The 288,358-nt window shown below is 51.2% G+C and overlaps 1 protein-coding gene across 1 annotated transcript; it reads right to left on the bottom strand.

The window, feature by feature from the left end:
• Positions 1–165,316: 165,316 nt before the first annotated feature.
• Ajap1 (adherens junctions associated protein 1) lies at positions 165,317–271,391 on the bottom strand. Its single transcript, XM_021654893.2, has 6 exons — positions 270,285–271,391; positions 222,989–223,791; positions 178,230–178,317; positions 176,022–176,264; positions 174,151–174,281; positions 165,317–166,403 (listed from the first exon to the last, which is right to left on the bottom strand). Exons 1-5 carry the CDS (start codon positions 270,311–270,313, stop codon positions 174,209–174,211), a joined length of 1,236 nt encoding a protein of 411 aa, XP_021510568.2. The 5' UTR covers positions 270,314–271,391; the 3' UTR covers positions 165,317–166,403; positions 174,151–174,208.
• Between the last annotated feature and the right edge of the window lie 16,967 nt (positions 271,392–288,358).

Raw genomic sequence — 288,358 nt, 5'->3', positions numbered from 1 at the left:
ATGTGAGGCTGGGGTGCAATCTCACTCAAACTACCACACAGGGAGACTCCACGGTTAGTAAGCTGCAGTCTGAGGGGGCATGCTTTGTGCTCAGTAGGGTGCAGGTGGCGGTAGGAGGGCTCTGTGCTTAGTAGTTGCAACCCGACACTTAGTAGGTTGTTTACAAGCTTCCCAGCTACTTTCCTTGTCAATGTAACCAAGTGATTGACAAGAAGACTCTTGAGGGAGTTGTGCGGTTTATTTCAGCCCATGCTTCGGGGGTCTGGTCCATGTGCAGAGGAGGGTGTGCTGGCAGCCACAGCTCTCACAGCAGGTAGAATCTGCTTGCTCCTATCTGAGTGGATCAGAAAGAAGAGACAGGACAGGGCGCAGGACCAGGCTATACACTTAGAGCCCCAACCTCAAGGTTGCACTTCCTCCGGTGAAGGTCCACCCCCAAAAGCTTCCACAGCCCCCAGGTTGGGAACAGGTATTCAGACCCAGGAGCCTTCCGGGAACAGTCCCCATTCAAACCAAAGCAACTGATCTGTTAAAGCCATTTGCAGTTGAAGGCTGGCCTCTCGCTCCACCCCATTGCCTTGTCACATCACATCACACATATAGCAACTGTATTATAAATCAGGAAAGCTAGGAGATGTTGGGAAGACCAGAGGGCATGACAACCAGCCCCTTGAACTGAAAGATAACCAGAGACATAGCAGAAAAAGAAAAACAGTGTCAAAAATTTTCATTCAGGAGATAGATTGACAAAGAAATCAGACAGAGCAGAAGAGGGCATTAGTGAAGTAGAAAACCTGAAGGATGCAAAGGATAAAGGGATGGAACAGGGCAGATGATGATGAAGCCTGGAAAGCTGGAAGAAGCCTGAGAGAGAATGAAAAATGCTAGACACAGTGGGGAATAACCCCAAAACAAACTCACATCTAGAAACCATATAACAAAATGGTTATACGCTTGCTCCGTCTGTGTCACAAACACCTGGTGTACATCTTATAACAAAGAGAAGACCGAAGATGGGAGTTCAAAGGTTTCAAGCAAAGTAATATGGAGGTGGAGATGCTGATGACCCCTGACTGATGTAAGCACAGCACATACAAATGGAAAAATCATCACACATCAAGCAAGCTTAATTTTCTTTTAAAGATGTCTTATTTTTATATGCATGGATATTCTGCCTCCATGTATGTAAGCCTTGCACCATGTGCGTGCTTGGTGCCCTTGAACTGCTGGACCTGGGGTTATAGACAGTTGTGACCTGCCACCCTGGTGCTGGGAATCTGGCCTAGGTCCTCCGGAAGAGCAGCAGTGGTCCTAACTGTTGAGCCTTCTCTCCTGCCCAAGTCTCCCTTTTTCATATTTTATTTATGCATGTGTGTATATCTCTGTGTGGTGTGGATTGTATGTGTATGAGCACCCGAGGAGGAGTCCAGAGGAGAGGGTCAATTCGTCTGGAGCTGGACTGGCAGGTGGTTATGGGCTGTCATATGGGCAGTGAGCCCAGGCCCTCTAAAACAGCAGCAAGTCTCTTAACCGCTGAGCTCTCGCTCCAGCCCCTTAATCAGGTTCTTTAATGTGGCTGCTCTGATACGATCATCACACACTACATACATGTACCAACATTACCGTGTTGTATGCAAACGCAAATGTTCTCAGTTAAAAGGGCAGTTCATCTTTGAAGCCACAGAGGGTTGAGAAAGAATGGGGAAATGTTCATAGAAAGTCAATGAAGGGATGTCGGAGGACACCAGGAGGAGAGTTCACAGCACTCAGTGAACGGCTGCTGCTGCTCCTGAATACGGAGGCACTTGAGGCCAGATCACATGTGCCAAAGACCTAAAGATGCAAAGGTTTGATGAGGAAAGTTTTCTTAAATAAGGAAAATGTGGGAATTTGTATGACTGTGAAGCATAGACAAAGGCAAGGGAGACAGAACTTTCATGCACAACACGATTCCATAGACCGTGTCACAGAGATACTGGGCATCAGCCGGTCAGAGCACCCCTGCACCCATGTCTGTGTTCACAGGTAAGCCCGACTCCCGGGTCAGTGTGCATGCACACAGGGCACCAGGCACAGTGTCTCCGTCACAGCATCGTGGGTTAAGAGGACACAGTGAAAATACAGCATCTTCTGCTCCAGATCCCTTCCTGTCACTGTGGGAAATGCCATAACCAAACGGAATTTAGGGAAGGAGGCACTTGCTTGGTTCACACTTCTAGGCCACCGTCCATCACCGTGAGTTAGAAGCTCAAGCAAGAACTTGATGCGGAACCTGTGGAAGCAAGCTGCCTGTGGACTCACTCAATGGGTTCACGCTCGTTAACGTTATTCAGCCCAGAACCCAAGAATGGTGTCGCCACAGCACGCTGGGCTACCCCACAGCCGCCCACAGAACCCAGGAATGGCGTCGCCACAGCACGCTGGGCTTCCCCACAGCCGCCCACAGAACCCAGGAATGGCGTCGCCACAGCACGCTGGGCTTCCCCACAGCCCCCACAGAACTGCTGCAGGCCAGTCTGATCTGGACACGCCCTCGTGTGCGGCTCCTTTTCAGGTAGCTCCAGACTGTGTTAACAGGATAGCTAAGGATGTGTGTCGCCTGGGAAGTCTGTAAAGGATCCCTTGGAATTGGCTTCCAGGAGGATGCTGCTCAACTACGGGAAAACTGAGCTTGTCTAAGAGTCAGCTTGTTTAAGAATACAAACTTGGGGGATGGGAGGAGGAAGTGGAGGAGGGAGAGGAAGAAGAAGTTAGATTTTACAAGCCATAACAGAATTACATGTACAAAAACATTGCATTGTGCAAACAAAAATTTACACTAAAAGCAGTTTAAGGAAGGGAAAGCTCATGGCCTGGTGGAACAGAACGACAAAGGCTGTCGAGTATGGGAGGCTGCTCTCAGGGCAGCAGGAGCAGTGAGGAAGCAGAGATGGCTGGGGCTCAGCTCACGTCCCCGCTCTGTTCAACACAGGGCCTCTGCCTATGGCACGTGCTGCTCACACTCAATGAGGCTCTTCCCATCTCAGTCCAACTTAGGTGCTCCAGGCAGACAAACCCAGGGATTTGCTTCCATGATGACTTTAATCCCAACACGCTGACAATGACCATTAGCCTTCACGGGACAAGGCACATCAGAGCCATGGAAGAAATAGTAACAGCTGAAGACTCTGAGGGGATTTTATAGCAGGCACATTATTTCATATTTAAAGCCATCTGAATAGAAGAGGCATGTATTTAGAAGTGGGCTGTGTCTGAGTGCTTTTGCACCGAGGCAGGAGTGCACCAGGTCCATGGCATGAGTCAGATGAAGCAACTGGACCTGCAGAGAAGGTTCGGGCCAGATGGAAGCATGGCACCTGAGACGAGCCAAGCCCAGTGTCTGGCGATCTGCTGTGGCATCACCAAGCACCTCAAAACAAGAGCAGCTAGTTGGCATGGTGGCCCTGCTGGCTGGCCTGAACTCACCAACACCCTCGAAGCTTTTGTGGATGGATCCATTCATTCTGGCTTTGACAGCTCAGTTCTTCTCTTCAGGATATTATCTTTCCAGCCAGATTTCTTCATCCATGGCAGACCCTCGGCAGCACTCAAGGAGATAAGCCCCCTTACTGAAGCTCTCATCTGGATCCTACCTGCTCATGTGACAGTGCAAACAGAGCAAACGTAGGACTGGCCGTGTAATCTGTGGTCCAGTACTCCATCACCTTCAACAGTGAGAACAAAGTCAACCACACAGCACTGAGGGGTCCTAGAGATGGAGGAAAAGCAACCAATAAACAGCCTCAGGGCATAAAAAGATACAGCTACCGTGAAACGAGCTTGGATGGTGTATCCTACTATAAGTCAAGGATTATTATAGAGAGGAGAAAGGTTTTGTATTTAACAAGGTGCCAAAAACACTAACCATAAAACAAAGGATCAATAAACTCGATTACATTAAAATGATGAGAGTTTAACCAAAAGATACCACAAGAAGACAGGCCGCGAAGTAAATAAGACATTGCCATGGCAAGACAAGAATCAATAGAGACTCAGTGCCCAGATGATGGAGACCATCTGTGTCATCTTCTTGGGGAGACTCACAGCCCATCTGAATCTACCAGTGAATGGCCTCGAAATGTAAGATAGACGATGTCTTTTCATGATAAGAACAATGAGATTGAGGCTGGGGCTGGGGAGCAGCGGACAACACTTGCCCAGCATAACCCAGAGCCTGTGTTCCACCCCGCTGCTATACAAGAGAAGAAATTGACCAAGAAACATATATGAAGACATCTGCTCCTGGTACTAATTAGAGAAATGCAAATTAGCCCCACAGCGAGGTGCCAAACACGGTGGTTTTCTGGTAAGGATGTGTGTTTGGTGCAGAGAATCTGGACAGAGAATTTTCCCGGCAGCAGACTACACACGCCTCAGTGCCTACCAGCCATGGCATCAAGGCAATAGGTACACCATAGAGATGGACACCGGCAGGGTGCATTTAGCAGGTAAATGGCTGGCTAAGAAAGCAAGCCACAGGAACACATCAGCCAGCCCCCTTCTCTGGAGAGGTCGATAACAGGCGAAGTCTAAACTCCCCATGATGGGCTGTGTGGATGGTGTAAAATTAATGAATACAAGCCAAGATAATTGTTATCAGAAGTCAGGGCAGTGCTGACCTCAAAGGAGGGGGTCCTGCAGCTGGAGTGTAATGAGAGACGGCTCTGAGATCTGGACCAAGCATATTTCTCCTGTGTGATATTATCCTGTGTGATAATAATGCAGTTGTATACTCTATAACTATTCCTAAAGAGAGTAAAACCAGGGGAATGGTTCAGAACATGAAAGCTCTTGTTGAGCAACATTCGGAGCCTTTGCACTGGGGCCCTAGAAGTGGAACCACGGCCTTCATGCATCAGCTATGACAGCTGACAAGGCCAGAGAGGGGCAGATGATCTTCAGACTTCCAATCAGTTTACAGCGTTCGCGGTACCACTCACTCAGATGGTTTTGAGGAGGGAGGCTGGTCATCTTCAGCTTCCTAACTTCATGTCATGAATTTGTGACATCCGGATGACCCAGTGAGCACCGGGCCAGAAAAGTCTTTTGAGCTGGCAATGGGGAATCAGCAGGAGTTTCTGTGTGCCACTTCCAGCAGAATGGCATTTCTCATGAAGGCTGAGAGAAGCGCTTTGGGATTAAAACACACAGATCTTGTGTAGCCTCACTGGGAACCGCTGGGATGGGGTGGTGAGTGAGATGGAGGTGATACTTGCTAGTGTGCAGGAGGAAGCAGCCTCCTCTTTACCCACCCCGAGGCTCATAGGCAAGACCCATGTTCAAGGGAAAGGCACAGGCCTGCTTTTAAAATGTAAGTTATGTGACATGGGAGCTTTCATAAGGGAAGGAAGACTTGTGCCACCAGGGGACCTCCAGACTTCATGTGGATGGGAGGAGAGAGAGAAAGGGAGAAGTAAAGGGAGAGAAGAAAGAGGAGCATGGGCGGGGGAGGAAAAGAAGGAGAGAATGGGGAAAGGAAGAAAAGATAGAACAAGAAGGAGAGGAGAAAGAAGAGGGAGGAGGTAGGGATAGGAGAAAGAGAACAGGAAGAAGAGAGGATAGGAGGCAGGGAAGGAGCAACAAATGGGAAAAGAAAGGGAAAGAGGACCAGGAGAAAGAAGAAGTTGTAGAGAGAAAGAGTGTGGGAGGGGATGGAGTGGGCAGCAAAGGGAAAGCTTGGTCAGTTGGGGCCTCTGTCTCTGTCTCTGGAGGTGAGGTGTTCTTTTCCTCTGACCACAGGGGGACCCTCTACTGTGAGAAGATCACACTCTACTTTGGGGGAAGGTGAGGAAACTCTTCCTGTGTGCTGTGACCTCTTCACGACTACTCTGCTTCTGCTGTTTCCCTGGATGCCAGAGTGTCATGTCTAGGGCAACCACATCCTGAAACCCACCCACGTGAAAGCCTGTGGTTAGTTCAGGAGCCTGACTCCCTCCATGCCATCACCTGGATGATGTTGGCAAAGCCACGTCCTGCATCCCAGCAGAACTCAGAGAACTCTGTGGAAAGAGAGGCTGTGCATCGTCCCAGAGTCCTCAGCACCAAGCTAACCGGTGATGTCATTCGATTCAAGTTCCTGCAGCTGTCTTTGAAGCACTCACACGGAAGCTGAGACACAGGGAGCTCATTCATTATGTGTGCATTGTTTTCCTCAGCCCTGTAATCATGAGAAGAGACAGATTCACAGCATACTCAAAACCAATTGCACTAGATCACGTAGGAAATGGAGAGATGCATGAAGGGTCTCTTCCCTGTGAGGGCTGGACACCTTCGAGGGGTCCCTAACCAGCATTATTGAGGTGGCAGTCACCGGGGCCCAGCCTTCACCACTTGGTTCTCAGGCAGCACCCACAGCTGGGCAGGTGGGTCCCAGGAGAGGGGGCACCTCATGCCTTGTAGCCCACAGCTGGGTGGGGAAGGAGCAGGTTATACCCCAGAATTATTTTTGATCAAATTCTTTCCTCCAGTTTCTGCTCCTTTCTAGAATAAGCCACACTCTTGTCATATGTGTTACTGATGTGCAATGATTATGGGCAACTTTGTGGAGGCAGCTGCAGGCTGAGAACTTCCCAAGGGCATGGTGACCTTTCACACACTTGAGACTCTTCTCTGACGTTTTAATTTTATTTATTAACACCCCCCCACAGCTGCCTTAGTATGTATCCAGGCATGTCACTGTGAACATGTGAAGGTCAGAGGATTTATTTCTCTTTTTCTATCATGTGGGTCCTGGGAATTGAACTCCGGTCCTACTAGTCTCAATAGCACGTGCCTTTACTTACTGAGCCATCTCCCTGGCCCCTCCAATGTTTCACTTTCTATCCCCTTCTTAAGCTTCACCCAATAATTAAGCACAAGCCTCCTGAAGCAACCAGAGATGAGTCCAGAGTACCCGTCATTTTGAGGACCCCAAGCATGGCCACATAAAGGGGCAGCTTTCTTAGCCTGGCGGTTAGTCAGTCAGCTACTTATCACACATTCTAGAACCACAGGCTAGGTTTGTCCTGTGCTGCTTGCTAGTGTCACTCTGCTGTTTCAAGTGATACTGCCAACACAGCCACAAGCCTGGGCTCCCTTTAGGACTGTTCCTGGCATAACCATATGCCTCAGAGCTACCAACTCCACAGGCATGTTAGGGTATGTTTCTAGCATGTTGTGTGTGCATGTGTACACTCCCTTGCGAGGACACAGGCACAGGTCAGAGGTTGATGTCAGGTAAAACTCCTGTCACTCTTCACCTTGCTTTTGAGACGGGGTCTGTCTCACCGAACCTGGAGCTCACTGACTTGGCTAGACTGGCTGGCTAGTGAGCTTAAGAGATCTGTTTGTCTCTTTTATGTGGCTGCTGGGGATTGAGCTCAGGTCCTCATGTTCGCACAGCCAACATTCTTCCCCAGCTCTGGCTTCTGGTGTGCTTAAAGCAATAAAGGCACAGTTCGCACTTTATTGACGCAAGATATTCTTAACATTCAGTCTGATGCCATGACCAGCTGTCAGAAACTAAGACTCAGGCCCTGGACGCCTCTGCGCCTCTGAAATGTGGGCACGCTTCCCTGCAGAGGCAGATCTGTGTGATGTGTCCCTGCCGCCCCCAAGCCCCCAAGCATGAAATGCAGGTGCAGCTTGAAGGAAGAGGGAAGTGTCCTTCAAGTTCAGTGCCACGCGGTCATCTCAGGATTTCTCAGAACAGAAAGTTTTCCTGGGCTGTGTATCTCAGCAGGAACTCTTTATCTGAAGCGGATGTGGAGGAAGGCTCCCCCCAGGAGAAGCAAGGCTTCATCCCTCTGTTTGACGCTGCGGAGGAGGAGGCTGGAAGATGTAAACTGCTGAGCACTGGGGGGTGCGCAGGCAAGGCAAGGCGACAAACACAGTAGCAGTTTGGGCACAGATTCGCCGGCAGGCTGTTCTGGTTTCTCATCCGAGGCTTGCACAGAGAGCTTTATGTGCTGGTGTCCCCGCTTTTTTATATCATCTCCATTTGTCATCAATTACGGCGGCCTGTCTGCAGGGTACACCAGAGAGGAGAGGCTGCGCTGGGAATGCTTTCACAGGCAAAGCGTGAGGCTTAGGAACGGAAGTGACAGCTATCGCTAGGACTGAGTGCCTCTCTGGAATCCCACAGGGAACATTTATTCCTGATTGTCTAGACCCAGAAAAAAATGAGATGACATTGATTGAGCAACAGAGGGTACAGCTTATTTTGTTCGTATGGTTTCAACCATAGTGCCTGCAGACTAGAACACAGACTAAACTCAGAATCAGAGCCTGGAAGGTCTGTGCAGGCTTTGGGTGCTCACACCCACTCGGAAGCATGGAGGAGGCCTTGCAGCCAGTGGCAGAGGGAGGAAATGCCTGTGATGTTCCGAGCTTTGATTTATTGCCATATTCAGGAATTAATTACAGCCTGAGGTCTCTAAAATGAAGGAGGAGAGAAAAACATGAACAGTACGGAAACCAAGGCAACTGTGTCTGCGCGGGGAGCTCGCTACCCCTGGCTCTCAGAAGTAAAGCCACGATCCTCCACTACAGGCGTCTCCTGGGCCAGACAGCCCACCCACCCGGACCACCACCAACAATATTTTCTTCCTTGTGTGCCCTGGGAGGAAATAGCATTCTTTGAAGAGCTGGCATATGGCTAGAGCTTTGAAATAAAGATCTTTGGTCTGTGGTCCTTTTGACCTCTGCTCAGGGGAATCACAGCATGGCAGGATGGTAGGAAAGCTGGACCACAGCTAACAGGCCTGGCTCGGTTTGGGGTAGAGGCTATATTCAGCTCCACTTGTCCTGGGGTCAAAGTCTTAAAGGGTACTGTCTGTGGGCTTCTCTTGTTAATAAACTCTCTAGGGTGGTGATGGCCTTAAAGATGGCCTCCTGCAGAGATGCCCACAGGGCAAGGCATGAGTGGGGAGTTGAGATGCTGTAGAAGGGGGAGGGTGAATGGGTTTTATTTTCGGGGAATCTATAACTCGTGGCACCCAGCAGCCCTCAGTGTTTCTGTCTCTCCAGCTGGCCAATGTTTGGGACAGGAAACACGGGCAGGCTTGCTGATACCCCCCCCCCCCAGCGCTCATGGAAACCACAGATGGAGCATCATCCGGGTCTAGGGCCAAGTCTATCAAGTCTGTTGTCCTGAAATGGCTGTATCAAATATGGTTTTACCCTTTGCTCTGACATAGCATCTCATGAAGCGCCCAATCCTCAATCAGATCTCTGGAGCCTGGCGTTCCGTTCTTCAGAGCGTGAGGCATGGTTCTAGTGTGTGTATTAATTTTTGACTTGTTTATTTAATATTATGAGTTTTTTGCCAGCATGCATGGGGATCAGGAGATGCCATCAGGTGACTTGGAATTAGAGTTACAGGTGGCTGTGAACCTTCATTGGGAACCAAACATGGGTCTTCTGCAAGAGCAGCAGTGCTTTCAGCAGCTGAGCTGCCTTTCTAGGCCCTGCCACACGAGTGTAAATGGCTCGGAGGTGTTCCCTCGGAGGTGCTAGTCGGAAGATGAACTGAGGGGATGGCTGGGGGTGACTTAGGGCTGGGGTGCCAAGGAGCCTCTGGACAACACCAGGAAAGAGCCTGAAGACACAGACAGAAGGAAGTTGCTGGGATCAGGATCTGGTGAGACACAGACCCTTGGGTGTGCAGGAGTTGGGGCTGAGCGCTTAGACTGTAGTGCGTGTGGTATGTAGTGTGTGAACTTGTCGAAGCCTAAGCAAGTTCCCTAGGGGTTGAGCCCTTTTCGGGGAGAGACAGGGAGTGAGGGAACTAGGGAGAGTGGGGCTGGAGGTAACTAGCCCTGGCCCACAGCTGGGAGGAGCTGTGTTCAATCCCCTTATGCCAGGGTCAAAGCTTAAAGGCAAGTTGTAACTGTGTAACCCTTGGCTCCTCTGGAGTCCTAAAAACAGACCATGAACAACACGCAGCTGTGTCTCACAGAGGCACTCATGGCCACCAGAAAGGGCAGGGTGGGTGACAGAGGGAGGATCCCACTCTGATTTGCTGCCCTGTCTTCACCCTAAGAATAAAGAGCCTCATAGTGAACAGCCCCCTTTCCTCCTTCCTCACTTCCTGCCAAGGCCGCCCTCCATGCCCTGGGGACACTGTTGTCCAGCTGCTCATGGAAGGAGACAATTCAGTCCCTGCTGGGGACAAAGGCATCCTGGGGTCCCAGCTGTGTGGAATGTTCCCTGACCGCTGGGAAGAGGAGAAGAGACAAACAGAAGCCAGAAAGACTGAGGCCTCACAGTCCACTTTCTAAGGTCACTTAAAAATGTCCATAGTTATAACACATACATACACACACAGAGAGACACACATACACAGACATACACATATACATTCACACACATTCACAGACACACACACTATAATATCACAACACACGTACACACACACACACCACAGACAGACACACACTATAATATCACAACACACGTACACACACACACACACCACAGACAGACACACACTATAATATCACAACACACGTACACACACACACACACCACAGACAGACACACACTATAATATCACAACACACGTACACACACACACACCACAGACAGACACACGCCCACACACGCACACATATACACAACACACGTACACACACATACACACACCACAGACAGACAGACACACGCACACACACGCACACATATACACAAACACACATACACAGAGACACACATATGTATACCACACACATACACACACATATATATACATATATACATACATACATATGCACACACATGCACACATACACAAGCACATATACACACATGAATGCCACAAACACATATATACACATATATACATACAACACAGACACATACACACATACATACCACAGACAGACACACACACACACACACACATCTAGGAGAGGAGGAACTGTGAGAGAAAGAGGTTTGATCAAGGACAGCAGAGAGCACACATCCACCAGACAGCAGAAGCTGGCCCACAGGGGCCATGGAACTGGCTTGCTGCAGGGGACAGGCTCTAGTCTGTTTTTACACGGGGCATGTAAGGAGCTGGCCTAGGGCTGCTGTCCAAACTCTCTGGCTCCTTGATCAGGTTCTAATTAGAACCCTGAACCTCGTTCAGAGATGGCTGCCACTCAGATTTGAGTTTCTTCCAGCAATTTTCTGTCTGGTGAGCAGCGCCCTGCTTGCATGGGATGTGAGATCCCAGAAGCTGTGATGAATGCAGCCCCTCTCCCATAGAACCATGGCAGGGGTCATGCCTGCTGCCTGGAGAAGCCTGCACTGTCCCCAGCACCAACACCCAATCTGTGATGGGCAGCAACGGAACCAAGAGCCCACAGATGGTTTCGTGTTACTAGGCCACTGTAGATGGGTAGAAGAAATACTCTAAGCTGGACAGTCAGCAACACAGAATAGAAGTGAGCTGTTGTTCCCATGGGCCTCTGTTGTCACCTGGGGTCCAGGGTGACAAGCATGCCCCAGGAGCCCCGGAGGTGATGGAGGGCTTCTCTCGTCTTGCTTGTCTGCCATGGCTGTCCTTTGCCCATTCTCACCCAAGAGCAGGCAGGTGCCCTCTGTCTGCCTCCGGACACTGTGAGCTCCTCCATTGGTGGTAAAATACTATCCTGGTTTGCCTTCCATTGCTGTGATGATCACCAAGGCCAGATGCAACTAGAGGATTACGTCACAGTCCATCACTGAGGGAAGTCAGGGCAGGAACTCCAGGCAAGGACCTGGGGTAAGCACTGAAGCAGAGGCCTTGAGAGAGAAATGCTGCTCACTGGCTTGGTCCTTAGCTTGACATTCAGCCACCATCCTTAGACTTCTCAGGACCGCATGCGCAGGGTTGGCCCCACCCACAATGCACTGGGCCCTCCCGCATCAACCAACCAACCAGAAAACGTTGTGACCCAAACCATCTTGTGGAACAAGCATCTATTTGGACTTACAGCTCCAGAGGGATAAGAGTCCATCAAGGCGAGGAAGGATGACACAGCAGTGGGAGGAGGAAGCTGAGAGGTCACATCCCAACCATGCACAGGAAGCAGAGAGTGTGGACAGGAAACAGGGAAGCCAGTGCCCAGCAGCGTGCTTTCCCAACAAGGCTGCGCATGCCCACGCAGCACCACCAGCTTGGGAGCGGCGTTCCTCACGCCACCACAGCCTACCTTCAGTGCTGCTGGGGAGGGAACAAGAAGCCCTGCCGCAGTTCCTTTTCTGTGGCTACGATAAAATACCACAAGCGAGGCAACTTGTACGAGGTAGACATTACTTGGGCCTATGCTTCCAAGGGGAACCTTAAGGTGGGGAGGCATGGCAGCAGGCGGGAAGCTGAGGCCACACCCTGACACACAGCGTGGAGCAGAGAGAGCAAACGGGAAGTGGCGCCAGGCTCCCCAAGGGGTACGCTTCCTCCCAGAGGCAACTAACCCTCCTCCAACAGCACCCCAGGTTGTGGAGAAAGTGCTCAAACACTTGAGCCTGTGGGGGTCATTTTTCATTCACACCACCACAAGCCCCTGCTGGAAACCTGGGTGCCAGAGCCCAGTGACACACTAGTGTGCGAAGCACATGTTTGACTTCAGCTGCTAAATAGAAACATTATCCAACAATTATCTCCTAATGATACGCCCTTACACCTGTCGCCCCACTCAGTATTTAACCGTGGTGTGTGTGAAACCCTGAGAGTGTGTTTTGAGACTTGAAGGAGCAGGAGGCAAATCAACAAGAATAAATTTGTAGGCGGATCAGGAGCATCAGCCAAAGGCCTTGCACCGGCCCCAGGTAAAACATGATTTGTGCATCTTCGGGGGTCAGAGGTGCAGGCCCAGAGCCGTGGATTGAAGCTACTATTAAATCTACGCTGTGTGTGCTCCTGGCTGCAGCAGAATCTTAAAAACCGCTCTAAGGCGATGTGAACTATTCAGGCTTCTTTTGTGTTCGCTTCCCTTTCGGAGTCCTACTCCCTCCGAGCTCGTGTTTCTTGCCAAGTGTGCAGCCCAGGCCTGCAAATCAGCAGCCAGGAAGGAGAGCCAGCCTAGGCATTAGGTATTTGTTTAGGAAACCATGGGTTCAATTTAGCCCATTGCCCAGAAAAAAGAAATTTTTCCAGGCCCTTAGTTTTTATATGTCATTTCCCTTTACAAACACAGGCTTGTATAGAAGGCAATTAAAACCCTTTCTAAGTTGTTTGTGCAAGAAAATGAATTGGTGCCTTTTTATTTCAATGTAAATAAAATGAGCTGTAATAACCCCCAATTAGCACATTAAAATAAGTCGAAGATTTGTTTTATCATTTCATTGCAGAGGGAAAAAAAAGAGGCAGCAATGGGAACCTTATATTAGTGACAAAACAGAACCAGTTGTTTGCCTTGGAGAGCAGAGGGAATCTAATTTAAAACTCTCCGCGAATCTTTGATAATTAATTTCACACCAAACATGCCATTAGAAGGGTTATAAAACATCTGATAGTTTACAAAAAAGCCAAACCAATGATTTTCCCCCAAACAAGAATGTCGACAATAAGAATTTAATAAGCATAATGAGACAGAACACGCCAAGGCAAAAGTTTTGTTCCGGCTTCTTTTCTTTCAAAGTTGGTGGCTGCGGGGGTGGATCTGAACCTTATCAAGGAATGGAATAATTAAGACCTTTTTGATGATAAAAATGAGACAAGACTGTAGGATAATCAGAAAAGTCAAATGTGTTTGTGTGTGTGTGTGTGTGTGTGTGTGGTTTGTAGGTGTGTATGTGTACCAGCTTGTGCAGTGTTGGTGTATGTGTGACTTCTGTGTGTGTGTGCCTGTATGTATGTATGTGGTCAGGTGTGACATGTGTGAGCAAAGACAAGGCATGAAGCTGAGGGACAGAAGCAAAATGTGGGCCGTGGAGATGACATGCTGGGTGCAGGGTGTTCTGCAAGTGGCTTGCACAGCCCACCTTCTTACACAACCCGGGCTAACCTGCCCAGGGCTGGCCCCCCCTATAGGGCTCGTGGCCCCTCACACCATTCCTCAAGGAAACAGTTAACCACAGGATTGCCCACTAGCCAACCTGATGAAACATTCTCTCAGTCACGTCCCAGGAACAAATAAAAAATAAACCTAACCAGGACACAGAGAATCTCAGAGTCCCAGAACTCTTGCTCTAAAAAGCCACTCAGGGCAGCACACGCAACTGCAGTCCCAGCCCTCTGACGGAATTATGGGAAGTGGGGACAAGGCGCCCCAGAAGCTTGCTGACCAGCCAGCTTGGTGTATGCGGTGGAAATGAGAGCATGGCCAAAAAAGGTGGGAGGTGAGGCCTGGCACCTGAGGTTGGCCTCTGCCCTCCCACACTCACTGTGGAACATTCAGGTCCTCATTTACACATAAGACTACCTCCCCCCCCCCGCCACACACACACCACATGCACATGCATGCATGCTAAGTGTTTTTTGTTTTTTTTTCTAATGAAGCAAGGCGTGTGTGAGCCACTACAGTGAGCCAGAGCCAAGGCGAAGATGTGTTCTGTGTGAACAGGCAGGTAACGCGTAGACTCCGGTCCACCAGAGCATGGGCTCCATTTACGCTGCCTCTGGGTCAGTCCACCCACGGCACACGGATGCGCCCCTGAAATATGGGTAGGGTGAGGCAGTCACCCAGTAAGCACACACATGTGCTCCATGGTAAACACTGTGTTTCTCAGCAAAAGGGAGAAAAGTGAAGTAACCAGAATAGAAATGATGGCGTGAAAATCCAGTGACATTGTTCTGTCCGCCTGTGGCCGTCGTGCAGTTCCTGGTCTCGGGGTCTCTCTCTCCCTCTCTCTCTCTCCCTCCCTCTCTCTCTGTCTGTCTCTCTGTGTGTTTCTGTCTGTCTCTCTGTCTCTCTGCCTCTGTCTCCTCTCTCTGAGTCTCTGTCTCTGTCTCCATCTCTCTCTATCTCTGTCTCTCCTCTCTGTCTCCGTCTCTCTCTGTCTCTCTCTCTCCCTCTCTCTGCTGCACTCATGTCTACCCGACTGAGCAGCAGGCATGTAGCTCCTCAGAGATGCCTCCTTATCTACCCGAGTCCAGGACAATGTCCATCCCTCATGGCCTGTCTCTGCCAGGTCTCACAAAGATCTTTTTCCGCCCTAGCACAGCTTCTGCCACAAGTTGCAGAGGAATGCAGGGATGAGAGCAGATCATGAAATGAGCAGACAGGAGCGCAATGCTGTTCTTCAGGGGCAAAGCTGGCTGTTTCGTAGGCGCCTGGCTGGAGGAGACAGCAGCCTCAGCAGCCATCTTTCTGCCTGCAGAGAATCCACTGGAGCTGGTTCCGCAGAATCAAGGTGAAAGCTTGATAGCACTGAGCCGTGAAGCCAGGACACTTCCTGAGAGGCTGCACTACAGCTGTTTCCTGCTGCCATGGAGTCTGTTTGTCCCCTGCTAGTCACAGGTGAGGGTTTCCAGGGCACAGAGCGGTGCTGAAGTGGGTGCTGAGGCAGCAGCACTGTACTGTGCCGGGCCACCTCGCCATAGCGACGCTTAGCAGACATCCAGCCCCGACGGAAGGCCTGTCTCGGAAGTCTTTAGTTTAGGCTTGTCTGCTTCTGTGGCACCGAGAGAGCCGAAGGCCTTGGGATGATAAGCACAGATGCACGCCGTGATTTGTCCTGCACAAGGCCCGCAGAAGATCCAGCCTGCTGTAGGGCTGGGAAGGAGACCCCGGGAGGAGCTCTGTGCAACTGATGGCTGCTGGGGGAGAGGGGCACAGGATCGTTACTCACACTCCACAGATGGCCCCACACTGTGGCAACAGTGACAGTCGGACTCAGGGTTATCAATAACAATGACAGAGGGTGTGAAGTCCAGAGGGCAGTGTGGTGGGCAGCAGTGGAGAAGCTGGGGCTGGGCAGGTATGATCAAGATGTATTGTGCAGTGTACAAAATTTTCCATGATAAAAATGTCCAAAAAAAGAAATTGGCAGAGACCACACCGTGCAGCCTGCACTACCCACTCCTCTAGGCTAAGGTCTCCCTGGTCCTGCCCTGGTCCTTTCTGACCACTCTTCTACCACTCCAGCCCAGGAAGTGACCTCAGGACGTCTGATGGTCTAAGCACCCTGAGAACAAAGACCGGTGCAGACCAGGCTTTGTGGCCGGAGGAGCCTCACCCAGAGCTGTGGCACACTGCAGTCTCTGTCTGGAGGCTGCTACACTCAGGCCTCAGTGGGGAACCCAGAAGTGAGCTCACCTCTCACTGGCCTGGCTGAGCTAGAGGTTGCGCCAGCTCAGCATCTGCTCCGGGGAGTGGGGGGTCACTGTAGGCCATTTTATTTTAGAACTGGAAAGGATATAGACACTGCCAAGTTCATGACCTCTTTTAGAATCAGGGCATTGACAGTCCAGCCAGAGCCTTAGAGATCTCTCCAAATGAACACAGTGACTCACCCGACTAGGGTTTGTTGTCCGCCTCGCGACCCTGGAGGCGGTGGTTGCTCCCTGCCCTTCCTGCCTCCTGCTTGCTGACGGCCTGCTTTGTTCCCCAGTCCAGGAAAGGGCTTCATGGCTTGAAGCTGTAATGATGCACAGAGCTTGTGTGTTGTCAGCCTCTGGGGCCTCCCCAGGGCTCTTGGCCAGCCAGCCTCCTGAGTGTTTCAGTCCTTAAGCAGAGCAAGGGCTGGGATGAACTCACTTCTGCTGCAGACTCTCTGGAGGAAACAAAACACCCCGAACCTAGAGCAACAGGAGCCACATTAACCTCAGCACTGGACGGTTCTCCAGAGGTTAGAAGCAACGTGAGGCATATATATTCCAGAAGGGGACCTATTAGACTGCCCTAAACAATGCAGGTTCAGAAGCCCAACAGTGACTGTCTGCTTAGTTCACAAAGCTGGTGCCTCAGTGGTCCCAATGCAGTGTGGAAAGCTGAGGGGATTCCCGGAGAGTCTGCGATAGCCGAGTTCAGGTCGGGAGGGTGAGGAGTCTGGCTTCGGCGGAGGCTGGCGTGGTGGACTCCGTGGTGGATGAAAGGCTTTTCTGTCAGCCCTCTTCACACCCAGGCCTCCATCCGGAGGATGCCAACCGCTTTCTTCATGCGTCTTCCCACCTCAGTTAGTCCTTTCTGGAAACATCTTCACAGACACAGACAGAGGAGCACCCCTCAGTCATTCCAGACCCTGTTAAGCTGACCATCAGGGTTGCCCATCACATCTGGGAGGTCTCAAAATACCTCCATCTCCAGCTCTGGAGAACAGCAACCTCAGAACTGCGGGGAGCCTCAACATTTGGGGGAGTGCATCTGTCCATTCCTCATGAGCCCCTACATGTTCACAAGACCTTGGTGTCAGAATAGTTTCCATCCTCTGAGACCTGGCCAGTTCCATGTCAACCCAGCACAAGCTATCTGAGGGGATGGAACCTCAATTTAAAAGAATGCTTTGGTAAGATCAGGCTGCAGCAAGACTGTAGGCCATTTTCTTAACTAGTGATTGATGTGCCCAGATCATTGTGGGTGGTACCACGCCAGGCTGGTGGCCCTAAGTTCTATAAAAAATGTGGGCTGAGCAAGGCAGTAAGCAGCATTTCTCCATGCCCTCTGCATCAGTTCCTGCCTCCAGGTTCCAGGCCTGCGTGAGTTCACGTCCTGACTTTCTTCAGTGACAAATAGTGGAAGTGTAAGCCAAATGAATCCTTTCCTCATCAAGTTGCCTTTGGTCATGGGGTCTCATTACAGCAGGAGAAACCTGTAAGTAACTTTTATTCTTGTTCATTTGTTGATTCAGAGGATTACTGCTTCCTTCTGCTAACCTAGTCTAGTCCTGGAAGCTTCTAGCCTCCTCCATACCATCTAACCTAGGCCTAGAATGTTTCCATCCTCTGAGTCTCACTGCTGAATAAGCTCACCCTTTCTTGTTCTTTCTGAGCTCTGGCTGGGCTGCCTGGTTCAACTCAGCTGTTCTGGCTCAAGCTCCTCTCCCAGCTGACTTATTCCATCTGGCTTCTCTCTCGGCCCCTGAATTGCTCTGCTTGGCCTCAAACTAATTCCAGCAATCAGCTCTAATCTCCTGTCTTTTTCTCACTTCTCTTGCTTATTCTGTCTTTACCTGAGTTTTCTCGCTGCACCCGTCTGTCACTGTCCCAGTGAACACTGTCTCCTTTCTCTCTGCATTGCCCATCGAGCAGCTTCCCTTTCCTCTCTCTTCTCCTGAGAGTTAGGTGTATCTTGTTCTGTCAAATCTTTCTCAGATTCATCACATTTTTTGCCACTCAATTAGGCATCACTTTCAAACATGGCTTCTTCCTGCTACAAACTAATTTTACCTTCATTATTTGGGATTAAAGGTGTGGACCACCACACCTGGACCTAAGCTCTTCTTTAGCTGAAGCTTGCTCTATACCAGGCTGGCCTTGAACTCAGATCTGCTTGCCTCTGCCTTTTGGATTAAAGGTGTGTCTGTATTCCAGCTGGATCACACAGACCTAGAAGATCTTTGGATGTGATCTTTTGCCAGAACAGCCATGTTCTGAGTTAAAATTCCTCTACAGAAACCCTGTTAGATGGATGAACGTTCTTATTCTGGGGTCCTGTGGGACCACTATGTGCTGGGGAATGCAGAAGAGAGGTGGCTCCCACTCTTCAGGAGGGTGTGTGCAACGTGAGCATTCGGGGATTAGCTGGACATGGGAGAGAGGGCGCTTCAGAGGACAGGTGCACAGCCACGGGTGGGAAGATTGTGGGAGCTTCCCGTGGCCTCTGCAATGAACTACCACCACTCTGGTGTGGTGCTTTCTCTCATCTCCTGAGGCCAGAATCCAAACCTGAGCCTCCCAGGCCCCCTCCAAGGCTCAGAAGGAGAGTAAGCACCCAGCTCTCTGCAGCCGTGGGTGGCACTGGCCTTGGTCCAGTCGTGGCTGGATCTCCACCCTGTGATCTCTTACCTCCGTTTTCTGCCCCTACCCTCCTCCTCTGCATCTTGTATAAAAACATGGGCAGTGGCAGAAGATCTGAGAGGTCTCGTCCACAAGCACCTTTCCCCCAAATCAGCTTGCAGTTTCTGGAATTGGGGTCTAGTCCTGGAGACATTATTCAGCCCAGGCCAAGATGTGTAGGTAGGCCAGGGCTACAGGAATTGGATGGGACTGGCTCAGGGCATATTCAATCCAGGCTGGGAGACTGTGAGGTGGGCAGATTGCAGGACCTCTACAGAGCAGCCACCTTGATCTGCCATGAGCACACCTGCCCTTGTAGCTGACACAGAGCAAACACCTGCTGGCCCGGCCTCTAGGCTGTGTCAGACCAGTCTAAGGACAGGAGAAGATTTATGTCTCCAATAACATTTGTTTTTAGTGGAAAAGTGACTTTCTTTCAGGCCTTCCCTTCAGCCCATTCAGTGTGCAGTCGGGTGGCTCTGGGGTTGGACAGAGCCAGCAGGAGCAGGTCTGTGGGCCTGCCATGCTCTTAGAAGGTAACCTCTGAAGTCAGAGCAGCCACATTTGTTCAGCTCACCACCAAGTCTCTGAGATCCTTCTTTTCCTCCTTGTCCCCTCTAGGGCAAGCTTGAACCCAATCAGAATTGTTGGACATTTGCAAAGTTTGATAGATAGGGTTTACCACAAGCACTCCTTGAGCACAGGGTCATCAGTACTTCATGGTGGCTGGGAGCCAAGTTCCCCACATCTGCTCCCCATGGCGCAAACCCATGCAACCATCTTTTCTTACCATCTACCAAGATGCCATAGACTGGGCTGAGGAGACAGGTCAGTTAGTGGCTGCCTAGCAGGCAGGGATCCCTGGGTTGATCTCCAGCACCCCATAAACTGAGCATGTTGGTTCATGCCTCTAAACCAGTATCAGGAAGGTAGAGGCAAGAGGATCAAAAGTTCAAGGTCACCTTGAGCATCAAGTTGAGACCAGCAGGGTTAAAGGCCTTTTCTCAAAGGCAAACAAACAAAACTCCGATGGGATTCCATATACAGCCGACCCTGACAGGTGACAACCTACATTCTGATGTTCAGTTCATGCTGCTTTTTTTCTGTCAGTGAGCCTTTGCCCTGGAGCAGTTTAGGGCAGTCTCTTATGGGAGTTTCCCTTCTGTCCTAGCCTTCCCAGAAGCAGCAAGGCCATTTTAACCATGAGTGCTAGCTGCCCCAAAGGAATAGAACCTCGAGGCACCATCATGGCGCTTCAGGGGATTTGTGAACAGCAGAAAAAAGGTTCACCCCTGAGTCAGGATTCATCACATCCCAGCAATGTGGTTGCCAAGGTGTGTATCATGAGTGGGCAGCACAGGGATACACGGGGAACCTGGCATCCCACCCGCCGCTCAGGAGAACTGTTAGGGTACGTGTGTGTGGGGGGTGAAGTGAGGCTTGGATGTCATTTTTGCAACTCCGTGGCTTACTTAGCGGTGTGCAACCATGCTAACTAGGAAGGGAGGCATGCTGAAAATGAAGTGTTATCAGAGTCCTTAACCTGCTCTGAGCCTGTGAGGCCAGGCCCCCGACACCCTCCTTTCTGTCAGGAAAAGTCCTTCACTTGGGTGTCTGGCTCCTCCTGGAAGAGAGGGAAGGGTCTTCAAGCTAGGAAATTTAAATAAAAAAGATGTTCTCTTTCTAACTTAATGACATCTCTGCCAGTAATTCTGAAACCATCATTTGCCCACACATTTCTGTAAGGCTTCTCAAAGAATTTAAACCCACCATTTAAAATTCTCATTATGGGAAGAAATGATCCCTTTGGGGCCCAAGCATTTTTCTTTGGTTTCCCAGTCCCTCAAGGTAAGGATTTCAATTTAGAGTTTTCCACGTGGAAACTCAGAACTGAGCCGCTTGCAGGTGGCTCCCGCGTCAGTGGTGGGCAGACGCGTCCCATGAGCGCGAGAAGCTGTCCGTCACATTTCTGCAATGTGACGTGTAGGTTTTGTGTGCAGAACTGCGCTCTGAGCACGTTCATTGGCCCATCTTGGCATCTGTGAAGAAGAGGACCGATGCAGATGAACTCTGTCCCCATGTGCACATGTACAACAGCCCAGAGCCCCACACCATCCCCAAACGGTGATTGCATTTCTCTGGAGACATTCACTTTCAAATGATCTTGTTAGATATTGTTAGGAATCTATCCATTTGCATACCATGAATGTTAAAACTCAGAAAATACTCAGCCGCCAATTAGCTCCATCGAGTCTTTCCCTAATTAATCAGTCACGACCCAGAGGCTGCAGGTGCGTTCCTGGAGCCGAGTGCCAGCTAGCTCTTTGGACTCTGAAATCTCCAGGACTCACCAAGGACGTGGAAAGCTGGGAGCACACTGGGACTCAAGCCCATGTCAAACCGCGAGTCTCCTGGATGGCTGAGCAGAAGACTCCCTGTTCTGTCTTTACCTCTTGACACTTGAACTTCAGAAATTGCTCAGCGTCCAGGCAAGTCCAGAAGCTGAGCCTATTGGTGACACACTGTGCAAGTGACGAAGCAAATCTCGTTCTGTGGCTTCCTTCTAAATCCTCACTCTCTGCACACGCAGTCGGCAGGCAGACAGGTCAGAGACACAGCACCCTTCACAAGCCTGTGCATGGAAGTCCAGAAGCAACAGGATAAATCCTGGAGAGGTAGTGACCTGGAGAGGAGGGGAACCAGAGAGGAGAGATGAGGATTTCCATGTCCTTCACCCACTGTGAATCAAAAACCAATGTAAGGAAGTAAAAGAAAAACTTTGCTAACAGAACCCTAAAGGCTTCCGGATAAACGAAGCAAGAACTCTGCTGGCCCCCATCCACGTCTCTTTGCTCAGCTTCATCATGGCCTTGGTTCTGAACACACATTGCACACTCTTGTTGTCACCATATGACACCAGGGATCGCTGCCTGAGACACCGGGGCTCAGAGCGCCATGTGTCCTGAACTTGCCAAGTCCTTGTCGCTCATACCAATTTTTCTGCTCTTGCAGAAACATAATGGTTTAATTACAGAAAACAACGGCTTTCAATATTTTCCTACTGTCATTTCTCAGCGTGTAAGAATCGAATTAGTATCTCTTTGGATTAGACTGTGTTAGAGTGTTTGATTTCAAAAATGGATGTTTGAGTTGCTGACTTGAGTCTCATAAAAAAAATCATTAAATGAATTTTGGTTTGGAATTAGGATAGATTTTCAACAGTTTCTGAAATAGTCCTAAATATCCTCTTTTGTATTAACATAAAGCACCATTCTCTGTATTTACAATTACAAAATAAAAAATAACCATCAGTTCTAAAACCATCAAAGATCAAGGTCCTAAGCATCAAATACCCAACCAAGAGTCCGGGGGAGTTAGCCTAGTGGCTAAGAGCACCGGCTGCGCTTCCAGAGGGCCCAGCTTCATTCCCAGCACCCCCACATTCTGTCACTCCAGCTTCTGTGGGATTCAATGCCCTCTTGTAGTCTCATGGGCCACTGCATGCATGGGTGCACAGATCTACATGCTACATGCAGGTGAAACACCGCACACATGAAACAGGTTTCAGAACTATTCAACCAAAATTTAATTCTTTAATTTAATGTGAAATTGAACAAGAACCTCTAACTCATTCTTATGCAAATCTTTTTTTTTTTGTCTTTAATGGACAATAAAATTATAAAGGTACACAGGGATTTATTTGGAAATGAATTTGTTTTTTCTTATCAATGAATTTTGATTTTTAAAAACCTATTGTATAGGTCTATATACTTGGGTTCCTAATTTTTCAGGCAAGCAATGGTTGCAAGAAGCCAATGTCTAAAAAGTCCCGACTGAAGCATGAAGCTTCCAAAAGAGGTCAAAGACTGTGCTCAGAGACTGAATACTGTGCAGAACAGTGAAAATCCTGCCTGATGGACCCGGAATGGAAGGGAGGGAGGGCATCGGTCCAAAGCATGGATAAGATCTCCTTTATCTCCAGGTGTGCACTGAGACACCAGCCCAAACTCAGCCACCAGGGGTCTACTGTCAGAGCGCTGCTCGGCCACCCAGCCAGCGTCCCAGGTGCCCCTTCAGCTCCCGCTGGCAGATGCCCCTTGCTGACAATATTTGCACTCAGAGCCTCTGTCCAGCTGGGTCTGATGTTAGCCACTTTGGCTTTGGCTGACTTTGTTTGTGTTCAGAAGAGGAGTTTTGAACAGATGGGCTAATTGGTCATTGTTTCCCAGAGACTGGGTAAAGAATGAGCGGTCCCCCAGCAAGGCACTCCGACAAGGCCCAGCAGCCCACCCTCCTACAACACCCAATTAGCGGTTCCTGCCCTGGAGCCTGCCAGCTGGGAGGGTTTAAAGTTCATTAAGAGTTTAAATAAATCCATTCATTTCTGTGAGCCTTAAAGACTTTCCTGTAACCACCTTCATTATGTTTTAAAATGAGATTGGGGAGGGTAGTAATTAGAAAATACGGCTTCAGCCAGGGGCGCTCCGCAGTGGTGCACAGATACGTCACCCTCGGCCCCTGCAGGGTCGGGAAGACACTGAGGTGGGAGTCTAAGCTAGGCTGTCAGTCAGTCACAGCCTGAGAGGCCCAGAGACCCAAGGTTCTGAGAGCTCTGGAGATAAGGTCCCACGGCTGAGGAGGAAGCCGGGCGGCTTCTGCAACAGCCGCCAGCAGCCTTTCCTTGTTCCTTCCAGCACTGGGCCAGGTACCCCATCACCCTCTCACACCGTCGCCACACCGCGCCACACCGCGCCACACAGCGCCACACAGAGCCACACCACCACGCACCAGCACGTCCTCTGTCCGTGAAGGTCGGAAGATCATTGACAATAGAAGTTTCCATTAGGGTTGGGGTGACAGGCGATGATACTGGGTAACTGCTCTGTCCTTAGCCTAGCCTTCAGAAGACATAGTTAATAACATTCTAATATGGTTAGTTTAGACATTTCATTAAATAGAATATTGTCAACGGAATTCAGAGGACGGCATGTTTCTGCAAGGCAGTAATGGATACGACTCGCTTTTAAATGTTCTGCAATAAAACCCCACATGTCATGGATTCCACCACAGAGCCAGATAGATTCTTATTTGCTTAGACTTCCTCGGCATTGCATAATATGTGCCGTAAACTACTTTCTAATGAAATCTGCAAATAAAATTTCAGACGGGGAATGCCTGCTGTGCGCAGTGGAAATTTCCTGAGCTTCTTGCTTTGGGGTTCCACTTTTCCCAGCTCTGACTTGAGATGTTTCCGTTTCCTTTCTAGTGAGACGGGTTGAGACGCGGGCTCTGGGCTGTATGGAGGAAGCTGCCTGAGCGGTCCCCTTTCCCGATGGAGACTTGTGGGACTCTGTATCTGGGCCTCGACCCTATGTCCCAGCCACAGGCATGACCTTTCAGGAGCCCCCACACCTGCTGATTTTGATGTGTCTGTCTTCCATTTTAAAGACTCTACCTCATAAAATCCTGTATGTCCATATCTGCGACACAGACGACAAAGCAGGCCATACCTGGGTAAGGACAATGCCCCCTCAGGGTGCCCCTGAGGCCCGCAGGCCTTAGGGAGTTGTGCCATGTCTCCATCCACCTGGGCTGTGCCAGTTCTTCTGGGTTGTGTCTCTGAGCGAGCCACCTTAAGGAAAGCCATGGCTCTGTGTTCTTGAGCAACCCACCAAGGGGCCCTCCCTACCCAGGATTCTCTAGTTCATTTATCCCAGTGGAGGGCAGCGGAGACTGCGGTCGCATTCCGGGGCCTTCCTGCTAAAGAGGCAGAAAGTGACATCACTATGTCCTCTGCGGGGCTCATTTCACCTGCTCTTGGCCTGAGAGTTTCTTGGAGTGGGGGGAAATGACACAGGGTGTGTGAAGGCACCTGTTCCTCTCTGTCTTCTTTGAGGTGAGTGTGAGGTGTGGGACTCAGTGTCTGAATCCAGCCTTTTGAGAATCTCACCTTCTACAGGAATGGGCTCTGAGCACATGTCTCTGGACAGTTATGCTGGCTGTCCCCTGGATGGCTATCCTGGGCTGGCTGTGCCCTGGAAGGCTGGGCTGGCTGTCCCCTGGATGGCTATCCTGGGCTGGCTGTCCCCTGGATGGCTATCCTGGGCTGGCTGTACCCTGGAAGGCTGGGCTGGCTGTCCCCTGGATGGCTATTCTGGGCTGGCTGTCTCCTGCAAGGCTGGGCTGGTCCCTGAACAGCTGTCAAATCACTGAGGCTCCACTCAAAAAATTTAGGCTGGATACTTAGACAAATCAGGAAGTAGATCAGGGCAGATGGGTGGGAGATGGGACTGTGGGTGACCCACACAGAGAGGGATGAAGCCCCTGGGCAGCTGGAAGCAGGTGGGTAGGCCAAGGTGTGTCTTCTCTGATGGTCACAAAGAAGATAAATTGGCAACACTCTTGTATCCTGAGCTTGGAATGTTTTCACAGGCTTCTCAGATAGTGATACAAATGCACTGCCAGCTCTAGGTACCCTTCTGCTTCCATGATAAAAATTGCCATCTTTGCGTTACCACCATGGTCAGGTGAGTGAGCCCATGGCAGGAGACCAGAGGTCTGCCGAGCCTGCAGTCCCTGTGATTTAGGGTGATTAGGGCTTGGCTGTAATGAGTGCATATTAAGCCTTCCTTCAGAGCCTACAGAACATTTGATTCATAAACAAATTACTCTGAGCCTGTAATGCAGGGGAAGGAAATAGCAGCTAATTTAACCAGTGAATCAATGGAGACAGCTCCCTACGCCTCATGCATTTCCGAGTACAATGGAGAAAATGAAAGTAATAAGAAGTGTAAAGGCTGATGAGCTGGGCCCAGCCCATGTCTTCAGTGCCAGGACTCCAGGCCCAGCTGTGAGAGCACCAGCATGCCACACGGCACAGTCTAGGCGGAATTCTATGACTCTGGAAGATGGTGGGCAGAAGAAATGAAGGCTGGGGATGATAGCGTGAGTCGGGTTGCCTCCAAGGCCTCACAGACTGGCAGAGACAAGCAGCGGCAGCCCTCGGTGGCCCTTCCTTTAAGTCTCTGTGCTGAGTTCCTGCATCCAGCAAGGATGTGTTGTCTGTAAGGTCAAATACACACTTCCTTCCCCACATTAGGCTGGCGAGTGTGGTGGTCACAGCAGCAGAAACCCAGCTAGCACACACAGAGGTTCCAGAGTGGGGTGTCGCTTTGATGGGCATGACCGTGTTGATCTGGGGGAGGGAGGCTGAGGCCTTTGGAACTTTGAGCTGGAAAATTCCATGAATGCTCAGGGCTCAATGGCTGTTTTCAGGAGCTTGGAAGATAAGAATATTTGAGAGAAAGGGAGAAGTTGGAAAGCTGGAAAGGATGATTCTGGTGTCAGGGAAGGAACTAGCAGCAGGGGAAACAGGGTAAGTCTGCCCGGTGGGAATTCCTCCTGCCGCTCCTGTTTCATCTGTGTGTGAAGAGGTGTGACCTGTTCTCGGGGTGGGACTTCCCCTCAGCACAGATCCCCAGCTGACACTTGGACTCAGTAAACTCTAACCCCTGCCAAGCTGACATTAAGACCAACCATCACAGGCGTTTTTACATTTGTGGTGTCTAGTTTCAGACATCACCTTGTTGGGATTGCAAATGGCCTGGGAGATGACCCATCTTAATTGTGTGTAGGCCTATTCCCTAAACAGGGGACTCTGGGCTGTATGAGGAGGAGAAGGGCAGCTGAGCAGGTCATCCCTTGCTCTCCACTTCCCAATGGCAGGTGCAGTGTGGCCAGCCAGCTTCCTGCTCCTGCAAGGCGCTTTCTCGGGGTGAGCACAGCAAGGGTGCAGGAACCGAGACAAGCGAAAGGGAACCGAGGCAGCCCTGCCCAGGTCCAGGCTGTTAGGACCAGCTGCCCAGGGTGGGCTGGCCGACTTGAGTCCTGTTGAAAGCTTGGACTGTTGACAGCCAGGCAGGAGTGGGGACATGCAGTCCTTCCCTATCTCTGTGGGCCTGTAGACATAGAAGGCATTCTTCTGAGTCCTAGGAACTATAGAATAAGAGTGAGGTACCCACCAGCTGGGGGAGGGCCTTGTAAACCCCAGATGGCCCTGTCTAGGATTAGGAGCAGTCTCAGTTGGTGCCCCTTGGGCAGCTACTTGCCTCAGATCTCCATCTGCAAAATGAGCCGGTGGAAGGATTAAATAGTACAAGGCCAGGCCTGGCACACAGAAAGCCCCCACCTGCCGTGCTGTGACTGTGTCCTCATGAATTCTGAACAGAGGTGCTACAGCCTACTTCAGGCTTGTTCCAGGGACAGCCCTCTGTCCTGTGCCGCCTCGTGCTGCTCTCTTGACGGTTGCCTTACATATAAGTTAGGTGTTCCTGGAATTTTAAAAACAGTCCCTTTGAATCTCAGTGTCTGTTACAGCTTCACAGGGCATGTCACATGACTTGGCCTTTTAAGATTCTTTCTTTCTTTCTTTCTTTCTTTCTTTCTTTCTTTCTTTCTTTCTTTCTTTCTTTCTTTCTTTCTTTCTTATCCAGTCTAGGATCTTCTGCATATGGGAACGTTCCATATCCAGATCCTGCTTTGTAGTTTTTGTAGTTTTTATTTTACTAACTTATCCAGGTTGGCTTTGAACTCACTGTGTAGGCCTAGCTGTCTTGAACTTTGGATCTTCCTGTCTCAGCCTCCCTAGTCACGGGAGTTGTATCTGATGTCACTGGGCCTGGCCACACAGAAGTTTTAAAAAGCTATTTCCTGTGATAGGTGAGTCTCCCAAAATGACACAGGGGAAGAAGGGGCCCCTCCCCATGGCACCTGCTCATCCCCCAGAGGGAAGACATCACAGCAGTGAGTGATGTGGTTTCCATAAGCACAACAGGGCCTTTTCTGCTCATGGCTATCTTAACTCGGGTGCTGATGTCCAAAGCAATCAATGTCCACCAAAGCTGCCGTGAGCCAGTGGTTTCTGAGTTCCTTACGAGCCCAAGAAGAATAATAGAACATACAGGGGACAAGCAGGCCATGGACTGAGTGTAGTTTGCCAAGAAAAAGAGAGAGAGAACTACTCCCCAGTGTAGAAGAGGCTTCCAAGGGAGTGGTATGCCCCTGCTGCCTGTCCAGCAGGCTTTTATGGGTCTTATGGTGTGGAACTAGACTGAGGTAATCTTTATCGAGTTTTGTTTCTAATGAAAGAAGGCATTTGGGAGTTTTCTCACAGTTCTAGAGGATGGGTCCATGCCCGTCATGGCAGGGGCATGGCAGCAGGCAGGCAGGCAGGCAGGCAGGCAGGCAGGCAGGCAGGCAGGCAGGCAGGCGTGGGAGCGCTGCAGCCCAGAAGCCCTGAGCAGAGAGAGCTGGTGGTTGCTATCAAGCTCATCAGGTGCTAGGCCAGTGAGAAGTCCCCAGGTCCTATGCGTGCTCCAGCAGCGAGAGGGAGTTATTCATCCATTCAAGGTAGGAGCCATGTGTTCAGCGAGCGCCTCCTGATTCACTCTGGGCCCCTTCCTTACTCATGACACTCCCAGGATCTTCAGCTCAAATGATGAGCTAAGCGAGCTGTGAAGCACCTGGGATCCGCTGCCTTTGTGCCTGTCTGGATTCACCTTCCCAGCGCTGCCCCAATGCCCAGCTCGAAGCTTCAACAGTGTTGCCTTGTCTGGTGTGCCCCATCAAGCCTGGTCTCATGACAGACCAGTCCCATCTCACCTCAACTCAGAGCTTCTCATTTAAAAAAAACAAAAAACCATGAAGAGGGTGCTCCTTGCTGACAATAGTATGCAAATGTGTACATGCCAAAAATAGTTTTCACAATTCCAAAGGGCATGCCAGAAAATTCCATCACACTTGCTCAACCTCTAAATCAAACTTTTATGATGCCAACCCATTTGCTCAGTCACCAGTCTAGTGGTTTTTATGGGCTTCATTTTTCTGAAGGGAAAGAGGGAGGTGAAATAGGAGTCATTAGCCTGCGTTTTGCAGGGTAAACACAGAGAGCCAGAAGAGGATGCACAAATGCTTTAAAGGTAACCATGCTGACTGGCAGCCATCAAATGGGAAACAATAAAGCACAGCCGCTCTCCATCAATGTCAGCCATGTCCAGGCGGCAGCCCCACAGGACTGGCCTGATGCTTTTGTAGTTACAGTTCTCGGAGGAGGTACTTGTGGGAGCCGGGGGAATGTGGAGCAGTGACTCCTGAGACAGGAAGAAGCTCCGGCATGCTCTTCTCTCCTCCGAAGAGACACGAGGCAGCTCTGAGGTTTCTGTGGTGTAACACATGGTGGCCAGGGACTGTGGTGTTGCCCTGGGACGCCTGCCATGATGCTGCCTGAGGATGATGTGGGGTCAGGAGAGCTGTGCTGGGTCTCTTGGATGCTCAGCCTCATCTGGCCCACTGCTGCCTCTTCCTGCCCAGACTCCTCCTCCTCCTTCTCTGTTTCTTTTCTGACATCTCTCCTTTCCTTTCCTCTTCCCTCAAGTTGGGGAAAGTAGAGCAGGGAGGCAGGGGAGCATGGAGGCTGGTGTGTGTGGTGGTGGTTAGGGCCCAGATTCAGATTGGTGGAAGCTTCTTTGTCCTTAGCACAAAAAGCTTAGACTCACAAGTCAGAACTGGGTCTCAACTCTCTCCATACCCAAGCTGTATGGTCTTCAGCGAGTTGGTGGATGGCCCCTCTCCATGTTTCCCCATCAGCCCGGCCTCACGATGACAGCACCCTCCATGGAGTATGGCAGCCAGACTATCAGCTTCCTGGATGTGCTCTCCCAGGATGGGCTGGGCGGACAGGCATCAGCTGCTTCCAGCATTTGGCTGATTTCTATGATTACATATAAACTCTAAACCCAGGTCCCTCTACCACGCCATTTTGGGTTGAAAAGCTGCTATTGATGAATGCTCTTTTCAGCACTGGGGAAGTCATGGGCCTTGCCTCCATCTACACACATTTCACCACCATCCAGGGTCACTGGTCATGAATGTGAGTTCTCCATCCAGGAAGATTTTTGCTGAGCTGTGTGGGAAAGAAGATAAGGCCTCCATTCTTAGGGTTGCTGCCCACACCCAGCCACCAGCACATCTGGGATCACATGATCCAGTATCCTCAGTTCACGCAGCTGTAAGTGGGAATCACCAGGGCATGTTCACCCGTGATGCTTCACATAGAACATGTTGACTGTGGGTGTATTTTGCCCTAATTCATGGTTTGCTGGTTTGATTTGTGATACTCAGGATTAAATTCATACATGCTAGGCCAGAGATGTCTCACCAAGATGTGCCTTAAGCCCTTGACTTAAAACAATGTTGATAAGGCTTGCGGGCTGTTATGTTCCAGTGGCTCAACTTTGTGATAAAACACTGTGAGCAGAAGCAGCGTATGGAAGGCAGGGCTTGCTTGGCGCACATTTTCTGATCATAGCCCAGAACTGACACAGGCGGGGCAGAAACTCAAGCAAGACGGAAGCAAAAGCCATGGAGGAACGATGCTTGCTGGCATGCAGGCTCCTTTCTTATATAGTCCAGGCCCACATGCCTAGGAAATAGTGCCCTTCCGCATCAATTAACAATCAACAAGCAACTGCCCCCTACACACACACACCGCAGACACCTACAGGCCAGTCTGATCTAAGCTGCCCTCCCTAGAGACCTCTCCTCTTGATGCCTCTCAGCTGTGTCCAGCTGTAGTTAAGGCTAACCAGGGTGAAACCGGAGTTCCTTTGAGTTCCTGAATGCAAAAATGAAGACTAGACTGAGAACAGCAGTCTCAAAATATGTCACTTGCAAACTCCTACCTACAGGAAGCAAACATCACTTTTTTGCCACCAAAGTATCAGATATCAAATTATTAGATATTAGAAAATATTGGATAATAGAAAGGCCGTGCTTTTCTTGTGTGTGGATTTAGTTTCAACTTTAGTTCTCATTTCTTATTGATTTTGCCTTAAGGTTAAATTAATTAAATTAAATACTGTAGTAGCAACTTTCCTTGTTATTGCTACAAAATACCTAATAAAAATGAATCTAGGAAGGAAGGGGACCTTGTTTCTTCTCTGTGTGAGTATTTCCCTGCTGTATGTCTGTGCATCATGGAGCGCCCATGGAGGCCAATAAAGACTGGATTCCAGGCCTGACGTGAGCCTGATGTGGGTGATGGGAACTGAACCTGGCTCCTCTGCAAGAGCAGCACGGGCTCTCTTAACCGTTGAGCCATCTGTACCCGGGGATGGGTATAACAGGGATCTGGGCTCACAGTTTTGGAAGATGCCGTCTGTCATGGCGGGGAGGCCACGGCTAGTGACATCACGTTGGAGGTGAACATTGACATTTGCCTGGCTTCCTCCCTTTTCTCTTACACAGCATGGTGCTGCTTACATTGAGGAAACTTTTTTTCTCTTCATTTAAACCTTCTGGAAACACCCTAATGGACACACGAGAGGTATGTTTCCATAACGAGACTAAATCTAGTCCTCCTGACAATGTAGATTAACCATCACATATATAATGACTTTAAACCCTCAAGATGCACACAGCTCCTCTCTCCATGGGGTCTCCCACCCAGGCAAGGGCCACACTTCCTCTGGGAGTGAGGTGGGATCTCTGTTTCTGAGCTCATCAAGCTGGTGACAGCAGCCCAGCATAAATGTCTTCATGTTGACAAAACTGAGCAGCGGAGCCTGGCTGACAAATCCAAGAGCGTGGATAGTCACACATGTGACAATGGTTGCTCTTATTGGTATGCACCGCTTTCCAGCCCCTATTGCTTCCAACGCCTATGCACAGCCAAGCATGGCACACCCACTACCCTAACCACAGCAAAACTCATGGCTACAGCAGGCAGCATCTGTTTCAAGATCAGGGCAGGGCAGCCAGGGACCGTGACTCCAGGGCTCTACCCCTGTGCGGTCACAGCCTTGTCCCAGGAAGATAAAAGAAGGTGATGGGGGAGGGGGTCTGCCAATGCATCCCTGAACCGCAGACCCTTCCAAGAGCTGAAGAAAGTGGCAGAGCCCTGATAAAGGGGTGGCTTGTTTGCTTGTGAATAGAAGCCGGGTCCTGGGCTAGGATATAGGAAGAGAGAAGCTGTCCCGTGACAGCTCGAGTCCATGTGCACAAGTGCATGGCTCACAGATGTGTCCCTCAAGGAGGCACTGACTCCGGGGCAGGCTGATCCCACTATCCTCTTTGCTCAGTGACAAAGCCACACCAGGAGCTGATTTGGCAGGAGCTCACAGCAAGCCCAGGTATGTCCCTCTGACATCAGATGAGCAGGATGAGGGTTCGGCACTCTGGAGTTCTTTCTGGATGATGCACCCACCCTCTGCTCACAATTGCACATAGAATGCCACAGTGTTCACCACGCGCTGGGCCCAGTGTCCTTCTAAAGCATTCGGTTTCAGAAAAGACACAGGGAGAGACAGACTGACAGAGGAGGGGAGAAAGGGCAAGAGACAACAATACAAGGAAGGGTAAATAAAGGGCAAAGAGCAAAAAAGGGCAAAAGGAAAGCACAAGGAAGAGACAGATAGATACAGGCTGACAGAGAGACAGAGGTGCAGAAATATAAAACCACGAAGATAGAGAGAGAGACACACAGACAAAATGACAGAGAGGCTGGTGGAAAGGCAGCCGGAGAGGCAGGGAGAAAGCGCTCTGGGTTGGAGTGTGCCCGGTTTATAGAAAGCCTCTAGAACAGAGCCTGGCCTGACTTCACAGAGAGATTGCTGCGTAGGAGTCCCAGTATTAATATTGATCTCTGCCTCTCCCTGTGGGTAAGCAACTGCTTGGACACAGCACTGTCTGATTACTTTAATACAGAAACACACAGAAAGAAAATCGCCCCTTTTTTCCATCTCTATTGCATAGCTGCGAAGGGCCCAGGCAGGTCAGCACCACACACAGACAAATTCGTCTGTCCTAAAAACAGACCAAGAGCCCAACTGGTGCCTCAATTCTCTGCAAAGGCTCCCTGCATCACCAGGCCTCAGTTTCCCTAGGAGATGGGGCTCGAAGCCAGGGCTCTAGCTGAAAGCATCCACCTAAGATGGCAGATCTCCGGATCCCAGAGGGTGTGACTATTTTATGTTGCATGTGCCCACCAATGGAGCATGCCCCCCAGATGTCCAGGTGAGGTGTGGCTCCTCCTGAAATCTGTAGTTAAACTGGAAACACACACAGAACAACTGACCACTTGTTTCCCACCTGCAGCCCCTCCTGCCCGGGCTTGTCAGCTGTTGGAGACCCTGCAGGCACACTAAAGAGTGGAGTGAACTGGCCACGCCTACCAGCAAGGGACTGGATCAATGGAGGCATTTTATTCCTGTGATTATTCATTTATTTAGCGTGCATGATTGAGAATTAACACCGTGTTGGCAGCGCCTGTCTCACTGATGGGTAGTGATTAATGTTAAGGGGTTTAGTGATTAGAGTTCATTTTCACTCTGGTTTGAGGAGGACAGCCCATCATCTGGGCTCCGTGACAGGCTGTTCCTAGGGATGAGGCTGCCGACGGCTTATGGCTTCCCTGGTCTACTTGCTTTCCAGAGAAGTTTTGCTTTAATTGACTGCCTCTGGTGGTCTAGGGGACCACAGGAGTTGTTAGCTCAGTATCCAAACGCATCTTCTTCCCCAAGGAGACTCACTTCTTCCAAGGTGTGGCAGTGGCTACACCACAGTGCCCTACTGCCCTGCCGTGCTCCATGCACAAGGCTCTCCTGTTCTTCAGGTCTGCTTCAGTAAGTGGTAGATTCTGGAGTTGGATGGACACCAGAAAAGACAGGCTTACTATGGAGATGTGTTCTAGAAAAGTTCCTGACACCTTATCCTACTGTTTCCTTGGGACAGAATGGACAGGTGGATCTTAAAGTGGTACTCTGCTGAACACACATAATCCAGGAGGCCCACTGAGGACCCTGCTTTGGCGTGGCATCGGCTAGTCTTGCTGCTCTCTGGAGCCAGGTGTACACATGTCTGAACCCTCCCAGGGACCACGGTGTGTGATGTGCAGGGGCAAGATTGTGCAGGTGCCCTGGGCCCTAGGCAGTGCTTGGCATTCCCCAGGTCCAGATGTCTTGATGTACCACACAGGAAATCCAGAAGCGGGTCACCTACTGGTGTAGACTCAGGAGAAGGAAGTGAGCCCGGGGAGGGGGGTTGGATCTCACATGGCTGAGAACACACTAAGCTGGACAGAGAGTAGCTGGGAGGTTGTGAGACCCTTCTGGAGAGAAACCCCTGTGATGGGAACAGCTTTTAGAAACTGCTCCAGGTACAGGGTATGAGGGGAGGATGCCAGGCAGGAAGGCGGGAGGGGCTGAGGCCTTTGCCCAGTGAAGCCCTCTGTAAACCATAGGTTAGTGGCCCAGTTTCTATGCCCCTTCTCATCTGCATTCTCCTGGTGGGGGGGGCAAATATGGCACATCCAGGCTCAGCCTGAAAGACTAGCTCAGAAGAGCAGCCACCTGCTTCTCCCTGAACCCCTTGACCCCTAAGTCCCATGAATACTCAGCTTCCCAAGCTCCTGCAGGGCTCTAAGCCCTAAGAGGTCGTGGCACAGGACAGTAACCTCTCCACTGGCACTCCCAAGATGGTTGCAGAGGGTCTAGGAGGCATATGAGACACAAAGTATGCTCAGCCCCAAGGAGAAGGCCAGAGGGAGAGTGGTTGGAAGCTAGGAGGCATGGTGAGGCCCTGGCCTGGGTTTTAGGGTGAGCGTGTTGTGCTCAGGAGAACATGGCACCACCTTGAGCAGCAGGTGTGGGACTGCTGGGGTCTGGACCAGCACTGTCCCCTAGTCACCCTGGTATGGGGTATTTGGATGGTTGGGGTCTCCTTTGCTCTGGTTCGATTGTTTGCCATCTACAGTGAAGGGAAGGTTTAGTGCCATCATTTTTTTTTCAAGACTAGTCTGAGCATCCAGGAGATGAGAAGGCTGAAGCGGAGGGCACGGGAAGAGGACAGGGATCCTCCACCTGCTGCAGGACTGAGGGCACTAGGGTTCTACGGTAAGACACGTGAAGGCTCAAGCTGAGCCTTCACTGAGCTCTTCGCTCCCCTCTTCTTTGCACAGGGCTGGTGCTGGCATGGATTCTCTCTACAGAACCTGGGCCAGAGTGTTCCATCCACCCAGAGCCATGACACCCTCCCAATTTGATGAGACATAGATGTTAAAGTTCCCCACATTTTTCCTTGAAACCTGATGGACCCAAGGTCAGGAGCTCTGAACGGGATGTTACACGGCTAAATCGGTGGACTGTGTTCTACTTCAGGGCTTTAGGCATGGAAGAGGAGGGCAAGAGGTCACAAAGTAATCAGAGAACGAGGCACAACATGCAATGCAGAATCAACTCAGCTTAGAAAGGATTTCCCTAGATTGGGAGACCACCAGGCAAGCAGGAACTGGCTGGGGCGGGAGGCGGGGCTTCCGGAAGCTGGGAGATCTCAGCTGAAACCCACAGAGGGAGTTGTCTTACAAGCCCACCCGATCCTCATCAACACGCAGACAGCAGGCTCTCCCTCCACTTCCAGGAGCATCTCTACCCAGCCCGCACCTGGCTGGCCTGGTGAAGCCTGTGCAGGAATTCTGGTCTCCAGGGCTCTGCTATCACAAGCCTCTTGTAAGCTGCTGACTTTGAGATAAATTGTCAGGCATCACCCATGAATGGCTGCACAAGGGAATGGGGCAGCTGTCCTCCACTGCCGGCTATCTACCGGCTGAATCCCTACCTCCTTCCCAACACCCAGGACCCCTCCCCACACAGATGGGATGCCACCTTCATCAAGTGGCACAGGAAGCATGATGGCTCTAGTGCCCACGTCCCCGGGAGAACAGACACACAGAAAGCTCTGTCACACCTTCTCGGTGGGTGACCCTGCAGTGAGCTCTAGCCTGAGCTGGTCTACACCTGCTCTTCTAGCTCTGCTTCTCCCCAATATAAGGCACCTGGGGGAAGCCGAGCTTCACGAAAGGTGTTCTTTGCTGGCCTCTTGTTTCCTTCTGTGAAGCCATGAAAGCATGGTCACATCCTGGGTGACTACAGTTCTGGAGGCTGGAAAGTCGGAGATCAAGGGCTTGCAGCTGGCCCAGACCCTCTCACCTCGTCGCCTCAAGGCGGAAGGCAGATGAGTGAGAACACTCAACATGGCAGCACGGGGGCGCATTCCTGTGGCCGTGTTGCTCTGCTGATGTGCTCAGTGCTGTAAAAAATAAAATAAAAATTAAAAAATGCCTGACGAAGAGCAGGCCAATCAGTTCATGTCAGAGACAGTTCCTGTTCCTATTACAATGGAACCACTTGGATACTGTACTGCCATGGGCTACATCTGTGCAGGGGTCTTAGGTTATCTCCATGCATAGTCCTTGGTTGGAGTATCAGTCTCAGAAAGACCTCTGTGCTCAAATTTTTTGGTTCTGTTGCTCTTTGATCACCTCTCCCTGAGGGGAAAGCACATTACCAGGCCACAGAGAAGACAATGCAGCCACTCCTGATGAGACCTAATTGACTAGAATCATAAGGAAGGAAAAGAAGACCTCCCCTATCAGTGGACTTGGGGAGAGGCATGCATGCAGAGGGTGGAGAAAGGGAGGGACGGGAGGAGGGAGGGAACCACAGGGGGGATAGAAAGTGAATAAACTGTAATTAATAAAGAATTAAAAAAAGAAAAGAAAAGAAAAGAAAAAAATGCCTGACAAAAGCAATAGGAAGGAAGGAAGGAAGGAAGGAAGGAAGGAAGGAAGGAAGGAGGAAGGAGAAAGGAAGGAAGGAAGGAAGGAAGGAAGGAAGGAAGGAAGGAAGGAAGAAGGAGAAAGGAAGGAAGGAAGGAAGGAAGGAAGGAAGGAAGGAGGAAGCAAGGAAGGAAGGAAGGAAGGAGGAAGGAGAAAGGAAGGAAGGAAGGAAGGAAGGAGGAAGGAGAAAGGAAGGAAGGAAGGAAGGAAGGAAGGAAGGAAGGAGGAAGGAGAAAGGAAGGAAGGAAGGAAGGAGGAAGGAGAAAGGAAGGAAGGAAGGAAGGAAGGAAGGAGGAAGCAAGGAAGGAAGGAAGGAGGAAGGAGAAAGGAAGGAAGGAAGGAAGGAAGGAAGGAAGGAGGAAGGAGAAAGGAAGGAAGGAAGGAAGGAAGGAAGGAAGGAAGGAAGGAAGGAAGGAAGGAGTGTCTGGCTCACAGTCTGAGGTTACAATCCACCGTGGCAGAGAACACATGGCAGCAATATCATGAGGCACCTGGCTGTGACATATCCACAATCAGAAAACTTAAAAATGAACAGGAAGCAGGGTCTAGTTTCAAGACCTCAAAGCTGCTCTCAAAGGCTCACTTCCTTTAGCAAGCTTTCCTGAAGGTTCCACAAGCTTTCCAAACATTGCCTCAAGCTGGGCACCAGTGTTCAAACACGCGAGCCCAGGGGTGACATTCCACCTCTGAACTGCCACAGATGCTCATGCGTTCGTGGGGACTGAACCACTGTGAGCCAGTCTTCCCCCCGAGGCCCCTCCTCTCAGCACTGCTGCATTTAGAGGTTCGTATCCAACAACGCATGAACTTGGGGGGCACAGTCAGAGCACAGCATTCCTTTTCTCACGTTGGAAAACCCAACTTCTTAGAGCCCACCTAGCCACTGCTCTCACTGGCTGAGATGCACTCCGCAGGATCCACTGTGAACTCTCTTTGAGAAGAGACCTCAGGCCCTGGACAGCATCAGCCGAGGAATCCTTTGTGGCAGTGTCCCCACAGGGAGTCTGATTGCTGCATCACTATGGCTACTACCATTTAGTTAAATTAAATCTACTCTTCAACTATTTCTGAAAGGAATCAATACGTGGCACACAAACCTCTCTTTGTCCCATCTTATTCTTTTCTATTTGGGTTCATTTTAATGGTTCCGTATAATCAGAAAGGAAATCGAAAATGAAAGCTGCCAGGATTAATTTGTCACGGATCAATTTTCTTGTATTTGGGAAGCTCACTAATGCCTCAGAACCCGTCCACCTTTTCACTCTGAGGTTGTCATAATGGACTCCAGTCGATGCGGCTTTTGATGGTAAAATGTACCCCCTGTGACCTCCACCTAGCCGTCCTGTCAGCCTGTCTGTGTTGCAGACAGTAAGTGCTTGTGATAAGCTACTTCACGTTGTAACACGTGTTCTCTAATCTGAGATGTTTGTACCCCTGGAATTCCTGCCTGGGATGAAAGTCACTCTTTGTTATTGATCAGTGGCAAATCTCCTCCTTCAGTCGCTGCTCCGGTGCAGACACACAACAGAATGACTCAGTCTCATTCGTGCCCTCACAGGGGCCAAGGGACCTTATCAAGTCCCAAGTGAGGCATGTGCCGACAGAGCCAGCAGGGGCCGAGAGCATGGAGGAGGCTCACTCACCCGTGGGTTTCCTGAGTGCAGGAGCCTCTCATTGGCCATTGGCAGATGATGGCTGGATACAGTGAGTTCTGGGACGTGTGATGGGTTATGAAGTTCTGTAGACTGGAGTTCAAGTCCAGACAACTGTGAACTTGAATCTTATCCCTCATCCCAGAACCCCACAGGATAAGAACCCCGCTCCTGGCTCCATCTGTGGGACTCTGGTGAGCAGCCGGGAATGGCGCCAAAGCTGAGGCTGCAGGAAGATGAGTGTGCCCGAAGGTCCTTGTTGCTCTTTCCCTGTGGATACTTCCTCAGAGATGCCCGGGTGTCTCGGGAAGCAGAGGTCTTCGCCCGTGAGGAGGTGAATCTCCTGATACTCTACATTTCCCACCACTGATCCCTTTACCCAAGACTCCTGCCATTTTGGAAAACCCCAATTGGAAAAGGCCGTCTGTCCTGCCTGCCTGCTTTGCACAGTGGTCCAGGCACACGGTAACCTAGGAGTTCTGAATCTGAGGGCACTGTCAGATCCAAACCACTCATTACAGCAGTGAATCAGGTTTGGGAAGAAGGAACACTTGGTAGAATGCTGGCTTGTACAAGTATGAGGATCTGAAATTCCATCTCCAGAAATCCGTGTAAAAAGCTGGGTGTGACAGTGCGCACCTGTAATTCCAGTGTGAGGAGGCGAGGGCAAGACCCTTGGTCAGTCAGTCTGTGCAACCTGGGAGCTCCAGTTCAGTGAGACATTTCCTCTCAAATAACAAGGTGTGAAAAGATGAAGGAAGACACCTGACATCTCACCTGAACACAAGCTCACACACACACATCCACATACATGCTCACATATACACACACATCCACACATGCTCACACAGGCACATACATGCTCACACACATCCACACACGTGCGATGAACGTGTGCACCCGACCATTCACACTTTTTTATTTAGTAAAAAGAATAACAGAAACGCAAGGGCCATATCACCTAACTCAAGTGCCCATGTCTTGCTCACTCAGTACGAGAACCACATCCTCTGACATGCAGAGCTGTGCAAAGCTGGGTGTCATCATCGGTAGTCTGCTGGGGTTTTAAGCAACAATGTCCCCCATCTGATGGTGAGGGTGACATTGCCACCCTCTTGGTAGAGCTGTGGTGAGATCTGTGTAATGTCCTGTCCCCTACCCAGCTTGTATACTCTGGGCTGATGTCAGTTGCTGCCACCATCATCCTCAGGTCCAGACTAACGCAGCAACTGAACCTCTTCCGGCTCAGCCTTGCTCTGAGTGAAGGAGCAGCTGTTTCAGACACAGAAAGCCGCTGGCACAGGGGCCCTGAGGCTCTCATGTTGTGACCAGCTACATGGGTAATGTCACCAGTGTGACCCGATCAGGAGCGGCCTAAGAGTCAGGCCTCCACGTACATGCGTGGGGGCAGGGAGGGGAGGTTAGATCAGGTCCGTGTCCGTGTCCTAGTTTGCTCTCTGTTGCTGTAATGAACACAATGATTAAAAGCAATTTGGGAAGGAAAGCGTCTGTTTCATCCTACAGCTTACAGTTCGTCACTGAGGGAAGAAGCTGGGTAGGAACCTGAAGACAGGAGCAGAAGCAAGGGCTCCGAATGGAGGCTGCTCCCTGGCCTGCTCCCGGTGGCCTGTTTAGCCCATTTTCTTACACCTCCCAGGGTGACCTTCACAGGGGCGACCCTGCCCACAGTGGGCTTTGCTCTCCCACCTCAATCTAATAAAGAACAATACGTCACAGACTTGCCACAGGCCAGAACGGTAGAGGCGTCTTCCCAGCCAGGATCCTCTTCTTCCCAGCCGGGATCCTCTTCCCAGATGACTCCAGCTTGTGTCAAACTGACAAAAATCCAACCAGGACAGTTAACCTCCAGGCATGCCTGTGAGGCTCCATCTTAATTAGTTTAATTAAGCTGGGAAAATTCACCCTGAAGGAGGGTGCCAGCACCATTCTCTGGCCTTGGGTCCTGGACTAACTAAAAAGGTTAAAACACGTGAGCATCAGCGTTCCTCTCTGCTTCCTGATGGAGGTCTCCTCATGCTCTTTCCGCCCGATTTCCTTTCTACGCTGGACCATAACCTCTAACTGTGAGCCAAAGCAAACTCTTCTTTCTTTAAGTTGCCCTTTCGGGGTGCTGTGACACCAGATAAAACCTGCAGTATCTCAAATGGAAGTGTGTGGGCTCCTGTTGGCGAAGCATCCGAAGGTGAGTCAGCCCTCTGCCCTCTGTGATATTCTCCAGTCAGGCATGCTGCTAGGATTTTTTGTTTTCGGTTTCAAAAGCAACTTTTCAGAATGGGCCAGAACCAACCTGATTTCCTCTGCTTCCTCTGCTCCCTCCTGCTCAGCTACAGCTGAGAGTGGCAGCCACACCCAGTTCAAGATGTAGCCAGTGCTTGCTCCCATTTTAAGCATCTTTGATTCATCCTCCTTCTCCTCTTCTCCTCACACCCAGGACTTCCCTCTAGTCACCTCTTGCAAAAGTCAGGAAAAAAAAAAAAAAAAAAAAAGCCCCTGGCAGATGAAAACCCTGGCTTTAACACATATTGTAAGTATGTTCCTCCTCTTCCCAGCAGATGGCCCTGGGCGTCATGCATGTGTATCTGACAGGAAAGGGAATTCTTGGGGGGCTCCTTCAGTAGGGGAATAATATTTGTAAATGCTTTCTGCACGCTTGAACAGCAAGCATCCCACCAATTTGCAAGTTACAGGCTTCCACCACACCTGGCGGCGAGGTTATTGAATTCTCCCGCACCCTTAGAGAGAAACTCGGCTCGCCTTGATCCATTATTGGGAGATGGAATACAAAGCCTCCCAACAGGCAGGTGAGCTCATCAGTCTCTCCTATAACTCTCTCAGACAATGCTTTACATATTTTGAGACAATTCTATTAGGCGAATACAGATTGGAATTGTGTCTTCCTAGGAAATTGACCCATAAATCATGCCACACCGACGCTCTCTGCTAATGACTTCTGTTTTTTTATTGCAGCCTATTTTTGCCTGATATTAGCACAGCAATCCTGCAGTAAGTAGTTAATTGCATGGCCTACTTTCCCCGTCCCTTCACATCCAGATGTGTGTTCTTCCCCCAAACACAGCTGGATTCCTTGTGCAATGTGAGATTGCACAGTTTTGTTTTGTTTCATTCATTGTGAAGTTAAGTTCGTTTATACTTATTGTGCCCATGGATGTTCTGTTTCTTTCATCCTAGCGTTAGCCACCTGCCCCCTGTTACTATTCTGTCCCTTTTGTTATCCCACCATTCTATGTGGATGTACTCATGTGTACAAGTCTGTATGTGTTATGCACATGTGCGTGAACTTGTGCATGAGGGCTAAAGGCTGATACAGGGTTTCTTCCTCAGTTGCTCTCCACCTTATTTTCTGAGGCGAGGTTTCTCCCTGAAGCTGAAGCCTGCAAACCCTGCTGAGAGCTCCAGGGCTGCTCCTGTCTTGTGCTGGGATGGCAGGCCTGCATGTCCACGCCTAGCTTTTTGCGCAGCTCTAGGGGAGTCAGACGTACAGACTGCTGTCTGTAGAGCCAGCGCTTTCCTGACTGAGCCCTCTGGTCTGCCCTTCTCACATAAACATGTGGCAGGTGTTTCATGGCATGACTTTGTTTTCAAGATTTGCAAGTTTGGACTGGCCACCCTGTTCCAGTCCTCAGTACCCCTACTGTAAAGATGACGACAGTGGCTTATGCCCAGAGGTCATGGGAACCAGACAAGTGACTACTGGAAACAAAATCCTGCAGAGGAATCAGGCACACGTAAGTATTGTCTTGGTAGTTTCTCCCGTGCAAGCACTAATCAGGGTCAACCCAGCCCAGCTGCCCGGATCATGAAGGCCAAGGGCATAAGCTCGGGGTGGAGCCTCGGGGCCTCCCTCACCCAGGCTGGGGGTTTCCTGGCTGGAGCATGCACAGGTCACAGCTGCTGAGAGTTCTCAAGCACAGCAGCCGTGCCATTTCCAGACACAGCATTTCACAGTTTTCCTCCCATCCTTTGGCTTTTCCACTGTAATTCTATAAGAAATATTATGGGTTGTTGATTGAAGTCCACTTTTTTTTTCAGTTAGATTCAATTTGCCTTTTAAATTATTTTCTTTTTGTCTTATTTTTCCTCTCATTTTTTAGTTCCCTAAAAGTTTCATATGTCTTTTGATTGTATTTGTCCTCTCCCCAAACTCCTCCCAAATCCACTCCTTCCCTACCCACCCAGTTCTGTGTCCTCGTGGATGTGTGAGCTTCCGCAAGATCGTGGTGAACCCACCAACGGCTGCATTCTTAAAGAAAACTGACTTTCCCTCTTCCAGAAGCTGTCAGCTGTCAGTAGGGCTGTGTACCCACCTCTCCTCTCCATGCAGGGCTTTGGTCTTGCTTGAGCTCAGCTTGCACAGGTCTTGTTCATGCTGCTTTAACTAACGTGAATTCATATGTGCAATGGTTCTATGGTGTCCTGGAAAATGCAGTATGTTTTTCTCATAATTATCTATTCACCTTATCTTTCAAGATGACCCCTGAGGCTTGGGGAAAGGGAATGTGATATAGATGTATCATTTAAGGTTGAGCAATCTGCAGTCTCTTATTCTCTCTATCTTGACCAGTTTTAGGTCTCTGTGGGTCACCATCTACTGCAAAAAATTTCTGAGACGGGTTGAGAAATTGCTAGTCTATGGGTAGAAAGATAAGACTGTTCAGGCCAGGGGAGTAACAGTATCAGGCTCCTCCCCAAAGGCCTACGACAAGTCTAGCCCTGGGTTCTTGGTGGTACAGGTGTAGGCTTCATTCTGTGGATGAGCACTTGAATCCCGTCAGAAAGCGGTTGGTTACTCACGTGGCCTCATGCTGCTGTTACAGCGGTGGGTGTGTCTCGTCCCAGTTATTGTGGGTTGTGGCTTCACAGCTGGAACAATTGATTCCTCTCCTCCTCCAGCAGCACAGCTCTACCTTTCTGCCTTTTAACATGTGAGCTTTTATTATAGTAAATATACTTCTTGGCTCAGGAAGTTCTATTTGGTTCTCTGATGGAGTCTGTCTATTGCTCCTCCCTTATTCTGAACTTCTATTCTCTGCTTAAACGTTCCTCACCATTGTTCCTATTCTCACTATGATCATTCATTCTATCGTTCTGTTTCTTGGGAGAGGAAATAAAGTGTTGGTCCTGCTGACTCTAGCTCATGGCTGTCCATTCTGACCATGATTGAATTCCTGGGGCCGAGGGGAGTGATCTTTGCTGCAGGTGCCCGCAGGTGCCCACATGGAGAACTTTCATCAGGATGGGATTTCCAGTCATCACTTCTGCCATGACCCTGGGGAAGGGACCTCCTCACGGTCCTCCAGCCTCTTCGCAGGTCTGACTTCTAGTGGCCTGGTGACGTGTTCTCCTCTCCAGTGATCCGCCACACCCGAAGGCAGGTTTTCAACTTCTGCAGTTCATAGCGGGGGGGGGGGGGGGGGGGGGGGTAGGGGAGGGGGAGGGGCATGGCTATTGTTTTGTGTTCTCTCTTCAATGCTGCTTAAAGTTTTCCACACAAGACCAGCAAAGCAATAAAGATTATGTTTATGCGAGAACCCATTGTTCCATAACAGGAAGCCTCCCCAGGGGTTCCCGCCACTCCTAATTGCCATCATTCTCAATCGAACATTCAAGAAAAATGCAATCACGGGCACCATGCCAGTGATAGAAAAAGAAGGTGATTCCAGAAGCCATGCGCTGTTTCTCTCTGGTCATGCTTTCTTTCTCAGCACCTTTCAAACACCCCACCATCATCTAAAAGGCTGCCTGAGAGCACGCATCCACCAGGATTTTGAACAGTCAAAGGAGAGCCTATCAACTCACTTGCTGAAGTTTCCTCCTTATATGAATGGTACAAAGAAGGTTTTACTTAGACATCTCTCACCAATACTGTAAAAGAAGGTAAACCAAAGTAGCTCGTTCCACCACCGCTGGCCCACCATAGGCAGCACAATGTGGCAGCGCTGGGGAGAGCTGAGCGTTATCCAAGTCTTCCTGACGCTCAGTGTACATCCCTGCACTGTCTGTAAGCTGAGCCTACTCACAGGAGAGAGAGAGCATGCGCAGTGTGAGACACCCACAGGAGAGAGAGAGCATGCGCAGTGTGAGACACCCACAGGAGAGACCCCACAGGCTCAGTGAGACACACTGCTCCTGAGCCTGACTCCAAAGGAGCGTCTCCTGTGAAGAGCTGGCTGGTGTCTTAGCTGCTTGGAGGTCTCCACTTGGGATAAGAAGTTCTGATGCCTTCATGTGCGTCAAGCTCACCTTTGGGCTTGGCTAAGGTACAAATCACCACCGTAACTCCTCACCCAGGATTTCCCAGTCAGTAAGTCTGTAAAAGATCTGAAAACCTCCCAGCCAATCCCATTCCTGGGGGCTTCTGGCCAGAACCTACACTGAGGAACCCCTGGAGGCAAGCAAGGGCCAGAATAGCTTACAACCCAGGAGGCAGCTGGTTTGCGGTGCACAAGTTTCTTTCCAGACACCGAAGGACCTAATTCTGCTTCAAACACAGCCCAGAACTAGAAGCAGTGAGCATCCAACCTGAGCAGGTGTGGGGTAGGTGAGCGGTAAGGCAACCAATGTGTGCACCCTCAGAGCGGCCCTTTAGGGGAAACCTCGATTTGCTTCTCACAGCTTTCGGTGTTCATTATCAACCTGACATAGTGTAGACTTTCCTGGGCAGAGTCTCAGTGACTACGTCAGGCTGTAATGTGGGCGGGCCTGTGGTGCTTATCTTGATCATGTTAACTGACCGAGGAGGATACAGCCCCTGGTGGAGGCTGTGGCCTGTGGCCTGGACTGTACAAGTCGGAAAATTAAATTGAATAATAAGCTATGCATTCTGACTCTCTCTGCTCTTGACTGTGATTGTAACCAGCTGTGTCAGGTTCCTGCCTTGACTCCCTCATGATAATTGACTGTGATCTGAAACTTTAGGCTAAAATAAACCGTTTCCCCCCTAACCCGATTTTTTTCAGGGGTATTTTGTCACGGCAACAAGAATGATCCTGTATTACTCCTATATACAAATGGACACACATATAAAATTATGGAATAAATGACCCCTATCTGCACAGGAGGCCCACGTTCTCAGGTATTAATTAAGAGCTTATCAGAGCAGAACTATGCCCTGCCTCTAGAAGCCAACTTCTCTTCTTCCAAGACCCGGTAATGGAAATCACAGAAGTCACCAATGCTCTCAAGCGCTCTCACTCCTGCCTGTTGCACTGTGTCTACCTTGTGTTTTTTCTTCCGAATAAAGCCCTGTGCTACTTGGATATGTGTGAACTTCAATCCTTTGAATGAAAACTCTGAATCTTGGGATGCAGCAACAGCCAGTAATGCCCTTATCTTGGCCTTTCTCATGCCTTCACTTTCTGGCCCACTCTTTTGCCACTGGAGGTTTTCTCCAGGAGGACTCTGAGGATTGTGTAACTACGGAGGAAACCCTGTGCTCGCTGCACTCTGGAATGAGGGCACAGTCCCTTCCTGGTATATGACTCCAGCTGAGCACAGCCCACACCCCTAGCAGAACTTACCTAGGCTGCTTTAGAGTTCAGCCTTGGACTTACCGAAAATGCACTTAGCGGGAAGTGCCAAGCCAGTGAGGGAGAAGCAGGCTTGATGGGTACAAATTGCACATTCTCATATGCAAATGCTTAATAATCAGTTGTCTCAGCAGCACATCTTTTATCCCGTCCCTTCTGGAAGGATGGCATCTCCCGCTTCGTTGTTCCTCAAAGATTGATGGCCTCGTGTGGGGCTGCGACAAAGGCTCTTCGTGTTCCTTCTCAACCACCCTCGTCCCCTTGCAGAACCGCTGGTAATAAATGTGTTGTAAAAGATGGGGGTGTCAGCGTGATTAGTTCTTCAGCAGCAAGATGGCTGATGATTTATGGGGGGGTCCACGTGTGCCTTTGTTCTTAACCCCGAGTCAATCACGAAATGAGAAACTCCCAACAGGGATGCGTGGACAAACCAGCTTAGTTGTCTCATAGACAGAGCATAACCTATCAATATCATATTATTAACATCCAGGGGAAGGGAGATATTAGGAGAAATTCAGCTCGTTTTTTCTAGGACCATTGATGGCATCTGATACCTGAATTGTTAGCAGGCTACTCTGGGCTCCAGCTCTCTCTATCTCTTCCCCCAGGCCTCCCTTTCTTTCCCCAGATTGAAGATCAGCCTTACAAAATGCCCTACCCCTAGACTGTGATTCAATATTGTGCCCTCTAACCACAAGTTCCCTAGAGCCACGATCCACATATGTCTTCTATCTGAGCAGCACAGGCAACAGGACTCGCTGGCTGAGAGGAAAAGAATTGAAAGAGCCACAGAGAAGGGGCTGGGACTCCAGCTCAGTGGGGACACTCTTTGCTTACCATGTGTAATGCCCAGGACTCGGTCCCTGGTACCACAGAATGTGACGTGGTGGTGCTTGCTTGGAATCCCAGAATTGTCAAGATAGATGAAGACGGGAAGGTCAGGAGTTCAAGGTCATCTTCCTCTACATAAAGAGTTTAAGTCCAGTCTGGAATATACGAGAGCCTGGCCCAAAGAAAAGAGAATGAGAAAGTCAGACCCAGCCTCTAAGGAGTCTGAGCTCATCCCTTCCTGTCCTGTAGACACAGCTGGGGCTGTGTGAATCAGTCATGGCTGAGTCCAAAGCTCACGGGCGTTCTTCAGTTGTGGAGAAATATGACAAAACTCTAGAAACTGTTAAGCAACAAAGCAGATATTGTATAATGTGAGTATCGTATAGTATAGGAGTATAGTAACAGTGGAAGTCCTGGTTCTTAGCCACAGGCTCCTACCCAACCAAAGAAGCCCATGGATCCTTTCCTGAGTCATCAGAGGCAGGGCAAAGCAGGGACAGGAGAGATGTGAGGCCAGTACTAAGCTATAGCTACTCAGCCAGCTACTCAGTCACAGTGTGGTTAATGCTCCTTCCCATGGAGAAGGTTCCACTGTGTGGTCTTTGAAAGCCGTTCCAGCAGCATCATAAGTATGGACAGTGTGTGCTGGTAGTGGGAGGGTGTGTCCGGCCTGTGTTTGGTCACAAAGTGCAGGGCTGGTTGATAACTGGGGGAGTGTGGTTTGGAGGTGCTCTGCCGAGTGTCTCCATCAGCTAAATCCTCTTACAGACCCATTTCTTTCCAAGGCAGTACACAGAAGTCTCACAAAGAAAGAGATCAACGCCCCTTTTCTCCTGCATAGGATGAGGGGGAGTGAGGAAGAGCTTAGTGGAGGCTCATCTTGCTGTCTTTTCCTTGCTGTTCAGTTCCTGGCTGTGGGAACTGAACAGCCAGTGCACAGGAGCCCCTGTTGAAGACAAGAAATCAGGAAGCCTGGTTTGGGGCAATCGTGCCTCCTCAAGCCTCCCATTGCCCTCTTTCATCCTGAGCATTGCTCTCAGCCTCCTCATCTGGTGAGGCTTTCCTCACTGTCTGTAATCACAGCCCATCTGCTTTCTCTCTGAAAGATCTAAGAAAAGCCATTTGCCTTGGTCAATCTCCATGAGGCTCTGAAGGAAAGATTTATTCTGTTCTATGGTCATGTTCATTGACCACAGGGTGACGCCATGGGTTAATGTCCTCCATGCAGTCTTTCAAAGCAGCTATGACTCCCATCAAGGATCAAGATCAGGCCTGCTGAGGTTCCCTCATAGAATGGAGGGGTCCAGTGGGTAGTTAGACCGTAACTGAGATTCCTGTTACTCCTTCCTACACTTCCTTCCCAGCTGCATGCAATTCCACCCCAGCTGTGGGGAGTCGGGAAGTGCTGTAGAGAGCATGGAAGGTTAACCAAAGCGAGCCTCCATCTACTCAGTCCAAGGGATTCTTCACCCATATTAGGCAGCATTTTGGAATGAGGCAGCTGCTCTGGGATCATCCATGCTCTGTAAGCCTCACTCATGCTCTTTAAGCCTCACCAGGCTCTGTAAGCCTCACCCATGCTCTGTAAGCCTCACCCATGCTCTGTAAGCCTCACCCATGCTCTGTAAGCCTCACCCATGCTCTGTAAGCCTCACCCAGGCTCTGTAAGTAAGCCCTTACCCATGCTCTGTAAGCCTCACGCATGCTCTGTAAGCCTCACGCATGCTCTGTAAGTAAGCTTCACTCATGCTCTGTAAGCCTCACCAGGCTCTGTAAGTAAGCCCATCAACCTACTGTTTTGAGAAGCTGGATTGGGTGGGTTGATGTTTTGGTCTGTCACTGGTGTCCTGTCTGTGTCAAACAGACATTTGTCCATAGCTCCCCAGGGAAAATTCATTCAATGACTAGGAACACTCCAGACATCAACAAGACCATCTGAGATACCAGTGGTGATGTGAAGAAAGGAGGAAGATCAGAGGGAGGCTCCACTTTCCTGGGTGTTGAAGTGAAGAAAGGAGGGAGGTCAGAGGGAGGCTCCACTTCCCTGGGCGACGAGCTTCTAAGAAGCTGTACAGTGTCCTCCTCACGCCTCACCTATTGTCAAGACCTGATCCTTCTCCAAAGAATGGTCAGCATCATTCTCCTGTTAGAACTGTTGCTTCTGGGCCATCCTAGTCTCTGCAGTGACCTCCGCACCTGGATTTAGTGAGTGCAGGGCCATCTCTCTGGGCTCTATTTCAAGCATGATGGGGACCTTTAGGTAAGGGGAAGAACTGACTCCAGCAGGAGCCTCTGCAGGAGCTGGCTGGAATGTTGTATGGAAGGTTCTCTGCCATCCTCTCCCAGGGGCTCACCTTCAGATCAGGATTCTCTGTAATGATGGGAGAATCCTGCTCAGCCACTGTAGTCCAACCCTCCCCTACACCCACTTTCTTCTTCCTCTCCTTCTTTGTCTCTGCTGCCTCGTGGTTGCCCGATTCCTCATTTCCATGCTACCCAGAATGTGGCGCTTGGAGGAGCAAATCCACACAGCCTGTAACTGGCAGTTGGCTCAGACTGCTTGATGGATTTACATCTTTAATTAAGACAGCACTTCTGGCCATGCTGTGGTTGGGCTGAAGAGCGGGGTACCCTTGCACTCACTGCAGAGCGCTATTCCACAGCCCCAAGGGCCACCGTTTGGTGAGATGGTGGCTGCGCCACAGTTCATCGATCTGCCTCAGTGTCCTCATTGCACTGTCCTTGGTTGTCACCTTGCTTATGGTCAAATGGCATCCTGGCATCCAGCTCCTTCCAGATTGCACACAGGAGATATGGATAGCTCCCAAGACAAGCAACACTTCTCCGTGTGTAAGTACAGCCACATGCCCGGTAGCTGGTTATGGTAGAAGCTATTCCAATTAGAAGCTTCTTTTTTGACTGATCATAACTCACTCTGAAAATAGCTTGAAGGCCCAAATCATTTCCTGTTGGTCTTGGCTGGAAAACAAACTCTTTCTTTGGGTCTTTTAAAAGGCTTTTAGAACCCCATCCATTTAGCCATCACGGGGATAATGAAAAGCCACAGGGGGAAAACAAGAAACGAAAAGAATGGTCTGGTTTTGCTTAGTGTCCCATGACTCAAAACTAGTCAGAGCCTGTCGCTGTTGGTGCTGAAGGCAGTGACTGGAACCATGGCTTGCGAGGGACGGGGGTCCAACCCAGATGGAAAATTACATAGCTTTTTCCTGAGGATTTGAAATTGCTCTGACATTGAGCCGCCACATGATAAATGTCTGCTCTTACCCTGGCTGGCTCTGCTCTCGTCGTCTGACCATATTAATTCCTCCTTGAGATCAGTGCCTTGCAGTGGCCTCAAAGGAGGGAGAGCAAGGGCTTGTTCTAGTTCTCTGATGGGCTACTTCCCCTTCTGGCTGCGTGTCTGATATTTGAGTCTTTGTTTCCTCCGACTTATTTCTTTCTCTGTTGATTCTGTTCCATGCAACCTCATTAACCTTTGACAGCATCGTCAGGATCCTTTTATAGAGGAAACATTATCCAGGTGTTGACCAAGAAGCGAACGTTTCTTAACTTCTGCTCTGAGAATAAACTCTCCGGTTTTGCTGGCTGAAGCTCAAAGCGAGGTCCTAGCCTAGATTTCTGGCTGAGCCAAAGATGCACCCAAGAGGCCAAGAACACCCCTGGACTGCAGAATTAAGAGTTGCCTCACCGACACTTCTCTCTACAGGTGAGCTCAGGACACTGATGCTAGCATACAGCTCCAGGTGAGCATTGTTTCTATGACAACAGGAAATGCACCAAAGCAGGATGCTTACACATTCTGTTTGTACAACTTAACCAAATTCACTGCTCTGTGAAGTCTCTCTCTCTCTCTCTCTCTCTCTCTCTCTCTCTCTCTGACACAAACACATTCACATACAAATCCCCTACACACACACACACACACACACCCCAAACTCACGTACAAACTCCCGGTGCACAGGGGGTCTACGCCAGCATTCATATGTCTGCATATACACATGCCCAAGTACATGTGCATTTATACAAAGTGCACAGCTATTCATTGAAGTGTTCCCATGTTGACATGCACACGTATGCGTATACACACTCTCCCATACATACGTGTTCACATGTCCTAGCACATAACAAGTCATTATACACATGTGAGCACACACTGACGTGCACACGCGTTTATGCACCTTTATTTCTGCACTCACCTGCCGCCGCTGCTGTTCTTTCTTAAAACAGTATTACTGCTGTTTCTGCTGCCGTTGTGTGTGTGTGTGTGTGTATGTGTGTGTGTGTATGTGTGTGTGAGAGAGAGACAGAGAGAGCGTGTACATGCCCCAGTAAGTATGGTCAGAGGGCAGCTTCGGAAGTCAGTTCTCTCCTTCTACCACAGGCTCCAGGGATGGGACTTCGGTTGCCGGGTGACTGAGTGGCTTCCCTGTTGCTGAGGTGAAACATTAGGAAAGGCAGCTTAGGAAAGGCCTTACTGAAAGGTAGGAACCATCTCCATCATGGTGGGAAGTGTGACAGCAAGCCTCAGGCAGGGGGCAGGAGCAGCTGCCCTGCAAGCAGGAAACAGAGAGCATGGGCTAGAAATGGCCCAGGAAACCTCAAAGTCAGTCCCTCAGGCAAGGCCACACCTCCTAAGCCTCCTCCTTGGAGCAGCCGCCAACTGGGAGCCTAGTATTCGACCTTCTGGACTACCAGAGACATCTCATTCAAATCTCCACAGCAGGCTCACACAGTCAGGCCTTCCCCCACCAGCTTGTCACCGGTGGGCTGCTGCTATTCTCATGACTAACCGTCCCTCATTTTGCCATCATGGTCTTCACTGTTCAGAGCAAACCTTCCTGGGACCATGTCCCACAGACCTTAGCTCAGTCATGGACCAGTGTGTGGGGAGTGGCGGTGAGTGCCCTGGCCCACATGCCTGGGGGCCTGGGGTCACTGCCTGACACTGGTGAGGTCCAGCTCGCTGCCACTGCCCTGCCTTTGATTCACCTTAGCAAGCAGCCTTGCCTAGTGGATGGGAAGCCAGCCCAGAGCCAGTGGTGGGCCTGAGATCATACACGCCCTCAGGCGGACAGGGGTCTGTGAGTGTCTGTGGGAGGCAGAAATGCCTGGACAGAGAAGGGGAGGAGGCAGAACGTCCACCTCAGATTGTCTGTGTCTTGCTAAATCTATTATCAAGCACTTAACCCTTTCAGACTTCGCATAGCCTGGAATTACCATTGTAGATGATTCCAGAGATCAAAGCAGGCACGCACAGGCTGGGGCGTGTGAAGACCATGTCGGCATGAGTGTTGTCTGATCAAAAGTGGCCTTACGAATGCATGATGGCAGCAAGAAGAAGGATGGTGCAGATGTCTGGTCAGAATTATCTGGGGGAAGAAACATGGCGACGCAGGCAGAATAGCATCACACAGCAGAGCCCTCCAGGAAGGCCTTGCTGACTAACACTGTCCTCAAGCCAGGGCTGTGGAGGAGTAAACGCCTGCTGTGAGCTGTGAGCGTGGGCTGTGAACTATGGGCTGTGAGCTGTGGGTGTGAGTGAGCTGTGAGCTGTGAGTGTGGGCTGTGAACTATGGGCTGTGAGCTGTGGGTGTGAGTGAGCTGTGAGCTGTGAGTGTGGGCTGTGAGTGTGAGCTGTGAGTGTGAGCTGTGAGTGTGAGCTGTGAGTGAGAGCTGTGAGTGTGATCTGTGGGCTGTGAGCTTGAGCTGTGAGTGAGCTGTGAATGTGAGCTGTGAGTGTGAGCTGTGAGTGAGAGCTGTGAGTGTGATCTGTGGGCTGTGAGCTTGAGCTGTGAGTGTGAGCTGTTAGTGTGAGCTGTGAGTGTAAGCTGTAAGTGAGAACTGTGCGTGTGAGCTGTGGGCTGTGAGTGTGAGCTGTGAACTGTTAGCTGTGAGCTGTGAGTGTGGGCTGTGAGCTGTGGGCCGTGAGATTGAGCTGTGAGTGTGGGCTATGAGTGTGAGCTGTGAACTGTTATCTGTGAGCTGTGAGCGTGGGCTGTAAGATTGAGCTGTGAGTGAGCTGTGAGTGTGAGCTACGAGTGTGAGCTGTGAACTGTTAGCTGTGGGCCATAGCTGTGAGTGAGCCGTGAGCTGTGAGTGAGCTGTTAGTGAGCTGTGAGCTGTGAATGTGAGCTGTGAGCTGAGCTGGGAGCGAGCTGGTGTGATGGCCTGTTTCCATTTCCCTGCCTTGGGCCCTCTAGAACTGCTTGGTCTCCACATGCCACTACTGGGGAAGGAGGCACCTCTGGGACGCTCGGCCTCAAGAGAAATCCTGTCACTGGGCGTGTAGCACCGGGACATGACAGGACTCTGTCCATCCTCTCTCTCCGCACCTCACGATGTGATCTGTCCTCCACACATCAGTCCATGTCACCCTCCGGTTAGTGGCCTCCAGTGTTTCCACACGGTGATTCGAAGCTGGCTGAAGAAGAAAGCTGGTTAGAGGAAAAGCTAGAAGGTTTGGAAGAACGGACAAGAGAAATCCCAGAACGCTGTGAGGGGAACACTATGGCAACTGTGGAGAGCGTTCCGAAGGCCAGGATGCTCGTGGAGATCTGCACTGTAAAGGGTGCAATCCTGATGTCTGCACTATATGGATGGCAGTGATAACCGAAGTGAGGGTCTAGCTACAGCATTGTAGAAAATTCATTCATTGCAGGAAGCACCTGTGACTGAGCTTTGACAGAAAGTGGGGTTCAGAGGGTGACTGAGAGGGGTCCTGAGCTGGGGGCTCTCAGGTCAATGAGGCATCTTCTCCCTGTGGAGTGGGACTGCTGGCTGCCTTTACCTCTCCTCGCAGTGAGATCAGAAGCAAATAAATAAGTAAATAAATAAGTAAGTAGAATGGTGGGAAAAATTTTAATATGCCCAGGAAGGATAAGGGAATGACCAACAGGTCACACTTGTTAATTAATTAATGAGATTAATGCTAATGTCCAGAAACCACTTGGGGCCTTGAGGTTAAGCTGGGGTTCTATCGTCACCACCCTCAAAACTGAATTCAAATGCTTCCCCAGGACAATAGGAAGGGTATCCCACATACACAAACTCCAGAGTCCTCAAGGCCAACCCAGGCTTCAAAAGTTTCAAAGTGCAAATGTGTGAATGTGTGCGACTGCGATGGTGGCTCAGCTGGTAGAGCTCTTGCCAAATGCGCGCCAGGCTCTGGGTTCCCTCCCCAGCCCTGCGTTACCTGGTGGTGCTGCACGCCTAGGGCTGTGGCACTAGAGCGGGGGAGGTGTGAATGTCCAGAGGTCAGGGCCACCTTCAGCCACACAGTCAGTTGGAGCTTGGTGACAGGAGACCCTGTTGAGAGAGACAGATAGACAGACAGATTACTTGTTTATAGACTGGATAGCTGCTGCCTTCTCTTCCCAAATCAGACCACACCCTCCCATACCCCTGTCTGCACAGTTAATTAACAACTCTTGCTATGACCTCACGGCTCTCCAGAAGAGGTGCCATCCTCCCCTACTGCTGTAGGCTTAGGCCTCCTGAAGGCCAGACCCACGGACAACTCTCATCTAGTGCATTCCCACTTGGCCCCTGGCTTGTAGGCCAGATCGTATGACATGACTCCCTCCCACCATCAAATATATTAGGAAGACAGTCTCGTGTTCTTCCTAATTGAAGGGACTGGGTGTTTTCCCTCCCCATTAGGACCACGTCATGGCTGCCTGTGTGTAAGACAACCCTCTTAATAAGGCTCTCTGAAAGGTAATTGGTCCCAACTTCTTCAGCATACCGGTTATATCAGCTTTACTTTCATCTGGAGGCCTACCAGAGCAAACCCACTTCAGGAAAGGGCCCCAGGAGGTCCTGCGGAGTAAGGACCGCACGGGCCTTCACAACCTTACAGACAAAGCATCATAGCTCCTTCCTGGAGTGTCCGAGAGCCCAGCGAGGACCCCTTGGGTGGCAGACCACCGCATTATCCACCTGGCTGCAAACTTGGCCCATATGGGGGTTTGGCAGGCACAGAGAAAGCCCAAGGCGGGTAGCTGTGGCGGATCCCCACTCCCCAGAGCGTCTCAGGCTGGGGTCTCACAGAGAGTCTTCAGCGGGGAAGAAGTAGGAACAGAGAAGCAGCCATGATGATGCAGTAGAGCCCATGGAAGGCAAATAGCAATGTGCCGTGCCAGGATACCTGTGAGGGGCCTCAGAGAGCACCCGAGAGAGTGCTCATCCACTCCGGCCTGATATGAAACCTATGGTTTTCTAACCTCCATGCCACCCCCAGGATGCTGGAGGGACCCTTCTCCTATAGACCCAGCCCTCCAGTACAGGTTCCTGTGAAGACCCATGCTCTGCCACAGCAGACCACTGACCACTCGACTCAGACGCCTCCTCAGGGGATCAGGCAACTGAAAGAAAGTTGCCTTTCCTTGACTCCATCACCACTAACTGGTTTCTTTGGAGAAAACTGATTAATAATGAGGAAGAAGAGCCTTAACCTGTGAGGAGAGAATTCTTCCATTTAACAAGCTTCGTCGACGCCAGCCATTCAGCTCGGAGCATGAGAAGCCACAGCCTGTGAACCCAGCCGAGCTCCAAGCCACAGAGGCCTCTCTGGTGCCAGCTGATGAGTCCGTGAAACAACCCTCAAATTTCTAATTAGCTACAGTGTGGACCAGCCTAGCACTTCAGATGCCAAGAACAGTAGTGCTTCTTCCTGGAGTTTATAAATTCGCAGTCTGTCGCAGTCGGGGAGGACTGCCCACCAAAGCCTGAACTCCTCAAAAAGAATGCGAATGCGAGGCCGTGCTCCTCAGGATGTGGGATGCAGGGCCATGCTCCTTAAGATGTGAGGCTGTGCTCCTCAGGATGTGGGATGCAGCGCCGTGCTCCTCAGGATGCTGGACTGTGCACTCTGCTGAAGTGGTGGATTGTGTGAGGAGCTGATCTCAAGTGATACAGAATCACCGTTCACTCTCTCAGCCATATCTCCAGTCACCTGTTGAAGATACTGTGGGTGAGAAGGTAGCATTTTGGTTATGTTCATCCACAGGATGAGAACAAAGTGTCTGCTTTGTCACTAGCTACAAGATTGTCAGCCATGTGCACCTGGCTGTCTCCAGCCACTGTTTGAAGTGACATGAAAGGTCACTAGAGACTAGTAACTACAGTGATTACAGATGGACCATCCATGTCACCCTGGGTGGGTCATGGTGCTTGGACATTGGGCTGAGTGTCAGCCCAGTGCCTCTTGGGAAATTGTGCTCATGCTGTGATTAACACTGAAGTCAATAATGAAGAAAGGCAGGCTGTCTTCCATGTGTGTGCCTCATGCCTTCCACATGTGTGTGCCTCACACAATCAAGTGAAAGCTCTATCAGCTATTTCCTGTTGCTTCCATAAAAATATGATGGCCAGGGCCATTTGAAGAAGAAAGTGTGTATTTGGGCTTATGGTTCCAGAGGAATGACAGTCCATCATGACAGGGAAGCATGACCACAGAATCAGGGAACAGAAAATCACAAGTTCTACTGCAACCTAAGACAAAGAGAACACACTGGAGGTGAAGTGAGGTTTTAAAAGCTCAAAGCCAGGCCCCAGGGTTGTACTTCCTCCAGCCTGTACCTCCTCCTTGCCTGTCCAATTGACACCACCAGCTAGAGGCTGCATGTTCAAATGCTTGAGCCTATGAGGGGATACCTCATTCAAAATGCCACATAGGCCTTTAGAGGAGGAACTGATGACCCCTTGATGGAGGGACTGCTGCTCACATAAAGCCTGCAGGCTTCAGTTGCATCCTCACCTCTTTCCTTCTCCTGCAGCCTGCCTAGATTCCCCTATGAGGACTTGCCAGCCCTTCATTTTTGTGAACCAATCTCTCAAACTAAGTCATCCTTGCCTCCCTCCCACTTCTCAAACATAGATCTGTAGAGAAATTTTAATTTGGCCACATGGCTACTGTTGTAATTTGGAGATGCCCTTAGCACACACCTTTAATCCTTCTGTCTGGAATACAGACACACTCTTAGTACACACTTTCAATCCCAAACAATGAAGGTAAAGTTAGTTTGTAGAAGGAAGCACCCATTGTTGAAAGTGATGTCTAATTAACAGACAGACAAGGTGATGAATCAGAGAAGGGTTTGACAGAATAAGTCAGGGTGGGATACACCTAACTCTCACTAGAAGAGACAGGAAGAAGAGAACTTAGGTGACCAGGACAGAGGGACAATGGGAGGAGGCAGGTAGAGAGAACAAGCTAGAAACAGATAAAGACAGAACAAGCCAGAGAATGAGAAGGAGCCAGAAGATTAGAACAGATTGCCAAAGTTAGTATGAGACAAGCAGAGCAATCCAGTCAAAGGCTGAGAGGAGCCAGATGGAATCAGTCAGCTTGGAGAAGCGTTTGAGCCAGAACAGTTGAGAAAGGTGAGCTTATACAGCAGCAAGCCTCAGAGGCTGAAAACATTCCAGGCCTAGACTGTATGGAGGCTAGAAGCTTCCAGGACTAGGCCTAGGTTAGGAGACAGAGGCAGTAAGCCTCAGACAATTGCAACAGGCAGAGAAGAGTCACATTTACACAGATGAATGAGTACAGGTGGGCATTTCTGTGTGTTGTATGTACACACACAAGCCTTCAGGCTGGCCGTTTCCTGAAGAGTCCTATAATGAGCAGACAGTAAGACTCTCCTTGGCGTTTTCTGGAGTCTGAGTACCCGAGGTCCCTTCCAGCAATTCCCAGGCATCCTCCTGCCCTGGTTCAGGGGATGCATACATGATCTGGCTGCAGAAACTGCTCTGCCTTCTGAACGGAAGTCAGACAAGGCATGAGAGGCTGTGCCGGAGGCTCCCTTGTGGCACAGCTATCACTGAGCTCATTCCTTCGTCACACTTGTTATCCTGCTATGTGTGTGTGTTCATGTGTGTGAGTTCAGGCATAAGAGTGCCATGACACAAGAGAACAGATTAGGGGTCCTTTCCTGTCACCTTGTTTGAAAGGAGGTCTCATTTTCAATGTGCACTACAGACTGGCTGGCCCACAAGCCTCCAGGATTCTCCTGTCTCCACATCAATCTCACCACAGGAGCACTGGAGTACAGATGTGTGTATAACTGTGTCTGGCTTTTCATGGGTCCTGGAATTCTGAACTCTCGTCCTCATGACTGCTCAGCAATTTTTTTTACCACTCAGACACCTTCCCAACCCCTCTCCCTCCAAAGCCATCAGCAGCCAGAGAGAGCCCTCTGTAAAAGGAACTTTTATTCACCCGTCACACTTGTTGTCCCAGAGGCTTACTGCCTCTTTCTGCTGAAGTAGGCCGAGCCCTGGGAGCTTCTAGCCTCTACCATCTAACCTAGGCCTAGAGTGTTTTCAGCCTCTGAGACTCACTGCTTAATAATCTCACCCTTTCTAGTTCTTACTGAGCTCTGGGCTGGCTGGTTCAACTCAGCTGTTCTGGCTCAAGCTCCTCTCCCAGCTGACTTACTCAATATGGCCTTTCTCTCTTAGTCTCTGAATTGCTCTGCTTGTCCTCAAACTAACTCCAGCAATCTGCTCTAACCCTTTGGCTCGTTCTCATTCTCTGGCTTGTTCAGTCTTCACCTGAATTCTCTCTCTTCTCTCTGCAACCCATCTCTCTATTACTGTACTGGTAAAAAATCTCTCTCTCTGCATTGCTTTCCTTTCCTCTCTTCTCAGGAGAGTTGGGCTTGTCCTATTCCGTCAAATCTTTGGCTGAGTCATCCCTATTTCTGCCACTCAGTTAGACATCACTTTCAAACACGGGTGCTTCCTCCTACAAACTAACTTTAACTTCATTGTTTGGGATTAAAGGCATGTGCTACCACACCTGGACCTAAGCTTTTCTTTACCAGATACTTGCTCTATACCAGGCTGACCTTGAATTCAGAGATCTGAATGCCTCTGTCAACTGGATTAAAGATGTGTTTGTATTTGAGCTGGGTCACACAGACCTAGAAGGTCCTTGGATGTGACCTCTTGCCACAATAGCCAAGTTCTGAAAATTAAAATTCCTCTACATCCCTCCATACATGTACATGTGGGTATAAGGTCCATGGCATGGCCATCGTGTGTTTTATTGCCTAGTGTTTAATGGAATCATCTTTTCTTTCAAGCAATGTAATGGTTAGGCTGGTGTGTGTGTGTGTTGTGTGTACATGAGCCCACACAAGATGCGCACACTCACGTGCATACACGCTGTCTCACACACCAATGACTTGCATACTACTAACACTTTACTGTTTGACCAAAATGACTAAGTGGAATCATGCAATAGCAGACTAACTGACAACTGTTGAGAGCTGTCCTGATTAGCTTTAATTGTCAGCCTGCCTCAGCCTGAAGTCATCTGAGAGCAAAGCTGTAGCTGAGGAACTGCCTAAACCACATCGGCCTGTGGGCATGTATATGGGGATTATTACAGTTGTTCATTGGTTTCAGAGGTCCAGCCCCTGTGGGCAGCATCATTCCCTATGCAGAAGGTCCTGGGCTATAAAAAACAAACAAACAAACAAACCCTAGGCAAGTACGAGCTGGGGGAGAGTCATTAAGGATCCTCCATGGTTCCTGACGGACTTCTTTGGCTGGGAAACCTGGTCTGGGGCTGGAGGTGATATTGTGTGTAATAGAGAGCAAGCCAGCCTTCGAGTTCCTGCCTTGACTCCTCTCAAGGGCAGCCTGTAGACCTGGAAGTTAAGGCAAGTAAGTCCTTTCCTCCCTTAAATCGCTTTTGGCCACGGTGTTTGTTCCAGCATCATCAACCCAGAAGGAATGTTCCCAAGCACTGCTGTTTTGTTCAGGAGTTCCTTGGACACCACTTTTCTGCTCATGTTGCCACCAGTAGCCCAACAGTGAGGCTTCTGTCGCTCTGCAAGCCCCAGTTGTCTCAGATTCGCAGTGTGGCCATAAATCTCCCCTCATCCCTCAGCCATATGTCGGTGGCTCCATTTGCAGCATGCCTTGGCTGAGCTCAGTCGGACGCGAGGCTCCGTCCAAATGGTCCATTTGGACGTATCCATTGCCCAAGCTGAGGACCGTTAGGCTCTGACATGGGACCAGGGGATGGAGGATTAATGGAGTAAATTAAACATCTGATTTGGAGACATGCTGCTGAACCCTGTCCAACGACAAATTAAAGCTCATCGGAGCCTGTACTTCCTGTGCCAGATACTGCGGATGTGACAGCTGTGAAGGAATGGGACAGGGGTTCCGGGACGGAGACAGAGCTGCGTCCTCAGGCTGGACGGAGCCTGGGCATCTTCTGGGGAAGGCTGCCCCCGACCGCTAGCATCATTTAGGAGTGTCATTTAGGAGGACAGGCATTTGTGGAGGGAGATGTGGGCCACACGGTACCAAATTCAGAAATCCGGGCAATGTCTTCCCAGGTGCCTTACAGCTGGGTGAGCTGGGATGGATCCTTTGGAGGTGGGAGGAAGAGAAGTCACCACTGCTCGGAAGTAAGCCACCTAGGTAAACATTCCGCCTTCTACTTCCTCATCTGTCAAGGGAGACAGGGCATGCCTACCTCATACCTCAGACACAGGACAACTCAGAGTCCATCCAGAAGGTGTTTGGAGCTGGCCCATGACAGATGTGCAGTGGGAAGACATGGTTCCAAGATCCTGCAGCTGGATGTTGTCAGTCTGATGTGTGCAGGAGTCCTGCAGGGACACGGTGCTCTGTAAAAGCAACTTAGCGTTACCTGAGGTGACTATCATCTCGGAGGCTTGTGGCCTCTGTCTGCTAACCTAGGCCTGCCTAGTCTGGGGGGCTTCTAGCCTCCATACAATCTAATCTAGGCCTAGAAGATTTTTAGCCTCTGAGACTCACTGATGAATAAGTTCAACCTTTTCTACCTTTTTCTGAACTTTTGCTGGCTGGTTCATCTCAGCTGTTCTGGCCCAAACTCCTCTCCTCACTGACTGATTCAATCTGACTTCTCTCTCAGCCTGTGACTGAATTGCTCTGCTTGGCCTCATGCTAACTTTGGCAATCTGTTCTAATCTTTTGGTTCCTTCTCACTCTTTGGCTCATTCTGTCTTCATCTGTGTCTAGCTTGTCCTTTCTCTGCAGCCTGTGTCTGTACAGCTGTCCCAGTAAAACTGCTTCCTCCCTCCCCCCTCTCATGCTGCCTTTTGAGTCACCTCTCCTTCCTCTGTTTCCATTAGAGCTGGGCATATCCTGTTCTGTCAAATTTTTCTCTCTGGTTTGTCACTTTGCCTGCCTCTCAATTAGCCATCACTTTCAAACATGGCTCCTTCCTTCGCCAACTAACTTTACCTTCCTTGCTTGGGATTAGAGGTGTGTCTATATCCAGCCAGAGTGGCCATGTTGCTGGATGAAAGTCCTTCTACAGAGCTCCCATGTGCATGCTTCAACTCCTTGGAGCCTCTCCAGGCCTGGGGGTCTCAGGTGCTGAACCTAACACTGAGCTATGTTCATGGCCCTGTGGGTCCTGGATGGTGTAGCCCCCGGCTCCCTTTGTTTGTAACGATATGTGTATGTGTGTGCATGCATGTGGTCACACACATACCACAGAGTGCGTGTAGAGGTTGGAGAACAATCATGGATATTGGTTCTCTCTCTGCCTTGATGGAAACAGAGTTTCTTGTTCCCTGCTGTGTACACCGGGCTAGCTGGCCTGAGATTCTCCTGCCAGTCTGCCATCCAGCGGTGAGAATGCCAGGGCCACCGATGCACGCTGCTGTACCCTGGGTTCACATGGATCCTATGGGCTTGAGTTCATTTCCTCATGCTTGTGTCACAAGCACTTCACCCACTGACCCCTCTCTATAGCCTCCAAGGCTCTCCCACACTGCGTGCCCCGCACAGTGCATGACTCACGGACACAGACCCATGACACACTTGCTTGGTAAATAGCTAAGGACATTCTCAAGAAATACTGATGGCAGGAAGGAAAGGCAGAGGAGCAGGGACCCATCAGTCTAGGGTTGAGGAAGTTTGTCCTGAAGCCCAAGGGTGTCCACATCTCAAGAACCAGACTGCCTGCCCAGCACCTCACACACAAGGGCAGGGAGAACAAGGCACATGCTGGAGTTGGCCGCAAGATGAGCTGTGTGGTGCCAGGCCCTCTCAAGAGGCGTCGTCCTGGCTGGGCCTCATCTTAGATGGGCCCCCTGTGAGAGGGTACACCCTATTGAGTTAGCAGTGTTGTGGCTGACAGCTGACATTGGGATGGCTGCAAGGATCCGTACAAATCATCCTGGGACCTGACTTCTTAGGGCTCTCGGCAGTGGTGGTTCTGGAAAGATGGACACACTGGGCTATCCTAGCCCTTGGTAGGGAGTCTTCTTCCAAGAAAGTGAGAGCATCCACTTAGAGGAGTTTGACATGGGGTCCCAGGTAGCAGTAGGAAGTCACTGGTGAAGCGCCATCCTCCTGGTACCCCCCACATCTCCACGGAGCCCTTCTAGTCCTCTCTAAGAGTACAGCAAGCAAGAGCAGCAAAATGCAGTGTCGCCACGCAGGCTGAAATGGGCAGTCTGTTTAAAGAGGGAAGATGTGGGCCAGCGAGTTCTAGGAATCAAAAGGGGGGTTTTCTGCATTGTGTCCAGATCTCCGGGGATGGACAGAGTCCCTGCCGGGAGGAGAAGCTGCTCAGGCATGATGGTGTCCATCTCTGTTTATCCCCCTGGTTTGCATGGCTCATCCTCCATGGCTTGATGTTTAAGGCCACCCACGGGCTGACCGTATCTGAGCAATTCTGTCTGTGCCAAACATTCACTGAGCAGTGCCACGTAATGGCTGGCATGTCACCCGCATGGCCAATCTGCCCATACTAAAGACCTGGGTTGTTACGCTGTTAGGTACATGGAGGTAATGAGAAGCCCTCTCAGAGCATGAGGCAGAGTTCAATGTGGAGAATTTAGTATTTAGTAGGAGAGAGATGGGACAGAATTACAAATATCCCACTAATGTAAACCATAGCTACCTCCCAGCCAAACCCCAGACTGGGCCTCTCACACATCCAAATTGCAAAGTTTCTCTCCTAAAACCCAATCTGTATTCCACCTCTCCCGCCTTCTCTTTCTTCGAGGCCTTAATTTTATGAGCGATTGCTTTGAAGAGGGGGGATCATCACCGGTTTACTGAGAAGTTGTACAATTTCTAATTGCCTTCTCAAAATTTCTCCTTCATTGCCCACAGCAATATTTAATGCTGGTACGGTCATTATCCTCTCCTGGCCGGCTTTTCCCTTTTCTTCTTCAACCACGGCAAGCTCCCACCCCATCCCTGCCTACCCCTCCCTGACCAAACTGGACCATACTCCTCACCCATTCCCAGCCAGTCAAACCCAACTCCTCCATCTTTTCTGAGATCTCAACATGTTCCCACCCTCTGCCCAAGGACTTTGGCACGAAGTCACTTCTTTCTAAAGGATTCTTTCTCACATCTTCCCTTGACCTGCTTCTTCTTGTCTTTTGAGTCTTCTCAAATGTCACTCCTGGTCTCCCTCCCTCGAAGGCCGAGCCCTTCCTGTGCTTTCGTCTGGTTTTAGTCTTCATGACCCTTTTGAGAATGTCAGCCAGATACACAGTGTGCTGTAACTGCATTTGTCCTCATTGTTCTCCCCACCTCTCTGAGCCCTGCTTCTTCTCCTTTAGTCTCCCTGCTGCGTTCACAATTTGTTTTTAAATGGCCGCTGAGTTTGTTCAGCATCAGTTATGTGCTTTGCTGGAGTACGGACCACTGACCAGTAGCTGTGCCACTGAAGGAAACCCTGCCCCTCCATCGCTGACACTGTCTTGATGCAAGCACGCAGGGCCCACTGGCGTCTGCTGAGTATGAAGCACAGGTCTGACTCACCTGCTCAACACGCAGACTGTGTGCACACAAAACGGCTAATGTGCTTTGAGTCTACAGATAGTTCTTCAAAGCTGGTGCCTCTCTTGGACTCCTCTGGTGATTTTCTAACCCTCCTTTCATGGCGGTCTTTGAAGGCGATATGCAGAAGCCAATAGGATCTGCATGTCTGTCAGACAGGCCCAGGCGCCTCAGCATGCTGCACCCCAGCATGCTCCGCAGTGCAGCTCAGTGCCTTGTAGGTTAGGAACGGTTGGGTCAACCTTGACCTTATCTTCCATGGTCACCTCATCATTCCTCCCCAGCATTCCCTTGGCATATTTCAAGCCATCACAACCCATTATTGCCCACAGGAGGCTCCAGTTCAGGCTTTCAGCTAGATGCCATGGTATGGCTTGCGTGCATTCCTCTTCCTCCACAATCTTCTCTGCATGGAGCAGAAGGAGGCAGAGCTGCGGCAGCAGGCAGCTCACATGGCTGACAGCAAACTCTATCCTCCTCCCTCTACAAGCCGCTCTCTCCTGTTTCTGGCCTGACAGCAGGAGAAAGTGTCTAGGACCTGAGGTGAGCCCACTGCTGGGGCTCCGTCCTCACTCTCGTCAGACAGTGGGAGTGCCCTTTGACCTCTCTTCAGGCACAGCTGCAGTTGATGCCCTAAAGTTGACAGAAGAGAACTCAGTGTGTGCTTTCCTAAGACTTACTGTGCATGCCAAAGGAGTGGGCAACTCATGTGTGTGCTGGATACAGAGCAGAGCAGACAAAGAAGCTGGAGGATGGATGTCATGGAAGGATGCCGGCATCCACAGGAAGATTCTCTCACCCGTGGAAGTACTGTGCCATCCATGAAAGGAGTCTACCATCCATGGGGGGATTCTGTCATCTATTGGAGAACTCTGTCATTCCTGGAAGGAGTCTGGCCTCATGGGAGGATTATGTCATCCATGGGACTCTGCCATCAACAGGAAGACTCTGTCTTCCATGGAAGGACTCTGTTACATATAGGATGACTCTGATGCTCTTGAGAGGACTCTGTCATCCATGGGAGGACTCTGTTATATATGGGAGAATTCTGTCATCCATGGGAAGACTCTGTTATCCACGGGAGGACTCTCATGCTCTTGGAAGGACTCTGATCCCCACCAAGATCTCTGTGATCCATGGAAAGACTGATTCTGTCATCCACAGGAGGTTTGTTACTTGTGCTGAATTTCTTTCACACACTTTAAGACTTGCTCATCTACAGGAAGTCCCTAGACATGTTATTGCAGTGGGAAGTCTTCCCGTGGATCACAGAGACTTTGTGGGAATCAGAGTCCTCCCAAAGGCATGAGAGTCCTCCCATGTATAACAGAGCCCCCATGGATGTCAGAGTCCTTTCAAGAGCATTAGAGTCCTCCCATATATGAGTCCTCCCATGAATGACAGAGTCCCTCTGAGGAGAAGGTGTGGCTACATGAAGTAAGAAGGCAGCTGGAGTAACAATGTGGAATGCTGTGACAGTGGGGTGACATGGCAACGTGGAAGGGCCCAGAGCTATGGGGAGGGAGGACTTGGAGTTCAGTGACGGGGAGGAGTCACCACCTGTGATCTATTCTGGGGCTCTGAGGATGTCACAAGTCTGTAGCTCTCGGCATCCCCCAGCCAGAGTACCTCACCCAACCCAGGAAGCTGAACAAGTGCCTGCCTCCCATCCCCAAGGCAGGCGCACCTCAGTGCTCAACCGCTGCTTCACCTGTCGGAGCCATGGCCATAGGCCTGCCTGCAGCGTCTCGCTTGGAAGCTAGGGTTCCCTGAGCACTGCAGGGATTGTACCCGAGAACAGGGAGTGCTTTAGGTATCTCTGCTTTAAGCAGCACAATGCTCAAGGCCCAGAATCAGAGGACAGATGCAGCCGCCAGTGCTATTCAACAAAGTGGGGACAAATGTGATGTTAAAGGGGAAAGAGGGAGAGAAAAGGGCAGAGAAGAAAGGAGGGGAGAGGGGACAAGAAGAAGGGAGAGAGGGAGAGGGAAGAAAGTGAGAAAGAGGGAGGGGGACATGAAGGAAGAAGGCATAGAAGAACAGAGGGAAGACGCCTGTCCTGAGGAAGACTCTTATCCTTGTGCACAGGTCCTGGGTGGACACTGATAGCCCTGCTGTGGCCTTGCTCCAAGCTCTCCTAAGAAAACATTCCTGTCACTCTATGTTTCTGGACACCTGAGCTTTTCTGAATAGGCAGCTGTAGGGACCAGAGCTGCCAAGCCCTCCTCTGGGAGGCTAAGCTCTCTTCTTATCCTCTGCTGGTGTTGCCCAGGGCCTTAGGGAGCAGGGCTGATGGCTGAAGGACTGCGGACTCCTGCCTCTGAGCAGAACCTTCCCACAGGCTCCGAAGCACGGGGGAGACCCTTCCTCCCCATGTCTCCAATGGCTAAGCTCGCTCCTGCCTGTTTTGTTTTGCTTTTAAATTGGCAAAGGCTTCATTCTTTTGATAGAAATGGTCTTTGTGAAAATGTAAATCTAATGGATAAGCAAACAAATATCTCCCATAAAGCAGGTCCTGTTTTGATTCAAAACACAAGTGAATTCCCCCACCTTTGGAGTTTGATGAAAACAAGCTTGGAAGAATAAAAAGTCAGCCAGTGTGTTTTTGTGAACAAGTGAGTTCTTCTTCCCAGCCCCCTCCCTCCTCTCCTCCTTCTTCCCACTTTCTGTCCCTCCTCACTCACTCCCACCTCATTTCCATAATGTATCTGTTCAAGCATACCTTTATGTTTTCTGTGTGTAGTGTATGCGTGTGCCTGTGCATTTGTGTGTGTATGTGTGTGGGTATGTTTGTGTGTGTGAGTGTATGTATGGGTGTAGCTGTGCTGTGCAGTGCATCTGTAGAGGTCAGAGGATGACTTTCAACGTTGATCCTCAGCTTCCTCTTTGTTTGTCTTAGGGCTTCTCGTTTGCCGCCGGCCGACAGACCAAGCTGGATGGTCTGGGAGCCTCTGGAAAGCCTCTCGCCTCTGCGTCCTACGTCTTCATAGGGCTGCTGGGATCACAGAGGTGCCCGTCAATGTCCAGCTTTCCCCGGGTTCTGGGCTTCCAGGCTCAGAGCCTCATGCTTGCATGGCAAGTGCTTTCCTGTTGAACACCCACCCACCTGCCTGCCCCTCCCCACACCAGCTCCCAAGCTGGTCTTCAAACACCTTCAAAAAGAGCCTTGACTGCCCTTCCCTCCAGAGCTGAGCACTCCCGATGAGCGGCCAGAGGACCTAGGCTCCCTGGTGAGGGGCAAGGACTGCGGCCCCCTTGCCCCAGTGCTGAGCATAACGAATGCACCTGCCCGGCCATCACATTAGCTCTAGAAGGAGGCTGTGCAAAGTTGTCTGTTGGATTTATTGCTGTTAATACAGCAGAATCCAATAACCACTGTTCCTTTAATAAACAGCATGTCTGCTTAACTGGGCCAGTGGCCAGGGGACAGTGCAGGAGCTCTGCACAGGCTGGTTTTGATGAGTCCACTCCCCTTCCCGGGGAGGGTCGGCTTCCTGCCTCTTCCACCACTCAAGTGAGGGGTTGCGGCCTACAGCCTCAACAGCAGTGTCTGTGGAGGACCAGTCCAACACCTACACAAAGGCTCAAAGTAACAGTGGCAGCTCATGCTACACATGGCTGCATGAGACGCTTCTGTGGACATGGTCTCAGGAACCCACTTCTCCGCCTTCTCCGGTGGGGATTAGCAGGTCTTCATGAATAACTGGGAGCCTGAAAGAAATTAAGTGCCTAGTTCACCACACCAGAGTCACAAACTGAGATCATGCCCACTGAAATTCCATGTGCCCCACCCACCATTATTAGACCCAAGGCAGCCTCCCCCCACAGCCTTTCCAGAGTAGGGGAATCCACTGCAAGGAGCCTCTTCCCTCCTGTCCGTCAGCCTCGCAAGGGAGGAATATGGGTAATGAATTAGCTGTCAAGTGTGGGGTGGGATTTTTTCATTTTCTAAGGCGAATGCAAAGCAGATCAAACATTCTTTATTTCACTACCATTTCCCAAGTGAAACAACTTTCGCCTGAAGGGAGAAATCAATGTTCAAAGCCCTTACTCATTTTTTAAAAAGATAAGTGCTGTGTTTAATACCTAACGGAAGGGCTTCTCAAGAACCCAGCTTCCACTAGAGGTTAGGCAGCAGCAGAATGACTGGCAGAAGAGGTGGGGGATGAACGGGGGGGGGGGGCTTGTGCATCCCGAGAGCCCCAAGGAGAGACAGAGATGGGGGCTGCTGTCAAAGGAGCTGCTTCTATCCCCAGTTAATTTGCTCCCGGGTAACGCCGGGTCCCTCTGTAATACCAAGTGGACCTTGGGGGAGGCGTAGTTCAACTACAGTCAAGTCCGCCTGAAGCGTTGGAGAAAGCCTTTGGTGGGGAGGCCCGTGGCAGGGTGTGCGCGTGTGCCAGGCATGTGTGTCTACTTGTGTGATGCATTCACACAGGTATGCATGTGTGTGCCTCGTTCATCGGCCGCAGCAAGAACTAGGAAGAGCCATTGTTCTCTTCAGGCTTTTTTCCCTGTTGCCTTTAGGTCAGCAGGATTCACAAGGCTGGGGTCGGCCCTTTGCTGGCTTCAGCAGTCTCTGTGAAATCTCATCTGCTCCTCGGAGTCAGCACTGTGCCGTGTGCAGGGTGTGAAACAAGCCCTCCCAGCTCCCTCCCTCCTTCCCAGGCTGCTCTGCCCTGCCGAGGAGCTCCAAACAGCTCTCTGTGGTAGTGTCCGCCCTTCTGAGAACACGCCTATCGCCCAGCCTGCGGAGGCATACCCATGGCATGGGGCCAGGGCTGAAGCTGCTATCTGCAGGGGGAGGGAAAACCATGTCTTTGGAAGTCTCAGTGACTGAGATGAAGAATGGGGTCCTGGTGAGAGTCCTTCAGGCCTGCCCTAAAAGCCAGCGCCTGCTGCAGGCCCTGGCTCCACCCAGGCCCTCCCTGAGGAATAGGTGTGGTTCCCTTCAAGGCTTCAAGGGGTTTGATGACCAATCCCCATCCCACCCCACCCTTTGCCTCCCCTTCCTACCCTACCCTACCTCATTCTTTCCCACCCCACCCCACCCACCCTACCCCATCTCATCCATCCCATCCCACCTCATCCCACTTCACCCCATTCCATCCCACCTTACTCTACCCCACCCTACCTACCCTATCCCACCTCACCCACCCCAACCCTTCCCCACCCACTCCACCCTTTCCCACCCTACCCCACCCCACCCTATCCTTCCCCACCCCACCCCAAAAGAGCACTCTGCTCTTAAAGGATAGCAAGAGCTTCTTCCACTGGTGACCTTCCCATGACTTTGAAGGTTTGTCTCATAACTAGGATGGTGTGTCCCCCTTTGAGCATGTCACCTCACTTTGAAGAGCACCGTGAGTCCCACTCTCCTTCCAGCATCAACTTCAGCATCTCCTTGTCCAGCACACTTGGGCACATGAAGAAGAAGCTGATCTTGGAGTTCAAACTTCCAAAGCCAGCACTGCCTTTCTCATGATCTTCATGCTACCGTCCATCTCAGGGATGGTAGTGAATGACCACAGATACTGCTATGAGCAGAGAGTAATTGTGCAATGGATGAGCATCAGACCAGAAGACATCTGGAGCTCAGAGGGAATGGTGCAAAAGCTTAGCACCCAGGGGACGGATACAGAAAGCGAAGTGTTCCTTGGTGGGGCCAGCCTGTGGTGTCTCAAACGCATTCCCAAGGTGGGGACTCACTGAGCATCCACTTGCTCTGAGTGCACCTGCTACCTTGCCCTTTCCTCTAGCTGAGTAGAGAGAGAGGGAGGGAGGGAGGGAGGGAGGCTTCTCTCTGGAACCCACACATATCAACGATGCCCTTGAGAAATGATGGGAGGGTCCGGCAGGGAGCTGGTAGCTGGATCCCATGCACAGACCCAATCTGCTAGCTCCAGAAAGTTAATTAGTTTTTTCTGCTTTCTATGGAGACTGAGAAGCAGGCTGGCTGGAGTCCACATTGAATGGCATCCACCGCATTCCTGTGTATATTCAGCCTAATTTAATTTTGAAATTACGTTGGGAAACGTGTGAAAACACCAATTGCGAGGAATAATTTAGAAAGCCCATTATCTGCTAGTCGCCTGCCAGTAACGAGCGGCCGGACCGTGAAGGCTCTAGAAAGCTCCACTCCAAGAGAGGGCTGCTTCTTTGAGGTCCCACCTCTCTCTATCACAGTGGCTAACAGGAAGAATTTGCCCACAAATAGCTATGAAGGGGCCATTAGCTTGGCCCCCAGAGGACTAATCCTTTGTTAGAGAGAAGCTGGCTCAAAGTGGGAGCAATGGTGCCGAGTTCTCCTGTTAGGGGATCCCTGCCCCGATAAATCCTGCCGCAGGTGTGGTGTGAGCACAGTGAGACAGACCCTAGGCTACAGTGAGTGGTTGTAATTATTTTCTTTGGTCATTATTCCTGCTCCTAGAATTTATTGCAAACTAGTTGTCAGGCTTCAGGAAGTTTAGATTTTGCAGTATCAACTCTCAAGGTAAAATATTAGAGAAGAATTGTCTATGTGTTCTGATCATACTACACAGGGGTCATAATTCTCCTGGTGCCAATTAGAATTTCAACAAATCAACCTGGGAGAGATACCAGCTGACCCCCCACCCCCCCCCACACACACCCATACCCTGAATCTCCAGCCTCAAACCAGTTCTGATCTCATTATGGCTGATGGAGTCTGTTTAAATAAAAGTTTGTATCTATGCATGCCAGGATTTGATTAGAACTACCTTTCCTCATCGAGTAAAAATGTGTATATATATGCATGAAAATATAAGACTGCCCATAGAATTATAAGTATTTTAAGAAATAATTTTTAGTCACTAATATGCCAAGTGATGCGAATTAATTTACAGGATAGATATTGTCCAATGAGGTCGGCCATAAACTCAGCACTTTTCTCTAAAAGCCACCCCTTCCAAACACCTGTGCAGTGAAATAAGAGTATGCTCTCTCAAGGGAAAAAGAGTGTCTGCAGCGGAGCTGGCTGAGGAGTGTCCCCTTGCTGGCCTGTCATCCTCCCATGTACGCCTCCCTGGGAGTCTCAGCCCCCTTCGCTTGTTTCTCTGATCATCCAGACATCCAGAGCCCTAACCGAGTGCTGTGCTTACAAGTGTCCCGTTGCTGCTGCACAAGATTCCATGAAGAGGACAGTGAAGGACCCGGGACATGGCTCCACGGGTAAAGGTGTTTGCCCCCTAGCCTGATGATTACAAAGCCAGCTCAGTCTCCAGCGCCCACTCGAGGGAAGGAGAGAGCTGACTCTACCAAAAGGTGTCCTCTGGCACCCAGGTACACTTGTGGCATGGACACACAGAAAGAGGCAGAGACATAGACAGAGATAGAGAAACAGAATTACCAGTTTCTTCAGGCAGCTTGGTTCATGGCAGAAACCAGTCATGGTACATGACAAACTCTTGGAAAAACATAATTTTATTTACTTAAAAAATTACTGTCTTCTCCCTGCTGAGTTGGGAACTGCAACAACAACCAGCTTCCTGGCTGTGAGCTTGTCCCTCATGCATGGAGAGCTCTTAAATCCAGCACTTGTCCCTTCAGAGCCAGGAAAAGAGAGGAGGGGAGGAGGGGTGGGAAGACAGGAGCAGAAGGAGGGGAGGGGTCACCTTCCTTCTTTGTTGTCTAGCAGGCTGGATGGTGCCCACCACATTGCTGAAAGGATTTTTTTTTCTCAGTTTACTAAGTCACTCTCCAGACACTCCCCGAAATAACATGTCAACTTGGGAATCCTGTAATCCAGTCAAAGGTGTACCACTCAGTTGCGTCTCCTGCCAGCTGCATCCCCTCACCCACGCCTCACCCACTCATCCCCTCAGTCACTCATCCCCTCAGTCACTCATCCCCTCAGTCACTCATCCCCTCAGTCACTCATCCCCTCAGTCACTCATCCCCTCAGTCACTCATCCCCTCAGTCACTCATCCCCTCACTCACTCATCCCCTCAGTCACTCATCCCCTCAGTCACTCATCCCCTCACTCACTCATCCCCTCACTCACTCATCCCCTCACTCACTCATCCCCTCACTCACTCATCCCCTCACTCATCCCCTCACTCACTCATCCCCTCACTCAGGGCAAAAAGCCCAGGGTCCATGCTCTCAGAGGATGAGCTGGTGTCTTCAGAAGTTCACACTCCAGAAAGATCCTAGTGTCGCAGCACATGTCCATAGGTGACACCTGCAGAGCTTCCTCTGGGCTCCACCACTGAAACTTCCTGGTTCTCAGGCCTTGGAACACAAAATGACATCATCCCATTGGCTTTCCTGTTCTTCAGTTAGAGATTCTGGAACATTTAGGCCTCCATCATCAAATGGGCTAATTCCTCAATAATCACTTTTCTCATGTGTAAAATGATGTATCCACCTGAAGAGGCCTTGGCAAGGCCAAAGCAAAGGCACGTGGAAGAAACCCACTTGGAGTCCACCCCAGGCCACAGCTCCACAAGCCCATCACATCTGGAAGCTCCCAGAACCTTTTACTGTTAGGGACACTGGTTCAGCATGCAGGTGGTTCCCTCAGGGTCGTATCCTGGATATGTGGTGCCCTGCTCATACAGAGTGTTTGTGTTCACTGTCCTCTTTCTCACAGACAGATGTCATGACCCAAACTGTGTCTCCAAAGTCCTGTGTCAAAGTCTTAACACCCAGCACTTCACAATTTGACTTTGGGGCAACCAGATCTCTCAAGAAGCCACTGAGTTGAAATGAGGTCAGCAGCCTGGGCCTTATCCAATGTGGTCCTTGTAAGAGGAGAGCTGGAGGTGGAGAGATGGCTCAGTCAGTCAAGCACTTATTTCATAAGCATGAGAACTCAACCAGGGGCCGGTGATACGGGCCAGGATCTCCAACACGGGAGAGGACAGGGCCAGAAGGTTTGACCGGCTAACTCGCTGAGCACCAGATTCACAGAGAGTCTGTGCTGCCATTGTCAGCCTCTGGCCTCCACATGCACATGGACACACATGTGTATGCCAAACGCTCACATACGTACATGTATACACACTGGTGGGCTTGCTGAACTGTTGCTTCCTTTACAAGCCATTGCCTAGGCTGCAAGCTCAGGCCTGCACCCGAAGACAGCCAAGCTAGTTTAGCTCAGTTTTCTGAGTAGGGAAAAGTTTTCAAATGACTCCTGAACAGAGTAATTTGATTTGCTGAGAAGTAGAGTTAAAAGTAAATTGCGCTAAATTAATATTGATTCAAATTAAGCCATTTATCTCTTTATGCATTTCAACTCCACATCAAATACAATGATTGCTTCAGCTACCCCACAGCAAACAAAATTACCAGTTAAATCGCATCTTGTGGTGGTTTTCCTTGTCTGGGAAAGGAACACTCTGTGCACAGCCTCAAGGACACACACGCATGCTCACACACATCCAAAGCCCAAAGCTGAACTGGTAGTGGTTTGCAGCTGCCTGGAGCAGAGGTGAGGGAAAGGTTGGCATCTGTTCATGAGCTTGAGAGCGGCGAGGTAGACGAGCTTCTCCTTAGGACAAACGTTTCTCTTAACTGTTCCCACATAGGCCTCTGGGTTCTGGGGGTTCCTAGAGCTGGGTTTCTTACAGTTGTGATAGGAAGATGCTAGGTGTACTCATTTGTGTCTGTGCTCTGCATCATTTAGGGATGTTGTTCTAGTCTTCTTCGCTCTGTTGCTATGATAGATGCCCTGGCCGAAAATAGTGCAGGAAGGCTGAAGAGCTGGTTCAGATGCTGTGAGCTGGCTACTCTTTCAGAGGACCTAGGTTCAATTCCCGGCACCCACACGTCAGTCTTCAACTCCAGTTCCAGATGATACAATGGGCACCAGACAAACATGTGGTGCACAGGTAAGTATGCTAGAAAAACCCACATAAAATAAAATAACTTGGGGAGGAAAGGCTTTGTCTGGGTTTTTACCACCAGATCACCAGCCAAGGAAATTCAGAACAGGAACTCAAGCAGAAAATCAAGCAGAAATGACAGGGGAATACTGCATATGGGCTCACTCTGTGGGTAGCTTTCTAATACATCCTAGGACAGTCTGTCTAGGAATGGCACCACCCACAGTGGGCTGTAACCTTGCATATTAATCATCAGCACAAACAGTTCCTCAAAGACACGCCCGTGGGCCAATCTGATGGAAGAAATACTTCAGTTAAGGTTCCCGCTTCCCAAGTGGCTGTAGGTTGTACCAGAGTGACAATAAAAGCTAACCGGCACATGCTGGTTATCCAAGAGCAGGGAGATGGGGTGTTCCCCTGCTTCATTTCTCACTGAGAACAGGTGTTTGAAAAGGAAACATCTCCGCAGGGGACACTGAGCCTCAGGACAAGGGTAAGTGGTAAAGGATCTCTCTAACCCAACTCCTCCCAGATCCTCCCCTACCTCCCACCAGTATTGGGATGGCAAGAGAGCTACCCTGGTGACCTCTCACCCAAATGACCTCACAGTAGCTTAGCTCCATCTTCACAAACACACTTTCAAGTCCGCTCACACTCTTTTGAGAGCATAGAGTACAGATGTCATCACACAAGTTTCAGAAACACAATACTGCCTGTGTTTCCCCCGTGGTCTGATATCCTGTTCCTTGATGGTAGGATCGGACACTGTTCAACTTTCACAGCCTCATTGCCTATCCAAGAGAAAGAGATTTCCCAAATCTACTCCAGTGGCACCCCGGCTGCCCTGTGCCTGACATCCGTACTGGACTGGGTCACAAAGCTGTGAAATCAGTCATGTGACAGAAGGTGACCCTTCTATGTCTATCCTGGGCTGACCTAAGATCTCCCCAGAAGGATGAGAGTGACTGTCATGACTGATTAGTCACATCTGTGGGGGCATATCATGGGAACAGCAGCACGTGACTCATGAATTTCCCAAGACCAACTTAATCCAAATCATCTGCCCCAGCTGATGGTCAGAGTTTGGAAGCGGCTACACAGTTCCCCGTAGTTTAGACGCAAAGCTGGAGCCAAGTTCTTTGAATTCAAGTTCTTAGCTTATTACTGAATGTCCCCCAGAACGTTCGCACACTGGACTTTGATAATTAAAACATAAAAATGGAAGTTTCTCATTGATATATTTTTTGAAAATGTGAATAAAGAAGGTGGTCACAGACAGGCTCAGCTTGTTGTAGTCTCCAGTAGTGCAGTGGAGGCTGTATAGTGGGGTTGCAGGGCTGGTGAGCAGGTGGTGGGGTGAGCGAGACCCAACTGCGACCTCTTGCTAAGCTCCATGCCTGCATTGCATATGCTGTCAAGGAGGTAAATGAAGTTTTTTCTAGGGCCGCATGGGTGGGAGGTTTTGTTTTGTTTTGTTTTGTTTTTGGTCAACATTGGGCTGATCCTTGAAGGATGAGTAGCAAGTCTTCATACAAGGAAGAGAAAGGGAAAACCAGAGAGGTGGGAAGAACAGAGCAATGCTCAGGGGAAAGACAGTGCCTGAGAAACATATCTCAAGAGGCTGGAGCAGAGAGGGACCAGGGGACAGACACCTCAGCCACACTGGTTTTCAGAGAGTGCAGTGCTTTGCTGCAGCTATTGAGGGAGCCTGGTTACATAAGCCTAACCAACTTTGTGCCAGGCTTCATTTTCTCGCTGAGAGAGAACAGGCCTGAGTTTTCCGTTCCTCAGAAAAAGAAACTTCAGTTGCAGAAAAAGCCACAGAAACTGGCTTGGCCAGGGCAATTGGCCTAGGCAGAGAAGGTTGCTTAGCTACTGCTCTGAGAAGCCCCTAAGCCCCGATTAAAGTTGTTAAGCCTCCATGAGCACCAGCCAATCCCAATTGAGGTTACTTAGCCACAGCAGGAATTCTCCTCTCTGGCTTTAAAAGGGGCCTTCAGCTCCCTACCATGTTGTGGCGGTGGTGGCCCAGCATGCTGGGTGAGAGAAGAATCAGATGCAGGAGATTCACCAGTGAGACACAGGAAGGAACAGGAGCTGGGACTGAGTGAGAGAGACGTAGGCCAGGATTTTCCAAGTCAGAAGAGTTTTTATAAATAACTTTCATAAATAATAATAAGTCTCCATGTCTTCTTCATCCACTGGGGGATCAGGAATGCCCTGATATAGTAAGCTGGGCAGCAAGTCAAGCCAGGCGTGAGGTTGCGGGGACCGAAAGATCACTTTGTCCTCCAGCTGGAGATGGACAGCCGCCCATGAGATCTCTCAATCAGGGCCCCTTATCAAGCCTTGTCATTCTGGGGTTTTCTGCCATTGAAGGAGGAAACACCAGCTTGACCAGCCCAACCTCCTCCTCCAACTCCTCCATAGCTGAGCTAATGAGTTACATGGTGAGTATTTTGCTTAATGCATTTCCTACACTGGAAACAAATAAAACATGAGCAGTGAGTGTGTCTGAGGAAGCTTCCAGAACAGACTGGTGTTGACACTGATGTGTCCAGATTGTGCTGGCCACTGGGGACATCTCATCTGATCCTTCAGAGAGAGAGGGAAGTTTGCTGCCCTCTTCTTAAGCTGTGGCATCCCTCCTCTCCTGCTCTCGGATGCTGGTCACCCAGAAGCCAGTGGTTGGGGCTGGCCCTTCCTGGAACACGGAGGGATCTGCTGTCACCCCTCCCTCATGTCTTCATTCTCAGACTCATGCCCAGCGGCTCTCTTTTCCCTCCTCCAGACTCCTGAGACTATCCCTGCAAGGGCCATTGACAGCCACCTTCCTCAGGTGCTTCTCCTTGCTCCTCCTCACCTGGCCCTCCTCTCCTTTTTTAGCCTCACAAACTTGAAAACCATGCCTGATCCCTGAGTCCTCAGAAGACTGCTCATGGGCTCGTGTACCTTGGAGCTTCACATGGGGGGGCACTCTGCTCGTGATTCGCTTTCTTCTTTGTGGACGTGTTTCAGGTCGGTTGTCCTTCTCTGGAAGTCTTTGCTTCTGTTCTGCCCTGATGCCTGTGCAGGACTCCGTGTGCACTAGTTACCTTTAAATGTCAACTTGACAGTAGTCATGGGAGAAGGGGGTCCCAAGTCAAAGGATTGCTTAGACCACATCGGTCTGTCAGCATGTCTGTGGGGGAACTGACTTGACAGCCCATGTAGGGAGGTCTGGTCCACTGTGGGCAGCGCCCTTCCCTGGGCAGGCGCTTTGGGGCTGTGTAGGACTGGAAACTAGCTAAGCATGAGCTAGCAGCAGTATTCCTCCATGGTTGAGCTTCATGCTCCTGCTTGGGTTTCTATCATGACTTCCCGCAGTGACCTGCAAGTGTAACAAATGAACCCTTTCTTTCCCTAAGTTGCTTTTGGTCAAAAGGTTTCATCACAGCAACAGCATGAAACTCTAACAGTGGTGCAGCCCACATACTCATGCCACCAGGAGAACAAGAACGAAAGGCCTGAGTGTTCAGGAATGCCTACCTGTCCTGGCTTATTACAGATGTGGAAATCTGATCCTCACGCTGAAGCACCTTTACACAGAGAGACATCTCACCAAGCACCAAGGTGACTGGATTCACTGCTTACATCCCCACTGGATGGTCACCAAGCAGTCTTACACTGCTGTGACACATGACAGCTGGGGGTAGAGCCATTTCTTTGGAATCTAAGCTCTTCCTGTTCGGCTAGGTGAGTCAAAACACCCTCAGAATCCCCATGTGACTGTGTTTGGAAATTTTATATGAAAACACAGTTCTATTTGATGACATCAGGGTGGGCGTGCCTGCATTTGCCAAGAGGAAACCACTGAGCATCTGCGTTCATGCAGCTGTACCCTAAATGTGCTTTCACGGATCGTCACAGCGGTATGTGGCACTTAGCATTGTGAGGCCATAAACCAGGAATGAGGCATATAACCGCAAAGATGACAGCTTGGCTGTAGCAAGTCCTGTTCCTCTGCCTCACTGGCTCCAGTGAGTGTGTTCTGAAAGCCTGCAGGCAGAGAGTCAAAGGAAGCCCTCCATGGCTGCCGTGACTTCCTCACCTAGCTCTGCAATTTGATTAACATATGGACTCTCTCCCCTCACAGACATGTACCCTTTCATGTGATTGAAAGCTTGGTGCCCTGCTGGGAACACTTTGGGAAGTTGAGGAATGTTTGGGATATAGTTAGAGGAGTTGAGTCTTTGCACATGGTTCCAGAGACAAAGTCCACGATGGTGCAAAAGGCAATTGCAGCAGGGGACGCCCTGGTGGCAGATGTCTTGGACTCATCCCTCCCTGTATCTCAGGGAAGCAAGGAGTAGAGACAAGAGAGGAAGGGCAGCTGCTAAGACACCTTCCTCACCATGGTCGGTCATGTCCCCACAAAGCCCCATGCAAAAGGATTCCCTCTTCTCTTTTGTTGCTTTAGCACGATGTTCTTTTACCGCAGCAACACAAAAGAACTAATGCTCCAAGGTTTAACTATATAAGCGTGGCATTGTCTGAGGTAGACACCGGGCAGCCCACTGTGACCCTCAGTGAGGTACAGTCCCCCACCGCCACCCCGGATCATCTGACTCCACCTTTCCTACTCACAGGTTCAGACTTGTTTCTTCAAATGGGGCCTGTATGACAGACTTCTTTGCTGTGATAAAACTCCATGGTCAAAAGCAACTACAGGAAGAAATCTTATCCTTGCATCCTGCTCCAGAGGGACAGAGTGCATGATCCTGTGGAAGGCATGACATGGCTGCAGAAGCAGGAAGATGAGAGGAACACAGGAAACAGAGAGAGAGAGCAGGAGGCAGGGGGAAGTCTTAGATTCTCAAAGCTGGCCCCCAGTGACATATTTCCTCCATTAAGGCTACACCTTCTAAAAGTGATGTAGACTCTCGAACTTGGGACCAAGTGTTAAAATACATGAGCCTACGAGGTCAGTCTCACTCAAACCACCGCATTGCTTCAGCCAGGTAAGAGTGCAAACAACCCAGCAATCCGAGTTAAGCTGACCATCAGGGCAATGTGGTACCTGAATGAAACCCACACCCCAGCCATCAGTCAGCTGATGGAGAAGATGTGGTATCCTCAGGCAGGCCTGCCTCTGCCTGCCCTCCTGAACTCTGCTCTCCTTCAAGGATGCATGAGTGATCCCCTCACTATCCTACATACATCTCTTCCTCAGCCCTAGCAGCATCTAAAAAGGGAGTAGACACAGTGTCCCAATATTTCTGGCTCAGAGTTCAGGGGCCCAGGAAAGCTCCCCACACCTGAAAAGCGGTGGCAGGCGTGCCCCTGAGACTGCAGTCCAGGAAGGAAGGTAGGTGGTAGGCAATGCTGAAAAGAGCTAAGATGGATGGCATCACCCTCCTCTTCCCTGGGTCAGTGACTCTGGGGAGATCATGCTTGGAGACACGGGCTGAGTTCTGTGCCTGCTCGCTCCAGTAGACCCATCCCTAAAATGCTTTCTGGGTCACAGCAATGATGTTACAAGGAAATGATTGCATGCCTGAATGCATGGCTGGAGGGAGCTTGGAAATGGGCTAGGAGGGTCCAGAGCTGTCTGGGTGATGAGGAGAAGCACATGCCCCCACTGTGCATGAGACAAGGTGGGCTCCAGTAAGGCTTTCAATGCAGAACATCACGTCATAGGAGAGCGTGAGGGCACGCAGGAGCCAAGCTCGGGGATCTGGAACAAAAGGAAATTACTCACTCCTCAAAAGGTAGGACAACACACTAAATAAGCTGCCTGCATTTTTGCCCTCTCCAGGGCAGCCACCAAGCATGCCCTCTTTCACATCACGCTGTCCTAGAACTTTCCAAGCAGCTCAGAGAGATCAGGTTGTCAGGAATCGGAGACAGCTTTTACCTGAGCTGTTCTGCACCCACAGATGGCAGAGAAAGTCTGTGGCCAGACGCTCCAGTTCCAGCTCAGGCCACTTCCACCACCACATCCAAGCCAGCACCTGTGTTTCCTGTACCTGCCAGAGCAGAATGTTCCAGACTTGCTGGGTATAGAGTAACAATATCTCTCTGGTCACCATTCTGGGGTCTGAAGAACAAAACCATCATTACTAGCCCATAACAAAGCGTCTCTGAGGCTGTGCCAAGTCTTCTCCTGGCCATCATCAGGAAACTCCACCTCTCCTGGATCCTAGAACTATGCTCTAGGGATCCAAAGCCTTTCTTCCAGCAGAGGAAACAACAATGGCCATGGCCCTGACCTTATCTTCCTCTTATTGGTCCACTCTCCCAACTTCTTCCCTGGCTGCCTGAAGGCCAAAGGCGGGCAGAGAACCCACCCCATCTCCCTTACTTAACCACCCTGCACTATCCCACAAATGCACACAAGGCCTGCTGGGCCTGTCACATGTCATTCCTGGAACTTCTTGACTACAAAAGCTGACTGGAAAATTTAGACTTTATCCTGGGAACAAGGACAAACCTGGAGAGATTGCTCAGGGGGTCCACCCCCAATGAAGGAAAGCAGTTGTTCCTTTTATGACCCAGAGGAACACGTGGACTAAGGAAGCGCTCCTCGGCAGAGGTGGTTGGGTTCATCCTGAGAGGAGGGCCGCCTTCTTTTAACCTTCAGATGCAGTGGTTACATTCTGAGCTCAAAGCCAGCTGAGCCAAGATGTCGCTGGAAGGCAGGAGTGCCGCCAGGCTGACGCGTTGCAGTGGGACACAAGGAAATGAGAGGTGCCGGGGGGAAGTGCAGCGTCCCATCCCATCTTACACAACCGTGTTAGCAGCCATGGAGGGCCCAGGCATCTGCTGCCAGCCATGCAGGTGTGTTGCTGTGTGTCCCTGTGGCAAGCCACCTGACAGAAACAACTAAGGGCGGAGGTGGCTGTTTCCAGCTCACTGTTTCAGAAGGTTCAGTTCACCCTGATGGACAGCTCGGTCCACACCATGGTGACCCACGAAGCAGAGTAAACAGGAATGAGCCCTGCATAGTAGACGCCCATGGCATGGCCTCCTACCGTCTCCAGCTAGGCTTCATCACTGAGGTTTTCGGAAGCCACGAAAGAGCAGCACCAGGAAGGACCAAGCTGTGGACAAAAGCCTGTAGGGGACATTTCTCACTCAAACTGTCACAGCAAGTGTCTTTCCCAGAATACTGGTTAGTGTCTGCTGAAGAAAGGCCTGGTCTCTAGGGCTCCTATACATAGGTACCTTGATCTTCATGTGGGTTCCTTAGTAAGGGGAGCAGGGTTGTCTCTAAGGAGGGCTCTGCTGACTGCTTTTCAACCACTTCCCCCTGGCGGGGCTGCCTTGCCAGGCCACCAAGGAAGAGGATGCACTCAGTCCTGATGTGACTTGATATGCTGGGGTGCCTTGGTGGAGGGAGGGGGAGGGAAGGGGGTAGTAAAAGAAGGAGGGAGGGTTGGATGGGGAGGACAGAACAGAGGGGGCTCTGATTGGGATGTAAAGTGAATAAATAAATAAATTTTAAAAAGAAAGAGAGGGAGGGGGAAAAAAGGCCTGTTCTCTGTGTGTCTATGTGTGCTCCGTTGCTTAGTGACACCTCCGTCATTTAGGAGAGCTCCTGTGATTCTCTCCTAGAGGACCAACCGAATCTTCTCTTCTCCGGTACTGAAATGACCTCAGTGGGTTCAGATTCTACCTGAATCTCCAGGCAGAAAGAACAGTCATAGCACACTCTGCCCGGTCACAGTGAAAGGTGCTTGTTTAAAACATGCTCTGTTGAGCTTGGAAAGTGCTACCTGTGCTTAGGTCTTCATTTTCCAGGGGCTCCCTCCTCCGCTCCTGTCTCTCCCTTTCTCTGCTCCCCACCCCAACACAGGTGTGAGTCGTGGCTTCATGGTGGTGGCAGAAGCAGTGGGTAGAAGCGTGAGGGGGTGTAACAGTGAGTGTATCCCTCAGTGACTCCACCCACGGGGCAGTATCTCTGTGTGCCCCCCTTCTCCTGCCTGGGTCTCCTGTATTTCTGCTGCTGCCAGACATAATCACACTGAGGCAAACGCAAAATTTGGAAGTGCGTCGTGATTAAGTGGTTCCCTCACACATTCACCCTGCCAGCACAGAATCCCGGCTGCAGAGCCAGCTGTGGGCGGCGGGTCCCTTCCTGACCTACATGTGAGTCTGCAAAGGGAAACCCTGGGAGCCTGGACTGTGGGAGGAGCCGGCTGTGTGTTCTGAGAGGAGGCTGTGAGCATTAACACACACACACACACACACACACACACACACAGACACACACACACACACACCTGAACATGTTATACACCTACACACGCACACCTGTCTACACAGTCCCCACACACAAAGCTCATAAAGTCTATATGCACGCATGTACACTGCTGCACTTACATCATGCATACACTCATAAACACACACACCTTTACACACATATACGTACACCTACATCCAATTCCACAAATACTCATACATACACCCCCCACCCACCCACACACACACTGGAAAGGCCTGACGCTGCTGGAATTCTCCAAGGCCCCCACTATGGTCCTACTGGGTGGATCCTTGCTCCACCTACCTGTAGAGTTGGTTCGCTGTCCTTTGCCCTGGAGAAATGTGTGGCTCTCTGCTTTCAGAAATAAATGCGCCACCTGTCTGGGGAACCCGGGCATCAGAAAGTGCAGACAGAGAGAGAAATACAAGCAGAGAGGAGCAGGGCACGGTCCAGATAGGGAGGCCAGGGCGATTAAAATGACCAGTGTGTCAGGCACAAAATAGGAGCTCCTGACATCGACCAGGCGTCGGGAATCAGGCCCCTATATCACTGCAGAAAATGGGCAATTTTATGCCAAGAGGGAGCCGTGCATCTTGAGGTAATGGTGAGTGTAATTCATGCCATTTGCACCAGCCACAGCTGCTTGCAGAGAGGAGCTCACCCTGGGCTCAGGTTTCCCAGGCCGTGAGGCTCTAAAGTTGGACCTTTAAAGAATAGATTTTAAAGAATGGTAACACATTTGCCTTGTTCTGAAGAAGAGGAAGTGCCCTCCAGCCTGGCCCGATGGATGGTCCCTGGTGGCAGGGGCTTATTCCTGGGTCTAGCTCCCCTTCTTGCCTCCCCGAGCACACACGCGCACACACACTCACCAGCACACCCTCACATACATGCATCGCCATTCTGAATGGCTCCATCCATTCACTTCTGCTGCCTGGGACTCGGGGCCAGCAGGTGCCTGAGGCGCCTCAGGGTCAGACCCGGGAGTCAGGATGCTCAGAGAGGAGCCTCAGCCATGGCCGTTTCTGCAGCGGCCCTGTCTGCCTGGAGAGGACCCGGCTGCTGGAACAAACACGGCAAAATCACTCTCCTGAGGGAGAAGTTGAGAAGCAGGACTCCGCAAAGTGGGCCGAGAACGGCGATCCCCCAGGATCTGTGCTCCTGAAGAGAGCTCTAAAGCAAAGCTGGTTTGGCATATTGGCCCAATTTTCTCCCGTGAACACAGGCTGCCGCTGTATGAAATCGCGGTGCTCGGTTTCAAATGTGATCCTGTGACTCAGCAAGCAGAACAAATCGGTGCTGACCATGTGCTCTTCTCTGCAGGGCTCACCCACGCCCACACACACACACACACACACACACACACACGCATGCACCCTAGAAGAGTTTGTAGATTTTCCATGTGTGACTGCCTTACACACATCGTTCTGGAAATTCAGCCACGCTGACCTATTTTATACTTAGAAACTTTTAGTTATGACCATAACCTATTTCCCGAGGGCTGTGTATGTGAGGGGGTGCACATGTGTGCATATACATGTACACATGTGTGAGCATGGATGCCAGAGGTCAACCTTAAGTTGTCCTTCCTCAGGAACCATCCGCCCTGTTGTGCTTTTATAAGATTTATTTTTATTGTTTTTAATTATGTGGACGCAGCGGCTGGGAGAGGGCAGGTGCCTGCAGAGGACAGAGGTTTTGGAGTCTTGGAACTGTAACTGCACAAAGTTGTGAGCTGTCTGATGTGGGTACCGGGACCCAGACCTTTGTCCTCTCCAACACCAGTATGAGTGCTTAGCCACTGAGCCATCGCCCCAGCCCCCGTCTTACCGACGGGGCCTCTGAATGGCCCATGACTTACAAAAAAGTCCAGAGTCAGGCTGGTCCACAGCATCGCACACCCTCCGGTGTGCTCCTCCCAGTGCCGAGACGACTGCAAGGGCCGTGACATTCATTTGTTGATTCTGAGCATATATGTCTGGGTGTGACCATGCTGTGGAGAATGTGTGGAGGTCAGAGGGCAACTTGTTGGGAATTGGTTCCCGCCTTCCACCAGGTGAGTCCCAGGGATAAAATTCAAGTCAGAAGGCTTAGCTTCAGAACACCTGTACTCTTCAGCCCTCTGTCTATCCCTGGAGTGTGTGTGTATGCATGTAAGTGTGAGCATGAAGGCATGCATGCATGCATGTACACATGTATGTATGCATGCATGTATAGGTTCTGGTGATTAAACTCAGGTCCTCTTACAAGCAAGCACTTTACAGACAAAGCCATCTCCTCACCCCTCCCACTTAGGAGCTGACCATGTTCAAAGCTGCTGGCCCACTCGGAAGCTGCCTCCAGCAGTCTTGAGAACTTCCTACAGTTTCTATTCTCCCCACCATGTTTTATCCAAACTGCAAGAGCTCAGAACGGGAGTTTTGTATACATCATCGTCTGATTTTTCCAATTTGACAAAAGAAAAGAAAAATATTTATTTATTTATTTTATTCTAGTCAGGTTTAAATTCTTTTTTCTCATATATGGCATTGTGTGTGTGTGTGTGTATGTGTGTGTGTGTGTGTGTGTGTGTGTGTGTGTGTGTGCCATTGTTTTTGGTCGTTGAGGGTTCTTCTCGCCAGCTATCCCCATGCCCCTGAAATATGCCCCCCCAACCTGGGCTCTCTCATTCTCTTACACACCTGCAGAGTCCCAGAGTTGTTCACACTGCTTTCCTTCGATGTCTACCCTTGCCTTAAGTCCTCACAACTGTGGTGACCCTGCCAGAGTCTCACCCAGGCTCCGGGGAGCTGAGCCTCTTGAGCTGTTGACCCGGGTCAGTACACAGTTCTTTTCCACCAAGCTCCATGTTCACCTCTGCACTTCCTTCTTTTCTCTCCTGCCCTTCCTGGTCAGCCTCCATGCTGGGTGACCACCTCATGCTCCCCACAGAGAGGCATTCTCTGTCCTCAGAGTCAGCTCCAGCTATAAGTGCAGCTCCTGCTGTGCCCATCTCTCAAGCTACTTTGAGATCCTGCCCATCCAGGAGTCTTGGTCCTCCCTCCCTCCCTTGCTTACCCCCCCAATTCCCCTCTTTACCCCTCACAAGATGTCATCCTCACTGAGCCCCTCCCAGAGCAAAGTTCTTCTCCAAATTCTCCTGCTGTGCCCCACCCCCTCCTTCTCCAGCACCCCCAGAACTTAGCAAGGCTCCAAGTAGCTGCTTAGTAACTGCTGGCAAGTGACTGGAAGGCAGGAACCTGAAAACACAGCTGGAAAGTGTTCAGGCTCAAAATCTTAGGGATTGTGTTCAGTCCTCCCAAAAGACATGTGACGGTCCTAAGCCCAGGTCCTCAGGATGTGGCCCCATTGGGAAAATGGAGAATGTTCTCGAGCATAGCACTAGACAACGTGAGAGTGGTGGACCAATAGCCACAGGGCAGATGCTCTTAGGAAAGAGGCAGATGTGGGAGGTGGGGTCATGGAGTTAGGTGGCTCTAGTGATGGGGTGACATAGGTCACGAGACACCGAGGCCTACTGGAGACAGTGGCATCTGAGCGGCCTGAGGCGGAGTGGACCCGGGAGTGTCCCAGTGAAAGCTTCCCAGAGCAGACACAGTCCAGACCTCTGCCCTCCAGGTTCCAGGAGCCTGAGCCTCTGTTGAGGACCTCGGCCTGTCTGGATCTTTGCCACGGCAACCCCTGAGAGAGAGGTGGGAGGGGTAGACTCACCTTGCCCCAGTGTGCAGCTGGGCACTACAGAGCCATGAAAGGAGGGGCAGCTACAGTGAGCCAAATACCTGGGGAATGGGTGGACCCCAGGACCGGGAAGCAATGGTGGGCACTATGCAGCCAGAGGCCCAGAGCCACCTGCTGAACGCCCAGGGGCAGCTAGGCCAACACAACCTGCCTCTGGGAGTCTGAGGCCGCGTCCAGGGGAACGTGAGGCCACAGCACGTGCCTGGAGCCTGCATCCCAGCTAGACGCAGGGGCTGAGCCTCATGCATATGTATTTATGGACATTTAAAGAGGCCGAAATACATATTTAGCAGCCCTGCACAATGTGTTTTATTGCCCGTGTCCGTCCTTTTGTAATATCCTCTGGAAATTCATTTTAAAGGAGATTTCAAACCCAAATGACTGACCTGGCAAGCCCTTCCGGTCCCTGTCTGCAAAGAGGTTTTATTTAATAACAAAGTGTCTTATTTAAAGTCATGCCTATTGAGACTGCCCGTGGAGGCGCTGAGGCTTCGAGAATGCCGTATTATACACGCTATTGGCTAAATCAACCACCATGCCTCTGTCGGGGCCAATTTCCCTTTATGTCCTGGGTGCTTAAAACCCTTTAGAAGATTCAGATGTAGTTTTCAACAAGAGCTTGTTGCCTATTTCTCACTCCTTTGAAAACCTACAAGGGCTACGGAAGTCACTTCCCAAAGTCTCTCCCCCAGAGGCTGGGGAGGCTTTGTACATAAGTAGAAAGACATGTTCTTCTGGTTAGGTACAAGGTGAACTACATAGGCACTCGAGCAGGAGGCTGCAGGGATGGGGCAGGACGGCTCTGGAGCCCTTGGTTCCCCCAAGCGGAAGGAAGTGCAGTGTACACCGCCCGGGAGGGAGTGTGCAGTGTTCGGCGCTCCCTAAGATCGGCTGGAACCTGAAGATCCAACAGCTGGGCGTGGGTGGGTGAGAGAGACAAACAGGCCGTGCCGGGACCACCTGAGTCGGCAGAGTACCTGCCTAGTGTGCACAAAGCCGTGGGGCCCATCCCCCGCAGAGCACACCCCCAGCATGGTGGGACTCATTTATCATCCCAGCGCTGGAGAGGTGGAGGCAAGAGGATCAGAGTCCAAGGTCATCTTCCCCTACAGGGTGAGTTCGAGGCCAGCCTGGGCTATGAGAGACCTTGCCTCAAACTAACTGAGTCAGATGAAGAGACAAGTGGAGAGTCCGGCACCTGTGTGGGTGTGGCTGCATCATTCAGCCTCTTGTCTTGGTTGAGTAGAGTTTTCCTACTTTCTGAATAATACACTTACCCCCTGCTCCTGGCATTATTCCCCAAACCTTCCAACTTGTCTTAAAAGCTCAGGGATGGGGAAGAACGTGCTGTGTGGTGCTTTGAATGAGTGATGCCCTCTTCAGGGATTTGAACGCTTGCTCCCCAGATGGTAGCAGTGCTTGTGTGCGTGTGTGCGTGTGTGTGTGGTGGGGAAGCTCAGGAGGGGCTCAGGAGATACAGCTTGACTGGAGAAAGCATAGCCTCACCCCATTTCCACTTCACTCTCTGCTTCTGGCTAGCATTTGAGATATGAGCACTCAGCCTCCTGCTCCTGCATCACCGCTTCCTGCCTCCCACCATGATGGAGTCTTCCCTGCAACTGTAAACCCAAACAAACTTCCTCCCCTGAGTTGCTTTTTCTCATGGTGCTTTATCACAGCTGCAGAAGCATATCCAGCATGACTGGAAGGGAGGAGGGCCAGCAAAAACAAAGAATTTCTGGTCACTTAACTAAGGAAGACCCAAGAATTACAGATGCTTTGGACTCAACTGTGTCCCCCCAAAATTTGCAAACTGAAGCTCCAACCTCCAGTTGGTACAACGGAGCACAGGTGTAATTGAGGTGGAGTGAGGCCATGAGGGTGGGGCCCTCACAGAGTCACTAGAGACCAGGGGCTGCCACCCACACACACCCTGTCCATACCAAACACAAAGGCAGGGTGTTTGAGCACACAGAAGAAGGTGGCCACCCAACAAGCTGGCATGGAGCCTCTCAGGTCCCAAATTATCTGTGCTCTGTTCTCGCACCTCCAAACCTGTGAGAGACCAGTGTGGGTGACCCCAGCCGCTGGTCGCTAGAGACAGCAGCCCAAGAGAACCTGGCAGACAATTCTCTGGCACACATCTCCTGAGCCCTCTTTCAGCACCACACCAGGATAGTGGGTGTAGCTAGCGTGAGCATGGGAGCCTTCTCGGGATGCTCCACACTGAGGGCAGCAGCCAAGGCCAGGGAGGGGTTTCCCGGGTCTGTCCTAACTCTGTTGCTCCAGCATCTTCTATATTCTCTCCTGTTCCTGCTCATCCCCCTTACTGGCTTAAGTGCAAGAGGGAATTGGGGCCAGTAAATGCCCTTTCTTCCTTGTAAGAACAGTTTATTTAAGCCCAGTGAGTCAAAATGTCAACACTGACTAAGGCAGAGCTGAAAGGGCAGGAGGGCTCTGTACCCAGAACTCCTAAGATTATGCAGGAGAGCGACAGCCCCGCCTGCACTTCCCTCTGCCCAGAATAGTTAATAAGGACACATAAGGATCTTCCCTAATACTTTGGCTATGCCTATAAAATGAAAAATGAGTTCAATGAGAGTGCCCCCAACCTCAGACCTGCTGGCCAGAGAAAAACCAGAACAAAGTGTTCCTAATAGCAGCCCCTGCTTTGGGGGGGGGGTCTTTGCTTGTTCTGAACCCCTCTTTCTGACGTTGGTGTGCTCAGGATTCTTTTTTTTTTTTTTCAATGCAGTTTATTCAGGAACCTTGAACAATCCTCGGACCCTGGGGAAAGCCAGCCCACAGCTTAAATAGCCTCTGGGTAGCCAACCCAGGCGTGCCACGTGGGCAATGCAGATAGGTCCACATACATGGAAGCAAGCCAGATCCTCAGCCTTAGCCAAATGTGGAATTGTTCGTGACAGAGAGCACTCACCATCGGGAAGGTGGAAGGCGGAAACCAGCTCCATCTTTAAGGCATAGCATTCCGCAGCTCTCTACAGTTCCCCCTTTTTGTTTTAGACGCATCAGGCAAGAGTAGAGGTCTGATCTCTGATATTAGAAATAAATTGGGACTTTGTACCGATGTTCATTTAGGTGTCATCCACCCAAAGAGCATCAGACCCGTCCAATACCTTTTTCTCAGAGGCGGGACCTGGGGCATCAACCCGCATGCAACCAGACATGCTCTTCTCTGGGTCCAAAGCGGCTGACCCTGAGTGCAGTGCTTAGCCTCGCAATGCTCAGGATTCTTAATGAGTCCACAGGAGCTGGAATTCGATGGGGTCCTGAAGGCAAGCCAGTGGGCAGGTGTGGCTCCAGCTCTCTGGGCATCTGACCATCTGAGAACAGCCTGGTGGAGCAGGTTTGTCTCAAAAGACAAACAACTGAAGGGTGGCAACAGGAGCGCCAGTGGTGGGGAAAGCTGACTGGCAGATGAAGGACACCATGGTAGGATAGAAAATATATCTGGGCCAGGGAAGACAGCTCCTCCATGGGTACAGGGTGGGCTTCACACATACAGTGCCAGGGCTCTGTCCCCAGCACACATGTAAAAATCCAAAGATGGCAGCACAGATCTGTATCTCTAGTCCTGGGGTTGGGAGACAAAGGCAGGCACACACCCTAGGGACCCACTAGTCAGACGGTCTAGCTCAACGGTTCTCAGCCCTCCTAATGCTGCGGCCCTTTAATGTAGTTCTTCATGTTGTGGTGACCCCAGACATAAAAGTATTTCACTGCCACTTCATAGCTATGATTCTCATACTGCCATGAATAATAATAATGGAAGTATCTGATATGCAGGAGATCTGATATGTGACCCCTGTAGGGGTCATGACCTACAGGTTGAGAACCACTGGTTTAGCCAACTCAGTGAGCTTCTGGTTCAGTGAAAGACCCTGCCTCAAAAACTAAAGTGGAGCGTGGTAGAGGGAGACAGCAGCATGGACCTCCAGCCTGCACATGCTCACAAATGGTCTACATCCACACACAAACAGGCACAGGCATCACATGTACCATATATATTCACACACACATACATACACAGATACATACAGTCTGATATGTGTTTGGGATACCGATAGGAGCCTTTGCTGTGCTACTGGAGAGACTCATGGAAGCCCACATTCTTTCTGGGATACAGGTTATGAGAGGCATCAACCGTGCAGAGGACAAGTTCGGACACCAGGGTCTGACATGGAGTCAGCCCTGCATTTGCAACAGAACACCATCAAATGCCACCACATGGACATCCAACCCACACACATGTCACATGTCGGGAGGGGAACTCACCTCGGGATCACGATGTTTCCTGGCATAGGGACAGGGATCTAATCCATTCCCATGACAGAGATTCAGCCCAGGCTCCAGTGGTAAGCCCTTTGAAAAGAGGCTGTGACCAGCCACTCCCCAGGAGGCCACAGAGCTTAAAAGCCCCCATCTTCCCATCACCATTCAGGGCACTGGGTCTCCAATACAGAACCTCAGTGGACTAATAACATCCAAACTGCATGAGGGAGGGGCTGAGGGAGGGAAGGAGAGAGGGAGAGGGAGGCTGTGCTCCGCATAACCACACGCCCTTCATTGGATGCACTGTAGTGCCTTCCTCAATTCCATGATTCATGCTCACTTGTTGAATTCTCAGCCATAGTGGAGGTTGCAGAAATTCCTTAGTCCAGTTGGTCAGCAGTGTGGAGGCCCGGCAGGGGACATGGGACAGTTCTGTGGAGGAGCCCTTGCCCTGCAGTGCCTAGAGCTACAAGCTCTGGTTGGTGAGTGAGTGTCAGAATTGCGCTGCAGAACCTGAAAAGAGACAAACTGGTGTCCGAGGACAGAGAGAAAAAATGTGCCATGGACAAAGCTGGCAGAGGGGCACTGGTCACACAGTAGATGCCAAAGCCTTGTGCTCTGCAGAGGTGATACCAGCGGCAAAGGAACAGAATGTTGGCTCTGTCAACAGCCACTGGCACTCGTAGAGCTGCTGTGAAAGCCTGTCCATAGTTCAGGTCACAATGACACAGCTCCTTGGAAGCATGGAGGACCCAGACAACAGTGTTTTCCCTGGAAATCCTGACTGTATGTGTAAGAAACTAACAAGTTATGGTTCATGGTTATGGTTATGGTTCAAAAGTTTCTTGAGTTGGCTCAGGTAGAACTATAGATGAACAACAAAACAGCGGCCCCTGCTAACCCTACCCAAACCAACAATGTAGAGAAAAAAAAATCACTACCAAAGCTTGCCTGCTGACCAGTACACATGACAGGGGCATACATCTACAAAGATTTACAATAAACAGGAAACAAAATGTAGAGATGAATCATGGTTCCAGACTCACACTCTCATCATTATACAGCATGGAATCTACTGGCTGAGCTATCTCTCTAACCCCATCTTCCCTCATAAATTCCTAAATAATTTTAAAGAGTGTCCATGAACACAAAGCCCAGGTGGATGGATGGGTGGATGAGTGGATGGATGGGTGCGTGGGAGGGTAGGTGGGTGGGTGGGTGGATGGATGGATGGGTGGGTAGAAGGATGAATGGGTGGCTCAATGGATGGGTGGGTGGGTGGAAGGATGGATGGGTGAATGGGTGGGTGCATGGGTCCATGGGTGGATGGATAGTTTGGTAGGTGAGTGGATGAGTGGATGGATGGATGGGTGGATTGATGGATGGGTGGGTGGGTGGGTGGGTGAATGGGTAGGTGGATGGATAGTTGGATGAATAGATGGATGAATGGGTGGATGGGTGGTGGATGGGTGGATGGGTGGGTGCAAGGGTCCGTGGGTGGATGGATAGATTGGTAGGTGGATGGATGGATGGATGGATGGATGGATGGGCAGTGCTTATGACTGGACCTCAGCCTTGTGATGTCAGACATGGGAACCAGGAGGAATTCACTCCTGACAATTTCTTGATGGGCACACAGGGTAGAAGCTGAAATGTTGGCTTTGGAATCATCTGGCTTGGATCCAAGACCTTCTTGGATTTGTTCAGTATGCCATGGTTCCCTTTTCCTTCAGCATGATGTTTAATCTCAGTTGTCACGTTGACAAGATTTAGACTCACCGTGGAAACAAATCCACTGTCATTTATATGATGTATTTCCTAGATTCGATTTAAGTGGGAACACTCACTTAAGGGAGCAAATATGGGCAGCACCATGCCGTGGCTGGGGTCCTGACTATATAAAAAGGGGAAAGCTAGCTGAGAACCAGCATTCATCCCTCCACCCCATTACTGTTTTCCTACGTGGAAACCGGCTGCCCCAAGGTCCTGACGCCATGCCTCTCCCTCCTTGCATGACCAAACACCCTGAAACCATGAGTCAAAATAAATCCTTTCTCCCTTAAGTTGTATCTGTCGTGTTGGGACACAGCCATGAGGAGGCTTAACTAATGCAGTGTGTGTACTTTGTATCTGTGTTTAAGTTGGGGAAGCCAGACAGAGGCCTGCCTCTGGGTCTCAGCATTCAGCTGCAGAGGTTGGCAGGCCCAGGATGAGAGGTGTACTGAGGACAGAGCTGGACTGGAACACCTCCCACTGCTGGCATCAGGCTTGAGGCATCCATCAGGTTTATTGCTTCTCCAGGTCTGTGCGGCCCTCTCCAGCCCAGCGTGTGTCATTCAAGATGCAAGGTCTTATTTACAGGCCGATAAAACCTGACAGGAGTGGGGCCTGTAACAGCCACAGGTGCAGCTGTAACCGCCTGGCAAGCCCACATCCTGCTTGCAGACACTGTGACCCTCACTCTCCCTGCCCCTGGGGTGTACCCTCCTCTTCCTCCTCTGGGCCACCACCTGAGGATTCTCTGAAATAGCACGAGGTGTCTGGTGGGTGAATTCAGCCAATGTTTTCATAGTCGAGGAGGAGGGAACAGCCAGCTCTTTACTATGCCAATAAATTCTGTGTCCGATTTATCTTCCATCAGGCCGACATTAATATTAAAATCCTCCATGAGTCATAAATCTGTCACACATCAAGAAAAGCAACCCCAGGAAGTCAAAAGAAGCCCTCATTAACCAAGGCAGAATTGGTCCTCAGAGGACCCTCCTTGATGGCCAAACAGACCATTTTCAGTCTGATCATTGTCATAACGGGCCATGCTGTGGCCACGGGTCAGTGTCTGAATTTCAATTGAATGGTGCTGGGCCGGTAATTACCGTAGAGGGCATTTGGACAACTCAGAGGCTCAAAGCACCACCACAGGAGAGGGGAAGCCCCTAGGAGCGGTGGAGGGTGCTACCCCTCCAGTGTCTCCACTCAGGAGCCACGGGGACTTCTCTGGACTTCCAATAGATGCTTGCAACTGTCTGTCTCAAAAAGCAGGCTTGATCAAACCCTACATGTGTCCCTGTGTCACGAGGGTGGCTGTGGGGATGAGACATGCTTGTCCCTGAGACTCAGCAGATCTGGGAGGGATTGCCTGCCTGTAACCCCAGCTCTCAGGAAGCTGAGACAGGTAGATCCCAAGTTTGAGGCCAGCTGGAGCTACAGAAGGAGACCTTTAGATCTTGTCTCAAAACTGAAGAAAACTCAGCAAAACCTCCTCTTAAAGGACCCAGAAAGAAGAGATCCTCCCTGGCCCAGGGCTGCCAGACCATCTTTAGGAATTGTCTTTGGTGTGTTGCCTGTGACAGTAGCTCTTTGTGTTGGTTTTTATGGACACGGTCCAAGCTATCTCCACAGGGAGGTGGCACCTGGTTTAGCTGTGGTGCTGCTCACTGTGAAAGTCTCAAACAAGAGATGGCAGTGGTCCCTGGCCTGAGCAGTGGTCCAGATAGACATGGGACCTTTCCTGAGAACAGCACATGCCCATGCAAGTTGTAGGCAGAGGTGGAGTGATGCTGATTTTTTTTGTAGGTTGCCAAGGTGGGAACCATTTTGGCTGCTGTTGCTCTTTTCCCTGCTTTATACAAGGTTATAACAACTGCTGCCACAGAAACAAAGTCAACTGTGGTTTGGGTCTAAATGCCCCATCTCCCCTCTTAAGGTAAAGGCTTAACCTCCGAGGTGCTAGGATTTCATATCTGACACTTTGGGGAAGTGATTAGACATGAGTCCCAGGGTCAGACTCTCAGAATAGATCAGTGCCCTATAAAAGGGACCCCGGGGAGCCCCTTGTCCCTTCCACTGTATGAGGACGCTGTGAAAGAAACCATGTATGGGCCAGGAAGAGGCCCCTGCAAGAATTTGCATATTTTGGGGATCCGGTGTTGACCTTTCGCCTCCAGAGCTGTGAGGAATACACTGCTATTGTTTACAAGCTACTCTATGCATGGCAGTGTGCTAGAGAGCTTCGAACCGGCTAGGGCAATGCTACCATAAAATTCCAAAGCAAACATTCTCCCTCGTGGGAGAAGCCGTGGCAGATGTCTCTGTGTGTGCTTTCCCCATGTATATAAATCCCGGCGTGGGGATGTGTCCAATAACCACATCCTCACGCATTTCAAAATCTGCCTTTAAGAAACACCATTCAGGGCAAGCACCTGCCCGCACACAGGCGTGTTCCCCCGTAGCCTGTTGCCTTGAACTTGGGAAAGCCTCGTGAATGCCACGGTGATGTATATGAGCAGGCAGGTGGTGTGCACCTGTGGGCCTCTGAGTCATTTTCCATCCTTTATAGGACTCCGGTGAGACACGTCACTCACCCGGCTACTGCATGTGATGTAGAAAGTGCTCACAGAATAAACACAGTGAAGAAAAGCAGGCTTGACCAAACCCTGCATGTGCCCCTGTGTCACGAGGGTGGCTGTGGGGATGAGACATGCTTGTCCCTGAGACTCAGCAGATCTGGGTGGGATCGCCTGCCTGTAACCCCAGCTCTCAGGAAGCTGAGACAGGTAGCTGCCAGGGTTAAGCACAGGAACGGTTTACCCACAAGCCAGGGGTGAAGAAGGCAGGAAACTAGCTGGTGAGGCTTCTCTGAGTCCTGGGTCCAGGGCATGGCATCTCCTGGGGAATGAAGACACCCCCGCCAGCAGCTGGCAGCCCCTGCAGTGAGAAGTCGACAAAGAGCAGTGGCCTGGGCTGCAGACAGAGAAGGGGTCAGCAGAGAGGAGTGAGGACCCCTGATGTGGTCATGGTGTCCTCACTGTCCTGCATGGCTCTGTGGTGGGCACCATGAACTGAGAGATCAAAAAGCTTCTTCTCTCAGACTGAGTTGGCAAGGGTTTCGATGGTGTCATCCTTTGGAACCAGGTGTTCCTGCAGATTCTGTATTTGAACACCTGGGTTCCAGCTGGTGGCATGGTTTGGGCAACTTGTGGAACCTGGCCTTGTGGCCTGAGTGGCGGAGGCCGGCCATGGGGCTGGCCTTGAAGGGAATCCAAGCTTTCTACCTTCTGACCCAGAATGACGTGAAAAGCGTCTGCCACACTCCCTGTAAGGCTGGAGCTGAGGCCACCCGCTGCCCCAAGCTCGCTGCAGGCGACACCCTGCGCTGACCCACTGCGCCCAGCCCACTGCTCCTCCCAGGAGCTATGTTTAGAGGCCAATTAAATACAGAGTAGCAAGTGGTTCCCTGCCAGTTCCCCTTACCTGACTCAGGGCAGTCAGCCCTTCCTTCCCGCCCTGGGGCTCTGGAGGCAGGAGACAAAATGGCAGCAACTCCTCAGCAACCCTTCAACCTTCATTGGGAGCTGTCCATGGTGACTCTTCCTGCCTCAGTCTATGGGGACTGGACACATTTCCTGTCTCAGGATGCCTAATACCACCATGGGAGCTGTCCATGGTGAGGACAATCTTTCCTGATTCAGCCTGCAGCCCTCACAGTGGACTCTTTGTAAATTTTGGACTCTGTAGACTTTATAACCTCTCAAGGCAGAAATGCAGCAAGACTGCTGCCCGAGGAAGCTCCAGCAGCCCAGCCCCCACCCCAGACCTTTGTAACTGTCATCTCCAGCCCCTCAGTAGGACTCATCTTATATTAGGCAAATTTGAGGTGAAAAGACTGGACAAAAAACTGACCAATCCCTGAGCAGGAAAATTGACCAATCCCTGAACAGGAAAGCCCACCAATCCCTGAGCTCCCCAAGCTCAGGGCTTGAAACCCCACCAATCCGCACTCTGGGAATCCCTGCCCCAGAAGCTCCCCCCCCAAAAAAAAAACAACTCTATATAAAGGCTGTGTTTGCCCCAGTTCCCTGCTGCCTTCTCCCCAGAGCAGAGGCAGCCACTCCTGCATTCATCTCTTCAATAAATCTCTTTTAATAGCTTTACCAAAAAGAAGAAACAAAGAAGTAAAGCTCAGGCTCCTAGGCTCCTCAGCTCCTCGGGGTTTGTGATAGCCCTCCCCTGGGAGCTGCAACGTCTCTGTTGAGGAGGCCTTCTCTCACAGCGGCCTTCTCTCACAGCTGTGTGGGTTCTGGGCTCCTGTGCCTCAGGATACCCTTGGGGCACTGTTCCACCCAGACCTGTGTGGTTCCTGGGCTCCCATGTCTCAGGATACCCTTGGGACTCTGTCCCACCTCAAAACTGGGACACCTTCCCAGTCTGCATAGCTGTGACTCAGATTTTCAGCCCTCAGAGTTGAGCGGTCTGGATACCTTCCACAGCGGGTGAAAGGTGAAGGCAGCCCAACATACAAAAATAACGATACTCTCACTACTTCTCCCTCTCCCTTCTTCTGCCTCTGCCATGCCTTCATGCTGTAATGGCTGAAACTGTGACTTCACTTAAGCCCTTCCTCCCTTAAGTTGCTTCTGTTACCATAATGAGAAAAGCCACTAACACAATTTGAGTCATACAGCTAAACCTCTCAAGCTGAACTGTGTCTTCCAAACAGGGCTTTCCCCAGACACTTTCTCTCACCTGCCCAGGGCTGAACCTGGGTCAAAAGAATCAAGTTTGTCTGTTTCCTCTGAGATGAAACCTTCCATCTTATAGGGACACTCAGAAGATTTTCTAAGTGGGAGTAGAGCACTCTACCCTACCTGGAAGCTGGTTAAGCTCAGGATGTAAATAACAACTTCAGGAAGTCCCTGAAACTGACCAGATTTACTACACTGCTCCCTACCCAGGCATTTAAGCAACAAAGGCTGCTGGGAGATATTCTCAGAGACATATGGCTGGCTGGAAGAAACCAGGAGGGGCAAAGCTGCCTGGAAAGAACATTCTCCAACCCATTGAGCTGTCTGCAGGCTGTAGAGTTGTGCTCCTGGTTCCCAGTTTGGGGGCTGTCCTCTGTTCTGGGGTGAGCTTCGGTGATGGGATGCAGTCAGTTGTCTTTGAGCCACTTCTGCTCCTGTGAGTGACCTCTCACACATATTTCCATTAGTAATTCTCCTCAAATTCATCGTTTCACCAAGTTCTGGACTTTGGGGGCACCCATACTCTGGTTTGTCTTCAGTTCCTGTGTGAGGGGGTCAGTGTTTGCTCACTTCTCCCCAGGGACATCAGCACCAGCGTGAGCTGCACAGGGTCACCTGAGCTAACTGCTCCCTGTCAAAACCTGGCCTCTGCTGCTATGAACAGTGGTTTGAATGGACATGGGGGCAAGCCAAGAACCCCTGTCCAACCCTGGAGAGGAGGAAGGTTAAACCTGGCACTGGCAACTTCAACAGGGAAGCAAATTCCTCAGAGTGCAGAGAAGTTAAAGATGAATGTAGTTTTAAAGTCACGCATCTCGCTAGGGGCAGAAAACCAAGAAAGTAGTAAAATAAAATGTAGAAATGGGTTGCTTTGTCATAATTGCTCAGTCAGGAATGGGACACAACTGATGAGTTCAGCGGGTGAAAGGTGAAGGCAGGCTAGAGAGAACCGATACCCTGTCTGGAGACAGGAGGATAGAGCAATGAGCTACAGCATATACTTAAGACATGATCCAGGGAAGATACAGAGGTTTAGAGCAGAAAAATACATTTGTCACCAAGCTGTGGTGGGCAAAAATGCATATGGCATTCAGATTTGAGAAATTCAAGAAATCATGTGCAAACAAATCAAGCATACTGGCGTGTGAATACCTTAAATGCCACGTATGTATAGCTTGTATCGCTTGTGCACATCCAGGCTCTGGCGAGTGCAGGCACACACCTAGCACAACACAGGTCTGCAGGTCAGAGGACTGTTCCGGCTTCTGTCCTCACCTTCCACCTTGTTGGGGCAGCAGCCATCGGAGGGCCTTGCTACTGGCTCACTGGCCCTCTGGGCAGTTCTCCTGTCTCTGACTCTCACCACCTTGGGTGCTAGGATCACAGATCCCAGCTCTGCACCCAGTTTTTACATGAGTTTTAGGGAGCCAAGGCCAGCCATCAGGCTGTGTGGCTAACAACACTTTTATTCACTGAGCTATCTTCTTGTCTCCTGTCCCCAATATCTTGCACTAAGACTATTAAACTTTCAAAGTGGAGAGAAAAGGGTAAATATCCCCAGGATGACACAGACAAGGGGAAAAATCTCAGCTTCTGTCTGAGGTAAAAACAACTTGAATTAGCTGAAGCCCCCCTCAAGGTGAGTGAGGTACATGGCATGTCAGCCACACCTCTGCTCTAGAGCCCTGCCTTCTTTTCCAGTGCCATAATAGGATCCAGGCCCCGTGTAAGTACTTAAGTACTGAACTACATTCCCAGCCCAGACTTTGTGTGCAGGTGGGGGTTGTCTTTTTACAACAGCATCTTTATTGATTCCTGGAGAAATCCATATGATACATGAACATAGTCACCCTTCCCCCAGCTCCTTCCTTTCCCACCCTTTCCTCCTTCCTTCCCCTCCCCTCCCTCTGCTTACTCTCTTCCACCTCTTCTTGCTGCTTCTTTTTCTCATTCTCTCCATATCCAGTTTATATTGCCCAGGTAGTCTTACAGTGGAGCCTGTTCCCATATGTGGTCAGACACAGGGCCACACCATTAAACATAGCCAAACCAAGCCTGACCCTCCCTCTCCCGACAGCTATCAAATGCTACTGGCATCTCCGTTAGCAGTGGAGCTCCGCGTCCACTTCCCGCCCTCTATGCTCAGAGTCTGCCTGGGGTTGGCTCATCTCCCGCGTGCTGCCACAGTCACCGTGAGTTAGTATGTGCATCTGCCCTGTTGAGTCTTTAAAGCACCGATGCTTTGATGTTACCGATCATGGCTCTTCTGCAAAGATCCCTGGGGTGGTGGTGTGATACAGATATGCCACTTAGGGCTGAGTACTCCACAGTCTTTCACTTCCTGCCCATCGATCAGCTGAGGCCTCTGTGTGAATTGCCACCTGCTCCAAGAAGAAATGTCTGTGATAGTAGCTGAGAGATGCTATGATCTATAGAAATAAGCCATTGTGAGTCAATTTTAACACTATATCCATATAGCAGAGTAATAGTCCTGAGTTCTTCCCTAAGCCTTGTGAGCTTTTTATGGACAAGTGATTGGCCCCTTTAACAATTCTGGGCATGTGTTCCTTTGTACAAGGAGAGCCTAAGGTCTATTAAAGAAAAGTGGTTGGTTAGTCCATGACATTCATGCCACTATTGCACTGTGGGCGTATTTCGTCGGCCAGTTGTTGGAGCTCACGGGGTTCACAGGTTGCAATATTTATCATTAGTTCTCTCCTCTGCTAGTATGCACAGTGCCTTCTAGCACTGATAATGCTAGACAAGGGATGAAGCGCCCAGACAAGGACCAACTTGATTTCTCCACATTCTGTAACTCAAATATATAGTGTTTTCAGCAATGTGGTCTTATTGCCACGTTTCAGAAAGCAACCAGGAGTATTGACAATGGCTTGTAATGCTTGTGGGGCTTTGTGACCCCACTGGACAACAATACAAAAAGATTGAGCCATTCTTGGCACTGAAGTTTTCATTTGCTAGCTTAGGGTCTCTAGATGAGGTTTTACTATGCAGCTCAAGTTGATCTCTTCACACTCATAATCCTCCGACCTCACCCCAACCAGTGCTGTAATGACAAGCATTAGCCATCATGCCCAGATATTTTTGCTCTTCTTGAGGAGGTTTAGTTTCAGACTGAGAAAAAAATATCACACAGGAGAGTAAATTAAGTTTTGGTGGCTTGATTAACAAAGCCTGACGCCCTGTTAGACTCCAGCCTGCCTGTCTGCTGGACAGCCTGGGCTTCCTTGTTATATGACACTATTCCTGAGGAGACATGAAGGAGTGTCTTTAGACACTTCCCCTTTCCAAGTTCATCTGTCAGCTTCCTTCCTGGCTGGGCCATGGCATGAGCCTACAGCACTTCTCAGGAGTCTACTGGTCACTGAGAGAGCTGTCTGCCAGGCCCTGTAGATAGGTTGAGAAACACACATGTGAAAACAGATGCAAAACCAACCCCTTGAGATGTTCACAGTCTGGGGAAGAGACACTGGAAATAGGTCAGTACCAAGGCAGGGGTGAGGAGAGGGAGGGAGGCTGGGGACAGGTGGGAGCTCATCTATGTGCCAGGAGATTTTTAGGGACTGAAGTGTGGACCCCAAGTTCATACGCAGTCTATGACTTCCGTGTGGCATCTAGATGAAGGGAACTGAATGGTGGTTAATGCTTGCTGAGAAGGCCTCCTTTTTCTTAGTGGTGTAGCCACTAAGTTCCCCACAGTCCAGTAAGCAACCTCTCATCCACGATCATGCAAACAACATTAATTAAATGGAATGGGTAAAATAAAAGTCATGAAAATGGAAGAGGGTCTCGCTGGAGAAAAGGACGGGCAGAGGAGGTGCAGTGGGAACAGCATCAAGGTGAAAACACTGTGCCTGTGGGTGACAGTGTAAAAATGTTTAAAAGTGAAATAAATTGAAATTATTTTTAAACATTAAGTCATAAAAAGGGACAACTGGGTTAGAACAAGCCATTGCTGTGAGCCAATCCAAAGCGACAGTGTCCTTGTAAGAGGAGCTGGGACGCAGGCATCCAGAGGGCAGCCTTATGAGGAAAGGAGAACAAGACACCTACCGTCCAAGGAGAAAAGCCTGAGGAGGAGCCAATCTGCAGGCACACGGATCTTGGAATCCAGCCTACAGGCTGTGAGAGAACGCACTGCTGGCAGCTCCCGCTTCACTCCTGTCATTCTGACTAACATCAGCACCACAGCCTGCAAAGTAACGCAGGTGTCCCCGGGAGCCCATGATGGGGCAAGGGAAAGGGATTCCTCAGAATAACACAGGGGACAGGTGGCAGACATGTGGCAGGTTATAGGGTCAAAGGGCAGCAGGGTCATGCAGGTGGGGTCCTACCAGATGCTGGAAGGACTATGGGCAATTGTAGGATGTGGCCACAGTTTGGGGAGCTAACTTCCAATGGGGTCGCACACACCCTCACATCTCCAGAGCCTCTCTCCATGGAGGCCTAGGAGAGAGCAGCTAATGCTGAGGCTGGCCCCTAGTCACCTCTGCGACCTTTGTAGGGCACATCTGATATTATTGCTAAGTCCGAGAGCAGAAGGGCTTTCTTTCTTTGGGAGCACGCCACACCCACGCTCCTGTGCATGCAGGGAAGGGAGTGGAAGCGATGGAGCGTGCAGTGTCTGGAGACCTCAGCTCCCTCCCACCCTTTGGGAAAGTTCTCCAGTGGACCCATCTCCCACTCCCACTGTTACGAACCACTGCAAATGAGGTGGTGCCTGGCAAGTCTGGAGCCATAGCTCAGGCCAGCATTCTCCTTGGCTCATGCATGTGGAGAAGCCGAGGTTGGCCTGAGGGGCATGTGGACTGTGTATTTCCCCTCTGTGGGGTAAGCTGTATGAGAAGTGCGTGTTGGCAGAAGGGACACACACGGTGTGTGCGTGCGATGGCCCACACAGAGATGAGAGGGCACCACTTCTGCCTGCAGGAAGGGGCTGCTCACACAGCATGCCTGTCCCTGGACAGCCCGGGCCCTGTAGCTCCCTTGTTGTTTGACGCTGTCTCTGGGGAGACGTGAAGGAGTGTCTGCTTGCTGCAGATTGGGAACAGACAAAAGACCAAGAAAAATTACCACAAAAGCCCATCTTGGGGCAGCAGTGAGTTTCCTGTGGCTACTAATAGGAATATGGGTCATGGCTGACAAGCAGGGACATGGATGAGTACGCCACCAAAATCCTATCCCAGCATGAGTGAAGGCTCTTAAAACTAGAAGCTTACTGGGGGGGGGTCACCGCTGAACTTGGTGTGGCCCAACAAGTTAGTCTTGTCAACAGGGTAGCTCTTGTGCACTTCTTCCCTCCAAGAAGCCCTTACTGCTTATGTAATGTGGATGGAGAGGACTTGTACGTCTGCTCAGTTTCAGGGACTTCCTGAGTCTTAAGGGGCTTCCCTCCAGGATGGGATGTTTTAAGTCTGAGGAAGTTGCTGCCTTTACCCCCTTAATCTGGAGAAATCTATCAAGTGCTGAAAGGAAACAGACTATCGGGTTTCACACAAAATGGGTCCTAAAAATAATCTCCTACCACTACTACTTTCCAGGGAGGGGAGGGTGCTCAGGAGCCTGGAGAGGGTACCAGATGAAGGATAATGAGAGGGATGTACAACCCTTCACACCAGAGCCTTGTAGCTCTTTAAGCCACTCTGTCCTTGCTTCCACTGAAAAATGGGACTTGGGTTTTCAGGCAGCCCCACACTCTCTGCCTCAGTGATCCCAACCCTGTTCTTGCTCTCTCTAAGGCCATGAACAGCTCCTACAACACCCTGGCAATGCCTCCAGCCATGATGCTTCAAAATAGAGAGAGCAAAAGAGCCTCCATGGAGGAAGTGTCTGCAGTGTATCCACTGCTGTCCAAGACGGCAAAGCCTTCCAGCCAATCACAGGGGAGGCATACTGACAGTAACTGTGCCTGCCTGCATGCCCTCGTAGCTTCCCCCTCTCAGCTCTGCCGAGTGAAGTGAGGACTGAACCCGCCCTGCTTCCCCCTCCCCACACTCCCATCCAACCCCTCCTAGTGGCATCTCGGCTGTTTCATTGCCACAGGGAAGGCAAGGTGGTGGAGGCTTCGAAAGCTGTCTGAAGCCAGGAGCTAAAGCACAAATTATCATTATTACTGACACTGCCGCTAATCCTTCCGCGAGGGGGTTGCCAGGGGCCCTGGACAGAGAACAGAACTCACAGGTGTGATTAGCTAAATTCAGCCCAGCACACAAAAGGCTGAGGCTTTGAGCCCTGCCCAGCTCTGACAGAGGATGAGCACCGCTGCCTGCCTTTTGATTTCCTTCCCTTGGAGGCCGAAGGAGTCGCAAGAGAATTACTTTGAGACAAGGATCTTCAGTGTTTGCATGACACACAGTTCCATGAGGCTGTAAAATCATGCCTTGGTAAATTTCCTTTGAAATACAGTGCTTTGATTTAAGAGAAAGGAGACTTTTTATGTCTTGTGAGTTCAAGGCAAGAGCAGAAAGGCCCTGTTGTGTGGCATCTCAGTGAGGACTGCCATGGTCCCGCTCCCATTCCTGAACCCCAAAATCTTCGTTTTGCAGAACATACAGAGACCACGGGAGACTTAAAAGATGGGTTGGCCACCATCTTTACTCTGTGAACAACCCTCTGTCTCCTCTCTGGCTGCCAGCAGGACTGGTTCCTGCAAGGCTCCGTCTTCCCTATCTCCCAATCCACTCTCATAAGGACTCTGGTCACACTGGACCTGGGTCAGGTGACCTCATTTGACCTTGATGACGTCTTCAAATACACTGTCTCTAAAAACACAACACCATCATTGGATCCTGGGGGTTAGACCTTCAGAAAACAGAGACAGAGAGCAGAAGCCCCAGTCCCTGGGCTCTGAGGAGTGGCTTGTTGGAAGCTGAGGGACAGCTCTTTGGATGCGTGATGGGCGCTTGGCTTAGCTCCTTGCTGTCATCACTTCCACGGTTGTCAAAGCCTCAGGCTCTCACTTATGGAGGCTGTGCAGATGGAGGTACATGGCCTGGCTGGAGCCACACCCATTTCTTAGGAGGGCAAAGGTGCTGGTGGGAGGGGAAGCCCACCTAGGAGAGAGCCCAGCGAAGAAGTCAGGCAGCTGCTTCCTGGGTTCTTAGCTATAGACAACAAGCTTTCTTTTTGGAGGAAATCAGCCAATGATGTTGGGCTACCGACAGAAAGGTGGCTTAAGCAATGTGACATCCACCGCTGCCAGATCAAGGGTCTGTCCAAGAGCGTATGCGTAGAAGCGCATGAATATGCATGCATACATGTGCATCACCTGGTATGTGCCCGTGTGCATACCTGCCGTATGTGTGCACCGGGCTGTCTCCTTGACATATTTCAGCGACACTCATCTCCCAGAGTGCCTGACTCTGGCAGCCCAGCAACCTGCTTCTTCCAGGCAGACAACACAGAGAAGCATTAAAATGTAATCCCAACAACACTCTTTGATGAATGGTCCCCACCGAGCCAGGAGCACCAGCCTGAAAGTCAAGGAGGCAGCCACAGGAAAGCCTGGTCAGTTATCCCAGCTAGCCCGTCAGCTCCACACAGCCAATTACGCTCGTTTGTAAAGAGAGGCAAGAACTTTATGTGGTTTTAGTTTTGATCATTTTTTTTTCACTGCTAACAGGCAGGGTCATTTGTCCTATAATTAAGACTCTCACGGCCAACAAGGCTCTACTATTAAATTTAACTATCATTGATGGCCAAACACCGGGTGCGCTTTCCCCACCGCCCACTGATGGGCTCGTGGCCTTTACTGCAGCAGTTCAAGTGTGGTGTTCTGGTTCCTTCTGCCTCATTAAACTCTGAGCCCTTATAAATCATAGTTCTCAGCTTGTGCAAACTGCTGGAGAAAGAAGGGGGCACCTGGGGCTTCTGGCCACCTGGGGGAAGTGGCCAATGATAGCCATTTGTTTACAGGAAAAGTAACAGGTTTAGACTCTGATAATTGATCAGTCACTTTTCTGCTTGCTTTGGGTACTGGCTCAACAAGCCCATTAGTAGGCTGAAACTTTTACTAGTTAAAAAATGGACTTGCAGCAGGTAACCTATCACATTTCCATGAAGTGAGCTGTAGGTGACATGGGTATCTGTAGCTGTTGGATGCTGACCCTGGTGGTTGAGGGGCAGGGACCCACAGAGCTTTGACAGGGTGGACTGTTATCAACTTGGGTGTTACGGGTCTGGAAAAATCACCCTTCAGCAGAGCTGTATTAGGATTGTTGCAGAGCCATGGCCACAGGCATCTGTGAGCTGAAGGGGGAGAGGGAGCCTGCAGGTTCAGAAGAGCTTCTTCAGGAGAAAAAGCCATCACAGATAGTGTGATGTGTGTCCTGAGGGGAGAGACAGGCCCTTCAGCTCCAAAGTATTAAGAGTTGGCCAATCACACATACACAGGATGATGGGGCCCTGAAGGGAGAGATGGTCCCTTCATTGGGTTCTAAAGAGCAAGAGTGGGAGGTCACTGCTCTGAGAGGTTCCCTATAATGGGGGAGTAAATGTCTTACTGTGTGAACTAGCCCACATGCTAGAATCCAGAAATGAACTGATAAGGGCTTGCTATAACTCAAAGCTGCCTTGGATGTGGGCAGCTCTGGAGGGGCAGGCCTTCAGCTGGAAGGTGGAAGGGCGGGTACCCATCTCTGCAGGAGATTCCAGCTAGCAGCATACATTGTATACCACGTCTAAAGAGCTGCAGGCTTCAAGAGATCATGACCTGACTTCCGGATGAAGGGGGTGGTTGGAGGAAAGAAAAAAATGCGTGGGGAGACTAACCTAGCAAAGATCATGGCACAGACTGCTATTCCAGAGAAGGCTTGCCTTTTCCAGCGCAGTAACTGGAAAATCAAGCATCCAATCATTGGAAGTTAGACGTGTGCGTTGGCAGCTAAGCCTCAGCTGCCATGTGACCTGCACACATTGCCTCTCTCCCTCTAGAATTCTTCCAAGAGCTTGCTTCTGTGCCTGCCACACCCAAGTGCTGGAAGTAGTCTGAGGAGTAAGGGGAGAGGGGGGAAGATGGGCCTGGACTCACTCCAGAGGAAGTTCTCTCCTCAGAGGCGGTTAACTGAGGTAGTACAAAAGATTGGCCTCCCAAGGACAGAGAAGCCCGTGCCAGAGGCGGAAAGTGAGTGCTGAGGCCTGCCTCTGAACAGAGCATCATGGGAAAGAGAATAGGCCATAAAGCACCCATCTGTCCACCTCAGAGGGGTGTGTGACTGTCACCTCAAAGGCCATTTGATGTTTAAATAAGATTCTTCTGGGGAAACAGTCAGTCCATGGTTTGGGTGGTGAGTCCTGTTAAGACAAGGAATCAAAAGAGACTTTACTCAGGCCCAATGGCCGCAAACACTAATAGAAGGAAGAACCCACCAGAAAAGCATTAGTTCTCAGACTCAGGGACCCAGCTGTGGTCTAGGAGGCCCCCTCGAACTCTGGACTCCTGATTCAGAGACCCTGGGAAGAGCTGGAGCCGAGTGCTGAATGTTTTCTCCACTACCGTGTTACACATTGGGTTCCTGCAGACAACATTTACATTCTGTGACAAAACCGTCACCAAAGCATAAATCTTTATTATGCTGTGTTGGCAGGATCTACCCGAGTCTCATTTACCACGTTTTTGAGTTTTAAATCAGGTAATGGGGTGCAGAGATGGATAGCTGCGATCCGCACTCCCTTCTGAGCAATGAAAAAAAGTCTAAAATCTGACAACACTTAAACACCCTCTCTGGAAATTCCGTCGTCTGCTGGCACACGGCTGCTCGTTATGGGGAACGCCACGCTGCTGCCTGTCGTCAGCTGCAACGAGACAGCAGAGAGCCTCTGGGATGAGTTCTGGAATGTCAGAGAGGCGGGCGGCCTTGGCATTGACATCTTCTCGAGCATTACTGATTGGAAAGTCCAGTAAATGCCCAAACCCCACCTCTTTTATACCATTTGAGTAAGAGTAAGCCCTTTGTACTCCTAGAAAAGCAACGTGGGTTAATGAGGAGGTGGTTAGGGTCTCCAGCGGGCTGCTGGCAGGTAGCTGTAGAGGACAAGTAGCTTCCTGTCGGTGTGCCCGTTGCCTTGGTGTAAATACAAGTGCCGTGGAGAACTGGCAGGGTCAAGAGAGATACTTGCTGGGTCCTTGACACTGCACTGTGAGATGGTCTCGGGCTCCCTGACTGCCTTCTTCAGCACACGCTGCCCAGAGGAACTCCCAGCTGCTTGTGGAAGACCTGCTGTGAGCGCGGACCTTTTAGAAGCACACGTAGCAACAAGGAAAGGAGGAGGTAGAACTATGTCTGTCGGTGCTGTTGGGTGGAAAGAGAATTCACAATAATGGAAAGGATTGTGAGGCTCCTTGACCCTCTAGGATGGGTGCTGTTGTGAGCCATCGCCTCCTGGGAGGAAGAGAGAAGGTTGTTAAGACTCAAGAAGTGAGACTATTTGTTTCGTTTCTGTTACTGTGATAAAATACCCCACAAAAGCATGTTCTGGAAAGAAGGGTTTATTCCAGCTCACAGTTCAAGGGTACAGTCCATGGGGGCAGGGTAGACATGGCAGGAGGAGCATGAAGTAGAGAGTCAGGTATTAGAGATAAGAATGCTGGTGCTTGCCCCCCCCTCTGACTTTGTCTGTCTGTCTGTCTGTCTCTGCCTCTGTGCACCCCAGTACATGGAATGGTGCCATGCACTTACAGGGTGGCTCTTCCTATCTCAGTGAACCCGATGAAGATAATCCCTTACAGGCATAGTCTCTAAGTCATACTACTTAAATAATCCCTTATAGGTGTGCCCAGAGACCAACCGAACCTAAACTGTCCCTCACAGCTATGCCTAGAGATTTACCTAACCTAAATAATACTGCACAGGTGAGCCCACAGGCCAACATAACCTAAATAATTTCTCACTGGTGTGTCTACAGGCCAGCCTACCTAAATAGTCCCTCACGGATGTGCCTGGGTATGTCCTTGGTGATCCATATTCTGTCTAGCTGATTAACCATCCCATCAATTGAAACTTAAAACTCACACAAGTCTCCTGAAATGTTGACAATAACAAGGTCCTTCTCCACGGCCGGGTGATTAGTGGCTGTCACCGGGGGAGGAGACTCTCCCAGCAACTGGCTCAGATGCTTACAAGCTTTACAGGGAGCTTCAAAGACACACGTTTCTGGGTTCTCATCACTCTTGTTGGGATGGATATTCAGGAAGGCAGCTAAGGTAAGTCCACTGTGCTCCTAGAAGTCCCTGCAATAAACTCCCTGGTTCGGCCAGCCAGACCAGGGTGGAATCACCTCTCTGTCCTGGTGCAGGTTTCCTGTCTGGGGCGAAAGTCCCATGATGACATCTTTATTAGATCTGAAGGAGGAGGCTTGGGGCGGTACAAGGGTGCTGCCTTTCATGGGTCCCTCTGAGCGATGCGTCTGCTTTTCCTGCCGCTAAGGTCCTCAGTGCTCTGCTCATCCCATGAAGTCCCTTTGCATCTGAGTGTGCCTTTTCCAGACTTCGTCCCTGACCTTTGCATTCTGACCTCTCAGAGGCCACAGAGATAAAGAATTTCTCTGATTGTCATAAAGAAGGTGATTGGATTATTTGCTAAACAGAGATGTGCTGGCTTTGTGCCCACCAGGCTCAATCTCAGCAGCCGAGGCTTTAAAAAAGCATCTACTTTCTCTGGACTTTTAAAATAAAAATAACTGAGTAGCATAGAATAAAATGTGGAATACATTTTAAGAAAAAAGTTTAAAATATGTCACCATAGCTGCTCAGCCACCATCAGCGTCTGGAGTCTCCTCTGAGCCTCATGTGTGTCTTGTCACAGACCTCCACGTCACCCGGAGCGATCAGGAGCCAACCTTTCTCTGGACACAGCACAGTTTGTGTTGTGCATGCTGTTACATGCCTCTGTAGCCATTGCTCTTTTGTTCACCGTTAAAAAAATTTAGTGTGTGTGTGGACATGCGTGTGCATCCATATACATATATGTGCATGCGTATATGTGGAGGTCAAAGGTCAACCCCAGATTGTTTCTTGGCTTTCTTGTTTCTGTCTTCTACCTGTGTAGACTTCAGAACCCTGGGCTGTGTCCGCAGGTCAGCATGATCCAGCAGAGTTTTCTCAAGATAAAGGACGTGCTGGAGGTGTCCCTGGCAGTGGGTCCGGCCTACTCTCCTTGAGACCCTAACAGCTGGAGCAGCAGCCTGGACACCAGAACAGCCTCCGGAGTGGGGGTCTGTGTCTGTTTGGGGTGCACGAGCTTTCAGGGGAGCTCTGTGGGCTTCCTGCCACCCTCACATCCAGGGAGGCTTGAAAGCATGGCAGCTCTGCCCTCCTCATTTCCAAACCAGGCTTCTGCTGACATGATGGACCTGCCTCCATCCAGCAGAACGTGAGCAGATTTTCCCTGAGACGTGGCTCTGTTGCCAAATGGCTTTGAGCTGTTCTGGATGGGAAACTCACAGGGCCGGAGAGCAGAGGCGATGTTCTGAAGAGAGCTGTCTTTCTTTTTGACAACTGTTGCAGCGAAGTAAAGGAGGCTGCACTTATCTTTGGCTCCAGGGAATTGGAGGGAGAAAAGGCCTCCGACAACTAATGCCTCTGGTTTTTCCATCCAGATGCAGAGGCCCCGTCTAGATGCAGAGAATGGCTTTACAGGGATCATTTGTCCAGGGGAGAAAAGGTTCAAGTAGGAGATGGCATAGCTACGGTCCTGGAGCCCTGGGCTTGGAGGTGGGTAGGCTTTCTTCTTGTTTTAAATATGCTTCCTTAAGGGTAAATTGTTCATGTGTGTCAATCAGTCCACTATTGCTGTGGGCTTTAGAGAGCATGGGAGACTTCTTCCCTGGGCATTCCTTGGGAGTCCTGTACAAGGATCCCATGGACTCTGTGCTAGATTATGTGCCCAGGCCACTCTACCCCTGGGCACTTCAGCACATTAAATGCCTTTGCAAGTCCCTGGTTCAAAGGATTTCCATCAGTCCAAAGACTGCCAAAGGGATGTGCCCCTGAATCTCTCTCTTTGTGTCTATGGGAAGCTGAGACGCAAGTCTTCTGAAAGAGTCTCTACTGGACAGAAACGAGCTCAGAGGCTCTAGGACCTTCCGTGGCCCATCTAGTCACTTCCTCATACGCTTTTGTTCTAGCAGGAACTTTGCTGAGTCGGTTAATAGGTCCCGCAGCTGATCTGATCCCCATCCCAGCCTCTGCCTTACTCCCCACCCGTGGCAAGAAGGGTCCCCTAGCCTGTTTCTCAGTAGAAGCTCTTGCCCTTGAGGCTTCTCTCCAGGCCTTCCCCTCCCACTGCTGCCTGCCCCTGGGAAGTGAAGCCTCACTTGACCCAGAGAGCTTGCACTTGAGCTCAAGATCCATCCCACAAACAAAGTTTCACTCTGACCCTCTTCCTGTCTCCCAGCCCTGACCGACCTTTGCCTCGTTGTCTCTAGTAAGCTTCTTTAGTTAGGAGATCCCTAACTTCTCCTGTGACAAGGTCAAAGGAAGACCTGGTGAACCTGATTTTTCTCCCATGAGAACTAGGACCTGAGCTTCCGGGGTCACTTCCTGCTGAGCCCAGACTTCTCGGCAGGCCGTAACGCAAGAGCACGGCACCACTGCAGCTTCTCTGACCGCAGCTGGCCCAGAGCATCCTCCTGTGAGTGGTCCAGGAACTCAGCCGAGAGGCCCCAACTCCCTGGACTCTGTCACTGCCCTCCAGCCCATCTGGCTTGAGTTTTATGAACAAACTGTGCTCTCTCTGGTCTCAACTTCACCCTAAAAAATTATGTGTGCAAAGCAGGAGATTTCAGGCTCTTGCCCCTGCTGTTGCTGAAGGAACAGGAACTGAGACAGAAAGTCAAGAGAAAACACTGGAAGTCAAGGTGGCTCCAAATTGTGTGAGATTAAATCTGTGAAAGTGGGCCTTTGGTGTCTGGAAACATCAGCATGGCAAGTTCTGCCAGGATCTTGTCTGGCCCCACTATCTCCCTGCTACTGAGCCCTACAATGACAGAGGGCTTAGGACCTTCATGCCAACCCGGCCTACCTGTTAGATAATGATCTTCCGAACCGAGCGCTCCCTTCTGGGGGGTGTTCTTAAGACTCAGGAAGTAAAGGAAGCTCCTGAGAGCTACAGGACTCACAAGGACCTGCCCCAGGTTATGCAAGTTGTAACAATTGCTAGAGGAGAGAGTCTCCTGCAGCCTGGCTTGCAGGCAGCTCCAAGGGTGAGTTGTCACCCAAGTTGGGGTGGGGTTTTCAGTGATATGGCTGCCTTTGAGTCATTCATGCACCTGTAAATAACCCCTTTACCCACATTTTTGTCAGTAAATAAATTCACCAGTTGACCAAGCCAGACTTAGATTTAACTGTGTCTTTAGGCTGCCATTGGTTCCTGATCTTGGTAGGCAAACATATATTCACATCTTCCCTGGAAAAGTCACACAGCACCACACAAGGACCAGGAATCTTGGGTCATGTCTGCCACCACCTTCCAGGCACCAGGAAGCACAGAGGCTGTTAAGGCCTCTCAAGGCAGCAATAGCAAGACCTTCTGCAGACTCAGGCAGGCGTTTGTGGGATCTTAAATCTTCTGCAGAATGGAGTCAGCAAGACCATAATAACCCATTCCCAGAAATGGCTCTCTGAAACTAGCTACAACGTGGTACTAATAAAGAGAGCAGTCTACAAAGTGCTATCAGTTCTAATTGATAATTGGATTTTTTTTGTGTGTGTGTGTTGTCGTAAGTAAAGCTTCAGATATTGTATTTAAATTTCTACTTTAAATGTCTGAAGAAGCCCAGCCAGGCTCTTTCATTAGAGACAAGGAGACAGAAAGAGAGAGAGACAGAGATAGAAAGAGGAGAGGGATGGAGAAGGGGGAGCTTTGCATAATATCCACTGGAGATAAGGGGGCAGGGGCTAGTGCAGCCTCCAGGCTTTAACATCCTAGGCTCTGAGGGAGCCTTTCATTTCCCTGGGCTCCTCTGAATCACGTCTCTAACTTCAATTGACACTTGCTTGGCACTCCAGTCTTGAAATGCTGGCTAGGCTAGGTCCTGTCTGTGGGGCAGGTTCATGCTGGCACCCCTGGGGTTTGGAGCACGGTTTGAGGAAGGAGTGGGCTCTGCTGGAATGTGCTGCTCAGGTTATGAACTTCCTGAAAGTAAACAGAGTCAGAATCACCGTCCTGAGTCCACAGCAGCCTGGAGGTCCTGAGCTGGGGAGGGCATGTGATGATATTTGGTTCTGAGAAGGATGGGTCAGTGAGTGCCCCAGTGCTGGAGGACAAGGAGGCTGGCAGTGATTGAAGAGCAGTATTGCCAATTGTCCCAACCTGTCAGAATTGATAAGGTATGTGGAGAAGCCAGCAGCTGGCCTCCTTGCAGCAGGGGCAGGCACAGGGTGCTTATCTTTCCCCTGCAACGCAGGAATGGGAAGGAATGGAGAGCAGGTCACTGGACAGGATGCCTGCACTGGGACTCAGCCTCCATCTTCTGACTCCTTGTATGCTGCACCATCCATTCCTGAGGCTAGACCAGCAGAGTCCACGGGACAGAGCAAGCCTCAGCTCTCCATCAGATATTCCCACTGAGACTCAGGATGGAGCAGTCCCGGGGCCGAGTGAGGCCATTCTAGGAAAGACGTGTGTCAAAGCTGGTTCTGGTGAGGGGCTACTCACCAGGGTAGGGTGTGACCCCAGTCTGGCTGGGAAGGCCTTTGAGGAGTAGGGACAGAGCCTCTGTGCAGAGGTGACCTGAACAGAGAGCCTGGTGCTCATCATCTCAGCATTGCTGCTGCTGTGTGAGCACCCTTGATACCAGGGCCATGTGTGCGTGCACGCGCGTGTGGTGGGAGTTACAGGTTTGCACACACGTAAGTCGTAAGGAGCATCTGTAGATGTTATGTTTACACACAAGTGTGTTATGACAGATGTGTGGTGTGTGGATTGTGTGGTGAGTGTGCACATGTGTAAAGTGTGTAAATAAGTGCATGTGGACAGTGAGGAGTTGCGTATGTGTGTCATGTGGGGTTGTATGTGATGAGGATCTTGTGCGTGTATATTTAATAGTAATTATGTGTTGAGTAGGTACACATGTGTGTAGTGTGAGGTCTGTGGGTTTTGTGTGTGGGTGTGCATGTGTGTGATGTGAGACAGTTTTCAGTCTTATGAGGGAATATGGAGGAAGGAGGAACACTGGTGAGCAAGCTGGGGATTTTGTCTGGAATTCTGTGTGTGTTGAGAGTGGGGAGAGGACAGAGAGAGAAAGAGAGAGAGATGGGGTTATGTCATGCACACATACATGGGGTAATTATGTATGTTGTGCATGTGTGCACCTGTGTATGAGTTGGGAGGCTCTGTGTGTGTGTGTGTGTGTGTGTGTGTGTGTGTGTGTGTGTTTGGAAAGATGAAGGTACAGACACAGTGCTTATGATAATTAATTTTCACTGTTAATTGACTAGATTACTGACAAACACACTCCTGTGTGTTAGTAATGGGTTTTACAGAAGGCTGACTATAGACAGGAGATAACATAGAGGGGAATGTCATAGAGGGGGATAAAGTAGAGGATACTATAGAGAGGAGTGCTGTAGAGGATGCTGTAGAGGATCCTGTAGAGGGGGATAAAGTAGAGGATACTGTAGAAGATGCTGTAGAGGATACTGTAGAGGGGGTTACCATACAGGATGCTGTAGAGGATACTGTGGAGGGAGGGTGCTGTAGATGGGGATACCCTTGAATATGGGCAGCATCACTCTATGAGCTGAAGTCCCAAGTGAATGGAGAAAGCAGCTGGGCAGCAGCGTCTGCGTATCTGCCTTCCTCACCACAGATACAGTGGGGCCAGCTGCCTCCCACCTCAATGACAGCATCCTTAAACTGGGAAATGAGATTAGCCTTCCCTTCTTAGGTTGTCAGATGTTTTGTCACAGCGACCAGAGAGTAACTAATGGAGAGCCCCACATCAGTCTGTGGGAGTCTGTTTCCCTGCACCACCTGAAGCCACAGGCCTGGATTTTAGAGGCACCTTATGGCCTGTGAGGGGAGTTGTGCACAGAGGGTCCTTGGGGAGGGAGCGCGCCTTCTTATCCAGGCAGCTGACTGCAACCTGGCATCCCCGGTCAGACAGAGGAGCGGAAGCACCAGCCACACGCTCCTCATGGTCCCCCGTTCCAGCAGAACCAGGCATTCCGTAAATTTGCCAAATTGCTACAAATCAACCCATAATCACTTCTGTTTGCATTCTCAATTAAGGGGGACGTGAATTTTCCCTAGTAAACAATCCATCAGCTCAGAGTCCTCCGGAGACACATTTCTGAGTTCTGCTGTCACCTTCAGAGAGACACTGGGCAGGGCAGCAGAGAGGAGAGGGGTGTGCACTGCCAGGCTAGGAACGTGTCCCCAGCGCCAGCCCCCAGTGCTCACAGCGGTGGGCACAGGCCTGCGCTGTCTCTATTCTTTTGCTGCTTTGTCATCCAAGCATGAGGAGACAAACCCATGTGAAGAGAAGTGAGAACCCAGGTGAGCAGGTGGCACTGAGACCTGCGTCCTACTGCATCTCCCTTTCACCATACACCCCAGGCATGACCATCCCTGCCCCATGCCACTCCTGACCATGTTTGTTCCAGGCTGGTTGAAGTCACTCTCTGGAAAGGGCTGATGGTTTTATTCAACACTGAGTCCTTGGGGTTAAGAAGAACCACAGTCTTGGTGCTAAGCTACCGGAAAAACTGTCCCAGCTCTGGAGGCCAAAACCTAAGGACAGGGGCAGGCTGTTTCTGCTAGTGTTAAGACAGTCCACTCCATGTCTCTGCTACCTTCAGGCATCTGAGAGCTTATCTCAGCTTGTCAGACTTATATTCGTACCCATGACTCAATACATGCACACACACACACACACACACACACACACACACACACATCTCTTCCTCATGACAGACTGTCACTCAGTCTGTCTTTCTGTCTGCTCTTGTGCTTGCATGTCATTGGTTTATAGGAAAATCAGGAATGTTGCTTGGGTACCCACAGGACTGAAGCATCACCCATCTTCACTTATCACCTGAAACGTCTGGCTTCCGCAGCAATAGCACCATCCAGGGTGCTGGGACTGAAGCACATGAGATTTGAGAGGGGAGTTACACCATAACTCGCAGGGTGTGCTCTTTGTGAAGACACCTGTGAGGACTTAGGAGATGGTCACAGGTGGACTCAGGTTAGAGACCCAGCTGGCCCTGCTACCTGCTTTCAGGATGCTGTGCTTTTCCTGTCCCAGGCATCAATTCACCCAAGTCTCACCCAGAGAGTTCTAAGGTCAGTGTGTCCTTTCAGACTCCATTATTTGCAGACTAGCTGGTCCTTCATACCCTCTTGTTAGTATAATGTTCTTATGGAATGTATACGATTTACCCAAATGCTGATTTCTCTACCCCACTATCTGATTTCAATCTGTACATTGCATTGTGATGTTTATTGTAAACATCACCTGTTTCAAGTTTGTGTAAACATGCCACCATTTGTTCTCTCTATTGTCAATAAAAGGACCAGGCAATGGTGTGCAATGGAGAGACTAGGGTGGGACATTCTGGTCTGGAGGGGAGGATAAGGAAGTGAGTGGGAGGAGGAGGAAGAAGAGCAGAGATCAGCAGAAAGAGGTCTTGGAACCATGAGGAGAGATGAATCAGAACCAAGATATGACTAAAAGCAAGTTTCATGGAAACTTGGAAATTCTGAATGGGAGGAAGCTACGTGTGCTTGGAGGTTTAGGATGGAATAACTATTGCTCAGCACTGTGCTCTAGGTTAATTAAGTCCTAGTCTCTGTGTGGTGATTTGGGCATACAACCGGTTTAGGACTAACCACTGTTTAACTCCAGATATATCAATAATAAATGTTAACAACCCACAACACCCTCTTCTGTCTGTACTGTTCTCTGTTGCCCAGCAGACATCTGGCCATTACAGCCAATCTAGAGGACAGAGTCCTGACTTTGTGCCACACTGAGTCCAAGGCCAACAGTAAAGCAGGGGGAAGGTGCTCCTTGCTCAGGCATGTGATGAAGCAAGACCCTAAAAGAACACACCACTCTCCTTACAGGGTCCCAAGCTTTGACCCTGGCGTCTCAACCATTCTCACATTTTTCATTTGTAAAGGGAGCACAAGACTCACTCCAGGAAGTTAGTCTAAACCTTGGGTCTGTTTTCTCACCTTCAATTGATTCCCTTCCCACAGGGACTCTGAAGGGTCCCTGTGCCAAGATGTACCCCTGTACCTGATGTCCGAGGCTACCATTTTGTCCTAGTTAAGGTTTCTGTTGCTGTGATGAAACCTCACCAGCAAAGCAAGGGGCCAAGGGAAGGGCTTTAGCTGGCTTACTCTTCTGCCATAGAGGAAATCAGGGCAGGAACCAGGAGGCAGGAGCTGAGGTGGAGGCCAAGGAGGGTGCTGCTTACTGGCCTGCTTCACATGATCAAAACCCAGGACCACCAGCCCAGGGAAGGTCCCACCCACAACAGGCTGGGTCCTCCCTATCCATCACTGATTAAGAAAATGCCCTACAGCTGTGTCCCATGGAGGCCTTTCTCAATTTGAGGGTCTCAATTTGAGAGTCTCAATTTGAGAGACCCTCAATTTGAGGGTCTCTCAATTTTGGATGACTTTAGCTTGTGTCAAGTTGGCATAAAATTACCCAGCACACATGACTTTACCATTCTGTGCCCCCTGCGTGGTAGTCTGCCTTCTGAGAAGGATCTGAACTCTACAGTGTGGACTCCACCAGCCTTCAGGTCCAAGTCTACTTCTGAAACGTTCCTGGGCTGGCTTTTCACCCAGGGCACATCTGCATTCTGCTGGCTTCGTCTACAGACAGGACACTCTGCTCTCGTAAGAGGTCCCAGGGGTGGCTCTGGACACATGTTCTGTTTAAGTCTGCATGTTGCACCTGTTCCTAATACTTTAGCATTCCCCTTTCCTATCACCTTTCTTAAAGCAGGTGTGTGTGCTTGTGTGTGCAGGTATGTGCGTGGAGGCCAGAGAGCGGCCCCTGGTGTCTGTCTTCATCAGAAACACTGTCCCTCCTTTGATTCAGGCTCTCTGACTGGCCTGGAACTCATCAATCCACTTAGACTGCCCGGTGAGCCCCGGAGATCCATAGGTCTCTGCCTCCTAAGCACTGCTCTCACACGCATATGCCACTGTGTCCAGAATTCTTAAGTGAGTTCTTGAGATGAAGCCCAGTCTTCGCAGGCGCTTTACCAACTGAGCCGTTCTATTTGCTGGTCTCCTCCTTTGCTAGAGACAGTTTGTAGTCATCTAGCAAGATCCCCCGAAGCCACAGTGTGTCTTCCCTGTGCCCCAGAGGCCTCTTGGGGACTCATCAGCCTGCTGAATCCCAAGGAACCCCAACTTCAGGTCACCCTCCCTCTGAGCCCTGCACATGGGTGGAGTCTTCTGTGAGCAAGCATGACTGTCAATCCTGGGAAAGCGCCTCCCACACTCCTCATTTCCTCCAGTTATACCCCTCCCCCTGCCCTGAGGAAGGAGGCCTAATCCATGAGACAGGACAGGTGACCCCAGCACTCCCTTCGAGTCCTGTTCCTGTCACACTAATGAGGAAAAGAAATATGTACTCAGCAAAAGCTCTGCTAATGGTGTCCGGGGAGCAGCAGCTGTAAATGGACCTGCTTTCCTCTCCTTATTCTATTTACTCAAAAAAATCCCCCTTAAAAAATTAAGATTTGGAGGGAATTTGTCAAAAGGCCATTACCTGCAGATGCTCCACCGGCCGCCTCTCTGAGCACTTGTGCATAATTAATCAGCAGCATGCTCTCACAGTCCCAGCATAAAAGTTAAAAACCCGTTTTACTGTGCTCTGTATTTTATGCTCAGCATCACAGTCAGGCAGGTTTCAAGGGAGACAGGTATTTGCATGTGGTGCCAAGCTGGAGTTTCCATAGCAACAGGCTGCCTCCTTCCTCTTGCTGAACTCCTAGAATGAGCTTCCTCTCACCCTCATGCTCACCCAAAATGTTGGAGGGAAGAGACTCTATGAGAGGCTACTGGTACCTTCCAGAAACTGTAGCCCAGGGAACAGCACCGCCCAAAACAGGCTGGGTCCTCCCCCATCCATCACTGCTTAAGAACATGTCCTACAGCTGGATCCTATAGAAGCCTTTCTCAGTTGAGGGTCTGTCGATTTCAGATGAGGCTGACATAAAATTATCCAGCACACATGCCCGTACTGTTCTGTGCCCCCTGCGTGGTAGTCCACCTGCTGGGAAGGATCTGGACTCTACTGAAACTGTAACTCATGCTTGTCTGTAGATTTGGCAGTGTGAGCTGCTGGTCAGTCACCACCAGCAGCAACAGTACTACCATCATCATTGCAACCACCATCACCACCATCATTATCACTACCGTCATCACCACCACCTTTGTCACCACCATCACCCTTAGCAGCACAGCCACCGTCATCACAAATACCACCACCACCACCACCACCACCACCACCCCCATCACCCTCCTTCATCATCACCATCACTGTCACTCCACCTCCCACCCTCATCATTACCACCACCGCCATCACCGGTGCCACCATCAGCAACAGTGACATCCCCACTATAGATGTCTTATGGTCACAGATTTGAATGAAGCAAAGAAAAAGAGCAAGTCAAAAGAAGGAGGGAGAGAGATAAGATGGAAAGCGGGAAGAGACAGTGCCCACTAGACAAAGAGAGACCAGCCTTTTCTTCATTTTTCTTTCAGGTGACCCAGGCTGCTAGTGTGATGGAGAGACCACGTCGCAAAGGGGCCAGTGTGTGAGGCTGGCAGGGACTGTTTACAAAGGGGAAGCCATTTGGGCTGTGTTCCTGGAAAGGATAGTATTGGGGCCTATGGTGAGAAGAGAAGGATGTGACCTGAACCCCACATATTGGCAAAGCCCCCAGAATGGGGTGGAGTAAGAAATCAATACGTCACTCCCCAGGCCCACCAGAGATGCCTGATGGCCACGCATGGCCACAGAGGCTTCTAACAGTGGGGCTTCGAGCCTGGACACGTGTGACCAGATACCATCAGCTGTGGACACAGGCTGTGCTCTAGACTGAAGGGTCCTCAGTCCTAGGAAATATTAGAATGAGCAAAGAGCAAACAGGAAAGAGAATGATAGTGGATTTCTCTCCAATCTTGGTGGTAAATGGCCAAAATAAACGTGATTTAGAAACACTGCCTTAAAACAGTTATGAAGGGCGATTCAGCAAGCAAAAAACATGCGATGCAGATGCAATGGCCTTACACCTCCAGGGACACCCACCACGCCATGCCCACCAGGAGCCACTTGGCATGGGGGAATACCCCTCCCCTGCTTGAGCAAAACGCCGAGAGCTCACAGGGTGCCACTGTCACCTCAGTTCTCTCTCCTCTCAGTGGATTTGGTCAAGTGCAGAGGTCATGAGAAAGCCATGGCAGAGCGATTGGAAACATAGACGTCGGGGCTCCTGGGCTCAGATCCTGGCTCTGACGACAGCAGCAAAAGGCTGAAAGTACCCCACACCTACCCATGTGCACTGGCCGTGTGGTTGGTGCTGACTCAGGGTGGAACTACCCACACAGATAAGGTGGGCCACACATGGGAGATTCCATCCTCCTCAAACAGGGTGTCTGAGCCTTGAGAACCAGCTTACCAAGGATCCTGGGCTTCTGTGGTCCTCTGCCACCTCTGGAGTAGAATACCCATTTGATTATTCTCCAAGAGGCCTTCTGCGTCACTGGTTGGTTACAGACCTGGCCCAGCCCCAGGGCACTGTGGGGCGGAGCGCACATGCGCACAGTGTGTCTGCTCCGCACAGCCCAGCTGGGGGAGTACAGAGCCAGCTCACAGCGTGTCTTCCCCACATCTCTGCTCAGTACCTCCACCTCTGCTCCACAGAATGTCTGTTGTTGCTGGAAGGAACCTCAGAAGCCAGAATGCAAGGCAATACATTACTATTCCAGTCCGTAGGCTATCCCAGCACACAGCCTATCTCCTGAGCCAAGCCTTGGCCGTCTAGTGCACACTGAGAACAAGGAAACAGCTTGCTCTCTTCCCTGGGTGATACATTCATATCATACCCAAGATTTTGAAGAGTTAATAGAACCTTCTCTATAAACTCTGTTATTTGTATTTTGTTTTGCTATCGTTTCTCAACATGCCTGCCATCTTGTAAACCTAAGATGTCTTCCATCCACTTCCGGTGATGGCCATGTTTATGGACAGTTTGGCTAAGCAGTGGCACCAGGTGATTTACCCACAGTAACTCAGCCAGCTAATCTGGATGCCACGTGGAGGTCTGGCAGATGTCATTAGAAACACATCTAAAAGATGGAGAGATTGGGACACCAGCCAAGCCACAAAACCTGCAACCCACACTCTGTCAGGCCTGTAGATGTACAGGGGTAGAGATGGAACAGAAATTGAAGGGGTGACCAACCAATGACTGGCCCAGCTTGAGACCCCTGCCATGAGAGGGAGCCCACCCCTGACACTATTAGTTATATTCTGCTATTCTTGCAGACAGAAGCCTAGCATAACTGTCATCAGAGATCTGAGAGGCTTCACCCATCAACTGATGGAAACAGATGCAGAGACCCACAGCTAAACATTAGGTGGAATCTGGGGAACCCTGAGGAAGAGGTCGGGGAGGGAGGACTGAAGGAGCCAGAGAGGTCAAGGACACCATAAGAAAACCTGCAGAACCAACTAACCACAAACCAGAGAACATGCATGGGCCAGATCTAGGCCCTCTGCACATGTGTAACAGCTGTGCAGTTCCGTCTTCATGCGGATCCCCGAACAGCAGGAACAGAGCTGTGTCTTAGCTCTTCCTGGGGTTCCTTGTGTAGAGATGTGCCTAGTCCTGCTGCAAACTGGTGCGCCAAGGCTAGCTGATATCCATGGGAGGCCTCCAGTTTTCTGAGGAGAAAGGGAGGATGGGAGGATTGGGAGGGGAGGGCAGAGGAAGGTATTGGGAGGAGACGAGTGAGGGGAAGCTGTGATCAGGATATAAAGTAAATCAAGTAATGAATTGACTTTTAAATTAAACAAAAAAGCTGAAAAATTTCCTGAGATTAAGGAAATAAAAGGGGAACAAAAGATTATCCTTAATGTGTTGGTTGGTTTTGTTTTTTTGTTTTTGTTTTGTTTTGTTTTGTTTTTGTTTTTCAGTTTGGGGGTTTTGGGTTTTTTTTTTTTTTTTGGTCAATCAGACATAAACTAGAATCACCTCGGAAGAGGGAACCTCAGTTGAGGAATCACTTCCATTAGACTGGTCTTTGAGCAAGCCTGTAAAGAATCTTCATGATTAATGATTGACGTGGGAGGGCCCAGCTCACTGTGGGCGGCACTATTCCTTCGCAGGTGGTCGGGTGCTCTAAGAAACCAGGCTGAGCGAGCCATGGAGAATGAACCAAGAAGGAGAGTTCCTTCTGGTGACAGCCCCTGACTGAGGTTCAGCATGACCCCTGACAGTGGCTGCCCATCTCCCAGTGGCTACTCCAGAAGCTGTGGGAGCCAATCCTTTCTACCGTGTATCTGTGTCTTTACACCACACATCTGTCTACATTCATAGGCACACATCTGTCTGTAGATGTGCCTACAGCTGTAGTCATGCATCTCTCTAAGCAAACGCAGAACTGCAGCTCTCTTCTGGCTGTGTGGGGTGGATGTAAAGATACATGGAACAGATCTGCTGCAGGTACACAGATGTCACTGCAGGCACGGAAAGGTCCATCCATCCTTCCACGGTCTCCATCCATCTCCATATCGGATGATACAGAGGCTGGGAGAGAGGGCATCTATATTGCTGTCTCTTCCTGCGCACCACCTATCGTGGGTGTCAGTGTGTACGGTGGCGTGGGTACACACTGAACCTGCCAGCTGTGTTCTCTGCTGGATCCTCCTTCACAACCTAACACCGCTGTGGTCCTCCCTCCCCCTAGGGTCAGTCACTGGCCACTGGCCCAAGGTTGTGAATGTGATGGAGACTTCTGGGAGTCAGCTTCAGAGAGACAGGTCATGTTATTGTGTCAGGGGTGGGGTAAATAAAGGTTCCTAGGGTGGTGGGCAGGAAGGACTGATTGGTCAGAACACAGTCTCTAAGTATAATATGGGCAGTGGAAAGAGCAGGACTCGTGTCTGAGTCATGGCCCTTGCAGGAGGCTCTGTGCAGGGTCATCCTCCAAGTAGCGCCTGGCATCTGTGCCTAGAGACCTCTCCAGATAAGGTCAGGCAGAGAACAGGAAGCCCTGTTGAGGAAGGGACTGGGATTGAAGGGACATGCTGAACTGTGACTTAATAGCAGGTCTTCCAACACACTGTCAGCAAACTCTTCCCATATCCAGAAGTTCAGAGGAGCCCCCTCCTCCACCCAGCACACACACACATGCACACACGCACACTCACAGAGCGCCAAGGCTCCTGTACTCTCAGGATGAACTTAGCAGGATCTCAGATGACCTTCTGAGTCTTCTCTGGGTCTACTCAGGATTTTGACACAGTCAGGGCAACACTGTGCTCCAGCTGGATCTGCCTTGTCTTCCCCCCTATGGAAGAGCAGCCTGCAACTGCCTTTCTGGGTACGGGAGGAAGGTGCAACTTCCCAGACCTGTGACTGGCTCCTGTTGGGGTACTTCCACCGGAATCTGTATGTTCCATGTCAGCATTGCCCTCAGGAGAAAGCCACCTGGAGCGTGTTTCCAGGCACGCCTTAATGCGGGGTGGGTGCACAGGCCTGCCTGACTGGCAGCTGTCTGTGAACCCCTCAAGCAGCAGCCTCCCCCCCCCATTCTCCATCTGAACGGCTTGTTAAGGCCTGTGTCTCTCTGACAGCACGTTTGGGCTGGGAGGGATTAGAATGCACGGTGGTCATTATCGTGAACTTTGGTTCCTCCACATGTTACAGAGAAGAGAGCGTGAGAGCGCCTCAGCCCCAGGCAGCGGTGGATGGGCTGGGAGGCAGACATCTGCTTGAACAATTACAGCAAGCTGCTGATAACAGAGGCCAAACGAAGCTCCTCAGAGTCACCGAAGCTCGCAAGGGAGTGCCAGCCTGGCAGGGGCTGGAGGCTGCGCACCTTGTTCTGTCTCAGGAAGAAGCTTGCCTCATAATATCCAGTGTGCCTCCTTTAATGAGCTTCAAATTTGTACTGCATTGTGCAACTCGGCCAGCTGGTTCACCAGGAAACAGGCACAAGGCCCTGCTGCTAGCTCAGGCCCAGGAAAGCCCTGCCTGTTGGGTTGGAGTGGAATTTTTGGCATTTCTTTTTCAACCGATGGAAAATGAAGGTTGGAAAACAGAACATCTGTCAAGGGAAGAGACCATAGTGTGTGTGTGTGTGGGGGGGGGTTATTGCACCTACCTCTGCCTTGGGATGCAGCTGGGGACAGTTTGCAGCCTGCTGGTGTCAGGGAGCGTCTTACTGTACCAGGCACGGTGGGAGGAAATACGGAGCCCTGTAGCCTATAGAGGACTTTACTCCATCCTGCCTGTGAGGACAGGGCTGAGGGACACAGCCCATTCACTAACATTCCTGTGAGCTGACCTTGCCCGGCTCCCCTCCCCCTCCAGGCTTGATGGCTTCCTGTCAGCCCCTGAGATAGGCTGTCACAGAAGCATCCAGAATGGAGGCACTGCAGGAAGAGCAGAGCGTGGGCTTGCTCTGGGACGCTCTGTACCCCAGGGGGCTGAGAGCCACCAATGGTCCTGGTTGAAGAGCTGTCCCTGAGGTGTCAGAGGCCTGAGGTCAGGCTCCCAGCCTCCTGTCAGAAGAGCCTGGGTGCTGAGCTCCTGGGCCTCCTGTCTGAGCCATGTTTGAGAACTTCGAAATGGGTTCACACTGCTTGCTTTGGACCAGGCAGCCTCTCCTTGTATTTAAAACCCTCAGTGGGGACAGGCTTTCAAGTTAGTTTATAATAATGAAGTCCAGTCACCTCCCATGGTCAGAACATGAAAAAGCAGGTCTTTTGCATGTGGCCCAGCCCCTAGAAAGACAAGCTGCTGTTTTGAATGAATAAATGGATTAATGAACGAATGAATGAATGAAAAGTCAAGATTATTCCAAACTGGAGTTTTGAGATGTGTGAAATTCTACACACTCAGAGCTGTTTATCAGGCCACACAGTTCACCTGCAATGTCCCCACAAGGCCGCACACTTCTCACTTCTGCTGTCCCCGAGGGCCAGGGAAGATGTGGTCAGGTGTCTCATTCACTGATGGGGAGAACGAAGCCCAGAAAGGCTGTACAGCCAACCTGCCTCCCTGACCTGTTGGTGTCCTCTACTCCCTCCTGACTTCTCAAGTCATCCAGGTCAAGGATGCTCACACCAAGGTCAGGGCAAAGGTGAGGGAGCCAAAGCTGAGGGCATCAGCCTTGGGCACAGGAAACCTCTGTGGCTAGAGTAGGAGTGGTGGCTCTTGCACTGGGTGCCAGTTGGGCACACGGGGTGCAGGAGCCACCTGGGATAATGCCCCTGGCATGGGCTGTTTGGAGCATGAAGCCGTGTTTGTAGCCGGGGAACACAGAGGTGAGCCTGACCTTTGGGCTCCGTCTGGAGGGCTCTGCTCTGAGGGAGGGCTGAGATCCAGGCTTTTCACATGAGAGCAAGAGAACAATGAAACCCACACGAGGGTCTGAGACCAGCAGAACCATGGGCAGACTGGGCTGATGTCAGCCAGTGTCCAAGGTATCTGAGAAGCAGGAGGAAGGTAACTCTACATCAGACCCTCCCACATTACGACGTGCGGATCCCTGAGCATGCACACACTGAGCCCAGGTCTCTCTCAGCCATCTCAGTGCCCAGGTGACACGCTCAACAGAGGAGTCCAGCCTAAGCGGTGACTATGGAGTCTTCACTGGATCTTCTGGCTCAAGGTAGACAGGGTCCAGCAGCTGACATCTGGGCCCTTTCTCTCATCTGCCCCTCTCCACTCTCTCCACTCCTTAAACTTCTGGAAGCCACACGGCATGTGGGGTGGAAGGTGCCAGCCTTTTCTACAGAGGAAGTTTACAGGGTTTGGCACGTCGGCCTCAAGCCCCCAGTGCGGGTGGGTCAGACCACTCACCTGACCCCACACGCAGAGCAGACATGCCAGGGATCACAGAACGGCCTAAAGCTGGAGTTCTAGAAAACACTGTCTTCTTGCTAAAGTAGAAGGCTGTGGAGGTCTGAGCCGGCTCGCGCCCCCCCCACCCCTACTGGAGAGCTGCAGAGCTCTGCTGGGGCTCACAGAGGAAGGCGGAGCTAAGCCCAGAAGGCTGAGAGCACCTTTAAGCTTCCCTTGGTTCCAGCTCTGTCTTCCGCTGAAGTCGTCCCAATGCTTTCCATCGCCTGAGCCAATAAATTCCTCTTTTTGCTTCAGACAGTTTGTGTCAAGTTTGGTGGCTTACAAGAGAAATATCTGTAAAGGATCCAGTCTTCCCTCACTTCCCTCATCCGGAGGGGAATCTACAGATTAAAGTGCCATTTTCAGACAACTCAAGAGAGACACCACAAACAAAAAGAAAAAAATGAAGGCCCCATAGCACCCTGGTGGTCACACTAAAGCCAGGCATCCCGGGCCCTGGCCTGGGTGTGCTATGCCTCTGCCTCTGGAGTCTGCTTTGGGCCACAGCAGCTCATGCCGTAGAACATGAACTGTCTCTCCCTCTCTGGTTCCCTCACTGAAGTCTGTGACTTCCTGTGCCTTGACTGTCAGGTTTGGAGAGAAAAAGTTCAGTTTGCTGTATCTTAGAAACTCATTCTCAGATTTCAACAGGAGTTGAAAACGAGAAATCAGGCAGGGTGACTGCGAAGCTGGCAGCTGTGTCCAGCTCTGCTCATTACATTTTACTTATTGTGCCTGTCGGGGCAAGGAGGAGAGATCAGGTTGCAGGGGTGGCTCTCTCCCTCCACCATCTGGATCCTGGGGATCAGGCTTACGTGCTCAGGCATGGCGGCAAGAACCTTTACCACTGTCCTTTGTGTGCGTGTGTGTGAGTGTGCGTGCGTGTGTGTGTGTGTGTGTGTGTGTGTACATGCTTGTGGGAGTCAGTTCTCTCTCTCTCTCTCTCTCTCTCTCTCTCTCTCTCTCTCTCTCTTTCCCATGTGGGCCTCAAAGTGTCTGGGAATCAAACAACTTAGGCCATCAGGGTTGTTAGCCAGAGCCCTTACTTGCTGAGCCATCTTGCCAACTCATGTAAAGAATTGTGCGTGTGCCTGTGGTGTGTATCTACATAAATCAGGTGTGCACGTGTTACAGCATAGTGCAGGTCAGAGAACAGCTTCAGGGGTCACCACTCTCTTCCCTCCATCAAATCCAGGGGTTGCACACAGGTCAAAAGGCTTTTCACCTGCTAAGCCGTCTACTGGTCAGAGCTCTGGTCTTTATAAACAGTGGGTATCATAGTTGAAGACTGATATTTTCTTTAAAGTTTTATTTTATCTTATTTTTATTTATTCCTGAAGGGCAGTACGTGGGTGAGGCCAGGTCCTCTGGAGCTAAAGGTACAGGTGATTGTGTGCTGCCCAATCCGTGTTGGGAACTGAACCCTGGTCCCCTGGAGGAACAGCCTGTGTTCTTCTCTCCAGAGCCATCTCTCCAGGCCCAGGGCCAGCATGTATAAGGGTGAGGGAAATACCGGTAAGGGGGTGGGGGGGGAGCTGTGGCCACAGAGATCCAGACCCTCGGGACTTGCTGGATCTTCAGTCAGGGGAGGGAGCTGTGGCCACAGAGATCCAGACCCTCAGGACTTGCTGGATCTTCAGTCGGGGGGGGGGGGGAGCTGTGGCCACAGAGATCCAGACCCTCGGGATTTGCTGGATCTTCAGTCAGTCCTGCTTACTTATGGCCCTGTCAACATGTTGCCATCTGAATGGTTCTGTCCCCAGCTGATTAATGTGCTTTGGAATTTCCCCCACCATCAACACGGATGAGTTGATTAGTGAATTAAAAATTTCCCTCTCCTTTCTGCAACCACTAAATCACATTTGTTTTAATTCATTGATTTAAATTAGGGATGGTTGCCCTCCGACAAGTCTCCATCTCATGGTGGGGAAATGATTTGAAAAGTTATTTATCTTAATATCAATTAAGAATGGCTAATTAGACCCAACTTTGGCAGTTGGGCACACTGAACTTGAAGAGACTCCAGTCCAGATAGTGTCTGTGATTTGGGGAGAGCTCAGGGCTGGGGGAGAAGGAAGTCTCTGTGTTGACTGCGAAGGGCTGAGTGATGTTATGTTATAGTGATATTCATTGGGGTTGGCTTCCTACTGAGTCCATTTAGCAGGACAATAGGTTCTCCCCTAGGGCCCATGACCTAGACTAATCATAGGTTCTTGGCCTGATAATGGTGCCAGGTATGGGTGATGGTGATTGCCACCTGCAGGTCCATGTCACATGATTCTGTCTCTGCAACTTTGTACCCTGTCTCCCTCGGGTCCTCTTTAAAAGGGCTTACCTGATTAGGTTAGACGCACAGCCTTCAATGTGAGGACAGACAAGCCAGGGGCTGGGACTCTCCAGAGCCATGTTCAAATGCTGCCTGCTGTAAGTCTGGCCACATGCCAAGGTCACAACCTTGACCTGCTTACCACTGGTTTAGAGGAGCAAACTTCTGGAATCCCCCTTTGTGGTCCTGATGATGAGGCGGACAGGCCAGGGTACCTCAGGAGGCAGGGTCAGTACATGGGTGCTCCGTGGTCACTTTCCTCCCTGGGGACTAGCATTGTCCCCATTGTGAGGCCAGCCTGCTCTCCCCCACCCAGGACATCTCAGCAGAGACTGGCTCAGTCAGGTATGAGATCAGTTTTGTGTAGATTAGAGCTCCCAGGCTTTTCCCCTTCTGCGTGGACACAGAGACCTCCCATCTCAGGGAGTCCTGGCATCCCTCCTGCCCTCCATTCCCTCCAGTGGAGCCACAACTTGCCCTTCTGCTGTGCTGCTGATGCCCAAAGACAGAGCCCAGAGGTGAGGGCGCTTACAGAGGGTGGATGCCACTTGGCTTAGTGCTCCAGGAGATACCTGCCTCACCCATGGAATCGAGAAGGCCAGCGCAGCAACAGGCCTGCTTTCCAACCCTCTTCCAGGCAGCTGGCAGACAGGATCCCAGTATGAGGTAGGGAGGAGGCAGCTGGGGATTAGAGACGTCTCTTCTCTCCCTTCATTAAAAATGACACTTCTCGTTTATTTTGAAGGGAATAGCAGCTGTCTTGAGGGCTCCTAGCCTGCCACCTCGAAATTTTTCTCTGTTAAGAATTTGAAAAATATGCAAATATTCTTCTTTGTAGAACCAGAAACACTTCTTTTTTAAATGGGTTGGTTCTGATGAAGACGGATCTTGTTCCAAGTTCCCAGTTTCCTGGAGCCCTGGGCCTGCTATCATCTTTCCCGTGAAATGAGTTTCTGCCATATTTTAAGCCTCTGCAGAGGGAGATGGCGGGTGGCAAAGGCTTATTGCTACAAATTGCTCCCATGCCAGCTCTTTCACAACATTACCTCTTTAGGGGAGCTCAGCACCCCAGGTGAGCTGCTCTTTGGATCCAGAGCTGAGCACCTTACGTGGGATGCAGTGGTTTCAGGGTTTCAGGCCTGATGCCTAATGTACTCAGTGGCTCCTGAGCCCTAGCGGGAGGTTTCCTGACCACCACAAACCACAGTGCAGACTGTGGGGCCACCGACCTCATCACTTTAGAGGGCCCATGACAGCTTTCCCTATGACATCAGCTCTCCAGCACTCATGGCTTGCAGAAGGCTTACTCCATCTCCATCTCCATCTTCACAGACTTCTCAGGTTCACACCTGTATGTGTCTATGTACCAACTTTCACCTGTTGATAAAGACACCAGTCACAGATTAGAGTGAGCCCTATGCCCATACCCTAGCTTGATGCCCTAGCCCCATTTCTGCTGCTGTAATAAAACACACTGGCAAAAAAGCAACGTGGAGTAAAAAAGGATTATTTAATTTTACAATTGCCATCACTGAGAAGCAGTCAAGACAGGAACTCAAGGCAAACAGTCTCATCATATCCAAGAGCAGAGTGGGAATGGATGCATACATGTCTGCTCCCCTTCCTCTCTTCACTTAAAGGGTCTGGGATACCCTGCCTAAGGAATAGAGTACCTGCAGTGGAAGACCCCCATATCCATTAAATAATCAAGACAATAACCCACAGATAAGCCTGATCCCTCACGGACAGCCTTTTCCTGGGTCATTCCATATTGTGTCAGTTGACCATTAAAACTACCTGTTGCCCTCGCTGACCTCTGTAACAGTCCTTTATCCAAACAAGGTCAAACACTCAAACCTGGGGCCTAAGGCTTGAACATATGTTTTGAGGGGACACATTCCAACCCTTAACACCTCCCAGCTGTGAGGACCCTTCATGGGTCAGCACGCATCTGGGCTGGATTCTAGGGTGGCAGAGCTAGTAGGACAGCCAGCCAGATGGACAGACAGTTCTGCCCAGCCTAGATGAGAGCTAGAGAGATAGAAAAAACATAAGCAAACACAGCTGGTCACTGTGACCCTCAGGGTAGACAGCAGTCTTGGTTCAGGCTGATGGAGGGAAGAAAGAGCTTGTGAAAAATGTCCTTGGAGAGGCCCTACTTAGGTGATCATGGTCTAGAAGAGATGGCACACTCTCTTACACTGGCTGCTTTAGTGTGTCAGGATTTGCATCCAATACTTTAGGTCTATGGAACTGGAGAGATGACTCAGCAGTTACAGCACCTTTGAATCTCAGCATCCACGCTGAGAAGCACACAACCGCTCTGTGAGTGCCTGCATTCACATACACATCCTTACCCATTGCACACAATTAAAAAGAAAAGAAATCCAAGCTGATGGGCATGATCTCATGAAGTCTCAAGATACCCCTATAGGCCTGTATTTTAGTTTCCAAGTTATCAAGGAAGAAACTGAAACTCAGCAGTGACCCCACACATCCCAAGGTCAAGCACCTGACAGCTGGATGGCAGCAGAAGTCAGCAAGGCTGCTCACCCTCTTGTTTCTCAAGACCAAGACATCCATGTGCCAAGAGAATGACTTGCTGGCAAATTAAGAGTCCTGTGCCAAGCCCCTGGCTTGTTGGCATATTAAGAGTCCTTGGAAAAGATCCTCGGCTGAGTTCGGTGTTGAACCAAGCTGCTCTCAGAAGTTGCTTTGCAGAGTATTTCCAAGTAAATAAAAGGACTGGGAAATTAGGAGACGGAGTGCGAGGTTCAGGGATGCCACACCCAGGCAGAGGACTCAGGAGACAGATCGATGCCGACATTGTGTGTCACTCATCTCCTCCCAACAGGATGCAACAAGCAGAAGTGATGGTTAGATCCAGTTGGTGCTGTATATTCAGGCTCTCGGAGTGTTTTTCAAGTGGCTTGTGGGGCTTTTACTGGCAGATTATTTAAATTGGCTAGGATTGGAACATTGTCACAAAGATTGAAAGCTGGATCAGTGCCTGTAAACAGAGACAGTTATAAATGACAGGGGCAGGGCATTTGATGACGCTCTGGGATTTGCAGGATCTGGAGAAGTTCCTTGTTTTAATTAACTCCTCTACTGGTAATTAAAGTAAGAAGGTGTAGCTGATAGAGGGGCCATGGTGGGGGCACTTGAAAACATTCCTGGTCCAAAGGCCCAGTAAATGGCACAATCGCAACCTCTCCCTCCTCACCAACATCGCCAGCAGCAACACCAACAACCAGCACTGTGACAGACACCACTGTGATGTCATCAGATACCACCATCTACAAATGCCACAATGACAACCACCACTATGGCACCCACCATCATAACTAGATGTACCACAGCCATAGTTCACAACAGCCACCAAAACAACACTGGACACCACAAATGCAGTACCTTCTTCAGATCATCAACAACATGATGACATCCACAACAGAAAATACTGTCACAACTTCCTCATATAACACAACCATGGTATCTGCAAGAAACATACTAACCACCATCACCATGAAACCACCACAACTCTGTCACACATTACAACCACAACTTCTATCTCCTCAGCCATGATATCATCACCAACAATTGCAGTAATAACAATGACCTCAACCACCACCACCATCGTGACATCATCACAACCCACAATATCCTCCTCCACAGCCATAGCATCAGCAGCCACCATAGCAGCCATCACGAAAGAGCAGTAATGTCACCAACTGTGACAGTAACGAACACTATAGCCACATCCACAGTGTCCTCATCTATCACCACATTGACATCATCAACCTTAACTACACCATCCAACTCTTCATTATGACATCATCAGTGCAACAGCAGTAACTCCGTGACACCATTGTCATCACCAACAACTATAATAGTAAGGAAAACCACACTGTCACATGCCACAACAGTAGCTGTCATTACAGTAATGACAACCACCAACCCTGTGATACCAACCATTGTCAAGACTGGTCATGGCAACTACAAATATTACAACATTGTCAGCTCCGCCACAGTAATAATAACTACCGCAATACCAATCAACACAGCCAAACTTCAGCAGCCACCACTTCAACAAGAAGCATGGTGACACGGTCACCAGAACCACAAGTGCTGCCACTATAACCTCCACAGTAACACCAACCGTCACATCAACAGCAGCCACGAGCTCACAGCAACATCAACATTGCTGCAAACCCTGCCAACAAGATCCAGCACAGTGATTCGTGTGATGAATGGGTTCTGCCATTGAGTCTGGCTCCCAAAAGAGGGACTCCAGGCTGCCAAGCACTGAAGAGGGACTTGTCCACCTGGTCCCACTTACCTTGGGGTTGCTTCCACATCTGAAATGTAGGCGCCAGAAAAGTGGGGGCTGTTCACTCTCCTCTTCGTGGTGCTGGCATCGGACAGTGCTCAGGTGAACTTAGCATTTCCCAGACGGTGATGGATGAAGGGAGTCTGCAATTGTGAGGCCTGGTATCAGTCTCCTGGTCATCAGAACTTCCTCCAAGGGGCTGTGTGGCAACTAGAATGGTCTCTATGAAGCTGGTCTCTGCCCCCCACCCCCACCCCCACCCCCCCAAAAAAAACCCACGGGACACAAAGCACAGCTAACTTCCTAGACTCCACAAAGCTTCCTGCCCACTCTGTGGTCTGATCTTCCTGACACTGACCTCCCTGGGGTCTGACTATCCCCTTCCCCCTGAACCCTCCTTCCCATGGCTCTTCTCCTACCCCTTTTGAAGGACAGCTTCTTTAAGAGCATTAAAAGCAGGCTTTGGTGGGAAAGTCACAAGCTACATCTGCCCTTTGCCCTGTGGATCTCCTGACTGGCAAGGGTATGAATGGAGTCTTCTCTGAAAGACTGAGTCCGCAAACATGTGCCCAACCTGAGAACCTGAGTGCACTGTCTGGATGCAGCATATCTGATGTCTGGGCCTCTGTCCGCTGGGAGTGGGCAGGGAAGGAAATGGCTCCACATCTGACTGCCCTCCCTCCTGATGCCTGCTGGCAATGCTGGCAATGCTGACATCAGCAGGATGCCCCCTGCACTTCCATATCCTCCTAACCATTGGGCCGAGGCTCACAACTATTCCTGAGAATGTTGATCTGAAGCAGCCCAGTTCTGGTGTGAGCTGGGGCCCTCACAGCCTGCTGCTATCCCCACTCTGCAGGTAGCACATTCATATCTGCATTAATAAGGAGAGAGTCTGAAGCACTGGAACCAAGGGGTTCAGGAGCAGGGTGGCACAGCACCCTGCCCAGTCCCCATACTAGTCACCCCTGACCAGCAGGGCAACTATGCATGCTTAAGTCACAGCATCCTTCCAAAACTCCAGGCCACATCAGCCCTGGAAAAGGAGGGGAGAGTCCTGTGAGTGGAAAGCTGTGGGCATCACTTCACTCTCCCCTCCCCAGGATGGGGGTGGGGGCACATGGATGTGTTATGACCTCAACACATACAAAGTCTGCAATGGATTTTTTTTTTCAGGTTGTGTGTACCATCCACCTTCCAGCTGAGTCTTCTCCATAGGTTGATGGTGCCAGAAGGCAGCCACAGTGATCCTTCCAAAAATTCCAGATGGACACTGCACTCAAGCAGCATGACATCACACTGCTCCCACCAGCTTTATTATTTTGTGTGCATGGGTGTTTTGCCCTACTGTATATTTGTGCACCAGGTCTCTGCAGTGGCCCTAGAGGCTAGAAGAGGGAGTCAGATCTCCTACGACTGGAGTTAGAGATGATTGTGAGACACTAACTGGGTGCAGAGAATCAACATGAGTCCTCTTGACAAGCAGCCAGCACTCTTAACCCCACGGAGAAAAAAAGATTTTAAAAAGCCCAAAGTACCAGAAAAAAAATACTTAGGTTCTGACCAGTGTCCTGAAGAAAGAGAAGAGGAGAATGCCTGCTTTCCACTGCTGGCCAGTGACCCACCTGGCTGCAGTTCCCAGCAGTGTATGCCTCAACTGTCCTGATTCATTCTTTGCTCTTCTACCAAGAAAAGTTTATGAAACTGCTGCTGTGTGTTCTTGTTACCCAAATTTGGGGCTTGGGTCAGGGGTTTCCAGATTCTTTGCCTCCTATTCAAAGGAGTGAAAAGAGAGCTCACAGAGATTGCAAAGTGGGGAGGAGAATTTATTGAAAACAGAGCCACAGTGAAGAAAGAAAGAAGTGGACCACGGAGAGTGTCAGAGGCCACACTCCAAGGGCACTCTAGAGCCCCTACTATTGTCTAGCCCTTCTTTTCAGAGTCCAAGATGAGAGGGAATGTGTCTGCTCACAGGACTCTCCATTTTGATTGACAAACTTGGACTGTTGCTCGCTGCTCGTCTCTACATTCTGTGCTGCTTTCCACTAACCATCGATAGACCTGGAGCTGTGTGGGAAGAGCCTCCGTGAGGAAGTGTCTGTGTTGTCTTGTTCCATGGGTGTGCCTCTGAGGAATTTTCTTGATGGAGTTGATTGAGGTGGGAAGGCCCACCCTGGATTCAGACTGTGCCATTTCATGGGCTGCACCCTGGGCTGAGCAGGGCCCCAGGAGGGAGCTGAGTGTTGATCACACGTGTGTTTCTTCCCTCTCTGCGCCTGATGTGACTCATAACTTCCAGTCCTTGCCGAGGCTTCTTTGCAGTGACAGCTCTAACCTGGAATTGTGAGATGAATTAAATCTATTTCTCCTTAGTTGCTTTTGTCAGGGCATTTAATCACAGCAAAGGGATGGAAACTAAGATGCCTTCCCATTGAAAGGGGCAAGCTAACCTTATAGATTCTATTTTGAATTTTCGGCCCCATGTGTTGGTATAATGTTCTTTTGAAACATTACCCTTGTTCATTCAAATGCTGATTTATCTTCCTCACTCTCTGGTTTCAATCCAGACATTGCATTGTGATACTTTTTCTAAGCATCACCTGTCTCAACTTTGTGTAACATGCCAAAATAAAGTAACCAGCCATAATGTTGAGCAATGGAAAGGAAGCAGAAAAAGAGGGAGGAGCCAGAGGACAGGAAGGGGTGGGAGGCAGAGAAGAGGAGGGCAGGAGAGAGCTGGGAGAGCAGAGCTGGAGGAGAGATCTTGGAAAGACTTGGAGAATAAACTGGACCTAAGATTTCACAAAAAGCAAGTATAATGGGTGAATCTAAATGTTAAGAAACTATGAGGGCTTGGAGGTTTAGGATGGAGTAACTATTGCCCAGCATTGTGTTCTAGGTTAACTAAATAAATCATAGTCTCTGTGTGATGATTGGTTATATAGCTGTTTAGGATTAACAGCAGCTTTACAAGAAGATATATCAATAGTAAATATTAATCGCCAAATACAACACCCATGTTAAACTAAGTTCTCAGTAATTTTCCCGAAAGCAGAAGGACACAGGCGGAGATGAGGGAGTGGGCAAATTGAAACAAACCCTCGGATCCCACCCTGTTGTAAAAGAGTGACCAGGCCTGCACTTGTGAGATACTGTTGCCTGGCAACCAACCCAGATGGCCCCACCCAGATAGCTCCTGGCTTGAGACCAAAGTCAAGTAGCCTCGATTCTCGAAATACCACACGATGTGCTAATTGCTCCCCCACCCTTGGCAACAGCCAAATCAGCAGTAACAGGACATTCCAGGTGGTGATCATGATCAGATATCCCCCAGATAGCCCGGCCAGGACTGACTGGTCTTGACCCCTAAAATAGACCAATCATTTTAAAAGTCAACTTCCCTATAGACCCTTTTACCCAATCCTATAACACCAAGGCTTGTAACTCCCTGCTTGCGGTTTCTCCCTATAAAAACCCAAAGCTTTTGTTCCTCGGGGCTGACTTGCTTGAATGTGGGGCAGCCCCACGTGCATTGGTTTGAATAAACCTCATGCTGTTTGCATCAATCCAGCCCCTGGGTCTCCTTCCTGCACCTTCCTGGTAATTGGGTCCCGAATTGGGCCTAACACTGTGAGGCATCTCGTTTTATCTTGCACACACCAAATCATGTGTTCACATATGATTGTGAATCAAGGACTTTCTCCAAACATCACTTAGAGAACACAGTTTGCCGTATTGAACTTGCACTCCAATCCACTCTAAGCCAATTTGACCCCTCTCCCTTGGTTTCAGGGTGTATTCTAGATCATGTTTAAATGGAAAAGTATACTATCAAGGTGTTAGTAAGGAGAGTAGAATTCCATTTCTTTGAGCAGGCGTACTGGCAGCCTGAAGCATGGGAAGGTGGGGGTCCATGCTGCCAGAAGGTTGTGCTACTTACGGACACTAGTTGGAGAAGGATGTGAATCCCCAGCAGATAAGATGAAGCTCCTAGGTTATTGAGGTCACTATTAGGAGAGGGCTGTGTATGTGTTCCAAGCCAAGTGAAGCCCCGGGTCCCTAAGCCATTCCCTATGCTTGCCTCCCTTATTTCTGGACCAAGGTCACTCATATTTGGCTTCATGACAAACTATCTCATATTTCCTTTGAGGTCCAAACTATGTTTTTGCATCGACAAACATCTTTTTGGTATTTTATGCCCCAGGTGGTGCCTTGCAAAGCTTTGTGGCTTCCTGCTGGTATAAAGTGAGGTCCTCCCTACTTGATGCTGGACCAGAGAGTGCCCCGAATTTCTTATTTGCATTAATAAATTACAAGAAAGCATCTCCACCCCATGCAGGGTCTTTGTGATCGCCCATGGTCAGCAGGGCTAAACTCCACTGAGTTGCCTTTCACTAGGGAGTTACTTTTGGCCTGGGAGGACTGGAGGGAAGCAGGCGACTGTGGCTTCCTGGAGGTGAGCCCAGACCTTGCCTCTGTGTCACCTTTTCTGAAGAGGATCCAGTGACTTTTGTCAAGTTCTCCAAGTCCTTGCTCAGCTGCCTTCCCTGGGGCTGGAGTTTCCCCAATAAGGCCTGAAGTTCCTATTATCATGCAAATATGTTAATGGAATAACATTTCTCTCCATCAGGAGCCATTATTAGGAGTTCCTGTACAAGCTCTGAATTAGAAATGAGAAGGCTGGGGTCCCTGGGGGAACGCCTGACTTCTGAAATGGAAGCACCTTCAGCAACCTCCTCAGTGCTGCCAACAGCTCCCTCCTGACCAGTTCACTTCTTTCTCAGTGGTTGGTTTTTAAGTCCACACAGAAGGTTAGCCTCTGTGGTCAGCACCGCCCCCCCTCCACTGTGTCACTAGAGGCAACTTAGCTGACTTTAGCATTTCCAAAGAATAGACTCACATGGTGTTCACTGCAGTTGCAGCCTTTGGCTGGCTGTAAACCTGTGCCCATAGCTCAGACCTGGGGAACCACTGACAAGAGCCTGTGATAGCCATCTGGAGCTTTCTACTCTGGGAAGTTATTCTGAAGGAGGTGAGCAGACCCCTGTGGCCCTCAGCTCTCACTTCCCACAGGCAGATCTTAGCACTGGGCATTAGAGGGGCAGAAGACACAAAGCATGTGGTCAGCAGCTAAGACACTGTGGAGTGTACTTTGTGAAGGTGAGCATTCTGCATCTTTTACATCCTGTGTCGATGCAAAAACACGCCTCTCGCTTCAGCAGGGATAGAGACGATTTGTTCTGGAGTCAATATGAGGAACACATAGTTTTCCAAAATCTTGTATTCCACCAAGGAAGTGGTTATATGAGATTTTATTAGAGAACAAAGAAAGTCATAACTCAAAACGTTTAACAAATGCGTTGGTGGGGGCACAGGCAGGTGGCTACAGAAAAGTAGGGGAGACGTTGCTATAGGTTTAAATAACATCTGGCAATCTTGTTAGTTATGAAAGAGAGCTTCAAACAGGGAGTAGAAACAGCCCATGACAGCGACAAAGCTGGAAGGAAAGAGCATCTAAACTCTTCGACAGTGGGCAAAGGACTACAGGATGTAAAGCTGGCCTTGCTGGGTTTCTGCTCTGCTTTGGTCCAGCATTTCCTCACTGTGTTCCCTTTCCTCCCCTGGGAATAGAGATGTATATTTTGTGCAATTGCATGTTGGAAGCATGTGGTTTCCTTTTGATTTTACAGGAAGTTATAACTAAAAGATTGCCTTGAGTCTCTGAAGAGACACTGAATTTGAACTTTTACAAGTGTTGAAACTGTGAAAGACCATGGGACTTTTGAGCTTGAAATGCATTTTGCATTGTGATAAGGCTACAAGCTTACGAAGGCCAGAGAGTAAAACATGGTGGTCTGAATAAAAAGGCCCACCTAGGCTCAAATATTTGAGTGCTCGGTCCCCAGCTGGTGTTACTGTTTTGGAAGGATTAGGAGGTGTGGTCTTGTGGAAGGATATGTCACTTGAAGTCACTCTCCTGCTCACTGTCTGTAGCTTGTGGGTTGATTTGATCCCATCATCTTCATCTCCATCAGACCTACCTCTCAAAGTTTCTTGTTTACCTGAGGCTCACCATATGAGTATTTCAACTAATTCTGGCCTGACCTCAATATTATGACACTTCATGTATAATTTAGTAATTTTGCAATAATAAATTGTATTTTTTGCTTTACTCTAATGTCATGTTTTACTTTGATATTTGCTGAAACCCACAGGAGAACGCTTTCTTATTTTTCCCTTTGTTTCTCCTGTTCTGTTTGCTTGACTGAATTTTTGGGTAGGGGCAAGGCTTACTGTGAATTTCTTATCCTCTGGCCTATACTGTCTGAGTTCTGGGAATTAAATATGCGAATGACTCTTTCTGGTCTTATAGATTTAACTGTTCAATTGTGTTTTTATAAACGAATATGAAAGTAATTATATTTATTGACAGCTTTCCAATTTTGAGTGCTTTGCAGTTTCCTCCTGCGAAAGAAGTGTAGACATTTTTTTGCTTTCCTGACCAATTGTTGTGCCCGAATTGAGATACCCCAAAAGACCACCACCAGGAGTCGAGTCTGTTGCAAAACACATGAGGATCTTTTTATTGCAAATTACAAGCTGCAGCTTGGGCTCCCACACCCCCAACCGCCAAAGTGGTGAGAGCCGAGAGCTCCGAGCTCAGGTTAGTTGGATGATTTAAAGATTCTAGTCCCTCCCAGCATGCCCAAAGCAGGGGCGATTCCTGCCTGGCAAGCATCTATTGGTTGAAATGCTGCATTTTGAATTGACTGGCTATAGAAAAGTCCCCAAACCATTAAAGATCTGGTGTCCCTCCCTTGGGGGATGGGCCAGTTTCCTAGCAACTGTATCTCTAGTGGATGGGGAAAGAATGCAGTAAGGAGAGTTCTTCCCCTCAGGGCATTACTGGACTTGTCTCCACCCAGCTAGCCTTAGTTCAGACCTTTACTTTAAACTTTAAAATAATAGCCACTGATTTTTAATCTTTTGGTCTCTCACAATCACTCTCTCAGTTTCAGCTATTTTTTTAAACCTTTAGGATTCTTGTTTCTGCATAATATATTTTTCTGAGTACTAAATTTTATATCTAAGAACTTTTAATATTTTTATTTTGTTTTGTTTTTTAAATGGGCCCTTACACTGTAGCCCAGGCTGGGCTGAAACTCTCTATGTAGTCAATACTTAACTCACTGCAAACCTTCTGCCTTAACCTTCCATGTGCTTGGATTATAGACTTCAGCACCATACCTTTCTTCCTGTATAAAGAGATGTCAAGTCTCTATTCTATGTCTTGAGTGGCTTTTAAGGAGACATTTACAGAAGTCTTAATTTTGTTCTCCTGTATAAAAACTCTTTCCCTCTAATTCTTTTATCTCTTCCTTCCAACACTTGGTTGATGGACAGGAATGCGTCCTCATGTGGTTTTCTGTGTTTGCCCTGATGGGACTCATTAAGCTTCTCAGATCATGCACTAGAGTTTTAATCAAATTGTGAAAGTTATGTCTATTACTTATGCAAATACATGTTTTGACCTTCATGAATCTCTCTCTTTGGTTCCTTGGATTACAGGCAGGCCATGCTGCCCAGTTTTGTCCATTGGCTCTCACAGCACTATGTTCTTACAGATCCCTTATTCTGGTATGTCCATTGGGAAGTTTGTCTTTCTGTATCTTCGAACCCACCAACCCTTTTGTTGTATTCATTTATTCTGCTGCTAAAGCAGATCCAGGGAGTTCATTTTCCAGAAACTTTGCTTTGTTTCTAGATACAAGTCTATGAGTTTCACTGACAAGTTTTTGGTGTCTTCTATTTTATTCATCGTTTTCAGATTTTCCCTTTAAGGCAGTGGTTCTCGACCTTCCTGACACTGCAACCCTTTAATACAGTTTCTCACGTTGTGGTGACCCACAAAATTATTTTCATTGTTACTTCATAACTATAATTTGCTATTGTTATGAATCATAATGTAAATATCTGTGTTTTCCCATGGTCTTGGGTGACCCCTGTCCCAAAGGGGTGGAGGTCCACAGCTTGAAGTTGGCTGCCTTAAGTCCTTGAACCTATGAACCGGAACTGTTTTAATGACCCTCCTTTCATTCACTCATCTCTGACACCTAGGCTTGTTCTTCTCACATACATGTTTTCTGTCAATTACTCATTTTGTCTGTCTTTGTACATTTGATAATTCTGGGCTCTCCGCGTAAGCTTTGCTGAGTTTGTTTTGTCGTCCTTCAGGGTTCCATGCGTTCTGCTCTTGCTGAAGTTAACAAACTTGTGCATTCGGTTGGACATTTTGAGACCTGTTCTTGTTATCACAACAGCCACGTCTAACCAATGGCAGTGTGAGCTATTGAGAGGTCACAGGTCTGTGGTTTTCCTTGAATACCACAGGGTTAAACAAGGTGTCTCCTCAGGATTCCTGGTACGGATTCTGGGAGCTGTTTGTCTCACGGCCAGGTCTTTACCGTGGAATTCCAGAATGATGTGCTGGCTCTTTACTTTAGAGCTTCCTACTAGACCTTTCCCAATGCTATGGAGTTTCACTCTGTGTGCTGCTTCATCTTTCAATAAGTGCTTCATCTTAGCATTTATTAGCCTCTGCCTCCTAGAAACCTTCACGTAATTTTTGTTTGTTTGTTTTTGTTTTTCAAGACTGGCTCTCCTGGACTGGCTTTATAGACCAAGTTGGCCTCGAACTCACAGAGATCATCCTGTCTTTGCTTCCCTAAGTGCTAGGATTAAAGGCTTGCACCACCAAGCCTGGCTCATGTAAATTTAATTCCCTTTTCAGAATGACCCTGCCTTCCGCAGGACCAGTCCTCCAGACCCCACTGCCCTGGAGCCCTTCTGCTTGCCTTGGTGAGACCACTACTGTTCATCCTATTCCCTGTCCTCTCGCTTGCTTCTCTTGGGATTTCTGGCTTGTGTTGCCAGATGTCTGGTGTTCAGCCTGCTCTGTGCAATTTTCTAGCTGTTGTGATGGGAGCTCAGGGCTGCCCCATTTTATTTGAGCACGGTGGGAGCAGAGATCTCTCTTTCTGATGAGGATGGAGTCAGTAAAGACAGCCTAGCTTTTCATTCACTGTCTGCTCTCCTGCCTGTGATTACCTGGAGGACATCTCCTGCCCTGTTATTATCTCTGAGTCACCGTGTCCAAAACTCCTTATCTTTGCCTTGGCATTGGTCCTTCCTTCCAATCACCCTGTGTCTGACAGGCTCAAATATCAGCCATCTTTAAACATTAACTTTATTGTCTACCCCCTCTTTTTAATCCGTTCAGCTTCAAAGTATGCCAGTCCTTTGAAGATCTATTAAATATATTCCCTTCTCTCAATTTCTACCCAACTTTACTGGGACAAGTCCCTGTCAACTCAATAATAGCTTTCTAAAGGGGGCACTGTGAGAGAAGCAGGCTGACGGCTCAGACAAAGTGCCGTTCGAGGACAGGCAGGGTCTGCGACTGCATCTGATCCACCTGCGCCTAGTGTCCTTTTGCGGAGTCTCCCATCTTCTCTCTCTTCTGAGCTCACTCTGATTTTCTATTCCTCATTACCACCCTATATGTGAAAACCTCCCAAATTAATTATGATTTTCTCTAGGAAGTTTCCCTGTGTGTGTGTGTGGGGGGGCATGTGGAAGCCAGAGATGTTGAATGTCTTTCTCAGCCACTCTCCACACTGTTTTTTGGGCAGGGTCTCTCATTGGCCCTAAAGTTCCTCAGCTAACTAGACTGGCTGCAAACCACAGGAATTCTTATCCCTCCCCCCCCAGTGAGTGGAGTACAGGCACACTATGATCAGCTTCTGTTGTGGTTTCTTGAGATTTGAACCCATATACACATACTTACATAGCAAACCTGTTTACCTAGAAGTTATCTTCATTCTCCTCTCCTTCTTTTTTTCACCTGTGGTGCTGGGAAGCCTCCCTAGGCTCATTGCCTCTGGTGTACTTTTCTTGTCTCAGGACTTGGTGATGGCTGTCTCCTTCATCAGACATGCTGAGCTTCCTGTATTACTAGCTTAAATGCTGCTGTCATAGACATCACCCTGTCATACAGGATGGGGGATCCATAGTTGTTGACTCAGCAAAATCCTGAGCAATGAAAGTGGGTAATGTAGACAGTAGGAGGGCAGGGCCCTGTTAGGAGATTCAGAGACAAAGGCTTACACAAGCTCAGTTAGAAGCAACGAGGAGGAATGTCTGAGCTAGTGTTTAGTGTAATGTCCCCTTGTAGCATCCTGGCCAGGAGCCAGCTGGGAGAGTAAAACCCACTCAGTAACCAGAAGTGCTCCTGTCACGGCAGCATGTTCTCCTCCGAACCCATTTCACTGTTAGAAATTGCACCAGGGTCTTCCTCCATGGACCTTCTGCTCATCTGTCTCCATCCTTGTTCTGAACCCGCCATGGTGAGTGCTACCATGTGTGTGGCTGCAGGACCAGAGTCTCCCGAGAAGCCTGAGCTGCTGTCACATCAGCTGGGCTGTGTCAGGTCCTATGCTCACTGTGATGTTGCAGCAATCCTTCCAGGCAGAATTAACAGGATCATAACTGTTCTGAAGATGGGGAAATGGACACTTATGTTGACAACCCTCTTCAGAAACAGAGATGGTCCCCAAGGTTTCCAGATGCCTGTGTTGTTCCAGTTCAGGGCCTGACGTGAGGGAAGGAGCCATCTGTAGGTCCCAGCTGCCAGGCCATCCAGCCACCATCCTGTCCCAGCCACCATCTAATCCCAGATTCCAGGTCATCTGGCAACACTGTTATCCCAGCTACCATCCTATCCCAGTCACAACCATATCATAGCCACCAGGCCCATCAGTCACCTCCTACCCCATCTACTAAGTTACCACAGTCACCATCCTATCCTGGACCATTTCACTCCTGTCACCATGTGACCTCAGTTACTATGTTATCCCAGCCAACATCTGTGCCCAGCCATCTAACTCCTGCCAACATCTGACTGTAGCCATAAGGTGAGCCTCAAGGGAGAACTGCCCAGCCAAGTCCATAAACTCCCAGGAGATCTGGAGATGCTTCTCAGATCTTTGCTGCACAGTGTTGCATGATGGGACCTCTAGCCTCATCATGCACTGTTCAATCATTTCAAAGTTCAGGGGAACCGCACTTTGGGTAAGTGTAAGAGACACACCCAGTAAATGCTGTCTGCTACTATGGTTACCACCAGAACTCACAGACAATACCCAACACTCAGAACATGTGAGCAGATGAGATAAGAGTCTTCTAGGAGGCAGAAAAACAAGAAAGTGGCATAGCACTGTTTTCCTGAGTAAAGACAATTAAGGCTGAATAAATAGCTCAAGCACAGGCCCCAAGAAGAAACCAAATTGATGGCTAACTCTTGGACCTTTGTTTTTAAGATAGGATCAGAAGGGTTGGGGCCATTAAGGCTGGAGGTGGAGAGAAGACTGCCCAAACAGGTGTATTTGCAGGAACAGGTAGGTTCCCATCAGCAGAAATATCTCAGCCCTTGATTCATCTCAGATGCGCCAGCCTGTGTGATGTCCAAACCTCTCAGGTTGTCACTGAAAGCAAGAGTAATGGTCCAAGCATGCAGCCTTAAAGAAAGGACCCTGACTTGGTTAGTAATACTTCTAGAAGGTTCTGCATTATTCCTTAAAACAGTGTTCCTTTAGCTCCCTCCACTGAGTCAAGCATCTCAGGCTGCAGGTGGAGTGCTGAAAGCTGTGTCTGGATCCTTACATTCTGGCCTAGGTCACATTGGAGGCAGGCCGACTCACTCAGGTGTCTACCAAGTGTCCCCAGATACCTTCTCTTTCCCTGGTATTCTTAAACCCATCACCAGTCAGAACTCAAACTTACTAGAAGAGAAGAGGAGTATTCTCCAGTGGGAAGGTGGGTCTTGCCTTATTCAACTTTCAAACTGTGCATAGATGACAGAAGACAGACAGGGCACGGTGCCGAGAAAAACTGCTGACCTGAGCATATTTGAAGTGGACACAGGCCTGGATGGAATCAGAAAAGAGAAGTTCTTCAAGAGGACAACAGGACCATCCCTGGGGAACTGCTCCTCAGCTTTTGTGGAATAACAAGCTCCTGCTTCCTATTAATCCTAAGGGACACTGTTCCTTCTGGAAAACAATGGAAAACCACTCACCTCAAGAGAGGAGTCATGAGGTTGGGGAGGGGGCTCGGGGTTTTGGGAAGAGTAGAGGATGCCAGGCAGGCTCCATTTTCCTTACCACTACCAGTAGAGCCTGAGAGGTAGAGCGGTGGCAGGAATGGCCAGGGGTGACAGAGACTTCAGGCTGTGATGAACATTGAGAGAAGAGACAGGGTTCAGTGAGACAGATCTTTCCATGGGAAACCAAAGGCTACTCTAACCTCGGCAGGGTGGGTGTGGACTTCTAGGTGAGTATACATTACTGGCCAGAAGTTTAATCTGGCTATCAGGCTATGTCACCTCCTAGAGAGTGGGAAGGGCTACATGTGTCCAGACATGCAGGCCCGGGGCAGAGGGAGAGAGGTCCTACTCTTGCTTATCTCAGGACAAGATTTCCTGGAAACTGGCATACTTTGACGCCACTCTTGCTCTGGACCAGCTTCTCTCAGTCCCATGGCTCCCCAGCCCCACAAAAGAAGATATGGTAAAACACAAGTGATGTGAAAGTAGAGAAAGAGGGATGGTAGGACTGGAAAGTTTTCAAAAAGGATGGTGGGGGAGGTCAGGAAATGAGAGAGTAGGAAAAGCCATGTTGAAACCTGCTAAACTACAAGGAGCCTGGAACTGCTGAGGAAGCCTTCATTCCACTGGCCAGTGTCCACAGTTCTGGAAGGTGCTGTAAAGGCCTGGCAATCACTGAAGGAAGACCTCAGACTCAAGGAGTGTGTAAAAGCAGAGAGCATTTATTTTGCAGAAACAACCAGCATGCAGGGGTTGACCGTGGATACAAAATGGCGACCACGGAGTGAACTAGCAGGCTCTTTTAAAGGCGTTTAGGGGAATTTCAGCTGTGGCTATGTGATTTCTGTTGGGATTGGCCAGTTCCCATGGAGGCCACATGACTTCAGTGAGGAGACAAAGGATTACCTTGTTGGGACTTTTCTCTGTTCAACTGACTTAGTTTCTGGCTAGATATTGGGCAGTCGCTAATCGGTTGCCTGCTTCCTGTGGTCGCTCATCAAGCAGGAAACGGGGAGGGGCGGCAAGAACTTTGGCCTGGCTTTGGGCCCAGTGTCAAAAAGGAGTCAGTCAGATCTTCTCATTGTAAGCAGGCTGCTGGGTGAGAAACTTACCCATCTGTAGCTGCTGAATCCTTCAGTACCTACCTGGCAGGCAGGTGGCCTCCGGGTGGTAATAGTGGCAGGATTGTTTGGTGAATAACTAGTCGCGTTATGCTTGAATTTAAGGCGCACTACCTGCAAAGAACTGCATTCCTGGTGGGGTGGTTTGAGTGAGAATGGTCCCATGGAGTCATTTGTCTGTTTGCATCATTCATCCCCAGATGGGGCTTGTTTGGATAGGCTAGAAGGTGTGGCCTCCTTGGAGGAGCTGTGTCACTTTCCAAGTTTCAGAAGCCAGCACCAGGCCAGGCCCACTGTCCCAGCCCATGACTTCCATATCAGATGGGAGCTCTCAGCTTCTTCTCCAGAATCCCGCCTAAGGCCTGTGGGTCAGGAGGTGGCACTCAGTGACCCCTCTATCACCATGTCTGCACACATGCCATCATGCTTCCTGCACCATACTAATGGACTAAGCCTCTGAAAGTGTAAGCTAGCCCTCAGTTAGATACTTCCCTTTATAAGAGTTCCCTTCGCCACAGTGTCTCTTCACAGCAATGGGACACTGACTAAGACTGTCAATAGTCAGCACTATAAAGAGTCAAAAATTAAAAAGTTTAAATAGTGCTTACCTGGGTGAACACAGGAAAGGAACCAACCCTACCCTATCCCATGTCTTAAAGCAAGTCAAGCTGTTATAGTCTCTTCAAGGCAATCTGGAGACAGAGGAGGGCTTTTGAGACCATCTCTATGGTTGTGTTTGTGTCAGACAGTGAGAGAAAGAGGAAAGAGGGAAGACCTGCAGGAAGATGACTTAGCAAACACTTACCAGAACAGGTTGGCTGCTCTACCAACAGAATGCTGAAGGGGGCTGCAGGTCCATGACCAGACTCTTCCCAGGAGCCTTCTCCACCCATAGCTGTGTCCCTTCCCCTTTTGGGACAGCTAACTGACAAGCTGAGATAGGGAGGGCAGTGGAGGATTGTGGGATTGAGTCCAGAAGCAAGAGCTGATTCCTCAGTTGAGAACACCTGACAGATGGGCCACCATGACATCCAGCAGTACTGCTGGGGTCTATTTTCTCTCTAGGTCAAACATTAAGACCTTTAGCACATCACCTCTGAGGCTTATGGACGTGGCCACCAAACTTTGGATTGATTAAATGACCAAAAGGAACCCTGGCTTCCAGGGAGCCCTGTAAGTGGGTCTTTCCTGAACTCACGGCCTCTTTCTCAGCCGATGTTCTCCCCTAGACTGCAGACTCTGGCCTAGTTTCCTTCTCCTCCCCGCTATATGCAGATGGGTCTTTAAGGTATCCAACATCACCACCATCTGCCCTTTCCCTTGATTCCTTCCCTGAAGGTCCACACAGGGAAGTCATACCCCAAGAGCAGCCTTTTTATAAGTCCCTGCAAACCAGAGCTTGAGGCAAGGCTTGAGTGTGATGCCTCACTGGAGGGGCCTTCTGGGAACACAGCTAAAAAAGGAGGCAGGGCTGCAAGGCAGGAAACAGAGCAACATGGGTTGGAATTACATTCTGGCCCAGAACAAGCAGAAGGGCTTCTTGGAGAGGCGGGGTTTGTGCAGGGCCTGGAAGAGCAACCTTCTTGGAGAAATCCCTCAGAAAGAACCATGCTCCCTGAGTTCGCTTGTCAGTGTAGAACCCTCAGCTCCATTTGGCAGCTTGGGGCAGTCAGGTCCTGTGCTATCAGAGAGAGTTTTTAGACACTTCTGCAAGGTGAGCCTGAGAGCAGATATACCCACCTCACCCCTTACCTGCTTGCTTCTACACCATAAAAGCCTGACCTGGACAACCAGATGTGTGCCAAGCAAGGTGGTGGGACCTCAGGTGGGATGAGAACAGATGGGTCCCAACATACAATCTTTGACAGGACTTCAGGAAGTATATGATATTTGCTTGGGTACAGGTGGAGGTCAGAGGGCAGCTTGCAGGAGTTGGCTCTCTCCTTTCACCGGGTGGGTGCTGGGGCTCACACAGGTGAGTATTTTTGTTTTTGTTGTTTTGTTTTCAGCTGAGCCATCTTCCCTGCCCATGATTTCTCTCCCTCTAACTTGACAATTGTTCTACATTGCTCACTCAGTTGTCAGGGAAATGAGCATCCTAACTTTGTTTTCCTGGATAGCCATCTACCATTTGACACCCTGAATCAGGCTGAGCAGTGGGCCAGGGGAGCAGATTGAGTGAGGACAACTAGAAAAGGTACTTGCCTGCAAACGCGACAATCTGAGTTCTATCTGCAGAGCCCACGGGGTGGACGGAGAGAACCAGCCCTTGCACACTGTCCTCTGATCTCCATGTGCACACCAGGCTATACACGCAACACCCCAAATAAATAAGCAAGAAAAATGTTATTTAAAAAATCTGCCATCTTAGCAGTTGCTTGTGTGTTGGGGGCTCTCTATCTCCCACCCTCCTTGCTTGCATCTCACCTGAGGTGCCTCATCTAGGTCAGGTCCATGGGACATAGAGGCTGGCGTTGTAGGGCTTGTGTGTCCTGCATCTGCTCTGGGGGTCACCTACCCACAGAAGCTCCCTCTGATGACAGGAACTGTCCCCCCCCAAGTAGTGTCCTGTGGCATCAGATAAGATATACGCGTTCCCATGGAAGAGCCTTTGCTTCTTGCCAGTGCAGGCACTTACCCTGTTGCTGCTGCTGCCGTTCTTCCTGACACCAGAGCCAGCTTCTTCAGTTTTCCAGCATGGACTGAGCCCAGCAGCTCTCCAGGGAATTCTGAGCATCAGACTGAGGCTGCTGACATTCCCAGCCTCGTGGACAGAGCAGCTGCTGAGATCTCAGCCTCTCCAGCGTGCAGACAGCCACTGTTGGACTAACCAACTCCTATCGCATAAGGTAGACTGACAAATCCTCTCTGTAAATATGCGTTGAATCTGTTGGCTCTGCTCCTCCCCAATAAAAGCACTCATCTCTGATCTCTGTGGAGCAAGTGTGAGATCTGATTTGCAGAATGAGGAGGCAGATGGAGATGGTCTGAGGAAGGACAGGGCTGAGCAAAGCGTGGGGTCTCCCTTCATCTCCTTCCCATCTGGTTGGGTCCCTTCATCTTTTGTTCTTTGGCCACGAGCCTCCCCATACACTGACCAGAGACAGTAGCCATAGAAGCTCTTCTTAGGGAATGTGACAGAACACAACACCTCCAGTCCCACCAGGACCCGTGGGTTTCTCTTCACCAGCTCTTCAGGCCGCATTGAGCTTGAGTTTAAAATTAGAAGACAGCAGGGCTCAGAGTTCCTTCCTGACTCTTCCAGTACCAGATCCTGCCAAGCTGGTTTCCCGTGTCATTGCTTCCAGCATGAGATGTTCATTTGCTCTTTGAAAATAACATTTGGAGCAGCTGAAACAAGTCTCTCTGGCTCAGATAAATCAAAGAGGGTGCAATGAGAGCTCAGGGTTATATTTCATTTAGAGGAGACCTGCTCTCCTGGAAAGCACCCAGGGCTTCCCAATTGAAATACAGCATCCCCCTTAATTTCATTCTTCAAGCCCCCTGCCCACTGTCAGTTTGATTTAAGTGGCAATTCAATCCCAAAGTGAGCCACGGCTTTCCATGGTTCTCATGATTTTTCTGCATAATGTTCTCGAATGTAAGGACTGGGGCTGAGAGATGCAGCTTTCAACTGTTATTCATGCAAAGTGTACAGTATCACAGCCCAGTGAGGCCCCGGGTTAGGGATCATGTGTCTGCCTCCTTCATGGAGGAATTTCAGTGTGGTTTCCTCTCACTGGGAAGAACAAAGCTCAAACAGATGCCTGCAAAGATGTTTCATTAGGGCTTTTCCTCCATGGCCTGCAGAGATTCAATACACTGAGTGGTCCCTTGCTGACTTAGACAGGAAACCACCATGGCACATGGCTTATCAAGATAAAGGAGGGCTGGAGGGATGACTCACTGAGTGAAAATGCTTGATGTGCCAACAGCAGGACCTGAGTTTTGATCCCATGTCACATAAAAATATGGGAATGGCCATGTGTGCCAGTGACCCCCAACTCTGTAGTGGGCAGAGACTGAAGGCTCCCTGGGGCTTTCTGACTTCAGCTCAGCTCTGGGTTCAGTGAGATCCCTTCTCAGGGAACAATTTGGAAGGCGGTAGAGAAGGACATCTAATATTCTCCTCTGGCCTCTGTACACATTTACACAACACACACACACACATACCTGTACTCCATGCATACACACATACATGAGCACACACACTCAGGCACTCACTCATGCATGCATGATAAAGAGGACACACCTTATAGCCCCTGGTGCTTCTGCCGCCTCTAGTGATGGCAAATGCTGAGCAGCCATAGGTCCAGCCAATCAGAGGTGGTTTGTGATCCAGGAAGATCTAATCTGTATCCATGGTTCTTTCAGGGTCATTAGCAAAACTTCATTGCCTTGTGGTTTCCGAGAAGCAATTGTTTGCATAGAATGGTTCTCGGCAATGGTGCCTGGGTGATTGTCTATAAACCTAGCAGCAGGATATGTGCGCCTTGGCGTCAAAGAGAACTGTGCAACCAGCCTCCCTATTCAGCACCACGGAGAGCTCCAGGGATGCCGGCTGGGCCTTCAAGCCTGCAGGCAGCCTTTCTTTCCTGAACCCTGACTTCCCTGCTTCTAGCTTTAGCACTTCCAGCCTCGTTCTCAGAAATTCTACAAGGCTGAAGAAACACAGCCTCGGAAGCCAGACATTTGCTGTGTCATTTCCACCGAGTTCAAAGTCAAAGACAAGATGTGTCAGGCCAGATGAGAGGGGCCCTCTCCAGCCAGACCCTGCTAACAGAGGTAGGTGTGTGTGAAGAGGCTTGGAAGAGGCTTGCCCACCACTCACGGGCAAGCTGCCAAGCCTCTCTCATGCACTACTGACTCCTTCCCCCGGACAGAAAGCAGAGCTTGACCACAGGGATGCCCGAACTGATGAAGAAGCAGGCAGGAGCCAGATAGGGAGCTGGGAAACTCAAGCCAAAGGGAAAACAAAACAAGAACACACACATGAAAATAAAGAAAGCACAATAAGGAGGCAGAACTGCAGCTGCTCTCTGCACTCATGGAGAAGCCGTGTTCAGCATACCACCCATGTCCCAGCTTCCATTCAGCTTCTAATCCAGGCAGCTGCCTCACTTCTGTCACAACAGAAACACTGCTGTGGGGACAGTCACCTTCAGGAAGGATGCTTTCCACTTCAGTGTAGCGACAACACTTCCCTAGAGGAGCGAAGAGGCCACAACTATCATGCATTTCCTGGCCCAGCTTGGGTGGGCATGGGACTCTCTTTTCTGGATTCCCCTGTCCTTGCATCCCTCACTTTTTCTTAGAATAAATAGCAGGGGAAATGCAGCAGGCTTTGGGACTGTGGATGTGTCCTTTCTGTCACCTCTAAATTAGCACTGAACTGTGAGTCCCTGCAGATGCTGAAATCCTAACCCTGGTACCCAGAACATGACCTCATTTATAATCGGGTCATTTCAGGCAGAAGCTGAAGGAGGCTGTGCTGGAATATTGTCCGACACATGTTAAAAGGGGGATTTGGGGATGGATATACATGCAGTGTATGGAGGGGTTGATACCACCAGGAACTGAGGAACACACAGGGATGCAGACAGATTCCCCTGGGACACAACCCCTGAGAGCGTGGGACAGTCAATGTGCCTTGTTCAGAAGCATCTAGAGTGCAGCCCTTGGCTACAGGAGCCCCAGTGAACTAATAAACACAGATTATAAAGCACAACCAGGCAAGGAGTGTGTTAGTCACTTTTCTCGTCGCTGTGACAAAATGGCTGACAAACGCAGTCTAAGGAAGGAAATGTTTTTTCAGGCTCACGGTTTGAGGGTGCAGTCCATCACAGATAAGACGTGGTGGCAGGAGCTGTTTGCATCCTGCTCACAGTCAGGAAGCAGAGAGGTGAATGCTGGTACTCAGATCACTTTCTTCTTTTATTCAGTCTGGGTCCCCAGTCCCTGAGACGGACCTGCCGTCTCACGTTCAGATCTGTGTGGCTGTGGGCTGGCTGGCAGATGGTAGAAATTATCTCAGTTAAAGAGCATCACAGAGGGGGTGTGTCTCTTAGGTGATCTAATGCTGAAGATAAAGCATCATGGGAGCTCACTTTGTTGTTGAGATGTTTCTGCTGCCTTCTGGTGTAGGCCCTGGCTTGAGAGTGGGTTCTCAAAGGGTCAGTGTGTCATATTGCCTCCTGCAAGGAGTGTGCAGTCCTGGAATTTTCCTCATCAGGGGTAGTTCTCTTCCAGCCAGCACCAATAACTTGCTCTTTCAGTCTTTCTGGGGTGGAAGGTCTTTGCGTTGGAGGGTGTTTAGCATTAACCTTAGCCTGGGCCTCCCATGACCAGTAGCATCTGTGCTGATTCTCCTTTTGTCAACATGATATGATTTAAGGTCGTGGAACGTCAAATAAATACCTCTGTGGGATTGGTCTGTAGGCAAGTCTGTGGGAGCGTGTGTTTTGGTGGTTGATTGATGTGGGAGGGTCTAGCCTATCCTGGGTTGTATATACCTGGGCAGGGTAGTATAAAAAAGCAATCTGAGTGGACTGTGGGTATCAAGCCAGTGAGCAATATTCCTCCTTGTGTTCTAGTTCTATGCTGCCATTAGGTTCCTGTTTGAATTCCTGCTCCGACTTTCCTCAGTGATGGACTACAACTTGTAAGCCAAATAAACCCTTTCTTCCCTCAGTTATTTTTGGCGATTCTGCTGATCAGAGCATCAGAAAACAAGTGGGGACACGTTTTTACTCTAAGAGTGAAAAGCACCTCCAAGCAAGGCCAAATGTCTCTGTGGAAGGGGAGACAATCAAGAGGCCCACTGAGCTGGAGAGCCTGCTGTCCAGGCATCGTATGTCCTTTCAATGTGTGTCCTTGGCTCTAGAGCTAGTGCTGCCTTTAGGCCTACGTGATGCCCACTTGAAGAGATCTCAGATCATGCAAGGCCCAGTGAATGGTGGTGCCCAAACACCAGCAGACTAACCAGGTCCAGCACACAGCGCTCTCTACCAGATCAGCTGCAGCCCAGATCACTGGCCTTTGCAGCCAGCTCCATCTTTAACAATAACCAGCATCTTTAATTTCTAACAGGTGAGTTTTTTGTTTGTTTGTTTGTTTTACCAGGAGAGGAGGAATATGGAAATGTCCTTGACACTGTGTCACTGCTAGAGATGACCTCCCTGTGATTACTGAGAAAAATGTCTGTTATATGCCACAGTTCATCCCTTTCCCTGCCCTGGAGGGCAGTGTCCTCTCAGCTCAACCTCCCAGTGCTGGAGTTACAGGCATGCAGAGGGGTGCTCAGCTTTTTAACGTAGGGGCTAGGAACCCTAGATCAGGTCCTCCTGGATGCACAGCAAACACATTGCTCACTGAGCCATCTCTCTGCCACCACCTCCCGGCCATCACACAGGGCAGTGTTTCCAGCATGCTTGCCTGTTTGGAAGCCCATCAAAGGGGAGCTGCTGCCAAGTTTATTCAGCCATATTGAGGCCCTGTGTTCATTTCCTTGGCTTCAGTTCAAAGGCAAGAGCAGTAGATACTAGCAAATGGATTCTAGCAGCCCAGGTTCCTGCTCTCAGTGGTGAGCAAATTGAGTTTACCTTAATGGTATCCAGGCTGTTGATTTGTTTAAATCAGTTAAATGACCGAAGTGGTATTGTTTTTTCTGCTTGTTAAAGGCTGTTATGTATCCCATTCGTCAATGTGTCTGAGGGCACTGAGCCCCTCACTGGCTCTGGAGAGGCTCCCTGGGGAGCGGTGGTCATTCCAGCCATCTGCCAGCCCACAGCGTCACAAACAGACTGGATCTGATGCAGAGAGAGCAGGGCTCCCAGGGATGTGGAAGAGACACCAGGTAAATGTCCCTCTATTCTACAGCATGGAGAAGAGACCTGGAATAATTGTCACCACGAGCTAATTACAGAGAAGAACATTCTCTCCTGGCTCCTAAGGGGGGCTCTTTCCTGTCCCTCAGCGGCCAGCATTGCCATGTCCTTAGGGGCTTCTTCTGAGCATTACTGAAGGTGCTTCGCAAGCTGCCAAGGGAGAAACGCGATCAATAGTCCTGACTAGCTCTGAAGCCTGCAGACTTCAGCAATGACCAGCCAGGCACGGTGTCCCCAGGGTGCTTATATCTTGGGGGTAGCCAACAGCTTCCTAATTGGACTTAAAGCCCACTCAGTAGGAGAGAATTCATGCCTGGTACTGTAAGCCTAACCGGCTGCCCAGGGCTGGTATGATCATGGGCCCTAGGGGAGAACCTACGGCGCCATTTTCTCTACCAGCGTAGCCTCTAACTGCATCCTTGTACCCACAGGTAAGTGCAGTTAACACTCCACAGCAGACAGAGACCATCACAGAAATTCACAACTGTTTAAAATGCAGAGACAAAGGGGACATAGGGTGTTTAGCCCTAATTGATATATCTACAATAAAATCGCTACCAATAAGACTCTGGGAACATCACAGAAGATGGAGCAGAAAGACTGGAAGAGCCAGAGGGCCAGTGCATCCTCTGTGAGATCATGTCTTTCACATGTGGCAGGGAAGCTCAACAATAAGGCCTAAAAAGGGACATCAGTTGACATGTCATTGTTTGTGGGGGAAATCTCTCAAGCCCAGACAGCTGAGACTTTCCTACCCAGCTCTGTGGTTCTCTCACTCGGGTCCTTTCCTGCCAGTTCAGACCGTTTTGCTGTGCCTCTGCTGCTCTGATGGTGAGTCTCACTTGTTGTCTTCAAATCTTCCTGCTGGGGGGCCTTGGCTTCACAACGGCTTCTTAATGAAGGAACCAGAGAGGCTATGGTGGCCCAGACCTACAGTCCCAGTACTATGGGGCTCAGGAGACTTAAGAAGGAGATTTTAGGGTTCAGTGCCAGTCTGGGCTACACAGCAAGACCTTGTTTCCCACAGCCTCCCAAAACACAGAGCCAGGAACATATACCAGCTGGCAAACCTTCCATAAAGCCATTTCCTGAGACTTATGAGCCAAGGGCTAGAATCTCACCGTGTTTGTTCAGCAGGCCTTCATATGTTGGGGTTCTCATGTGTTGGGCTACCTCATGTCCACACAGGATAGATACTTGGTGGTGTGTGCAACCTTGGTACTATGGTCATCATCACATTAGAATCATTGTAAGAGTGAACCCCCACTCCACTGAGAACCCCGGAACAGAGGCAGAGACCTTCCCTGCTCAAGCACCCTTCACCTGCTGGGTCAGAGCATGTCTAGAAAAGCCAGCACTCTTGGGCACTCAGTGAACACTGAGTGTGTCCCAAGGTGTCCCCTGATGCTGATGCCATCAGCTGCTTGGATGAATTCCCTCCCAGCAGGGGGACAAGACTCTCATCCAAGATTTCCTCAGCAGGAATCTTTTCAGGTATCAGCTAGTTTTACACTGTTCCCCAGATGCTGCTGCCCCGGGAGCCGCAGGAGAGAGGCCATGCAGAGGGATGTCTCGGTGAGCAAAGTGCTTGCTGTGTATCCAGGAGGATTTGATTTGGGGTCCCCAGCAGCTACATTAAAACCTGAGCACCTGCTGCATGCTTGTAATTCCAGCACTTGGTGGCTGAGCCGAGAGGATCCCAGGGGTGTGTGCCTGGCCGTCAGCAAGCTCCAAGTTTAGCCAGGAGTCCTTCAGGCTATGTCACAGCTCCTGCACTTATGACTTAGAGAACAGAAGCAGAAGCATGGGTGGAAAGATTGTAAGAGCCAGAATATAGGAACACAGGAAGGCACTGTGAAACAGACACTCCAATAAGCAAGACAGAAACAAGGTCAATCTCATTGGACATGCTAATGTGGAAGTGAGGAGTTTTGTAGAGTTTTTTCCTAGATAAACAAATACAGGTAACTATCAATTAACCATTAATTGTTGGAACAAGGAGAACTAGCCGCTCCCAAGGATGAGCCTCCTTATTGGTTGTTCAGTGCAGAGTGGTCAGCCTTGAAATCATTTATACAAAAACAACAAAACAGACTTAGAGGGATATGTGTGTGTGTGTATGTGTGTGTGTGTATGTGTGTGTGTGTGTGTGTGTGTGTGTGCGTGTGCATATATACACATACATACATACAAGTAATATATATTAATCAAAGAAAAAGATGTTATAAACTTAAGATTTGGGGGAATACGATAATTCAAGGAAGGAAAACTGGAAGGGCCTGGAGAAAATAAAGTGCTATGATGATATTTCAGTTCAAAACACATTTAGAAATAAAAATGGAAACATGGGAAAGAACTTGAGGTGGAAAGGAGGAAGATGCCTGCCACCAGCCTCTGGTTCCACACACAATTCTGTGGTGCATGCATGTGCATATTCCACCTCACGTATACACACAGAAGAGTCACGACACCTCCCACCATAAACCTGTGGATGCTGCAGTTCTGGTACCCACCATGGATACTTCGTGTTTAACTCAAACGCTGCGTCCATCCCCCAGGCCGGGATGCAGGGAGCTAGCACACTTTCTTAGTGCTTCTCTGGGAAAATGTTGCTTTGGAAATAACAAGTTCTGGAGAGGAAGTGTTGAACTGGTTTGAAAAACCACAAAAGCAGGGTTCCTGTTCAGACTGAAAATCCACAAGTAAACAACACTCTAAAAATCCTGCGAGGTCCTGGCCTGAACTCATGGGGATTTTCTCTCCTCTCTCTTTTCCATCTCGTGTGTTTCAGTAGCAGCAGCAGAGTACTGAGAATACACAGGAAAGTTAATGAGTATGTGTTATCTTTAAAATACTTTCCAAATACAGAAACAACTTTTAAAATCTGGAAGAGAAAACTCTAACCAAGGAGGCGAAAGACCCCTATGACAAGAACGTCAAATCTCTGAAGAAACTGAAGAAGATAACAAAAGATGGAAAGATCTTCCACGCTCCTGGATCAGTAGGATAACACAGTAAAAATGTCCATCATACCAAAAGCAATCTTCAGATTCAATTCAATTCCCATCAAAATTCTAACACAATTCTTTACAGACCTTGAAAGAGCAATTCTCAACTTCATATGGAAAAAACAAACAAACAAACAAACAAACAACTCAGGATAGCTAAAACAATCCCATAAAATTAAAGAACTTCTGGAGGTATCACCATTTCTGATGTACATTTCAAGCTGTACTACAGAGCAATAGTAATAAAAGCCACATGGTATTGGCATAAAAATGGACAAGTTGATCAATAGAGTTGAATCAAAAACCCAAGAATAAGCCCTCATACTTATGGACACTTTATTTTTTACAAAGAAGCCAAAACAATGAAAAATGAAAAAACAAAAGTATCTTCAACAAATAGGTCTAATCAGATGTCTGCATGTAGAAGAATGCAAATAGGTCCATATTATCACCCTGTGCAAAACTAAAATCCAAGTGTATCAAAGACCTCAACATAAAATTGGCAACTATAAATCTAATAGAAGAGAAAGTGGGGAATAACCTTGCACATATTGGTACAAGAGACAACTTCCTGAACAGAACACCAACAGCTCAGGCTCTAAGGACAACAATTAATAAATGAGACCTCATGAAACTGAAAAGCTTCTGTAAGGCAAAGGACACTGTCAATAGGACAAAATGGCAGCCTATAGAATGAAAAAGATCTTCACCAACCCTACATCGGACAGAGGATTAATATCCAAAATATATAAAGAACTCAAAAAATTAGACACCAAGAAACCAAATAACCTAATTTTTAAAATGGGGTACAGAGAATTCTCAATAGAGGAATCTCTAATGAAGGAGAAGCACTTAAAGAAATGCTCAACATCCTTAGTTAACAGGAAAACACAAATCGAAATGACTCTGAGATTCCATCTTAAACCAATCAGAATGGCCAAGATCAAAAACTCTATGTGACAGCAAACCCTGGCAAGGATGTAAAGGAAGGGGAACACTCCTCCATTGCCAGTGAGAGTGCAAACTTGTATGGCCTCTGTGGAAATCAGTTTGGCAGTTTCTCAGAAATTTGGGAATAATTCTATTTCAAGATGCAGCTATACCACTCCTGGGCATATACCCCAAAGATGCTCCATCATACCATAAGGACACTTGCTCAACTATGCTCATAGCATCCTTCATTTGTAATAGCCAGAATATGGAATCAACCCAGATGTCCCTACACTGGAGAACGGATACAGAAAATGTGGTAAACTTACACAATGGAATACTTCTCAGGTATTAAAAACAAGGACATCATGAAATCTGCAGGCAAAGGAATGGAACTAGAAAATATCATCCTGAGTGTGGTTCCCAGACCCAGAAAGACATGCATGGCATGGATTCACTTATACATGGATATTAGCCATGAAATACAGGATAACCACTCTACAATCCACAGACCTAAAGAAGCTAAGCGACAAGGAGGGCCCAAGGCTTGGATCACACTCAGAAGAAGAAATAAAATAGACATCAGAAATGGATGGGTGAAGGGAACCTGGTGGGGGAGGAGTGGCAACAGGAGGGATCAAGTTGGGAGAGATTTGGAGGGCAGGATGGGAGAGAGCTGGGTGACAGAATGGAAATCAGAGATGGGGCACCTCTGGAATGGGGGAAGCTTCAGGAGTCTATGGGGGTGACCCTAGTTGAAACTCCTAGATATGAGGAATGGAGCCAGTCAGGACTTCCAGTGGAGGGAAGGGGACACCAACCCACCCACACAATCTTTGACCCAAATTTTTTCGTGCCTACAAGATGTGCAGAGGGAAAGATGGAGCAGAGATCTAGGGAATGGTCAACCAATGACTAGCCCAACTTGAGACTCATCTCATGGGACATTATTAATGATATTCTGCTATGCTTGCAGACAGAAACGAGCATAACTGTCCTCTGAGAGGCCTCACCCAGCAGGTGATGGAAACAGATGTAGAGACCCACAGCCAAATAGTAGGTAGATCTTGGGGAGTCTGTGGAAGAGTGGGGTTAAGGACTTAGGGAGATAAAAGGGTCAAGCACTCCACAAGAACTACAGAGTCAACCAATCCGGGCCTGTGGGGGCTCACAGAGACTGAACCGCCAACCAAAAAGCATGCATGGGCTGGACATAGGCCCCCCTACACATATGTAGCAAATGTGCAGCTTGGTCTTCATGTGAATTCCCGCACAACTGGAGTGAGGGGTGTCTCTGGCTCTGTTGCAGCCTTCGGGTCTCTTTCCCCTAACTGCGCTGCCTTGTCTAGCCTCAGTGGGAGATGTGCCTCGTTCTGTAACAACTTGATGTGCCAGGGTGGGTTGGTACCCATGGGGGGGCTCCTGTCCTCTGAGGAGAAGGAGAAGGGAAAATGGGGAGGGGGAAGGAAGAAGGGGTCATGAGGAGGACAGGAGGAGGGTGATTATGATTGGGACGTAACGTGAATAAATAAATAATTTAATGAAAAACATCTGGAAGAGAAATTCACGTGTGAAGAAATTACACCCAGCTCCCTGTTCCACCTTAAATACACCCAGCTACTTCTGTTTATTGGCATGGTTTCCATACCCACTTAAGGAAAAGCAAACACTGAACCATTGACCTTACAAAGTTTGCGACACAGGTGCCTAGTTATTTAAGGACCTGTGAACACCCAACTTTCATTTTTCCTTTGAGAAAGAAAAGGATTCCTTGTAAGAGTATAAATAAACAGCTAACAGTTTATTGTACTGGAAAAATAATTTAGGAAAATCAAATTAGACAGTTTGCTGCACATGAAAAAGGGGAGAAAGGAAGGCTTGAAAACAGTCAACTTAAAAACTCATGAGCAAACAGGTGATGGTGACCACCACTAATGAATATCTGCTCCCTGTTGTTGGGGTCACAGCTTGGGAGTGTCCAGCTCCCTGGATTAGCAGTGTGGTGGAGGGGAGCATCGGGTTCTGTCCGCAAATGTATGTTATGAGTTCAAGTGTATTCAGAACCCCACTATGGAGAGTCCCGTCTCTCACAGCCGGTACCCGAGGTGGAAGTCCCAACACAAAATTGTCTCTACGTCAGATGCTTGGAAGCACTTGCTGGTCTTGCCTGTCAGCTAAATGTGCTATGGCCTTTGCTTCTGTTTAGAGATGATGCCACCCTCAGTGACTGGCAGTTAATATGGCCTCTGTGCATGGGAAAGCTGGGATCCAAACCCAAGGGGAGTCTATGATCCAGCACCACATGCTCCGCTCAGAACCGACAGCTTGTATTAAATTCAGCTGCAATAAGGAGATTTCAGCTAGCTCTTTGTTTGGGTCTATGCAGTTTTCTTTGCAATTGACATGCGTTTGTTTGTTTGTTTATTTGTTTATAAAGACCTAACACATAGTAAAAAACCTGTGGTATTATGCATCTTCCAAAAAAATGCTTTTAGGGTCTAACACTTGAAAGACAGATACCCATTTCACAGCTTGAGTATTAACTATCTGGACATCACTGATAAGTTAAATAAAATCGGTGTGCGAGGGCCCGGGAGGCTGTGTGGATGCAAATTGTTCTTCCACCGAAATCATTGGAACCAGAGAGTAGCCCGGGCTGCCTTCTAATATCCACCATCCCATTTTTCCCAAGAGTAAGAGAAATCATAAACGGTCTCAGTGGGGGCTTCCAGGAGTGCAGGGGCGGGGAATTGAAGCCCAGTGTCTTACAGCAAGCCTCCTCCCGTATTCCCTGCCCTGTTCCAGGTGTTATACAACTACAGTTTACGCTGTCTTCCCACAAACCATCATGGGGTGGATTCTGAGACCTCATTGAACATCTTTGTGTCACCTGGGTTGGGGGAGGGTCATTCTGAAAACTCCAAGTCATCATAGCCAGGCCCTTACGAGGGCCTTCCCTGACTGGGTCAGAGAGAGGGACACCAACAGAAAAAAGAACGAGACAGAAAAAAATGCAACAAAACACAGACACGAGGACACACACTCTAACCATGAGAGCCAAGAGTCACAGGCAACAAATACATTTGTGGATCTTGGCAGTTAAATTCAAAGAAGGTATGTCCAAACATCTGACCTCTCAAGCCCCTTGATTCTTCTACACTTGAGACTCCTCCTCTTATCCTCAAGGTCCAGAACCTGTAGAGCTACTAAGCTTTACCTGTGCGTGTCAGCATTTTTAAGAGCTCTATAAAGCATGTGTCCCTCTCAGGACTTTCTGAGGCCAATTGGGAGGAAAACCTGGGGTTGTAGGTGGTCTCACAGCTTGGTGTTATGAATCCATATGTCTACAAGAGAAGCAGCAAAGGCTGAGGTCTCTGCCACCTAAGCCTGGAAGCTAGAAATGGATGATGCCTTGATGGCGGCCATTGTGCAATGGAAAACTGTCAAGTGGTGCTTCTGGCTGGTCCCTCAGCCCTGTGTGGTGCTCAGTACCTGAGGCACTAGCAAGTGCATCTCAGCCATACCCAGCAAGTCCTCTAAGGGTGGAAGTCGGGGTCAGAGTATCACAGAGGATCCAGCACCATCTTGCTCACTGGGGATGACAGAAGGAAGGACAAGAAAGGTCAGAAGGACAAGATGGAGAAGCAGGATGCTGTTAGCCCTGCAATTCTGACTTGAGCCAAGGGGCCACCAAGTACCACCTTCTCCAAATTTGCAGTTGTTACACATTTTCCAAGAATATAAAGGTGCAAAAAGAAACTTTAGACAGCACGGTCTTCTTGATTCTCCCATGGCCCAAACCATCCCTGGCTCTCCTCAATGTGGCAATTTCCCACACAGCACCGCTAGTGTTAACTGACACTTGTCAGTCTCAAAGCTGTAAACATCTTCACCAAGAAATTTTATTGCAGAATTTCAGGAGCCCGACATAAAGCTAACCAGGTGACCAGCTGAGTTATGGCCCCATTAGAAGGAGGCTTCCAGACAGCTATAATTTAATGTCACTGATATCTAAGTGCTGGGTTATAGGAAGCCCTGGTCTCTGGGGGGATTCTGTCTTAGGAGGAAGCCCACCTTCAAAAAAAAACCCTAATTACCTTTTATGAAGGCGACCTTTCTACAATGCCATATGCTCTGTGTCCTTGCCTGGCACCTATAACTCTGCAGATGTCAGACCATGGAAGGCAAGATGGTGACAAGAGCAGGGTTGTCCCACACTCCTGGCTTGTGTATTACCTGTGGCATATTATCTAAATCCACAAGTAAACACAGCACAGCCAGTTACATTTCAGTGGCACCCCACACTGTCAGTAATGACTTTAAGTTCCTCATTGTTAGTGTCCCGCATGCTTGAGATTGGCTCTGTTGTCATCTCTTTGGCCCAGGCTGCCCCATATGTGATGAGGATTCATGAGATCCCTCAAAAAGAAGTCTCTTGACTTAATGCCCGGGCACTCCCAGGGGACTAGGGCACAAGGGAGGAGGGACGAATCCATCAAGAGGACAGGTGATGGGGTTCCTGGGAGGATCCATTCTCCACTGGATTCACGTCAAAGCCTAGGGACTGTTCTTCTGGGGTGCTGTGGCTGTCTGTTTTGCATACAGTCCTCTCAACTGGCCATCAGCAATCCACAGTCAGCTTCCACCTTCCCTGCTGCCCGTGCCCACCACTGCCATGAAGAACCCCCCATTAGCTTATGATTCATTCTGCATCTGGGCAATAGTGCATACTTGCCAAGGCAGACACAGCCCTAGTGCTTAGCTGGCAACTGACGTGAACAGTCCTCAAAAGGGGTCATGTGAGCGTACCTGCACCTGGCTGGCCACGTCTCACTTCTGCTTGGAATAGTGAGAGCACTCCTTTGGCAAAGTGCAAGCCAGGAGCTACTTTTGGCCCATCAGTTCCAGGAGAGTGGTGCACAGACAGCTCCCTAGCTTGGGCTTCCTGGCCGTGTGGGAAGCTCTTTAGACTGGCTGCTGCATGCTTGTTAGCCGAGATCTTTGTAGAATGATTTGAGAGCAGCCCACTCTTTTGTTGGTTTGTTGGTTGGGTGAGAGGAAAGATGGCAGCTCTTGTTGAAGCCTCTTCCCACCACCTCCTGGCATGAGCGTGCAAGCTGCAAACCCAGACAAGACCGGAAACCACGTACCACCTATGTTTTGTACCCTGAAAGCCTGGTGACACATTCTAGAATTTTGTAGCATTCCTGAAGACCTCTGAATAACTCATCCATTGTCTCAGCCCAGAGTGAAGCAAGAGCCTGCCTTCTTCACAGGCAACACAAGCAGAAGAGAAGGAAGATGCCAGGAGTTTGGTTCATTTCTGTGGGCTAAGCTACTTAGGCTGGAAACAAACAAACAACCAGAAGCTTTATGACAGAGTGAATCGGCAAACTGCTCCAAAGAAAGCATTCTAAACAGACATGAATCACGACATGCTTTTGATTAACTGCTTACTTAAAAGCAGATGCTGTGTGGGAAGGGTGGGTCTAAGCTCGCTGGGAATTCAGGGAGTCTGGGGAAGACAGCTGCCTTCTGGAACCAGCAGGGATGGTTCCCTTAGCCCCCTGCAGTTTCTGCCCTCAGGTCTCTTGCCTTCCTTGGACCTAATAGAAGCAGGCTGAGCATAGAGAGGGGCGTGGGTGGAGATGAGGCTGGGAGAGCAGGGCAAGTCTCCTGCTGTATGTCAGTACTCACTTGGCCCTGGTGCTCTGCATCCGTGCAGCTCTGCCCTCACTGGAATGAGCAGGGGAATGGGGTGAGGGCCAGGTAGAGTCCTTTGCAGTGATCAGAGCATCCCACATTTGGCTCCGCACTGTATCTCTATCTGAGAGGTAAAGAGGCTTTGTTGTATCCTGCAGCCCTGGCCCACCTCTCAGGAAGCAAGAGATGGCTCAGCAGGAGGAAAAGGAGGGAAGAAAGAGACATGAATATCCATCCAGCCCCTTCCCTCCTGTTGCCCTGCTCCAAGGTCCCTCTATCTGTGTGTTGATTGATAGACTTAGCATACGGCCCTCTCACCATCCACAGAGAAGTGTCCATCTTCCCTGCTGCCCGTGCCCACCACTGCCATCAAGAACCTCCCATTAGCTAGTAGCTCATTCTGTATCTGGGCAATAGTGCAATAGTGTGTGTTTGTGTGTGTGTGTTAACTATGTTCACCCACAGCAGACTGGAAACTCACCCACAAGGACAAGGCTGTGTCCCTCTGACTTCCAGCCCTGAAGCCAACATAGTAGAAGATTGGTGGACTGAGTGATGGCCAACCCCAATGGACACACTCTGTTTATGAGTGTCATCTAAAGGAGCTCATGAACAGAGACGAGAACAGTTCCACGCACCAGGAATCTCCGTGTCTTTCTGACTGGAGCCCACGGGAGGGGCATCGGGGCTCATGTGCACAGAGCTTACCCTCATAAAAGAAGGCGAGGGGCAACATATGGGACAAACAAAATGAGGATCCTGGTGCCAGTCTGTAATGAATGACTGGGAACCTCCAGCCTAATGTGGAAATGCTGTGATCTAGCCTCAGCCCTGTCTCCCTTGCCTTCCAAGAGTTTCAGAAGATCCTAGACACCTGGGAAAGAGAGAGAGCTAACCCCATCGGTATCCTTCACTGCCTCTTTCCATGTCTCTCTCCTCTGTTTCTGTACTGTCTGTCTATCTCTTGTATCTGTTTTTCTCTTATGTATCTGCCTCTCTGTGTGCCTCTTCTTCTTCTATCTCTGTCTTTCTATCTCTCTTTCTCTTTCTCCTTCTCTTTCTACTTCCTCCACTCCAGAGAACCAATATAGAGACTGTTGACATAAGCATCCTATCATGAAGCTGATTGGCTGGGCATATTCACACAAGATGCCCTGCAAATGAACACTGAAGAGAGAAGCAGGCAGAGAGGGTGCTTCCAGAGGCCACAGTGCTGCTGGGAGATATTAAGAAGATAAGATTCACATTAATAGTAATGGTGATTTCCTAAAGCCAAGGACAGAGAGTTGGTAAGGTCTCCAAGGATCAACTGAGGAGTTGGAGGTGAGAGACCTAAGATGGGGAGGGCCAGAAGCCCTCAGGAGGAACCCAGGGCCTCTACTTTTCCTGTGAGGAGGCCTCCCCACCTGCCCTGGGTCTGTCAATGTGCCCTCACCACGTGTGGGAAGTGGCTGTGGGGGGAGCGGTATCACATGCCTAGTCCTCTCTCAGACCTGTCCCCGGAAGGAGAGCCCAAGAGAAGATTGGGAGGTTTCCCTGGCTATGCTGATAAATCTCACCCTACACACTCAGCACTTAAAAACAGAAGCAACCGCTTGCCTGTTTGAGCTATACCAAGGTGATTCGCGGTGTGTGGAGATTAGAAGTGACTACACCTAGAGATGGATTCAATTGGCCTTGTAGTGAAATGGCTTTCGAGAGCCAATGCTGATTACTTCAAAAGCTGTAGTGGGAAGCAAGTAGACAACCGGAGAAGGGCTAGACAGCTAGGGAGCCTGTGGCTGTGTGACACCAGAGGGGGTGTGACTCAAGTGGACATGTTTAGGCTGGCACTTCTAATGTCACTCTCCTTCAATACCTTGACAACAACCAAAGCAGACAGACAGACCCATCCTTGGAGCAAAGATTCGGCTAACAGACTCAGTTCTGGAGGTGAAAGGGAGAAGGGGGACCACTCACCTTCAGGGCACTGCCCCTCAACTCCCCAGATATGTGGGACACTGGGGTTTACACACTGAGCCTGAACCCATAGGGCCTGAGCTGAGCAATCTCACACTGCCGGGAGGAGAGGCGGCCACTCAAGATTGTTCCCCAGGAACCTTCAGCCTTGGTTTGCCTTGGCAGAGATCAGACTGGCCTTGGCTCTCCGGTGTGGCGTATGCACCACACTTCTACCTAGCCAGTCTCCACAACCCTGTTCTGAGTGTACCGAAGGAGTTGCCACGGGCTGCTGAGGGTTGGGAGTTGTCTTATCTTCCTTCCAACAGTTGGTATTTGATGGACTCTGAGTTCCCAGAGCTCCACCTGTGCACTAGGGCTGGGGTTGGGTGTCATCAGAAGTGACATTGCAGCTACTCTCACCATCCTCCCTGATTGGGCTTCCTCTGCAGCTCAGAAAGTTCCTGGCTGGAGCTCCAGCTCCCACAGCCAAAAGATGCTGTTAGCCCTCATCTTACCTTGCTTACCTGGACTATGGTAACCCCAGAGCCCACCTCTGAGGAGGGAGCTTGAAGACAGGGAGGAAGAGGAGCCAGAAGGGGTGCACATTGCAGGGGCAGCGGGGAGGATCTTGGGAACCTGGAGCTGGCACGCACCAGTGGAAAATGCTCGCATTGACCTGCTCTGGGGCAGGTTGGGAATAGAAACAAAAACAAAGTCCAAAGAACCATCTTTCAATCTTTTGAGCAATGTCATGGGTATGGATTTTTAACATGTATGAACTGTAAAAGCAGCATCTCAATTTACCAACAGGCCGTGCTTTCCCATGCTCAGGGAGGTGTGAGAGGACACATCAAACACGTGTCCTCAGAATGTATCTAGAGGAAGAAGCTTGGACATGCTTACGGCCACCTATACATAACTGAGGGCAAGAGAGGCCGCCTGTCTTAACTTCAGCCTTCCAACTTTGTCTGCAGACTTTCTCTCCATTCTTTCACAAACTCTCCTGCTCGCCATGCAGAGAAAACACGCTCTCTGGAGAAGATCCCCTACATCTGACCTCCAGTCTCGGCGTGACTCGGTGGGGCTGTGGATGGCTCAGCAATTCAGAGCACTGGCTGCTATTCCAGAGAAGCAGGCTTCAATCCCAGCACCGCAGGGGAGTGCATGGGCATCTGAACTCCAGTTGCATGGCCTCTGTACCCACCTAGTGCACATACATACTTACTTACAGGCAACACACACACATACACACCTTTAGTTTTGAAGAGTGAGAACCAGGCTCCTCTCAGCACCTGCTCCTGATAGTGAGCCTAGGGAACAGGGAGCTTAGGTGAGATAGGTTGCAGGGAGATGCCTACCTTGGGCATGGCAGTAATTCCAAACCAGGCAGCATGGTGGGGTTTTCTGTGAGACTTCTGTCTATGACCCAGCAGAAGTCCCAAAGTAGCATCCTAATAACAAAACAAATCACTGGGTCCTCAGTTTCCCCAACCTTCCTGGTCACACTTGGACATAAGGAAAAGCCCAGCATCTGCTCAGCAAGCGGGAAGGATACTGCCTGCAGCTGGCATGGCCACCTGGGCTGGGCACACACAGGCCCATGCAGTTTTGATCCCTCCTGGGTTCCTGAGTGCTGCCCTGACATAACCACACACCGTGTATGGATATATTCCTTTAATTATGGAACTGGAAAATTTCTTTAGTTCAGTCTATGCTTGTATAACACAAATGTTCGAGAATCCACCACCCACCCAACCTGGTGCTCAGGCTCACTCGTTGGCAGTCGGCTACATGAACGCATGTGGCTGTTAGCATCTTCAGACAGTTAAATGAAGAAACAGAGCACTGGTCATGTGTGTGAATACATATAGAGAACACCACAGCATTCTTAATTCTGGCCCAAGGTGTTAAGCCACACACCGAGTGCCATTTGGCAAGTATCTGACAGATGAAAGAGATCATGTAAGGGCCTCATCGTCTGGGTTGAGGCTGTCTCCCTGGATGAATGGCGATGAAATACCAGGTCCCCTGCGGAACTGTTTCTCCAATATATGCATATTAAATGCTTGTATGTTTGTATGTGCAGGTACGTGTGTGTGCTGTGTGTGATGTGAGTTGCCAAAGTACAAAACACGAGTTTATTCTGTTCATACTAAGCATGTTAAATAAATCAAGTTTTGTGACTATAACACAATTCTTTTTTTAAAAAGGAACATTGAAGATCTTCAAAAATTGCTACAGTACAAAAAAAGTGTGTGTGTCTGTGTGTTGGTATTTATATATTTATATATGTATATTAACCAGAAATAGTGACTCTACCGGAAGTGATCCCCCACCCCTGTCCTCTGTAAGATTTCTCCGCGTGGTTCGCTGGGCTCGGCTCCTGCCGAGCTTCCGGGTCAATACATGGCACATAGTGGTATTATTGGCACAGGTTCAGAATCATGGTGCGAGTCCCAGGCGTCGGGAGCTGTCTCCTGTCCTTCTGCTTGGCTTTCTCTGCTGTCTCCAGTCCATGTCTTGCATGTCTTCTTTCTGCTCTCCGAAGAAAACTCTGGGAGAAGGGAACGCCCCTAGGCACGAGCAATTTTACAAAAATAGATTTGGCCTTGGGTGTCCTGCTCTGCTGAGTTTCCCGCCGGCAAAGAGAAGTGGCAGGTGCGGGACCCTCCCCTTAGATAGTTTAGTTTTAGGTTTTATAATTTTTGTTTTGTTGTTTTGTTTGTACAAGTTCACCAACGGAATCCTGTGGAGGCAGAAGAGGAGAGAGTAAATGGCAGCAGGCTCCGGGGCACAGCATGCTCGTTGGCCATGCAAAGTCCACACCCACCCACTCTTGTGGCTACCTAGGATTGGTGGGGCATGAGGAAAGGCTTCAGCCCTATGTTCAGAGCCTCCCATGAAGGCTGGACCCGAGGCAGGTAGAGAGATACAGCGAAGTGTCGGGGGAGGAGGGGAGCATAAGCAGGAAAAGAGCTGTTCCCCTGGGCGTCTGACTGAAGTCTCTCAGTAGCAAATTACCAATGGTTATGGCCTTGCTCACTTCCCTGCTGTGCATCTGCATAGTCTAGGAGTCGTAACCAGAAACCTTATGTACAGGGAAAAGAAATGTCCTAAACGCCATTTGCAATCAAAATGGCTCCTGGCTTTAGCTGATCAGATTGCAATCGCATCCCAGGCAGCTCTGAAGCCAATCTGTCCCCTTGCTTCCAAAGAAGGAAACAGAGGCACAGGATGGGTGGGGGCCTAGAACCTGCTGAGTAGCAAAATTCTCAAAAGCTCCTGACCCCAAGTCTACAGTCACCCACACTCTTGCGGGTGTCTTAACTTCTCCTGAGTGGTTCTTTTCCTGTCAACCCTCATTCTCAAGCCTGTATTAAAACATCTTCAATGAAACTCCCAGCTTAGGACACCGCCCGTCAGTCCTGAAATTCTTTTCTGTGTCCGCTGTGCTCCGTGTTGAGCTGCTGAGGGTGGCAACGCGGAGCTGTCCCCTCGCCTCTGACAGGTCCCCTTCCTCCATTAACTCAGAAGGAACCCGCACCCAAGTGGGCATGCCACTGGTCAGCATGCCCTCCATGCTCTTCCTCCCTCCCTCTCTACACTGTGGAGGGTGGGGCTTTGCTTGCTATACCTGCAACGCAAGAAGGAACCCATGAGTTCCTTTCCATCCACCACCAGCTACAGGTTCACTGGGACCAAGACTCAGGACAGACTTCCGGATCCATCAGCACAGCCAGCCTGGGTCCCCCAGCAACCTCCCAAGAGAGAAACAGATGGGATGGGCTGGTGTGCAGGGGGCTGGGGGGGGGCAGCAGCTGCAACCTGTTTAGCATCTGGCCAGGAAAGGGCAGCTAGACCTGTCTGTGTGCAAGCATCGCTAAGTGGAAGCTCAGCTCCCAGCCAGCGAGGGTGCAGTGGTTGGCACTGGCCCCTGGCATGAGGAAGCGTCATGTCACACCCGCGGGTGATCTTGCCTGGTGCTGTGCGAGTTATGGGGATGGGCTGATGTGTGTGGGCCTTCATTGCCACTCGCTGCTAGAAACATCCACCCCACAACTACAGGCCACTTAGACCCTCAAGCAGAGAGGGGAGACCCCCACACCTGTAGATGATGCAAGTCAGAAGCAAGGGCCCCGGTGGTCCCGAGATGATGGTGGCAGAAGGATGTGACCTACATGGTGGCGGTGTCCCACAGCCCAGCCCAGCAAATGGCCGGACCAGAAGATCCAGCAACATGCTCAGAGATGTGCAGCCCTGTGCTGCTCCAGGGGCCTCAAAGCCAGCTGTCTGGCCAGGGCCTGGGAGCTGGGCTGAGTCTCCTCCAGTTACAGCCAAGGGAGTTATGGGACTCAGCTCTCCCAGAGTACTCCAGCGTGACATCCTTTCTCCTGTCTCAGTGGCACTGGGCTCTGAACACTGACTTTTCCAGGAAGCAAGTGCGAGTTTCATCCTAGAACTCCGGGCAGGGCTGGAAGGACCCAGGTTTGTGCCCAGAGCCTCTCACTTGTCCCTCCAGTGAGGTAAGGAGGAGGATTAAAGGTGCTAGCTCCTTCAATGTGGTCTCAGAATGGACATAGAGGCTCCCTGAACAGCCCTCCATCTTGCCTGCCATCTCCAAGAGACTCCTGTTTGGCTTCTCTGTGAGGCCTAAGTTAAGAATCCACTCTGCTCCTATGGGGCTGACCATCACTGTGGACCTCAGACAACCTTGCATAAAGGAATGGGACCTCAGATCAGGTCAGCCCTGGGCTCTCGTGGGGCTGGCCATCACTGTGGACCTCAGATCAGGTCATCACTAGGCTCCTGTGGGTGGCCTTCCCCCAGCTGTGTCTCCACCCCATCCGCACACTCAGGGATCAAAGGGTAAAGGGGTTTCAAACAGAGAAGTAATTTAACACACGAAAGAGCCATCTTGGTACCTATTTTCATTTGAAAATTTCTGAAGTTAAAAGATAATACTGTGTGAATTTACTTACACAAGGGACCCAGGCTGTGCATTGAAATGGGCAGCTGGCGGGGTGGCTATGCATTTGTACAGTTTGTAGGGGTGCCAATGTCAGGGGAACTATCAGCATTCAGTGTTAGGTTTTAGTAGGAATAGTCTGACATGATTAATGCCATTACACCATTCACCTCGGAGTTAAGGGGATGGGGCGGCGCCTGATCAGGTGAAGTACCTGCTCTTCCAATGCTCTAAGATCCACAGAACCCACATAAAAGCCAAGCACGGCACTGTGGGTCTATAAACCCTGTGCTGGGGAGACAAAGTCAGGAGAATTCCCTGGATCTTATCAGCCCACCAGAATTGGTGAGCTTCGGGGTCAGTGAGGAACTCTGTCTCAATGGAGGAAGACACCCAACAGTGACTCTGGCCTCCGCACACAAGCATGCACCCACAGAAACACACACACACACATAGAGAGAGACAGAGAAAGAGAGAGACAGAGGCAGGCAGACAGACAGATAGAAAGGCGAGCAGGGAGGCAGAGACAGAGACACACACAGAAGTTAAACGGTATTTCCCAGCTCTGTTTTTCTACAATTAGATACGTATTTTAAACGAGCTCACTAAAGGCTGACCTAACCCTGGGAGCAGTGACCTAGCTAAGTTCCTTTTCTTTATTTTTCTGAGACAGGGTCTCTCTGTGGCAGCCTGGTCTGGGCTTTCATTACTTGCAGTATTCCTGCCTCAGTGTCCTAGGATCCCTCGGAGTGCTAGGATCCCAAGCATGCACTACCAAATGCACTGGCTTCTGCCGACTGGTCTCCTGGTCTCCGACAGCAGATGGAACATGGCTTCCATCTAAAGTTGGCTATAGGTCATAGGAGTGCCTCACCTTCATGAGAAAGGCTCGCCTGGAGAATGGGATGGGGTCCAGTCCTTGACCCTGAATTTAAACAGATTAAGGCTGTAGGACAGCCCCACCCCCTGACAGCCTTCTCCTTTCTCCTCTGCTTTCCGTGCTGGCTCCTCCCACTTACCCTCCTCCCTCTACCATGTCCCTCCCTCTCCTCTGCCCAGACAAGGCTCAGTCTCTATCCCTCTGGGATCCCAGGTATAAGAGTGTGCCGGGATTCCCAGCCAGGCACGAATGGTATCTCCCTGGCAACAGGGCCCTCCCTGAGTACAGGTCTCCGGTGGGGTCACCTCAGACTTCCTTGGATCCCTGCTCTGCATCGGGGGACTGGGAACTAATGCTGAAGGAAGCCAAGGGGCAGACGAGGTCCAGCACCCATTCTGGAGCACCAACACGGGTCTTTCTTGACCCAAACACCCCTCCCAGTGTGGCTGGAGGGCAGAGGCTGGTGACAGGGACCATCACAGTGAAACTATGCAGAGCCACATCCGGAGGAAGTCTGCAGGGCAATGTTTGCAGGCAGAAAACTGAGAGCCTGAACTAGTGATGGCTCGGTCACTGAGTCTGCCTCTATGCTGACTTTTGCAGAGAGAAGAGGTTCCAAACAAGGGCAGGGCACCATCTCAGCCTTAGGCCAGGAAGGGAGGGGAAAAGGAAGGCTGTTACCTCCCTGCAGGCCCACCCTGAGCTCCCAGCCCCCCTGTTCTCCAGTTCTAGACTAAGGTGAAGGGCTGGATCCCCAACCGTACAGACTCAGAGCAGAAGCCCCTCCATCCTGAGCTGGAGAAAGATCAGGAGCCAGGACAGACAGGAAGGATGCGGGCAGTGGGCCTAGACCCCACAGGAAAAGACAGGGAAGGGGGTATCTGCAGAGCAAGCCATCTTGTAGATAAATTCTGGGATAAATTCTGCCCCCTGCTGCCTAGAAGACTGGGCTGCAGGTTTCCTGGGCTCACAGGCTGGTTGTTCAGCAAAGAGCGGGGCGCCCGGTGCCTGGTGCCACACTCCGAAGCAGCTGGAAGGATGCCTGTGCCCGTGGTTGCTTTGTGCAGGATGTCAGAAAGAACAGCATCTAGAAGGTTCCCCGTGTTACTTTGAAAGAAGTGTCCCTTCATGTTCTGTGGCTCCATGTCAGGCGCCTTTCGCAGTCACCATCACCGGAGATTCTCAACCCCGAGCTCACAGACTGGCTGTGTCCACCCTTTACACGGTGTCAGGGAGCTGAGAGCAGGGGTGTACTTTGTTTGGGGAAGCTTCAGACACGTCCTATTTATCAGTTATGCTCTTCACTTTCTTCCTAAGAATATTAATAATCATTTACCTCTAGTTTGCTTCAGACTAGAGTCTTTATGTTTTTCAGAATGAAGAAGCTTTGGCAAATAGGAAGAACCTAACTAAGTGTAATGAGGTTTTCTGAAATTCATCCATCCTCTCCTGTCGTTGGGAGGGGCAGAAACTAACAGGAAATGGCTGGTGAGCCTCCGCGGCCCCGTCCTGCCAGTCTCATCATCCAGAGTTACCTGCCCCCACTGCGAGGGTACGTGACAAGGACTGTCTGAAGCAGGAGCTTGTCTGTCATGAGACCTGGGTTTCACCGGGATTCTGTCTGCAGGGGAAAGACATGGCCACAGTTCGCTGTGCTTGTGTACGGGGAGTAGTCTTGTGCAGGGGAGGGGAGAGTGTGTTGGGGAAGAAACAGCTACCCTGGGGTAAGATGACCAGAGAGTAAAAGAGGTTACCTCAAAAGCCTGAGGACCTGAGTCCAATCCCAGGAACACACTGTGGAGGGAGAGAACTGACTCCGCACATGCCATGCATGTACACACACACACACACACACACACACACACTGACACACATGGCACACACACATAAAACAAATTCTTTTAAAGAAATTGCTACATCACCAATAAAAAGACATCTACAAGTCTTAAAGGCTCTTCAAGAGATAAATATCTCTATTGACTATTAAACCTTAATTAAATGTCTTTCTATTAATTGTTATTTATTTAAGGGACAGTAAGTGCCCATGTAAATCTGAGAGATCTCTCTGGCGGGTCTCTGCTTGCTGCTCGTGCTCAGGCGTTAATTATAAGAATCAGGGGATGCTTAGACTCAGAAGGCTCTCATCCCAGTGAGTGATGAATAGCTTGCCCAGCACACAGCAATGAGATCTTTAAGCATTTATCAGCGACTAATGAGGCTTTTTGCAGAGCTCTCCTGGTTTGGGTCTACAGAAAGTCACTGGAGGTGAAGCATGGTGCAGAGAGCTTGCTCTTGGCAAAGAGAACCAGCACCTAGTTCCACGGAACGCAGAGAGTCCTCGTGGTGCACGCAGCAGGGCAGGAGTGGTCGGGAAATGTGCTCTCTGAAGGAGCTCTTGGGGATCTACATTTTACACCTCATCCAAGATCAGTGTCCTGGGAGGCCTGATCAAAACTGTGGTGACGTTCCCACTCCAGGGAGGAGAGGATGCCAAGGGGAAAACACCAGGTCTGGAACAAATAAAAGCACAGTCCGTTCCCCGAGTTCTATATTCTTGTAAATGTCCGTGCTGCAGCTCCCTGCAAGAAGAGCTGGGGAGCCAAGGCCCTGGGACACTCAGGACTGGCCCTCCTGGAGCCTGGCTGTCTGTCCCCTTTAATAGGAGATCTTGCTACCCCTCTACCCCTCAGCCTGCCTAGCGCTTGGGGCTGGCCTGGGGTGAGCATAGGCACCTATCACAGAGAAGGGCTTGGTCTCAGACCCTGTGAGTGGTCTGCAGAGCAGAGCTATCTGTAGAGTGGCCAGTGTGACGCCCTAGAACCAGGCAGCCTCGGATGATCAGGCCTCACCACTGACAATCTAGACTGCCGTGGCCAAGTCATCTGCTTTCCTTCCCCCTCAGTTTCCCTCCTTGAAGATGGGCTTGCTGGGAGACTGAATGAGCTCCTGCACTTAAAAAGCATCCTTTCAGACATCTATGTGACAGTTGCCCAAGGACATGTGGCCTTTGGGCCTCCAGATCCCCCAGGGAGCGGTGGCAGAGGGGCCGCTCAGCATCTCCATGTCAACAGGGAGCGGTGGCAGAGGGGGCCGCTCAGCATCTCCATGTCAACAGGGAGCGGTGGCAGAGGGGGCCGCTCAGCATCTCCATGTCAATAAATCACACGGTTTCTCATATTCGACTTCATTATTCTTATTCTTATTGGTTCAGGATCTGACTCTGTACCCAGGCTGTCTTCAGTCTCCGTGACTGCTTGCTTACAGACATTAGCACCACGCCCACCCTTGAGGAATTTTGAAGCTATAACAGAGATGTGACGCCTACCCGACCCTGGGGATGCCAATCTTTGCCAGGCAACAGGAGACTCCACTGCTCTCCAGCCCCAGCTGATCTGGCACATCCAAGAGAGATGTCCACAGCCTTAATGGAGTGAACCGCGTTGGTAGACCACAGAACTGTACTCGTAGGATATGACGGGCTCCTTGTCCTGCCTGCTGGAAGGCTGTGCTTGCCACACAGGCTCGGTGAAGGCCTCTGCGGGAGGCTCATTTCCAGTCTAATCTAATTACATTCTCTTGCCCGCTGGCGGAACATGTTGGCTTTGGGACAGAGACTGGGGGCTGGAGATTTGGTTTGGACCAAACTTGCAATTCATTAGTGCTGGGATTAAGAACTGACCGATCCGTTCCCATGCTGGTGGCAGCTTCCTTGCTTCCTGCGGGGTGCCTGCTGGGCATAGAATGGCTGAGCCTTACCCAGCCCTCATTCCCCTGCTCTCCTCACTCGATCACCACAGAGAAGGTGAGCAGTGAGTCAGAGGAAAATATTTGTGGGTACCGTGTCCTAGTGTCCTATCTGAGAGATAGCATTATCACCTCATGGAAAATGATTGGATGCCTCTCTACAAGGGGCGTGTAGACCAGCTCCTTCTGCCCCTGACACTTGGGGAAAGCAAGACTTGTGTTACAGAGGAAAGGAAGGCAAACCGAGAACCCCATGGGCACTGCCCGCAGCGTGTGCAGTGTGGGCTTGCAGCTCCTGGTGAGGCCACGTTCACAGACTCAGACTGAAGCCATTTAATGTTAGCATCCGAGTTAATACCATCCACAGCAAGCCGAATGTTCCCAGGCAGCAGAGCGTGAAGAATTCATCCTGTTTGGGTGCCAGTTCTCCAGCTTCAAATTAGTAGCTGTCTCAACTCTTTACTTTCTTTCTTTATCATGTTATTTCTTATCTCTTATTTTCATATTTCAAGACTGTATTTGAATTCCACTCCTGCCCCCTCACGAGCCCCCGACAGGACTGTAAGCTGAAGATGTGATCCTGTGTGCTCAGCTGCTGCCCTGGTGGCTTCCTGCTGAGGGAAGGGATGTTGTGCCCAGAGCTTGTTTCTGAAGGTGATTCCAACTCGAAGCTCTGCCCAGGGCATCGCACCGAGCGGCTGCTACTGCAGCAAATCCTTCTAGCTACTCCCTCACTGAAAGCCTCGGCTGTGCCTCAAAGACCCGTGGTTCCAGCATCCACACAGGGGATGTCCTGGGAAACCAACTGTCTTAGAGGGGGGCTCCTGATACCCCCAAGCAGAGAGAAGGGGTGGGTGGGGACAAGGAGACAGGAAGGGCTTTCTGGCCCAGGACGATACATACCATGAAACAGACACATGGCGTCTGCCCTGCCCCCAGGAGGTAAAAAGCCTTCGGCCAGTCAGCAGGAGATTTCAAACCATTTCTCAGACACAAAGGCCACAGGGATGAGATGCCGGTCTGCAGAGGAGGATCTGTGGAGAGCAGAGAGGGCTGGTGTGGGTGGGCCTGAGTATGCCACATGGCAGGCAAACTGGGCAGCCTGCAGGGGGAGTCTCTTCTCTTGAGATGGGTCTCTAAGGGAACCGTTGCCTTGCAGGTCCACTAGCAGAGAGGAAGAGGATTCAGGTGTGGAGGCGGGAAGGTTGGCCACCCCTCAACTCTGGTGCTGGCTTTGGGGTGAGGCCAGAGCCAGGGTCTGTGTACCCACAGGCAAAGATTGAATACTTGCTATTGCACCTGAGAGAAAGGACAAGACCCAGCCCCTAACGTGTGTCCCTCCCGTTTCATCACAGAAACCAGGCTCCTGTGATGGTTAGCGTTAACTACCGATCTGACACAATCAGAATCCACCTGGGAGGAGATTCGCAGTGAGGGACTGCACCCGTCAGGCCTGTGAGCATGTCTGTGGAGGACTGTCTTCACTGTTACTGCTGTGGGGAGAATTCAGGCCATTGTGAGTGGCACCACTCCCGAGGCAGGGGACTCTAGCCACATAAAAGCGAAGGGAGCCAGCTAGCAGGCATGCGTGCATTTGTTTCTCTCTACTCTAGACGGCCACCGGCTGCTTTAAGCTCCTGCTCCTGTGAAATCCCTGCTTTGACGGACCGAAGCCTGGAATCAGAAGCTGAATAAACTCCTTTCTGACCCGAGCTGCTGGCTGTCAAGGCATTTTATCAAGCAACAGAAACACAGCAGGCCGCTACCATGTCCCAGGCATCAGGGTGGATCCTTCCAGGCTCTGTAGCAGGGTCGAGCGGATCAGATTGCCAACACGCCACAGCTGGACAGGGCCCTCCACATGGCATGGGCATGGTGTACCTGCTCACTGCAGCCAGAAGCACAGGAGCATAAGAACTGTGGTCACTCCAGTGCCAGAAGCCCTGAATGTCCAAGCCCCACCCTTACCTATAGGTAAAGCAGCAAGCAAGATGGAAGGAGGACAGTGATCCAAAGCTGACCTCCCTATGGCCACAGGCTAATGAGGCTCTTTGCACAGCCTTGGGAGGCCCTGGACAGTGTCCTTACCCTCTCCATCCAGCTGCTGACCACGGGGAGGGGCTTGATCCTTCAAGGACTATGAGCAGCCTGCTCACTGCCTCCTTTCTTTTTTCTAATTTACAAATGATGCATGGGTGCATAGTCACTTAAAAAAATAGCTTATTGATATTTTAATTTAATGCTGGACAAACCCTGGGCAGCTGACTCAGGGGTTTCTTAACCATTTCCAGAGATGGCCGGAGAAGTGTGTCTTCTTTGAGGAATCACCCATGAATAATAAAAGAGCATTTAATAAGAGATTCCAGCCCTGGAGTCTGTTTGGTATTTGCTGTGTTTCTGAGCTGGCTGCTGACATGTTATTGACGGAGTCTCAGAGACACTGACTGTGGGAGGGAACAGACATCATTTGCTGGTACTCCAGAGGGCAGTGAGTACCTGGCTGGCTTTGAATCCTAAGGCCAGAGGGCAGCTATTCAGCCTCCGGACAAAGTAGTGAGAGGGGCTGGGAATTTGTCTTTGTCACCGTTTGGGGGTCTGCTTCTGCTCTTCTTCCCAGGGGTGGCTACATCTCTGTGGATTTTACTTCACTGCTATTGTTTTGACAGGTCAGCTCTCTGTACTGGGCCCTGGGAGCTCTACAGAATGCCTGGACAAGATGGCAGTGCGTGGTTCAGCCACACAGAGCCTTGCAGAGTGGGTCACGGGGAGCTCACCGGTTTCCATTGAACGTGGACTTGAACTCCCCGGTCGAGTGCAGCGTCTCATCAGCATACACGGGCACGGATGCCCTGACACACTCGTGGGAACACTGCAGCGTCTCATTGTAGGCCGTGAAGATGTCCACGCTGCTGGGCACCCGGGCTGGGGTGAAGTCTGTCAAGTTCTGGCAGCTTTCCTCCTGCTGGTTCATCTTCCGCTGGTGGCTGTTCCTCCGGGTGTGCCCACTCGGGGCGCAGCTAGGAGAAGGAAAGAGAACCGGTGGGGGTGGGCTGGAGCATGCGTGCTGAGCTCTCCCGCACATCCACAGAGAAGCCCCACTGCCAGGCGTCATTTATGTTACACAGTAATTCCCAGCCTCTTCAGGAATATCAACCACAATCAAGTAATCAGAGTTTTTTTCAAATATAAAATCTGAATTTTAAATGTGGCCATTATCACAAGAGAGCTCAGAGGTGGGTGGTGGGGCTATGGGACCTTGCTTGCCTAACAATGTCAGAGACACTCAGTGGGCTGACTCGGTTTCTCTTGGTTGATAGTGCTCACTGTGGGAGGGCTGGGTGGGCCGGGGGAGGCCTGAAGGGACAGCCTAGGGTGGAAGGTTGCTTCACTGTTTGATCAGCTGAGCTCCTGGCTCATCCTGGCTTCACTGTTCCTGGCTTCACTGTCGGATGAGGGAGCTCCTGGCAGTCACCTCACCCGTAACACATCTAGAATCAGTGACTTGTGTTCATCCTTGCCAGAGTCTGACAAAGGAACACTCTCATGCAGTATGAGTTCCACCTCACACCCCCAGCAGCCGTGGAGGAGGGATTGGAACCCCACTACTGTCTTTGAGGAGATGTCATGTAGAACGCAAGGTGACATGGAGGCCAGGTGCCCTGTTTCCTGTGGTCCTCACTTTACTCCTGCTTCTGTTTCCCCAGGTGGGAGAGAAGCTCCGATCCCTGCTGAAAGTGAGCGTGAGGCAGAAGGCCCCCTGTCAGAGGGACTCTGAGGCCTGCTGGCCCTCCTCACCTGCCCCTGGCTGCTCCCCCAGAGTGGGGGCTTGAGCTGTCACGGAAGGGGATCACAAATCCTCTGTCCTGGGACGGTCATGGTGTTGCACCGCCACTTGCACCCACATGCACATGGGTCTGGAGCTGGGTACCTCTGCCACACTCTGGAGGGTCAACAAGAGCTACTTTGCTATGCATGTGTCCTGAGGCCACCTGCCTACCAGGTGCCAGGCCAGTGCAATGGGGTTTGTCCTGGGCTGTGTCCTGCCCCCTTGCTACCTACCATGGCTCCCTCACCTCTGGGTTTGTCTAGTTGCTGGAACCCTACTTCTCAGCCACATATACCTGAGAATCATGGGGCACAGTGCTCCACTGGGAAGCCGGAGCTCCAATATTCACAAACAACAGAAGCCATTCCAAGTGGCTGCGGGCAGATCTGAGCTCAGGTGCTATGGGCAGCAAGGAAACCTAGAAACTTCTTTTTCTTGGGCTGTGTCAGGTGTGCACACCCAGCAAGGCCAGCCTCAAAACAGGCTGCTTTACAGAAGGGAACAGGGAACGACAGCCACCAGGAGCAAGCCAGCAACCTACTTAGGGAGCAGAGAGCTTCTGCTCTAGAGGCGATGCCAGAGGTTGGCTGACCTCTGTGGAGGGCCTTGACCTTGACCTCAGTGGAGGGCTGGGTTCCAGGAGGGGTCCAGGCAGGCTGCTGTTGTTTCCTTGCCTTTCTGGGAGGTATGAAATGGACTGTGTCCTGGTGGGCAACATACACAGATACAGGAGAAACATATATCTTGGTATCCTTGCACAGGAGCAACACTGAGGGATACACTAGAAAGCAGGCCCAGCCGAATCCAAAGTGCTGGTGGCTGTAGTCAACTGGGACCCCTACTCCAATGGGAACACACTCTGTCAGCTGCCATTCAGGACTGGTCTGTGTTTTATTTGTGTATCCCAGCCATGAAGCTGAGGATGGCCCTGAACTTCTGGCCCTCTTGCCTCCACTTCTGAGTGCTGGAATTAGAGGCATAGGCCAACACACCCAGTGTTCTGGGAGCTGGGAAGGAAGCCAGGCTTTCATGCAAGCTGGGAAAGCATTTGGCCAACAGGGTTAAATTCCCAGCTTCTAGGCCTGGTCTTAAAAAGTTGGGGCTCTCTGTGCAGAGCTCCCTGGGTACCCCATGGCCCACCACTCCCAGGCCTTACCAATTTTTTAAGACAAGAGTTGTGATGAGTGCAGCGATGACCATGATGAGGGAGACGGTGATGGTGATGATCTGATGCACAGCCAGACCTGGAGGGGAGGAGACAGAGGTCAAGGTCAGCATGTGGGAGGGGCCAAGGCTGGAAAGGGAGTCTCCATCCCCGACCTCTCGCTTTCCCACTCTCAGTGTCTCTGGCCAAGGGTAGTTGTGCTCTGTGCCTGTTGCCTTTAGCTGCTCTCAATTAGCTCTGCCGAGATTCCCAAGCCCTCCCTCCCTGGCCTTGCATGAAACAGATGTTCTACTTCTCCATTCTAGAGCCATGGGCATGGGGGAGGGACTGCTGACCCAAGTGGTGCCAACCTGGCCCAGCCACGACTTCCAGAAGGTGGGTTCCCAACTGCAGACCCTGCAGGCAGTCTTCCCTGGGTTTTCTCCTGTCCCTAGGATCCTCCCTGATCCCTCACTGCCTGCAGAGTTAGTGCACACCAGTGAAAGAATGTGGGTGGGGTGGGGCTTCTGCCACCTGGCCTGGAAGCCCCATCCCTCTCCCCAGTGAAGAACGACAGTGAGCAGGGCCATGGAATTGACAGGATGGGGACAGATGGGCAGGGCCACCTTAGAGGTAGGATGGCCAGAGCCTAAAAGGCATTTGCTGACCCTGCAGACAGGTGGCCAAGCTCATGGTTTCTCCATCATCCCCTTCAGTGCTCCCAATCAGTGATTCAGGGTAGAGGGGAGAAGACAGAAGACAGACAATAGCTCCGGCCTCAGGTTCCATCCTGGGCCACATTCCTTTTGGGCCTTATCTGTCACAGCCTTCCGGGGACAGGGGAATAAGGAGTTTCCCCAGCTGACTTGACTCTGCAGCCAGAGTGATCTGCAAAGTACACAGTGCTGGCTCTTCCCTGATTCTGGTAAACATGGGACCTGAGCAGAGACCAAGGAAGCCTGGGAAACCTTCAGGGCAAAGTATCTTCCTCCAAGGGCTGATGTCTTTGGTATGCTCAGGCCCTGTCCTGTCTCTACCTGGCACTGCATTCTAGCACCCACTCTATAGACTCCAGATCTTCACATCTGGTAGGTCTGGGTGTTAGGGTACACGTTCCCACGTGGCAGACTGCAGTGCTCAGAGGTCCTGGCAGCCTCCCAGAGACCGTTACACAAGCAGATGCTACTTCCCTGCTAAATGTGATCATCAAGGGAGACTCGTTCATGAATGATTCCAAGTTGGCAAGGCCAGAACACATGTCCCAATTCCGCACCTCCCCCTCTTCTGTGACGAATTGCCATTTGTCATGAAGGATTCCCATTCTGGTTCACAGGGGGAGCATCGCTAGGAAACAGTGCAGCTGACACAAGGTTTCACTGCCACCCACCATTTTATCTGCTGATTCAAGAGCCACCGGGGTACTTTTTTTTTTTTTCTGTGCTGCATGTTGGTAGTGGCCATCTCAACCACCGTGGCTGCCCTTGGAAAACAGTGGTTCCATACCACCTGCTTTGAAGCTGTAGCTCTCACTGCTCATTTGCCTGTGGCTTTGCATACACCTGTGCTCAGTTCAGGGCACTTGCTGTAGACCTCTGGTTGAAACTCCTACTACTCAGAGACCACCATTCAGTGTGCCAGTAGGGTCAAAGCCAGCCACTTTAACACTGCTGGAGCTACCTTCAATCTCTCCAGTAATGGAGTACCTACCAGCCCACGAGTCTTTGTTGCAGACACTGAGAACCATCAAAGATCTTGCAAGAAGGGGAAGAGCTGAAAAGGATGGGAACCCAATGGACAGCCATGGAAAGGGTGTTGCTCGCCCACTGTACTATCATGCTATTTCCACAAATCTCCTTAGCACAGTCAAGAGGTAGCCATGTCATTCTGAAGACTGTATGCTGACCCTGACTTGTGCATATGGCAAGGAGGAGGAGGGAACTGATGATAAAGACAGTGGTGAGATGATGATCGTGGTAGCTAGAGCAGTGCTGATGGTATTGATTGGGATGGTTGTGGTGATGGTGAGGACAACCAGAGTAATGGTGATGATGTTTTTAGTGGCAATATGCTGCTGCCGCTGCTGCTGCTGCTCTGTGATGATGGTAGAGGTGATGGGGATGAGGGCGAGATGATTGTGGTAGTGATGGTGAGGATGGTGGTGATGATGATGAAGATGGTAGTGATGATGGTGATGATGTGAAGATGAGGGTGGTGGTGATGGTGGTGGTAGTGATGGTGAGGATGCTGGTCATAGTTATGGCAGTGGTAATGATGAAGATGATAGTGATGATGGTGGGGCTGGTGATGTTGGTAGTGATGGTGAAGATGGCAGCAACAGTGATGATGATGGTAGTGGTGATAAGGCAATAGTGATGGTGATGCTGATGATGGTGGCAATGGTAAGAAGGGCCATGGTTACAGAGACTGTACTACTGATGGTGTTGATTTTGGTGTCTATGTGATGATCGTAATGATGGTAATCCCAATAGTGATGGTAATGTGACATTAATATTTAGGTTTTGGTGGTGATGATGATAGTCACAACCGTTATCATAACTCAAGTTCTTACCATTACCCTCATTATCAGCATCATCCCGTCACAACTGTCGACATCACGGTCGCTATTGCTGACATTAGCACAGTGACAATGGCCATGAGATGAAAAGGATGGTGGCAGTGATGATCACAGACACACACTCAGCAAGTGGCAGCTGTGGTCAGTGTGCCTCTTCCCCCTGCAGCCCTGGCCATACCTCTGACTGGTAGAGTCTACAGTTACTGGTTTTAGAAGGGAGCACAGCTTTGAGAATCTATGTGCCTTCCTCAGATCAACCAGGACTTGTTGGCCCCAGCATCAATTGTATTGCACAATCCTGGAATGTCTTGGTTAATCTAAGTATTGTCTTGATGTGCTTTCTTTCTGCTTCACTACCAGAATCTAGCTGCTCTTCCCTTGAAAGCCTGAGAGAAAATAAGCTCATATGTCCCCAGAAAAAGATCCTCACATCCACTACTCCCTTGGTGGGAAGACTCCGAGGACAGTGCTCTAGACCAATGCCAGGGCCTTAAAGCCACTTCCTGATACTACAATTCCCATGGCAAGAACTATCTGTTTATTTTTGGGGTGTGAATATGACATGGTCTACATCAAAGCTACAGAACTTAATGGTGGGAGAAAGGACAGATAGAAAAGAGCAGAAGGCATAGCTGAGTGGCAGGCAGCAGCAAGGACTCTTTCACCCTAGAGGTGGGGCCCTCAGGGGCAAGGAGAATACCCCCATAAGGACAACAGACTCTGCTGTCCATTTCTAATGGTCTGCGGGGCCAGAAGAGACTCAAGGGGAGCCCTCAACTCTGACCTCCTTTCTTATTCCTGAGAGAATTCTTTCATTGAGCTGACTATCGGCAGATGCCTGAGTTCACAGAAGAGGTCCAAGAACAGAGGCATCATCCATGTTGAATTTCTCACCACCTTCCCTTCAGATGAAAATGGAAAACACCAATTCTGTTCTTAACGGTGAAACAGACAGAGGCCCATAGAGGGCAACGTTGACTCAGGGGCCCTCCTCAGTGATGGTTCTGAGTACAGAATAGCAGCCTCTGAATGAAGGCTCTGTGAATCTCAGAACTCCCCTAAAAGGGCTCAGATTATCACCATCTTTGTGTCTGTGTCCGCCCCCCCCCACACATAAAGCCTTGCCCAGCACATTACAACAATGGCCATACGTCATATTGCTACATTTATTACTAAGAAGTAAACGAGGGAAATAGGAACAAAGGAGCTGGTGGGCTTCTGTCAACTTGACACAGACTAGAACCACTTGGAAGAGGAGCCTTGTTTGAGGAATTGCCTCCATCAGACTGGCCTGCAGGCAAGTCTGGAGTTCATTTTCTCGATTAACAGCCATGCCTGGGCAGGTGACTGAGTGCGTGAGGAAGCAGTCCGAGCAAACCATGGGGAATAGACCGGTAAGCAGTGTTACCTCATGTCTGCGCTTGAGTTCCTGCCCGACTTCCCTCCATGACGGACTGCAAGTCGTTGCGATGAAAGAAACTCTTTTCTCCCCAAATGGCTTTTGGTCATGGTGCTTTACCATAGCAATAGAAACCCAAACTAAGACAAGTGTCAAAGCCTAGTACACATTTAGACTTTTTTCTTGAGAATTTCATACATGAGTTCTTTATTTATGTAACTTCCACTTCTTCCTCCCCTACCCTTCCTGTGTCCCCCTTTCCCTCAAGTTCATGATGTCTCCTTCTATGATCACTACTGTTATACACACACATTCATCCATCCAACAGCCTACTGAGTACTTTCAGTATGTCTCATATGTACATGTATTTCGAGCTGACCACTTGGGGTTGGATGACCTCTTTGGAGTGTCCCTGGAGCAGCTTCACTATCCTCTCAGCCGCCATTGATTACTCGTAGTTTTTAATCTAGGGGCCCTGAGAAACCTCGCCTAACACCTTGGCCTGCTGCCTGGGGCTGTCATTGCGCAGGTTGTGTTTGAGTGGCCGTAGTGTTGAGGTAACGTGGGTGCAGCTTCTCTGTCATGTCTAGAAGACGCTGTCTAGCTGCCAGCTCCTGCACTGGATGCAAGGGCTACGAGAAGAACCAACAGACCCTACAATTATGACGCTTGGACAAAGTGCAAAGAACATTTTGGGGAAGCAGTTTGGATTATGGAAAACCTACAAGGATGCTTGGCCTTTTCCTCCACTGGAAGGCTGTCTACTAAGTAGAGACAGAGCCAAGTGAGACGTTCTGTGACGGTTACAGAATCTACGCTTTTTGACCTAATCTTCTCCAGGAGTTCGTCACTCATCTCCTGAAGCTACCTGTCTTCAGATAAAGCTATTGCAGGCAAACATTTTCTCACAAGGCAAATGAGAAATACTTCAGGCTTTTTAGAAGGTGTAGTATGTGTAGTCAGCACGTATCATGTATATTAGTATATTAATATTATTTTATTATAATAACATTATTAATATTACTGTAATAAAACACTACTATTTTATTGGTATAGTATTAATCATAATTATTATGTACATTCACTTTGCATTACTGTGATAAAATGCTGGAAGTAGCTAACTTTATAAAAAGAAAAGGTTTATTGGGTTCTTTTTTGGAGGGTCAAGGATATGGTACCTGAATCAGCCTAGTTCTGGTAATAGCTACATCACCTCATGGTGGATAATAATGGTTAGAGACTATACAAGAGACTCAGGAGACATATGCAGGGTCTTGGATCTCATCATCTAATTTGAGGGCATGTGCCCCATGTTCTAAGTATTTTCCCTTAGGCCTCAACTCTTGAAGGCCCCAGCACTTTCCACACCATTATCCTGAGACCAAGTCTTTAAATGCAATGGACCCTTGGAGGCACTTAAACTGCACCCCAAACATACCTGCCTTTGTACTAGGCTCTGCCACCAAGATGCAAAACCCACCATAGATAACATGGAAAAAAGCGCTAATTGTGTTTCATTCAATAAAATTATATATATATATATATATATATATATATATATATATAATATATGTATATATAAACAGCTACCATATTGTGTCCACGGACAACAGTTTTCAGAATCTCCACTGAGGTAACAGCCAAAGGGGGTTTTACTTGTAGGTTTAATGAAAGTGTTTAACTATTTTGAATGATGGGCTAAAGCTAAGGCTCTGTGGTTCAAAAGCCTAGACTCTTGCCCTCCCCTCACCAAAGGGTCATTGTCTGCCAAGGTTCTCATTGGCCACCGTCTGGAAACACCCACTGCCCTTTGCTTGACAAAGCCAGGCGTCTGCCCAGCAGCAGTACTTGCTGTGCTGGTTTGGGTCTGCCTGCTGTGCAGCAGTTTGACAGTAGACCACTTTGCATGATGGGTCTCTAGAGAACTCAGTTTGACAGGATCCTTGATTTTTGGAAAATCAAAACTCGGAGAGAAATTGACCAATTTAATCCCTTCAGTGGCACTCAGAAATATTTCAGCCACATGTCTGTCTGTCTAAACTCTCTCCACACTGAGCCTCCATCTTGTTACTGATAGGCTGACCAGATCACAGTGCTGGCAGAAGGCCGGCTGTGTCAGTAAGCTTTGTTAAGTGTGAGGACCTGAGTTCGATCCCTAGGTTCCACACACAAAGGCTGAGCTTGGCACTGTGTGGTTTATTCCCAGTGCAGGAAAGCCAAGACAAGAGGAACTCTAAGCCTTGCTGACCAACCACTATAGCCCCACCCCCAAACTGCAGAACAATGACAGAGTTGCCTCAAAGGAGGCACATGGCATCTTGAGGATGACAGCAGAGGTTGTCCGGCCTTTCATATATGTACCTATGTGTGCATTCATGTGAATACACATGTAACATACACATCTATAATTTTAAAATTAATATTAAAAGCCTCTTAAAAAGACTCTCCAGGTCTTATAGTCATTGTGTGGAGACACCCTCATCACAATGCTGTCTGGAAAGGCTTCTGCTGCCGTGTGGATGTCAAACTCCCCGACGGAAACCCTCCAACCTTGTCCTTCCTTGTCAGTGTCTCTTGGCCCTTATGCCTTGAATCAGTTCCCTCCAGCTAAGTCCCTGGTGGCCCCTAAATAACAAGAGCAGGGACATCTGCCCCATAAACCCACTGACCCTGTACAAAACAATCCTTGAGCTGTTCCCGCTCCAGCTGTCAGGCAGGCTGTGACCATCTTGACAATAATGTCACCTCAAAGAAATATACATTCCCTAGACAAAGTTTTTCAAAAGCAATGAACTTTCTCCCCTCCACTTTCAAGGTCAATACTGAATTGCATCTTCTAACTCTGGATCTGGATGTGGCCCTGGGGCTCCAGAGCATACAGTGTGGGGATACTTGCTTCCCTGTGCTGACAGGTGTTATTGTTCCTGCTAATTTAGGGGCTCTTTCTGCTCCTGGTAATTGCCACTGTATACTAATGTGCTAGGAATCAGCTGCCATGCAGATAATGAAAAATTATACCTAGAATAATGGATGGGGACAGATGGATTACCAAGCTCCACATCAATCAATAGGGCTTTTATGGTTATATTTGTGGTGGTTTGTAATAAGATCTGGCCCTGATGATTGATGGGGAAGTTGGTAATCCATCTTTGGGTCTGAATGAGGTCTTATTAAAAGAAGCCGAATCAAACATGGGCCATTGTCTGTGGCAAAAACAAACCCATCATGGCTTTCTCTTCCAGCATTAGAGGGGGTGAGCAGTACACGTGGCTGTCAAGCGTGGATGAAGACAAGAGCGATGGCCTTGGAATTTGCCAAGGCATATGGATGACATTTCTGTGCTCAGAGTAGCTCATTTGGCATGCAGGAGCTCATGTACCTATATTGTACCGATGTTCAGGTGCAAAGGCCCAGTGGCCATTGGGAGCAAGCCAGGCTTCCTTGTAGGGGCTGTTTTGACAGGTGAAGGGTTACATGGGACATCCGAATGTGCCAGTTCTTGAACATTCACAGAAAAATAAGACCACATGCTTTGATGGCAGGAATGCAGAGATGCAACTGTGAAGCCTTCAGAGGAGTGGGTCTGAACAAACATAGCAAACAGGCACAGAGATCCTTAGGGGATGTGAGAGAACTGGCTCATGAGGTTGTTGGGGCCAAGAAATCCCACCATCTGTCAACAGCAAGCAGAAGAGCCAGCACTTCCCATCTTGTTGTTCTGTCCCAGGTCGAAACCTAGAAGCAGTACTCATGGGGAGAATCTCAGTTCCAGGCTAAAAGCCTGAACATCAGACAGGGATGAGTGGCTGTCATCAACAGAGCCCAAAGGTCCATGGGCCTAAGAGATCCAGCACCATGCATGTGCAGGAGGAGAGAGATACTGCCCTGGCATTTCTGGTCCACTGGCACTCTCAGCCTATTAGTGGGTGACAATGGTGTTTACAATGGTGACAGAGGATCTGGACTCTGTCTACTTATATGAACACTGAAGTATTCCAGAACTAACCAGAAATATTGTTGTACTCTTCACCGAGCCAAGTCAACACAAAGAATTCATCGTCACCTTAAATGATAGTCCTGCTCAAAGCACTTCAAGCCGAGACGATGAAGGTGGCCTTCATTCATAAGAAAGGTCTGCAGCCTAGGACAGGGTCACACTCGAAAGGGAAGACTCTTCTGCCACCTCATTGGTTTTGCTTCATCGCAGCAGCTCAGTGAAAAGGGGGTCCTCAGAGGACCACCCGGAAGGCTCTCAGCTCCACGTGGTGCAGTGACCATCAATAGATGTCTAGTGGTATGTTGATACAATCGTTGTGGTGACAACTGAGGCGGAGGGCAGTGGTTCTGTCGATCATCCCACAGTGCACAAGCCCACCCCTTAAAGGAGGGACTGACATGAAATGACTGTAGCAATAAAGCAGGAGGAGAGAAACGTCCTTCAACCATATGTTTGTGGCCTCAAAATTCGAGCTTTCTGGTCAACCTCCCCACTTCATAATTCTCCCTCCAGGCTCTGCCTTACTGGTAACAAGGTGGCCTGGGAGAAGGGACACGATGGTGGCAGAGCATGCTAAAGCATTTTTCGAGGAGAGTTAATTCATGCTCAGCCTGCTGCAGCACCAAGTGCATTGGGCAGAATTCAAGGATATTAACTCTGCACTATGAAGTTTGGGGTCCTCATGATCACCCAGATTTAAGGAATTATCCAGGGAGACTCATGGCACTCAGAAAAATCTTGCATGTGCAATAACAGCTTATCACAGGGCTGGGATGTCGCTCAGTCTATGGAGGGCTTGGTTAGCATGAAAAAGCCCTTGGTTTGATCCCCCACACCACATAATGCAGGGTGGTGCACACATGTACTGCAATAGAGCAGGAGGTCATACGTTCAAGGTCGTCCTTGGTTATGTAGCAAGTTTGAGGCCAGGTTGGCTACAACTCTAAATAAATTTATTTTTAAAAATAGCTTTTCTGCCGGTGGTGGGATCTGGTGAGGAGTTGCTGGCTGCTGAGGGAGGAAGACTAGCTCTTCTTTGGACATGGACACGACACTGGAAGGTTGTCTGTGCCTCCATGGACAGCCCTACACCCATGTACATGGGAGCAGTTCTAACTGAACTCAATGAGTTACAAATAACAAGAAAAAAAGAGGCATGAAATTAGAAGAGAGACATGGTGGGGGCACTGGGGAGAGTCAGATGGTGGGTGGTGTTGGACAGCTATGAGGACACAGTTCATGATCAGAAAAGGAAATATCATCCAGGCCTGAGGTGAGAGCAGGCGTCAGTATCCAGATGTCCCTGCCCAGCCAAGGAGCCAAACTGCTTCCAGAAGCCATCGGTGACATGTTGTTGGGGATTGGTCTGCTGCTATGTGCATTCAGATGCTAAATTCTAGGTCCCAAGATCTGGTTGCAGTCCAGATGAGTATATTCTCATGTACACCAAACAATGTTGTGTAAACTTTGTGCCCTGGTTATCTCTGATTGATTAAATAAAAAGCTAGACAGACTGTAGCTGTGCAGAAGAGAGGTAGAGAGAGTTTCAGTTCTCAGACTTGGGGTCTCAGGTAGAGGCTGTGAGAATAGAGAAGGAGAAAAAGGTAGCATGGGCCATGAGCACATGGCCATGAAGGATGGTTTGATGGAGCAGAAGCACAAAGACAGGAACAATGTGGCAAGTAATATTGGGGTACATGGCTGGGAAATAGCAAAACAGCATGGAGGGTTGATATCTGCCCAGCTCCAGTGCGTATTATAAAACTAGTAAGTATCTGTGTATTTTATTTGGGAACTAAATGGTATAAAGTGGGGTAGAAACCCCTCGTAGATAATTAGAAGTGAAAGGGAGCACAGCAACACCCCCCCAAAATATTAATTCCACATCAACGTGTGGAGTAGCCATGATAGATGGTACCCTTAGCTCAGTGTCCATCAGGTCGATGTGGTTGTCTGCCTGCCTAGCCAAGCCCCCGGGAAAATGAAAGCAATTCTACCAGGCAGGACATCCTTGGCTTGGAGATCACATTAGGAACTTAAATCAAGGACATTTCTCGGGGTGGGATGAGGCTGTACTGCACACACAGCTAAGGCAAAGCAGCTGACCCAAGCCGGCTCACTCCAGAGCCAATCTCCCCACATCATTCCTCAGGCCCTTGAGGAATGACAGTCTCTCCTCGACCAGGGACCAGCTCTGGCCACAGTGCTGTGACCAAGTGACAGTTGCAAATGACCAGCAACTTTGTGCTATCTGGGACTTCAACAGGGACCAGAGGTTGCTCTTGTGCTGAGTTAATTCTGGGTGGGCCACATGAGTGAATAAATTCCTCTGGCTGGAAAGAATTTACACTTAGCATTTCCTTTTAACTTGAGAAAAGCTGGCTCCACAGACAGGAAGTGTGGAGAGATGGGGACTTACCTGGGCCAGAATGACCACACCCCAACCAGCTCCCAGTCCCATGGAAGGCACTGGGCTGTTATTCCTTCTCAGAGCCACATCCTGGTCATGTTGGGCCACTCCTGCTGCTGACCCAGCTGCCTTTTGATAGGACATGTCTGGAGGGCAGAAAGCCCACAGAACTCACTGGCTGAAGTTTGGTTTGTCTTTGCAGTTGAAAAGTGCTTCTCAACCTTTCTAATGCTGTGACCCTGTAATATAGTTCCTCATGTTGTGCTGACCCCAATCACAAAATTATTGTTCTTATTGTTGTTAGGGATTCACAGGGTTTCTCTATGTAGCCATGGCTGTCCTGGAACTCACTCTGTAGACCAGGCAGGCCTTGAACTCAGAAATCCACCTACCTCGCCTCCCAAGTGCTGGGATTAAAGTCACGTGCCAGTATGCCCAGGTTCATAAAATTATTTTTGTTGCTACTTCATAATTTTGCTGTTGTAATTAATAATATAAATATTTTTAGAGACAGATTTTGGCCAAAGGGGTAATGACCCACTGGTTGAGAAGCCCTGCTTCAGAGGTTGTCCTGGATAGTATTTTTGTCAACTTGATACAAGATAGATTCATCTGGGAAAAGAAAATCTCAGTTAAGGAAATGCCTCCATCCATCCGACTGCCTGTGGGGTTGTAGATAAGCCTGTGGGGTTATTTTCTTGATTAGTGGTTGATGAGGGAGGGCCCAGCCCACCATGAGAAGGCAGGTGGTCCTGGATTGTATAATAAAACAGGCTGAGCAAGCCATAGGGAGCAAGCCAGTGGGCACTGTTCCTCCATGGCCTCTGCTTCAGTTCCTGCCTCCAGGGGCCTGCCTTGAGTTCCTGCCCTGGCTTCCCTCAGTGATGGACTGTGATTGTAAGTTAAATAGGAGTTATTTTCTCCTTTTTCTCCCCAAGTTGTTGTGGTTAATACTTCATTACAGAAAAAGAGGAGCATCTTTAGAGGGTCCCCACCCTGCTGATAATGTCACATCCCCCTGAGCCTGACTGGAGCCACCGCATCAATGGCTCCTGAGACAAGATGGCAGACACTGAGACAGGACTTTTAGCCCATGGGCAGGGCTTCTAGCCCACAGCCTTCTGTGGCAGGTTGGAAGGTGTTCCCCCACATAGGAGCCAGGCCTTCTACATAGCCATCCAAACGCACCTCATCTCAAACAGGGTCTCAGTAGTCTTGATTCCCTGTGGATCTTAAGACCAAATCAACCCTTATTCAGAGTCAGTCCCAAATCCATAGCTGTTGTCCTCATAAGGGACAAGAGAGGAGAGGTACAGAGAGTCATTGCAAGATGAAGGAGAGCTTAGAGTGATCCAGCCATAAGCTGAGCAATGCTAGGAACCACCAGACAGAGAAGAGTTTTCGAGAGTTGACTCCCAACAGGATGTTGGACCTCTAGAGCAGGGAGGAGTTGAGGATTTTTTTTTCTTTCAGTGCTGTTAACACCTACTTCTCAGGACAATGCTGGGAAGCTACACACTGTGCTGACTGGTGAGCTAAGTGTAGGATGGTCCATGCAGAGACAGACATGGACTCTCAGCCACATCCAGTGCACAGGTCCTCACGAGCAGCTGTTCACCCACAGGGCTCTGAATCTGCCTCTAGTTCCACACCATGACCTCTAGGGAGGGCGAAGATAACAGGCAGGGTGACATATGCTTGCAACCCCAGCTAGGGGAAGCAGAAACAGGCGGATCCCCTGTAATGCACAGGTCAGCCAGTCTAAACCAGCTGGTGACTTCCAGGCCAAAGAGACCCTGGCTCAAAGGGGGGGGGGCGTTTTCCTAATGATGGCACCTGAGGCTGTTTTCTGGTATCTACAGGCATGTGTGTACATGTGCACATGAACATGCCAACAGGTACACACACACTCACACACACAAGATTTTTAACGTGTTTGTTGCTGTCCCCTGAGAGGACCCTAGAGCTCCAGGGTGGACACTGGTGGGACAGGAAGGGAGGGAGAGGCAGTGTCTTCTCCATCCCCCTCCTATTGCATGACCAGTCTAGGCAGTGAGTGCTGGCAAAGCTTCAGCTACTCTTAAAACCAGAGGCAGCGCCGCCTTCGGATCCAGTTCGTTGGCTCTGGAAATGGGTTACACCGACAAGCCAGGCTCATCCGTCTGCCGTGCTGACCATCACGGGCTGCAGCCTGGCAGAGAAGTAGGGACTGGGGCTGGCCCAGTTGGAGGAGACTTGGTTCTGCTGGCTGCCTAAGATGTGGGGAAGGAGTCTGGCTGCTGGACAGGCAGTGTCCTCCCCAGCAGGAAGGCCAGTCACTAGGGACACGAAGACCCTGCCGAGGGAGGGTTACACCAGAAACTTCCAGCACTTCCAATCACGAGCTGCTCATCTCTCTGGAGAACGGACGCAGCTGACTGATAGTTCCGCGTGAGCTCAAGAGCAGATATGGAAATGACCCGCTTCTCTCTCTCTGAACTCAGGCAGCCTTTGAATCTTCTACAAAGGAGGCAGCTCCAGAGCCTGGCTGGGCAAGCTGGCCTTGAAAGGTGCTAAGAGAAGATTAGGAGAGGCAGTCACAAGGAGGGAGGGGACACCACAGAGAGGGCACCACAAGGTTCTCTTCAGGCTGGGAAGCATCGCTTAATGGAGTGAGAGTCACAGACTAGGCAGACATCTTCCAGGGCCAGGCCCCAGGCTCTGGAAGCCATTTTTGACTTCTGAAAGGCCACTTTTAGACCCAGACCCACCCCAACAGCAGCCAGCATGTCTTCCCAGAGGCACTTAGCCCCCCACCCCAGAGGGACCAGCGTCCTTCCCAGCACCGGCTGCTTTAACCCTTTAAACACAAACAGGCCAGTCTTGTCAGGGAAGGTAGCCCCTCCCAAAGTCAGTGCACCTCTGTCTCCAATGACCTCTCAGAAGGAGTTCAGGGCCCAGAGTGAGGGTGGAGGAACCAACGGAAGCTGGCCATACGGAGGCCTGCAGGCACACGGCAGAGTTGCAAAGGACAGTGACTACTCACTCTGGTTGTGGCTTTGGAAGAGTCTGCACAGAGACAGAAATAGCACATGCCTGGTTCAATGCAAGACTGTTGGAGAGGACCCTCTGAAGAGATCGGGTCCAGGCAGAAGGACCCATACTATGGCCATCAGGAAGCTCTGGGCTGCTCAGTGCATGTCACACACTGTGCGGTGACCCCCGAGAGCATCGTGTGACGAAGCTTGGTGCGAAGGGAGGCAACCCGTTGGAGCACTCCCTTCTTCCTTGGGTGAATCCCCTGGTGGATTTCTGATCTCATGGTATGGCTGTGTGTGGCTGAAGGAGGCCGTTGTTGGAGAAATTAGGTGATTAAGGATGCAGCTTTGAAGAGAATCACCTATCTACCCTTTTCCAGTCACCCTTTGCTTCCTGAGCACCACGCAGGAAGAGCTGGGCCCTGCTGGGTTTTCCCTCGGCAGTCACATCAAAAGGAAGTCATGGGCCCGTGATAGACATGCACTCCTGAAGTGCATGACACTTGAAGGCAGGTCTTTGGGAGGGCACGCATGGTGGCATCAGTGCCCTGGCGGGTCGGAGACGGCACATTTGCTCTATCTTGCCACATGAGGCCCTCTGTCACGGTATGGCTCAGCCGGAAGGGCCTACGTCAGAGGCTGTGCCATGCTTCCCAGCCCCCAAGACTGTAAAACAAATGAACTCCTATACTTTATAAACCTTCTGATCTGAGGCAGCAGAAAATAGATTAAGATAAAGGCAGAACAGTGAACTTGACCAACTTTGGAGCGGATTCAACTCCCACTCCAGGCTGAAACCAGCCAAATCTCAGAGCTTGCAAGCTGGTATCTGGTTCCGGGCACCATCGGCTCTGCCCTGGGTTTGCAGCAGGAGGGGAGGTGAGCCTGTCTTCAGACAGATGCTGTTCAGTGTATCCTGGAGACCCAGGTCATTCGTGAGAACGGTTCTTCTGCACCCAGACTGCAGGAGCCATCCCAGCACTGAGCAGCCTGTGGCATGTAACACATGCCTTTCAATGAGAAGGACCCAGGAAAAAGGATGTGCCTCTTCTCAGCTGCCACCCTAGATTTACCTCCCTGGGTCCGAGGAACCTCCAGAGAGACAGTGATGCCCCAGACAGAACGTCACGGACTCTGTCACCCACTGGCTCGATAGACAACTGCTGAGATCCTACTGTGTGCTGCTATTACTGACTCTAGGATTGCCGAGGTGAGGAGAGGTAAGCAGAGCCTCCATGGAGCAAGCGCCACCTACTAGGCAGCCCATTACGCACAGACCTCAAACACAGATGCACAGTCTATCCCAGAGACTTCAAAGGCTGTAGGTGCCACGTGTGACTACAACAGCCAGTTCAGAAAGTGAGAGGAAGGCCTGTTTGCATGCTCTCTGGGTATTCTCTGTGGCTCCATTCTCTAGCTCTGGGCACTGTCGTCATGGGGAGCAGAGACTGCTGGTGGGGAGTGGAACCTGCTGCTCTCAGGCTTACAAGGCATCAGGAAAGTATCTGGGCCAGCTAGCGGATGACGGGCTCGTGGGGGAGAGCCAGCAGCAGCACCCATCACTGCAGAGGCAGCTCAGATGACTGCTGCAGCCCCCCAGGCGGTGAGCTGCAGGCCACTCAAAAGTTGGATGAGCTGAGAAGGGCCTGGGCAGCAGAAAGGACAGGACCTGCCTGGAAGACTGGAAGTGGGTCATCTTGGTGGCCTCAAGATGGGTGCTGTCACTAATGCATTAGACTATCAATGAGCCTCGAAGAAAAGGTTGCCATCCCATGGTCTGAGAGAAGCAGTCACCTGCAGGCCTCATCCTCTTCCAGCCTCACTCTGACCCCACCATCACCTTCCCATGGTCTTTGTCACATAGGAAACTAGAGAAGGTCAGGGGCAAAGCTTTCTTGGTAGATGAAATAAGAACAGTGGGAGGCTGTGGGCAGCCTCCATCCTTCACACTGGAAGGCCGCCGGAGCCGCTGCATCTTACCTTCTTTAAGACCACTCCCAGGTCACAGCGGCACTCAGCTGGGCAGAGAGCAGCAGTGCGTGAGGCCTGGCCCTCTCTGAGTGGCAGGTGGCAGAACTAATAGTTCCACAGAGCAGAACTGACTCTATCTGCTTAACCTGTTTCCCTGGATCTCTCTACCCTTCTCTCATGGACTGTCAGACTACAAAACCCATGTGTGTGGACACAGCAGGAGCTGTTCAGCATAGGTGTGGAGTCTGTCCTGTGGCTCCTCCTTTCTAGCCATGCCTACTGCCCAGACCCAGGAATGCAGAGGTAGCTTGACAACCTGCTGAGGAACCCTGTGTGGGCTGGTTCATGCTAGTCAGGGAACACATGGTCTTTGGGCATGTCCACTATCAGAGCCCAACAGTACCTGTGAGATCTGGCCAGCCTGCAGCCCCAAGCCAGGGAACCCCACTTCCTAGACAGTCATTCATGCCTCAACTCTCATGGGATTTCCCGGAGGCCTGGAGAGCATCCACAGCATACAAAGAAAAAAAGGAGGGGGAAGTAAAAATGCCCAAGAAAGGTAAGCTGTGGAGAAAGAGGGAAGTCCAGTGTTCAGTGCAAAGTCCCAGGCTGGCTGCTTGCTGGCAGAGAAAGGGGTCTACCCTACAGGGGAGGGTGGCCTCAGAGTAGGAGCTGGCAAATCTGTCCTGCCAGAGGGCAGAAGGATAGCTCTAGAGATCACATGCGCTCTCTATAACAAGCGCTCGCTCTGACAAGGACAAATACAAGTGATGGCCGTGGCTAAGTGCCCATGTGATGTTGTATCCGGACGCTGAAATTCAAATTTCAAGCCATTTCCGTGTGTTGTGAAGGAGTACACCTTTGATTCCCTCGACCGTTTAAACACACAAAAGCCACCCTTGCTCCCAGAGTGCACACAGACAGCAGACAGACTGAACCTGGACCATGGCCTGTCACTTGCCAAACTCTGATCCAGAGCCTCACATTCTCTTTGTAGTTCTGCACACACAAAATACTCAGCACTGAACACAAGATTACCAGACACACCAGAGGACAGGGATGAAGAACAAAAACCGAGGAGAGAAAAAGGAAAAGAGCCAAGAATCGTGGCAGGGAATAAGTAACTATACCCTGGAGTTATCAGACACTAGCTCTGAAATAACAGTGGTTAACAAATATAAAAAGATATGGGAGGATGGAGGACTCCAAGAGAGAATTGGGACACAGATAATGCTAATATTATATATGTAAATAATGTGCATGAATAATTCATACATGAATAATACATGTGAAATGTTTGAGGGAAGTGTTTATTCCTGTTAATCCCGCTGTTATTGGTCCTAAGCAACCCTTACTTCCTCTGAGCGGGTGTGATTTTCCTCTTTGTGCGAAGAGGAGTGAAGCCTGGGTCCTCTGCCTGCCTTCAAACTCTCCCTTAAGATTTTAAGACTGCCACTGCAGAGGCCAGAAAGGGACCAGGACAAAACTTTCTGGTTTCTCATGTCTCCACACAGCCTGCTTTCCTTGAGCCTGCTCTGTACACACATCAGGGAAGGCTTAGCCGAAAAGAACTTTGAAACCCTTTGGATTGATGAGTGCACAGGGGCCATACTAGATCCTGTAATGAAGAGGAGATACATGGATTCCATGTAGCCTCTTAGTGGGATGATGAGAGGAGGGCCATGGAAAAGGACCTATTGACCATCACCAGTGGCCACGAGCCAGGGATCCCCAGGCCAGTCTGGCAGAAGGCTGCAAAGAACAAGGAGCAGAGCCAGCAGCTCAGAGGCGAGCCTCTGCCTCCTGCTGCGCAGACTCTGCTCCAAAGAGGACACTGTCATGAGGCAGCTCCAGAGGGTGCAGGGTGGAAGTGGGCATGAATGGGCAGAGCTCTTCCAGATGACAGGGACTCCAAGAATGGAGGGTGCCCCAGGCCTTGACACTAGTGCCTGCATCAGGAAGAGAGGAGGACTGGCTAATCTTGCCAGTCACCTTGATGGGATTTAGAATCACCATGGAAACTGGGCATGCCTGTGAGGGATTATCTAGATTAGGTTAATTGAGGTAGGAAGACTCTCCCTGAATATGGGTGGGATGGGTCCTGGAGGGACAAAAGGGAGAGCGTGAACTGAACTTTCACCTCTGCCTCCCGAGTGTGGCCACACTGTGACAACTCCCTGTCTACCTGTCCACCACGATGGACCGTGGCCCTAAATAAACCTTTATTCCTTAAGTGCTTTTTCCGGGACTGTGTGTGTATGGCAGTGATGCAAGAGGCTGAAGCAGATGAACACCGGCTCCCTCAACAAATTCCTGCAGACACTCACGGGTCCAGGTCCTTCCTGCCTGGCATCAAGTGCCAGGTGGACCAGGCGGTCTGGTAGCTCTGTAAGCTGGGTGGCAGGGAGCGCAGAGGTTGTACCCCACAATCCTACAGCCATCACCTGTGCACTGGCCACACCAGCAAGATCTTCTAGCCCAACTCCTCACCTCTGCATTGCACTGACTGTCCCCTGGGCTTGAGGCTCCTCCACCGCACCGCAAACCTCTTGTCATCTCAGTGGGTACCACAGCATCTTCCCTTCCTTCAACCCTCCTCCTCAGGCCAGCTCCTCCATCCTCTCCTTTCTCCTCCCTCTCTCCTCCTGCTCCTGCTCCCTCTCGCTCCCCTCCCCCTTTTCCTCCACGTTCCTGCCAGTCTCGTCCATCATGCTGTTTTCCCACCTTTCTCTGTTGCATGCCTAGGACGGAGCTCTCTTCACCCATCCTCGGGCTCTGGCTGGCCTGTTGCTTCCCTGGCTAACCCAACCCTGTCTCCTCTGGGTCAGCAACACCGGCATCCAGAGAGATGGAAAGCTGGTGTGCAGGATGAAATGATGATTCGCAAAACAGATATTATATGAAAGAGGTTTATTGGATGGAGATGGGGGGGAGGAGAGAGAGAGATGATGGGGGAGATGAGGGGTGCCCCGACAGAGAAAGGGAGAGCAAGCTAGAGCAAGAGAGGCAAGAGAGAGACAAAGTGGCAGGTTGGTCCTTTTATAGCTTCTGAGCAACTGAACTGTACCTGCCAGGTGTGACTACCTGGTGGGCGACACATGATGACATCATAGGTTACTAGGCAACCCAGAAGCAGGCTGCCTAAATACTAACATAGGGGTTTCATCAGGCCACAAGGATGAGTTGAGGAGTGTCCTACCCAGCGGGTCTGCCCCAGGTCCTCAAAGGGCCTCAGGGGCTGCTGCCCACAGCCCTGTCCTATGTAAAGTTACTGCTCAGAGAGTGGGGTCTCCTTTGGATTCTGTGGCATGGTGATACCTACTCCTGGACAGAGCGCTGCCATCCTGCCTGTCCAAGAATCTTCTCTGTTCTTAGGTAAATTGGCCTGTTTCTGTATAAAACCATGGAAACTAATCCGAGGCGGAGCACGCAGAGCTCTGAGTTCAGTAACTTGGACTGTGGGCTCCTAGAACAAGGCTCCATGTCTCTCTTGTCTCGGTGTCCCTGGAGCACAGCCACATAGTAAATATTTGGCACCTGAGTGACTAAGTGGAGGAGGAGCCTGTCTCTGCCCGCATCCCCTGGGGCATAGCCTGGTTGTGGGGCAGGCCTCCCTCAGCTCCTGCAGCGAGTAGGGAGCCAGTGAGCATGGCCACCCACCGCATGGTGTCCCGTCACCGGGAGGACGCGCATGTTCCGACCGGCATGCGCTGGGGGCATTCTGGATCTAGCTGCTGTCAGCTCAGATGGTGGCTAGGATGTGCTCCTGTGGGGCAAGCTCACAGATGGCCTCTGGCATGAGGAAACAGGGGAAGGAAACACTAGTCTTGGAGGCCTAGATGTTCTGGTTGTGACCTCACCACTGTCAGCTTGGTGACATGCCCAAAGAGGTCACCTGTCCACTGCAGATCCATGCAAGCTCCATAAACTCCCCCCTCTGTGAGAAGGGGGCGTGGTCTCAGCCCTGCTTCCTGGCAGCCCTTTCTCGTGTGGCCCCGCTCTCTGGGACATAGGGGTGCTATGGGACTGAGGGGCATATTATCTTCTCTCTGAGTGGGGAGCCCCCTCTTATCTAGTCCCACAGTAGGACCATCTGCCCTTCCTGAATAGAATGGCATCCTCGCACGGGGCTGGGATAAGGGTTTCCTTGAGGTTTGCAGCTCCTGCCCCTTCAGTAGCTCACCCTTGCCTGGCACACAGGACAGCTCTGTCTATAAAGGCAGTTACTATGTTCACTTTTCTCTCAAAACTGGAAACTGATTTTCAAAATAATCAGAAGGCCCATGGCCATAGCCCAGGTAGGCAATGTGGGTCAGCCAGACTCCTGCCCCAGAGGGGAAGTCTGTTCACATTTCCAGTGTCTCCTTCAGGTGTACATGTATGCACACACTAATACACACATGCATACATAAACATGCATGCACAGACATGTGAATACTCACAGCTGTGAACACAAACACACAGGCATGAATAAACAGACACACAAGCAGGGAGACACATATACATGGACAAAAATGTATACACGTGGGTATATATGCACACACACACACACACACACACACACACACACACACACACACACATGCTCTCACATGCACAAAGCACACATGCCCTTCCTGCACCCAGGACTTCCAGACTTCTATCTAATTTTCCTGATTCTCCTCCACCTACACGAAAGTGTTGCCACCACCATCCCCCCCCACCTTGTGTGCGTGCACACAGGTTCACACAGGGAACCTTCTTGGGAATGAAGATGGGAACCATAGATGCAGCAGGCAAAGCCTGCACCTCTGGGGTTTTAGCATCTCCTATCTCCTACCTTTCCTCTTTGTGGAAACCCTGTCCACTGTGAGTCAGACGTTATCTCTGTTTCACAGACAGGCTCACGAAGCCTCCGGGATAAGGTGACTTCAGTGGGACAGTGGCTGCTCAGAGTGAGTGTGACTTGATGGTGCTGCTGACTCCGCATGGCAGACTCTCCTTCTGCCTGGGTGCTATGTCTCCCAGGAGATGTCCCCAGTCCCCTTGAGACCTCGGGTAGGTCTGGCCAGCTGTTTAAGCTCACTGAAGGTGCTTTGCAGCCCAGAGGGAAACAGCATTAGTTAGTAAGACTGAACACAGGCTGCGGCGGGGGCTCAGAGGCGGGAGGAGAGGGAGGGCTCCAGCTGCGATGTGACGCTCTGTGGGACCAGTGTTACCAGCAGCACCCATCCGCCAGTGATGACAGGTGAAACCCTCCTGCGGTCCTCCAGAGTGGCTGTCACAGCACACCCCCACAGGGAGCTCACAGCTCTGGAAGCCCAAGGTCAAGGCCGGTAGGTTCAGAGTCTGGTGAAGAGCCACTGTCTCCAAGATGGCTGCTTGCTACTGTCCTCACAGCAAGACAGACTCATTTCATCCATCATGAAGACCTTGTCAGGCAGAAGCCTCTTACCTCTGTGCAAGCTCTGACTGAAGCAGAGCCCGGCACCCCAGGCAGCCCTCACACAACAGGGAAATACACCTTTGAGGGCCAAGGAAATCAAACGTGTGACAGCAGGTGCTCCTGGCACACACTGAGGCTGGAGAAGGTCCCCTCTGAGTGTCTACACAATCTAGGGTATATGATGACAATACCTGAGAGTATAACACCTGGGCACCCTTGGTGAGTGTCTACACTATCTACAGTGTGTGCTATGATACACAGGTGCAAGGAAGGTCAGCCACACCCTGAGCTGGACCTGGGCAGCATACAGCAGAAGTGACCTTCCACCCAAGGCCAGTGCTTATGACTTGGACTCAGCCTGACAGTGAGTGTCTGCTCTCCTGACACACAGGTGCCAGGATGCCCCACTCATTCCAGATATGCTTTATGAGTCAGCAGAATGGAGGCAAAGACCAGGAAGTGCTAGTTTCTGTGATCTGGCACAGGATGGCTCTTGCCCAGCTTCTGATGTGCAAACACCTAAGTTCCACCTGGGAGTATCCATTACCAGATGTCTATCTGCAGGAAAGACCCTGACGACACTGGGAGATAGAGGTGCCCCACATTTGAGTTAGCCCTATGAGGACAGAGAAAGGGGGGAGGGATGTAACCACAAGCCAAGGCTTGCCTGTGCCCCAGGATCTGGGGAGACAGGAGGATCCTTGTGGACCTGCCTGCTCAGCACTTAGAGCCAAAGGCACACAGTGGGAACCCACACTTTTGGTGAAGTCTTTTCATCTCTGGTCCTCAGGGTCCCACCAGGTACTCTGCAACACCAAGGCACACAGAATTTAGCTCCGTGAGCCACTGAGTACAGAAGTTTCTACTGATGAGGAAAGAAGCCTGAAGGAGATGGTGGAGGCCTGCTCCAAGGTCCAGCCCCCGCAGAGCTGGGCTTTCTGTAAAGGATGGAGGGTGGGCAGCATGGAGAGCCCCTGCTCTCCTAGGAGAGGGAACAGAGCCCGGGACGCTGTGTCCTTCCTGGGCAGAAGTGGGTGTGGTTGAGGGAGGACTCGGCCCCTCTCAGCACAGGTAGCCCAGAGCTACTGCATCTCAGTGCAGGCTGCTGTGGCTGCAGGGCCTGAAACAATTAATTTAGGAAATTGTCACGGTGCTCTCTTCAGCGTACTCCGGGCCTCGGAGGGTGTCTCCGAAGACCATTTGTTATCGTTACACAGGGTTATTTAGCATGATTGCACCAATTATTTTGATCATTTTCTTCCCAGCTGTGGAGGGAGCTGCACAAAGATGCACTTCCCCGGGCTCACTCGTTCACTCTTTCTGAGGAGACTGGGGTGTGGTGGCGGAGACCAAGGCCGGCCAACTGCCTCAGGACACTTGGCTCTTCTCAAGCCATTCAGTCAGGCATTGGCTTCTGTCAGGTCAGAACCCAAGTAGGCTGCTCCCAAGCTCACAACCCAAGTGGGCTGCTCCCAAGACTTGTCATGCCTGTGGGTGACAGCCATCCACACAGAAGTGGTCAGGCTTGGCCTCACTCCAGTGATCACCTTTGTATATACATCATATGTGTGTACGTGTAGGTTGGTACATGTGCTCCTGCATGTGTGAAAAGGCTAGGAATGAAGGTGTGTGTGTGAGTCTGTGTATGTCCTGTGTCTGTGCATATCATATGTGCTTGCCGGAGTGTGCTCTGGGTGTGTCTCTCTCTGCACCCAGCCTTCCTTCCTTTGTGCAAAGCCCGCCAGGTCTGTGTCCTTCCCCGCCAGCCTCTCCCAGAGGCTGCCACAAGGAGCTCTCTAATAGAGTTCAATAATTGCTCTGCTGATTGACTCATTGACCTTGGACAAATCACTTATGTTCTCAGCCTACTCATCTGCCCGAGGACCAATAGGTGCAAGTCCTTAACAACTGCAGAGCGCTGAGCAAACAGGAGGCCACTCAGTGCACACGGCTCCGGTGGGGGGAATGGCTGTGCTCAGCCTGTGAGGAACTTCCCAGTGTCAGCATGGGAAGCTTGGGCACCTTCTGAGCCCAGCCCCACCTGTAAGCAGCCGTGGTGACTGAAAGAATGACTCAGACCCTCCACAGCCAACTTGACCTCACACTCAGGTCCCCAGAGTTCTCCTTGAGAGAATCCAGTGTGCCTCTGTCCTCTCTGTGCTTTCTGGGGTCTGGGCACCCAAGCCACAGGCCCTGGACACATGGATCTCAGCTTTCCTCAAAAGGAACCCTCTGCCTTCTGCTTGCCTCCTGTTTTGTAGCCAGAGTCCTGGGTGGGCTTACTCTGGGCTTGCTGCAGCCCTGCCTCCTCGTCATTATATCATCAGGGCAGAATCAGCATGCAGATCGCTCAAGTCAGGAGGCCAATTACTCTCTGATCGATTTCCAGCAGGTAAGTCAAGCATTGTTCTCCTCAAGACCTCTTGAAGATGGGGGTTGAGCTGGCCTGACCTTCAGCTGCAGCCCTGCCCAGCTGCCCAAAGCACTGCGGGTTCAAGTTGAGCTGCTAAAGACAAGTCTTCCATGATAAGAAGGGGAAGCGGGAAATCAGAAAATCCTTCCGGATCTTCTAGAGAGTCTCAGCATCCAGCTGCTGGCCTGCTGCGAATGAACGCATGCATGAGTGAGTTGATACATAAGCGAAGGAATGGGTGAATGTATGACAGAGTGAATGATCACAGCTCTCTGTGAATGAGTGTGCAGGGCAGTAGGCAGGTGACGTCTGCAGCTTCTCTCACTTGGGGTGCTCATTTTCCCATATTATATTTCCATGCTGGTCCCAGACTCTCTTAGCTTTGCATGAAGGGTGTCTCCTGCCCCTTCGTGGACCTCTATCTCTGTGCTGTGCCCTCAGCCCTCATCGTCCCCATCCAGGCCACACCCTGACAGACTCTGCTGCTTATCCTGTCTCCTCAGGCAACAAAGAGCCAAATGACCTTGGGGTCCTAAGCAGGGAATAGGGCTCTGTTTCCAAACAGTGAGGCAAAGTCAGTGCTGTGGTGACCATGAGTGTGACACAACTTTTCCTTCGGAATCGTGGACAAAACAGATGAAAAAAAAAAAACTAATAAATAATTCCACTGCACTTTAGCATGGCGAAGCAATGAGTTCACAGAGCACAGTTACAGGAACATGGGAAAGCGAGGGCACGTGAGCAAGGAGGAGGGCTCAATTGCAGGAGCACTGTGGGGTGAGCCCGAAACAACCGAGCCATTGAAAACACGTTCCAGAGTGGGTGACAGCCTCCCCATACTGTGGGGTGGAGCCCTCCGCTTCAGTCAACCTAGGCATTCTAGTGTCTGGAATGTCAGGTGGCAGCCTGGTGACCCTTCCCTCCAGCTGCAGGCCAGGAACAGCAACACGTCTGATGACAGATGTCTTAGCAGGAGAACATGGCCTCTCCATTGTCACTGTAACAGCCAAGTAAGGCTCAGAGAAAAGAGTTCCGTAACAGGAGCACAAAAGCCAGGGCCTGGGTCCCTCGTCACACTCTGTAGACAGAGGCAGAACCCACGAAAGGTTCTGACCTCACACTCAGGTCCCCAGAGTTCTCCGTAGCATTGGCGGGTGCCTTTCCAACCATGGTAGTGCACCTATGCCTTTTCCTGCTGGTAACTGGTGTCTGAACTCCAGCCTAGCACACTGGCTGGGTCCCTTGGCTATAGTCACCATCATGGCCACAAGTCTGTGCCAAATGCAATGACGGAAAGAAGACAGCAGCACTGGAGACGCTCAGGGGTTAAAGGCACTCGAATCTCATGCAGGGAGTCAGGGTTCTGTTCACAGCACACACACGGGGAGGCTCACGTCACTTGTAACAACAGGGGATATGACACCTTACTCTGGCCTCTTCAGGTACCTGCACACTTGTATGCACACACACACACACACACACACACACACACACACACACACATGCACAGAGGCACACACACATGCCCACCATCTTAAAACAAAAACCAAAGAAAACACCACCGGTTCCAAAGAGTTGCAATGGCCTGCCGTGCCTTCCAGTGTGGGTGCATGTGTGGGTGGGGGGTGGGGGGTGGGATGGCAGTCCCCACCTCGTCTCACCTGCATTCACGGGCAAGAAACTTTGTCCCTGAGGGGAGGTGGCCCTTTTGTATGGAGACTAACTGAAAAAGGCAACAGGATTTATGTGATGGATTTGCTATTTGATTTATTTGTTTTGTATTCTGAAATAATTTCAGTCCTAGAGGCTTGGAAGGAAGAGGCGATGACCCAGAAACCCTCACCAGCACCCCACCCCACCTCCTATCTGCAGGAGGATGGGGTTCGGAGGGACTTGCAGCTTCTATATCTCCTGTCACCAAGCTTTAGGTGTTCTCGACCTTGGCAGTTTTTAAGACTATCAGTCATTTCATGGACCATCCGCCTGAAGTGCACTCCTGAGTAAAACTACTAATGCAGTTTTCCTCTGAACCCTGCCTGCCATGTTGATTCTTCCATGACCTGATGGGGACAGTCAAAGGGCTGAGCTCTGTTGCAGAGGTCACCTGACATTCTGCATCGACAAAAAACACTTCCTTGTCTTAAGGTTAAATTTACTTTTGATTGTATATATGCACGTGTGTCTGTATGGTATGTGCACACGAATGCAGGACCCAAGGAGGCAAGAAGGCTGCCAGGGCTCCTGCAATGCAGTTATAGATGGCTGTGAGCCACCATGTGAGTGCTGAGAACTGAACTCCGTCCTCTGCAAGCACGGCAGGCGCTCTTCAGCAGTGAGCTTGGTAACACGTTAGGGAGCCTGGTCGACAGAGACAAGGTGCTGCATTATGAAGACTGATCACTCCCATGAAAAATGCTGGAAACAGAAGTCTGAGTGTAAAAGAGACTTTAATTTGCCTGTTTCCGTTGTTGTCTGGGAGGATTACTGCCTTTGGCTACTATCCTAGGTCTAGTCCTTCCGGCCTCTGTACCATCTAACCTCGGCCTAGATAGTTTTCAGCCTCTGAGACTCACTGCTGAATAAGCTCACCCATTACTGCCCTTTCTGAGCTCTGGGCTGGCTGGCTCAACTCAGCTGTGTTGTCTCAAACTCCTCTCCTGGCTGACTTATTCAATCTGTCTTCTCTCTCAGCCCCTGAATTGCTCTGCTTGGCCTCAAACTAACTCCAGCGAATTTTTCTAATCTTCTGGCTCCTCATTTTCTGGCTCATTCTGACTTCACTTGTCTCTAGCTTGTTCTCTCATTCAGCCGCTCTCTGTAAAACTGCCTCCTTTTTCTCATTCTCTGCATTGCCCCCTAAGTAGCTTCCCTTTCGTCTCTCTTCTTGTGAGAGTTGGGTGTATTCTAGTCTGTCAGATCTTTCTCCGATTCATCACATTTTCTGCCCCCCAATTAGACAGCACTTTCAAACATGGGTGCTTCCTTCTACAGATCAACTTTACCTTCAGTGTTTGTGGTTAAAGGCGAGTATCACCACACTTGAACTTGAGCTTTTCTTTATCTGAACTTGCCAAATACCAGGCTGTCCTTGAACTCAGGTCTGCTTTCCTGTGTCTCCTGGATTAAAGGCATGTTTGTATTCCAGCTGGGTCACACAGACCTAGAAAGTCTTTGGATATGATCTCTTACCAGAGCAGCCATGTTCTGAATTAACATTCCCTACATCTGAGCACAGGGCACTTGTGGGTGCAGAGCCAGCGGTGTCCTCAGGATCAGGCCTGGAGCCAGCACTGCCTTCCACATCCAGCGGAAGTCCCGGAATGCGACCCTTCGGTGGGACAGACCTTCAAAGGTGTCACCTCCATGTACACTTGTCTGTACGGAGCGAGCTAAGACACTGACGGTCAGGGGCAGAGACCTCAAGGGGTCAGCTAGCACCTGGGAGTGATGTGGCTGCAGCCAAGCGACAACATGCCACGGAACCTGGGAGGAATGAGGCCCTGAGAACACCAGAGTTTGACTTCCAGCCTGAGGAGCCGTGCAGAGACATGTCCGTGCCCCTCCAGCTCCTCCGCAAAGCTGGCTCCTTCACAGCCGTCAGGCAGGCTCACACTTTGGCTTGACCTGGCCCAGCAGGGTAAAACCTGCCTCCACCTGTGCTCCTCTTCCATGCAGGAAACCTGTCTCGCTGCCTGTTCAACATACTTGGCCTCCACATCCAGCTGGATGTTCCCCACACACAGGCCATCACGCCTCTAGCCGGTACTGTCCCCGGACCTCAGGAGAATCATGGAGTCAGATGCTGCTCAGGAAGGGAGTCTGGTCCCATCTGTTCAGGATGCTCCTCCTGTTCACACTTTACACCTTCATAACACTCAGGTGACATAGGTAACCGTTTCTAAGTGTTCACTCTGAAACACCCAAATCACTCACGTTACGCAACTGTCCCTGCTATCGATCCCCAGAACTTTCTCACATCCTCAGCCTGAGGCTGTGGCCCCCCAAAACACCATGTTCCCAGTACCCCACCATGTCCCCAGTACCCCTTCAGAGCTGTGGCTGGCACTCTGGTCATGCTGGCTGTATGACTCAGGCGATGCAAGAACCACCACATAAACGGAACAGCACTTGGCCTCCTGCCCAGGTGAGCGCAGTGCCCCTGGCCTGCCCACACTGCAGCTGACGGCACAGTCCCTCTCCACCTGAAGGCTGTGCAGCACCCCGCTCATCCACCAATGCCCGGGCATTCCTCAACTCCTGCTGTGGACTAGGAACACAGGGGTGGATGGCAGTGGCACCCTACTGTCAGTCATTTGGGGTGCAGACCTGCAGGATCCTTGTACCTGTCAAGACTGGGCAGAGAAACCCTCTCTGGAGAGTGATGAGGGCCCACAGCTCTTTCAGGAGCAACTGAGGGAAACTTGAACTTTCTCAGAGAAACAGGAAATAAGATAGCTGTGTAAGGAAACACACAGTTCCATGTCAGTGTCAAGAGCCACACATCTGGGCCTGCACACAAGGAGCAGACATCAGAAGCACAAAAGAAAACAAGGAGGCTATGCAGAACCCTGTCTGCCCACTCCTGTCTTCGGCTGGCTGTGACTTCAAAAGCTCTCTTCGGAGGGTCACTTCTGTGGGCAAGAGAACACCAAAGCCACCAACACTGCCCCTGCACCAGCACCAAGGGGGCAGAGGCCCACAGAGTACAGACTGCAAATGAATTAGGGCCTCAGGGAACCAGTTTAAAAATCTGTTCCAAATCAAATTAACTTTTTTACTTATTTCCCCAGAATGCTCCAAAGGCCACAAGGAGACCTGCAGTTTACACTCTGCAGAAACTGTGGGGCCAGGGCTGGCTGGTGCCACACAGCGGATGTGCCTCCAGGGCTTAAGGGCTGCCGCCAGGAGCTGTGGGCGGCAGGCAGCCATCAGTGCCTGGGTGGGAGGCCGCTCTCCACAGCTAGTGACCCTGAGGCTGGGACAGGTGGCTCTAAGGCGTTCAGTCTCCTTGACATTTAGCGTTGGGTACCTGCAGCCTCTGCCAGGTACCAATCAATACAGAATCCAACCTCCCGAGGAGAGGAGAAAAGGTAGCCCTGACCTGCCCTCCACCCCACCCCAATCTTCAGCCCGAGCTTGCCCAACCCTAGCTGTGCCCCTGACCCCCTCCGGTATGGTCAGTGACAGTTTCTTTATTTCCAGGGTGTCTGATCTTCAAAGTGTCTATTCATCTGTTTTCCTGTCGGGCTCCTTGGAGTGGGTCTCCCGGCCACATCCAGACCTTTGGTGTGTGTGTTAACCAGGAATCCTCTAAGAAGCCAGGGTAATGGGGTGTAGACAGGAACACAGGCATTATCAGCTTCAGATAGACTATGCTATCCTTAGCTTGCCCCAGGCTGATGGCAGCACAAGTTGGAAAGATAGGCACTGCTCAGCTCCTGCCCTGACACACACTCAGGACAGTGTAGGGAGCAAGCCATTTCCCTGCTGCTGCCAGAGCTGCCAGCCTGATGCCTAAGGGGGGACTCACACCTCACAGTACCGGCTTGAGAGAGACCCAAGCTCACTCAGCATTCCAGGAGCAGCTTCTATGAAAGGTACTGGCTGACTCTGTATGCATGGCTGCAGAGTGGCAAAGTCCAAATTCAGACTCTCTCTAAGTAAGTTCATGTGTACATGAGACCCAAGAGGGGAATCTGCTTGAGTCATGGAGACTGAATGGACCTATCATGAGCTGTCTGCAGCCTAAGACCCAGGGAAGCGCTCTGCAGCCAGGGCATCTAACGGTGTCACTCAGTCCAGATCCGAGACCTGAGAACCCAGTGGCAAGGGCAAGAACCTAACAACCTGGAGCTCTGAGTAAAGGGATGGCCTCCTCAGAAGGACAAGAGGGAGGGAAGGCAGGCAGGCCTCCTCAGAAGGACAAGAGGGAGGGAAGGCAGGCCTCCTCAGAAGGACAAGAGGGAGGGAAGGCAGGCCTCCTCAGAAGGACAAGAGGGAGGGAAGGCAGGCCTCCTCAGAAGGACAAGAGGGAGGGAAGGCAGGCCTCCTCAGAAGGACAAGAGGGAGGGAAGGCAGGCCTCCTCAGAAGGACAAGAGGGAGGGAAGGCAGGCCTCCTCAGAAGGACAAGAGGGAGGGAAGGCAGGCCTCCTCAGAAGGACAAGAAGAGAGAGAAGGCAGGCCCCATCAGAAGGACAAGAGGAGAGGGAAGGCAGGCCTCCCTTGAGCTTCAGTAGCACCTTGGATGTCTGCAAGAAATGATGCCTACCCTGCGGGTGAGGATAGGCCTTCCGTACGCAGCTATCCCTTTCCACAGCCACTTTCAGACAACCCGGCCCATGAGGCACACTTCCCCAGCTTTTCCCTGCCAGGTGATGCCTAAATGTAACCATCACCATGGGAGAGGCATTCAACCAGAGAGGTTGAAGCACCTCAGAGCAGGTCTTCCAGCCACGTTCTCCTCCCATGACTAGGCATCACATCTTGCCGTAGAAAAGGTCCCCACCCCCCACCCCTCACCCCTGCAACCTGAGTGGAGCCCAGCAAGAAAGATGCTGAGCTGTCTAGAAAGACCCTGGAGCTGGATGCTTCTCTCTCCTGCTCCTTCTCAGGATGGAGGGGTGTGGACCCTGAGCACAGGCTGCAGGAGCCCATTCCTGTTGGCCACCAGCCCTGCTAGCACCACTGGCCAGGGTCACTGAGAAGGACCCCGGTTCCACCCTGATCTCAGAGGAGGCTGTAGCTGGCCTTAACCACCCCAACCAAACACAGCTTGGGGAGAGTTTATTTCACCTCACAGAGGATGGTCCATCACTAAGGAGAGTCAGCGAAGGAACTGACTCTGCCCTGCCAGGCTGTGTGACCTAGGATGAGTCCCATAACCTCCCTGAGCTTCTGCTACCCCCACAGCTGACTCAGGGCATGCCTCCCTCCTGGGTCTTCCTCACACCTTCCTACATTTAATTCAAGATGAACCGTTAGCATGTGGTCGCTGGAAGGATGCGGGACAGCTGTGTGAAGCAGTACCAACAAGACCCACACCACTGCCTGCTGCTTTCATCTGCCAAAGTCTGGAGTCCGGGTGCGGCGCAGCGTGGCACGTGTCTGTTCTTGAAAACAGGAACCCAGTTCAAGGCCTTCTCGCCTCTGTCTGAATGTGTATTTTCATTGTCACGATGAGAAAGAAGCCTTTGCAAATGCTTTCGCTCTCTTGCTCTCTCTAGGCTGAGACAAGTCAATACTCAGACGTGACCACTTAGGAGAGCTGCTAACTGGAGCTCTGTCAAGGACATGCATCTGTGCACGCCAGTCCCATGCACCCCCGCTTGATCTGCGTCTCATAAGGGCATCTTGCCCTAGAATTATGAGCACAGAAATCAGAGCGAAACGCTTCCCGTTCTATTTCTGGTCTAACAGACCACGGCGTGCGGGCAGATCCCAAGGCCAGCATTTGCTCTGCTCTCTGGGAAATGGTACATGTCACGGTGTAGCCTTCCCCTGGCTCTGACGCAGAGGGTGGGAGGGGGAGTGCTCACCCTGGCTCAGTTCTGCCCCTCTGGGTCCAGGTTCCTCACCCAGGGCAGGGTGTGGTGTAGGTAAGAGTGTGTTGGGGTGAGCTAGCTAAGACTGACTGAAGAAAAGACAAGTGAATGGGCGGCTATGGGCTGCTCCTCCTGCTGAGAGTGCAGCCCCGTTCAGATGCCTTTCTGGGCTGTGGGCCCAGGGTTCAGAGACGCAGACAGCCGGGCTGAAGGCCTGGGTCAAAAGCAAACTGGTTTCTCTCGGATGTGTGGTCTCTACAAGGTGTGGGCTCTCAGCCTGAGGCTTTGCCTCTTGGCCACCCAGCTCGGGGGCAGGGTGCCTGTTAGATTGTCAGCCCAGCCGGCTCTCGTGGCCTTGTGGGACAGACAGATACCGCTCTGTGGCTGTTCACTTCTGCATCTGTGCCAGGCATAGGCTCTAACTTCCCCAGGTCCGCCAGGAGGGCTCCTGCCATGCAGCTCCTTGGGGCCCCAGGAGGATGGCACTGAGGACGGAGGCCAGCAGCTGGCATGGTGCAGATCTGAAATGTCCACTAAGAAGCCTCACTTCTGCCTCACTTCCTGGGCCTTAGCACTCAAGACAGAGGGGAAAGGAGCAGCCCTGTAGTGATCCAGGCAAGTCAGCACGGATCAGACACTTCAGGACTCAAAGCATCTCCTTCCCACCCCCCCTGGGGGGGGAGAAATAGCAAAGGATAGAAGGTCCTGTGGAGATCATAGAATGGGGAGTCCCTAAAACAATTCAGACCTGAGGGGCCATCTGTCCTCAGCCTGCATTTTCTTAGACTGTCCTGGGCAAGGGAAGGGAGCTGGGGCTGTCCCGCTCACAGAGATGTGTATTTCCCAGTACACACCCAGCTGCCCCGGGAAGCAGGCTCACAAATGCCAGGGCAGTGTTGGCTGACCTGACACCCATCCACAAAAGGCCACTGGCCATGAAGAGGTATGGAGTACCAACTTTGCAGAGACATTGCTGGCAAGTCCCAGCCTCGCAGGACCAGTGGGTGCAGGGAACGGGGCAGGGACAGCTGTCATCATTCTTCCAGAAGCCCTCACTTTAGCCTCTCTTCTGAAAGTGGGGAGGTTCATGGCACATGGACACCTGCATCCTAGCCCCTCTCCTCCAGGGCAACTGGAGAGCCCTGCGCTGCTCACAGCAGGAACTCGTGTAAACAGGCCTTCTAGAGCTCCCAGGCTCATCTTGGGCTCACACACACTGAAGCTCCCTCCTCATTGCTTAAGCTGTCCCTGCAACTCTGAAGCGACAGGACTCTGACGGATGAGGGTACTCAAGTCCCCTTCTGCCGGCTTGTCTGTTCATTCAGTGTGATCCCAAAGTCTCAACTTTTTCATGGCACATATTAACACGAGAGCAGGGCTGTGTACCCGTGTGGCCAGAGCATCATGAAGAAATCAGAGCAGATTCCCAGGAGATAACAGGCTGAACATCCTAAAAAGTTTGGGAGTCAAGTCTACAGAATTGGACCAAGAGGAGAAAAGGAGGACAGAGCAAGAGACTTAGGTTCAGTGGGAAAGGAAGGCTTCAGATGTTTGATCCAGGGGCTGAGACACCACCACAGAGGACAGAGGGAGGTTAGGCCCTGTCACTCTTGGCATCCGCATGACCCAGGCATTTCAGGGTTTTCAGGTGCTCTCGGCTGGGGGGGGGGGCTCCTTTCCACCAGTATCAACAACTGCCCTTCCCCTCCGAGAAAAATGAGTGTTCTGGTCTGAACGGCTGCTAGGAACATGACTGAGCAACAGGTTCAGGACTTCTGCTCATTTAGCAGCCTCCTCTGAGATCAGGGTGGAACCGGGGTCCTTCTCAGCGCACATTCCAGCAGCCATGGGCCGCAGCACCTATGCACGTGGCTGCACTACCATGAAGTCAAGAGCAGTCACAGCTGGGTCCCTGGAAGGAAGGCAGTTCTATGCAGAAGCACATAAAAAGAGAGGGGTGCCTGTGCTTTTCCAAACCTAGGAATAACCCTAGGCCACCAGACATGGGGAAGGAGGGGGGTTGGGGTCTCCCTCAACTTCAGACCACTGCTGGGGGCTCACTGCCAGGATACACTTCCACCGCCCACAGCCTCCCTAAGACTTTCATGTGACCACTGCACTGTCAGGACCGTTGCGTAGCTAGTCAGAACACACACCTTGAAGCCGGTCACACCTGTGAGGAGCCCAGCACCATAGCTGAACATGGAAGTGTGCACAGCATCTCTGCCTGTGGGGCATCTTTCATCCAGCACATCGGAGTGATGGACAGAGTGGTCCTCAGAGGACTCAGACCCTATGCAGACCCTACCTGTCCCTCCAACCTGCCTTGTCTCTGCCAGTAAGACGGTGCGCCGTGTCCTGATCCGAGAAGTTGGGTGGCTTATCTGTTTATTGTAGGTGCAGCTTCAGGGCAGGAAGTCCAGGGCCATGTTCTCTGGACTTGCAATGAACCGTCTCTGGGAGTTGCAGCTGAACTTCCCTCAACGGCTTTTCCCCAGGCTATCTCATACCAGCAGGTGCTGTGTGAACCAGGGCCACGTAGACTGCAGGCACAATAAGTGAGTTTCCTTGGGGTACAGGGTACATGGCTCACTCTGAGCATACATGAGTGGGGAAGGGGAGATGGATGTTGGGTCTGTAACCAGTGGACACCCAGAGAGGCACGTGTCAAGTTCCTCTGGACCCTGGAAGCTGAGGACAGGGCCTGATATCATGAGAGAAGCAAAGATCCCTTCCCCGGGCCTAGCGAGGGAAATGCCAGTACACTCTGCTCTCCCCTGAGGTGCCAGCACCCAGCCATCTGCCACTGAACACTGAAGTTCCAGAACAGTGTGGACTCATCTGCGACACCCCGGGTTCAGCACTGAGCACAGTTCTGCTCACCCTCTGTACCTTCCCTGAGTGTGCTGCAAGTTTGTGGGTGGCTGTCTCTGCCCCCACTGTTGCCTCTGCCCAAGAGCCAGGTCCCTAGAGATCATGAGAGCCCTTTGGAATGTTGGGTGCCCTCAGCGCAGTGTGAGCAGCCCTAATAGTTGGGGGCCTCCAGCTGTGCAGGGAACACTGGGAAAATGGCTTGTGGTGTACCCTAAGTCCCCTGAGTCTTGGCATTTGTCTTAGTTAGCTAATACTTTGCTGTGCAGAGACACCATGACCACAACAAGTCTGATGAAGGAAAACAGTGGCTTATGGCTCAGAGGTTTAGCCCATTATTGTTATGGCTGGCATGTGGGCAGCATGGTGCTGGAGAAGGAGCTGAGAGTCCTACATCTGGATCCACAGACAGCAGGAAGAGAGAGCACTGCCAGGCCTGGTTTGTGCATTTGAAACCTCAAAGCCCACTCCAGTGACACACTTCCTCCAACAAGGCCACACCTCCTAATAGTGCCACTTCCTATGGGCCTGTGGGGGGCGTTTTTATTCAGAGCTCCACAGCACTTAATCACCGAGTAGGCAATGGTGGCAGCTACATGGGCCAGCCAAGCACAACCACACACAAATGACCCATCCTACTGCCCTTGGCTTCATTCATTCCGTTACTCAGCTCATCCGCTCTCTCAGACCCACTCCCCACCCGGACTTGGCAGATAACAGGAGGGATGTGGGGTAGGAATCTTGCTGGGTCTGGGCCAAGGCTTGGGCCCTATTCAGGGATTCAAAGATTCTGAGGGAGATCAGGGCCCCACTGTTTTGAGTTTGGTCTAAGCCCTAACTACTGGGCAGGGCCTGCTTCATGTCCATCCCATCCCAGGGCCTGCTGTCAAGATCCATTTCCTCCTGGGGCAGGCAGAAAGCCCAGCCTTCCAGCGTCTGTGAAGTAGCATGAAGCCCTAAGCGGTCTTACACCCCGCCCTGAACACACTGGGATGAGGGCACTGCAGATGAAGGAAAAGTATCAGGGGCATTCTAGAGTTGCCTTCTGTGTGCTTGGCCCCTGGCTCTGGGTCAGGCTGGGTACACATGGACAGTACGGTGCTCTGCTTCCCAAGCAGTAAGGACGTGGTTGCATACGATGACAGCAGTAATGGACTGCTGCCGAGGCCAGGCTGGGGTAAGCAGGGCTCACCTGCTCTTGGGGCCGGAAACAACGCTATGGGAATCTACAGCTCCAGCAGCATTACGGGAACAGTACGGGGTGGGACCGGGGTGCGCTGCAGACCCAGGAGGGAGAGCAGCAGCTGTCAGCAAGCCTGCCTGTTGCATCCCGAGCCTACCAGGGCTGCACTCTCTGGGCTGAGCTGAGGGATTTGGGGGTTTTGTCATCGCCTGGTATTTACCTGCCTGAGCCTGGGAAAGGGCGCCTGGAGTGCTAGCTGCTGGCTCAGGGAGGAACAGATGTCGCCTGTACCACACAACACAAAGAGAACAGCTGCTCAGGTGGCATCTGCAGAGGGGGCGGGGCTGCTGGGGAAGAGGGTGGGGCACACGGGCATCCCTTTGGGGCGAGTCCTCCCTTCACTGTCTTACAGTCTCTGTGAGGAGGTAGAGGGGCTGGGAAGACGGCTGAGTGCTGAAGAGTATCCTCCAGCTCTTCCAGAGGACCTGCATTTGGTTTCCAGAACCCACATCAGCAGCGCACAACCACCTGGAACTCCAACTCCAAGAGGACCTGCTGATCCTCTTGCATTTGGACTCATACACATAGACATAGACATAAGATTTTAAATAATACAAACGCCTCTTTAAAATTAGAGCTTGTAACAGCACCAGACGCCCGGCCGCTGCTCCTTACAGGGCAGTTAGATGAGGCTCTGAATACAGCTTCCCTGCCTTCTCTCTGAGCCAGAGAGCGGGCACCAGAACTGTGCTAATTCCATGATGTGGAGTGCAGAGTGGAGGCTCTCCTCCCTGTAGGCAGTGCAGTACAGGAGGCTAAATCTCCCTGTGCAGGGGGCAGAGCTGGCCATCCCCTCCGGTTCAGAAGCATTCGAAGCTGCCCGGGCTCCCGAACTCACCTCTCCAACAGCTCTCAGCTCTAGAAAGCAGGTCCTCCAACTCCCTAGCCAGGGCCGGCTCTCCCTGTTTGAAAGACATACTAACCCCATGCCCCTGTCCGCTTGGCCCTTCGGTACCACAGGTCTCTGTGACAGACTCATTGCCATTTCAATGGCTGGTGCTATGCCATGATTGACATCTGACTCTGTCCTTGGCCAGATGCTCCTAAAAAGCAGATAGGCCCACTGCTATGTCTGAAACTGTTATCCCGGGAAACAACAAGGCCAAGTTATGGTGTTCAACACTCACTGTAGCCCTTCTCTGTCTAGGTCCCTTTCCAGGACTGCGAAGCCTCCAGGCCTCTCTCTTCTCAGTCCTGCCTTCCTTTGAAACCTGTCTCCATCACCCCTTCATAACTAAAGCTAGGACAGATACCACAGACAGCACACCTTTTGGAGCTTGCCCTAGCCTGGCGTGTTCTAGGGAAAGTTGAATGTTTTCTGCAAATGGCCAGAGGGTTTTCATCTCTCTGGGTGTAATGGTCTATGTTGCAACCATTCAGTTCTTCAACTAGAACCTGGGAACAACCAGGGACGTCTAACCCACAGTCTAACTTCTTAGAATGCATGCACCCCACAACAGCCATGAATGCAGTTCAACACAAAATCATACACTTAAAACATGAGGGTGTTTTGAATTTTGTCCTTTGGGATGGTAACTTAATTGAGTAGCCCTTGATCATGAATTGTGTAGATGCCAATGTAGCCCAGAGAAGCAAAGAGAATAGAAACCCTAAAGGATGTGTCTGTGTGTCAATAAAACTTTATTTACAAAGGCAAGTTGAGAGCCACATTTGGCACAGGGCCTATGATTTGTTAATGCTCTTCAACCTGAGTCTTGTGAAGCCTTTATGGTAAGGTCTGGGCCTCTTGGGGACTCATTACATTTATAGGCAATGAGCTATATCCTAAACGTGTCTCTGGTTACGCAGAGGCACCCTACAAAGAGAGATCTGTGGCCAAGGAGGAAGTCCACAGCATCCGGAGCCTGGAAACTTGACTACTCATGTCTACCCCATCAATTCACAATTCACATTCACCCTTTGCATCACTGCTGCCTCCGCTGTTTTCAGGTCCATCCACACGGCCAGCTCAGAGAGAAACATCTCCAGGGCATCTTTATCCTTTCCCTGGTCGCCTCTCCTCCCACCTGACAGACGCAGAGCTGGAGATTTCTTATGCCAGCTGTTTTAGTGGGGGTCAGGGTCCCTGCAGCACTGGCCTCCGCTGTGATCGCACTGCACACAAGTCTGCAGGCATTGCAGGTGAATCCCTGCGTGGGAGGATGCCAGTTCATATGGGCAAGGCCTCTGGGGTGCAGATACTTCCTGTGCTTTGAGCTTGGCCAGCTTTGCAGGCAGGGTCAGGGCTAGCTCCTCCTCCTCTGGCTCCCATATTTTTCAGGCCTCACCTTCTATAGGCCCTGCCTTCCCAGGCCCCATCTCCCAAGAAAACACCCACTTTATTCTCGGGGCTCTCTGGGAAGCCCACAAAGGCCCCTGGGTCCTACTTTCCTCTCCAGCTCAGACTTGGAGCAGGATGAGGGTGGAAAAACCTTCCTGTCTGTCTGTGAAATAACTCTTAGAACCTCTGGGTGGGATCTCATTTAAACAAAGGGTCCCACAGATGCAATGCGGTCAAGTGCCTGGCAGTGTGAGTGTGATGGTTATCCAAGTGGACACAAATCCAAGACAGACGGCCTTACAAGAAAGAAGAGTACAGGAATGATAACCCTGGGAGGATGGAGGTGGAAGTCAGAGCAATACAGCCGCAATCCAAGAATGGCCTGGAGCCGCAGGAGCTCAAAGGCACAGAGGATCCTCCCCTGGGGCCACCAGCACCAGAATGCCCCTCCCTCAGCAATGTCAGTCTTCCAGCCTCCAGAGACACATTTGATAGAGGCCAGCAGGCTGTGATGATGGATCATGATAGCTCAGACACACACAGGTGGAGGCTGGGTGCCAGAATGGCTGCCTCTGGACCCCAGGACTGGACAATGGTCTGGTGTACAGAAGACAACTGTTCTTCACATGACTAACTTTCAATATGAAGGACAGGGACGCGTCCTTCCCCTCAGAATGTAAGTTTGGTATGCAAACCTTAGGTCTGTCTGCTCTCACAGGCAGTTAGGGGAGTGATAGACCTGTCACTCCATGGTGAGGGGTCCTGAGGTCTGGAGGACCACCACAGAAGACAAAGGGACAGAACAGACTTAGACAGCCATCCATATTGGTGACTCTGGGGAAAGTAATGAAGGAGGCAGGAGCCACTAGCACTTTGTGCCTCCACACTGAGATACTCCAGGGAAGCAGAGATAGGTGACTGTGGATCTGTCCTACCTCCTGGCCACTGGCCACTGGCCACCATGCTCTAGTGTCCACACAAATGACACAGCATAGTCTCAGAACAACCTTGGAAGAGGAAAGCTTCTCTTCAATTGTACAAGCAAGGTAGCCACAAGACCAGTGAGGTCACAAGGTGCAGTCAAGGACACTACAGATGCCACCACGGACAGAAGTCCAGCTTTATCTTGGCCTGCAGGCTTTCCTCCTGACAGTATTGGCCTCATCTCCTCAGTGGCCCTCCCGGCACCTCCCCAGGTAAGTATCTGCTCTCTGCCCCCATGATGAAGTTGCTTCTCATGGCTGGAAGAAAACTGTAGAAAGGAAAGGAACCTTCCTTCCCCCATTCCTGCTGACTACTGCACCCTACTACAGAATGCAAGGTGTCAGGTTTCGGGACTCACTGATCCACATCTCTGTGTCTGACCATCTGGCACATCCTTCAGGAGTGTGGCTGCTGCAATTCTGGCTGACTCTCCAGAATCTGGCCACTGTGACAGGCTGGGGGCCTGGAGCATCCCTGGGAACTTGCCTGCTGTTAAGATGGGGGTGACGGACTTCTGCTAAGGCATCTCAGTCTATCAGGGTGGCCCCTTCAAACTCAATACCTGACATCCTTGAGGTAAAACCCTCCTGCTCAAGGGCTCAGAAAGAGTTCATCAGGAGAGAAGCCACTTGTCACTCTGAATTGATAACTCCTGAACCCTCTCCACAATGGCCAAGCAGCTCAAAACAGCTCCCAACAGCTGACTGTGAATTGGGCTTTGGAGGAGGGTTGGTGGTGGAGCCAAGTTCAAAGGATGAACAGTGGTCTTCAGAATCAAGTTTTCCATCAAGGACTCCAGGTTTGCAGAAGCTCTGACAACTTCACTCATCAGTCAAGAGTCACCGTCTCTCAACCTGGCCCAGTCCCTCCCTCTTCTGTGGTCCTCTTGCCCTTTGGCTCTAGTTCTGCCAGTGTCACTCATGAAGTTGCAGCTCTGTGACAACTCTGCTGTCCTTATTCAGGGGTGTGTCCTGACATGTCTCACTTTCCCAAATGGCTCTTTAAGCCCCTGGGAAAGAGCACAAGAGGTTGGGTAGTCCTGTTCCCCATCGGCTCCCACCAGAGATAAAAGCTTTTATATCAACTAAAATGAGGGTTGATGGCTTGGTGCATGAATGATCAAGCAGTCAGAGATTCTAAAGCTGGTCTTCTTATACCAGTGAATAGGGATGCTAAAAATGGCATTCCGTCTGATATCTAAGCTCAGTGCTTGGGATGGCTCCCCCAGGCACAGATAAGAGCCAGACATTCAGCCATATGCATGTTACATGGAATTGTTACCAATGCATATTTAGTGACACGTGCAATGTAAGATGTATTCATCGGGGTGCAATCATGAGCCTCCTCCAACCCTGCTTAGCCAGTAGCCCCACCCTCAGAGAGGAAGCTGGTTTCTAGGCAGAAGGACTGTCAGGTCCCTCACTACTGTAGTTCACCCTCTGCAAGCAGATAGTTCTCCAGGTCCCCACAAGAGAAATGCTGGGGAAAGTCAGTTTCAGCAGCTCCCAGGCAGCCTGTGCCCAGGGTGGGCAGTGGGAGGGGTCGCTCTTGGAGAGCCTCCCACTCCTGATACGTTCTCAAAAGGAGAACAAGTCCCTGGGGGACAAGAGGAGCTGAAGATGCTCTGAGTGCAGGAAACCAAGACCGCAACACACGTATGGGAAATGAAAGGCCAACCGAGCCCTCCACAGAGGGAGTGGGGAGCGGAAACAAGGCCAACCGAGCCCTCCACAGAGGGAGTGGGGAGCGGAAACAAGGCCAACCGAGCCCTCCACAGAGGGAGTGGGGAGCGGAAACAAGGCCAACCGAGCCCTCCACAGAGGGAGTGGGGAGCGGAAACAAGGCCAACCGAGCCCTCCACAGAGGGAGTGGGGAGCGGAAACAAGGCCAACCGAGCCCTCCACAGAGGGAGTGGGGAGCGGAAACAAGCCTCCCTTTACCTTCGTGTAGGTGGAGCTTCGCTCAGCAAAAGCAGGAGGGCCTGTTCCCACAGACTCTGTGGGACCACAGGGTGGCTATCCATCCTGCACCCTCATCTGTGACCATACACAGCCATGCCCGGCATCTTCCAACCCTATAGCTTTCGCACATTGTAGGGGACTTGTTGACCCAAACAGTCCAGCCAGAGACTCTGGAGGCTGTGGGCTACAGTTTAAGATGCTGCATAGCTTGATAGACTTTTGTTCTTTGACGCTCTTATCCCAATTAAGCCACTCAAAACTTTTGAAGTTCACGAGCCATTTGCTTCAGATGTCATTAAATTAAAGACACAGCCACTTTCCTGGTAGCAAACACCTAGCGACTTAATTCCAAGGGGCTCACTATTCAAATCTCCACAGGGGCTCTGAGCAGAAGGAGTGTGTCTTATGGGTGTAACTGCTTCTAATTTCCTTCCATGCCAACTCCAGCATTTAGAGAACACGTCACTGTCACCAGATATGATCCCAGGATCAGCTATCCCCCAGTCAGGCCAGTTGGCCACCGAGATACTGAGAAAACGACCCTAAATTCTATAGCTTACAAAAGACACTAAAAGCCCAAAGCAACTTAGAAATCATCCTGGGAAACACATGAGTGGATTGCAATGTAAAAATGAGGAAGCAGAACTCAAGTGGCATCTAAGCCATCACATCCTCAAGGGGCTGGAGCCACAAGAAGGGCTGGACGGGTGGACAGAGACCTTCAGTGAAGATCCCCATCTTCCAGGCTGACCCTGTGGCTCACCTTTTGAGAGACCTGAATTTCACAGCTGGGGAAAGTGTCTAATTCCTGTGAGCACTCTGAGAATTATGGGGCACATGCTACCATGCAGGTCCAGGAGCCTGAAATGACCACTAACCATAGCCAAACACCCATCTCCTGGCATTCCTACAGTGGGCACATACATTAGCCAAAAGCAATTGGTTTTAGCTCCCATAAACTCTTTCGTGAGCTTAAGATCAAAACCCATGCAAAGCCTTCCTGTTTCTTCTGGGAAGCTGTGATTTCTGACTCAGAGCATGACCACTGAGAGGGCTGTAAGGTGAACACAAAGCTGCCCTGCAGGGGATCCTCCTCCCTCAACCGCAGGAAACTGCTGACTTGTCCCTCTGCTGCCGGCACGTTAGGCTGCAGCTCGCCACCTCTGTGCCTATGAACGAGGTGATTTTCCATCCCAGAAAGCACCAAGGTCAGTGACAAGGCCTTTGGACTTTACTAAAGGTGTCCCTAAAACTGGTAGTAGCCAATCAGCACAAGGATATGAAATGAAGTTATTAGTGTCATTTACATTCCTGTTCCCATACCATTATCATCATCTATCTCCACCACCAATGCCATCATCACCAGCATCTCCACCACCACTACCATCACCACAATTCCTAACATCAATATTGTCACCATCATTATCATCATCACCACCTCCATTACCACCACTATCACCCTCAAATCTATGACCATCATCACGTTTATTGTCACCATCAACATCATCACAATCGATTATCCCCATCATTGTTCAATCCCATCACCAACACCATCACTGTCTTCAACTGTATCATCACTCTATCACCATCACCATTACTACCATTACCATCCTGTTATCACCATCGCCAACTATCACCAGCATCTCCATCCTCATCCCTGTCACCATTATTCACCATCATCAGCTCTACTACCATTATCATCACCAACATTCCCACCCACTTCAACATCATCATGATCAATATTACTACCACCACCATTGCCATCATCACGAAATTTGCCAGAGTGACTACCCCCAGAATGACCAAAATTACCAATGTCAACACCATCATCATTACCTACCCATCTCTATGTATACTTCCACGATTATCTTACCAATGTCATCAACATCATCATAACCATCACTATCATTGTCACTGTTACTGTCATCTCCATCTCCAACATCATCATCATCACTGTCATCATCCTCATACTTACATTAACAGCAGCAAATCACAGCTACAAGGTGCCAGACTCATGAAGGAAACTGTGTACTTTAATCTTACAACAATGTTGTGAGGTGGTAATCTCTCTTATTTCCATGGAGAGTATAAACATGCTGCCCAAGCTCACTATTCTAAAATCCAGGGACACCTCTCAGTTATCTCACCTGTCATCTGACTCCTGAGAGAGGAGCTTTCTAGAAGTCCCAGGAGCTACTGTTTTAACCCTAGGCTCTGGGTAATTCCAAAGCTCCCCGCATTACCAATAGGAATTCCTAGACCTCAGACAGACACAGAGGAAAATGTTACCTGACCCTTCCTAAACTGTTCTATAAAGAAGCAACAAAACTAAATTCCCAAAACCAGATTACAAAGATTCCTCTGTGGAAACAAGAACTGACTTCATGGAAGCCCAGCTCTAAGTTTCAGGGTGTCATCAGCAGGAACAGGGCAAATCTGGTAAGATGAACAGACTCTCCAGTCCCTGTTGAGCTTTTCTGCCTCCAAAATGGCCAAGCAAGTTATTCTAGCTGGGTATAAAAACAGCAGGTAGGAATGGGGATCTCTCTGCAGGAGCTCGCCTCTGCTCTCAGTCCTGATTACGGAACCTGCACAGCAGCCATACAGGACTCTACAAGGCACAGCTAAGAGATTCTCTACACCACTCCTACTGCCTCAGATTCCATATGTGTATATGTGAACAAGGTTATTCTCCACAGCAGGCAAAACGCCCAGGTCTATGTCTCATGGAGGATTAGGGAGAAAAAAGTCAAACCTCCTCCCAAGCATCTCTCTACCCAAATCTTACAAAGATGGGAGACAATATGGCCTTCCCTCAGCCATCCAAGAAAATATCGCATCTTCAGTATCCACGGCCAGCTCTCCCCAGAAAATAACACGGATCACTTCTGCTTAGTGCTAACTGGTTATGGGAGTCCTCACAAGCCCTCTCATCTTTTCACTGAGGCTCCACCATCCAGCCCCCAACAGGGCTAGCTTAGAGGCCTCCCTTCCCTGCAGGCTGGCATTGTCGCCGGAATTTACATTTCTCTGGATTCAAAGCAAACACACATATTTTCCCTCTTCTAAATCTGTTTTGCTAAACAAATTAATCTAGCAGCAGATTATATTATGAAGAACCATAAATCTTTTCAGAGATAAGCATCTGTCGGGTTGGATTAGCAACAGCCCATGTACCGTGAGTTAATTTGCTAAGCCTCACGGTGCCATCCCAGCGTTTAGCGTTCGTAATAGCAGATGTAATTTGGGACAAATGGGAACTTGTTTCCTCATCCGTGTCTATACAGTAAGTGACGTATTTGGGGAGGTGACAGTCAGTGAGAGGAGTGCCAAGTTCCATTATGATTATGGCTGATGCGTTGGTTGGTAGAGGTTAAAACAGATGCTATGGGAATTGCTTGAAGGCATCTGTCCCTGAGATGAATAGCCATTCACACCCCTCTGTGACCCAGTCCCCAGGTCTACACTGTGGGTTCCCCAGGGAGGCTGTGAGATGCCTATTCATCCTTAGAGCTCATCCCAGGAGCAGCCAAACTTAGTCTTGCCGTGAGCCTTAGCCTGGTACAAGTCTCCGGCTCTGCTTCCACAGGTGAGCTACCTACTGTGCTGCCTCAGATTCCATATGTGTATATGTGATAAATCCAGTGCGCTCTGCTTTTCGGCAAGGGAAGGGAAGATGATGGCAGCTGAAGGACAAAGGCTGCTTACCCCTCAAAAACCCATCCATTGCTAGCCGATGTCTGCCTGCCCAAGGTCAGAGGAGACACAGCCAGAAAAAACCAGGAGCCGAGATGCTGTACCAGCTGCCCCAGTGTGGATCTCAGGAGCTGCTCCTCCTCCCTCCCATCACTCTGAGAAGACTCATCTTGATGAGGCCACCCCTGCCCACCAGCCATCCTTACTGACGTCCTGGGATATTGTCCCCACTCTGGAGTGCCAGCAAGTACTGCTGTTTGTGAGAAGTGTTGTCCATGTACTTTCGTGAACCTGCATGTCAGCATAGGCCATGCCTGTCAGCAGAGGCAGATGCTGGGGGTTGTGGGAGGGATCTAGCGGCCAGCTCTCTCTCCCTTGACTGGCACAGGGACAGGCCCTGGCTGGGTATGTGGCCAGGGCTACTCTTTTTGCAGCCTTTAGAGAATAAAGAATGCAGATGAACAGAGGCACACAGAAGGAGACATCTCGAACCAAGGAGCTGGGACTATCCACATGGCCCAAGAAGAGGGCCTCGGGCCTGTGAGCCAAAGCCCTACATCTTGTCCCCTTCGCAGCTCCTCCCCGAGGGAAGGGCTGAACCCTTTCTGCAGAGCTTCAGTCAGCAGCACGGGAGTTCTTCCCATTATCTGGCCTTAGTCTTTCCTGCTATTCTAGGTAACTTCTAGCGGTGGGAAAGTTCCATCCAGCAGTTAACCCACCCCAAAGGACTGACACCTGTGAAGATTTTGAAGACCACATGGTCCCTTAACACTGGCATGTGATGTGCCCAAGGTACGGTAGCCTGACTATGAACATGTAGGTGGCACTGACGTTATGGTGCTACACGTGGCACCCAAGCTCTGCTTCATTCAGCTCTGCCGCTGCTGACACTCCACTCCTGGGCTCGCATCATTAGCTCCCCGCTCCAAACCACCCTCCATCCACCTCTGTGCACGCCACAGCAGAATCACAGTGCGGTCTCCTACCTGAGGTCTCCCCCAGGATCCTGGGTGGCTGGATGTCTTTCCCATTGTTGCTGGGAGTGGTGGAAGGCTCCGTTGTGCTAACTCCAACAGGGGTCCTTTTCCAGGGATCCAGGGATTCGGTGACCCCCTTAGTCTGCAGTGTCATGGCGGTGGCCGTGCTGGCCGTGGTGGTGGTGGTGGTGGCCACAGTTGTCTTCCGTGTTTGCAAGATGGAGACCGTGGTGGGGCCAAAGCCACCAGGGAATGTGTTGGACTCCAGGGCTTCCTCGTCCCCCGTAGGCCCCCAGGCTATGAATTCTGTCTCTGTCGTGGGCCTGCCGCCACGGAAGTCGAAATCGTTGAACCCCACATCCTGTGTGTGCCTCTTACCCCGCCTGAGGAGGCCGTTATGCTCTGCAGCCCCAGCAGCCGCCATGGAGGGTGAGGCTGACGCAGAGGTGACGGAAGAGCTGGACCTGGTGGCAGCTGGGGGCTTGGCGAGTCCCCCTCTGGGTCCCAGCGTGGCTACCTGGTCCCTGGGCCTGTGGGCCCTCCGAGCACGCGGGGTCTGCATCTGTATGGGCCCGTGCGCACGTTCCGCTCGGGCAGCACGGGGGCTCCAGGCTGGCGTTGGTAGCCTTGTTGGGGGTCCACTTCGCAGACTCCACAGCCGCTGGGGCCTCTGTGGACGTGACAGGAGCCGGAAGTCGGGGCCCGGGCCTAGTGAGTCACAGGAAGGGAAGTCCACCGCAAGCTGCAGCATGGCTATCAGTATCCAGGCATGGCTTCCGAGAGAGCGGCCGGGCCAGCGGATGGACATGGAGCTGAGGAGAGAGAGAGAGCGGTGAGCAGGCAGCGGGGCAGCAAGAGGGCTGTGCCCAGGACCACATTTATCCCTACTGCACAGGGACAGCCTCTGGCTGTACAAAAAGTCCATCTGAACCTAGAAAGGACCCCGGAAGCCTCTGGGCCAGCTAGGGAGCACCGTGTTTCTCTGCATCCCCCAAGAACAGTGCCCACCATATGCCAGAGACAGCTCAGGCACCTCCTGGGTTATCACCCACAGGCCCCGCAAGGGATCAAGCCGACGAAGTCCCCTGTGGACATCTTGCAAAATGCCCTTGCAGACTTGCCAACGCAGAAGCTGAGACCCCAATAACGCAAAAGATACAAAAGGTGATGAGAACCTCTGTCCCCCACCCCCAATATAACTGACTCAGAGCCACATGACCAGCTGACTCATGAACAAGTTTGCAGGTTCTGGGCCGTGACCTGGGGCAGAAGGCAGAGGCCTGCCCGACAGCCCTGGCCTTCCCAAACACCGCAGTCCTCTGGGTTGAAGTACACCTGCTTGCACTCCACCTGGACACAGCCAAGAGAAGCTCCCATGTCTGGCCCTCCCTAGGCTTCGCCGTGGGAACTGATTAGCACTCAGAAAACGCTGCAAGCATGGGTAGGAGGCACCTTCTGCTGGCATTTCCGCTCCCCCTACTTATCTCCAATGCGGGTGCACTTTGGAGACCTCTCACCTTCAGGCACAGCTGGGTAGAGACAGGCCAGGCCAGCCCTGTCAGGCAGGTGAGACTGGGGGTGGGGGGGAGAGGTTAACAGATTATCCTGGGCCTGCTGGGACTGTCCCCCAACCCAGAGTCCATGGACAGCTCCACTAGGCGGCACAAGTCTTCTCTAAACCCACGGAGGCCGAAACATCACATGAAAATCCGGAACGGCATGCGGAGCCACTCAGCCAGGCGTGGAGGAGCCCACGCAGCCAGGCGTGGAGGCTGCAGCCCACGCTTCGCTCCCCCTGCACAGGTAATTGAGGACTGATTATAGGTGCCACTCAAAGTCAGCTCCCATCACCAGCTTCACATCGGAAAGTTGGAGGGAATCTGAAACTTCCCCGGAGGCTGCTGGGGAGGGGGGCACAGGGCGGCAGGCCCGGAAGCACACCCACGGGGTCGGCTTTCTTTACATAAAGAGTGACTGCATGTGTCAGGGTGTGGCACTGCGTGAAGACCACATGGATGTGTGTGTGCTCGCAGGGGGAGGAGGGCATCCTGGAGCGTTGTGAGTGCCGGGTGTGACTGCTTGTGCGTGAGTCGGAGGGAGTTAATCTGTGACTGGATGTGCCAGCGTGAGACTGAGCGTGTGTGGGTTTGATGAAGTATCTGTGAGTGCTCCTCCGGGTGTGAGAGTCAAGGTGCAAGAAGGCACCACACAGCCATCCATGTATTTGCGTGTGCATCCATGTGCCTTCGTGAGTGTACCTTTATCTATACATCCCCATAGGTCACTGTGCACAAGTGTGGGTCTGTGTCAGTGTGAGTGAGCAAGCATGTCCTTGCTAGCCCTTCAGTGTATGCAGCCGTGTTTGTTCAAGGGTGTTCCCCCTCAGCCTGTGCTGAACCCCACATGCCTGGAGCAGGCACCCACTGATGCTTGGGAAGGAGCTGGTCCCTGAGAGAGGGGCTTGAGTTGGCTGGGACTAATTAGCAAAAAGGACCGGTCCCCAAATGAGAAGCCCGGGCTTTTTAATCAGAGCGAAGGCACTTTACCCGAGGAAGGAGAGAGCTCTCAGTAGGCTGATGCCTCTGGAGGCCTCTACCTTCGAGTCGCTTCTGTGCACAAGCAGGGAAGGGACAGGGTTGTTGTCACTGTGAGGGGAGAAGTAGGTCAGTGTGAGACTCCTTGCACGCTCAGGAGACGCCTCCTGTGAGCTCCGGGTGACCCTGTGGACGGAACGGTGAGGACCTGGGTCCTCTCCCTGCCTGCCTCTCTGGACAGGTGTCTGGGTCCGCTCCCTGCCTGCCTCTCTGGACGGGTGTCTGCCTCCTGTGATGAGATGCTGTGAGGAGGTGTGAGGCCACACTAGGCTCCTCCAGGTTCTCACCAAGTCATGCTTGCTTTTCTAGGCATCACCAACTGAACCCCACCAGGCTCCACCAGTCCCTGCCAAATCTTGCCAGGCCCTTCAGAGCCCCGGTAGTCCCCACCAGACCCCAGGTGGTCTGAGTTTTCCCCAGGCTTCACTAGGGCCCCTGAGCCCCTCCGGGATTCATTCAACCCTATTAGATGGAACACCCCATTATCCTCCTGGTCTCATCAGATCCCACCAAGTCTAACCATATCCCTGGGCTCCACTCAGCCCTAGCAGACTCCACCAGACCCCACCAAGCCCCACTGTATCCTAGAAGGTCCCACCAGGTCCCTCTAGGCCTTCCCTGGCCCCATGAGCACCTGTATCCTGATCCCTGCTGCCCTTTGAGGCCCATCCAGACCCCCCAGCTCTGGTCTGAGCTCTTACCAGTCCCCACACTGTGCCGTTCTAGCTCCGCTAGACCTATGCTGACCTCACCAGGCTGCATCACACCCCACTAGAACTCAGTAGGTCCAAATTCTGCCAGATGCCAGCAGGCCGCACCCGGTCACTCTGGCTGTCTCCTAGCCCCACTGAGCAGACTGACGGGGAGGCGCTGAGAACACAGTGTCTGCCGTCAGTACTCAGAGAAATATCGCCCCAGGAAATTAAAGCCACAGTACCTAAGCCTGGGCCTGCCTCCTGGCATAACTTCACACACAGGATATTTTCTGTGATTTTTCACCAATCATGGGCTGTAATTGGTTACCATAGAAACCTTCTCATTTCCAAGACACCCAGCTGTTATGCAGAAAACCCAACCACAGCAGAGGGGTTGGGGAGGAGGACACCCTGCTCCTCCTCAGCCCAGAGGCTCCTTTAGGGAGGTGCTTTTGCTCAGAGGGGAAATAGAGGGGAGTGCGGGCGAGATGGCTGTCAGCTGGGACCAGGCTTGTCCCACCGGACAGTAAAGATGCGGCCTGCATGCGGTAGAGATCAGGCTGCATGTGGCCTGATCTCATGGCAGCAGGGACACAACTGATGGATCTAAACGCCCCTGTAAATCTACCAGCTCCACCTCTCCTCATGCCTCCAGCAGAACCTGGGGTGCCTGGTATAAAAGGAGGGGTCCTCAGCTGTCCCAGCTACAAAACGAAGCTGTTTTTGGAGCACTCTACCCCAGGAAGGCACCAAGGCATGACCAGCTGTCTGCCATCCACACAGATAACCAAAGGAGGCCTTGCAACATGGTGGCCTACCCTTCTATTGACCCATCAGGACCAGTGGGCACATGTTCACCCAGGAGACCAGGGAGAGGCGTAAGGACACTGAACTGGCTCCTCCAGAACGTGTCACCAACTTGCATCAATCCTGCAGGTGCTAACAGCAGTAAAGCTGGATCAGACCCAGCACCGCACATGGTCGGGGAGACTAGGCCTGGATGCTGTAGAAAGCAGCTTGGTGACCCCTTGGAAAAGCAGAGCTCCCACTGATGTGGCCACGGTGGTCTTTAAAGTTCAGACCTGTCATCTCACGTGTCTACAGCAGCCAGGAATGCAACCCCCCCCCAAGCATCCTCTAACAGGCAGGCACATGGGACACACCCCAAAACAGTAGCATTTAACCCTCGAGAACACAGCAAGGACCATCCATGCTGCCACATCAGGAGCCTTGGAGATACACGCAGAGGCAAAGGAGCCAGCAGTAGAGCCACACAAAGATGGAAGACTCAAGGCAGGATCCCCAGACACTGCACACAGACTGGCACCTCCTAGGGAGTGCAGGAGTGGGACTGCTTGGGAGTGATTGCCTCCTGGAGGGGTTCTTTTGGGGGTAACAGGTTGTTCTGAGATTCATGGCAGTGAGATTCATACAGTGGTGGCTACACATACTATGAATACACAAAAGCCACTGAAGCATGCGCTCAAGAGCAGTGAATGTGATAGCATATAGATTACATCTCAATAATAATAGAGGGAACTGGACCCAGAAGGGGGTGTGCAAGTACACTAGGGACTGATGGGGGAATTCTCTCTGACCCCCATAATCCTGGACCCCGACTGCAAAGAAAGTCTTGGCCACAGGCAAGGTGTGTGATCAGTCTAAATACAGTGTGCTCCGTGGGATCCCCAGGATTGAGGGTCCCTCCTTGCTTGAGGAGACCTACACCCAGCCCTTTGAAGATAAGTGTCACGACAGTCACCTCTTGTCCCTGAGGACACCGTGCAGAGGAAGCAGACCCTGCAAGCTGGGTGCGCCCATCTGACTCCATCTGCCTCTATTTTCTAGTTTGCAGCGACTTGCTTCTCTTCCTTTTAAATTTTTATTGAAATCACTTTTCCCTGAGAATGGTTTAATAAGATTCAGTGGATTGAAGTTCAATTCACTCCCTTCTGTATAGTTTCTCCACGGAAGAAAATCACTGTCAATTAAGGGAGACAAAGACATCTCTTCACCCACAGTCACACCCTCCTGGGGCCACGTGTGGCAGCATGTGCTCCTGGCAGCAGCAGTTCCTTCTCTTGCTGAGGCACACAGTCAAGGGGAGTTGGGAGGGTGTGGCCAGGGTCACCCCAGAGACTTCAGGTGGCGTAAGGTGTCCAAGCTGCTGAGAGGTGGTGGGCCTGTGCTGTGTCTTCTTCAGGAGCCACTGCGGGAGCTGAGCTGTGCTATCCCAGCTGTCCTCCTTGGTATGCTGCTTGCTGTGGATGTTAGCCAGAGCCCAGCCCTGTGGATTCCTGCCTTCGAGGCCCTGGTTCCCACTACCACCAGCACCAGAGAACCAAAGAGCGTGGGATCTGAGGTCTTCTTCCCTTCGAACAAGACCCAACCTCTCATGATCAGCAACACCTCCATGAGGCTGGGAATGATCTCAGGGAGAGAGACAGCTCCAGAGACAAGTGCAGGAAGCCATGTTGTCTGGTCAGGTTGTATAAACCCTCCCTCTCTCACACTTGATCAGGATGTCACCTTACCTGGGCCTCACCTGGGGCCCACCAGGCTGGGGGCTGCAGAACCACAATCCCATACCCAGACACTTCCTGGCTGTTCCCCACCTTTGTGAACTTGCTAAGAACACTGTCACCTCAGAATACTCCCAGCTTTACACAGACGGTTCAAGAGAACAGCGAGTCCCGAGGACTCTCCTCCCAGTTTCCCCTGGTATGACACGGCACACCACATTCTCCCCTTGTCACAGCCTCATGGTTGCTGCTCCATACTTTATTCCAATCTTTTTTGCACAAGACCCCACCTAACATGCAGCCTCTGACATCTTAAGTCTACCTTTAACTGCGCCAGTGTTTTTTGTTTTGTTTTGTTTTGTTTCTGTTTTTTTTTTGGCTTCTGATGAGCGTGATTTGTGGGGATGGTAGGGTGCTACAGATGTCCCTCGGTTGGCCCCTGGTAGTTTGGGGGCACTAGGGTTGTGAACTTGGAAAGGAGGACATGGAGGCACTTAGCTCATTAACACCCTGGCAAGAGCAAAGACAGTCCCAGAGCGTGGTCTACCTACATGAGCATGGGCAATTCCCATGACTGCCCTGTGCCTCAGTTTCCCTGCCTACAAAGCACAGCAAACGCAGGAAGCTCCTTGCAAGGTGCACTGGGGGTGCCACGACAAGTACTGCTGGCCAAGGTCATTGTGGGTGCTCCATTGCCCTGTGAACCTTTGGCTACTTGGAACCAAGCAAGCCCAGGCCCCTGCCCCCTCCTGGGAGCACACAATCACTCCAGGGCCAGGGACATGGGGCACCACAGCCCTCACAGGTGCTTGGAGGAGACTGAAGGGTAGCAACATGCTGGCATTCTGGTTGCCTGGGCAACATGCCCGCAAGCATTCCGGAGGAGTGAAGTGGTGACAAGCTGTGGGTGGGTAGGACTGTGGGTGGTGATGCTCTCGGTCCCAGCAGCAGGGAGTCTCCTTCTGTGTCTACGACTGATCCCTGGCTGCTGTGACCCTGCAAAGTGTCCCCTTACAGAACCCCCCAGTGGGCCCCAGGAGCTGAGACTCCGAAGCGTCCTAGCTCCACTGGACCCCTCAGCTCAGTGCTGTCAGCGGGCTGCTCACTGGCCTGCTACCGTGCCTCGTGCCTTGAGCCTTCCTCTGCAGAAGGGGGTCAAGGTCCAAGTCCGGCCTCCCAGAATGAGCCACCTCACTCCGTCGGTAAGCCCACGCCCTCTCCATCTGCCTGTAGGCCAGGACAGACTTGACACAGACACGCTGGGTCAGGCCTGCAGTCCAGCAATCGTGTCTCCAGCACTCTCAGGGCCAGGGGCAGAAAGCACGTTGCCATGGGGAGCTGCAGGCCCTAAATAAACCCACTTGGGCATCTTCGTGGGATTGGTGTGTCAAGAAGCTCCCACGCTCCCATGAGGACCTCACTTCAATCTCACTTTAAATCTGTTTTTCAAAGATACAGCCTGGGGTGGAGGACAGGGTCAGTGCGGGAGCCTGGTGGCAAGCCAGACTTCAGCAGAGCACGGGTACGGGCAGACACATGAGCAAATCACAGGCAAGTTCTGCACACGACACACAGTTTTTCGGGCGGGGAGATCTGGCTGGGAAGACACGTAGGGAAGGTTCTACGCCATCGTGCAAAACACGAGAGCCACAGCACCGTGTGTGTCTAACTGCGGCCAAACAGCAGAGAGCTGTGTGTGGAGAGAAAAGACGGAGGATCCTAAAATAGCTGGCACAGAGACTGAGCAATAGCAGCACGCCAGGCACAGAGCTCGGAGTATCCTCTCACTGTTTCATCTCATGCTCTCGTGCCGTCACTCTCATCTTGAAGGGAAAAAATGGCAAAAAAAGAAAAGAAAGAAGTAGCTGGGTGTCTCTCTCTACTGGGATGTGTCTTAAAATGCAAACGGAAGGCAGTGGTGTGTAGAGCATTAAGCTGTCTGCCTGGGAGGGGCTTGGACCGGAACCCGCACAATCCTCCCAGTTAGCTTCCACACCTGAAGCCTCTGCTCCTGGGGACAGAGTGGCAGGGTGCGACTGCTCCTGGGGACAGAACTCTGCAGTGTGCCTCCACCTCTGAGGCCCCCATTGGCCTCTCTGTCATTACGGGAGTTTTCCATTTTGGTTTGATTGCAGCTGCCACATCGTTATTTGCAAAGTCCACTAAAACAACCAGGAACTTGTTAAAACTGGCAAAGAAACTAGTGGAGAGCACAGATAATTGGCCTCAGTCGCTAGAAGCCCAGAAGTACAAGACGAGATGCATTGGTGGGCAGGCACAGGCTGCCAGGGACCCCCCCACCCCCTCCCCCGAGGACAAATGGTTGTGATAATATAGAGAGCTTAGGTGGCTGTGAGCTGACCACTATGCCACCATGAGTCCCCAAGCCAAACGGCCAGGGTGAGTCCCCGGGTCTCTCCTGCACTTGCAGATGTGCCAGTGGTGGCAGAGCTCTTTGTGGAGGGGTGGAGGGCCTAGCTATGCCAGCTGGAAGTGGAAAGGAGATCCTGGAGTCTGGCCATGGCAGGATGTGTTCTCCAGATCAGCTGTGCCCAGCACTGAAAGACAAGCAGTCAAGGACTGCTGGGAAGGGATGACCAAGTGGGTGGCAGGAACAGCCAGACACACCACAGTGTTCCTCTGGTCTCTAGGCCACACCATCCCACACGGCCACTCTGACTTCCACCATAGCCCTCTGCCACCCAGCAGACTCTAAGGCTGCAAGAAGCTGAGCAAAAAGCGTCTCCTCTGAGGTCACTGTTTAGAGTCTCAGGTAGACAGAGCAGAGACTGGACAGACACTACAGAAGGAGGGGAGGCAGTACAGAGGGAGGGGAGAGAGTGCAGAGGGAGGGGAGGCAGTGCAAAGGGAGGGGAGAGAGTGCAGAGGGAGGGGAGGCCTGTGGAGTCTGGTCCAGAGCAGGCATGAGGCCCCAACAATGGTTTCCAGATTGCTGTCTGAGCTGAAATCCTGATTTGGGGAGGGGGCTCCTCACAAGAAAGAACTTGGAATGAGGATAGTAGTGTCAGGAAAGTCTTCTCAGCTGAGACTCCTCAATACCCACTGGAGATTTCTGTCCCCTGATTCTAGGGCCCCAGGTCTCTTGCACCCTTATGCTCTACTTTCATCTTTGGTTCCTATGCGACCAACATAGCCACTTCTGCAAACACAGAACATGGATGCACTCATACATGCAGAGTTTCAGTCATGACTAGACATAGACAGAGCATACAAGACACACACAAGCATGCACATACACACATGCCATCCATGCATCTGTGCACAGGCTCATACATGTGCACACAGACATGCAGACAGTACACACACACCACCACCACCACTAGCCCATACAAACGTCGTCCTTTCTGTATCTCTGTATTTCCTAAAGCCTCATCCATGAGAGCATTCCTCCAGATCAGTCCCTGCAGCACACTGTCCTCCGAGGTCCCTCAGAGGAGCATCCAGAGACCAGCAGGAATGTTCCATGACACAAAGCTTCCCTGACGGAAAGTGGCTGGCATGGGGACAAGATGAAGTCGCTGGGTAATTACTCCTCCAAAGAGCACAGTGGAGCAGGGCCAGCTGTGCATCCCAGGAGTTCCCCAGGGATCTTAGTGACACTGTCTTATGTTCCTAGGATGTCAGTGTAACAGGACTCTTTCTGGAAGCCTGGAAACACAACAGCATTTCCTGGAAGACCCAGGTTTCTGGGCTGAGATGTGAAGTAGGGGAAACACCAGGAGCTGAGATGGTGTTTTCTGTTTGATCAGAGCAGGAGTGGCTGGGTCTGGAGATCCCCTCCAACCAGATCCCCGCTGACCTGCAGCAACACACCCAAAGTTTCTGGCATTAGCATGGGCAAGCTTCTAGGCCTGCTGGTCCTGAGCCCCTCCCTGGCCACCTCCAGTTGTCTTTCATTGTGGATTTTCCCCTCCAGAAAGGATTAACATCATGATCTGGAATGTTCTGTCTTTTGTATTGTAGGCGAAGGTGAGGCCCATTCTCCAGAGAAGACTGTCAGGCTGGATTATACAGCTGGAGCCACAGAGGGCACACAGGTGCTCACCTGCCATCAGCATGGATGGCCCATGCCATACCCATCTCTGGAGGTCCCCACAGCCCAGAGCTCTAACTCATTGCCACTCTAAAGCCACCCTTTGACTGGTGTGTGTGTGTGTGTGTGTGTGTGTGTGTGTGTGTGTATGTGTGACTGAGGTCCTTCTCAGCATAATGGTCAGACTGTTTCTGAGGAGGAAGTGGAAGGCCGGGTGGTTCTTGTTAGCATTTAATGTTTTCTAGGTGCGAAGCAGAGAACAGGATTCCAAAATTCCACAGGAGAGCTGAGGAAAACATTCTGACACCAAAGCCCCAAGACTGGGCATGAGCCTTTGAAGTTGTGGGACATGAGGTAAGTTCTTCCCTGAAAGACTCTTGTCACGGGCTCTCATCTGTTCTAAGATGTTCTGCTCTGCCTCCAACTCACTGCTCTGTGGCAATGAACGCAGAAGGTGGACTCAGGTCACCAGACACGACCTCTGCTCCTATATCGAGCCATGGCTGCACTAATCCTCGCCTTCCCACAAGGGGATTTCTTCCCTTCGGCCGGCCATCCAGCCTCCCTCAGGCTAGCCTCCTCTGCTCTGAGGCTCTGTCATGGGTAAACTGTTTTTCTCCTAAGTTGACAAGTGAGATCCTGACCCAAACAAACCACAAAGTACCTGTTGAGGCAAGCACTTAACGAAAGAAAATGGGAAGGATGTTGGCAAAACAGGCCCCAACTCAGTGTTGTGGTGTCTCTCTAAGGTGAGGCTAAGCCCAGACTGGTATTCAGTGACTGTTGGTAGCACACAGGGCAGGCACCATCTACATGCTCAAAAGAGAGGCTCCCGCTAGGAGGAAGAGCCCAGAGAAACCTTGACGTTGAACTTTAGTCAAGGGCCTGTACACAGCATCCTGCCCTCAGGCACAGGATTGCCTGACAGTGACGGCTCCTCTCTCCTCCTCAGGACACTCCCTAAGGACTGCTCCCCACACAGGACGTTGGTTGAGAACCTGTGGTGATCTGGGACTCGGCCTTTGTCCCCAAGGCAGGCTCATGCTGAGAGCCACGGAGCTCTCAGTTTGAGAGAGTGGCAAGCAAGTGGGGGACTCACCCTCTCATGACCCCTCTCCACCCGGATTAACCTGCACCCCAGAAACAGGGCTTTTGCTTGCCCTCATGAACCAGTCCCCTGGAGCCAAAGTGTTACTGTTAGCCTCACTGAGGAGGAAAGACCTCCCTGCAGCCAACTGGAGATGTGTTCTGGTGCCTTTGATTGGACAGAGGCCACCCCACTGCTGACTAGGAGGCCCTTCCTGCCCAGGCCTCCTCCTTCACCACCATGCCCCTGGCATCCATGTCAGTTGGTGACCTGGTCAGTGCCTGTCTCCTGAGCATGTGGTCTTTTCATTCGTCACAGTGTTGGCCATTATGGGGGCCTCTGAGGAGCCAAGACAGAGACAGCTATGCAGAATAGTAGAGCACAAGGTAGGAGTTCAGGAAGCTTGGTTCTTGTTTAATACTAATTGTGCTCTAATATGAATGCTGATCAGGCTTATTCATCTTTACTTGATCCAGTTATTCAGTAGTCACTTAAGAAGCACCTGGAGTAGAGAGGCAGGTTTTAGAACTGAGTAGTCATGCCCCTTCCTCTCCTGATACCACACCACTCACAGTGGGTAGATGACTGGATGGAGGAAAGGGTAGACAGATGGATGGATGAGGGAATGGGGGTATGTAGGAGTAGATAGATGGGTGGGTGGGTGGGTGGGTGGGGGAGTGAATAGGGAACAGTAGGTACATTAATGCATGGATGGAGGGACAGGTGTGTGGTTAGGTAGGTAGATGGCTAGGTAGCTTGGTGTGTGAATGGATTGATGGATAGATGGATAAATGAGTGGGTGGCTAAATGGATCAGCTGACGAATGGATGCATGAATGGATGGATGGATGGATCAGGGGATGGATGAATGGAATAGGTGGATAGATGGGTGAATGGGTGGGTAGATCAGGAGCTCATGGTCCCCCTATGAAAATGGATGCTTCAGCTTTTAGGGTCCAGAAGAAGCCAGTCAGCATACTGGAGTGATTCAGCTCTTCTTGGGCAAACCTCCAAAGTTTTGTTGAGGTGAGGAGTCTCAAAGACCAAGCAGGAATATAGGGAGGAGAACAGAGGCAGGCTGGGGCTTGGCCTGTGGCGTCTACTTGAGATGGGAGGCTGCTTCGGAGGTCTGAAGCACGGAACCCTCACACTCAGTCCTGGGCAGTCGGCTGCTTTTATGTGCAGTGCCAAGTGCGGGTACCTGGAGGGGCATCTCCTAACTGCTGTCAGGTGCCTTCTGCATCCTTGTCTAATACCCCAGGCTCATGATCGCGATGAACCCACAGACCTGGCACTGCAGGTTATCTTCTCTGGACCCTCAGTTCCAGCCCAGTACAGCATGTGCAGTAATTTCTTGGACCCCGGTGTGCTCAGGATTCAAGGTACAGCAGAGAGTGGAGGCCTCAGAGTCAAGGACTCCATATCACCCAAGCACTGGCCCTGCTAACTGCCATGTGCAGCATCCAAAGACCCTACTGTGGCTCTAGTTGACCTTGTCCCTCTAGGCTGGAGAGGAGACTGCTGCTCTGGAGTGGCTGGATGTCGTTCAGGTTCAGACGGACTCCTCTGCCTGGAAGCCAGATGGAGCAATGCCAGTGCCTTGCGCCTGCTCAGCCTCACAGCTCTTGACTCTGGGGTTAGACCCTCCTCTTCTTTATTCTTAGCACAAAGCTCTCAGAACTGCACCCTGGGCTTCAAGTTGCTTCTCTCCACATGGAGGCTCTCTGCTCATAGCCTCCTATCATCTATAAGAAGCCATTAGATGCTTCTAGGGCCAGCTACAAGCATGGAGAACTGGGCAGCACAGTGGACAGAGACAAAGCTCTTCCTTCTGCATGAGGTGGAAGCCAGCGCCAGCCAACAGCTCAGAGCACACTGTGCACCTGGAAACAAGATCGGCCCTCTGCCATCATCACTCCCAGGCTAGGGAAACTGAGGCACAAGTCCAGGGACAGGTGCACCCCTCTACCCATGCAAAGATCTGAATCCCAGCCCAGCATTAGTGTCCCCATTGCGCCCTGCTGCTGTGTCACCCCCTGCTGGTGTCTGCCTGGGCTCTAGGGTGTAGGCAGGAAAGAGTCCCCAGTACCCATGCTTGCCCTAGCCTGTGCAGTGCTCTGCCCTCCGGGAAAACCTCCCCTCCCTCTTCCTGGCCCTTGGGAGCCAGCCCATTGTCTACCCACGGGCAGGACCACACCAAGCTCTGCTCCCCTTGATAGGAAATCACAAAATAGGTATTTTAGTTGCAACAAATTGCTTATTCAGTGGTTAATCGGACAATCCTCTAGCAAGGGAAAAACAATTTAACCACTTTTATCAGCTGACTTCCCACCAGCATGGCCTTCTGATTTACTGGTAATTGTCTCTGAAACCTTTTTTCAGGGTAGGGAATTCTCTGCATTTCTCTCTGTATCTTTGCTGTCAGGTCTGGATGCTCAGTTCCTTCCACAAGATCTTGGAGACATTCCCTGGAGAAGAAAGTGGACTCTGGACCACAAGCCCTCCCAGGTCCTGCTGTAAAAGTGTCCCAGGTCACTCCCTAGTGAGAGATTGAGTAGAGGAGGGTCTCAGGCCCCCAGCTGAAGCCTTTCTTCCCACATGGGCAGTGAGAGGGCACTCAGCACGGCAAGATGGTGACTCTGAGGCTCAGTTTCCCTTTCCACAGAATGATGTGCCCAGGGGGTCTCCCATGAGCTTCCTGAGTTGAGATGATCTTGGAGAATAAAACATCAAGACAAACAGCAAGTGAGGCCTTTTCTCCCCAGAGGTAACACTTGTTTCTTTGTAAGGAGATGTTTTCTCAAAGTGAAAGTGGTGGTGGTTATGCTTCTCCCCAGTGTTACTTCACTAGAGGTCCTCACTTCCCTTCCTCCCCACCCCACCAGCCCCTGCACATGTCAGTCTCCCCCATTCCCCGCCCCCCCGTTCCTCAGTTCCTCAGCCAGCCTTTTGTCAGCACACAGGGGTTAGGCATATTCTCTGTATGGTCCCTGCTCCAAGCTCTGGGCTTAAGAGACTAGACACAAACCTGCCCTTAGGGTGAGGGGAGGGCAGTTAAGGGTACCTAAGCTCAGAATGCAGCCTGTAAGACTCTGAGCACACCAGACGGTCACCAGACGGTGAGGGACTGTGACTATGGAGATGCTGGAAATGAAAGAGCCAGCCTCAGCCAGGGAGGAACCCTGACAGCAGTCACCATGGCTGGACCCTCATACTTCCCTCTGACACCCTCCACACATCTGGCTTCTATCAGTCTGCCCACCCAAGACTACAGGGAGCAAAGGCACTGGACAGTTTCATCTAGCAGGACATAGCCTGCCCCTGTCCGATGCCAGCTCTCCAGCCTCTGGCCCAGGCATCATCCATCCCCTGACACCCCTCTGTGGTTCAAAGCAACTCAGAGCTAACCAACAAAAGATTAGCTTGCTCTCCCTGTCCACCGGGGCTTGGAGTCTCCATTCACCTGTGTCCACAGCTCCCACTCAGTGTTGTGGGGGTAAACTGGCTGATAGTCGGTGAATGAGCAAGGCTGCGCTCTCTCTGCTACAGATCCTCCCTGTCCTCTCTGCAAACTTGCCCTGATCGGCTGCTGCCCCAGAGGTCTAATCTAGATGAGGATGCTCTGTTCTTGAAGAGCCAAATTCCCCCCATAACTGCTCAAAGCTCTCGGCCCATTCTCTGCCTTCATTAATTCTGCCATGCTGTGTGAGCTGTCAGGGTGTCTGTTCTTCCATAGCACAGGAGTCCTCGTCCGCTGCCCTGTGCTGATGCTGACCACCAGGCCACCCACTGTACTCTCCCACCCCTGATAATCGCAGGGAATCCTATACTGCAGCAGATGAAGGGGGCCGGTGTCTGGGTACCTCCTTGCCTGGTAACTTAAGGACCACTCATCTGTAGTTTCTCAGCTGAGACAAGCAGACAGTTGCAGGACGTAGCGAAATCATCCCTGGATTCCCGAAATAAACTCTCCCAGGGTGCCGCTAAGTGGCGGGTGCTGATGGCAGGTTTCAAGGAGTTTTGGGCCCTCAAGCTGCCACTCTTGCAGTGATCTTGGTTTCAAAGCTTGAATAATTCTCCACATTTCTGGGACAGAGTCTGTAGAGACCAGAATAGACGAAGGGTGGGGGGCTGGGCCTTGTTCCTGGCTCCATCAGTCCAGTGGGGCTGGCTATGCTCCGTGACTGACACAACAGCCCTGGGAGCCCGGGGGTGGGGAAATGAGCACAGGACAACAGGACATCAGCCAAACACATGGGCACTCGGTCCTGTCCTGGGGGTGTCCCCTGTGTGGAGAGAGACATCCCCAAACTGAGCTGATTCCAGCTGAGCATTAAAAGTGAAGTGTACCTTTAGAGGAAGAAGATGAACAGCAGGGTCCCTGTCCCCAAGCCTGCAGAAGCCAGGCCCGTGTCCCGACCACAGCCATCCAGAGGGGAACCTTCTAGAATCACAGTGTCACGTGAGCCACCCACTCTCCTGCCTCGTGGCCAGCAGAGAGAAAATGAATTCCTGATGTTCTCCTTCTACTGAGAAACCTGGGGAGGCCTGGGCCAGGCTTATCCGCTCTAAGAAGATCTTTTTTGTTTAATTTATCGATAGAAGCTGAACACCTATATGTTTACACGTGTTTTTATAAGTGTGTATATCCGTAAGAATGTGTGCACACACAGGGTTATGTGTGTATATGTGTACAACTGCATGTGTATACATGTACCTGGATATATTTGCACACATGTGTATACATACATGAATGTGGTTGTTGGCATGTGTGTGAGTGTAAGTCTATTCATTGGATTGTGTATATTTACATGTGTCTACATATGTACATGAGCATATGTCCAATGTATGTTTATGTGTGTATATATGTATTTATTTATATGAGTATATGTGTATATGTGTGTGCATCTGTATTTATGTAGAAGTATGTAAATTAGTGCATGTGTGCTTATGTATATAAATGTGTGCATATGTACATTGCATATTTACATGAGCATGCATGTTTATGTATACTTATATTGCATGTGAATGTATGTATATGCATATCAATTTATGTGAGTATATGTACATACAGATGTATCTTTGTGTATAAATATGCGCATTCATATATGAATGTGTGATTATATGGTTGTTTGTATGTGTATACCTGTATGAGTATGCCTATATGTCTATGTGCTATATATGTGAATAACTATGACTACATATGCATGTGTGTATTTCTGTATGTACAGGTATATGTACATACATATGTGTTTGTATGCATGTATGTATTATATGCATATGAATTATATGTATGTACTGTATTATATGCATTTGTATGTTTATACACATTTGTATGTACAGCAGGGACATGGTATTAGGATGCTGCTTGCACTGGAATAAGCTCCCTTGAGCCAGACCAGCTGCAGGGAAGAAGCCAGGGCGGGCAGAGGGAATCTGACTTTGGACATGACATTCAGCTCACCCTGGCTCCTATGATACAACATGTTCTGTCATGGCATTTGTACCTTGTGACTCTCTGGGTCATCCCTGGAGAATAAAAATGCCCAGAGGGGTTAAAAAACAACAAAAAGGATGAAAAGAGAGAGGTCCCCTTTGCTGTGTCACTGAAGCATACTGGCTGGTCACTCCAGAAAAATACTGCCCTCAGTATCTTTGTATCTGTGAACAAGACAAGAAAGATGATCTCGCAGTGCAAGGAGGCCATCTATACTCTTTGGGAGAGGAGGCTGAAATTCAAAGGCATGTGTCCCAAAAGATAAAGGTAGAAGTTTGGGACACAGGACAGGTGAAGGCAGGACCCAGGCTGCCTGCCAAAAGCTACCAAGGACTGGCAGAACCAGGAAGGAGCTGCACACCCCGGAGCCTTTGAAGAGTGTTTTGCAGTGAGGACTTCTGGCTCTAGACTTGAGGCCTCCAGCAAGACACAGAATGAACTCCTGCTAGCATCAGACTCTCGATTTGTGGAGACTTGTTATGAAACCCAGCACACTAACTGAGTTGTGGTGATGTGACAGAGATTCAACATGGAGGGGTCCCTGACGGCTTCAATGAAGAGTCAGAGGGAGCCCAGCTCTTCTAGCCTGCCTGCCAGCCATCATCTATCAGACGTCCCTGTGCCGCATGTGCTGACTCCTTGGAGATGGACATCTGCCACCAACATGCACTTAAGCTGGACCCAGGGGACACAAAGGTCAGCCTTTAAAGAAGGGATCCTCTCAGACTCATCATGCATTCCAGTGACTCTCTGGGCCCTTTAATGCAACTGGTACTTCCTTTCAATTCTGAGACACGAGCTTGCAACAACTAACCCAGTAGATAGATCTCAGGTTTATTTCATAGGTTGACCAGATGGCCGCGAAAGAGCCATGACTGGTATCTATCCTTGAGGTAAGTGGAGGGAATATCCCCACAATACAAACAATATCCCCAGACATGTTCTTCACTGAGCCTGTCTGTCCATACCTGGACAAGCGCATCAGCAACAATGAGGTCCTACTGCCAGCAATAGCCTAAAAACAGACCATCATCTGTACTTTGCACTGTGGCTGCTCCCAGCACCGACAAATCATGACATGCTATTGTTGGCGTGTTAGACACCATTTTAAAAGAAACCGTTACAGGTTTAAGTGTTAGAAGACCCCTAAATAAATGTCCCCAGAAGGTAATAGCTGCAGTGGGCCTTGTTTATATCCTTTCAGCACAACGCTTGTTCCATCAAAAAGAGGCCACAGCCATGCCCATGGAGAGGCTGCACGGGCAGCATTTAAAATGCAAAGATCTGCTGACTTTTCATGGGGAATTATACAAATGGAGCCTCTCTTCCATCTCATGATTGGATTAGGAATGTACTGGCAGCAGTGAGAACCAAGGATGTGTCCTTGTTTCTCATGATTTATGAAGTTGGAGCGTTTTGCAGCCCCTGGTGCTAGACACAACCACACAAGCAATGCACCCAGAAAGGCTGGCTCTCACAGGCTCTGCATACGAAACGGAAGGGACAGGGGCAGCCGGGCCATTGTCAACCTCTGCAGGGAAGCTCTGCCAGAGAGGAAGCTGGCAGCCCAGCTGGCTTTGGTGTTCAGCCATTTTTACTCTGGCCAAGGTGGCTTACAGTAACAAAGACAGAAGACAATGGCCTGTGACTCCATTCAGCAAGTCCTCCACTGGACCATGCTGTTCAAATAGGGACTATGCTTTCCTTGCCACCCTGGCAGCCTCTTTGACAGCCTCAGGCGGAGAAGGCAAGGCTTAACCGAGGGGCCCAGGCCAGGTGCCTCTCAGTTGTCCCGTCTCAGTTATCTGCCCAGACGTTTCTAAGCCTTGGTGCTGGCCTCCAAGGGGCAGAGACAGGCCTGTCCATCTGGAAGTCAGGGCTCCTCTCTTCTGAGGCCCCAGGCCACTGCTCTGCAGCATCCAGAACACAAAGCAGTGGGGAAGCTCCGGGTTCGGGACAGTGAGGATGTGTGAGTGCACCTGTGAGCTCTCATTTCCACAGCAGAATCCTGGCTGCGCCCTGACCTCCCCAACACCTGCCAACCAGATGTCCCCAAGCCCACCGACAAAGGCAGTGAGGCTCTGTAGCACAGGCCTGCTCCTTTGCATATGCTCTGACGCTAGAGCCTGGAGATGAGCTGAGCCAAGAGCCATGGAACCAGATGGAGGGTCATTCAAGGGAGAACCACCCTTGGCTCACTGCTGCACTCAGAACAGCCAGGAGGTGCATTCTCTCAGCCCAAGACAGGCTGAGGACCTTAGCCACATGCTCACCCTTACGTAAAGCGGCCCCGCACTGAGCCTGTCAGCCCCTGGGCAGCCAGGCCATGGTCCTGGTTTCTCCCCTTTCACCCAGACCTGTGTTGTACTCTGGTCTCCACCACACTCCCAGCTCTGTGCAGGCAGAGACCTGATACTCTGCCACTGCACAGTCCAAGTCCCAGAAGACAACCCAGCGCCCTCAGATGTGTGGAGTGAATAAGGGAAAAGGCAGGAAACTCACTGCCAGCCGCATGAGTGCCTTAGAGATACTGTGGGGAAAACGGGATCCAGAAAGGACAGGCCCATTCGCTTGCTCTCATGTGCACGGGGTACCACATCTCTCCTTAACGAACTCTTTTCTCACAGACCCATGGGCACTTAGGGCCTGTCTCCCTCCCAGGTCTTCAAAAATGGGGATCCAAGTTCAGTAGTCTGGGTATCACTCAGGGCCTGATGGGAAAGTCACTTTATCAGTGCCACCTGTGCCTATGATGCTAATGTTGCAGATGCGGACTTTGCAACCATACTTCAGAACTCGGTAACAAAAGGAAAGCCTTGGCCCTTCTTTGCCAAGTACAGGCAAATGCTGTGCCCTCGTGGCATAAGTCAACCCACCTGCCACACCTCCCAAGGACCGAAGATGTAAGGGACGTTCTGGTGCTCACGCAACAGGTGACTCTGAACCCTGCCTGCTTGATCATTTCCATTGAAAACGCTGGGTCTCCAGCAGTTGGTACAGACAGAGTCAGTCATGCAGTTCTGGACTCCAAAGACATGGTGAGTGCCAAGGCCAGCACAGAGATCACCAGGAGGTGCCGGGAACCAGGAGATGCTGACTTCCTCTATTTGCCTGAGCTCAAGTGTGTCGCTTCCTGTTCATAGACCTCTGAGGTGCACAGCGAGGGATGGGAGCCGAGCTTTGATGGGAGGAGGAGCATTCTCATCCAGTGTGGCTTCTAACCTTGGGCTAGGCACCTGCCAGGGTCTCTCTGGGAGCTGTGGGAAGAAATGCCTGAACCACAGACAGGATCTGTCTCTCTACAGACTTGGTTCCCTGTCCTGTCTGCCAGGGACAGGAAAACTGCCCACCGGGCCTTTCCCCAGATCCTCTGGCTGCCTCCTTGGTCCTCCATGGCCCTGCATAGGTGGGCGTGTCTGACACCCGGCCTCCTCTCCTTGGCTGGGGGCTGGTGACAGCAACGCTGAGCGTGGCCCACTTGGCACTCCTCCCTGCCACAGTCTGTGGCAATTTTGCACACTGTCCGAGGTGCCCCAAACACGGGCTTTCCCAAACACTGTGGGCATTTAGTGGGCTGTGGGTTAACAGTGGGGCATTTGATCAAAGTGTCTCAAATAACACTCCGTGTTTGTCCAGTCTAGACAAAGGGATTTTGTATGAGTTTGGCTGTTTAATCTAAAAACTGCACCTGTCTCTTTGATTTATTTAACTCTTCCCCCCAGGATTTTAAGCCAATATTGGGTGCTGGCGAACACTCTATTTCAAACAGAACCTACTCAAAAGTCTATCTTTGCTATATTTCCAAATCCGCCAAGATTCTGATGCCAAAGACCCATTATTTAGCTCATATATTGCACAGGTTATAAGACAGTAAAGTGTAATCCTGAAGAGAAATGGGCCATTTACACTCCCTTCAGCCAAAAGTCCATATAAAAACACTGTTGAAGAGACGCCCACGATGGAGTCAAGGAGCCTAAGGAGCCACGCGACATTGAACTTCACCATTTAACTGGGATGGAAACAGATTTTATGTCTGTATAAAAACTCCAGCGCATCTGCAAATGCAGCTGTTATTCTTGCTCTCCCAGGAAGGTGCCAACACCCAGCAACATGCTCAGACGCAAGGGTAGCCTCCTAAGAGAGAAGATGGACACTGGGGGTGGAGATGGTGGCTAATGATGGAGCCAGGGGCTGTCATAGTTGCTCATTGGCTAAAGTCCCCAAGGCAGAGTGGGCAGCCTGGAGGTAGCACGAAAAGAACCTGACAGGAAAAGAACGTGCCCCAAATCCTGCTCAGTCACCCCTCCTCCAGCAGCACATGTCTATCTGACCCTCAGACTGTGGAACCAGCATCTTCCAAGGTGTGCTGAAGCACAGGTAAGGCAGTTGAAGAGGCCCTATGCCCAGTGATGCCAAGGTTAAGATGCAGCCACCAAACTGGGATGCAGGCACCTAGCCTTTTGGTCACACAGTACTCTAGATGTTCTGTGAGGTGTCTCTGGGTGAGATGAACATCTGAGTTCACAGATGAGGAATGCTGGTGCCTTTTCCAGTGGGGGCAGAGCAGGCTTGTCCAGTCGGTGCAGGGCAGAGAACAGAGGAGTGGCCTGGAGGTCTCTCTTCTCACCGGTCCCTTCCAACGAGATGTGGACTTCCTCGATCAGACAGACACTGCACAGGCAGCTCCACTCTGTGTCAGCTGCTGCCTGGAAATCTTGGGACTTCTTAGCTCCCACTTTCCTAAGAGCTGAGCCCTCTACATCTCTCTCTCTCCTCCCTATACACACACCACCACCACCACCACCACCACCACCACCACTCTGGCATGTGCCCCCCAATAAGTAAATATAATTTTAAAGCATTAGAGACACTCTAATGCTTATGTTGCTGTCCATGCAGCAACATAGCACAGTGGCCTGGTGAGGGGCTGCAACACCTAGCATCTCCAGAGACCTGTCACGGGTCCAAGTGTATAACATTCACATCATCAAAAAGTGAAAGAAAACAAATGTAAGCTGAGCCATTATTGGTCAGGAATGGTCTATACACACACATGCACACAGACACACACACCCATACACACATACACACACACACAGGTACCCTGTAGTACTAAGACAGTGTGTGTCTTTATAGAAAGAAAACAGAATGTACTCGAATGGGAGAAAGCCTCCGGGAGAGAGGCAGTGGTTGAGAAGAGGCCGCACAGTGGGGAGTACCCAGAATGGCCAGTGACCACCTGAGATGGTGGGGCACAAAGATTTTCCCAGCATCTTCAGTGGGTGTGCTTGCCCATAGCTCAGTTTTGACATCTTCAAGAGGAACCAGCACCCAGTGGGTAGCATTCCACAGTGGCAGTGCCAGTGGTTTGGGGCCACTGCTGTAGTGGCTTGAGTAAGAATGGCCCCATAAGCTCATAGGTTTGAATACTTGGTCTCCAGTCGGTAGAACTGTTTGGGAAGGATTGGGGGTGTGGCCTTGGAGAAGGAGTGTGTCACGGGGGTGGGCTGTGGGGTTTTAAAAGACTCTCCCATTCCCAGTTAGTTCTCTGCCTCGTGCACATTTGTGTCTCAGGATGTGAGCTCTCCAGGGCCATGCCTGCCCACCAGTTGCCACATTCTCCTCTGTGATGACCACAGACTCTGACCCTCTGAAACCATAAGCCCCAAATACTCTTTCTCTTTTAAGTTGCTTTGGTCACGGCATCTTATCACAGAAAAAAAAGTAACGGTGACGGGGACCCTGACAAAGTTAAGGATGTAAGGAATCGCAGCTCATTCATCCTCCCATCATTTGTTTACTTATTCTCTGGCATGTGAGGTCTTTGTGGTGGGATCTGGGAGCCCAGGGCACACAGCTCACCACCCCACAAGTCATGACGTAGAGGACACGGACTGGGTGGGGTGGAAAGCTGTGGCCCTGGTACCATGCGAACCCTGAAGGCCAAGACGCTGCCAGGAATCAGGATGCCAAGGCATGTGGTTGACATGGGAAGGGTTCCATACGACAACAGGAGGTCAGGTATGCCCAAGCGCAGGTTCAGGCATCTGCTGAGCCTTTCTGTGAGTCAGACCCCTAAGCTGCGAAGCTTGGCTGTGAGGACAACAGCCAACCCAGCTGGTAAATACAAGGTTTCCCTGAGCTGGTGCAGCTGCCCTTGGGCTGCAGACACAGTCTCTGCTGGGAACGAGCCTGACCTCCTGCAGACCAACAGCCCAAGGCCATGAGGACACAAGTCAGCTGGGGTTTCTACCTCCTGGCTCACACGTTACCTGGACCCCTCCTGTGGAGGAGGCGGGACGCAGGTCTTGCTCATGATGTTCAGACTGATTACAGCAGAACTGATGTGGTCACAGAAGTCCTGCTTGCTGCTGAATCCCGGCTGACTGTAAGACAACAGTGGCTGCTGGAGTACCAGAGGCAACATGAGGAGTTGCCGACAGCTTTCATGAGCGGGATCCTGCTCACCACCATCAGAGCCTGAGGACCACCCCTATCAGTCAAACTGCAGGTGAGACCACAACCCCAGCTGGCAGCTTTGCTGCAGCTCTGCAGCGCTGAGCCTCGCCCATGCTCTGACCCCACACCGTGACAGTACAGCCTTGCGCAGTACTCAGCTGAGCTACACACGTGTCCCTGAGCCCAAACATTTACCTCAGCCCTTACAGTGTCCAGCTGAGCAACATGTGTGTGTAACGCGTCAAGCGATTAATGTGTGTCCTGTTAAGATCCCTGAGTTGTGGTAGTTGGTCAGCAACAGATGGGCTGATGAAGCATGATTCTGGCCCAGAAGGGCAGAGGTTCACCATACAAGCTGCCAGGGCTTGTGCAGACTCCCCTGGGGCTTCATCAGGAACCCCACAAACTCAAGGGGTGGACCAGACCCCTCACTGGAAAAGGGGAACCACCTTGTAGACTTCCCAGAGTGCTGTCCCTGCTCGGTGGGGGTTATTCGTCAGCCCTGTGGGGGCTGCTAGGCCCATTCCACCCCGTGGAGCCACCAGGAAAGCCTTCACCCCACTCAGACATTAGTGAACTGGGACCCAGCTGGAGGACAGAGGCTGTGGAAGGCGGTGGCCACCATCAGTGTGGGGCCCTGCTTAGTCTTGGCTGCTCATGGTCTGTTCCCTGTGCTACTGTATGTCTCTCTGCTCACATCCCTGCCCTCCCCACTGTGAGCTACTCCCATTTGCACGCCAAGTATGGTGAGCTTTGATGTCCGACCTTAGAGATTTGTCATGCCCTCTCTCCCCACCTCTCTCTCTCTCTCTTGCACCTGTCACCTTGGCTTAACCAGCAAGCTGGGAAAAAGCAGAGGGAATTCCGTCTAGGAACGGGAATGGGAGGCCACTGTCTGGGCACCCTGGAGCCTCCTCGCTCCACGTGAACACTCCCACTGTGACATATGAAAGCGTGTAGCCCAGTTGGGGCTGACTGTGAGGCCGGAACCCTCTGCCTTTGCACTCCTTTGCACCCCGACAAGCAGAAACCTGCACAGAAACCCAGTCCCTGTAGTCTGCACGTGCACAGCCCCTGCTGCAGGCCAGCCATTGACTTTGCCTGCTTCCTCGGATGTTGAGACAGACCCTCACTTCCTTGACAGGCATATCCCAGGATGACATTTCTGCTGACTCCGAACTGCTCTGGTCCTCTGTGCAACCCCAGACGTGCCTCCTTTTGTAGCCTTGGGTCTGCATGCATTCTGCTGGCCCTCCCAGCTGTGACCCAGCTTCTGTGGCCTTGATCCCCCACTCCACCTCCCAAGCTGCCTCCCATCCTGGATGAACACCTGTCCACAGGCTCTTCCCCTCCACCATCCGTCCTCCACCCATGTGGCCAGCACGGCGTGTCTGGGCATCACTGGGGATGAACAGAACAGGGCATGAGCCAGGCTCTGGGACCCAGCGAGAGCTGGCCAGCAAAGCCATGGACACGCGAAGCACCTGTGATGTGAGGAGGAGGAGCAGTCACCAGATTAAACTAAGTGCCTCACAAGAAGGACATGCTGAGAACATGGCAGGCCCTGAGTAGGACGACCAGAGAAAACCCATGGGAACTGGGGCCTGTAAGGCAGGAGCCAGCAAGCCAAGAAAAGTGCTGGGCAGCCAGCCCTCTGGGAGCTATTCTAGAATGCTCTCTCTGTGGTTTTAGAAATAACCATCTGGCCTAGCTGTCTCTGCCAACAAGCCAAAAGGAGTGTGGGGTGTAGGTCAGGCCCTTCAGGGTCCTCTCCAGGGAATGTCCTGCAAGCAGGACCCTGCAAGTGGCGGCCCTCCTCTGGGCAGAGATGGAGCCACGTGGTCCTGAAGAAACGGCTGAAGCTGAGAGCACAGTGGTCAGCCTGGGGCAGCCGAGAGGACTCACGCATCTGCCTGGCCACTCCTTCAGCTCACAAGTCCAGTCGCAAGCCAGCGTGACTCTTGGAAGCCCTGTAGCTGGGCTGCCCCCTACCCGCCTTGGGAAAGTGACCCTCTGACCACAGCTTTTGGTTCTTCTAGTTGTAACTCCTGAAGCTAACACCACGACAATTGCCCTCCCTGCGTTAGGCAAAACCGGTAACACTTTCTGCTGTGCCCCGAGAGCACAACCCTCCTTCTGTGTGTCCTGTTTCCTGGCTTCTCTGGCAAACTGGCCTGGAAAAGACCTGTCTGAGGGCATGCTGTCCCCAAAGTCAGGGAACAAACACGTGGGCCAGCTATTCACCGTGAGCCCCTCATCGCCCCCCCCCAAGCCAAGCGCTTTCTGATTAGAGGCCCCAGGGGACTGCGTCTCCTCTCCTGTCTTTGCCCTGGAGCGGATGGCTCTGCAGAGTTCTTTCAGTGGTGCCAGCTTTACGTCTCTGAGAAGAGATGCCACCCAGGTAGGCATTTGGCCCTAGGAGACGGCGCCAGGTCAGAGCCTCCTCGAGCCAGAACCAGAAACATCACATTCAGTGACGCACCAGGCTCACTCCAGCCACCAGCAGCCTCTTCCAGATTCTTTGCCAAAGTTTGGATTCTACTGATTTGTCGTAAATAAACTCAATTTTCACCCCCTTCACACAAATCATCTTTTTTTGGGAACTGTTTTTTAAACCAAACGAGCAAGTATACAGGAGACGAGGAAGTCAGAGGAGCATGACGAAGGCGGAGGCACCGGAAAGGAAACAAGGACCGAGTTGGCCTCTGTCTCCGCGGCAACAAGGAGCCCAAGGAAAGCAGCTCCCTGGGCAGGGGGTCAGTGTCGGGTGCCCAGGAGGGTGTGTGAAATGGGCATTGAGTGACCCCCGCACAGGCTGGCTGCCTTTGTGCAGAGCCACTTCGGGCCTTCCTCCTGGACACAGGGACCTGACTCGAGGGCAGCTGGTCCGCGAGTCCTGCCGATCATGCCATGGCAAGCAGCGTAGCTGGCTCCGACTGTCCACCATGGACTGTGAGGTCCTGAGGCACCTGCTCTCTGGCACAAGGCATACCGGGGGTAAGGACTTTAACTGCCCACAGCAGGCCTTTGCCGTCAGTCCTGGGAGGCACGAGTCCCTGGGGGGTCCTGTTCAACACAAACATCTCTGCCGCGCACTAGCCCCTCGGCCACCAGAGGACGGAGACATATTTCGGCTGTGCAGTATTTAGCCACGTCTTTGTGCCTGAGCCTTATAAACCCTCGTGCTGTCACCCACAGGGCACGGCAGGAAAGTGGTATGTCTCTACCGATGGGACAGCTAGTCTCTCTGTCCTGGCTGCTGCTCATCACGGCTCTTCTCCTGGTGGACTGGGCTCCATGTCCCTTCTCTGTGACCGACTGTAGCTCCTAGCATGGAAGTATTGTCTCCTGCCCATGTTGGCTATGATGGAGTCTGAGGGTCCCAGCACCCCAGTAGCTCCATCAAATGTCAGAGTGGGGGTGCCAGGGTGAGGGTGTTGGAGTGGGGTGTCAGAGCGGGTGTTCAGAACAGTGAGGAGGGACAGGGTTATGACACTGTGCCTTGCCCCTGTCCAGATGCCTGCCCCTGGCCCCATCGAAGGGGTGGGCTCTCCAGCCTGCAGGAGGACGCTGCAGCCTGCGCTCCAGGGTTCTACGTAGGCCCACAGCCCGGTGACTCACACTGGATCTGTGCAAAATCCGTGTTTGAAAACGCTGAATGTCAAAAAAGGAAGAGCAGAGGCAGACAGCACGACAGAAATAGGCCTGTGGAGCCGAAGATGAAACGAGCCTTTCTTTTGCACCAAACTTTCTGCCAGAGATCCAAAAACACGGGCGGGAGAGAGGAGAAGGCGTGGAGACGTGGCATGTGTCGTCCCCCCCCCCCCCCCGGCACAGCCATGTCAACCTGTCCTTGACCCTGAGCCTGGGACTGGCCCTCAGCCCAGCAGGCGGACCTGAGCCAAAGCTGCACAGACTCACCCTGGGCCCCCAGCTACCCATGGATGACGTGAGGCAGTAAGAGCCGCTTCCGGCTGGATTGCAGATCCAGGTGGAGCGTCTCAGTGGACCTGAACTCTCCTGCGTCATTTACACCACAGGGCCACACACTGCGGAGTCAGCAGCACTCTTAACCCCAGATGACGGAGTCCTCCACACCAGTGCCTCCGCCAGATTCTCAGGTGTTGGCCTGGTAATGGCTCCTGGGCCTCCAGGCCAGGGCGGTGAGCTTGAGACAAATGCAGAGAGACAAAGCATCCACCGCCATGTGGCCTCTGTGAGGCTGGGAGACCAGCTCTGTCCACACTCACTGAACGTGCATGTGGCTTGGGGGCTGGCACAATTCGGCTGGGGACTTTGTTGCCTCCATGCCTTAGTCCTTTTCCTGCTGGGGTGACCTGGAGACCAACTGCCCCACAGAAAACTGGTGGAAATAACGTCCCAGTGGAGGCCAGTGTGACTCAAGTACTCGGTCTACTCCAAGGCACTCTGAAGGTCCCGTGACCACGCCATACAACATGGACTGTGGGGACAGGCCGCTCATTGTGCACATGAGGTGACGAGATTCCCAGCAGTCCCAAGCCACAGAAGGTGACAGGAAGCTGGGAGTGAGGCTGGGTGCTTGGAGCACTCTTTCCAAGTCTGCTCTTCCCAGCTCCTGGGAGAGCAGGTCAGATCCGTCTGAAGCTGGTGGACAGGACCACTGCAGCACAATGGGGTCCCACTAGCTTTCCCCCCAATGCCGAATCCCATTAACCACCCTCCTGAACACCCAGGAATTCCGTTTAGCTCTGATTCCAGAGGCGATGGCAAGCGATAGGCTAACAGCTTTTAGATCGGAGGTGGGGGGTTTCCTGGTCTTTGTCCCTTTATCCTTGGATAAACAGGGATGTGATGGGGCCTCATAGGAGCAGCATTGGTGAAAAACTGAGGGACCAAGGTGGGTTCAGCATTGCAGAAGAGCTGGGCTCTGAAGGCAAGGCCCTGAAGACTGGAGGGGGAGGGGGAGAACCAAGGAAGAGGGTATGCATACAGTAGGAGGTGCGCACAGTAGGAAGTATGTACAGTAGGAGGTGCGCACAGTAGGAAGTATGTACAGTAGGAAGTGCGCACAGCGGGACCTGTGATTTGCTCACCCTGTGGCTAGGAGCTGCAGTTGCTACTTTATTAATGCCGTCATCGTGACGTCAGTCTTATACTCTGTGCCTCGTTCTGTTCGGTTTCTTCTGTAGGAGGCGCAGCCCCCACTCAGCTCTCCCCTGTGATGAGCGAGGGGAACTGTCTGGGAAGGCCCTCCAGCAGCTCAGACAGCTTCAGGGTGCTGGGGAATGCTTGGCATGCTGGGACCTCCGAGAGAAGCATTTGGGGAAAGCTCCAGGTCCCAGTATCTACCACTGTTTTCATTCTCTTTCCTGCTTCTGCACAAGGAAAGAGAAAGAAATATCCAGAACATTTTGGACCCCCCCCCGACACCCTAACCTTGCTCTGGTTAACTGGGGGCTGCGCTTGGCTTCGTGTGCTTTCTCTGAGCAGATCTTCCAGTAGGTTCTTGGAGTCCAGCCCTGCAGATGTTCAAGGCTGGGAGTGAAGACCCCCATCCCACCTCTGGGAGAGACTCAGGAGCAGACGCTGCACAGAGCCCAGCAGTGCAGGGCAGAGTAGGTAAGAATGCTGCTCTAAGCAGAAAGTAGCCGATCCCCAAGCCAGGAGATCTACAGCAGGGACACAGCACCGGGTCACAGGTTCCCATCACCCTGGGTCCCGGATGGCATTGAGTGGAAGGATCACTGTCAGCTTACGCGCTTTCAACAGACCGGCATGGTTCAGTGCTGACGTCCAGGATGAGGAAAAAGCAAAAGTCGCCAAGAGCAGAACTCATACCAGGGGCAATTGCACTAATCCACTCCCCAAATGGCTCCTAATCTCTGCTTAGCACAGAGTTTATAAAAAGCCGCTTCCTTCCCAGGGGACCGGTTAGGTAAGAAAAGGGATAGGAAGGCCTCTCTGAACCTGTGCTAGGGCCTCTCTCCACAGAGCAGCCCAGGGGCCTGGGCTGGCTTGCACGGTCACTGCTAGAATCACATGCCTCCAGCCCCTGTGTGGAGTGATAGATGCTCCCCAGAAATGCTCAGGATGGCCTAGGAGCCCAGGCAGTCCCTGGGGGAGCAAGGGGAGTCCCAACCCAGACAGAAGCCAAGGCTGACCCTGCCGTGCTGAGACCAAGCCCTCCCCACAGGTTCATGCTCTGACTGCAGCCTATGGTACCATGAGTGGAGCTGCCAGGGAGTGTGGCCTGGTGGAGGGTCTCTAGCGACAGCTGTACTGCCCACCCTGGCTCTGTTTCCTGGCTGCTCCTCCACAGTATCCCCTCCTCCGAGGATGGCACTCTCTCACACACGCCATGAAGAAGACAAACCCCTCCCTTAAGCTGTTCCTGTCAGGTGTTTGGTTGTAGCAACAAGAAAAGCAGTGCAGAAGTAGAGGTGGGTAGCAGGGGATAGTTGACCTGTCACAGGCGGCCTGGCGGTGAACGTCCAAGCAGGCAGAGCTGCACGAGGGATGGCCAAAGGGCTTGGACCTGGAAAACGGTGATGCTGGGGTGAGCTAAGTGCCAGTGGGCGTACACTTTCAATGTGACCACTGGAACTTGCTGAGTGCGAGCCCTTCCTGTGAGTTGAGCTGAGCTCTTTCTGGATGCATTCAAGCCACTCTTTACGACTCCTGAGTCCTTTCCGGAAACCAAAACACACCTGTTGCCACGGACGTGAACCCTACCTGGTGTGACTCAGAGCTCCGGCACTCCTCCCCAGGATGGCTTGCAACAGTGGGAGGCAGAGCAGGGTGATGAAGGTGGCAAGCATGAGGCCCCATTGCCCCCTCACAACGCGCACGAGACTAACGGCTGCACCCCTGGCTGGACTGGGCAGGCACCCCCAGGGCTGCTCTGGTGACTCTGCCAGACCTGAGACTTGCTTAGCCCTGCTCTGCCTCAGTTTACCCATCTGTGAAGTACAGCTAATGATATTCCCTGACCTCAACGGACTGCTGAGAGTGTCTGTTAATTACAGTACTTGAACTGCTGGGCAGCTGCACATGGAGAGGGCAGAAGGGGAACTGGTGATTTTCAAGCTCATTGGTGCCTCACAACCCACATCCCTCACCACACACTGAGGTACACACTTACCACACACACTGCACCTCAGCACACACACACACACATGCACCAGCAAACACAAATGACACAGGCAAACATGCACACAGCACACACACACATCAGATACATATGCACACACTCCAACATACACAGACACCAGACCCAGACACACATATGCATACATACACAGACACCAGACAGACACACAGACACACTCACAAACATACAAGACACACATACCAACACACACCAAACACATACACATACTAGGCATGCACACACATACACACATAGACAGACATAGAGATATAGGCACACACATGCATACACACACACACACACACACACACACACACCAGACATGGACATTACACACACCAAGACACACATATCAGACACACATACACATACCAGAAGCACAGAGAGAGTGAAGGCAAACACCCAAGGTGTGTGCACATACGAAGACACATCACACCCCCTCACACACACAGATGTATGCACACATAAATATGCATCCACGAATGCTCATACTCCACATACCCTAGTGTCACATACACACACATATACACAGACACACATGCACGCGCACACACATAGCAACTCATGCACCTCACACACTCCTAGACACAGAAACTCTCTCCTACACCCTTCCCCCATGGAGGTCCCCTGAGAACGAAACCTTCAGCCCCACAGACACGCTGGACGCCACAAGCCCAGCTCTGCCAGAAACGCATTCACTCTGCTGGTGGCCAGAGTCTCAGGAGCTCAGCCCCAAATCCACAGGCACAAGCTTTGGCACTATGGCCACCTGCGTTCATGACAGTGGCTTGGTGACGTCCTCAGAGCGCGTCCTGGGGGGGGTGATGGGTGGCAGCTCAGGACCCGGGTGTCCTCTGTGGGAGGGAGCTGCAGGTGGGAACCATGGCAGGGGGCAGTGCTGCAGAGCCAGCTGGGCTGGCACCGGGGATGCGGCTGCAGCGGCCGCCACAGCCCAGCCTGGTCATCGTCCTCTGGGCCCCACAGCCTCTGTCTGCGTTTTCCCCGGGTCTCTCTGGGTTCTGGATGTTTTCCTGTAGCCAGGCCTCCCCTCAGGACCCTGGGCCCTGCACACAGCTCCCACAGGGCCACCTGGTCCAACACCCTATTTTTGTAGTGGTCTCTCTCCCCTCCATGTACATCAAGAGACTTTCCCCAGAATGTTCCCCTGTTCTGAACTTGAGGGCCACAGTGGGAGCCCTGGGCACTGCCTCTGAAGCCCCTCCCAGCAGCCCCTGGGGACAGATGGACCTGATGCCCTCCCAGCTGCTTCACTTTGGGGGCTGGGGAAGGCCTGGGTCAGCGAATCCTCTGATGTCTCCTCCTGAAGTCCCTCCCCTTCTCCTTCAGCCCTCCTCAGCTTCTTTCACAAGACTCCAGTCCATGCTTCTCACTGCTCCAGGGCAGGGCCCTGCTGTGTCCTGTCATCTGCCACCTGCAATCCCACCTGACCTCACTCCAGACCTTGGAGCTCCTGGACTTGTGGGAGGGGCTCCAGACTGCCCCCTCCTGTGGCATCCAGCCCAGGACAGCTCCGCAGCCTCTGCCTAGCCAGAGCCGGGGGCTGCCTGGCCTGCAGCTAGCCTACCCCAGGACAGACTCAGCTCTGGCTTGCTTCCCTGTCTGTTCGACTTGTTGCCTCCATGGAGAGACTCAGACAGGGCTGGGAAGAGTAAAGGGGAGGAACAGAGCCCTCAGCAGGGGCTTGAAATGACCTCCTGGGTGGGATCTGTGCCAATCAGCCCACCAGCCCATGCTGGGCATTCAAAGCCAGGCAAGGGCCCAGGAAGCCTGTGGGCACAATGCCACAGCACCAGGGACCTAACAGGGCCATTCCATCACCAATTTCTGGGATTTTGAAACAGTGTCGTAAAAATAAACATGCTTGCTCTCTTCCTGTGTAATTGGCTCCCTAAAGAATCCTCCGCATCACGCAGCAGGAAGTGTTCCTCAGGATCTGAGCACAGCCTAGAACTTTCTCTTTGTGGACGGGGGAGGGGAGGGGCTGGGTCTACACCACAGAGCTAGCATGGTCCTCTGAGAGAGCTAGAGCCTGATCCCGATGCAGAGTCTCCACAAAGGCTGCCTCCAAGTGCAGGGACATCACTTGCAGGTAGGGATGCAGAGGCCTGCCTGGAGACCAACTCTAAACATCCATTCACAGATGCACAGCTGTGGAGCTGGAGGGACGGTTCAGTGGGATGAGCACAGGCCGGCAGTTCTTGCAGGGGACCAAGGGTCAGTCCTCACCACCCCCGTGGGTTCACAGCCATCCTAAACCGCAGTTCTTGGGGAAGTTCTGGGGAAGCCCTTTTGGTTTCTGTAGGTACCGGGCAAGCATGTGGTGCACACAGACACATGCATGCAAACACTCACACACATGAAGTCCAGTATCCAACTGTGAAGTTGAAAAGCTGCCTCTGGGGTTAAGAGCACTGGCTGCTCTCACAGAGGACTCAGGTTGATTCCCAGCACCCACATGGCATCTCACAACCCTTTATAACTTCCATTTTAGAGGAACCTGTGCCCTCTTCTGGCCTCTGCAGGTACTGCACACACACGGTACATGAACACACACATAGGCAAAACACCCATCACATAAAACTTTGTTAAAGATATTAAGTTGTTGGCCTTATGTAGCACAGTTGGTAAAATGCTGGTGTGGCATGCACAAAGCCCGGTACTCCATTCCTAGCACACCAGGCATGGTGGTGTGCACCCATAGTCCTAGCACACAGATATAAGGCAGAATAGTCACAAGTCCTCCACTACACATCAAATCAGAGGCTGCCCTATCCAAAGCCATAAGTGAAATCCAGGAGTCTCCCAGAAGTCCTCACGCGGTCCTCAGTGACAGGTGTCATGCTGAGCACACAGTGGGGTGGTCGCTGTGACCGAGGTGGGCGGAGTCACCCTTTACACAACCAGCAGCAATGTGGACCAGGAAGAAAGCCACCAAAAAGTGGGTGCTGGGAAACTGAGGTAGCCCTGGCTGGCTCTGACCAGCTACGAAAGCACCCATTCTACTTCTGACCGGGGTGGGGAGACATTCATTCCAAAGCCACCCACAGCATTCCAGAGGAGAGGGTGGCAGGAAAGAGCTGGTGGCGGGAAAGAGCTGGTGGGGCCTTCCTTCCTCCAGTCAAGATGGCCACAGCAGAGGGCAGGGACCAGCGCCCACTGCCTGGCACTGAGTCCCATCCTGGCTGTGCTGTTTATTAGCTGTGTGGCCTGACGTGGTCATGCAGGCTCTCTGCTTTCCCTGAGAAAGGGGGTGAGTGAAATGCCTCAAGACGCCAATGCCACTAGGAAGAACATCAGGTCTTGAAGATAAGGACTGAGAATGTGATTGCCACTTAGCTCAGTGCCACACTCAGTGTCAGGACCCACAGATGCCCCTGGGCAGGGCACTGGCTGGGGACTACAGTGCACGCGGCACAGTCCTTCCAAAGAAACTGGATCACTTGGGTCATCATGCTTCTTCCCCATGCAAAGTGACCAACGGCCAACAGAAGTCAGAACTCTGTTCAGCCCAAAGCTGGGAAGGAGTCTGGCTGGTGGGGCTGACCCAGGTTTGCTCACAGGACCCAAGCCCAGGAAGGCCATGGCAGCCTGGGCTCCTGGCATCCCACAGCTCCAGAAGGTGATGAATAGTGCCCAGGGGACTGGCCTGTTCTGCCAGGAAGGTGACTGTCAGCTTTGCCCTCCCTTTTGTAACAGCAGGTCTCCTCAGCTCCAGGCTCCCACAAGAACAGTCTTATCTGGGATTCCGAGTCCTTCTGCAGAGAGAGAGACCCATGCTCTCTGGGGCTTGCCTGGAGCTCTGCTGTGCACTTCAGGCTCCGTGCATCTAAATAATGGTCCTGGCTACAGGACGCTCGTTCACGGGAAGGAGGACAACGAACCCCTTGTGGAACCCTGATGGCATGCACCCCCTCTCCAGCTCCAAGCACTGAACTGGCCAAGAGCCATCTTCTAAAGAGCTAAAATGTCCCTGTCCACGGTGTCTCAGTACCAAGAAGAATGGAAAATTCTGTCCTTGACTAAGCACACCAACACACAGCACTGTGTGGGACACGGAGGACACGTAATAAATGTTTATGGAAGGAGAAGTGAGCGACTAAACAATGGTCTCTGCAGGGAACATGTCTCCTCAGAGACCAGCCAGGAGTGGACACCAGCCAGCTGGCCGTGCATTCCACATCAGCCTGAGGACACACGAGGAGCTTCCTGGGACACTGAGGCCCCACTGCTGCTGTCATGAAGTGGACTGGCTGGGGAAACAGCCCAGTGGCTAGGGCGCTTGCCACACAGCACGAGGACCCAGAACTCACACAAAGGCGCACAGCAGGGAACGCCTGCCATCCTAGCACACCTATGCAGAAATGAGAGGGGCACACGGGAGGGTCAGCACCAGCCTGCAGCCGGATAGCCTGGCACACAGCTGGGAACAACAGACTGCCTCAACACTGAGGTTCTTCTCTGACAACCATGGCACAGGTGTGTGTGTGTGTGTGTGTGTGTGTGTGGTCACACACATTAAAATACAAGAACAATGAAGGCAAAGGCAATGAGAGCAATGCTCACACAGGCACACATACAAATAGCAAATAGACACACTCTGTGGTATGTCTAGAAAGTGGAATACTACTCAATAATAAAAAAGAGTGAAAGCAACATACGTCCACACGGGCAAACCCTGACACGGGGAGACTGAACAAAGCAAGCCAGATTAAACACACGCACACACACACACACACTAAGGGTTCTGCCTGCAGGGTATTTTGGGACAGGGGAATCCAGAAAGACAGCCAGATCAGGGGCTGTTACGGGAGGATCCAGTATCGGAATCAACCAGGCGCAGCAAGAGGGAGGCTGCCAGGGCTGGACCTGTGCTGCCTGAGGCTGTGGAGACAGCAGCTCCGTCAGCCAGCTGACAGGATCTTTAAACTCAGGGACTTCACAATGTGTACAATGTGCTTCAGGCTCACAGACACCAGGAAGGGACAGCCTGCCCAGCCGTGTAGTGAGGGCCAGGCCCACAGCTTAACGCTCTCCTGCACGCTCTCTGGGAAACATACAGCAAGTCACGAGTGAGTGCCCTCCTGAGGGACCTCCCAGGTGTGGTGACAAGTACTTCTATTTATGAAGTAGATTGAACAGCAATGTCTGTGTCACAGAAATGTACACGCACACACACATGCATGCACACAAATACACACAGGATGCAAAATAATCTCCCATTCCGAAAACACTTCCCTGAAAACTGTGTGTGCCAGAGAGCTGTGATTTCCGTGTCAGCTGCACCTGGGGCTAAATCCACAGTGCTGACGAACTTGTCACCACAGCTCAGATTTCTTGATTTTATTTATTTATTTTCTTCTCTTTTCTTTAAAGGCCGATAAGAAACTTAAGAAAGGGACTGAGAAGCAAATTTTACATAAAACTAAAGGCCACAGGGTGCAGTGGGAAGAGGAGCAGTGAACCTTGCAGTCCGTGAAACCTGGTTCAAACCCCAGCTCTTCCACTTGCTGTGTGGTGTCAGGTGAGTGAACCTGCCTCACTCTGCCCCGTTTTCTTCCTGAGGAGGAATGAGGGCAGTCATTCCTGTTTCTCATGAGTGCCATGAGGAAGGGCTAAGAGGAGATAGATCAGGTGTCAGGCTGCAGCTGGGCACAGAACCAGGTGCAAAAGGCGGGGGATGTATCCGTCTGAGGACATGGGGTGCAGACGAGGTCGCCGCCACGTCCAAGGCGGGGCTTCCTGTCCTCTGATTTCAATCAGCCTGTGCTGTGGCCTCCCTCCTCTGCCCCAGTTCTTTCCTACTAGTGCCAGAAAGTGCGGGCCAGGGCCGTTCCTGCCTCTGCCTCAGCCTCCCTCCCACTCCGTCTCACTGAATCGGAAAAAAGTCACTGCTTGTTTGTTTTCACATCTGACTTCGGATCTCCGAGTCTGGTCTCAGAACGCTGGAGCCAATGTAGGGTGGTAGGACTGACCTCAAAATGGCTGCCCTATTTTCAGAGCTGACCTGGTTTACGTAAGGACCTGGGCAGCCCGTCTGATCCTGTAATTATGCGGCAGGACACTTGTTAACGCCACTGAGCTCAAGCTCCCACGCTCTGCCCCACCTCACTCCGAGCCCTGCAGCAGCCACTCACAGGGTCCGCTCCCTGGCTCAGATCTGCCGTCAGCCTTGTAAAGAAGCACCGCTGTCCTCCAAGTCGCCCGTCTCCCGATCTGCGGCCGGAGAAGGCCAGCACGCAGGCGCACACCGTCTCCCGATCTGCGGCCCGGAGAAGGCCAGCACGCAGGCGCACACCGTCTGCAGGTGCCAGTCTCCCACACACGAGTAAACGGCGTCAGCTTGCTTTCCTTAATTAAACGTCTGCTTTGAAGCTCACCGTACACTCACTCCCATGGCCACATGAAGCGGGTGACCTCCGGTGCACCCGTTACCCAGTTCTCGCTCCTGGGACATCTTGAGAGACTACAGTAAATAGTACAGTCAGGTTCCCGACACTGACAGCACCACCACCTCCAAGATGCCCCTGCTGAGCCTGCCCCTGGGCGCTGAGGCCCGGTCTGTGTGCGGCTGTGCCTGTCTGGAAGCGGGTTACCCACCGTGTGAGGACGAAAGGCGAGACACGGGTGCACGGCAGGTGCAGGCGTTCAACCCTGGAAGACCTTGCCAAGACCTTCTCGGCACAGCAGCGACACTTGCCTCCCATCCGCGCTGCAGGACTGGCCCAGTGTCTCACGCTCCGGCCAGCGTTTGGCAGAGCCAAGTTTGTTTTCCATCGCAGCCATTCTGACGGGCGGGCAGTGTGTCTTTCGAGGGGGGGGGGCTGAGACGTTTCCTCGCAGCTCCCAAGTGAAGTGTCTTGGGCTTTGGGGTCGTGTAAACGTTTTTGCCTGTGAATGGGCCCTCTGCCGATTTCCATTAGTGCAGTTCTAGGTTTCTGCCTTACGAAGAGCAACCCTTACCAAACACCAACTCCCACTGTGCTCCCGTGTTTTCAGCTTAAGACAGTGGTTCTCCCACAGACTGTAAACATTTTGTATCTGTGTGTTTGCATGTGTGTGCACATGTTGCTAAGTGTGCATGCACATGTGTGTATCCTCATGGAGGCCAGAGCCTGTCTCTCGCCCAGCTTGCTGCCCTGCTGTGCTGGCTGTCCAGGGACCCTCTCCTCTGTTCTGAATGCACTGGTACACAGGTTGACACTGCCTCTCTTAGTTTTCTGCATGGGTTCTGGGGATCCAAACTCAGGGTCTCATGCCACACAGTGAGGACGTTAGCGATGGGCCACCTCCTCAAGGCCCAAACTCAAAGTTCTGACAAGGTCTAACTTGTCTGAAGACTATTCCAGAAGAACTTGTTTCCTAAGTTCTACAGTTCTGCATTTGATACTGTGAAACGTTCAGCACTGACTTGTTACTAGGGTGTGGGAGCTGAGGTCCAGTGTTCTTCCGCTGGGTGTGTAGCTGCACCAGCCCCATAAGCCATCTTCCTGCCATTGAATCTGAACCTTTGTCAAGAGTCAGCCAGGCAAGGGCTTGGCTCCACTCCTGAGTCTGCTCTGTGTCTATGACCGACGTGTCTCCATGTTCACAGACATCACCCTTGTCATATAAGGACTCTCACCATCAGGTAACCTATTTCCCTTGGCTTTACGTGGAAACTCACCCTTAAGGATACACAATTTTTGTTGAGCTTTGGATGAGAGTGGTGCTCACGGCTTACCAACCCGAAGAGAACTGATGCCGTCTCATTCATGAACATGGTATGTCTCTACTCACTTCTCAGACATCGCTTATGGTGCTATATAGTTTCCAGGACAGAGAGAGCCAACAGTCAATTCGTTTCTTAGCTATATCCACAACTGTTTTATTCTGAGCCCCTGGAATGTGCCCCCAACATGTGTCAAAGGTATGGCAGTCATCCTATGATGCTATTGAGAAGTGGTGAGCTCTTGGGTGTTGGGACGGTGGGAGGTAGTTAGGTCATTGGGGTATGCACTGGAAAAGGATAACCATTAGTTTACCAGCCTTTCCCAGCTGCTGCGAGGAGGGTAGGCAGTCTACGCTGCCACGTTCCAGTCTTCATTTTCTTGTTACCCCTGACTCAAAGCAACAGACTGAGTGATCGTGGTTTAAAAGCACTGAAACTGTGAGCTGAAATAAATCTCCGTTCTTTTAGGATGATCTTAGCATTTGTTAGAAGAAAGGGAAGCTGACAACATGGTCTTCTAGTTGGCTTCAGCTGTCAACTTAGCGTAGCCCCGAGTTCTAAGTTGGACCCTCAAGAATCGCCTCCATCACAGTGGTCTGTGGTTGTGTCTGCAGGGCATTTCCTTGATGGGTGTAGGAGGACACAGCCCCCTGTTCACAGCTCCATCACAGTGGTCTGTGGTTGTGTCTGCAGGGCATTTCCTTGATGGGTGTAGGAGGACACAGCCCCCTGTTCACAGCTCCATCACAGTGGTCTGTGGTTGTGTCTGCAGGGCATTTCCTTGATGGATGTAGGAGGACACAGCTCCCTGTTCACAGCCATCATAGGTAGGTGAGTCTCAGCTGTATAAGAAGGTGACTAATGTCAGCCGGAGAGCCAGCCAATCTGCAGCACTCCTTCACAGTTCTGGTGCACACCCTGCTTGAGCGTCTGCCCTGACTTCCCTCAGTGGTGAACCTATAAGATGAAATAAATCCCTTTCCCAAAGTCGCTTTTGACTGCGGCGTTCTTCACAGTGCGAGAAAGTGAACTGAAATTTGCGGTGTCGTGTTTCTCACTTCGCTACCATGTGTCCATTGCCAATGGATGGAAATACAGCGACTTCTGTGTATTTACCGTGCTTTCTGTGACCTTAATGGAACTCATGCAGAGGCTCCAACAAGGTGATTTTCAATCAACTGCATATCATTTTTCCCATGCCATCGAAAAAGGATCGTTTTCCCTGTATCTGTCTGCCTGTAATTTCCTTGTGTTCCTGTGTTGAACTGGCCACAGCGTCTGCTGTGGAGTAAGAGTGATGGCCGTGCACACTGCCCAGGTGTGTCCAGTCTCAGAAGAAATGAAGCCAGTTCTCACTGTCAAGAATGATGTTAGTCATGGGCCAGCACAGATATTCATTATCAAGCTAAGAAAACAGAAAAACCTGCTCGTATTCTGAAAGCTGGCATGAAAACAGGTTGAATTTTATCAGGTTTTCTTTCTGTCTCCACTGAGATGCTAGCTTGGCTTTTTCCTTTAGCTTTTTCATATGGCAGCCTGCACCAGGTCAGATAGCAAACCATCCTTACATTCTACAGAACGACCCTCACTTCTCTTATGAGCCTTTTTTTAACCTTCTGCTGACATCTATTTACTAATATTTAGTGGAGACTATTTTTGTTGGAAGAGATGGCTCGGCAATTCAGAGTCCTGGCTGCTCTTGTGGAGGACCCTGATCCCGTTCCCAGCAACCACATGGAGACTTACAAACATCCCCCAACTCCAGTTCCAGTGGATCTGGTGCCCTCCCCTGGCCTCTTTGGGTACTGCACGCATGTGCTCCACTTACCTACTTGCGGGAAAGAACATTCATACACAGGAAATGAATGTTTTTTAAAATAATATTTTGTGCATTTTCATGGATATTATTAGTCTGTAGAGATGTGTGTGTGAGAGAGCTTTGACTTTGATCTCAAAATGTCTCATAAAATGAGTTCAAAAACGTTCATTTCTCAACAGCCTTTTACAGCTGCTAGGCTGCCTCTGCTGGGACCCCTGGCCCTTCTTCAGCATACACTTTTCTGAATCAGACAGTGCTGGAAACACACGGAAATGACGTCTACAGTCTAATGATACTGTGGCTCGCCAGCCAGTACCACACCCCTTCTCCTCCACTGGCACTTTGCTCCTACAGCCCCAGGCATCTGGGAGCCTCTGGCCTTCTTTAGTGGAATCTGAGCTGCAGCTGTGGAAAGCCATATGTCAGTGGAACTGTAGCCTTGGGTCTGCCCAAGCAAAGCCACGTGGCCTGATCCTCTGAGACTGAAGTTTCACAAGCTTGAAGGTGGGAACCCGTGCCCCGCTAACAAAGCCAGCGACTTGAAAGGTCACCGATTCAGAGCTCATCGCTTCCTGCCTGGCTTACACTTCAAACTGTAGATGTTTCCTGCCACCCAAATTCTTTTTCTGAATCCTTGAGGAGAGGTGGCCACAAGTGAGCCCTGAGGTTCAGCCGGGTCTTCAGGATTCAGACCCTGGGTATGTTCTTGTCTGCTCATCTCATTTTACAAGCTAAGCTCCAACCCACAGAAGCTGGGCCTGGCCGTCTGCTTAGTGCCAGAAGTGAGCCCACCAGCCCCCTGGAGACCCTGCCTCTCTGTGTCAGCAGCAGCAACCAGGCTGTGACCGCACATCACAGCATCTCGTTCAGACTCCATCCTGAGATGGCTCAAGTCTCCTTCTTTGGGAGGAAGGGGCCTGAAAGCTGATTCTTCTCCCAGTGAATAAACCACTAATGACAAATGATCTGATAGACACTGATCTTCAAATTCCCCAAAACACACACATACACACACACACACACACACACACACACCACATACAAGCGCACACACACAATTCTGGTGCAATATTTCTCTTCTATGAAGCCTTGGGTGGCATCTGTATCAGGTGCCGAGTGTAGGGACAGATAAGGTGGGTCCGTGCAGCCTACAGGTCTCAAGAGGCAGCCTGGGTTGCCTGTGTCTATGCTATATAAATCACTTCAGCAGATACACAGCCCACCCCAGTGATGTCTGGGCACACACAGAGGGAGGGCCCTTGAGATGTCTCCCACAAGGGTCTCACAGGGGTCAGCTCATCCTTCCCTGGGTAAGCTAAGCCCTTCACATCTGCTGCTCTCATCTCCCACCAACCACCTCCGCATTCTGACTTCAGGAGGCTGCTGTGACAAGGCAGCAGACAGCCTGTCCCTTAGGTCCCTAGAGTTTGACAACTGTTTGAAGTGAGGGAAAGACACCCAGGGGTCCAGCTGCCTCAGCTGCCTCAGCAGCTCCACTCTCTAAACTAAGGGTCTCTGAAGACATCAGGGCCACCCCTACCTCCACGATAACCAGGTGCAGCCTCAGCCAACACAGAGAAAGGGCCCCTCAGGAGCCCTCAGTGCTGAGGAGAGCTGTAGCCAGAACTGGCCGTGGAGCCTATGCTGAGTCAGCTCTGTCAAGGGGCAGGCTTGAGGGCAGAGGGGGCAGGCTTTGAGAAAATTACTTTCCTCCTGCCTGTGTTTCTGTAGGAAGGATGTGCTCTGAGCCAATGTCCCCCACAATGGCCACTAGTCCCAGATGGTTGCTGGTGTCCTGAGAAGGGCACGGGACACCTCATTTGAGATTTGTATGGAGTCACTATCACAACTTGAGATTTTATGTTGACTCACCATGGCATACTACTATTTGTCTAGACTAAACAAAATGGATTCTTAGTGGCTAATGGAAACATCAAAGTCGCTGTTCAGCCCATACTCCATGTGTTCTGCCCTCTAAAGAGCACCTTACCTGAGAGCCATCATTGGTCAGTGACATCTCTGAAGGCAAAAGGACTGACGTGTGGGTTGGGCAAAGCATCTGTGGGCACCTGTCCTCCATGCACAAGTCGAGGATATGAGATCCGTGAGGTGAGTGGGCAGGTGAGGGCAGAGCTGGGTACTTCCCTCGCAGGAGCAGAGCAGCAGGCAAGTCTCATCCGGGTCCAGTTCTACCACACACACTTAGCACAGCACGCAGGCACGTCGGTGTGTCACAGCCCACTAGCAGACTCCTCCTTCAGCTTCCTCTGCACCCACAGACACTCAGCACAGATCTATCCTCAGAATGAGCTGGACCCAACAGGGAGAGAAGAGGCACCAGCAGACTGCAAAGGCAGACACGCCTTTGCCCACCTTGCCCCTCGGGGCTTCCCCTTCCTCACCCACTGACTCCTTCCTCCCCAACCCCGCTGCCAGACAGACACCAGCCCCTGCTCTCCTCTCACCCGCAAGCACCCTTTCTCCCAAGTAGTTAAAAGTCTGATACTGTCTCCCATACTGAGCTGATAATGACCGAAAGAGCTAAGGGATTGTTTTGTCGACCATGTCTGTATTCTAATTGTGAAAAAAAATCTCTAAGCCGAAGGACTGCATCTCTAATGGTAAAAATCCAATGATGTGATTCAACCCCAATAAGCCAGGTTGAAGAAGCGATATCTACTTGGAGCAGGAGAACGCCTAAGCCTAAGGCTGAAAACTCTCCTGGATTTCAGTAGAGAGCCAGGGAGAAGCACAAAAGTGGGACTTGATAAAATAGGGGCACTGTGCCATGCTGACACATTTAAGCTTGTACAGGCATTTCCCCTGCACCTACCACTTGGCTGGCTATCTTGCCAGGAAGCAATGAGGAAGGAGGCAGCCCGGTGGACCCCAGGCCCTGGCAACCCCTCCAGCACAACCCAGGATGCTCCTGTGAATGCTACCAAGCCTCTCTACATGACATCATCCCCCACTGTGTCCAGGCCCCACAGCAAGGTGCACGCGCCTGCCACTGTTGATGCCCCTTCTCAGCAGCCCCTGGGGTCAATGGCAAGCAGGACTAAGGAGTGAAGACAACACTCTGACAGAACAGCCAGCCAGACTCAGGGCCACGCCCAAGCAACTGGCCAGAAGGCTGGCAACAGGAGCGGGAGGGGGCGACAGGGGTGCACACCCTACCTCTCTCAGGTCAATCCTAAGAGCAGGAAAAGTGTGTCAAAAGACAGTGAGCAGACTGAGACTGTCATCAAGCCAAGCAGGGAAGGTGAAGGTGACAGATGCCATGAGCCATCTGAATGGTGAATCCCAGCTCTGTGTCACAACGTTTTCATGGAACAGAAGGGATGAAGGTGGAGGAAGGGGCATCCCACAGGGTGTGGGTCGCTTCTCTTCCCCTTCACCGGCCCTGGCCCCAGGAAGAAGGAGAGGGAGAAGAGGGGAAGAGATGGAAAAGGGTACAGGAGATCTGACCTTTACAAAGTACAATTTCAAACACTGCCCTTCACTCTGGCTTCTCCTCTGGCAAAGATTTTAGGGGATCCCACAGATCCATTGTGGATTTATGGTTCTCTCCATCATCCTTGGAACTTTTTGCAAAAAGTGAGGGGCCAGAAGGACTTTCTAGCCACCTTCCTGCACCTGCCTGTCCCACTTAAATCAGGCCATCTGCCCACAGCTCAGTAGCTGCCACACTGCTCTCGTGTGGACCCAGGATTCTCCAAGTAAGCCCTCATGGCCTACCCTGAAGATGCACCCCATACTCCTGGCTGATGGTGGGTGGGGAGCAGGCTACTGTCCTGGTAAGTGTCCTCAGCAACCAGCTCAATCCCATGGCTGTTCTGACCCTCCCCCTGACCTGGGTGGACATCAGGGGACCCAGGGGCCACTAAAGGACCCTGGGCTCTGATAGGGGCACACCGTGGCCTCACTCACTATTCCAGGCAGCTTAGCTGAGTTAATCTGAGTTACATAATAACAGCTCCCCACTAGCATTTTGTGAGTCACCAGCCCCTCTGAGTTCCTGGAAGGGGTCTCAGAGGAGGAACGAGCCTGGTTTGCATAGCACCGCTCTGGCCCCGAGAGCCCCCAGCCTGTCTCCCCCTCCGTCTGCCAGGCAGGAGGCAAGCGAAACCCTTTCCGGCTAGACTTCAAACGCAGGAATCTAGATCAAGGATATATTTGGCTCTCTGAGCTGATCTTTACATCAGTTTGGTCTCTGCTGACTTGTAACCCTTTGAAGCAAACCTAGCAACCATGTATTAAAATCATGTGACTCCCACGTAACCCCTAGAGAGATGCCCCAGTCTCAGGAGACCCACAGCATGGGGTTCCAAATCCATAGGCTCTGTGAAAACCCAGGGTTCCATGGCACGGTTTGAGCATTTGTTTATTTCCCAAGAATGCTCAGGGCAGTGTCTAATGATCACCTGCTTTTGTTGGGGTCAGAAATGATGATGCGACTACAAGGCTGGGTGGGAACAGCTAGCCCCCAGGTGAGCCCAGTGAGGAGGAGGATGCAGACCACAGAGGGACGAACAAGCTGTCCTGTCTCCAGGGACCAACAGTAGACATCTCAGGGAGGTGTGGAGCCGCTTGTGAGCTGCGCGCCCTGCTTCTTTCCCCAAGGCACAGAGGAGAAGAAAGCCGGGGAATAAATAAACAAACAGGCAGGGAAGGGGGTTGCTACCAACTCCTCCACTTGGCCCAAGGCTGAGAGAGAGTGGTGGGGTGTGCTGACGGTGCTGGAAGCTTCCCACTACCTTCTAAATTTACCATTTATCCCAGCATTATCATCCCGGTGAGTATCATGGCCTCTGACCCTAGATGGATCCCAGTTGCAATCAGTTTAGTAGCAGCAGCTGGAAATGAGAGAGAGCCAGCATTCACCCAGTGCCCAGTGTTTGCGGGCAGAGCATTGACTCCATCCACTGACGGCTGGCTGCGCAGCCCCAGCTGCTGGGGCTTTATGCTGAGGCTAGTGACAGCCAGCCCTGTGGGTCCCTGCCGGGAAGCCCAGACACAACACAGCACACACTGGGAGAGCTTGAGAAAACTGTGAATTGTGTTCTTAACATGTACTCAGGGCCTCCCTAGCACAAGGCATGCCGACCGCTCAGGGTTGGGAGACAGGGATGGCTGGGAGGAACAGGGCCAGGCTTGAATCTGTCTGCCTGGTCTTAAACACAACCCAGCAAAGGCTGTGGGTGCTCGTTCCCGGCTACTCCACACAACCCCATGAGGCCACAGTCTCTTCAGGTCAACGGAGGAGGCAACCAGGGCCAGACCTGGGGATCTGGACTGCCTGCTCAGTGAGCGCACACTGTGCCCCACCAGCCCTCCCTCTCCCCGGTGCTCAGGGACCTGTCAGCTCTGCTGGCCCCAAGGCTTCAAGGACTACCTCTCTCCCGACTCAAGGGAGTCCTGATACAACTCCCACCAACAGACAAACAAAAGCAGGAAACCCAACTCCGTCTGCTCCTGCCTCCAAGCATCCAGGCTTGCGTACAGCTTAGCTCCAGCCCAGAAGCCACCAAGCCTGGCTCCGAGTGGGAGCAAGGAAGCCCCTCCCTCAGCTTGCAGGCAGCCTCCTTTTCCCAGGCAGAAGGAGCGCTGCCTTCTGCCACCTCTGCTGGAAGTGACACCTGTCCTAACCAGGCTCCAAGCTTGGCAGCGAGATGCCCAGTGCTCACCCAGGGAGCAGTGAGGAGCGGAGAGCAAGCTGCGACGAAGGGCTGCCAGGCAGAAGTGCAACTCCCGAGCTCAGGCTCCGTGAGCCTGTCCAGAAGGAACAAAACCGCCTAGAGCCTGTGCTACACGTTCAGGGTTAGCTCTCCTATCGGGACTGCTGAGAGTAGCAGCTCTTCCTCGGGGTTCTATGTGTAGAAAATCTTGCATGCTAACATCTGGCAGGGAGGGACCCTAAAAGGTCAAACTTCAAAACCCCCAACAGAATCGTTTCTGAAAGCCTGGCTGTGCTCACGCGCAGCTATTGTTCTGTGGTAACTGCTCGAAGGAAGTCTGTCCGCCTGGAATTTGTTCTCTCCCCTTTATCAGAATATCCTGCCCTTTCTTTCTCTCTAACAACTTGTGCAGGTAAGTTGCAAGCAGGTGCCAGCCTGCAGCTCCGGAAGCAGCGAGGAGCTCAAGCTGCCTCTCGGCAGGGCCGGGAGGGAATCCACTGGGTTGCCCCTTAAGCCCTGGGATTTGCTGAGCACTGGGACAGTCGGAGGAGAAGGGCAGACTTACAGACAGAGCACCGAGAGGAGCTCATGCCGAAAGAAGCTGCCCTTGCTTCCTGTGGTCCACACCCCAGAATTACGGAGCCTAAACCTCATCTCACCACAGTCTATGGATGGACTGAGGCTCGGCCAGGGCCCCACACCCAGCAGGTCGACCTGATGATTAACCTCTTAGAGGCCACAGCGCAAACAAACCCAGCCACCAGGAAAAGGAGTGCCAGTAATGACGTGTGACAGCCTTCACCAGATGCTGCTGACCCGCATGCATCCCTGGGCGCCAAATCTACTCGCAAATCAAGGGCAGCTAGAAAACACTCGCATGCCAGTCTCTTTCAGACTTCTCAAAATCAGGTCGCGCACATGTCCCTCCCTCCTTTGGCCCCACTTTCTCCCCAGCTTCATGCCGGTGGGGGTGGCTGAGGCAGCCTGCTCTAGCAGCCACAGGCCCCTTGCGTCCTCAACACGGGAGCGCAGTGCATCCCAGTGGACAAACACCAGAAGCGCAAGCAGCCCTTGTCAGCTTCCATCTGTGTCGTTCAGCCGAAGTCCCAACCCCCGACCCAGGCGCTGCAGCTCTGGCTGGAAACCCCTTATATGGGGGCAGGGGCAGTAGGCTCTCTGCTCTGTAATAGGTGCGGTTGCGTGCTGAGGACCCCAAAGCCGCCCAGAGCAGGACCCAGAGAAGCCAGAGCGATTCGCTGGATGGGCAAAGTTTGCAGAGAAGGGTCTTTCTGGCCAGCCCCATCACCGCGCTGGGCTTGAGTTCCTGCTGGCCCGAAAGTCCCGGACACAGACAAGCCCTGTTCGCCTGTGTGCCTGTGAAGGGTGCTTAGAAGAAGTTGCCTGTTCTCGTCACACTCCCCTAGAATCCAAGCTCTCCAGACCCAGCTGTCCGCCAGCTGCCTGCGACCTTCTGCCCGGAGGTCATCCCGAAGCGGCTGGGTAGGCAGCTGGGCTCCTACTACAATCCTGTTCAGGGGCCCCGGTCCCGAGGAACCAAGAGGAGAGCTGGCCCAGCGGCTGTAGGGTTCTGGGCTCCCCGAACTCCACTGCAAAGCTGCTCGGGAACAGGGAGGGTTGCTGGCTCTCCCGGGCAGCGCCAACGTCAGCCCCGGCCCCCGAGTCCGCCGCGCCCAATGGCCCGCAACTCGCTCCGGGCTCCCGAGAGAGGCGCGCCGGGGCCGCCCGCCAGGACACTGCGCTGCTGGCGCCCCGAGCCGCGGGCGCGCCTGGCCAGCCCCGCGGCCAGGTCACTGGGGCGAGCGCCCCTGCCTGGACCCCAGACTTGCGGAGCCTGAGAGACAGCCTCTCCCTGCCCAGCTTCAGGAGCCCGCTGAGGCGGCCGCGCGCCGCGGCTTCGGAGGCACCTCGCGGGCCGCCCTAGGGAGGCAAGAAGCGGCGCCTTCGCTTGCAACAGTGAGCAGCAGCCCGGCCCAGCACCCACGCACCCCCTACGCACCCTCCTCCAGCCGAGTCGCTCACCTGAGTCCCAAAAGCTGTTGGATCCACATGGTCACGTTTCAGGAAGCCGAGCCTCAGACCTTGTTTGCCCCGGCCATCTGCGCGGCGCCCGCGCCCGCTCGCTCCCGTCCCGTGGCGCCGCTCTTCGGCTTCGGGCCGCCGCCGCCCGCTGCCCGCCGCCCGCCGCCCGCTGCCCGCCGCCCGCCGCCCGCCGCCCGCCGGCCGCGGGGCGCACAGCGAGTCAGAGCGCGGCCGCGCGGGGCTCCATGCCGGCCGGCGCGCCGCCGCCGAGGGGGCGCATGGTTCAGGCGGGCCGGCCCGCGGGGACGCACATCCTCCTGCCGGGGCGCGGGGGCCCCCTCCACAGGCCACACGGCGCGGGCGGCGGCGGGGCGGACGCTGTCAGAGCTGTCGCCGGCCGCGAGACTCCGAGAGCGGAGCTTCGCCCTCCGGGTCTGCGGGCAGCGGGGCTGGCGGCTCGGCGCACCGGGCGAGGGTCTAGCCTGCAGCCCGAGCTGCGAGGCTGCGATCGGCGCGGCCGAGGGCTCTAGAGGGTGGCCCCTACGGCCCACGCGGGTGGCCCACGCGCCGCCGGGTCGAGTGGGTTCTGCCCCGGGCTCCGCCGCGGATCAAGTTGCAGGAGAGCTCCGTCTGAGCGCTCGCTCTGCAGACGGCCGCGGCCCGGAGGCTGGCAGGAGGCGGGCAGGGGAGGCGCGGGGCGAGGGCGCGTGGAGCGCTGGGCGTGGGGACGCGCGGCGGCGCCGCCGCGCGGAGGAGGCGCGCGGGGATCCCGGGCCCCGCCGCCCGCGCCCACCGCGCCCTCCGCAGAGCCGCCCGCGCTGCTCCGCCGCCTCCCTCCGCGCGTCTGCCTCCGGGAGCGCTCGCCCCCGCCTCCGTGAGCCGGTCCCAACTCCGCCCGCCCGGCCGGGCTCACGTCACCCTCCTTCCCCGCCCCTCAACCTGGAGTCGGAGCCCCTAACCCGGCCGGCCGGCTTGGCTTGCCAGCCCACCTCGCTCTAGCTGGACTGGCGTCCTGGGCTCCGAGTGGCCTGGGCGGCGCCAGAGACAAGAGCCTGGCCCACCCCTTCCCCATCCCTGGCCGCGTCCTGGTCTCTACCTTGGGAAAGGCTCGAAAGAGGCCGCGGGCTCCGATTGGACCGCCGGGCGCCTCCGGATGGTGTTGCCACGGTAACCAGATGGCAAGCGAAGCAGTTAAGAGGTTCGGACCCGGTTCTAAGTACACCCAGGGAACGCGGAGGGCTGATTTGGGGAGGGAATGTTCTCACGGGACTAAGGAGCTGGGGCTGTGCGAAAAGTTTCCTTCCGCGGAGCTGCAAGGCACTGGTGATGAGAAGGGGCTGCGAGGGGGACAGAGAGGGACCCTCACCGCTCGTGCCTGGCCTCTGTCCAGGCAAGGGAAGGTTGCAGCCTGCTTCCTCCTCCAGCCGTGTCCTGCTCCTTCCTCGTTTTATGGCAACTGCTGCCTTCTCGGAGCCAGAGAGCTCTGAACCTGGCTCTCTCCTGTGTCTTGTCGACTCCACTCCCCATCCCAGCCCTTCCGGGTGCCTACCTGGTTAGTCTTACCCGCCTGGCTGGTTAGTGAAAGACAGGCACTCTAAGGTCCTCTTTCTCTGACAGAGGTGACACAGAGGCAGAGCTCCCATGGAGGCCAAAGCTGCTGAGTCCCCTAGGACCCGTAGAGACAAAAGCCGACATTGAACTCGGCACACCACGGGGGAGGAGTGCAAAGTCAAGGGCCTGGGAAGTGAGCGGTAGCCAGCCACCGTCCTGCTCGGACAGGAGAGCCGGAGCCGGACGGCAGAGAGAGGCCAGCTATGGTGGCAGAGCGGTGCTCACAGTGGCTTCTGCCAGGCAGTCGCCCCCTCCGAGAGGGTGAGGCCTCCGGGAGGGTTGCTGGTGGAGGAGGAGGAGCCAGCAGCGTCCCGCTGGGACTCACAGACCACCCAGGCAGGCCCTTTCCCCTGAGCCTCCAGCCCAAGGTTTGTGGCTGCTGGAGATTCTCCTACCCAGGTCGGACAGGACAAGAGTGGTTCCGTTTTCCCTCTCAAGACCCAAGGAAAGTGTCAGGGAACAGAGACTGGGCTTGGGTACGGGGTGCTACTGTCTTGGGGTCCTAGGTGTATCAGGCAACCTCTCTGGCTCTTGGCCTTCTCATCTAGAAGACTCCTGTCTAGTCCCTTCCCTCTGGAGGTCTTCATTAGAACTGAAGGAGTTGGCCAGGCACACGTGCAGCCTTTGCTAGCGGTGTGCCTGTCTGTGGTCCAGCTGGCTGACTCAGCACTGTCATTGCCTGGCCACTTCTGGGTCGTCCTCTTGAGGCCTGGTCCTGAAGGGTTGGAGGGAGATGATCCTACAAAGCAAGGAGGCGGGGGGGGGGGGGGGGGGGGGGGGTTGGGGGGGTGTCCTAACGGAGCTTGCTGGATCAAGTCACGCAGATGCCTGCACTGCTGCCACCTAGCGGAAAATCTGGGGTGCTGCAAGGGAGGACCCTCCAGCAGCCGGAAGAGTCCTTGGGGAGACTTCTTAGCCTGGGCAGCTGGGGGTGATGTTCTGATCCTGTTTATTCTCCAGACCTTTCCACAGACTTATAAGACCCAATGTCCTCTTAGAACGTGGTAAATGCATTCCCTTTAAACTTACGATGTTACTGAAATATATTTTCGAAGATCAATGGCACAGGGTTGGGATGCAGTGAAAGCCTGAGATCCCAGGTTCAATCCCCAGCACATGCCCAGACAAGGATTAATGCAGCAAATGTGTGAAATAAAAATGTATGTTATTGATACATTAAATAAGCAAGTGCAAATGCCAATAAAGCTGGTAGCCAGATGCACTCTGAGATACATGCAAGCTCAGTTGTCTACAAAATGCTGTTGGCTTGTGTTTGGAGTCACTGGTAACTCCCAGCCTTCAGCCCGCCACCTGCCATTATGACTTGAGAAAATGTTCAACTTCAGTGAGAGTTAACTAAGCCCAGATTGAATTCTCCTGCCCATGTTTCAAGACACTATCCTAACCGGGAGAGGCTGGACCAACAGGACAGGGATAGAAGCAAGGAAAGATGGGAATATTAGACTACAGAAGGCTCCAGGAAAATGGACAGACCACAGTAACACACACAGGACCTCTCCGTTAGGCTGAGAGGAAAGCCTTCCCCCCATCAGGCCTCTTAGAACCTGGGACCTCAGCCCACAACTTTAGTTTCCCTAGGATAACTCACATCCAAACCTCCCCAAGGCAAGCCATTGTGTATTATTTCTTTGCTTTTTTAATCTCTTGGTTAAAAAAAAATCCAGATTATTTTACAGGTGACAAAACAATAACACTTCCATTTCACCACGTGTGACCTGTTCCCTAGAATTCCAGACTCTCGTGTAGCTAGCTGATCCTTGAGAGCTCACTGGGGGGTGGGGGAGGGATGTGCCACTCCACCTAATACACAGATACATACATGCGTGCACATATGTGTATATACGTTGAATGCAAACACGTTTGTGCTGCTATACAGGTGCACACACATACACATGTGCCTGTATTTGCACACGCAGAGGCACAAACACGAATATGCATGCTCCCACACATATGCACACATCTGTCAGCCCCGGTGTGCACAGACAGGACCTCCTCCTGGGGCTGTGTGTGCAAAGCACAGGTCCTCTCCGGGCAGTTTCTTTTCTGCCCAGCAGATATCCAGGCCTGGAAGCGCCCAGCACCACCACAGGCTGCCATCCTCACCTCTCCCTTTCCAGTTTCTCAACAAAGGAGCTGCAGCCCTGCAGGAGGTCCTCCTTGAAGCTCTCTGAGGCCATTTACCTAATGGCCTTCCCAGACTTGACTATTTTTAAAACCCATCCAAAGCCAAATTGAGCTGCCATTGTTCATTTTTCTCCAAAGGAGGTAAATGTGTCTTAAGCATGACATTTGATTAAGTAGCTAAGTTTGGGGTTTTAAATGGAAGGAAAATGCTGATTAAAATTATTATAAGTTTCCCCGTTCACACAGGTGTCTTTCCCACCCTCCCTGCCTTGCTAGCTCCCCCAAAAGTGCCGGGGGCCTTGGAATCCTTGCTGTCATCCTCGCTGTCTCCTGTCTCCGTCAAGGCTGCTCACTGCTGCGCTCAGGCAGGAGCCAGGCTAGCCTGTCAGAGATAGGAGTGAAGATGGCACGCACTCCCACCCACAAAATGCCTCTCGGGGCAGGCTGCTTGCAGCTCAGGGCCAGCAAAGGAAATGCAGAGCCTCTCCTGCCTCATCTGCCAATCTGCTGTGTGCTGAATAGAAAACAGCAGTGGTCTAAGTCCCACTGCAGGAGCAAAGAGGGCTGTCCCTTCCGTCCCGGCAGGAACACATCCCTCGTTGAAGAGCTTTCAGGCTTCTCTAGACAACAGTCTCATCCTTTCTATTTAGATGAAAAGGAATGATGGGAAAGAGGACCCATCCGCCTCACAAAGTGGCATAGTTGGAAAGTGTGTCCCTGGCACTCCTAGGCTGGCAGGGTGGGAGCTCCCGGGGAAGGTGCTCAGTGAATACTCACGTCTCTTCACTGTCACCAGTGCCCTGTGTCGCAGGTCTGTCTGCTTCTCCAAGCTTCCAGGTACCCCGCAGCATTGGTGTAAGATGGTGTGGAATGGAAGGGAAGCAGGAGTCTCTAACTACAGGCCAGCCAGGAGAAGACAACCATAGGGAGAAGAAATGGCAAAAATAATTAGGACCCAGAGACCATCTGGGATAGAAACTAAAGGGAAAGCCCTTCCCTCCTCAATTCCCCAGAATGCTCTGAGACTTTGCGAGGGTCCTGGAAGGGATGCAGGCCTTCACCAGGAACTCAGGATAGGCTCTTAGCCAAGCCATTAAAATGGCAAGGCACAGGCCACCCAGGGCATGAGGAAGAAGACACTTGGCTGTCCTTATGCAGAACACAAAGGGCTGGGCAGGAGTGAGTCCTGTGGCCCCCGTGCTCATCCTTGGCATTCCCATTGACTGGGAAGGGAACATGCACTCGAGGGGTTTATGGAGCCTGAGCTGTGGAGACAAGACCTGAAGTGCCTGGGCGTGGGGTGAGGAGCAGTGGAGGGTGCTGCCATGAGCCTCTAACAGTCCTGGCTCCAGGCAGAGGCAGCAGAGTGTGGCCCCGGCTTAGAGTCTGCACTACTCCCGTCTCTTTTGACTCACTTCATAAACCCCACTGGCCAGCTTGGACTGGATTTCCTTCATTCTAAAGAGCAATGCCCTGCCCGCCCAGAGTTCAGCACATGACTCACTCAGCCAGGTTTGAGTTCCTGCTCATGGTCATGGCTTTTAGTAGCCAACACAGACCTGCTCACACCTCTAAGACCTAACCGGGATGAAACCTTCACTGCATCTCCAGCCTCAGTACAAATGATGAGCCCAGCGATGGAGCCCACGCACAGCCCCACAGTGTCCTCTGGAAAGTGGTAAGATCACTTCTATTCACCTCTCATTGGCTGAGGCAAATCACACCGCCAAGCTGATACCAGCAGGGTGCTGATATACCAGTGAGGTACGGAAGCATGAGCATCACAGAGGGTGAGCCGGAAGCTCTCCAGACAGATATCTGATCGCTCTACACTCTCCAGTGCCAACATTTTAAGAAGAGAACTTGTGTCTCCTCATCCTCAAGGCCCTAAACTTGACAGACCGTGAGGAGAAAGGCAGCTGTTTCTTGGTAGTCTGTTCAGGTCTTCCCTTCCAGCTGTGGCCACAGAGCCTTGACTCTCAACACCAGGACCATTCACATTGATTTTAACACCTGCCCCTGGTACAAGATCCCGGCTATACCACTGCCATACAGTGTTGGCTGATGATCTGTGGGGTGAGTGGTTCCCACCTGACTCCAAGATGGCAAGAGGATTCATCTTTGGTAATTATGCCTCTACATGGAAAAGAACATTGTGATCAGTCAATAAAAATCAGCATCGTCACTGTCATCATTACCATCACTATCATCATCACCATGATTTCCGTCATCACCACTACCACTATAACCTTCAATACCATCAGCATCATCAGAACTAGCATTACCATAATCACTATCACCACTGGGCTCATCAGGGTCAGTATCACCTTCATTGTCATCAGCAGCACCATCATTATCACTAACATTTCCACTGAACATCATAGCCATCATCTACATCACTGTCACCATGAACAACGCCATCATCTGCCACAATCATCATTGTATCCATCATCTCCATCACCACCACCATTATCATCATCAATTTTTGCCATTTGGTTGATGCTCAGGCCATGCCAAGAACCATTCTCAGCCCATCCAAGAACAGCTAACCCTCTGTGGCCTCTTTCTTGGTCAGTAATTGCCAGAGTCTGTCTTCCCACGCACTTCCTCAAGTGGCATCTGGGCCGCTCTCCGCCAATCTAGAAAGTAATTCAGCAGAAAAGCCGCTTCCTTGAGCACTGCCCTTTCAGAGTCTCTGATCTCTCATGCGGAGCAGTTTCCGGAACATGGGTGAAGGGAGGGCCACCTGTCACTTACGGCCGGGTCTATGAAAGACAGACACCCAGGATGTTTCCCCCAGTGGGCCTGAAGTTCACTTCTGTCTGTCAGCTCAACCCTCCTGAGAGGCTTTACAACACGTATAATCTCAACTTCCTAATAGTCCATGGTGGAGACCAAGGCCAGAGTCAGGTGGCCACTTACTTATTCCCAGACTCACAGCTACAGACATCTGTCCAGAGGGTTGTTCTGATCAGTGCAGTGCTGGGAAGCGTGGGGCTGAGGCTGGAGGCTGTATTCCAGGGTTGAGCATGGCTGAATGACCACGTGTGGACACATGACCACGCGTGGGTGGATGACAGTGTGTGGATGCATGACCACGTGTGGCTGGGTGCATGAACACATGTGGCTGGATGATCATGTGTGTCTGGATGACTATGTGTGGCTGGGTGACCACGTGTGGATGCATGAAAGGTGCATGTAGTCTGGGACGTTTTCAAAAACCAATGTCAACAAAACAGCTCCTGTGATCCAAGGCTACTGTGTGGAGGACAGTGGGGAGGCTGGCCCTGACCTACCCCACCCCACTCTCTGGCTGTACCATGAGGCGGATCCCAGGCCAAGGGCATATGTCCAAGGCCTGAATTCTCCTCTCTCCCACCCATGGCCAGGACCACTGCATTGTTTTCTTATGTGCAGTACTACTGTCCTTTCATTTCACCCATGGTGCTGGGCTCCTGTGAAACACATGCGCTTGTTTGTGCCTTTGCGGCATGTGGTTGTGGATCTTGAACAATCATAGGCTTGTCAGCTAATCACTCAGGGAAACCCTTCTCTTCTTTAGTAACAAAATTATGGTGGGGATGGACAGGAGGAGACAGAAGTGTGCCCAGCTGAAAGTTGCTTCTGTCTTCTGTGGCTTTTGGCCTAATGCAATGCACACTTGCCACTTCCGGCAAGTGCTAAGGAGCAGGCTCAGACGTTCATTCCCCAAGGTTCCCAGCCCTCCGGTAGGAAGGTCACCTACTCTCTATACCCATTTGTTCCTTTTAACTGTTTGGTGGGGGCAGGGTGGAGGGCTTGTTTTACCTGCATGTGTGTCTGTACCACTTGTGTGCCTGGTAAGACAAGAGGCCAGAAGAGGGCATCAGACTCCCTGGGACTAGAGTTACACACAGATGGGTGTGAGCTGCCATGTGGGTGCTGGGAATCGAACCCAGGTCCTCCGGAAAAGCAGCCAGTGCTCTTAGCCACGGAGCCATGCCCTCTCTCATAGTAATAAATAGAGGACAATGCGGTATTGGAAGCACAGAGATGGGGGTCTCCCTGGGCTGTGTCATGCATGCGTGCACACATACACACAGACACACACTCAAATTCACATGCTGCTGCTACCACTGCTGCTGCTGCTACCACTGCTGCTGCTGCCGGGGATTGAACCTGGGGCCTTGCTCAGGCTTAGTAAGTTCTCTACCACTGTCTTTTATATGCTGAGACAGCCTCAGCAATTTGTCCAGCATGGCTTTGGACCTGCAATCCTCTTATCAGGGCCTCCCGAGTGGCTGAGACAAAGGACAACCGGCGTGCGCCACCTGGCCAAGCCCAAGGACAGTTTCCGAGTGTTACCCACTTCCTATACAATCCGCTCCCGTGTGGCCATTTCCCCGACGTCCTTGTCACACTTCTGGCTTTAGCCCACCACCTAACGGGGATGAGAAGCTCCCCAAATTCTGTGTTCCTTTGCTCTCAATTTTCTGGCAATTTCATCAAGCAAGGAGATTAAACGCTAGGTCTCTGGGGACTGTGACATAGCTCTGGGTGGATGCTCCAGGCGGTGGGGGTGGGGGGGTAGTTTTGGAGAAGGCCACAGGGAGCCTTAAGCACTGAGCAGGTGTTCCAAGGCTGAATCAGGCCGTAGCCTCCCCAGTGAACTTGCAGAGTTCCAAGCTAAATAAAGCAACAGGAACAATCAGGACAGGCTCAGGGGAGGAGGAGCACCAGGAGGGCCTTCTCCCCCTAAACCCCCGCCCCCACCATGCCCCTCTGCCAGGCAGGTGAGGTGGAAGTGGGGAATCAGCAGGGATGCTGGCGCCATGCAGGAGGGCAGCTCATACAAAGTCTCCCGTGCTATCCTCTTGCTGTTGTTTAGGGTAAAACAAACAACTTCAAGGCCTCTCCAATAAGTCCCCAGGTGGGATCTCCTGCCAGCTGCATGGCACTGCTGAGCACCATCCTCAGCATCCTCAGGACTGCAGGAGAAGGGGACTGAGCTGCAGCTGTCCTCCAGTGCCAGCAGATGACAATTCAGGAGCCCCTCAGGACCCACTGGCACCCCAGCTCCTCGTGTGAAATGGTGTGAGGCCAGCTTGTACCAGGAGTGTGACCTCGCCTATGCCTTTTCCCTCTTGAGCCTTGCAGTTCCTACTACAGTTTGGACCATCACTTGGGGAACAATGACAAATACATAGAGTGTTTTTCGAATATTTTCAGCTCACAGATGGCTTGAATGTAAGCATGTGGAATCCTGAAACATGGAAGGCCCAGTGTAGGTGTCCTGTGGGCCTCTCTCGTCATATGGGGCACTCTTAGATAGTTACTGTCCATGGCACAGGCCCTTGGCAGAGAAGCAGAGTTGTGGCTGGCACCTGATCTTCTGCTCATGTGCACCTCTCACGTCGAGCATCTCTGGTGGCTGGCCTGCCCACGAGCAGCTGGGCTTTAGCAAGCAGAGCGTACCAGGTCCGTTCTCATGGGCCTTAACACTGATCAGAACTCACAGTCCACAGCTGTACTGGGTGAAAACATCTAACTGTCCCCTGAGCTCTTCCCTAAGGCCATTTCCGACCTTCTTCTGTGTCGTCAGCCCCATACCACAGGGTGTTCTCCTGAGCCCTCGGGCTGAAAACTCAGGCAGCACAGCCTCTGGTCCTCTCACCCACAAGAGAAGAATCACCCCTGGATCGCTGGGGAGTGCTGGGGTCTTAATACCAGATACAGGTAAGCAGGATAACAACTCAGGGAGGTAGAGGTACCTCCGCCTCTTCCCTGGGCAGTGTCTTACCCTACAAGAATTTATGGAAGACCAGGATTGGATAAAGAGTCTACCCTGGGCTGTCCAGGGTCAGGAGATCCTGAGCCTCCAAGAAAATTGACAGAAGGGACCAGAAAGATGTGTTGGTGGCTTTTGCTAGCCTGTTCCTAGGGAAGGGACTATGTATTCAAAGAGAAGCAGGCATTACTAGGTCCACGCTCACAGGACATGTGACCAGGCCTGGGGTGTCACATCCTAAACCTCAAGCATGTACTGGTAACTGAAGCCAACCCTGGGCAGGAAGGAAAGACATGGGTACAGCCCTCTCTGTCCCCCAGGCCGAAGTCCTGGCCTGGGGCTGTCCTCTTCCGGACAGATGAGGCTCCCCGTGTGAGTGTGCAGTCAGAGTGCACTACTTAGCTCTCCCTAACTTCAGAGTGAAACCATGGCTGAGCAAGTGATCCTGATTACTGGGCCCTTACTCCCATGGGGCTGGCCGCTTAGCGCTGGCCCTTTCATCTGGATTTCAAAGGGGGACAGCCGTGCTGTAATGGGACAGCAACTCACTTGAGGACCAAGGGGCAGCTTTGACAGTGAGCTTTCCAGCTCTTTCTGCCAGCATGACAAACAGGAAGCCTGGCTTCAAGACAGATGTCAAGGGAGAGAGACGCAAGCAGTCTGAAGCAGGTGCCTGCTCTGCCCTGTGGGAAGCGAGGCCTGGGTGTCTGTGGCGTGCTTCCCATTGCGGGCCCCAGGAAGCTGGAGCTCAGCTGTAACCACTCCCGCTGGCAGAGGTCCTGCCAGATTTCTGGAAATTCTAGCTGTGTGTCCTTGGAAAAGCTACTTAACTCTTCAGGTCTTCAATTGCCCCTTCCATAAATGGGGTCAGCGACAGTTTCGAGGCCTCCAGGGTCCCTCGGTAATTGTAAAGGCTGAGATGAGGGCATGCTGAGGTGATGTGCTGGCTGGAAACTGGACAGAGGCTGACGCAGCAGCAGGGCCCCTTCCTCCCCTCCTCTCTGTGCTTGCTCCTCAGCCTGTGCCTACCCCTAGCCCTGCACTCGTACTGGGCTTTGCTGCCATCCTGCTCTCATCTTCACCTGGTTCAGGCTAGGAGCTAGGGGCTTCAAAAAGCCCACTTCCTGCTCTCATGTTCCTTGGACACCTTGGCTGGGGCTTTGGGACTCAGTCAGCCCCAGTGGGAAATCCACAGGCATCCGGCTTGGATTCTCTGTGTCTCTGCCACTACGTCAGTCAGTGGCAGTCTTCTTTGTCACTTCTCTCTCAGAGCGCTCTCCCTTCCGGGGCAGAACGTACATCCAGTCACCCTATTGATGCCCAGGTTTCCTCCAGAAGCCCTCTCTGCAGAACTCTAGGTCCAAGAGGCAGTTGTCTGTGCACATAGCAATGGCCGTATATCTTGGAGACCCTCCCCTTCGTGGGTGTTTTGAGGCAATGCAAAGATGTGTGGTGGAAGGCTCACAGCCTGCCTCTCACAAGAGCTGCAAAGCCACCACCACAGAGAGAGGAGCATACAGAGCCAAGGCCTACCTCCTGCAGATGAGGCTGGACAGCCTGGTGTTCTTGCTGACATACTGAGTGGGCACCTCCCTTCAGTGTTGTGGAGTAGGAGGAGGGCAAGTTTGTTCAGGAAATATTTTGCATGTGATTTTCTTCAAGTGTCCCCAAGAGATTCTGGATAGCCAGGCTGGAAGTGGGCTGGGTCAGGGCTGTGGGCTCCTCCAGACCACTGAGATCAAAAGGCAAAGGGGTCTTTGTTCTTCATTCTACAAGGCTGCTAGCTCGGAATGATAATTGATGTATTTAATAAAAAATTGTTGAACATCAGCTTGGGGAAGGTAGCTGCCTAGATGTACAGAGACAAACAGTAACAGAGGAGAACTTGTGTATTCTATAAGTTTTATGGCCCAGGGTGGACAGGCAGTCTACAGACCTAACCTGTTCTCAGGTTAGAGTCCTAGGCTGAGCGATCAAGACACAGAGAATCAAGTGCAAGCTGTGGGCACACAGCATCTAACCCTGAACACTGAGTACCTAATAACCCTCTTCACACATCTGTATCCAGATCATTTACAAACCCAAGGCACCCGTTAAGTGAGACAGAGCCAGCACATGGCAAGCACTGGCCAGTCAGACTCCCGCAGAACACCCAGGAACTCAGCAAATGCCACTTCAATCCAGCAGCACATTGGTGTTTGGGGTCTGCAAACGAGAGAAGATGCCCTGCCTCCTGCAGCATGGTTTTCTCCCGTCTTGGACACTGGGGTCCACTGTGGTGCCACACCTTAGGTCTGACTGGCTGAGACATGGCTCTTGCTGCCGGATAGTGTCCCCACACAGATCAGTCTCTCTTGAGGTCAGACTGGCAGTGACAGACAGGTCCTGGGTCACCTTATTTTATGAAGAGAGACGTTGGTACCTGGGGCTCTGAAAGCCTCCTGAAAACAGATACAAAGTGAAGTGCTAGAGCTCAGGAAGTCTGACTCACGCCCAGAAGAGTGAAGCCACTTTCCAGGAAGGGGAAGAATGTGGAGGCAGAGATCTGGGGGTAAGACTGGGATTGGGACTCCGCTGTGGAAGAGGGTACAGTAGCTGTTTGTCTTGGGCAAGGCCTGGTCTACTGTTGTCCTTGTTCATCCCTGCTGAAGATCACATGAGAAAGAGGTGGGAGCCTCCTCCATACTGAAAAAGGGCTGAGAACATTGTGTGGCTGCCCATCTTCAGAGGTAAATTGAAGAATATGGGAGCCCATGCCTGCCTGGCCCCCTCCTGTGAGGGAGCTCTAAGGTGGGCTGGGCACCCCAGTTCTCAGCTAAGTGCTCCCTGAGACCCATTCATCTTTGTATTGATCTCTGTTCACATATTTCTGTGAGAATGGTGTTGGAGGGGGAGGACAGCTGGAATGAAGCACAACTTAGTAGGGGCAGAGCCAGGGGCAGCAGGTCAGTGGTGGCCAGCTGGCATCCTGCAACCTCTGTAGTGGGATATCCCTGAGACAGAATCCACTTAACCAAACTCCAGTCAGCTCTAGAACCAAGTTCCCAGTAAGGGAACTGTGTACTTCCTCAAAGTACCAGCTTGGATGAGAAAATCAGATTACCCTTGACCCTGCCACACACACTCTACTCCACGGATGGGGAATGGGATGCTGGGTGAGGTGGGGCTGTCCTGGCACAGCAGGAGTTGAAAAAGATCTCCCAGGAGGGCACAGCAGGATCGAGGAAAATAAACAGCTGGTGTGAGGCACCAGGTCACAACCAAAGCATCCATCTCTACCCTTTGCATTGGTTCATGGGCTTTTGTTCTCCTGTCTTCCAACATCAGTCAGTCCCATGAAGCCACCAAGATCCCCATCAGGCACCACATAGATCTTCCTTTGGTTCTACCAAGCTTACCCAACTGGGCTGAGAGCCTTGAACATCTTGTCTAGTCTTAGGGCTGAGTGACTTGAATAAATGACTTATGATTTAGAGGTTTGGTCTTGGCCTATATGCTATTGAGAGATGGTGGAACCTTTAAGCTGTTTGTCTTAATAAAAAGTCTTAGGTCATTCGGGGGACTGAGAGGAACTGTGGGTCCCTGACCATGTTCTGCCATTGGCCCACTGGGGTGTGGTGTGCTGTCTCAGCACAGGCCCAAGGTGATGGAGCTGGATAGTGATTTGAACCTGCAAATCTGTGAGCCAACATGCTCGCTCTCTCTCTCTTCCCCTCTCTCTCTTCCTCTCTTCTCCCTCCCCTCCCCCTCACTGTGTATCTCTCTGAGATACCTCACCTAGGTATTTTTTTTACAGTGAGGAATAGCTACCCAACACTAGATGAAGTGGAGTAGCCTGGGCCTTACTCAAGGAAAGCTGACCCTCACCCAAGCACCTAGGAGGTTTTGCCATCCCAAGGAAGGGTAGGGGTCACCATGTGTGGACTTGTAATGGATTGGCTTGCCAGAGAGACCAAAACTATAGCCCAACAACAAAATAAAATCAGCTCTTGGTGTTCAGTTCATCCATCCATCCATCATCCACTCACTTATCAATCCATCCATCAGCATCATATCCATCCACCCAGCATTCAACCCATATTTCTATCTATCTATCCACATACCCACCCATTGTCCATTCATCTTTCTACCACCTGTCCATTTTCTATTCACTTCTCAGTCCATTCATCCAACCACCTTACATTCATTCATTCATCCTCCTACCCAGCATCCATCCATTCACCTATTCATTCATCCATCATCCTGCCACCAGTCACCAATCAGCTAGCCATCTGTCACATACCCTGAATGGATCCTGAATTTAGTTGACCTCTGACACCCGTTATGTTTGCCTGGCTAGTGATAGTTTGTACAAAGCTTGCATCACTGGACACCCTGACCCTCAGAGAGTGGGTGAAGAAAGCTGAGGTAGGGTCCACCCATCTATGCAGTCTCTCCTTCCACTTTCTTTTCTCAGTGCCCTTTCCTGTAATCACCTGTAGCTTCAGATGATTAATCACCTATAACTCTGGATCCTGGAACTCACTAAGAGTCTTTTTAGTAAATGACTGAACCCAAGGAGGAGTTTGGAGGTTCTGGACTTGTGTTTGGGCTCAGCGCTGCAAGCAGTTCTGTGTGGAGCTCATCTGGGAAGCCCCTGGTATGGAAACACAACGTCCTTCCTACAGGGAGGTCCTCTAACAACAGGCTCATCTGTAACTTCAACCCCAGCTCAACTGCCTTGTAGCCTGCCACCCCCATCTGAGGAACTTTCAGAGCTATGCTGTGTTTAAAGGTGTCTGCTGAAGATCTTTGTGGCTTGTGGTTTTGAGGTTTTTTTCAAACAAAGGGAACTTGGGAAATCACAGCAGTGTGTGCAGCCCAAGGATTAGGAATGAAAATGTATGCTGTGTGGAGAGCTGGACAGGAGGGCCTGTGCAGGAGTCAAAGGAAAACAGGAGGACCTTCCCTGTCAGGAAGGAGGAAAAGGCCTCAGCCCGGCTCCGGCCTGGAGACAAGTGTTACATAGCAAGCTGGCAAGGGTCCACCGCCCAGGGCTCTGCTTGGTGTCTTTCTCTCGCCCTTCCTCCTTCCTCCTGTCCCTTTTCTCTAGCCTGAGTGAGAAAATGGTGCAGTCTTACTCAAAACCCAACTTGGAAGTCACTCATGGCCCTGAGGAGTCACCCGGGGGACACACACTTGGGTCACACAGAAACATGAAATGTCAAGGCTGCCCGCGTCCTTCAGCTCCACACGTGAACAAACACCACAGCGTTGAGTGTTTCATTTGGTCCAAGTAAAGCCTTAAGCCTCTTGCAAAGGACATCAGAAGTCACCAGTTCCCACCTTAGGACAAAACTGTCCCCACGTCGTGCCACGTGCACCCTGACACACTAAGGAAGGCCCATGCCATTCAAACCTGTTTCATCGGTGGCACTCCAACAACCAACTCTTGCTTTAGGTTTGCAAGTATTTCTGGGTAAGAAGTTATTAACCTGATGACAGCACTTCCGAACAAGGCCGGCATCCAGTCTCTGCAAAGCTTTCATCCAACATGGCGGGCCAGCTGCTCAGAGAATGCAATGCTAGGATGTGGAGCTGTCAAGGAGCTCCTCTGTGAGTCAGGCTGGGACTTGGAGAGGACTGGCCCGAACTTGCTAGTAAACAAATTGTCTCAATTTGAGTGGCATCAAGTAATTCAATGAGCCCAATGACTAGAACAGCAACAAGGAAGAGCAGCTTTTAAGGCTTACAGAAAAACACAATTATTAACGACAAAGCTTGCCAGCCAGAAGACGTCAATTCGCCTTGATCCAAGCCAAGAAGGGACGAGACGTGTTCAACAATGAGAGTACTCACACTTGTAAGACTTAATTGTGCAATTATATAATCGCACTTCACAGGAAGCACCCTGCAATGAAACCCCGCTTTTAATTATTCCAGGACCAGAAGGGAACAACATTAAAGGATCTACAAGTCTGCTGTGTCTAAACTCTGAGAAACATCAACAGGACACAGAGAAGCAACCCCACACAGACAGCTTACTCAGGGAGCTGCCTCCCGTGAAGGAGTTTTCGAGGCTTCAGAGTCTTGTAAACTGTCTTAGAGGAAACAAGATGCCAGCGCAGCCACGGCTGAGATAGTTACATACTTTAGTATGAGAAAAAAAAAATTCAGCAGTGAGCAGAATTTACTTTTAGCTTACCAGGTACCTGAGCACCCGTGGAGAGAAAATTGTCTCAATTAAAAATGTCATGGTCCAACAGAGAGGAGTCCCTGGAAGGTGTTGGCTATTTCAAATTTATTAACCAAAAAGAGGGAAAATGCAACTTTTCAGAACACAGAAATTTTATGAAAAAAGAAACAATGTTAAGAGTTTATTGGGGGAAAACGCCTCCAGGAATATTCCAGTGGATTCCTCCATGTATTAAGAACCAAAATGAATAAATGATAAACAGATAAACAGGGGCTGGAGAGTTGGCTCAGTGGCTAAAAGCACCCACACCTCTCTCAGTTGACCCCGGTTCAGTTCCCAGCACCCACATGGTGACTTGTGAGCACCTACTTCTCCAGCTCCTGGGGATCCAGTGTCCTCGTGAGGCCTCTTAGGGCATTACACACAGGTGGTGCACAAGCATATATACAGGCAAACACGCAAAATAAAAATAAATAAATTCTTGAAAATCTTTAAAAGTATCATATAGTTATGTATTTCTATTTATGTCTATTCAATGTTTAATATGTCAATATTACATAAAATGTTTGCATTTTATGTACATTACTGTATAAAAGCATATTATATATTTATTTTATATACTCCTTTATTCTAAGATTCTCCTCAATTTGCATAACAAATTGGAAAGTTATTTTACATGTCACCAACTTTGCCTACACAGTCTTTCAGACATTAGCTCTTCTGCGTGGTCTGCCTTCTGAAGGTGGGGAGAGTCCTGCCTTCGTTTACCTGTGTTATGTTTGGGAACACAAAAACTATTCAGTAAGTTCTGACTTGTGGAACTCGCAGGTGAAGTGGGTTCTAGAATGAACAGAAGGCTGAGTGAGTTCTCTGTCACAGACCTTGGCCTCTTGGGACCCCTGAATCCAGGGACATGATGCGGCCTCACACCTGTGCTCCGCCTTGCAAATACCGCGGGGATTATTTTTACTTGCAAGCCCCGGTTGAACGTGTCTGATCCTGTATTTATAACGGCCTGAGGAGCTCAGCTTGCAGCAACAGCCCTGAGTGACAAGGAAAGTGGTTAGAAATTGTTCCCTGTAAAAATAATGAGCCCCACTGAAATGAGCCAATCAAAACACCTGCTAATGGCTTCCTGTGGAGACAGGTGTGCTAGTGCAATGCTTGCAAAATGGGGCACCCTGGATTGTTTCGGAATGAGATCCAACGACCTGGAGCCTGAGGACTGCCATATTTCTTGAGTTTCATCCTCAACCCCTCTGCTACTGTCCTGTCCCCGGGCATCGTGTTGGGGAAGCCTGGGTATGGCAGGGCAGATCAGGGCAGGAGCAGGTGTCATCACCTTTAGAGTGAGCTAAGCTCTGTCTACATAGTAGCTACCCAGCGGACACCAGCCAGTTCTCTCAGAGCCCTGTGTTCCCACACCCCAGCACTCGCACTCCCCAGACCAGATAGGATAGGCACTGTCCATTTGGCCCCCAGGGCTCAGAACACTCCCTGTCCTGTCCGTCCAAAGCTCCTCACCCGTGCCAGCCTCACTTCTCCTAGACTTGCCTCAAACAGTGCCCCGTGGGCAGGCAGCCTCTCTGCAAGCTCACCCCCAGTGCCATGTGCGCTGACACCAGAACTTGCAGGTGTTCTGTGGACAGAGCCTGCTGGAATGAGGACACTTGGGACCCTGGGGACACACCTTCATTTCTGAAGCACCGGAACTGTGTGGGCATGTGCAGAACTGGTCCCCAGGACTGGCTTGGCCGATGTTCCCTGCACACAGGACACAGCATTCCATGGTGTATTTACCATACACTGTCTACAACCATCTCCTTACACATTCCGCCCCGCCTCCTCCTGGCTGTGCTACTTGTCCTCCCTGAGACAGAGTCCTCTTACATGTCCGCCTGCAGCAGGAAAGGCTTTACCGTGGCTCATGGTCTCGGAGGCTTTTAGTATGCTCTCAGTTACTGCTTCTGCCATCTCTTGGCCATGGTGACAGACCAGCATCATGGAGAGAGCAGGCGGGAGAGCAGAGCAGCTCCCTGCATGAGGATAGAAGGTGAAAAGAGAGAGAGGAAGGGTCTGGGGGTAATGCGTGCTGTTTAAGTCCTGACCCCCAGGGAGGGCACACCTCTCACAGCCACCTGCAGCCCCACCTCTCTCTCTGTCTCGGTCTCTCTCTGTCTCTCTGTCTCTGTCTCTGTGTCTGTGTTTGTCTCTGTCTCTCTCTCTCTCTCTCTCTCTCTCTCTCTCTCTCTCTCTCTCTCTCTCTTTCACTCCCTGAATTTTCCATATCTTCCAGTGTTTGGAAAAGAAGCCAAGATCCTCTAAATCACATCGGGTTTCCTTACCATGTCCTTCCTTACCCTGTCCTTCTGTCCC

Source organism: Meriones unguiculatus, chromosome 3, assembly GCF_030254825.1.
Source record: "Meriones unguiculatus strain TT.TT164.6M chromosome 3, Bangor_MerUng_6.1, whole genome shotgun sequence".
Lineage (NCBI taxonomy): Eukaryota > Metazoa > Chordata > Mammalia > Rodentia > Muridae > Meriones > Meriones unguiculatus.
The sequence above is the reverse complement of the archived record's forward strand: the minus strand, read 5'-3'. Positions and strand labels throughout refer to the sequence as shown.

Excerpts from the sequence above, each read along its gene's own strand:
- Ajap1 (XM_021654893.2), bottom strand. The coding sequence starts at position 270,313 with ATGTGGATCCAACAGCTTTTGGGACTCAG. Across the intron at positions 223,792-270,284 it reads CAACAGCTTTTGGGACTCAG|CTCCATGTCCATCCGCTGGC; the intron begins GTGAGCGACTCG and ends CTCTCTCCTCAG. Across the intron at positions 174,282-176,021 it reads TCCACGTTCAATGGAAACCG|ATCCTCCTCTGCAGACCGGC; the intron begins GTGAGCTCCCCG and ends TGCTCTCCACAG.